This window comes from Passer domesticus, chromosome 15 (assembly GCF_036417665.1).
Source record: "Passer domesticus isolate bPasDom1 chromosome 15, bPasDom1.hap1, whole genome shotgun sequence".
NCBI lineage: Eukaryota > Metazoa > Chordata > Aves > Passeriformes > Passeridae > Passer > Passer domesticus.
Genome location: NC_087488.1, coordinates 793,801 through 1,041,078, shown reverse-complemented (window position 1 = coordinate 1,041,078; position 247,278 = coordinate 793,801). Strand labels below are relative to the sequence as shown.

The 247,278-nt window shown below is 44.6% G+C and overlaps 6 protein-coding genes and 1 pseudogene across 27 annotated transcripts; 4 read left to right on the top strand and 3 right to left on the bottom strand.

Annotated features, from left to right (window-relative positions):
* Positions 1-22,880: 22,880 nt before the first annotated feature.
* Positions 22,881-37,800, bottom strand: LOC135281167 (uncharacterized). 2 transcript variants are annotated; one of them, XM_064389792.1, is made up of 4 exons: positions 37,312-37,800; positions 28,015-29,036; positions 27,713-27,885; positions 22,881-26,989 (listed from the first exon to the last, which is right to left on the bottom strand). In XM_064389792.1, the coding sequence occupies exons 2-4, from the start codon at positions 28,421-28,423 to the stop codon at positions 26,612-26,614; spliced, it is 960 nt and encodes a 319-aa protein (XP_064245862.1). In that variant the 5' UTR covers positions 28,424-29,036; positions 37,312-37,800; the 3' UTR covers positions 22,881-26,611. The 2 variants fall into 2 exon arrangements, with proteins under 2 accessions (XP_064245862.1, XP_064245861.1); XM_064389791.1 differs by having other exon boundaries at positions 37,643-37,800.
* Positions 37,801-40,206: 2,406 nt separating this feature from the next.
* RNPS1 (RNA binding protein with serine rich domain 1) lies at positions 40,207-49,521 on the top strand. 2 transcript variants are annotated; one of them, XM_064389794.1, is made up of 7 exons: positions 40,207-40,262; positions 44,072-44,227; positions 44,500-44,691; positions 45,876-45,978; positions 46,505-46,658; positions 47,112-47,253; positions 48,446-49,521. In XM_064389794.1, exons 1-7 carry the CDS (start codon positions 40,222-40,224, stop codon positions 48,549-48,551), a joined length of 894 nt encoding a protein of 297 aa, XP_064245864.1. In that variant the 5' UTR covers positions 40,207-40,221; the 3' UTR covers positions 48,552-49,521. The 2 variants fall into 2 exon arrangements, with proteins under 2 accessions (XP_064245864.1, XP_064245863.1); XM_064389793.1 differs by lacking the exon at positions 40,207-40,262 and adding an exon at positions 40,898-40,989.
* A 765-nt stretch (positions 49,522-50,286) lies between these two features.
* Positions 50,287-113,936, top strand: LOC135281402 (transmembrane protein 204-like). Of its 9 annotated transcripts, XR_010348062.1 has the most exons (22): positions 50,288-50,666; positions 51,071-51,348; positions 51,840-51,908; positions 52,848-52,995; positions 53,368-53,470; positions 54,218-54,286; positions 55,152-55,293; positions 56,549-56,685; positions 57,402-57,490; positions 58,744-58,854; positions 59,565-59,650; positions 59,898-59,995; positions 60,904-61,020; positions 61,980-62,051; positions 62,584-62,754; positions 63,394-63,485; positions 64,331-64,430; positions 64,917-64,981; positions 65,578-65,693; positions 68,637-68,747; positions 81,011-81,301; positions 86,106-86,844. XR_010348062.1 is itself a non-coding variant. In XM_064390223.1 (21 exons), the coding sequence occupies exons 1-20, from the start codon at positions 50,344-50,346 to the stop codon at positions 68,738-68,740; spliced, it is 2,490 nt and encodes an 829-aa protein (XP_064246293.1). In that variant the 5' UTR covers positions 50,288-50,343; the 3' UTR covers positions 68,741-68,747; positions 81,011-85,846. The 9 variants fall into 9 exon arrangements, 8 of the variants coding, with proteins under 8 accessions (XP_064246297.1, XP_064246298.1, XP_064246293.1 ...); XM_064390223.1 differs by lacking the exon at positions 86,106-86,844 and having other exon boundaries at positions 81,011-85,846; XM_064390224.1 differs by lacking the exons at positions 81,011-81,301; positions 86,106-86,844 and adding an exon at positions 74,444-78,779.
* Positions 70,081-161,659, bottom strand: IFT140 (intraflagellar transport 140). 6 transcript variants are annotated; one of them, XM_064390217.1, is made up of 30 exons: positions 161,516-161,659; positions 153,110-153,285; positions 151,102-151,323; positions 147,589-147,710; positions 146,793-146,935; positions 141,968-142,143; positions 138,353-138,444; positions 137,123-137,229; positions 135,841-135,989; positions 128,470-128,673; positions 128,007-128,079; positions 126,781-126,872; positions 125,856-125,983; positions 124,221-124,338; positions 123,659-123,786; positions 118,372-118,519; positions 116,652-116,783; positions 114,221-114,417; positions 78,867-79,044; positions 76,471-76,661; positions 75,369-75,464; positions 74,888-75,020; positions 74,655-74,798; positions 74,144-74,272; positions 73,755-73,937; positions 72,858-73,064; positions 72,483-72,695; positions 72,237-72,403; positions 71,119-71,260; positions 70,081-70,561 (listed from the first exon to the last, which is right to left on the bottom strand). In XM_064390217.1, exons 2-30 carry the CDS (start codon positions 153,254-153,256, stop codon positions 70,361-70,363), a joined length of 4,362 nt encoding a protein of 1,453 aa, XP_064246287.1. In that variant the 5' UTR covers positions 153,257-153,285; positions 161,516-161,659; the 3' UTR covers positions 70,081-70,360. The 6 variants fall into 6 exon arrangements, with proteins under 6 accessions (XP_064246287.1, XP_064246286.1, XP_064246288.1 ...); XM_064390216.1 differs by lacking the exon at positions 161,516-161,659 and adding an exon at positions 158,215-158,370; XM_064390218.1 differs by lacking the exon at positions 161,516-161,659 and having other exon boundaries at positions 153,142-153,279.
* Positions 161,660-163,017: 1,358 nt separating this feature from the next.
* CRAMP1 (cramped chromatin regulator homolog 1) lies at positions 163,018-211,076 on the top strand. Of its 6 annotated transcripts, none has more exons than XM_064390141.1 (23): positions 163,018-163,371; positions 165,549-165,898; positions 174,939-175,132; positions 176,558-176,711; positions 178,420-178,503; positions 180,960-181,008; positions 187,958-188,043; positions 188,725-188,848; positions 189,898-189,979; positions 191,077-192,336; positions 194,529-194,703; positions 196,860-197,041; positions 197,717-197,791; positions 198,969-199,050; positions 199,733-199,837; positions 200,478-200,656; positions 201,193-201,261; positions 202,578-202,812; positions 203,129-203,293; positions 203,932-204,077; positions 206,397-206,557; positions 206,679-206,809; positions 209,033-211,076. In XM_064390141.1, the coding sequence occupies exons 2-23, from the start codon at positions 165,550-165,552 to the stop codon at positions 209,131-209,133; spliced, it is 4,188 nt and encodes a 1,395-aa protein (XP_064246211.1). In that variant the 5' UTR covers positions 163,018-163,371; position 165,549; the 3' UTR covers positions 209,134-211,076. The 6 variants fall into 6 exon arrangements, 5 of the variants coding, with proteins under 5 accessions (XP_064246211.1, XP_064246210.1, XP_064246209.1 ...); XM_064390140.1 differs by lacking the exon at positions 163,018-163,371 and adding an exon at positions 164,978-165,072 and having other exon boundaries at positions 174,942-175,132; XM_064390139.1 differs by lacking the exon at positions 163,018-163,371 and adding an exon at positions 164,979-165,072.
* Positions 211,077-214,801: 3,725 nt separating this feature from the next.
* On the top strand, positions 214,802-226,928 carry JPT2 (Jupiter microtubule associated homolog 2). 2 transcript variants are annotated; one of them, XM_064390185.1, is made up of 5 exons: positions 214,802-214,960; positions 220,820-220,968; positions 221,416-221,558; positions 223,800-223,845; positions 224,577-226,928. In XM_064390185.1, the coding sequence occupies exons 1-5, from the start codon at positions 214,836-214,838 to the stop codon at positions 224,759-224,761; spliced, it is 648 nt and encodes a 215-aa protein (XP_064246255.1). In that variant the 5' UTR covers positions 214,802-214,835; the 3' UTR covers positions 224,762-226,928. The 2 variants fall into 2 exon arrangements, with proteins under 2 accessions (XP_064246255.1, XP_064246256.1); XM_064390186.1 differs by lacking the exon at positions 214,802-214,960 and adding an exon at positions 215,415-215,659.
* A 3,910-nt stretch (positions 226,929-230,838) lies between these two features.
* LOC135281655 (major facilitator superfamily domain-containing protein 1-like) lies at positions 230,839-244,792 on the bottom strand (annotated as a pseudogene).
* Between the last annotated feature and the right edge of the window lie 2,486 nt (positions 244,793-247,278).

Here is a 247,278-nt window from a genome sequence, read left to right as displayed (position 1 = left end):
CTGCCACTCCATTCTCAGCTGGTGTCCAAGGCCAGGCAGATGCTCACGCACTTTCCTCTCTGCCTTTAGCCCACAGTAGAGTAGGAAGTATATTCAGAGAGTCTTATCTCCTAGGAGCTGCTGAGCAGAGAGGAAGGTATCCTTTTCTGTCAGGCCATGTGCAGCAGAAATCAAGAACTCCTCATGCTTCCTGGTGCCAAGGGTTCTGTGTCAACCCCCTTTGGAGTCTGTTCAAGCACTCACTGGACAGGCTCAGCCTTTCATAGCTGGGATGTCCCTCAGGAGTGGACACGGAGCCCTGCATGCTGGAAAGGCCATTGACAACTGCTCTGCTGTGGCTGCTGCTTGTTCACAGCATGAACACAGCTCACTGCTGCAAGGTTCAGCTTGGGGGACTGAAGGCTTTGGACTTTGCACCAGTGACAAGATGGGAATTTGGGCTGGAGCCGTAAGTGAGCAAAGAACTCTGTGTCTAGTTTGTCCCAAAGTTGTTCTGCATTCCCCAGGCCTGGGGTAGGCTGAACTGCTGCATCCTCAGCCCGTGAGCACCAAGTTGAGACCATGGTAATGCTGTACTTCTCTCCAAGGGTGACACCACTGTATTTTTTCCTTTCTTCAGTTTGCAGCTGTTATCCCCCACTCAATGACTGGTTTGGCTTTGGTTCTTTTCTTGCAGGTCTGAAGCAGCTGTTCAGCCTGAGACTGTGTCACAATCCACCAGTACAAGGGGGGGTCATGATGATTCATTAACTGATCTCAGAGTGCAAAAAAACAAAAGAGGGGTTTTCAGTATTAATCAAAACAAGTGCACCTTTTATTGAGTGCCCACAGCAAATGCAGTAGAGGGATTAGAAAGGAAAGAAAGGATGGAGAGAGAGAGAAAGAGTGGGGAGGAATAGCTACCAATGGAGAGATGAAATCCTCGTGGTCCAGCCAGTAGATCTGTCTTGTCACATCAGGGAGAATCTCAAATTCTTTGGTTAACTCAGGGGGTCTTTTATAGTCTACTGCTGGGAGAGGAGCAGCATGGTATGTGAAGGGAACAGGTACAGGACAGTGGAGAATAAGTTCGTTGAGAACAAGTACAGACAGTCCAGTTCCAACAAGACAAAGCAGTCCCAGCAGTGAGCAGGCCCATTGTTTCAGGACTGGTTCCCATGGGAAACCAGTCTTGGTCCAGTGAACACATCTGCAGGCAACACTTGACAGACATCCCGCTCCATCAGGCCAGCATCCCCATGTTAGAGTTTTAAGGGTCTCAGTCTCAGGCCTTGGCGGGGGCAGGGGGGACAACTTCATGAGGCAGATGAGGGATTTTCTGTGGGGGATCACCAAAGTTACCTCAGAAAGTTAGACTTTCTCTAAAGCGAGTGGCATTTGGCCAAGAGGTTGGGAAATTAATGGGCTATTGTGATGAGTGGGGATCGTGAAGCAGGTGTAAAACTGTGGTGACACAGCAAGCACACCTATAAAACAATCACTTGGTGAGCATCCACCTCAACCAGGCCAGAACTCCAGCCGGGGTCTTCAGGGTCTGAGTCTCTGTCCTTGCAAGGCTTGTGAGGCAAATGAGGGAAAACTTTGGACGGTCTCTTACAGCCTGACACTGCTGAGAGCTGTGGCTGGTAAGTGTCCCCCCAGCACACACTGCCTGTTTTATATCACTGCATTGGCTGAAGGGGTGAAGTGGCCACAGCCTGTGACACCTGTCTGCTGACAGTTCTATCCGTCCTTCATGTCCCATGGATCAAGGAACTGCAGAGCACAAGGGCTGGCCTGATGTCCTGGGGGTACTGGTTGACAGCCAGTTGAACATGAGCCAGCAGTGTGCCCTGGTGGCCAAAAAAGGCCAACAGCATCCTGTATCAGGAGTGTATCGTCCTGTATCAACAGCCTGTGTCAGGACCAGTGTGGCCAGCAGGAGCAGGGAGGTCACTCTTCCCCTGTACTCAGCACTGGTGAGGCCACACCTTGAGTGCTGTGTCCAGTTCTGGCCCCTCAGTTTGGGAAGGACATTGAGGTGCTTGAGCACGTCCAGAGGAGGCAACAAGGCTGGAGAGGGGCTGGGAAGACAAACCCTTTCCCTCAGAGGAACAACTGAGAGAGCTGGGGCTGTCTAGCCTGGAGAAAAGGAGACTCAGAGGTGACCTTATCACTCTCTATAACTTCCTGAAGGGTAGTTGTAGTCAGGTGGGGTTGGTCTCTTTCTCCAGGCAGCAACTCACAGAACCAGAGGACAGAGTCTCAAGCTGCACCAAAGAAAATATACGTTGGATATTAGGAAAAAGTTTTTTACAGAAAAGGTGATAAAGTTCTGGAATGTTCTGCCCGGGGAGGTGGTGGAGTCACCATCCCTTGATGTGTTTAAAACAAAACTGGATGTGGCACTGGGTGCCAGGGTTTAATTGAGGTGTTGGGGTTGGGTTGGACTCGATGATCTTTGAGGTCTCTTCCAACCCAGTCATTCTGTGATTCTGTGAATTCTGTCTTGAACCTCCGGCTGTGTTTTGCCTTGCACCATATCTCCTGATGGGTTGAAGTCACAACATGTGCCTCTTCCTGCCCAGCTTCTTCCTGCCTGGAGCTGCCAGAGGATAGGCTGAACCCACCTGCCTGCATTGCCCACTCCACAGGGTTCCCACCTCAGCCCTAGGTTTGGGTGGTTCCATGGGTATGATCTGTTCACCAGCTTTAGACTCTCATGGTGCTGTCAAGCACAGTCTCTGTGAGAGCTGCAGAGCTGCAGAGGATTTGTTTGGCCCTCTGGAGTCACTCAGAACCAGCATTCCAGAAGTGCTCTGTGTCATCATTGTTGTCCTCTGCCTTTAAGTGACATTGGTTCTGAGTAGATACTTTCCTTCCTACCAGGAAACCCTGTCAGGGCTTGCTCCTGCTCCTCCTCCTCCCAGAGTCACTGCCTACATCCCATTCTTGCAGTCCTCAGACAGGTCTCATTCCTTTCTCCTTTGGTCTTATTCCCTTTTCCTTTCTGTTTCCTGACAGCCCCATCTTCCACAGTGTGTGGCAGCAGCTTGCAGCAGTAGTGCCCTGCATCTCTCCTGGAGGGGGGCCTGGAGTAAACCTAGGAGTTTGGTGGGGTAGAGTGGGAATGGGATTGAGATTTAAAGGTTCCTATCCACGTGAGTGCTGCAACACTTGGTGTTGCAGTTATGTTGCAGACAAGGCAAAATTTTTTCTTGTGCCAATGTCAAGACAGGTACATTTGCAGTTTCTTGGGGATAAATATATCTTTTTTTTTTTTTTAGCACAGCTGCAGTCTCTTTCCAACCAGGCACTCACTGACTGGAGATAGATGGCTCCACAGCAAGCCCTTCCCTGCTCCTCTCAGCAGCCATTGCTTTCCACCCAGCCCATGGTCCTTGCAGCACCCCATGGCACTAAGAGAAGAGGTGATGCCAAAAAAGAGGAGGCAGCATCTCAGGCAACACCAAAGCTCTGGCCTGGCCAGCCTCTTTGGCCCATTTGGTGCAGTGGTTGCCTGTCCCAGGCCACCCAAAGCTATCCCACAGCCTGGGACTGATTTAGCTGGGGCTGCCTGGCATGGCCTTTCTGGCTAAGAAGACACAGGGTTTGTGTGAACACTGGTGGAATCGGGGGTGGGCATTGTTCCCACTTTCAGGGTCCGTCCCAAATCTGTCACCTTTGGCTCCATTCATGTCTGTGAACAGAGAGGAAAGCCAGACTGTGCTGGCACTGAGCAGTGCTGCACAACCCTCATTGGAGCATTTATACCTGTTCAGTAGTTCTGCAAAGACCCCTCCTACACAGCAGCAGTTGGAAGTCACAGTAGCTGGCTGTGTCACTGGGAGGCTGTGGCAGGTGCTGAATGGGGGAGAAGAGCCAGTGCAGTTAGCAGAAGTGTTCTGAGCTGCTGATCCACTCCATTGCCCTGCTGAGCCCCAAGTGCCACATCTGCTTGTTTTTTTAATCTTTCCAGGGATGGGGACTCCACCACTGCCCTGGGCAGCCTATGCCAGTGCTTTACAACCCTTTGTGTGCAGAAGTTTTCCCAATATCCAACCTAAACCTCCCCTGATGCAATTTGAGGCTGTTTCCTCTTGTTGTGTCCCTTGTTCCCTGGGAGCAGAGTCTGACCTCCCTGTGGCTGCCCCCTCCTGTCAGGGAATTCTGGAGCATTCTGAGAGTTGAGAAGGTCCCTGCTGTGCCTCCTTTTCTTCAGGCTGAGCCCACCCCCAGCTCCCTCAACTATTCCTGTATTCCTATTCCTATCAGACTTGTGCTTCCCCTTTCTCTTCTCTCAACACGCTCCAGCTGCTCAAAGTCTTTCACATCATGAGGGATCCATCTATTTGATGTCATTAGCCTTTCTGCCTCTGTGCCATGACCTGGCAGAGGTGGGAGCAAAGCCTTCCTGAAAGCTGCTATAGGGATGCTCCTCCAAGATGAATGTGGAGGCTTTAGTCTCTGCTTTGGTTCCTGAATGTCCTTGGTTTTCTGGGCTGAGGTGTGAGTTCTATGGGAGTCCTACCCTTAGCACAGATGAGTGGGAGGTGAGAACTCCCCACAGTTGGGCTGAGACACTCAGCCAGTTAAAAGTCCCTGCTGCTGGGCTGGCACAAAGGAGCATCCACTGTCCTTTCCATGGTGTAGGTGCCAGGAAGAACCTGTGGGAAGCACAGCACCAATAAGTGTTTTCTGCTGAGAGAAGAAAATAACTCCCAGGAGAGCTCTCAGTTAATGGCTGGGGAAGGAAAAAGGTTGAAGTGGATAAATAATAAGGATTTCCTCATTATTTCATCTAGAATAGATGCAGGTGACCAGCATAAAGATACTGAAAATAGCCTTCAGGCAGACAATAACAGCTCACCCTCAAGAGCTCTTGGAGCAGGAGGGGTGGGTTCAATAGGAAGGAAAGGTATGGGCCACACTTCACCGGAGGCAGCAGATCCTGCTGGAGGGACAGTATTGCCCAGAACCGGTGGCTGATCAGCGTGGGAGCATTACCCGTGTTCTGTGGGACATGATCAGTCCCACATTTTCATTCGTTGCCTTCTCTCATCCCAGTGCCAGCAGCAGTCAGCCCGTGGTGGATGCTGTTGCTCGGGGCAGGATGCTGTGCTGCTCACAGCACCCAGCAGTCCCTCACAGAGGAGGAAAGGAACAAGGGAAGGCTGCAGATCATCCACCTCTGCCCTGCAGGCTCCTCGGGCCCTGACAGCTGATCCCGGGGGTGGGAGCATCTCCTGGCAAGGCTGTAAAACCCCACCTTGGACCTCTCACCTCTGCCCCCTCACTGGTGCATGCCCCCCTGCCCCAGCTGTAAGAGCCCAGGCTTTCCCAGCCTGCAGGGGACAGGTGCCTGCAGCCCCCAAGTGCTTTGCTGTAGGCAGTGAGAGGTCTCTGAGAGTGGGAGGGCAGCACGTGTTGGGCTCGCTTTGTGGAGCAGCCACAGTGGCAGCTCTTGCTGAGAGGTGTGCAAGTGTAGAGTGGCCATAGGATGAAATCATCCCATAACTGCAGGGGGGGAGCTCGGGGGAATGTGTGTCCTCTGCATCTGCAGTGGAGTCGGCTCATTCCTTGTACAAAATGTTTGGCTCAAACCTAATAAACACTGAGCCTGAGCCCCTCACTAAGCTGAGCTCCCCACACCCTGTCCTGTACCATAAGCCACTAGCAGCTCTGCCGTGGCCACCCCACCAGCAGGATGAGGCACCCACGGTCACAGCTGACTGTCCAGATGTGACATGGCCACACGCTCCACACCCCTTGGTGCTGCTGAGCAGTGGGGAGTACTCAGGGCCAAGCAGCCAACCCAGGCAGGCTCATGGTGGTTGCTGTCACAGCAGGCATTGTTGTGCCTTGTGTTAGGTCTGAGCTCATCCCTGCCATCTCCTGAGCCAGTAGTGACACCCCACATGCCCAGTCTGGGCTAGGGTAGGAGTGTGGGGAGGACACAGTGCACCATGCTGGACACAGACTTGGCCAAATAGCCCCAGGGGCTTTGCTGGAGATGCTTCTCCTGTGGCTGATCCTGCACAGGTCCCTCCAGTGTCCCCCAGCCTCAGCAGCACCAACGGGTGCTCCTGCTTCTCCCCTCTGCACTCAGAATCAGCCATCTCTGATCTCTCCACAATAAGACCTTCCACCCCAGCACCAGAACAAAGCAGCTTCCTCTGCTGAGGGGGTATTTCTGTCATGAGAAAAATCTTCCCTTGTACAGTACTTTCCTGGATTTCCTGTTTTTAACAGCCTGACCAGCAGAGCTTGTTCAGAACACTATCTGTGATAGGATACACATTCTAGCAGTGAGACGTGTTGTCCTAGTGAAGAGGTTAAAGGTTTGGCAGGGCTGTACATGCTCAGCTCTCTGAGTCCTGCTTGCCCTGAAGGCTAGGGAGCACAGCATGACTGTGCCCAGCCCACCCAGCAGACACGGACCCCACAAAGCAGTGAGACCTGCAGCTTTCCTCCTGGTGCCTACACGGCCCAGAGCTGCCCTGCACTGCAGATCCACCTCCCAGCCAGACTGGACACGAGGAGTTTTGGCACCAGCCCACGTGCCTGAGCAGAGTGGCCATGGACTGGAGGTGCTGCCCATCACCTCTGCTCTTCTCTCTGGGGGCTCAGCTGTCCCCCACCAGCCCCTGCTCATTGTGTGAGCAGCAGCTCCACTCAGTGGTGGCTTCACAGAGGCTCCCTTCACCTCCTGGCAGGATGTTTGGTCTCTCCCCAAAGCACACCTGACTGTGCCTCTCCACAGGCTGCTGGGACATGGTATGGGTGGAGAAGTCAGAAATTAGAGGAAGCAGCTTTCTGGGGATGCAGAAGCTCCCCACCAGGATGTGGTGCCAGTGTGTGCTCTATTGGCACAGAACAACAGTGGGTGAAGCAAGTGGAGCACACAGGGACTAGAGCAGGTCTGGGACCCACCACAGGCATGACAGAGTCACTGAGTCCTCACTGCACCATTGGGATCCAGCAAGGGATGAGTCAGGACCCTTCTGGGTAAGGGTATTTCCCTTCCTCCACCCTTTGTAATTCCAAAGCCTCACGATTGCATAAGTACAATGGCTCAAAAATGTGATAGTTCAACAAAATAAACTCTCACAGAGGGACTGTTGACTTCACTACCCTGCCATGGAGAAGACCCACAGGGCACTCAGGGCCAGCACTCAGCTGCAACTGCTCAGGGAGTTTGTTTTTCTCAAGCTAGGGGTGGGAACTGCCCCAGCACCACTCAGCAGACTCCAAACTGCCTGAGACTGTACCTGGGTCACTGGGAAAGCTCAGCCTGCCCTCCCTCTCCAGAGACAGACACCAGTTGCAGTGTTTTACACTCAAGGAGCACTGTAGGGGAATAACTGTGGATCCCATGAAAATACTGAGGCTGTAGGGGCAGAGGTCCAACTCAGCCGGCAAGACCAGGGACAAACATGGCCCCTCTGGAACAGTTTATCACTTACTCTGAAGCAAATAGAAGAGGAGGGCATCAGGCTGCTGAGTCACAAGTAGGAGTTGGATCTGGGATAGCAGCAGGACCAGCTGCTGCATCAGATGAGTGTTCAGCACCAAGTCCAGCCCAAGCAGGATCCACGGGATCTCCTTCTCCCTCCAGTCCCTGTATCTGATGTGCAATAGTCACACACATCTCCCATATGGGGATCCAGGGAGGGGGCTGGGCAGCCCCATGAACTCATCCAGGAAAGCAGGACCTGAGAGTTGATGGGGAGAGGAAGACCAGGCCTGCCCTTTCCCCATCTCCCAGGGAGCAGGATCCCAGTGCAACTCCGAGGGGCTTCAAGCTTCCTTTGGCCAGACCTGCTGGGACCTGTGCAATGGTGTTTGCTCTTCCCTCTGCACCCAGACAGGCTGGGCACTGGATCCTGTACGGCAGGAGCAGCATAGTGGCTCCTGGAGGCTGCAGGAACAGTTCCATGGGAAGGCTCTGCCACTGTCACTGGGGCAGGCTGGGCACAGCTGTGCAGCCCTTGAGTTCCTGGCTCAGCCTCTGAGGCTGGTGCAAGGATGGACAAAATGTCTTCTGGGAAGCTGTGCTAGTTCTGACTGGGGAGTCCAGTGGAGCAAGGGAATGGATATGAAACCAATGGACATCCTTTTGTCCATCCATCCATAAAATCATAGAATCACAGACTAGTTTGGATGGGAAGGGAGCTTAAAGACCATCTTGTTCCAAAAGCCTGCCATAGGCAGGGATATCTTCCACTGTCCCAGGTCAGTCCAAATCCTGTCCAGCCTGGTCTTGGACACTTCCAGGGATCCAGGGGCAGCCACAGCTTGTGCCAGGGTCTCCCCACCCTCACAGGGAAGAATTTCTTCTTAATATGCCATCTGGATCTCCCGATTTTCAGTTTAAAGTCCTTCCCTCTTGTCCCATCCCTCCATGCTCTTGTTCACAGTCTCTCTCCAGCTCTCCTGGAGCTCCTTTAGGCACTGCAAGGGGCTCTAAGATCTCCTCAGAGCCTCCTCTCTTCCAGTCTGAGTACACCCAGCTCTCCCAGCCTGCTCCAGAGCAGAGGGGCTCCAGCACTTGGAGCACCTCTGTGACCTCCTCGTGACCCGCTCCAGCAGCTCCACGTCCTTCTGATGTTGGGACTCCAGAGCTAGAAGCAGGTCTGGGGGTGGACACTCACCAGAGAGGAGCAGAGGGTGCTCTTGCCCTGCTGGGGACGCAGCTGGGACGCAGCTGGGATGCACTTGGCTTTCTGGGAGCGCATCCGCTCTTCCGTCCATTCATCCCCACCTCGGGAAAAGAGCTGGGAAAAGCCAGAGCGGGATCTCTTGTGACACGGAGACTAGTGAACTTACTTTGGGAATGGAGCCCGTGAAGGGCTCCCCGTTCACGGCCTCCTCCTCCCCTTCCTCCCCCACACGCCTTCCCCGGAGCGGCCCCATCGGCGGCAGCGGGTGGCGTGGTGAGCGACCCGCGGAGGCTTCTCCCATCCCATCCCATCCCATCCCATCCCATCCCATCCCATCCCATCCCATCCCATCCCATCCCATCCCATCCCATCCCATCCCTGTCCCCATTCTTTCTCATCCCCCTCGGCCACTGCCCCCTCCTCTCGGGAGTCGCGCCCCTGCCCTTCCAGCCTGCCCAGCTGTGGGGGATTTGTGCATTTTTTATCCTGCTGTTTCTCCCATTCCTGGTGGGTTTTCTTCCGTCCCACGCCCGCCCCTGGATAGGAGCACAACCTGTGTGTTCCTCCTGTTTTCTTCCTACTTTTAACTGAAATAGCGAGGGATGGTAGCATCTTGTGGGTGTGGATTTGGGGAGAGAATCTGGTGCAGTTCCTTTTCCTTTGAAGACTGGGCAGGAGCAAGAGCCTGCTGGAGGAGATGTTGATGGTGATTTTGGTCACGAACTGCGCCTGAAAGAGAGAACAGCGCTGGGCTGGGTCCTTAGGGGAGGGAGAAGGTGTGTGGTGGAGGGGCTTCCCCATCCTCTGTGGTCTGAGAGCAGCCACTCGAAGGGCTGTGGGGCAGAGCATTCCAAGGCAAAGTTGCTCAGGGGCACCTCTCCATCAGGGCCTGCTCTTTTGTGGAATTTCTGTCAGCTTCATTCTCTGGAGTTACTGCTGAGTCCTCATGTTGGTGAGGAAACACCAGCCCTGGCACCAGCTCTGCTGGTCATGACAACAGGCCACAAGCTTGCTCACAGCCTGGGCGTTTGCAGCCATAGCTGAAGGATGTGATGCTGTGCCCCTCTGCAGCTGGAACTCTCCTAGAAAAGATCACAGGTGTCCACACCTTGGGACTGCTGTGGTCAGCAGCCCTGATTTTAAGCAGCAGGAGGATTGGGTGCATTCTTGATCTGTCCCACTCACATGGAAGTGGCCCTGCATTGCAGGAAGGCAGCACGTTCTTACTGTGCTGGTACTGTTGCATGGGCTGGAACCCTCCCCAGGTTTGATCTCTACTGGTGAAACGCTGCAGGGAGGTCACCAAAACTCAGCAGGTGATGATACAGAGCTCTGGAAATGGAAAGACAAATCTCACTATTTTCCCAAACAACTTAAATTCCAGGTTCACCCCCACTGCATATTCTGCAGCCTTGGCATCTGCAGGAGCTGCAGCTGGGTTGTTTGGTGAGGGAATCAGTGGACCTGCTCTGCCATGTGTGTCACAGGAATCAACCTTCTATATTCTCCTTCCCACCTTGATGAAGAAGACAGTTACTATCATCTTTGTGCCATTTCATGTTAATTTCCGTGAAATAAATTTGACTCAGGGAAGTAACTATTAACACTAACATCTCAAATTTCCATTATTCACACAAGTCTCAGGGCGTTGAACACTGCAGACTTCTGGGTTTGCCCCATTGCATCTTGATAAACCTCAGAAGAAACATGGAGAGGAAATTATTAACAGTCTTAAAGACTGTTAAATGTCACTGGTGTATTTCTATGTTTCCTAACACAATTCTTCTTTTTTCCCATACCCTCCCGCCAGCATTCAAAGGACCTGAGCTGGGAATTCTCTTGTTTAAGCCATACCCTTCAGGTTTGTGTGGGATTGATGTTTTGTTTGGCAAACCTAAACTCCGTGAAGAAGAGTGTCTGCCTCTGCCAGTGCCTCTGCCAATGAACACCCAGGTCAGAGGCTTCATGTACTTCTCCTGCACAGCCTGTGGTAGCTTCCTGCTGTGCCCTGTTAGTGGCTGTGAGAAGAACAGGCTCCCTCTCCAGACCTGAACTGTAACAAAAATCCCAGCCTTCATCATGGGAGGTACCTGGCACATTGGATTCATGGTACTTCTGTACCTCTGCTTTTCCAAGGGTGCTACTCAAAATCTCATAAAACCCACCAGGGGCCAGGAAAGTGAGCACACCCCCCTGATCAACCAAGTCAATGCTGACAGCCCAGGAGTAGACACTGCTGAATTTGTGGAGCTCCATCACGCCAATGGGCAAGCAGCCCACCTGGATGGCTACTGCTTGGTCCTGTACAATGGCAACAGGAATGAGCATATGAGGTGCTGAACCTCCAGGACAAAGTCACCGACAGCCAAGGGTTCTTTCTCATTGGCTCCTCTTCCCTGAACCCTGCCCTGGTTATCCCTAAGAACACCATCAGAACGGCCTTGATGCCACTGCTCTCTACTGTGGAAGAGGGAACTACAAGGAGGGCATGAGCATCATGGTAGATGACCTAGTCCATAAGACTAAGAAGACAGACAGACAGAGCAGACACTCTTGTCAGGGTGCTGACCCCTGGCAGAGAGGCTTTCCTGGAGGACCCCACCTAGAGGACTGTGGATGAGTCAGTAGAGAGGTGCCATGGGAAAGATTCTCAGTGGATCTTCCAAGTGGCCTTGCCCACACCAGGCAGGGACAGCCACTGTGAGGTCCTTGCTTCCTGAGCCATCAGTGAGGTCCTTCCCTCTGCTTCTTCTGGCAAGTTTGAGTTCATAGGGCTCCAGGGGCCCCACTCCACCGTGCTGAGGGACACTGTCTTGGAGCTGATGGATGGTCGGACCAAAAACATTATTTCACTGTGGATGTCTACGGCCAAACCTCTCTAGGTGGACTCCTCCTTGTCCACAGCACAAAGCAAAGCCCCAGGTAAGGACTGATGTGTGGATGATGACCTCAGGGCTGGAGGAGAGATCAGTCAGGCTTGGGGCTGGGGAATGCTGTTGTGTTTATTGTTGTTTGGCATTCTGAGAGAGCAGTGAAAATGGGACTCAGAACTCAGCGGCAAATAAAAAAGCAAATAAAATGTTAGAAACTATTGAAAAAGTAATTATATAAAGCAAAGTGAATATCAGAAATTATTAGGAGAAGAGGAAAGAATGGAGGACAGCTTTTATGCCTCTGTATAAATTTGTGGTTTGCTTGGATGTTTAACTGTGCCTTGTGCGACTCAATACATCAATGTCAAAAAGGATGTATTAGGATTGGAGGCATTCAGACAGGTCAGTCAGGATGAGTAGTGCTGTGGAAATGCTTCCACAGAAAAAATAACTTAGAACACCTAGAAAAGGAAAAGCTGAGGAGAACCCTGGCAGAGGTTTTAGAAATGTGAGCAGTCCAAAGAAAATGAACAGGGCTTGATTGCTTACTCTTCTGCCTGGTGCAAGTGCTAAGGGGCAGCAAAAAGAGGCAGGAGGCAGTTTCAGGGCAAACAAGAGGAGGTGGTGTGGCAGTGGTAGACCTGCAGAGCCCAGGTTAGGAATGGAGGTCCCCAGCCCAAGTTTACTTTGCCTCTTGGGAAGACACAGTTCTGCTCTCAGCCCTGCAGCCACCCTGCCATTGGCCCTGGTTGTGTCACATCTCCTGGAAGTAACCCCCTTCTCTGTGTGGAACATGGTGGTCACCCACAGCAAATACACACACTCCTAGAAAGGCCACAAGGGCTTTACTTCCATGGCACCAACTGCAAGCACAGGTCACACGTGTGCCAGCTGTGTGTAGCTGCCCTCTTAACTTCCTCCCAATGCTCTCAATTTCTTCCAGGCCACCAGAGAAGGAAGAAATATTTTGTTATTTTGGGAATCTCAAAAGAAGATTCTGGGGATGCTGACTCTGCAAATGTCTTGTATAACTCACTGACTCATGATTTCTGGGAGTACAGTCTTCCTGTACAAATTTGGTTCCCATAAAAGTACTTTGATAACTGAAACTTTTTTTTAAACAGTTGAACTCCTTACAATTCAAACTGCACTGAATAGTCTCACACCACATGTAAAAGATCTGATTGTCCACTTGAACTCTGATTTTTCCCCAGGAAAGGTGCTCTAATTTCCCCTTTGAATGAGTTGGGCTGTGAACAGTAAATGACCAAGAGGGTGGGTCAAGGAAAGCAATGTGAAAACACAACCAGTTTTCAGACTAAGCAGGAAATTTGTAAGGATTATGTTTAACTCTTCCTCAAGATTGGTACCAGTCAAGGAGGTGACTGGAGATAGGTTTTGACATAATTTTCTGAGGAGACTTTGTTAAGATATCTGAAGCAGTTAGGGGAAAGTTTTCCATCATTCCACCCAATGACACTGTATGACTCGATTTTAATCATCTTAAAAGGCATTTTTAAAGTGACTCCATGCTGAGCACCCTCTGAGAAGCTGATTTAATTTGACCACTTCAGATTTGGGACAGAAGCTTATAAAAATGCCCCAGCTTCTAGTCTTGTCTTTGTACAGCTCGCCTGTCTCATACTGAGAGAACTTAAAGCTGTGGGAGCACTGGAGCAAAAGTCCTCCCTTGAGAGATGCCAGTGTGGAAACCTTCCACTGAATCCCTGAATGGTTTGGCTTGGGAAGGACCTTAAAGGTCATCCTGTCCCATCCCTCTGCCCTAGGAACACCTTCCACTGGACCAGATTGCTCCAACCTGGTCTTGGGCACTTCCAGGGATGAATGAGGCAACCACAGCTGCTCTGGGCTACCTGTGCCAGGGCCTCCCCACCTTCATCATAAAACTTTTATTCCTTATTTATGTAATCCAGATCTAGCCTCTAGCACTTTAAAACCAATACCCCTCCTCCTGTCAGTGGGGCTGTCCCCTTTTCAGTACTAGGAGGCCACAGTAAGGTCTCCCTGGAGCTGTCTCTTTTCCATGTGATCACCCCCAGCGCTCCCAGCCTGGCTTCAGAGAGCAGAGGGGCTCCAGCCTCTGGAGCATTTCTGTGGCCTGCTCTGGTGTTGTGGCAAACCACCCATGTGTGAGGACACGAGGCTTGACTCCATTTTTCTCAGAAGGCTGATTTATTATCTTATATATTATATTAAACTACTACATTAAAACTATACTAAAATAACAGAGAGAGAAGATGATCAGAAGGCTACAAAGACCAAGAATAGAATAGAATAGAATGCATAACAAAATCTTGTGACTGCTCGCAGCCTCGGCACGGGTGGCTGTGATTGGTTATCAATTGAAAACAATCCACATGGACCAATGGAAGATGCACCTGTGGCATTCCACAGCAGCAGATAGTTATTGTTTACATTTCCTTCCTGAGGCGCTCAGCTCCTCAGGACGGGAAAAATCCTAGCAAAGGATTTTTCATAAAATATCATGGCTACACTCTGGTCTCACTCCAGCAGCTCCACATCCTTCTGCTGTTGGACCCCAGGGCTAGAGGCAGCTCTGCAGGTGGTGCTCTGGAGCTTTCACCTGAGCAGCAGAGAGGGGCAGAGTTCCCCCTCCCCTGCTGCCCACACGGCAGGATCAGCCCAGCACAGCAGGTTTTGGGGCTGCCAGGGCACCTTGCTGGGTCAGGTATGGTTTTGATTACACCAGTGTCCCGAGTTCCTTCTCCACAGGGCTGCCATCGATCCACTCACCCCCCAGCCTGTACTGGTACTTTTTATTGCCCTGACCCAGGTCTAGAACCTTGTACGTGGCCTTGTTGAACTTCACTAGGTTCCCATAGTCCCACTCCTTCATCCTCCAAAAGCCATCTCTGCCCTCCAGTACTGCTCAGCTTGCTGAGGCTGCTCTCAGTCCCACCACTTGTGTCATTAAATTAAGATACTGAACCACATCAGTCCCAGCACAGACATCTAATGGGCACCACTTGCTGCTGCTCTCCATTTAGGTGTAGACATGTTGACTGGAACACTTCGGATGCAACCATTCAGCCAATTCCTTAGCCATTGAATAGTCCATTCTTCAATCAAGAGACAAGGGTGTTGTGTGGGATGTGTCCAAGGCCTTGCAGAAGTCAAGATAGATTACATCAGTTCCTCTTCCCTTGTTCTCCAGGACAGAAGAAAGCCACCAGATTAGTCAGGTGGGTGAAAAATAGTTGCCAGCATAAGGCTGTCCATTGGTATGCAAGTGTCCTGGAGGCACTTCTCAAGGAGTAACCACATCTCCTTACCCTTCTGCCTTTCATGCGATTCCTTCTTTAATGTTTGTTCCCTGGAGCCATTTACAGAGCCAGAAAGCCTGCTTCTGAAAATATGAAAGCCTTTTTATGAATGGCCTCAGCAATTCCTCCTGGAGAAACAGTCTGTGAAGGAAGCAGTACGTAGAAGGAAAGAAATGAGGAAGCTCATGAAATTGCAAAACTCCACCAAACCTCCACCTTAATTCCCTTACTGGTGTCCCAGGCTTTGACTGTATGTGTGTGTGTAGTTTATGTTTGGAAAAACCACAGATTGTTAAATGCTAAAGTGTAAACTCTTAAATACTGTTGTGTACTAACTGGTACTTGAAAGGTTAGTTGAGTTTGCAGATCTCTTTTAGAATTAAAAGTTAATGTTACTGTACAGGGCCACATCAGTACTGGCTTCCCAGTTCGCCTGCTCACACGTGGATCAGCTCTCTGCTCATAGAACCAGAACAGCAGGATGAACTCTGCTCAGATTTCCCCCTCCAGCTTCCTCCACAGTGTGGATCTGGTCATGAATGGGGAAATTCAGGCTGAACATACATGAGAGGTGTTTGTGAGCAGAAAGATGGGGCAGCAGATCCCACATTTGTACTAACCAGACAATCCCAGCCACCTTCCGAGTCCTTGTGTGCTGCTCTCCAGGACCAAAGAGATGTTGTGAGTATTGCCCAGGTGTTGCTTACATGCCCTCATTTTTCCTTACCTTGGTGTGCAGTTCCCAGAGAGCACCACCCATCCTGTCCTCAGAGGTGGCCCCGCTGCCATTGCCCTGTACAGAGGCCACAGCAGCAGTTTTGTGCCAGGGAAAATGCTGCTGGAGAGCAGCCTGCTGGATGCCTTTGTGTACCCGAGCAGGGAGGAACAGGACCTGGAGCTGCTGCAGACCCTGACCCCTGGCAGGCCTGCCTTCCTGGAAAAGCGGTGAGAGGCCGGGCTGGAAGCACAGCTGGACACTAGAGCTGCTCCCCAAATGGGGTCACCACAGCCTTGTGCCCCAAACCCTGACAGGACCGGGAGACAAGTGCCACCTCCAGACCAGGGTCTCCTCACGGCAATATTGAGTCCCATCGTTGTCTAAGGCCATAGATACTCACCTCTCCACATGGGTCCTGGTGCAGCTTCAGAATGAAGTACTTGAGGAATTTCCTGATCAGTTGATTGCTGATTGTAACATTAATATTTTATTGTTTATGAAAGTGTAATGGTCAGTTTAATAAATTCTTCAGTACTGCTTTCAATTATAAAAGAATTTTCTTAGCTTCAGAATGGAATTTCAGGTCAAAATGAGGGTGAGGAAGGGACCTCAGCATTGTTTGCCTGACTCAGGAGGAAATCCCTGTTTCATCCAGACCAAGGACTGGAAGCAGGATTACTGCTCATTCTGGGTTCAGTTCACTTTTTTATTTTTGGGTTCCTTATTGTCTTTGTGGGTTAAGGGAAATGCTAGAATCCTCAGACTTTTGTGAGATGGGAGAACAGAGAAAGAGGACACAGTGGGTAGAGGGCAGTGGAGCAGTGAAAGAACAGAGGCAGCAAGGGGCCAAGTGCCTGAAGAGGAGTGAGGAGTGTTAGAGACAGGCAATAATCAAGAAACCATCGTGGCACACTCTTGCCTGTTGTCTGCATGGCCAAGCACCAGACCTGAGACCTCTGGGTGTAACTGTCAGTACCAAGGTCATGGCTTAATGGCTGGAAGAGATTCACCCTTTCTGGATGGGCCTGAAACATGATTTGAGACTAGAGTGTAGTCAACCATATCAGGAGAAGGTGTAGCCCACAGCCACGTCAGGGTCACCACTCATTCACAGCACATTCCTATTCCTTCCTTTGCTCCTCTTGCTCCCACATCTGAGACTCAATTGTCCCTGGTCCCACAGGGATAAGCAGGAATGGACCTGCACCCATCCAAGATGAGCTGTATCCCATGACCAAGCTAGCACTGGCCAGGTAACACTGGGCTTTTTGTTTCCTAGATTGCCAGGAGTGCCTTCTGAAGCAGGAGGAGATTCTGCTGACTCTGGTCAAGGCCCTCAATGCATCCAGCAGTATTGGAGTCTCTTCTGCCTACTTCAGAGGTGAGCTGGGCAGGAGCAGAGCAGTCTAGGGACCTCCCATAGATAATGCCCACATGCTCTTGATCTTCAGGCCATGTTTCCTCTCACATTGTGTCCTCCTGGCGTGGATCCATCTGATTTGGTCTTGGTGCTGATGGCAGAGATGTCCAGGGTTGGGCAGAGCATGGTGCTCTTCCTCCACATTCTGCAGAGCATTTCATCCCCAGCTGCCTCAGCACGCAGACCACCAGCTGCTCTGGCCTTGGGCATTGGCAGCCAGAGAGGTGGCAGCAGGACTGACATCTCTGCACGGCATTCGTTGTCTACTTGACCTTCTGATCCATACGATCTATGGGTCCTGCCCATGGAAGGAGGATTGGAACAATATGGTCTTTAAGGTCCTTTCCAACCAAAACCATTCCATTCTAAGTCACAAAGTCATCTTCATGGCCTCTGCTGGACTTGCTCCAGCAGGTCCATGTCCTTCCTGTGCTGGTGCTCCCACAGCTGGACACAGGCTTGCTCCCAGGGTGCCTCTGCCCCAGGCACAGGCAGAACTCCCAGTGCTGTGTTGATGGGATGAGCTGCCCCGAGTCAGTCTGACCATGAGGACAGTTCTGGTAGAGATGAGCTGGTGAGCCCTGGGCCTGTCCCAGGAGGAAGTGGGTCTTTGGTGACTTGGGGAAACCAAGGCAGTTCTCTGCTTGCCTCTGCAGAGCCAAAAGCAGCCTGTCAGGGACCTGGGTCTTGTATTTGCCACTCTGCTGACTGCCAGGTCAGAAGAGCAGCTGAGCAGTGTTCTGCTGGCCTTCCTGGAGACACCCAGATTTATGAACTTTGATGGAAGGAACATCAGAGCAGAAAGGTCTTGCCTCAGGGATATGAATGTGCTGGACTTGCCTCCAGGTACTGATGATCTTCTTTGCAGGATGGGGGATATTGTGTGTTTGAGGGTGGACATGTGGATCTGGCTCTCCTAGAAGAGGGAAATATTCTTCCCTCCCTTTCTGCAACCTGGCAAAAGTCTCATCCAATTCCATTGCATCCTGCTGCTAGAGCCCATATTGCTCATTGTCTGAACTAACAGCAAGCCCTGTTGTTACAGCTGGTATTAACCAGTGTGTTGCCTGTACTCCTCTTCTAAGGACTATAAAGGACATGAATGATAAAAGTGTGAGCCAACATCTTCAGTCCTCTGCTAAATTTTGTCTCATCCCAGCAAAATACTGTGCAACATTGTCTGTTTCCTTGGAGCTGGGTGCTTAGGCCCGTATTTGGGACATTTTTGCTTTCCAGGTGTCCCATCAGAGATACCAGAAGGGACTCCAGGGCCTTCTGTGCAACTTGCCAAGCTACTCAACAATGAGGTGAATGCAGACAACCCTGGGGAAGGAGAGGATGCAGTATACATTGAATTCTTCTATACTGGACAGACATCTTCGACCTCCAGGGATACTGGCTGGTCCTCTACAACAGGAAAAGCAGCCAGGCCTACTGGTGTGAGACAGAATCACCAGTCCTGTACTGCCCCCAACACAAGAGATACATGGAGCTGTTGGAACAAGTCCAGATGAAATCTCCACAGAGATCCTCTGAGGACTGGAGCCCTGCTCCTATGAAGACAAGCTCAGAGAGTTGTTCAGCTTGGAGAAGAGAAGGTTCTGGTGACACCTTAGGGTCCCCTCCAGTGTCTAAAGGGGCTCCAGGAAAGCTGGAGAGGGACTTTGGACAAGGGCTTGGAGGGACAGGACAAGGGGGAATGACTTTAAGATGAAGGAGGGCAGATTTAAGTCAGGTATTAGGAAGAAATTCTTCCTTGTGAGAGTGGTAAGGCCCTGGCATAGGTTGCCCAGAGCAGCTGTGGTTGCCCCATCCCTGGAAGTGTCCAAGGCCAAGTTGGATGGGGCTGGGAGCAGCCTGGGATAGTGGAAGGTGTCCTTGCCCATGTGGGACAGGATGAGCTTTAAGATCCTTTCCAACCCAAACCATTTTGTGATTTTGATTGTATCCTCCTGCCTCACCAGGGAGCCTCAGGAGGTGTTCAGGTGAACAAGAGATAATGCTGTGAGCAGCTGTGACTCCACCTGAAGGAAATTACAGGGTCAATGGTGGCAACAGCTTTTGTGTCTCCCCACAGGTGACCATGGGGACACCACTGTGGGAGAACTTGTGCAGCAGTTTCACAGTGCTGGGCCCTCCTGCCATCCACATCAGTGAGCTGTGCCTGGCCAGTGGCAATGCCCACATCTGCTTCATGGAGCTGGAGGGGAAGCCTGGCACCAGCCCCAGAGGGCTCAGCTTGGTCTTCTTCTCAGGGAAGGCAGGGAAGGCACATGCCAGCATCCCTTTGCAGGGCACTGTTGGAGTCACAGGGCTGTTGTGTTTGTGCTGGATGAAGAACATGGGCATGGTGAGTCCAACAAAATGTGTCTCCTTCTCTCTGGGGGTGCCTCCCAGTGAACCCCAGCCAGCCCCGGGTCAGCAGACAACAGGGGGGCAGCCCCAAAGTGGCCAACAATGGGGGGACACTCTCTGGTGCCCTGACAGTGGGGGGACACTCTCTGGTGCCCCGAGGGTACTGAGGGCAGCTAGGCCAGTCACCTTTGCATCAGAAGAGACACTGGAGACATCGGTAGAGGGTAAAAGGCCGACTCTCAGCAGGGGGCCAGCCCAAGGTTTATTCAGAGCTCCTCAGGAGCCCCACACCTCAGTGGTGCCCCTTGCCCAGAGTAAAACAAAGGAATCTCAAAGTTACATTTAAAGGGGGGGAGGAAACCGAGGGTAGATACATTTGCTGACCAATAAAGGACCCTCCAGGGATGCAACCTTAGGGATGGACATTTGGGATAGTGTACAAAATAATACTTCGGGGGCTGACCCTGGCCTCGGACTAATCACTCGACGACTTTGACCGAAAGTTCTGGATAGAGGGGATGGGATGCTGAGTGACTGACAGAGAGCCAGGGCGGGGATTTGGGGATGATCTCAACACAGGAGAATGATTACACAGGTAGAGAGAGGGGGTACAAAAAGGGGTACATCATTTGGGAAAATAAGGGGATACAAAACCCATACTATTACAAAGTATTACAAAGTATAAAAGCACACTACAACAGAAATGGGCCTGGAGTGGGGTCTGTCTTCATACACATGGGCAGGGGCTTGAGCACTTTAGAGGAAACAGATGGAAGAGGGTGCACAACATGGAGAACAATTCTGCCTTGCCTTTCCTGTCCTTCATTCCTGGTTTTTCCTCTATTTGTTCTGCCTGGGCTGTTCTGTCATACTCCAGTTGAGAAGGTGATAAATCCTCCCCATGTGCCTCTGCTAATGCAGGAGGGTGGGACGACCAAAAATTCCTCCTGCTGGTACCAAGACAAGGGGATTTCAGGAGAAGCAGGGCCCACTAGGCCTATGACTTGCTCCCTCATGTTGTAATGCTCATTGAACCCTGCAGTGGTGCTGCCTCCTCGTGATCCTCAGCTGGTGCTTTGTCAGCATATTCCTTTATCTTGTTCACCTTAACACATTCACATTCTTACTCATGTTCACCTTAATTTCTGTCTGGGCTGCATGAAGACTACTGCATCTCAGACGAACCTTGATCTTTTTGGAAACATGTTCACATCAAGCAGCTTCCTTGCAGCTTTACTTGGTCTCAGTCATGACCATTACTGTGTTTCTCATTTCTTGGAGTCCTCCTTGTTGCCAGCTTGTCCTGTCAGACTCAAAGTTCAGCCTAACATCTTCTAGATATTAATATCATCTATTTCCCTGGCATTTCCAGATGGGACAAACCTGACCTCCAAGAACATCTCTGTTACTAGTGAAGGCTCCAGCACTATAGCTGTGTACAGCACCAATGGGATTCCTGCCGGTGGGAAGGCAATGCCAGAGAACTTGGTGGATGCCTTGGTTTACACAGGTGAGCCTGGCACAGCTGGAGGACACTTGGGCTTCCTTGGGCCATCTTACACTGTGCCCTGCAAGCGTGATAGGTGAGTTTACTTCTCTAGGAAAGTTCCTGGTGAGAAGAGGGAGCAATAGGTTAATGAAATGCAGGGGCAGGTATATATATTTGTAGCTTAGAAAACTATCCTGGAGGACAAACTCTTAGGTGTGGGAGTCTAGCTGTACTGAGGCAGCAATCTTACTCCTGCAGAAGCCAGTCAAACCAAGTACGTTTGCTCTGGCCAAGTTCACATATTCTCCAGCTGGAGGGGTTGGATGGACCCATCTCTACGATGGGTCTGTGAAAGCTGGCCTCAGCTCCTGCTTCAGCTTCAGCTCCCGCCAACCTCCATCATGGAGTACCAGGAACTGGAGCCCAGGGTGGGATTTAGAGGTGGGAAAAAAGATGTGTGACATGTCAGTGAGCTTTGACTCTTCTGGGGATAGGCCTGTGTCCCTGACCGCTGTGGCAGTGCCAGCACAGGGCTGCAGTTTGCCCTCCTGGAGCCCTCTCCCGGACTGCCGAGCAGCTGTCCCCAGCACGGCTTGGCCAGATCCCCACCTCTGCTTCCTCACAGCCAGGGAGGGGAGCAGGGCATCCCACCAGGCTGCTGTGGGCCGGCTGGGACAGGGGCTGCCCTCAGCTTTCCATGGCATGGGAGAGGGGCTGTTGGGCAACCTGCTGCTGTGAAAGGGGACACACTGGGAGAGAAGCGGTTCACGCACCAATGTGTGGGTGTGGGGCTGCCAGCCCAAGAGAATACCTGCACCTAGAGCTCCAGCGTGGGCTTCTCTGGACTTGGAACAGGCTCCCTAGAGAAGCTGTGGCTGCCCCATCCCTGGCAGTGTCCAAGGCCAGGCTGGAGGGGCTTGGAGGAACCTGGGCTAGTGGTAGGTGTCCCTGCCCATGGCAGTGGGTGGGACAAGATGAGCTTTAAAGTCCCTTTCAACCCAACCCATTCTATAAGCCATTCTATATCTACTGTATTATATGAAGGTGGCCACGTATTTAATTTGAGTTGTCTCTGCTCAGGCCAAGCTGAGCCCTGATCAGGATTTCTTTCTGCAGGCTTAGATTTGCAGCAATGGCAGGAACCCCCTGCTCCAGGTCTCTCATGGTGATGGGGGCACAGACAGGGAAACTGCCAGCACACCCCCTAATCTCAGCCCATCTGTGGAAACCAATTCCTGTGCCTCAGTGCTGTCCCAGAGTCAGCAAGGAAATGTACAGGGGGTCTCCAGCCTCTGCAAAGATCACACTTGGATCAGCATGCCAAGATCTGGCAAAATGGAAATTCCTCTTCCGTCTTCATGAGAGGGGCAAGAGTGGGTCTCTCCCTTCTCTCCCAGCATGAGAGACTGCTCTGTACTGGGCTTTGTGATGAGATGTGGGACATGCCTCTTCCCCACTTCCCTGGGAGGCTGCCAAAGGAGCCAAGCTGGTGTACAGTGGTAGAAGACCAGAAGTAAAGACTCACCTGGCAGGAGAGGGCGGAGGAGAGTGGGAGGCAGGAGAGGGTGGGATGAAGCCAAGTCTTTTGGAAGGGACACATAGCTAGGAGCTTACTAGCAGTCCTGAACTGCACCCAGAAAAACCACATATCCTCTTCCCCTAGACTGTTCCATGTGGACTCTGCACCACAGGAGGAGGCTGGATTTTGGACAGAGTGAATTCCTTGGAGGAGGAGTGCTCCTGCAGTGTCTCTGACCTCTACCTGCAAGGCTGGTACCCATCTCCTTGTGCCCAGTTCAAGTGCCCTCTTCCCTTGTAATTGCTCATCCACAGTTGCCTTATCAGGGCAGTCCCTGCTCCAGCCCACCCTGCAGGCTGGCACTGGAATCAGGGGACCTTGAGGAACAGTAGTGGGCACTGGGATTTCAGTGAGGGGAACAGGAGACAATGTGACCTGGGCTGCTCGTGAGGCCAAGCTGGATGGCCCCATGAGGAACGGCAGTCTCTGCTGACCCTTGTGGTGTCTGCCAGACAAACCTAAACCCACAAAGTAAACAGCCCTTTGCAGTCCAGAGAACTCTGGTTCCCAACTCCTCCATTTATTCAAAGTACCCAGACCAAATAGTCACTTCTAGAGGCCTTAGGGACTACAGCTTTTGAGGGACAGGGAAAATGTTTTCTGGGTTTTGGCTGGTTTTGTAAGGAAGACTGCTGCCATGCTCTGTCTCCCTAATCCAAATGCCTTTTTGCCCAGTTGAACAATTTCAGTCAGTCAATTCTGTCCAGTGGGTAGAGGTACAAAGTGTAGTAAAAAGTATTCTGTTGGGTGGGATGACAACCTCAAGTCCCTTTTGTCACCAAAAGAAAGGTTGAGCATGTGCTCAAGTTACCAGTGATGCAGCATGGCAGCATGATTTCAGAGCAGTGGGGGGAGAAAAGTGAAGAGCATGGGACCAGGAGGGCACAAAGTCATGGGAGCAGCGTGATCCCTGACACCAGAGGGTTTCTGACCACCCAAAATGTGCTGTTGTTTCTTGGCAGAGCTTAACATGACATGTGTGGGCTCACTGGTGAAGGTCTGGGGCCAGGTGTAGGCTCAGCATCCAGAGCAGGAGCAGTCCATCAAAATCTGTCTCCAGGGATTCCTGGCCAGCCCCCATCCCTTCTCCATGGATGGGAGAGTTCTGAAAACCCCCCAAAATATGTGTGTCACCCCCAGAAATATGCCATTCATGTCACACAGTGGTGGTAAGTAGGAGGGACTCTGCTTCCAGCACAGTGAGTGGAGCTGGGACCAGGGTCAGGTGACATCTCCACAGGAGAGGGCACATGTGGGCAAGCCACTGGGCTTCAGTGGGGAGGCCCTTGCTTTTGGACCTCTTACTCACACAGCCAGGAAGCCCCGAGACCCAACTGCTGGGAGCAGCTACTGGCACCCAGGCTGGAACTGTCCAGAGGTGGGATGTCACAAAGGCTGTAGCAGGGGAGAAAGAGTGCCTGTTATTGCCCAGAGAAGCTGTGGCTGCCCCACCCCTGAAAGTGTTCCAGGCCAGGCTGGGTGGGGCTTGGAGCAATCTAGAATAGTGGAAGATGTTCCTGTCCATGTCAAGGGATTGGTCTAGATGGCCTTTAAAGGTTCCTTTCAATTCAAGCCAACCCAACCCATTCTGTGATTCGGAATGTGTGACCTCCTAGGCCTCCCCCATGCTGGGAAAGGTCATGGCTGTAATGCCTCTTCTCTGCCTTTGTTCCCCCATCTTCCTTCCAGGGCTGGGAAATTTCCCTGTTTGTTATAGGATCTCTCCTGTTCCTGTTATTGTTTGTTGGCCTGGCTTCTTATTTCATAAAGGTGAGAAACCACTGTTGTATGTGCTGTGCATCCCCCACCCTCTCCTTCCCCAGGGCCTCCTCTCTAACTGCTGCACAGAGACCTGCTCCTTTACTCAGCTAAACACCTACACTGCCTTCAGACCGTTCAACATGCTGCTCCTCATTCTTGCAGAGAAGTCCCTTCCTTTTCACAAAGCCTCTGCTTCTGACAGTGCAGACTGCAGGTTCTGCAGGAGGTTAAGATAACGCCTGTAAATCCTGAATCATGCTGGGAATGTCAGTAGGTGCAGTGTAAGGGCCATCAGTGGTACTGACAACATGCTGTGGTGGGAGAGCAGAAAGCTGAAGGCATGTGGCACACAACAGATGATGCTGTGGCCACAGGGAAGAGCTCTTCCTTGGAGCAGGATGGAAATGACAGACACCTTAGGATTACCTTGGTGGAAAACACCTTCCATGTTATAACATGACACTATATTCAATAATAACTTGGTGTTCCCTAATGTGGTCAGGAGGCAAACAGCAGCTGAACATTCAGGCTGTACGTCTGTCTGAAATAAATGTTACAGTGGATGGGTCATTTAACCAGCCCAGGTGGTTTATTTTTATAAATTTTTGCTGGGTTTTTTTTTAGCACTGGATAAAGGGCTGATGTGCAAGAGTTAGAAATGAGGAAAGTTCTTAGAATGCATTTGGGGAATAGAAAACCCAGTGTGTATATATATATATATATATGTATATACATATATATATATATATATATATATATATTCTTTTTTTATAAATAATTTAAGAAATAGCCCAAGTCAGATTTAGTGAAGCTCTTTCAGAAACCAGCGCAGTTTTAAGTACACATGCCAGGGCACAGCAGTTGTCCTGCTCCTCTTTTTCTCTGAAATGTTAACAGAGACATTGGGAAAATGCCTGCTGAGTGCTGGTCATCCAGCCTCTTCTTTTCAAACCTGAGGTGCAGATTAGCTGCCTTGTGCAAAAGAGCAGAGCAACTGATCACGTGTTTTTCTTCATCTCTTGCTTTTCAGCCATCCCCAAAATCACACCAAGATCGAAATGAATGAGCGCAGGCAGATGGCAGCAGACTTCTAGCTCTCCTGGGCACAGCTGGGCCTGAGAGCCCTGGGGCCAGCCACGTGTCCTGGGGGAGCAGAGCGGGTGAACAGCTCCCCCCAGCACCGGGTTGCTGCTGCACAGACCTGCCACAGGCATCTACATCTGTGCATGTGTACAGCTCCGTGTGTGTGTCTGTGCGCAAACACCTCCACTGGTTTTTACCCTTCTTAATTTTGACCTTGGACTCAAAGAGACCTCAGAAACAGGCTGGGGACTTCTCATAGGCACAGACTGTGCCAAGCAGGGTGCCAGCGCAGACAGAAGCCTGCTTGGCTGATGTGGGGGAAGGACGCATGCTCTGCCTCCCCTTGGGATTCACTACTGGGTGCTGAGCCAAGGCCACCCCATCAGACCTTTCCTGCTGGCAGGCAAGGCCAGTCTCTGGTCCTTCTGGACTCCAATGCTCAGTGAGGGCCCATCAGCCTCCGCCATGCCCTTCTGGGTCAGGCAAGGAAGTTCTCAGCATCATGACCTGCTCTGCTAGAGCAGCTCTGCAACACCAGCAGCCTGCTCTAGGGAGAGCCCTTACAACAGCCAGGAGGGTATCCTGCCCAGGAAAACCGGTTGGAGGAGAGCTGAACACCCAGTTAATCATCTCCTGCCCAGGTGCAACTCTTACTGCTATGGTCCTGCCCGTATCTTGCCAGACAGTGAGCAGCAGCAGTACCAGACTCCAGATCTGCTGGGTTTGTGGGGTGAGGAGGGTGAAATCTGCTCAGTAAAGATTGTTTCCTACAAGTCTGATCTATCCCTAATGGTGCAGCAGCTGATACCAGGCTCCAGAAACATCATGTGTGGAGCGCTGGTCTCACCTCATGGGTTTCTGCACCCTGTGCAGTTCCATGCATGGTGATAGTGAGCCAGACAGATCCAGCCTGCTCACTGGCTGGGGTGAGGGGTAGGGAATAGGCAGATACTGATCCCACACTGGTTCTGAACCGTGGTGTAGACACATTTTTACTGAACAAGCTTTTGTGGAGGGGAGGGCAAGATTGATCACCATGGCATTGACCCTCATGGGAAGGAAGCTTCCTGTATCCTTGGAGTCCCACCTCCCTGCTGTGTCCATGTTAGCTGCATCTTCTCCTTGCAGGCAACTGCCTTCTGCTGAGGTCCATAGGCCCCAGTCACCTCCACGATCAGCAGCACAGGAGGAGCAAGGCCTCAGCCTTCCACTGTCCAGCCTTCTGTGCCAGGCAGCCCCTTCCAGTCAGCAAGGCTGGGAACATGAGGCACCAGGGACCTTATATGCTGGGCGCTGCATGTAATCCTTAGGCAGCCTCTGAGAGATGGTTTTTCCATCTGGCTCCATTAGCACAGTACTGCTGCCGCACACAGGCCTTGTGGGAGCTCAGATCAGCTCCATCTTGAACTGGCTGAAGTTTGGCATGCTGGGTGAGGGCTCAGCCATGCTGCTGAAGGGGCCACAGGACTGGGTGGCTGGCACAGCGCCGTGGCTCACGGTGGAGCTGAGCTGCTGCAGTGTCATCAGCACCTCCTGCTGCAGCCGCTGCTGGTGCTCCTGCTGGCGTTCCAGGCGGCACTGCCGCTCCAGCACCGCATGCAGGGCCTGGCTCAGCTTCTGCACCTCCATCTGTACAGCATCCAGCTTCTCGGCAATGGCAGGGCAGCTGGGAGCAGTTGGGGGCACTGGTCCGCCCCAAGCAAGGCTGTGATTTCCTGGACACACAGAGTTTGGCAAGGCAGTCTGAGTGCTGGCATCTTTGACCTGGAATAGTGGAAGGCAGGAGAGAAGGGAATTTGAAATATTACCAGCTGCATGTTCAATGGCAAATTTAACAAGGGATTTATTCTGCACTTAGCTACAAGGCTCAGAGAAGAGCTCTCAGAGAAAGGCATCACCTCACTGCAGACCTCTAGACCTCACCATGTGCTGCGCTTCAGCCCCACCCAGCCCCTAAGCTCCATTGGAGCCCCTGCTGCACCATGTTGTTGGCACATGCTGATCCATCCTGGGTGAGTGCTGCTGAACAGCAGTGGGGCTGCCCATGCTGATGCCAGGCTTGTGTTTGCTCTCTGCAGGGACAGAAACAACATACCTTGGATTTTGATTTATAGCCTTGGGTGGCTGGAAGAACCTCCTGAGATGGTACTGACACCAAGCCTTAAAAAGAGGTTTGTGAGCTGCCGGTTGGAGGCCAAGCCTGGCGTGACTGGCATCTCCATGGCCAGCTGCAAGTGCTGGCTGGAGGTGGGTGGACGCATGGCCTCATCCCCACCCAGGGGGGCTTCCCAGATATATTTACCAAGTGTCAGGGTTAGCATTGCTGGGGAGTGCAGCTAGCAGAGGCTGGGGGCACTCTGGGAGCCTTTCACCCCCAGAAGCCTGCCCCACCACATGGTGTAGATGCAACAGGGTTCTGTGCAGGGCTGGCCAGATGGCAGCAGCTCCTGGCTGGAGCAGATGGATTCTCCCATCCTGCCATCCTACCTTTTTCTGCAGGAGGATAGCCCTGTCCACTGTCTTCTTTTTCACCACCAGGGCTGAGTTCTGGGTGGGGGGTGTAACCAGCTGCCCTCGGCTGGGCAGTGGCTGGGGCAGGGGGGCAAGGCCCCCCAGAGCAGTTCCTGGTGCCAGGACTGTGCCTGTGGAGCTGTCATCACCTGCAACAACAGAGAGAGAAACACCTAAAAGGAGGCCCTTGGGGGTCTCCAGTGGGGAATGGGGCCCTTTCATGAGCCCATCAGTGCCAGGAAGTGGCCATGGTAAACCCCAGTGGAGCCAGGCCTTACCATTTCCAGGGGCCAGCCCCACAGCCAAAGTGTCCCCAAGCTGCCCACCGTCCTTGCAGAGTGAGGCCACACTGACAATCTGGATGCCTTCCTTGGTGTCCTGGCTGCCAGCCCTGCAGGGTGCCCGGCTGCCCATAGGATCCCCGGAGGGCAGTGCAGGGTGCTGGGTGCCCAGCAGCCTGGGGGGCTCAGCCTCATGCCCCTGCAGCGGGGGCCAGGGCTGGTCCCCATCCCAGCCAGGGGCCACTGACCCCGGCTCCACACTCTTCCTCTTGAGGAAGAGGTACACGGCCTGCGGCGTCACCCGGATGTCATCCAGCTCCAGCACCTTCTTGATCTTGCGGAAGCTCAGCCCAGCCCTGCGCAGCTCCACGATCCTCCTCTTGGCATGGTCGTCCAGCCGGCCCATTGCTGCCGGGACTCCTGCTGCGCCCGGCACCTACATCCCCGCAGTGCATCCGTGGTGGGGATGCTGGCACCCCCCAGCAGCTCTATGCCCCGTGATGGCGCTCAGGCTCAGCTAGTGCCTTGCTGCCAGGCTCCTGGTCCTTGCTCTGAGTCCATGTGTTGCCATCCCCAGCAGTGACACGGTTCCCAGGTGGAAAGGGTGAAGGAGGTGGCTCTTCCCACCAGAGTGAATATGGACAGCTCCAAGCCTGTCCCTTGCTCACGTGGAGCCCCTTTAGAGAGAGGGGTCTAGCTTGGTCCCCCAGTCTGCCAAGGGCAAAGAGGATGGTGATGGGCTGGGCTCTTCCCAGTGTCCTGAACTGGACATCAATCCCACCCTGCCAGCAGCAGTGAGGAATCAGAAGCAGTCAGGATCTCAAGCAGCAACTCAGTGTCTCAGGAAGCCTGGAGAGAGTCCTGGCAAGTGATGGGTCATTGCACAAGGCTGGCAGGACTCCACTGTGGTTCCCTGATGGCCCAGAAGGTCACGGCAAGCAGAACTGTAGAAACTCCATGTGGGAACTGCTGGTGCTGCAGAGCCTGCCCTTGGGTCTGGAGAAGACACCGTCCTGTACCTTTGGGAGAAGCAAATGCAATCACTGATACACTTGTAAAGAAGGCACAACTATAAATATAATGGCTGCACTTCCTGTGCTTCTTCTCTCACACCAGGTACATGCCTGTACCACACAGGGATATACCTTATATATGCCTATGCATGCACATGTATGTGTCTGCACAACTATGGTGGAGAGTATTTTCCACTTTCTACCAATTCCTTAATCTGCAGGCATTTCTTGGACCCTCAGTGCTGCAGCTGCTCCCTAAAGGACATACTTTTAGGTTTCACTTCACTAAAATACATATCTTCCAGGAATTCACAGAAGACAGCAAAATGCTTCCGATTAGAGACTACCTCAAATGGCTGCTGCCAAGCAGATGTGATATAGGAACTTTTTCCAAACCACAATTCCCAAGGTTCATGTGGACCTTAAAAAAGACAATAATGTGTTATGTTGGCCAAGAAGGCACAGAGACTGGTGGGCATCAGCCTCGGGGAGAAATGGAGTCAATTTGATAGAGGAGTTTTGCCCCTCTGCATCTTACTTGTTCCGTGGTAAAAGAAAGACACATTAGCTGCAAAGATGTAGGCTCTACTTTGATCCAGCTCTGTTTATGTCTAGAGGCAACCCCATGCCCTGCTTGTGTGCATTAGGGACCTTGTAGATAAGAGCTGGGGAAGTGGATATTGGAAAACACACATCCTTGGATGTGGACAGTGCTCTTGCAGAGCAAGAGCAAAAGGTCAGAAATTCTTAACCTTCCCCACATCAAAGGAAGATGCTCCAAGGAGACCACCACCTTAAAGCTGCAGGTGTGAGGAGTTTGAGCCCTGGCAATATACTCTGCTCTCCTCCCACAGTGTCTCCAGACACAGCCAGAGGACACTGGAGTACCTGAGCAGCTGGCGACAGAAACATATCATTTACATAAATGCCAGGAAAGCCAACAGCCATGGCTGCAGCCTTCACCCAGCCTCCACAGGGAAGATGAGGAGACCACCTTGGAGGAGAACCAACTCCACACTGCATCTCCTCCAGCTTCTTCTCCACTGAAAGTGTTGCTCTCCGTGTACCAGACCCATGTCCCAAATCCCTCCTTCATAACATGCTCATCCCCTTCAGCCCTTCCCCAGCCCTCGACTGAGATCCCACCACCCTGCCCTGCTTTCCTGGGCTTGGGGAAAGCTCATCGGAGGCACAGACTATCCCTGCTCCACTAACCCCATGTAAATTCAGCATTCCAAATTCACAGTGTACTCTCAGAACCCTCCATTTGTTGGAGGAGCAGCAGGATGAGGAGTTTGGCCAGGATGGCTTCAGGGCATGGATATGGACAGCAGCTCCATGGAGATATGCCATCAATGCAAGGCTTCACCCAAGCTCCTTATCCTTCAAGAACAGCACTTGCCTCTGCAGCAGGGCTCTACAAAAAAATCTATTTACTGATCAGAGGTAGACCATGACTCGAAAAGCCATTTCAGGAAGACGCTGCAAAACAGACTGGGGGTCAGAATCCAGCAGCTGACCAGGAGATGCAAGAGGCAAGTGCAGGCATAAGTGCAGGTCAAAAACCAGTTCCAACCCTGCTCACTTACACCTTGAGGGCAGACAAAGTGCACAACAGCTACTCCACTCCTGTCAGGTATGGGAAAAGGGTTACCAGTGAAAGCAACCTGAGTCTATTCCATAAAATGCAGTATTCCAGCAACTTCCTCCAAGATCACAGAATCACAGAAACGAATTAGATTGGAAAAGACCTCTGAGTGCAACCTTTGACTGATCAACACCTTGTCAATTAGACCATGGCACTAAGTGCCACATCCAGTCTTTTCTTAAACACCTCCAGGGATGGTGACTCCCATCATGTCCCTGGGCAGCCTATTCCAATGCCTGACAACTCTTCCTATGAAGAAATTAGAAATTTTTCCTGATATTCAACCAGACTCCTCCCCTGGCTCAGCCTGAAGCTACGTCCTTGTCCTGTCACTAGTTCACTGGGAGAAAAGCCTTTCAGGTAGTTGTACAGAGTGATAAGGTTACCCCTGAGCCTCCTTTTCTCCAGGCTAAACAACCCCAGCTCCCTCAGGCATTCCTCATAAGATTTACCCTCTAGACCCTTCCCCAGCTTCACTGTCATTCTCTGGACTCACTCCAGCACCTCATTCTCTCTCCTGATTTGAGGAATCCAGAATGCTTTGGATGGAAAGGGACCTTAAAACTCATCTTGTTTCACTCCCTGCCATGGACAGGGACACCCTCCACTTTCCCAGGTTCATACAAGCCCCGTCCAACCTGGCCTTGAACACTTCCAGGGGCAGCCACAGCTGCTCTGGGCAACCTGTGCCAGGGCCTCAGCACCCTCACAGGGAAGACTTTCTTCCTAATATTTCATCTAAACCTACTCTCTGACAGCTTGAAGCCATTCCCCCTTGTCCTATTTCTAGATGCCCTTGTAAAAAATATCTCTTCATGCTCCTTGTAAGCTCCCTTCAACTACTGGAAGGCCAGCTCATAAGATCCCACAGTCAGCCCTTGCAACAGCCTGGCCTAGCTCCATCTCTACATATAACTTTATTTATCAGGTATTGCTGCAAACTCAGTTTTCCTGTACTAATGTGCTCCCCATTTCCACACTGAGTACATCATCTCCTCTTTCTTCCTCTCCAGAGGGTATTTTCCCCAGGGAGCTGCAGCCTGTGCTATGCACACACCTTATCAACTTACACATTCACAACAGAGATGAGATCTTTACACTCACCTGGCCTTTAAGGTGTTTGTTACTCTCCAATAATTTTTGCACAAGGAAAAGCAAAAATCAGTTCAATGAGAGGGAAAGATTCAAGGATTTTCTAGACCTGTGACTAATAAGGTTCCCTTTGCTTTCCAGGGCCAGGCTGGGAGTGACAGGGTTCCTATAATGGTTTCTTTCACCACTTGGGAAAAGTTAATTCCAGTGCTGGTTTTACAGGAGGATAGGAAAAAGGAGCACATTTGTGTAAGAAAAGTCACAGCAATTGTGGGAGCTCACCCTCTGCATCTAACGCTTTCCATTTCTGTGGATATCAGGAACACAGAGGGGGTTCATCTCCTCCAGAAAATCCTGAAACAGTCTCATCTGGACTGACTCAACCATTGCTATTTCTAAAATAGAGCAGCACCACAAAGTTGGCTTGGCTGGCATTTCCATACAAAGACCAGGTGCCATGAGCCGAGTGTGGGCAATAAAAGTCCCTGTTCTGAAATCCTGCTTGCCTCTGCTTCCCTGGCTGTCACACTGTGTTCCAGCCACAGCTGCAAGTCCTTCGGCAAACCCAGATTCAGCAGCCACAGATTATTCCCCTGCAAGCTGCAATGGCTTTTCATGGTATGAAAGTGTCTTCCTGCCACACCCTTTGTGTTTTGCAGTGGGATGAGGATCCCCGGGGAAGATGCAGTGACTGGATCACTCAGTTTACTTAGTTCCAATCAGAGAGGGCTGTCATGCAGCACCACAAGCTACAAGTTTTTCCCTTTAGTGGGTTGGCTTCTGAGACCTTACACAGCCAGCTGGACATACACATTTGCCTTGTTGCACCACCACACCTGCAACAGGAATCTTACTCCAGTCTGCCAATTTAGGTGTCTGTCCAAATTTCAGATTAGCCACCCTTTCTTCAGCTGCTGCTGAATGCTTGCAATGTCTGAGGTCTTTATGTACTTAGTTGTAGCTGAGAAAGGCCCTTTACCCCAGTATTACTGCTGGTAATGCTCTATTCCATAACTCTGCATGCAGCTATATCCACAAAAACACAGCCTAGAGCCTGGAGCAGCCTTCCCATCACCAGGATTGCTTCCTTAGTTCCCATATGCTCTGGCCCAGATAATACTGCATACAAAATTAAACAGCCTCAACAGAGGAGGAGAAAGAAGACAGCATGCTCCAGACTTCCTTTCAGAGCAGAGTGGATTTAAGGTCTAAAAAAGAGGAAGAGCATGAATTCAGTCTTCCTGCAACTCAAGTAATGTAACCACCAGCCTTAAGCCAAGCAGGCTCTTCCTCTGCACAACCTGTTCCTGTGCTTGTGCAAGCCCCCACTCCAGGAGGTGAACCTGAGAGGACCTCCCCAGTGTCCATCCTGCAAGTCCTTGGAGTAGAGCTCCCTCACTGCCTGCACACACATCCACCCCAGCCACTGCCACCTGTCTCTCCCACAGTTTTTCTGAAGCCCTGATTACCTGGCTTTGAATGACAAATTCCCCAAGGACGAAACATTAGCTGTGTGACCGTGGAGCTGGCTCATGTTTGGGAAGATTAACTTCTCCCTTTTGTCTCACAGCTGCTCTTGGACACAGGCAGTTTTTATCCTAGGGAGGTACAAGCAAGCTGCTTCTAGAATTCATGCTGAGGTGAAGCAAGGAAGAGTCAATCCTTCAACAGACATGGCAAAGGTCACTGTGCTACCCCGGGGCTGTGTTTTCTCAATGGCTGTTTCAGCTGCATCAAGCCTGTGGCCAGCCTGGCCCACGAGATGGAACAGCCTCGGAGACATGGAGGCATTTATGTACAGATGGTCCTAATCAGAGCGATAAGCTCCGATCCACTATTTCAGGAGCAGCAAAGTCATGAGGCAGCAGATACAGAGGTGCAGCAACAGGTTTCACCCAAGAGGCAAACTGCTGATACTGAGAACAGATGTGAATGAAGAGGAAGGAGAAAAGCAAAAGCTGTGGCCCACAGGGAGCATGAAGATGCAGAGCAAGAAGATAAAGCTCATTGTCTGGTCTCAGCAATTGAAAACAAACACTTTATGTTGTTAACATCCCAAAGCATGTTGAGCTTAAGGGCTTGCTGTGCTACACAGAGTGCAAAATACTCCTGCCCTAAGAAGGTCCATGTCAGATCACGAAGAACAAAGTTGGATGTGGCTATGTCTCTTTCCTTTCAATGCTCTTTGTACAGTGCAAGGCTGGTTTACCAAGGCATGGGAAACAGTTTACCTCGTTCACAATCAATTTAGTGTTGCCAAAAGGGGACTGATCCTCATGGACCTTGTAAGAAGACACAAGCCAAATCTGTCAGATCTGGGCCTTGTGATTACAAACAGCTTGACAAGGCTCTCTTGCCCACACTTTCCTTTGTGTCTGATTTCCAGACCTCCTTCTCAGATGCCCAGCACAGCCTGGGAAGCTGGAGCAGCTGCAAGCAGCTGAGGAGGGACACTCATTCATCTTGTTTAGTTTTGTTGCTTTCCTGTAGTGTTCTGAATAGCTGCTGCAAAACCTGGCAAGACAAGTCCTTTTTCACTCTGCATCAGCTTGGAAGGGAAAATAATTATTATAAACATCTCCCAGAAGCGCAGGGAAGACAGTGCTGGTTTACATGGGATTCAGATATAGATTCAGACAGCAAGAAATATATCAAGTAGAGCAAAGGAATTGTGGAAGGAGTCTGCTAGGGATGCCCAAATCCTCACCCTGCAGAGAACTGTGCTCTGAACACACTCATGTGTCCATAGGGAGGACAATCCTCCACTGGGCTTCCTGCCCTCTGGGTCCTGGTCCAGAGCCTGCCTGGCACAGCTCGGAAGGGACATGGATAGTTCTTTGCTATTAATGCAGAGAACAGTTTCACTGCAGTAGGGACAGACTGGGAAGTCATAGCTCTGTGGAGACAGGTAATCAGAAAAGGCTCACAGAATCACAGGATACCCCGAGCTGGAAGCGACCCACAAGGATCACTGAGTCCAACTCCTGGCCCTGCACAGGACCCAAGAATGGCAATGAGCTGGCCAAGGTGGTTCAGTGGAACTTAGCCCGGAAAAAGATGAATGGTATTAGGTGTCCAATGCTGAAATGTTGCCAAAGCAGAAAGATCTGCACCAGGGGAAAATGGTCATTTCTCCTAGGCTACAATTTTACTCAGTGCCACTGTTCTGTGGGATTTGCCAAGCCTTATGGAAGCAATAACATTATCTAACAGTACGCAGCATCCCACCTTACCTGTGTACCTGACCCTTTCTTGTAAAATTGGTGATGGAGCAGCTCTGTTATAGGTTTTATCAAAAGGTGATAGGTCAGATGAATTTAGACAGTGCTGCTGTCTGAAGGGATAACCTCAGAAGGGATTTTAATCAAGTTGTACTTGAGACATCAGAATGGCAGAGAGAAAGGGCTGGGTCTGGCCAGGATTTGAAGTGAGCTGTTTAGAGCCCATAGCTCGGTTTGCTCTACCACCTGCTCTAACAACTGCTGTGCTTTCAGAGCAGTTGAGGAGCTACCCCTGCCTGGCCACACTTTAAAAATCAGATCCTAACATGGAAAACATAAAAAATTATGGTTCTACTTTAAGATTTTCAGAATGTGAACACTGAAGAAAGCTGGATCTCCACAAGGTTCTTTTACGTTTTGGGGGTTGCAAAAAAAAAAAAAAATTTAGTACAATGGTATACATAGCTTGCCCTTGCCTCAGACAATGCTTCTACAGCCTGGAGCTCATTGGGGAACAGGGTATAGAGATATGGTGGAAAGATAAAGTGTGTTGGGATGTTTGGGATCACAGGGTAACAACACTGTGTTAGTGTTGTTAGTACTGTTACCTCATCTTTGAGGGGAGAAAGGGAACAGTACCGGGAATACTGGAAAATCCTCCCTTATTGGTGAACAAGTCCTAGGCCATACACCACAGAGCAGAGACACTATAAAATCACACTGACAGCCTTCAACAAAAGGCTTTCCACTGCATCAAGTCTCCCACAGCCCAAAACCCAGAGGTCACCCTCAACATTTTTACCTGGTCTGACAAACTCATCATGGTTGTGATGCTGTGTCTGGTAAAGGTTGGGTATGTATTAAGAAATTATTTGGAGCATCCAAACATGGTATTAAGAACTGTAGAACCACAGCTTGAAGGAACAAGATGCTTTCACAGAGCACCTAGTGGCCTGTGGGAGAGGAGCAGGCTGGATTTCACATTCTGGCTCCAAAATCTATCTTTGCCCTCACACTGAACAAATTCATCAAGTGAACTTTAGTATTCAGACAAGAACAAAAATGCCAAGTATCTCACTGTCCTGCCTTTACCTGTACCTCTCTGTAAAGCATTATGTACTTGGAGTCACTGCTGTCCGCAGACACAGCCCTTCCAGCAGAGAGAGCTGCACTGGCTGCACCACAAGCACACCTTGAATTTCTAGTCTTTCACATGCCTTACGAGCAAACAAATAAATCACTGCAAAGTGTAACACAGTATTTATTCCTTGTGGTGAAACCAGGACGTTTGCCTAAGTTAGCATTGAGCAGGTGTATTCCAACAGCATCAGGACAGAAGAGTGTTGCAGGAAAATGAGCATCAAAGCACGGTTTTTAAGCGAAAAGCCCTGAAATATACAAATGTATGCATTGACACATCCAGAGGCAGACAGTCATGAAGTCCTAAACCTGTTCATGGCCTAGCTACCAGTGTGCACTGCAAGAATAGCCTTAGACCTCAAGAGAGGACCAGTTGTTCAGAAACTACAGCAGATAGCTTAATAGACCTGTAAGTATTTCAACTAAATTTCTAAATTCACACCCTTCTGTAGATTAGAGAGAAATCCCAAAATGTCCTATTTTTGTTGTTCCAAATCTATGTAGCTACTCAACAACTGGAAGCAGCCATTGGAAACTCTCTCAACTCCCTGCAATGACAACTAAAGCCGTTTCTACACATTTGGATGAAAAGTTTCCGAGTCCTTAGAAGACAAATGCCCTACCCTGAAATTCCTCTAAGGAAGCCACACAGACTGTATCCTCTGGAGCCACACGCATCTACTCCTACTCTCATAAACGTGCAGGAGTGACAGACTGAACAGGAGGCAGGCCAAAGATCTCCCAGCACAGGGAAAACACCAGCATCCAGAGGCTGTGGGCTGAGCTAGTGCTGCAGCGCAAACCCCATAAATGCTACGCATTTGTACAGGGTGCTCACACCTCACCATGATACAGGAATGCCAGTGTTGCTGTGGGCATTCGAATGACCCACTGATCACCTGGATGTCCAGGGCCTCAAGGAGAACTCTCTGTAGTTGCCACCACAACCCAAAGCCAATTAATAGGAAGGACAAATGAAGCAAGTTGCAAGTCGGCGCAACACACGGGACAAGCGCCCTCAGCCTCAGGCAGCGTTTAGAGACAATTAGCGCAACCCCACGGGAGCAGAGCAGTTCACCTGCGGAGGTGGCTGTAAATGGCCTGTCCTCAGCAGCAGCCTGGGAGTGCAGGAGGGAAGGGACAGAAAAGCACTGAAGTAAGAGCCAAAAGCAGCACTCACACAGCTCTGTTATTTCATCTGCTGCTCGTCCACCAACACATGGGCAGTATCTAAAGGAATCTGCACTTCGCTGGAAAATTGCTGGGCAGGCTTCTGAGTTTAAGAAGCGGCTGGAGGACAGCACTTCAGATCAGGCATGCCACTCCCAGCTCCGACACCGAACATCAGAACCGCACCAGCCTCCGCACGGCCGCGGGCCCGGAGCCCTGTCCTGCTGCACCTTCCCTGTGCCCGCACCACTGCCGGGGGTTCCTCTCATCCTTCCCCACGCCGCTCCCAGCACCCAAACGAGCTCAATGCACAGAAGCGAATGGGCAGAGGACCCACGTACAGGGACTCCCGACGGCTGCCGGGGTCCTCTCAGGCGACGGCACCAACTCGCTGCCGCGTTCTCCGGCGGCCGGGAGCAGCCAGCGCAGCCCAGCTCTACCGCAGCCAACTTTCAGGGAAGCGGCTGTTTGAAAAGCGCCTGTCGTCTTTGTTCGGTTGGGGCAGAGCCAGCAAGGGCTGCCGGGAAGGTCACCCAAGCGGACACCGATGTACAGGAAGGGCGGAGCCCTCCTCGTAACCCTTTCGGGGCAGCCGCGCTGCAGGGCCGCCCGGAGCGGCTTCGCCTCAGGGCACAGGCCCGTCTGTCCCGTCCCGGAGCATAGCCCTGGCGTGGCTGGTCACACCCGTGCCAGAGGATGGAGGAGAAGCCTCACAGGAGGCAGCGCTGCCGTCCCCACAGGTCCCCTCCAGCCCTGGAAGCACCAGCTCGATCCCTGCGGGGGATGGTGGCTGCGCTGTGCCAGCCGTGCTCTAGCAGCGGGCAGAGGCCTCAGCGGGGCCATTGGCTCTGAAACTGAAGCATACACGTGCTTCGAGCTGCTCTCATCTCTGCTGGTGCCCCCAAATGAGATGTTAAAACGTCTCTCCTCGTTCACGCTTGGCTTAAAGGCTCAGTCCTGCCAGCTGGTGGCAGCCCCTGGAAGCGGATCAGAGCTCCCCCAGGCTGCCACCACCGTCCTGGGGCTGGCCTGCGGCCCACAGCCCGGCGGGAACCTGCTGCAGCTAACAGCTGCCAGCAAGCCTTTTTCACAGTGCTATTGTTTTTCTCCTCGGTCAGTGACCTTACCTGCCCACCCCTGGAGAGATGACAGCTGTTATGAGAATAAGGGTGTGCGGGATTTTGGGGTCAGTTAGCCTTTGTGGCTTTGCCATAACTGAGAGAGAAAAAAGTTAAACACTGCGAGTGCAGACAGGTTAGGCTCTGCTCCCAGCGAACATGGGACAGGATAAGAGGAAGTGGCCTCAAGTTGCACCAGGGGTGGTTTCGTTTGGATATGTTATAAATACATATTATATTGTTGGCTTTTCACAAATATTAATATGAATGCTACGTGTACAATGTTAAAATAACTTTGCTTTTATTTCTGCTATTAACAAAAACTTAGACATGGTAGTAGTGGTAGCTGATATAGTTAAGAGTGAGCTGTCTATTTGGTCGGGATAATATCCAGTGAACATGTCATGAGGATCCTGCTATTGATATGCCAACTATCAGTATCTGCCGTCTGAAGAAAGTATGGATCAAGGCCCAAACTAGAAGTGATAAAGAGAACAGACTAAAACCACGGCCAAGAAACACGTGTGCTCTAAAAAGGCAGACCAAGGCAGGACCATGCAAATAGTTCCTGGAATAGGTAAGCTAGTTTATAGAGAAATATGAATATGCATAAATTCTGTGAAGATGCAACAGGCTGATTTAATGGAAAAGGTATTTGAAAGGTCTCTCCAAAGATAACAGTGTGCTCTTGGCTGAATGCCAAGCATCCGGCCGTTTTGAACCCGTTCCTTTATTTCTGTCTCCTATTGCCTTTTTATTAAACTTTTTAAATTTTACCAGGAAAGTGAACCTCGTTTTTCACAGATGTTAGAGATATACTCCTCGCAGAATGGGTGGTCAGGCACTAGAAGAGGCCGCCCAGGACAGTGGCAGAATCACCTTCTCTGGAAGTGTTCAAAAAATGTAGCTGTGGCATCTGGGGACATGGTTTAGTGGTGGCCTTGGCAGCACTGTGGGAATGGCATTGGAATTAGACTCAGTGATCTTAGAGGGCTTTTCCAACCTAAATGATTCCATGATTCTTAAGCTCATTATGACAGTCTACTAATAGTCCTCATTTGACATAATGCAGTTTCTCATTGAACCCATGTGGACTTTTAGTAGACTACTGTTGTAGGTTAAGAAGGGAGTTTTTTGGGAGGTTGTGGTCAAACCAATCAGTGCTTGGATTTGAATATTGGCACCTGGTTTGGCCACTGAAGGGATGGACCGCCTCTGAGAACACAGGGGGTTAAAAGCAAGGGGGGACTCCTCTCTCCCTGATGGACTTGAGGGTTGATTATTTGAGGGGTGATGATGGACTCAAAAGTTGATTATCTGAGAGATGGCGACGGGGTGGAAACCTACAATGTCATTTCATCCTGTGGAGGAAATGGGGGGGGGGGAGGAGGAGGAATGTTTTTGGAGGGGTTTCATTCTTAATTCTGTGTCTGTTCCTTTTTAGATGGTGTAGTTAATAAAGTTTGTTTCCTCTATTCCTAGGTTGGAGCCTGCTTTGCTCTGTTCCTGACCACATCTCACAGAAGCCACTAGGAAAAGTGTATTTCATGGGAGCGCTGGCACTGTGCCAGCCTCAAACCATGACAACTACAAAATTGCCTGTGAGAGAAATCTGCCCTTTAACAAGATGCTGTGGACAGAACAACTTCCTTTTTGCTTTCTTTATGGTTTTCTTAACCTGTTCCATGCCAGGTTTTATGTAATACCCCTTGGTTTTGCAGCAGAACAGAAAATAAGCCTGTTTTTCTTCTTGCTACACACGAATTTACAGACACCTGCCCTGGTCTTGCTCATGTCCTGTGATGGAGGTAGACACGACATATCCTTCCACTGCATTCAAGAGGTGAAGATTCCGTCATTATGAATTTAACAGACATGTCTGTGGCCATACACATAAGCTGATCGGCACACCTGCTTCTCAGAAAGATCTGTCTCTTTTAAGGCCCTGCATTAGGGATGGGGTCAAAATACACTTCTGGCTTTGTTCCTCTCAAGTCAAAAGCCAGGCAGCCAGTGTGGTGAGAAGGTCAGAGGTTCAGTGTCTGCAGTGGCAAATCTCCTTTTAAGTTCACAGCAAACACATTTGGCAGGGAGAGAGAGAGGCTATCTATCCCACGACATGAAACGCCACTGTATGGTGCTCCATCTGAAGTCTTTCATTCTCCTTTTCCCAATTTTCTTGCATTTAGAGGGCAAATCCCCTCACAGCAGTGCCCTCCCTACACCCGCCACCACCTCAGATCAGAGTCGGTGTGCTGCGAACCTGCACGTGAGACAGGGTGAGCCAGAATTCTCGTGTGGGGGCTGCAGCCTGCTGGATGTCAAGCTCTTAAAGCCCAGAGCTGAAGCCCCGGCCGCTGCTGTCGTTAATACGCAGGACGGGGTTTGCCTTTATTCCCGATGTGGGCAGCAGCACCCTTCCCTTCCGCCCCCCGCTCCTGTTCGCTCTCCGCGCATCCGCCCGTCCCGCCCCCCGCTATGACGCTATCACCGCGCGCCGGCGCTGCCCCTTCCCGCCCGCTCGCGTCAAACTCGCGCGACGGGAGCGGAGCGGCGGCGGTGCCGGAGATGTGAGTGCGGGGTGGGGGCTGCACCATCCGCGTCCATCCGGCCCGGCCGCGGCACGACCGGCCCCTCCGCCGCGCGGGGCGCCGCAGGGAGCGCGCTGGTGCCGCCGAGAGGCGGTGGCGGCGCGAGGGTCAGGGATGGGGCCTTGGAGCCGCAGCCTCCCGCGGCCGGAGGCGGGGAGGGCAGGGAGGGAGGGCCTGGGCGGGGCCGGCCGGGGAACCGGGCCCGGGTGTCGGCGCTGCCGCGGCCGGGCCTGCGGGAGGAGCGTTGTGCGGGCCCGAGGGGCGGGTTGCTGTGCTGGTCTCGCGGCCCCCTGCCCCACGGGCGCTCTACCGGACCCACGGCGTGCGGATCTGGCTGCCCCGCGCTTCGCCGGCCGCAGAGCTGGGCCGAGCGGCCGTAGTGGGCAGAAAAGTGCCGGGCGCCGAACCCTCCACACACCGGGTATTCTGCCGGTTTGCAGCTGAAGACCTGGAATAAACTGTCAGTAAAGGACGCGCTATAGCCTTACGGGAGGCTTGAGGGCGAGCGAATTTGCTTCCTTTGCCACAGAACTGCTGCTCCGAGTGTGCAGATTCTGCCTCTAAAGCCAGAAGCGTGTGTGAGATGGTCATTTGGTTTATGTCGATTGCTCTTTAGACTTTCTGGTTTGGGGTGGATGCCCCTAAACCAGTTATTTTTTAGAGAGTGAGAGGTTTTTGATTGTAAGGAAGAAGCATGTCGCTTCGAAATGCAGTGTTGTTTAGCCTTGTGTGAGGACTGTGATTTGTTCTGTCCACGTGTTCCGGTGAATGCCTGAACTCGTGCAGGTGAAAATGCCCACAAGGTAGGGTGAGGTTTCCAACTAAAGTGAATTTGGCCTGTGGCCTTCCTGAGGAAGGATTAAAACCACTGGTTAGTTTGGAGACTGCTTAAATGTATCATTTGGTGAATGACATTCCAAAGCCATGTGGCTGATCTGCCTGGTAAGTGCCTGTCCCAGGGAGCAGTAAGCAGTGGAACCTGGAAGGAGATTGTAGCCAGGTGGGGCTCAGGCTCTTCTCCCAGGCAGTGGGCAACAGGACAAGAGGACACAGTCTTAAGATGCACTGGGGAGGTTTAAATGAGACATTAGGAAGAATGTCTTCACAGAAAGGGTGATTGGGCCCCTGGAAGAGCAGGGGTTCTGGAGTCACCATCCCTGGAGGTGTCTATAGAAAGACTGAGTGCTCTGGTCTAGTTGACATGGTGATGTTGGGTCAGAGGTTGGACTTGATGGTCTCAGAGATCTGTTCCAGTGTAATTGATTCTGTGATTCTATTTCCTGCCTCAGCAGCAGGCTGGGTAACAGCAAACATGCTGGTCTTTATCTGTTTCCTCTTCCCTTCTCCCAGAAGGGGTAAAACCAGATCTGACTCTTGGGCAGTAACAGATAGTTTTGTATGCTGATAACATTATGACTTTGATAGTCCACAAGTGCAAGAGGAGCTGACATGTAGGCAGAGATAAGCCAAACCTGGCTATGGGATATTTAGAAGAAGAAAAATGGGCTCTGGGGTGGCCTAATTGCAGCCTTCCAGTGACTGAAATGAACCCATAAGAGAGATGGAGAGAGACATTTTAGAAGGACCTGGAGTGCTGGGAGAAGAGGGAATGGCTTCCTACTGACAGAGGGCAGGTTTACATTAGAGATTAGAGAAAAATTCTTCCCTGTGAGGGTGGTGAGGTCCTGGCCCAGGATGCCAGAGAAGCCCCCATCCCTTGAAGTGGTCAAGGCCAGGTTGGAGCAACCTGGTGAAGGCCATAGCTGGGGGTTTGGAAAGCAATGAGTTCTAAGGTTCACACCATCCCAAACCAGTCAGTGATTCTGTGATTTTGTGAAAGGAAAATCTTAGGTTTTCTGGTCTAGTGAAACCAGAACCTGTCTGTTCTGTACCACCCAGCTGGCCTCATGCAGTGGCTTTACGAACTGCATCCCCTCAGACCATGCACTGGAGAGGCACAGGGCTGGATGGAAGTGTCCTACAGCTGACTGACGTACAGGTTTGCTTGTCTTGGCTCCCTTTGCAACGCCCATGGGACAGTCTGCTTTCTTCCTGCCGCTGGTGCTGGAGGAGACCTCTCCTTTCCCAGCAACTTCTGCCAGTGGCACATCTGTGGTGTGGGTTTCCTGTCCTCCGTGCAGGAGGGCCATGGGTGTTTCTTGATTTCTGCAGGGAGCTAGGTTTGTGAATATTCATTTGTGTTATTTCTTGCAGTTGGTGTATTAGGGAAAACTGAAGCTGAAAATCAGGAAAGCAAGTTTGGCTGTTCAGGAGTAATCTCTTCCCAACCATACACTTAATTGCAGTTCAGATAATAAAGTAATTGCTTACCAGAAGCATAGAAGCAAAAGATTGTTGGATGCTGGAGTTTTTTTTGTTCACTGAATTTGCCTGTGATGCACATGGGGATGGAGATGTTTCCAACATCCCACATTAAAGTGCATATTCGGTGCTGCTGCAGATAAGGCTGGCAGCTCCAACACTCTTCTACTCATTCCCTGAATGTTTAATTCTTTGGTAGTTGAGGGTGTCACATTCCTTTAGAGGTTATTAAAATGTTAGAGGCAGGTCTGTAATGCGGGTTTTAAACAATCCCCATGGAATAATCAAAATGCTGCATGTTTATAGATGTTGCAGATTTTGTGATGGATGCAGCCCTCATACAGTAAACATCTAGAAGTCAACTAGTGCCCAGCATTTCAGTGCTAAATAGAAAGGTGTTAAATCTGTCTCCTTTTGGATCTAGAGCAAAGAGAGAACTAGTTCTCTGAATCCAGTAGTTAGAAGTGAGATGTGAGACATGGGGCCCATTCTGCTGCTAGGGATATCTCTGAAGGGGAAAACAAGTTAGCAGGATTGAAAAAGAAGAGTTTGCTAGAACTTTTTCTAAAGTGTTTGTAATTGCCTAATGCTTTAACTCCACAGTTTCAGTGATCCTAAGTTACATTCAAAGTTCAGTGGCTTTTGTTACTGTCCTGTTCTTTATTTGGGTGTGGGGCTTTTGTTGTCTATGTTTGTTTTTTTTTAATTAAGCAATGCTTTCTGTAATTTGTTGTTAAAGGGCTCCCTCACCAACCAAGCGCAAGGACAGGTCAGAAGAGAAATCGAAGGACCGGTCCAAGGATAAAGCAGCTGCTAAGGAATCAAGTGAAAAGGATCGTGGTCGGGACAAAACACGCAAAAGACGCAGTGCCTCCAGTGGGAGCAGCAGTACCAGGTGGGTACTTTTATGGGAGTGTTATAATGACAGCATTTTCAGAAATCAGTAGCTTTATTTGTGGTAGTCCTGGGCCTGTTGAAAGCTTGTGTTGTGTTAGTCACTGTGCGATTTTGTCGAACTTAAGAGGGTTTATATTTTAGGTATGAATTTATTTGGTTCTCTGGTCAGCTGTAGAGTTTCACAGTTAATCTCTGTAATTGTCAGAAGTTTCTCAGCCATTGTCTTTCTGGGTATTCCACTAATTTTTATTCTTCTCCCTCTTGAAACAGATCCCGTTCTAGCTCAACTTCCAGTTCAGGGTCCAGTTCCAGCACTGGTTCTAGCAGTGGCTCAAGCTCTTCTTCTGCCTCTAGCCGCTCTGGGAGCTCCAGCACCTCGCGCAGTTCCAGTTCAAGCAGCTCTTCTGGCTCTCCCAGTCCTTCTCGACGGAGACATGACAACAGGAGACGGTCCCGCTCCAAGTGAGTTTTATTTGTCTTCTAGGAATTGCCAGATGTCACGTTAATTCCTTGGAGCATGCAAGGTTGTGATCAGAACAGATTGTTCTCTGAAGACCATGTGCTTTCTCCATAACTTAGAGATGTGAATTTTGTTAGAATGTGTGTGCTCTGTTTCCTTAGAATCCAACATACGCCCTGTAGGAACGGAGATTAAAAACCTAATTTGTAATAGTTTAAAAATTTTAAATACTACATTTTTTTTAGAGGCGGTTTTAATCAGTGGTTCCTTAGTAGCAGTGGTCTAGATCAGAGTAAAGCTGTTCAATTTCTGTAAACTACAGCCATGACTAACAGAAAAGTTAGGGCTAAAGCCAGCATATATCTGTACATATGCATGTTTATATTCTTATTTATGAAAAATAAAATAGGAAGGAGGGCAGAGGAAGCTCCTGTAAAGGTAACATGGGGAATCAATCTATCTTAATGTCTGTACGGTTTTTCCTTTGCGTAAGGCGATGAGGGCTGATAAAAATCTGCGTAAGGCTGTGTGGGTTTTTTGTATCATTCAATTTATGGACTTTAAGATTAGGAAGAAGCATTAAGATAAATTTCCTACATACTGGTTTTCTTGGATTTTTTTGGTTTTTTTACAGATTGAAGTTTCCTTCCAGGTTTGGGTTTTTTTAACTGTAAAGGCATTGTGATATGCAGCTAATTTTAAAAAGATTTGTTTACATTTTTGGACCTCTGTAGTGAATGGAAGATACAGAAACACAGATTATTGAATCTGTTCATTTGCCTGGTTGTGGTATGTGGTGATCTTTATGGCCTTATTTTGCCTCTTAAGTTGTTGAAGCAAAGAATGTTTTTGTGTTTACAACTGGGAAATGCTTTAGCTATGACCACAACTTCATAGAAGTGCTTGCTAAATATTGTGTTTGTTACCCTAGCTGCAGTGAAGTTGAAAAGTTGCAAAAAAAAAAGTTCTCAAATTTCAAAAGGTTCTAAAGCAAAAGCAGACAGGACAAATGCAAGTCCTGAGGTGTTTCTGAGTGGAACACCCTCACCACCACCCCAAAACTAACTTCTTCAGGAAAGATGCCCTTCCAAAAAAATGGTATTTTTAATCTTGCGATAATGACTGGCTTTGGTTTTGTCCTGAATGTTCCCTGAAAACTGTAAATGTTTTCTGTTGTCCAAATCAGGTCCAAACCACCCAAGAGAGACGAAAAGGAGCGGAAGAGGCGGAGCCCATCACCCAGACCCACAAAAGTGCATGTTGGAAGGCTCACTAGAAATGTGACAAAGGTAATAATGGCATGTACCCTTGCAGTCAAACATTCATGTTCTTCTGTGAGAATGTGTGAGTTGCTCTTTCAAAGCTCTCTGAACCTTGGTTGCTAGCGAGTTACCAAGGTATTGCTATTGGATATTGTTTCTTTATGTCCAAGTTGATCAGTGAGAATTCTCATATGATTTTACTGAGTCAAATACTATGAAGCCTTCTGAGAAACTGTAGTCCCTAAGAAGTCTGCCTGTTTTGTCAGTATTCCAGACCTTATATTCTGCTTTACTAGGAAGAAAACGATAGAATTTGGGACAACAGCTGAAATTACCTTGGAGGCATAAAGGACATTGGGCAGTTCTTGGTAAAGGATCTGCAGAGAGCTGGGCTGGCTTGAGTTGTCTTTGCTAGAATGTAGTTTAAAGGTCTTCAGGGGTAAAAGGTTTAGGCTGCTGAAAAAATGATGTGCTGTGGATTTACTGCTCTGTGCTAGCCAGTCTTGGCTGGTGAGTGTGCTCTGTGTTCATAAGGCTTGGTCTCTCTCTGCAGGATCACATCATGGAAATTTTTTCCACTTACGGAAAGATTAAAATGATTGACATGCCAGTTGACAGGCTAAACCCACACCTCTCCAAAGGTTATGCTTATGTGGAGTTTGAAAACCCAGATGATGCTGAGAAAGCCCTGAAACACATGGATGGAGGTAGGTACTGACCTGCAAGGAGTCTGTGGGCTTTAAAAAAGCTTCAGAGTAGATGGATTTGATCAGAAAATGAGTTAGAGGTGATAGGGATGTCTTTGGTGAACAGATGTAAAGTACTGTCAGTTTTCAGTCCAAATGGCTTTTGTGAGGTTCTGGACAGATCCAAGAAATCACAGAACTATTAAAACTAATCTTGTTTTCCAAAACAGCGGGAAAAAAAAATTAAGCTTATATGAAAACCTTTCCAGGTTTACATCTGAACTGCAGTTTGGTGAGATTAGATAAAGAAGTCTAGTAGGTTTGTCAGAATAGCCCCTGAGCAGGGTGTGGAACTCCGTGGGCTGATCCCACTTCAGTTGCTTGTGACAGAGCAGTGAGTTGCAGTAATATGAAGTGTATATGTTAGTGTTGGAAAATACTTACTTCTCCCTGTTTCTGTGATGCCCTGAAAAGGCCAGATTGACGGTCAGGAGATCACAGCCACAGCTGTGCTGGCACCACGGCCTCGACCACCTCCCAGACGCTTCAGCCCCCCCAGGAGGATGCTGCCACCGCCGCCGATGTGGCGCAGGTCGCCCCCTCGCATGAGGAGGAGGTGAGAGCTGGACAAGGCTTTTCTTTCTCGGTAGCAACTCGTTATTGCTGAAAGACTTGGCATGGGCACAATCCTGTCGGACTTCACTTTCCACTGCCAAGTGACAGTAACACATTTTAGGCATTGGTTGAACCTGGGTTGCAGTTCCCAACTCGTTAGCTCCAGGGTGCCTGCTCTGGTCTGCACCCTGAGTACAGTCTCTGGGAAAGGTGTCACCCTTCCCAGCCTGTTCTGTGGAGTGCCTTCTGCATAAAGGCTTCAAGATGAAGTTGGAACAGACTGGCTGACAGAACACTTGTGGCAGGCTGTGCCAACTTCTTGTATTTTGGAAGCCCTTGTACCTCCTTCCCTTATTTCTGAATGGGCACATGTCCAAAAAGCAGTCCTGTGTCAGGTGAGTGGAGTACACTAGCCTCAAGGTGTGATCTGACAGTTGTGCAACTTGGAGCTGCCTGATTGTGCCCAGGTAAGTTCTGAGTCTTTGGTGTTTATATGTCTTCAAAATATCTTACTTGTCAGTAGTAATTTGATTACTGAACAGCTTTCAGCCACAAGTTTAAAAATGAGCTGTACTTACTGTGGCATAGGATCCAGGAGGCTTCTTGGTGCTCTTTTAAATACACCTTTTGTTGAGATCTTACAGATGCAGGTTTGCCTCCTTTGTTATCTTTCCTACTCTAATTTTTACTGTCCTGTTAGCTCTGTTAGTATTCTGTGCCTGGAACCTCTTTGTCATAGCAGTAGCTATACTGACAGGACTGTTGGTTGTAGTACTCAGAAGCTTGAAGCTATACTACTTCTGGAGTAAGCTTCCTCTAAGAAGCTTCCTTGTAATTTGAAAGGATTTGGATAAATCCTTGCCCTGAATATCACTCTTTCAGGAGTCAAAGATGACTTCAGATGACGAGGATCTGATGTAGTATCTGAGCTCAATTTCCATGAGGAAGAAGATAAGTTTCTTGTCTGTTCAGGTATTAATTGTTTTTTCCAATTCCTTAAGCAGAGGGAGGATAGCCAGAATAGTCCTGCTGTGTCCTCTATGGAGCTGTGTTTTGCTCAACCTCTTTTCCTGTGGTGTGTGAGTGATTTTGGCAGGAAGCAGGGAAGTGTTTTTAAAAGTTGGTAGCTGAGCTGACCAATTACTTGAACCTGTTGCTTGTCTCCTAATGGGAACTTTCTGCTGCCGTGCCAGGTCCCGCTCTCCTCGGCGCAGGTCCCCCGTTCGCCGGCGGTCCCGATCCAGGTCTCCCGGGCGAAGGCGCCATCGCAGCCGCTCCAGCTCCAACTCCTCAAGATAAAGCAGAAGGACTGGACAGCTTTTTACTTTTTAACTTAAATCCCATCAGATGGAATATTGTACCTTTTTTTTATAATGAGTCTGGGTGAGGAGGAATGAGAAATAATCCTGGCAGTGAAGGCAATGTAAGAGGAGAGAACACCAGTTCCTGGCCAGTAACCTTTACTATGAGGCTTCTGGATTCCTGGCATCGAATTGAAATGATTTAAAAATGGCTTTGATTTTAAAGGTTGAAGAAACATCTTTTCCCGATAGAGGGAGGGAAAGATGTTTCAGCCTCTCTTTCTTCAGATAGCAGCTGCTGCTTGGTGATTGTAAACGTTTAGCACGCTGTACAGACCAGCATGTAAATCTTCAGCTAGTTCAGAACCCTAGTAAGACAGTGAGCCACGTATCTTGATCTCCAGGTGCCAGCACAGGATTTCATCAGGGCAACTGGAGCCCAGACCTGCCTGAGACTTAGTTCAATTCAGAATTGTTACTTTATTCCAGTTCCCCCAGATGGTTAGTTTCTACAGAGTAAACTCTTCTGTAATGCTGACACCAGGCAATCACCACAGAAACAATGGTGCAGTCCAGTGAACATGACCCTGTAGAGAAGAAGCTGGAAAGCCTAAGGAATGTTCTGTAGCTGCCCCCTTAAGTGATTTCTTTCACCTTTTTGTTGAGAGTATTGGTAAAAACTTCCTACTCAGCCCACAGTGAAATAGTGTGAGTGCTTTTACAAATCCCAAATGAGCAACTGAGCACCAACCCCTTGGAAACTGCAAAGCAGAGAGGGAGGCTTGAAGCCATTATGCTGGCTGGATTAACTGGGGTTCACCTAGGGAAAGGCAAGGCATTTACCACCTGTTGTACAGTCAGTACTATACAGATTTTTTTTGTTTGTTTGTTTTGTATAACTTTGTATCCTTTTGGGCCACGTTGTGTTTGTACTTGTGTAGGACTGAATAAAGCGGTAGGGTTGAGAAGGGCTGTGCTGCCTCTCGGTGCGCGGGGCGGGGCTGCCCGCGGGGCGGGGCTGCCCGCGGGGCGGGGCTGCCCGCGGGGCGGGGCTGCCCGCGGGGCGGGGCTGCCCGCGGGGCGGGGCTGCCCGCGGGGCGGGGCTGCCCGCGGGGCGGGGCTGCCCGCGGGGCGGGGCTGCCCGCGGGGCGGGGCTGCCCGCGGGGCGGGGCTGCCCGCGGGGCGGGGCTGCCCGCGGGGCGGGGCTGCCCGCGGGGCGGGGCTGCCCGCGGGGCGGGGCTGCCCGCGGGGCGGGGCTGCCCGCGGGGCGGGGCTGCCCGCGGGGCGGGGCTGCCCGCGGGGCGGGGCTGCCCGCGGGGCGGGGCTGCCCGCGGGGCGGGGCTGCCCGCGGGGCGGGGCTGCCCGCGGGGCGGGGCTGCCCGCGGGGCGGGGCTGCCCGCGGGGCGGGGCTGCCCGCGGGGCGGGGCTGCCCGCGGGGCGGGGCTGCCCGCGGGGCGGGGCTGCCCGCGGGGCGGGGCTGCCCGCGGGGCGGGGCTGCCCGCGGGGCGGGGCTGCCCGCGGGGCGGGGCTGCCCGCGGGGCGGGGCTGCCCGCGGGGCGGGGCTGCCCGCGGGGCGGGGCTGCCCGCGGGGCGGGGCTGCCCGCGGGGCGGGGCTGCCCGCGGGGCGGGGCTGCCCGCGGGGCGGGGCTGCCCGCGGGGCGGGGCTGCCCGCGGGGCGGGGCTGCCCGCGGGGCGGGGCTCGTCCCCTTCCCTTCCGTGCGCTCGCGCCGCTCATTGGCTGCCGCGCGGGGCCGGCGGAAGCGGCGCCGCCGCGCGCTCCCTTCAGCGTGATGGCGGCGGCACTGGCGCCGCCGGGGCCGGGATTCGCCCTCGAGCCGGGGCTGGAGTCCGTCTTGCGGGAGGCCGTGGCGGCTCTGGGCCGGGCTGGGGAGGGGATGGTGGCGGCGCTGGGCGCGGTACGCGCCGCTGTGGCGGCAGCGGGCGGCCCAGCCGCCCTCGGGGAGCGGGAGCGGGCGCTGTTCGGTGCCTTCCTGCGCAGACTGGTCCGGGCGCCTGGCGCGGCGCGGCCCGAGGGCCTGTGGCAGCGCTGCTTCCTGGAGGGCCCGCCCGGCCTTGTGTTCTGCGTCTTGCTGGAGGCCCTTGGCTCTGCGGGGTCAGTCCGGCTCCCCGGAGCAGGCGGGCGGGGATCCCCAGGGCTGGTCTCGGCGCGCAGCAGGGATGTCTGGGGGTGCCTTTCAGCGGGGTGCGGAGATGTGTGTGAGCGTGGGCAGCCCTCACCCCACCCTGAGTGCCTTCAGACCCCACACGATCCTGTGCGTCCCGCAGAGACAGAGCTCTATCAGTCCTGCCCGTTGAAGGTCCTGAATGTTCGGAGCCGAGGAAGCTACAGATGAAAAGATATTAAAATGGCTGGGGTTTATTTTTGTTGTTTGTTTTAAATCTAGTGTAGCAGAGCAGAGGCATTTCAGTAGTGATACCACAATAGAAAAGCAGTAGCATGCATATATTATTTTTACCATTTCAAAGAGCCAGGAACTTACAGTTATTTTCTTCCAGCTCTGGCCTTGACCCGAAGGAGGTAGTTGGGGTCCTGGAGCAGTTCCTGCAGCAGGGCCAGGTGTCAGCATTACTGTGGGAGGTCTGTCAGCCGCAGGCACAGGCAGGCTGCCTGGAACTGCAGGGTGCCCTGCTCAACAAGATCGTCTGTTTGCCCGAGCATGTGAGCAATAAACTCCAGGGGAAAAACCCACCAGTGTTCTTCCCACAGAACTACTTCCCTCTCCTGGGTGATGCAGTTCTCCAGGTGCTAGAGAAGATCTCTGACTCTCTGCGGGGTAAGGCTGCAAGGTTGACTGTACTGTAAGGTTGCTTTTTCTGAAGTGTTTTGAGGATGGACCCCGTGGCTGCTGCTTGAAATACAGATGATAACTGAGGCCTTTTGGAATCCACCAAAAGCCTCAATCTTTCAAACAATTAAGTAGTGTCATCTGTTGCTAAAGCTTTGTTGTGGTCACTTGGTGTGTGCTGAAGGAATTGTTTGGGAGATACGAGTGGTACTTAATCAACCAGTGGCATTGCTACTCATGCCATCATATTAAAGTGGGACTGAGTTGCTTTAGCCTTCTGCCTGTCACTGTAACTAATACTGAATGCTAGTTTATGCATGAAGGCAGGTAGTGGAGGGAGGAAGAGATGATGCTTGAAGAGAAAAAGTCAATGTGTTGTCAGAACTCAGCACTTTTAGAAGTCTCTGCACCTCCTGCTGAAGGCTGGTTGGAGGATACTGGTGCCATGCTTACTTAAGCTCATGTCTGTTTTATCCCAGGTGGCTTGGACTGCTCCATCTCTTTTGTTTCTCATGTCCTGGGGAAGGTGTGTGTTCATGGACGGCAAAGTGAGTGTTTTACTATGTTCTTTTGGAGAGGGGGAAAGTGTTTTAGTGTATTAGCATGGGAGGATGACTGTGATGATCAGCGGAAGGAATGGGAGACCAACAATTTGATTTGGAGTTGTTCTGAGCTGAGCAGGTTGCTCTCTCTGGCTGCTCAGCTGTGTTGGTAGATATGTCTTGTGGGAGCACCTGTTGGTCTGGCACTGCTTAGAACTTTGAAGCTACTGAATGCAGTATTTAACAGGGCTGGGGAAGATGAAGGAGGAAGATTTTCTGTCTCTTTACTGTGATGAGGAATTCTGGACACTTCCTTTGGCTGCTTAAAGTGGTTCTTAGCAGTCAGTTCTCCATTTCTGTTTTGAGCATGAACAAAGAGGAGCAACAGAGCTGGGCAAGGATCTGAAGCATAAGTCTGAGGAGGAGCAGTTGGGGGGCTCAGTGTGGAGAAAAGAAGTCTTAGCGGGGACCTTCTCACTCTACAACTCCCTGACAGGAGGGTGCTGCCAGGTGGGGGTCAGCTCTGCTCCTAGGGAACAAGGGACAGGACAAGAAGAAACAGCCTCAGACTGTGTCATGGAGATTAAGATTAGATACTAAGGAAAACTTCTTTGTGGAAAGTGTGGTCAGGCGTTGGAACAGGCTGCCCAATGTAGTGGTGGAGTCGCTAAATCCATGGAGGGATGTGGCATTTGGGGACGTGGTTTAGTGTTGGCCTTGGCAGTGCTGACTTGTAGTTGGACTCAATGGTCGTAGAGAGCTTTTCCAACCTAAATGATTCCATGATTCTAGTCGTATTTCTACTGCAGGAAAAAATTAGAACTTAAAACTGTACATTGTATTTTTTTTATGTCCTGAAGATCTTGAAATTCTCAGGTTAGTCTCAAATGCCATTGTACCAGTCCTGCTCATCTGGGGTATTTACTGATTTCTGTTGTGCTTCAGAGGAAATTCTGGGAGTTTTGGTTCCCCGCCTGACAGACCTCACCAAGTCAGACTGCATTTGGCAGAGGATATGCTGGCAGTTAGTGGAATGTGTGCCGGACCGCTGGATGGAAGCAGTGGTCCTTGGTTTTGTGCAGAGAGCACCTGGGTAAGAACTCTGCTTTCTCCCTGATCCACAGCAAAGGCAGGAATTGTCACAAATACTTGCAGAATTGGTCTCTGAAAGGTGCTGTGTTTGTGTAGGTAGTTTTTTTGCACTGTCATTTCCAAAAAGACTCAAGGGATAAAGTAGTTGATTGTTGTATCTTAGGGAGACCCTACACCATTTCTTAAGTCTCTTCATCATGACATGCAGTGGAAAAACAAGTGAAAGCATTCTTTGCCATTACTGGCTTACTTGCTGAGTTTAGAAGTATTCTACAGACTTAGTTGCAAATAGCTGCTCTCACATTTTCCTATAATTAGGAGAAGCATGACAGCAATAACATGGATTCCTGATGTTTTATTGTTGTCTTGTTAGGGCAGATGTCTTGGCCAGATTGCTGGGTAACCTGGTTGTGAAGAACAAGAAGGCTCAGTTTGTGGTCACACAGAAGATGCTGCTCTTGCAATATGGCCACACGGTGAGGACTCTGTGGGGAATAGTAGTGTAGTAGTGCCAGGTTTTCCCTGGTGCCAATTTGGTTTTTAGCTGAGCTCTTACTCTGCCTGAGTAAGGTTTAACTCTTCATTCCAAAATGAGTCCTCAGTCTCCCCACATTTGTGCAGCTGTAACAAGAGTGGGAGTGGTGAGCAGTAGCTTTGAAATCATGGGATTCATGTGCTCTCTCAGGGTTAATGGTGATTAGTGAAATTACTGTACTCCTCTGGAACCAAGTGATTATTTGCACAAAATTTCAGAATTCTGGGGAGCTGAAGGCATTAAGTTACTTTAGAATCTGGAAGAGGAGATTGAAACAGCCAGAATGAACCCTCAGGAATAAGAATTAGATTAAAGACATGAGACAAGGACCATTGGGTTTTTTCCTGTGCACCTAAGCTTGTTATGGGATGTTAGGGACTGTACTGTGGCTTGTGATGCTGTTGTGAGAGATGTTCTTTAGACTTCATGAGTTCTATGTTTGCCTGGGACTGTGCTGGTTTTGTTGGTAAAACACTGTAGTCTATTTCTGTCATGGCTTTCCATGTATTTCATCAGCAACTGCATATGTGTGCTTGCTTGTTTTTTTAAATTTGTTTACTTTTCTGTCTCTGAATGTTATCAACCAGTCCCTTAGAATGAAGTTTAATGTAGTAAATAAAAACACACACTTGTCATTGCTGGATGACAGCTTTATGACCAGTTGAAGCAGTTGTGGTTTTCCTTGCAGACAGCAGTGCTGCAGAACCTCTTTGGCTACCTGTCCCTGGACAGTGTCCGGCGCACCTTGTTGCTCAGAGTAAGGTTCACTGAGTTGCTGATGAGGTGTCTTATGGGGAACATTCTGCTCTGTGTCTGTCTGGGAGTGCACAATTTTGGTTCTTCTCTCAGACTTTCTGGTTGCTGTTCATGAGAATGAGGGAAGCCCAGCTATATCACAGGGGAGCTGTGATAAATGAACCAAAGCTTTCTGCGCTGCTGGCATTAATTTTTCATATGTAATTGGTAAATTTTCTTCCAAGTAGCAAAAGGGTTGGGTTCTGACATATGTCCCACATCCTCTGTCCTTCTCAGCTTCCTCAGTAACCCTGTTTATGTGGCTGGGCACATGGCAACAGGGGATCAAATTGGTGGACAGTTGTCTGTTTACCAAATGGTTGATTGTTGCAGTGGATGTTTCAGAATCTCTCTCATGCACATTTTCCTCAGTGGGGATGGCAGATATTCTGCCTCTCCAAGTTAGCAGTGTGATGAGACTTTTGTGAAATCTGTATATTTGGGAATCCCTACCATTTTGTCAAATTATTTTTCCCCCCATTGTTTACATGTTCTAAAATTATCTGAAAGGACTGACAGTTATCTAAAATTGGACTAAACTCAGATAAAACCTTATAGTATCATACTTTTTTGATAATGATATTGCTTTGCATATAATATTTATTAAGGAGAAATAAACATCACTTTTAAATTTAAAAACTCATTGTATTTAACAGTATCTTAAATGGAAGTGCAGTTCTTGGGTGGTCAAACACAGTATGTTTTGGGCCCTGAAATTCACAATTTGTATTTTTTTCCCTCTTTGTAGGGAGAGTAAAAATGTGCTTCAGAAATTATCTCTCTATAGAAAAAATCCATTTCAGGCCAACCTGAATTCTCTGGTGTAGGTGCTGCAGGAGCTGTTGGAGACCTGGAGCAGCAGCAGTGCTGTGAAACACTCCCCAGCTGAGCAGCAGCTGTACATTAGCAAGGCCATTCTCATCTGCCTCTCCCACCTGAAGGAGCCTGAAATTGCAAGCTGCAGACAAGGTGAGGCTATGTGAGAAGCGGGGCTTAGATTTGTTTAGCAAAGTGTCTTACTACATGTAGAAAAATATCTTGTTTTGATCTGTGGGTAAGCAGAATTGTCCCATGTTCACCCTGGCAAATGGGGTAACCTGCTGGAGTCCTCTTTAGCATTGACATGATAGAATTCCAAGTGCATAATTTTAGGTTATGGAATTGAAGAAGGTCTGTCTTTGCCTTAAGATTCTTACCTGAGATGTCGTTTGAAAACTCTGAAGTTTTGTCACAGGAAAACAAGGACTGACTCTGGGCTAGTGAGAGGAATGGTGTGATTTGTAATTTATAGGCTTAACCTTGGAATATTGGTGCTGCTCCAGAGAGGCAGGGAAGGTAACTGGGGGTAAAAAGCTGTTAGCTTGGTGTCTGACAGTCCATGGGCATTCCTCAATGTGAAGTGAGCAGGTTAGTTGCTGGCATGGACCTCCAGTAATGTACTCACACAGTGCATAGCACACTGGGGTCCTGGCCTAACATATTTGTTTCTGTTAAAAAAAAAAAAAAAAAATCTGCAAAATGTCTAGAATTACCCGTGTGTGTCTGTGACTTATGGGGAATGTAAAGGTTCACTTCAAGACTTGCCCATCTGTTTCATTCCAGAATTAATTGATCTTTAAGTGAATAAGAGACTTGATATGTATTGCTAGTTCTGTAGTTTTATAGTCAGTTTTTTGTCTGACAGCTGTTGGAAAGATAAGCATTCTGAGATGAAGGAGGTCAGTCAAACAGCAGTAAGCCTGCCTGGTGAAGTTGGCAACGAGTATTCCCTGAGGGCTGGGAAATACTTGTGTTATCTACCTGTTTGAGCTTATCCAGAGTTAGGCAAATATCTGTCTCTATGTGATTGTTGCAGTGGTCAGAACTTGTAATGTCCTTAAAGCAACATTTATTTAAGTGACTCTGAAACACTCTAAAACCAAACTGAAGATTGGCTTGACTTACCATCCTTTTTTGTTTTAGTGAAAACCAAAATATTGCAAATTTAGAAAATAGTGTAATGTTTTGTTGACTTTGTAGCTCCATGGAAGGGTGTGGGTTTGCTGTGCTCGTGCTGAAGGGCACCACTGACACTGCAGGAAGGGAAGCCACAGTTCAGGGACTTTCTATCTATTACTGTGTGGTGGGTGGGTAAAGCTGCCCTCAGGGACGCACATAAAGATAGGTGTTTCTGACACTGTTTCAGAATTTCAAACATGCACTATTTGCTGGTTGTTCGTTTCAGAGCTTCTGGCAAGCATGATGGAGGGTGTGAAATGCCACTTGGAGAGCAGTCTGCCACAACTACGGCGTCTGGGCATGGTGGTGGCAGAGAGCATCAGCTTGAACATAAACACTGAGGGGCCTGTCCTGAAGTTTGAGGTGAAAGTTTCGCTGAAACTTATGACTGGTGTGCTAGGCTTAAAGGAAGTAAAAGCTTTAAACTAGATTATTCCGGGCATTATAGCACTTTTTTATCCGGAAATAAGGAGAGGCAGTCACACCTTCAAAAAGAAAGAAACTGTTTACAAAAAAAACAATTGTATGTAATGGTCAGGTGGCTGAGAGTTACCTCAGGAGTGCAGTCTACTGGCAGAGGTCAGGATAAACTTGGTAATTGAAGTTTATCTTACTGCATGAGGGAATCAGAATCTGATTCATGGGAGCTTCAAACCTAAAGCACTGGTGAGCATTCAGTCCCTAACATGGTGGGAAGACCTGTTCTAAGCTGGGATTTTCAAGACTGACATGGAGATATTTGCTCTGCTCTTTCCAGTAGAATTTGTGTGACTTACCTTAATAAATCACATTAATTCTTTAAAAGCCTGACACATTCCTCCTGTCACATTGCCATTTATTAAATGTTTGAAATATGGAAATAACATTCAGACAAGGTGTCATCAGGTACTACTCTTAAATATAAGGACAAAGATTACAGCTGCCTGCTGCTATCAACACAGGGATTGAAACAGGATTGGTGAGGGTTCATCTGCTCATGATTTAGTCCATGTGCACTACAGTGGTGAATGTTGAATGCTGGGCATATTTGCAGTAAAAGTAAGTAATAGAGTGCAGCAACAGTTATTTTGAATGTCTAGTATGAAGAGGATGATGAAACAAGAGAATTGAAGTCCCTTCTGGTGCAGACTCCATCATTCTGTGCTGTCCCCAGCCTTCCAGATGATGAGTAAGTTGTTGCTACTGTTCATGATGTGTTTTGCCCTTCTTCATGCTTTTTCCCATTACACACAAGAACTATGTATGGTATTCAAGATTTTTTTATGTATTCTTAAGCATCATAATGCACCACCTTCTTACAATGTGATTTAGTTATATTAATAATTCAGTTGCTAGTGTCTATTAAAATTGCCTGTTGATAGCTGCATGTGGTGAAATTGTGGTGTAGCGGTTTTGTGTGCCCTTTGGTACAATCAAATGGACATTTCTGTTTGCTTCTTGGAAATCTGATATTTGTGTTGCATGCCCCCAGCCCATTCACCTGTGACTAAAATCTGCTGTATCTGTCACTCTAAAGACTGGCTCTTCAGTGCTCTTAACTTCCAGAGCATCTGCTGAGGCTCTTTGGAGCACTTTTTGATCAGCAGAGGAGTGAAGCACTTTATGTTATTAGCAGTGAAGCTGTCCAGCACTCCAGGGAAGTGCAAAAGATTAATTGCTCCCATTTTAGGGACATGATCAGCATAGACAGCTGTTAGAGACTGGTTTTGAGAATCAGAGAGATGAAAGGACAATGCCAAAGTCCACAGAAACAGGTTGAGACAGAAAAAATATTCTCAATTAGTGTATTCATCCTATGCAAGACCTAGAAATTGTTAAAAATGGGCTTTTTTCCCCATTTTGAAGAGTCATGGAATGGTTTGGGTTGGAAGAGACCTTAAAGTCCATTCCATTCCACACCCTGCCATGGACAGGGACACCTGTTAAGACCAGATTACTCCCAGCCCTGTCCAACCTGGCCTTGAACACTTCCAGGGATCCAGGGTTAGCCACAGTTTCTCTGGGCACCCTGTGCCAGGGCCTGCCCACCATCGTAGAGAAAAATTTCTTCCTAATATCCAATCTGAACTTACTCTCCATTCAGTTTCATTCACAGTTTCAAATCTGGTGCAATTCAATGTGATCTGGTTGTTGGAGTTTTTCTTTAGCAGTCCCACGTATTGTGCAGGGGAACACAACAAACTAGCCAGTTTAATTTTTTTAATCCATTGCTCTTCTGTTAGAAGATTCCGCTTCTTTTCTCCCCTTACTCCATTCTCCTTTCCAGTACTTTGTTCTTTGTGTCAGCCAAGCTGGGTGTGAAACTGCAGCAGGAATAATTATCTGCTGTTCTGTTTAGGCAGCAAGGGTTGGTAGGGTGGGTAGTTTCTTCCTTGTAAGAACTATTACTGTATCCATTTTAAAATTTCTTGTTCATCGCAGCAGGAGTGAGAAAGCAGGTGCTGCACTGCCACTGGTACCAGAGAGTAATGAGAAATCCTCTACTGCAGCCCCTGGGATGCCAGATGAAGAGTCAGATGCTGAACTTGACAGGTATGGGGCAAGAAACAGGGAGGAAATGGAAATAAATGGCAGATGTGGGGGAAAAGGATCTGTCAGTACCTGCATTTCTTGGCAATTGTTGTGATTTCTTTTTCAGCTGAGCGGTTTGCAGCAGAGCAGGGCTTTGCATAGGAAATTGCATAGTCAATAAATTAGGCAAGGCCTGTGTTGCGGTGTGCAACCACTGTATTTGTTCTGTTTGACTTAGATATATATTTCCTGGAAATTGTGGATGTATTTACCCATTTTAATAGTGGACCTGCTTTATTCTGTCACCATATGAAGAAATCTATCTATCTATCTATCTATCTATCTATCTACCTACCTACCTACCTACCTACCTACCTACCTACCTACCTACCTACCTATCTATGTATGTTGATATGTATGTGTGTGTGTGTGTATATATATATATAAAAAAATCTATAATGAAATCTCAAGAGTCAATTTCTAGTCTCTTCGTCATCTGTATCCTGTACTTGACCAGGATATCCAGTTCGAGTTCTGATCAAAGAACTGCTCTTTCCCTAGAACTCCCAAGGATCCCTCTCAGGCCAGGTTCCAGCAGTGCTGCTGAGTGATAGAGGAGTGATGTGGTTACAACAGTGTATGCACTGGTTCTTTCTCTTCGTGTGGCTATCTGGGTAAAGCAAGAACATCTGCACCCCATAAACTAACCCCTACCTTTAATTGTTTTGCAGTGATGATGACCTCATCCCTTATGACATGTCTGAGGATAAAGAGCTAAAATTTAAGGCTCCTATGTATATCCGAGACTGTATTGAAGGTAGGAGATTTTGGGCTGAGTCTTTATCCATTTCCTGCTGAACTTGGGAGAGTGAACTCTTGCATAGGTACATTTTTTCTGATCTAATTTGAAGAAGCTATAGAATTTTTGAGTAATTTCAGTTGAGTTCCTCATGCTGGTCATGCTGAGTGTCTGTGCCAAGACAAATGATTGGCAGAAGGAAGTTTGAGTATATACCCATATATAGCCATTCTGTTAATAACTTTTGTTTGTCCTTTGATTTTAGTTCTGACTGGATCAAGATCTGAAGATGTGGACAAATGGGAAGCTACAATCAAGGCACTTGAGAGCTTGGTTCGGAGGAATCCAGCAGCAACAAGAGAGGTGAAGTAATATGAACTAGGTTACAAGAAGGCTGTATTGCCAGAAGGCCTATCGTTTTGCTGTCATGAGGAGACTAAACATGCCAGTGGAGCAGAAGGCCTGGCTAATGTGTAACTGGGTTAAAGGTACACATTCACAAGCTTTCAACTTGAAAGCAGAAGGAAATAGTTGCCTTGTAGGTGAGGCAATAGAGCACAGGGGAATAGAGAAGCAGCAAAAGTGCTGGCAGCACTCTGCTGTCTCCAGTGTTCAAAATAAAACATTCTACAAGTAGTGCTTGCTAGTGTGAGGAAGCTCCGTGGTGGGCAGGAAAAACACTAAAAAATAAGATTACAGAGCAGCCATTTTGGATTTTGTATTGAAATTCAGTTTAATTGTTATTCCACAATGAAAACGGAGGCAAAATCAAATGCACTTTCCATATTTGTTTGTACAAGCATAATGTCTTGTGGAGGGAGTAATTGGATTGTACTGGTCAAGATAAAAAGCTCAGGGGAGAGGAACCTGGGGCAAGGTCACTGTGCAAAGAGTGCTTGCCACTACCTGCTAGTGAACGTTTGCAAGTGTCGGAGACACCAGCTGAGAAAGAGAAGGGCTGTGCTGCTGTACCCTTTAACCCATCTGTTACAGTGACTACTCATTCAATGTCATGATGCTACTACTCCAAAACAGTCCCAGTGAAATGTGGACAGAGAATTGGCAGGTGGAGAATCTGTTCAAGGTTTTGGGAAATAAGTCTGATGGCAGTTGGCTTAATGTGTTTTCTCTCCCTCCTAAGGAATGGACATGTTGCCTAAACAAAAGACCTCCTTGTCTTTGTTTGACCATTAGAAGTGGTCCATAATTCCTGTGAGGAAAAAACCCGAACACCATCAGGGTTTTGATTATTTTTTTCATACTTTGAGCAGGTTAGTGTGGAGCTGGCAAAAATATTATTGCATCTGGAGGAGAAGACCTGCATTGAAGGCTTTGAGGCACTCCGTCAAAGAGCTCAAGTAGCTGTTTTAACCACAGATCCAATACCTGTGAGTTCCTCTTACTATTTTTCCTTTTTCCAGTTGAAGCACAGGCAAAAATTGAAGCAGTTGAAGTCTCTTTCTCATTTGATAGAGGGAGCTGTTTGTGTGGTAGAACAGGTAGTTCAGGTCTAACAATTATTTATGCTCCTGAAGAATCTACAAGGAATGTCTGAACCAGGGGGAAAAAGAACACCCTGTCAAACAGAGGAACTGTTTGGAGGCTGTTGGTTCGTGTGAGTGTACCTGACAAGGCAGATCAGATAAGAACTTGTTGTACTGAAGGGTTTCACGTAAAGGGAGGCTGAGGCACAGAGGGCTTCTACAGAGAAAGGCTGACTGGTGACTGTAATGAGGGAATCACAGACTGGTTTGGGTGGGAAAGAATCTTTAAAGCCCATCTCATTCCAACCCCCTGCCATGCCAGGGACAACTTCTACTCTCCCAGGGTGCTCCAAGCCCTGTCCAGTCTGGCCTTGGACACTTCCAGGAATCCAGGGGCAGCCACAGCTTCTCTGGGCACCCTGTGCCAGGGCCTCAGCACCATCACAGGGAAAAATTCCTTCCTAATATCCAATCTAGATCTATTCTCTGCCAGTTTAACATCTTTATCTTTCAGGCTAGCCAGGCCCCAGTAAAAAGCCTCCATCCATCTTTCCTGTGATGTTCTTTAAGTACTGAAAGGCCACAGTGAGGTCTCCTAGCTGCTGTGGTGGTTGTTTGGGTACCTCTGCATAGGAGGGAGAGAAGAATGATGCAGTCTCATCTATCATTTAGATTTTTTGGGAGAATCTAGAAGTGGAAGTGTCTGAATTTCCCATTTACACTGTGTGTTTCTGCTCTTTTCTTGGAGGCTTGCTGTTACTTAACAGGAAGAAGAACCTGTGAAATTAAATGCTTTTAGAGTTAATGGGAAGGTTGTTTCTAGCATGGGTCTGTGTTCATTGTACCCTGATTTTTCTGTACAGGTTGCAGAGTACTTGACCTCTCAGTTCTACTCTCTGAACTACAGTCTCCGTCAGCGCATGGACATCCTTGATGTGAGTGCTCTCACTTCCCACTTTCCTTCTGTCTGCTGTGCCAGTGCTGAGGTGTAATGGATTTACCTTTTATTCCTCATGGGAGGAGGCAGAGGCATGGGAATTTCTTACATTACTATTTGTGTCTGGCATTCCCCTCTTATTTCTAATCCTGCTCCATTCCATCACACAGGGATCCCTCCCCACAGAATGCAGAGCATGTGTTGGGCATTTGCCTGGGAGAAGCCACTGTTTACTTTCACATCATCAGTCTGTTTTATCTTCCCTTTCTGAGGGACAATGATCTGTCTGTGACTCCTCCCACACTTGAGTCTGAAGGGGGAGCCACTACTCTGTTTCAGGGCTAAGTGACCAAGTGCTTGGTCAGTACCTCAGAGCCAGGTGGCTGTTGGAGGTCAATTTCCTGCTGTTCTTCACTCTAACTGTTGTGCCTTTCTGCCTTGTTGCTCCAGTCAGTTTGGATGCAGGTAACGCTTTTGTTGTTCCCTAGGAATTACCCATTTTTAACAGAACCTCTCTCTGTTTTATCTAGGTATTGGTTTTGGCAGCTCAGGAACTGTCCTGTCCCAGGTTCCATGGGAAGACCACACATTCTGATGTCCAAAAACCTTGTATCCAGCTCCTTCCAGGAAGTGACAGCTCTAAGGGCTGGAGAAAAATCGTTGATGAGAGGATCAAAAGCAAGACTCGGAGATTTAATACGGTAAGGCTAGAGGCAAACTAACGTAAAATCCACCAGAAATAGGGACACTTGGAGATACTGTAAGCTCTGTCTGGAAAGAAAAAAATACCTATGAAAGTGGGCCCAATCCAAAGGAAAATTTGTATTTCCCTTCTCCAGCAGGGAGGGGAAGATAAACCTGAAAATCCTTACCTGGCTTTGAGGGATAATTGTTCTGTGCTTGTTCTGAGCTTGTGTGGCCACTGCAGGGAGCTGTGACTTCAACTCACAATCCCAGGGCCTCTGTCAGACTAGCTGCCTACACTGTCTCAACCTTCCTATTTTCCAGAGAGATAAATTGATGCCAGTTTCCTAGTTTCCATAATTCCCCTGTGGTTCAGCCTGGAGAGTTTGCCTTCCAAAACTCCTTTATCCCTTGCATGTTCTTGTTCCTTATATCTAACCAAGCGGTACTGAGGCATATTGTATTGAAATGTTTAGATGTGCTGAAGATCCAACATGGGAAGTGAGCAATCCAGTCAGAAACTGGTAGCCATAGGTATACAAGCAGTAGTTGACAATGGGCTGGCTGCAAGGAATCTGTAGTCTTGACAGTGTCCAGTGAAGTGGAAGAGCTGGATGCTGTATCTTGTGCCTAGACTTCATTTTTCTCTTGGACAGGGTCAGTCTCGTCTGGAACTGACTTCCTGCCCAAATGAGTTCAATTCTGTTGCTGGGTATTTCTTTTTCCCGTTGATTCAGCATTTTGACAGGTGAGTGTGAACACCTTAGGATGTGGGATGTGGACATGGCAACTGCCCGAGTGAAACTTTCTGCTTGCCCTACTTGTCTCAAAGCAGCAGGCTACAGCTGAGAAGCTGTGCAGGAGCCCAGTGACACCACACTGACAGTTGTGTCTTTCACAAAGCTTGGGGAGGGGATGGTTGTGGTCTCTTGGACTTAAGCCTTTGAAGTCTTGTGGGGCAGGAGTATGTAGGACCCTGCAGGAGTGAAGATCCATCTGCAGGTACACAGACAAGTAATTCTGGCAGTACCACACCAGTTGTCTTGGCTGAGCCTCTACTGTGGGAGGTTCACACAAACCACAGAGCTCAGACTGCAATCTTGAACCAAAGTTAGCTCTGTCTCTGCCTTGGCCTGTCACCTGCACTGGTCTTTGAGGCCACAGTATAAGACACAGGACATAGTTTATTGTCAGTCCCTTAAGTCTTTGTGAACCTAAGGAAGGCTGAGTAATCAGTTCCATGATAACCAAGATTATTGTAATACCAGTTGTAATGGTATGGCAGTGGGGGCAGCTTTTGCCTATAGGTCTTTACAGGTAAAGCCAGGTAAAGCCTTTTGGTAGAATGTGTGATACCTGCTGTACGAGTAGAGGATATTGCTCTGCGGGAGCAATATCCTCTACTGGTCTGGGAGAAAAGATGAGAGCAAACAGCTCTGAGTTCTGTTAACCTGGTAGTGCCTGAATAATGACTGTTGTTGTAGGGATTCAGGCTTTTGGGGACAATTTCCCCTGCATAACCCTCCTGACTGTTCCAAAGAGGCACTGATCATCCTTCTCACTGCTACACAACTCTGTGCCTTGTACTTGCAGGCCTTTAACAACATTTGATCTTCTGGGAGAAGATCACTTAGTCCTTGGAAGACTGGTTCACACTTTAGCAGTTCTGATGTACTTGGCTGTCAACACCGTGGTAAGGAAGGGCAGAGGGCAGGGGTGACTTCCAGCCTGGGAACTTGAGGTGTCTTCTGGATTAGCCATGTGCTTCAGGGCTTGCTGCACTGAGACCTGCAGCAAGTTGGAGTTGAGTGGGCTGAGAAGTTGTGAACTGGGCTGGGAAGAAATAGTCGGAAATAGACATGGGATTCAAGCCATCCCTGCACTGTCTTTTGCTTTGTGTCAACTTCTTTGGGGGATTGGGCACATTATTTCACCAAAGTTTCCACTAAATTCAGTTGTATCTGATCTTAACATTTGTTCAAGCATTTGGACAACACTCCCAGGCTCATGATGGGATTGTTGGGGTGTCCTGTGCAGAGCAGGAGCTGGATTCATGACCCTTGTGGGTTCCTTCCGGCTCAGGACATGCTGTGATTCCATGAGCAGTATGTCTTGAGGTGCAGCTCTACAGGGTAGTGTGGATGGTGTTCAGTGCTGCTATCACAATCCTCTTTTGCAGGCAGTGACAGCAATGGGAAAGGCACTGCTGGAATTTGTTTGGGCACTGCGTTTCCACACGGACTCGTGAGTTACTGTAGTTGTATGTTCTCATTTTTAAAGATCAGCTGTGAGCCAGCCTCCAGTCATGGTTTGTCTTTGTCCAAGATGAGCATCTGGCTCAGAGTGTCAGTGACTTAATGCATTTACTTTGTGCTCTCCTCCAGCTATGTGTTCTTATGACTGTGTTTAATGTCAGCCCAATATATGAACTTCGCTGGTGTCTTCTGGTGTGGCAGTACACCCATTACCTATAGAAAGGTTAACAAATTTCCTAACTACCTGTCCATGTGATAGTTTCATCTGTGTTTACCCAGGGAGCTCAGAAAACTTTAGATTCAATTCCAGCATTCAGTCTTCGAAAGGAATTAAAACATGTAGCCAAAAGTCTGTAAACATCCAATTTCTGTTTTGCTCTCAAACGTGTCCAGGACTCTGAATTGTGCTAGGCTCCTGTGCACAGCATGCAGGGACTCTGTATGTGAGACACACTGCAAGATTACACCCCTAAGCAGCAGGAATATGGCAAAAGTTGTCATGCCATTTGAAACTGGAGAGCCCCTGAGGTGAGGAAATCAATGCAGAGCATAAAGTTGCATTACCAGTTCAGTCCTTGTCCACAGGTACGTGCGCCAGGGCCTTTTGTCCTGTATCTCCTCCCTGCTCCTCAGTGTCCCTACAGAACGAATGCTGGCAGACATGACAGAAGAGCTATTGGAGACTCAGTCCTGGCTGGGAGGTAAGACCTGGTGGGGTACAGCAGTACTTTTCTGGTCAGTGATGTGGTCTTTGTGCAGCATCTCTTTAATTGTGATGGCAGCAGTGATGTTCTGGCATTGTACATGAGAAATCTGCATGATCAGCAAGTAGAGCACCATGTGTGCTGTAGGAGTGCAGCACTGGGGTACCTGAGGCATAAGCCAAGAACTGGGTATGGCATTACAAACTGTGACTGTCTTCACAGGCCACCCAGAAAAATCCCCAAAGATAGTCTGTGCCCCCTTTCTCCATCTAAGCAGCCAGCCACCCACCTCATGAAGCTGCCTGAAGTGTTGTCACGTTGCCTGTTACACCCAGGCAGCAACTTTGGCCAGCAGGAACACACAAAGCTTGTACAGCCTGTTTACACCGTGTGCTCACAAGGGGGATGTTGTTAGAGCTGAAAACAGGAGGAAGAGGAGCATGGCCTAGTCTCTAGTTTCCTATTATCGATGCAAAGAAAAAGATACAAAAGACAGCAAATTACTTTAAATGCTGAACCCAGCACATCTTACATCAACACAAACTGTGTCTGGAGTGAAAAGAGCAACTAATGTTGAAGCCTTCACTGTGTTGTGTGTGTGATTCTTGTGACTCCCTGGTCTGGTTTCCTTCACCATTCTCACTTTTGGTGAGTCGCTTCCCACAGGGAGCAAGCAGGAAGCAACACTGACCCAGCTGGCCTCTGATCCTGGCAGGTTGGGGTGCTCTGTGCCCTTTGAACGGAAGAGAGCTGCCATGTGGGGCTGAAGACTTCACTTTTCCCATGACACTGTGTACTCTCAGGAATCTGCTTGTCTCTGCATTTAACACTGCTGTTACCAAGCAAAGCCTTTCAAGAATGTATTTCCAGCATGAGGGTTTGCATAGTCCGTTTTCAGTGAGTTATTTTGGGGAGGAGGAGGATGACCAAGATAGTAGCAATTTGTCATGCTGGTAGGTAGTGTAATAGCCCTGTCTTTTCATCTAGTGCTTTTGCATGAAAGCTGCATGATTATTTCTGGTGGGAATGAGAGCAGGGTAAGATAACTGTTGTGGGTATACCAGAGAAAGGAAAACTGCTGTAGGAGTCGTTCAGAAGCCTTAAAGAATTCAGCTTCACATATGGTCAGGTGCAATTTAAGTGAAATTTAAAGGGCTTCTAGAGCTGCTTCCTGAAACACACCAGCTTCTTGAGCTGTGCCTTTGCTATTTATTGTAAGGCTGTTGGGGAAACAGTTGCACAGGGAGGTATTGGACCCTCCCGGCTGCTCCAGCAGATCAAGTCTGGCACTAGAGACCTGCTTCTGTGACTGAATCACAGGTCTGTGCTCATGGACTTGGCTGTTGCTTCAAGGCTCTTCCAGACAAGATTTGCAAGAGGAGTTGTGTATTAGCTGTGTTGTAGCTGGGAATGGCCAAGTGTCCTGCATGGGAGCCTTGACTACTATGCCTTTTAGCCACTTTGGGTTTTAGCTTAAAGCATCTGTGTTTCTCCTGCCATGGCCAAAGCACAGTGATGAACAGTGGGATAGGAAATGTTATACATGAAGTGCTTAGTAGAAATCCACGGACTTCTTTCAGTTTGTTGTTACATCTGGACCTGTGCAAACTGCTGTAGTCCTATGACTGACTGTTGGCCCTTCGACCTGTTGGCTGCAGCCTGGCACTGTCTGCTTACTGGATGCATTGGGACATACTGGCTACAGAGAGAGACAAGAATCCGCTTTGGACTTGTCCATCATTACCCTTAGTTACCCCGCTGGACTTGCTGCTGAGCAGCCTGATCCTTCCTGGGGGAGGGAGGGAGTATCTAAATGCTTCTAGGAAATGCCCTAGGAAAGAGCATTCCCTGAGGAACCTTTTGATTCCTCAGCAGCTGCCTTTGAGGGAAATCCCCACCCCTTGCAAGTGCTCTGCAGCTATGTCATGGGTAAGTGAGGTTTATGTCAGGACCAACAGGACATTCTGGTGCCTTGTGCCTCCCATGCAGTGCCAGCAGTGCCAGGTCCATGCTCATGGAACAGAAACAGCACCAACAGCACTCAGCTTTTGAGCTTGTTTCACTCTGCCTTGTAACCTTCCTTTTTGTCTTCTGCAGAGGGAGTATGAAAGCACCAGGTTGCAGCTCTCTCTGGATTATAAATAGCTGTGCTCCAGTGACATGAGTCATGTGTTTGGGCTGACAGTACTGGGCTCCCAGCACACTACTTGTGCGTACAGGATATCCTCACACAGGCTCCCTGCTCTTCCAGGCTCCCCTGCTTAGACATCCTGCATGCATCCTGGTTGTTACTTTGCAGGCTCATTAAGGGCCCCTGGAATAACAGCTGCTGGGAACAGCCTCACATTGCCCTTATGTGCTGTGGGAAATGTGGAACCCGTTGATCAGAAGATTGGTTTCTCAGAGTGGAGAATGTGCTGAAGCTTGGGGCCTGTCACTTTCTTTCCCCGTTGGCATCATGACCCCAAATTCAGGAAGGAGCACTGACCATTTTAGATTGCAAGAATGGCAGAGTGGAGACTTTAGACTGTGAAGAAAGTGGATTTCTAGCTACAGACTTCATTCATGCTTGTAGCTCAGCTGTACAAAGCTTTTGTGTAGCTCAGGGTGACAAGTACAAATTCTGGCATGGAGATAATCCCATAGGATCCAAGGTCAGACAGTTTCTACAGTGTTTCAGACCAACTGACTGTTTCTCAAAAAAAACTGGAGCACTACCCCATGTGACAGTCAGGGCTTGGCTGAACTTATGCTGCTTTACATGATCAAGTTTGTGCATCTCTGCCTTCTGGCCTAATGCAGTTCCTGCAAGTCCTGATGTCCAGCCCAGCCGTAGGTGCAAATGCTGTTGTTTAGTTCTGTGATTGTCAGTAAAATAGTGAAAAGTGTTAAGGGCACTTTTTCCCATTCTCCAATTAATAATGGCTGCTTCTTTTACAGTTGTGATGGAGAAAGACCCTGATGAGGACTGCAGAAGGCTGGCCCTGCAAAACTTGCTGCTAATGGAGAACCTGAAAAAGAAACTTGAAGCTGTTCCTTCCTAGCTGAAGGGTAACAGAAATGACCTTTACCTTGTGCTCTTGCCAGCTGGATGTATTTGGGCACTGCTGGGACCTCTTCAGCAGTCACCTGGCTGGAGGAGAGGAAGAAGGGGGAAGGGTGCTGAGCTGTAAGCCAGCGAGCTTGACTTGACATCTGGACTTTGTAGTGGAGGCCAATTGAGTGAGCTCTGGGTATCCGGTACAGCGTGTACAGATGCAGGAAGGTAGGCAAGCACTGCCATCCTCCCGCGCCCCCAGCCCCCACCCCAGCTATTTATAACCTTGGCAAGTCTGAGCACTCAGCTAAAAATACAGGGAAGATCTCTCTTGCCACAAAAACAGGAGGGCTGGGGAGGGCCCCTTGCCACTGACCTGCCCCTTACGAAGGCTCCCACGTCCCTGAGCAGCTGGAGTTCGGGGGATGAGCTGTTGGTCTGCTGCTGGAAGGGGTGGAAGAAATGGCTTTACTGATGGGATGCAAGCACTGGATAACTACACTGAAGTGCTGAAAGTGTGCCAGACTTTAACAGCCTGAGCTAGAACTGGACTGTGGTTAGGAAGGAATAGGACAGGGATTTCTTTTTGCATTATCTTAGTACAGAAGTAAGTTTCTGCTAAAGAATAAATAATGCTCAGATTTTGACCTTAAAATCTCCCCAAACCTTCCCTGAAAGCAATTTAGAAACTTCATGTTCACCCCAAGTTTTGAAGCAAGTCACAAAACATGAAAAAGAAAAATCATTCTAAGTGTAAGAGCTAGTTTGTAAGAAAGGTGAGTATCCTGGTGATTGCTCCTTGGCAGGGCACGGTGACCGGCAGAGAGGTGAGCAGAACCTTGGTTCTTACGTTAAGGTTTACCTCTCTCAGTCATGCTTGGGCCAGGGAAGAAACTGACCTCCAAAAATCTGACTAGTAGAGTGGTTTGATGTAACTGCAAGAGAAGGAGCTTCAAAGTAAGAAAGAAGCTTTACTCACTCAGAATGACCCAGCTTGAGCAGTGATTGGACTAGGGGGCATCCAGGATCCCTTCCAACCCAGGCACTTTGTGACTCTGAGGTTTACCCCAGATGTTTGTAAGGAGTTCTAGCCCACATGACCCTCTGATTTATTTAAACACAGAAGCTTTTGTTGGGGAAACTCTGCCTTCAGCCGGCAGGAGTGGGTAGTTTGACTTTTAACCAAGCTCCTATACAAATGGGATGGGGATTGTTTTCAGAAGGTCTCACTTCTAAGGAATCACAGACCTGCATCTTAGCAGATCACAGTTGTACTTGAAAGGCAACTCACAGTTTCCACCTCAGTTATTCAGCGCTTCTGTACTGAGAAAAAGTGAAGTTAAAATATGCAGTTCTTAATGGGTTTTTCTGCCTCAAATTTATTAAAATACTAAAACCAGCTTTCTAACAGGATGTGAATTCTAACATGTAAATTGCTGTATGCTGTGCTTGAGAGAACATATTAACTCTAATACTGTTGCTTGTACAGTCAAGCAGGAAAAATAAATTTCTTGGTAATAACCAAAAAGCTGTGTGGCAACAGCATGTGACTGATCTGGGCGCCCAGTGAGGATGGAATAAATGAGCTGATAATAAAGTCAGCTTTGCATTTGGTAAATTATCATTGTCAGGGGTCCTCCACTTCATCAGCCACTTCTTCCTCCTCCCTGTTATCCATGCTGCCATGGCCAGAATGTGCTGGGGCCAGGGCTTGGCTCATGGGAACACCAGCTCCTCGGTGCACGGCCTCCATGGTCTGTGGGGACACATAGTAGCTCAGGTTCGAGGCTGGAATTCTTTTCTGCATCTCTTCCAGGTAGTGATAAGCCTAAAGGAATGCAGAGATCACTGTCACAGGGAGCACTGCTACAGGGGCCCCAGTAAACCATTTATTGTACTTTGCACATTAAAAGTGAAGTTCATCAGCACAGCTGGAGGAACTTGCACTTGGCACCCTCATGTTTCATTGGAGCAGCAGGCACTGGACCTGTTCAGGGGGGGTGTGTGTGGCACATCTGCCCTGAAGGAGTGATTCACTGTTTCCTCAAATAACTGCCATTTTACAGTTTTCTTCTCTGGCCAGGTAGCAAACACAGTGTGTGGTGGCATTGCTGAAGCACACCCCCAGACTTACCCTCTACTCTCATTGAATTACTGGGAATGGTTAAGAATCTACCACCATTTACACTCTGTGTCCTGTAAGCTTTCCTTTTCTGTTCTCCCATAGAATGAAAAATAGAGGTAAAGTTCCTGAGCTGTGCCTCACCCTGCTGCACATTTAGGTTCCTACCATGGAACATCTTCCTGTGTGAGAGCCATGCTCCACCAAGCTGCACAGGTGAACAATATGGCTTCTGTAGGTTAGAAGAATTAGACTTTACTTACTGTGTGGAATTCCTCCACTTGTGCATAATGCTGAACCAAAAATCCCAGGACATCACCATGCCGGATGGCATTGTCAAAGTCCTGTTCAGCCAGGAGCAGTTCACACTGCCTGACTGCTTCTTCAGTGTCTTCAGGGTAAACTCTAGGAAAGGGGAAAAGGAAGTGTCACAGCCGAAGGAGAGCATTCAGCTTGTCCAGCTAAAGACAGGGAAGAGTTTTTACTGCATTAGGTTTCATGACAGAAGCCCAAACAAAAGCCAGAAACCTCCCTTGTCCTGGGGCTGATTGGCCAGTGTGGGCAGCAAGGCAGGTGGAGATTCTGCCCCACCCTGCTCAGATGATGCCCCCACCTGCAGAGTTCCTCCCAGCCCTGGGGTCCCAGCACAGGCAGGATATGGAATTGCTGGAGCAAGTTCAGAGGAGGCCATGAAGGAGTTCCAAGGGCTGGAGCCCCTCTGGACCCAAGCTGGGAGAGCTGGGGGTGTTCATCTGGAGAGAAGGCTCCAGCGAGACCTTAGAGCCTCTTCCAGGGTCTAAAGGGGCTCCAGGGGGAGCTGGAGAGGGACTTGGGACAAGGGCCCTGAGGGACAGAACAAGGGGGAATGGCTTCCCACTGCCAGTGGGCAGGGTTAGATGGAATATTGGGAAGAAATTGTTCCCTGGGAGGGGTGGGGAAGCCCTGGCACAGGGTGTCCAGAGAAGCTTTGGCTGCCCCATCCCTGGAAGTGTTCAAGGCCAGGTTGGAGGTGGCTTAGAAGAACATGGGGTAGTGGAAGGTGTTCCAGCCTATGGCAGACTTTTGGAACAAGATGGTCTTTAAAGTCCCTTCCCACCCAAACCAGTCAGTGATTCTGTGATTTTATGATAGTCACCTTTCTGGCTTCACCTCCCTTGGTCTATATTCTTCTCTTTCAGGTTACCTTTCCATCTTTAATGCAACATTTTAAATGCACTTTTAAAAATCACATTATGGTTTCCCTGCTAGAAAAATGTATCAGCAGCTTTATTTTTTGCAGCAAGCTGCAAATTATTTATTAAACTCTAGGTGCTGTTACAACTTCTATCCTGCTATGATATTTCTGTCACTTAGTTTCTGTGCTATCCATGCTGCAGCTCACCTCTGAGCATGGATGAACCGCTTCATCAGACTCATCCTGCTCTGCAGGTGACCAAGTTTGCTTTCCTGTTCCACGGGGCTTCTGGCCTTTGCTTTGGAAAGGCACTTGTATGCTTCTGTCAGTGCTCTGTGGGCTTTTTCATAGTTCTGATACTCATCAATTTCTACCTGCAAGAGGAGGAAGGAGATGGTCTTGCTCCAGAGCCAATAAACCAAACACCTTCACCAGTCACAGAAAGGGCAGTACCTGAGCACATGCATCATAGAAACCTGCCAGGAGGTCAAGGGCCCCTCCTTTGGTGTAGAAGCTGATGATATTTGCAATAATCTTTGCATCCTTACGCCAATCCAGTGACTGCAGGTAGTTGGCTGCCATGATATAAATTTCTCTCTGTCTGGAAACTCCCGCAAAGAAGACAATTTTCTCAGTATCTCCAGATTTCAGCAATGCCCTCATAGCCTGGCAAGGGACAGATTGGCACAGAGGGAGAGATGGAAAATATTGTGAATGCAAAAACACCATCAAGATGGCTCAGAAGTTTCATCTGGGTAGCTACTGTAGGAAGTCTGCTTCAAGGTTTACTTTTCAAAACACCCTTGTTTTGAGGCTATCCAGGCTAACCTTTATCTTGTTTCCTGCCTGTGTGTATTTTTTGGTGGCAATGTGGTAGTTGCCTTGTCTCATGCAGCAGTCGGCAATTTGCTCCAGCAGCTCCCTCCGGGAATCCTCAGAGAGATCCTGGGATTCCTTGGAGACTGTCATCTTCTCGGCCAGCTCCTCTGTGATGGTTAGGTTCTGCTCCAGGCAGAGCTGCAGAGCTTCGTGGTACTGATGGGAGCAAGAGAGCAATTAGATGTTGCAAACACTACCATGATACCTCACGTTTGCTTGTGGTGTACCTACAGAAATCAGCTAGAAACACAAGTAGCTGAGGATGCTCTGTCTGGAACATTGGGCTGCAGTTATGTGACTCAACATAAGCCCCTCTTCAGGCACTGTCCCATTTGCTTCCTAAGAAGAACATGTTTGTTCTTCCATAACAACATTGCTCTCACACAAGTGTGCCACTAAAGATTCAGCCATTTTGACTCTGAACATGACATTGTCAGAGACATACAAGTCAGGTTTGTTAGGCATGATCAACAGTAACATTTTCAGCAAATACAAATACATTGAAAGATTTTGTTGAATGTTTTGGTACTTCTCATATAGGAACAAATTCTGAATAGGCTATACAAAAGCTTGTAGTCCAGAAAAGGGCTATGGTACCCTTTCAAAGTGTAGAAGAAAGCCAGCCATAGGAGCTTGTTGAAAAGGAGTGAGCACAGACTGATCTGGTCTCCAGCATTTTGGCAAGGCTGAGCTGCCAGTGCCTCTGAATCACTGGCTTAGGAGGAATCTTGAAGCTTTACAAGTGTCTCTTGTATCTGTTTATCTGCACAGATGAATGGCTGTGTGCAGGTACACACCTGTTGTGCTCCTCGACCTGTGCAGAGGGGACCAGAGGGCTCAGCTCACCTTCTTGGCTGTGAGCAGCAGCTCCATTGCCTTCTCATACTGAGCATGTTCAATGAAGAACCCGGAGCAGCGGGCGAGCAGGGCTGGGTCGGATTTCTCATCCAGGTCCTCAGCAATGAGCTGTAGGGTCCCAAACTGCTGCGTGGCAAAGGCCAGCTCCAGGGCTTTGGAGAAGTGTCCTGCCTGCAAAATTAGGAATGAGGCTTTAAAGACTAGAATGAGCACTACAGAACCAGTTCACAGGACACTCTGGCTTAATAAAGCATTATTCACCATGAAAAAATTGCTAATAAGCAGGACATAGTAAGCACCGCAGCTGATTTAACATTCCTTTGCTGTAGAAACTGCTTCAGTGTAAAATCTGGGAATTTTTACCAAAAAACATTTACCTTGTGGTATAACATAACAGCTCTGTCCATTTGATCCCCCTTTTCCTCATAATAGCAGGCTGCCTCTATCATGTCTTCTGGTGAGCTCAGGAGAGCCAGGTTCATCAGCTGATCATTTAAATCATTTGCCTATTCAAAAGCAAAGGTTTGAGTCTGGGTGTGCACATAAAAATTTCATAATTCCAACTTCTTACAAGCCTGTGTCTTTATGCTGTCCCATAGTATTAAACTCTCACCCCCTTCTGTAAAACCTCTACAACCCAAGTGATTTTCAGCTTTGATTATGATTATTTCTTCCAGGGTATTTCTGATCTGTTTAAGAAAATACATTTCCAAACCACCAAGGCTTTATTGATCCACCTTTGGTAGATGTCAGCAAAAACCAGGAGTAGCTTCATCATGGACTGTTCAAGAGCAGGCAGTGTCTTATGGGACAGAACAGACAAACACCTTATACTACCAAAGGGCAGAACCCTGTGCTGGTGTGGGCACGCTGCGCCTCTCCATGTACCTTGCACAAGCGGATGGCGTTGTTGAACGCCTGGGCTCGGCTGTAGAAGTGCACGGCCTGCTTGATGTCCTCCTGACTCTCGTACTGGCGTGCCAGGTGATAGGAGGCTGCCCCATTCCCCGTTTCATTTGCTATTTCAGCAGCCTACAGAGGGAATTGTACAGCTTTACTTCATGTCCATGCTCCTCCCAGGAATAAGAACTCTGGAAGCAGGTGGAAGCAGGCTGCCTTACCTTGTCAATGTTGCCTTGAAAACAGTGAACACGGACTAGGGAAAAATAATCCTGAGCCAGTGCATAGTATTTCAATGCAGACTCCATATCTGCTTGGCTCTCCAAGTACTGTGCCCACCACTTCCACAGGCTTCTGGAAAAGCAACAATATTAACTGCAGCAGTGAGAACTGACAGATGCTATTTTTCACTCCTAGAGAGCTTGAACTAAAGACTGAACACACTTCTTAGTGTGTTCATGGTTTACCCCAACCCAAGTGTGACACTGCCAAGATCTGCACTATTCAGATTCAGCCCAGATAACCAATGTGGCAGTTCTTGTGCAAGTGCAGCATAAACCTGAAAAGCTGTTGGAGGGTCATAGTGGATGAGGCAGGGGTTGAATGAGACTGAGAAGATTCACACTCTGTCATCCTTGCACTCATCACAAATTGTATGTCAGACCTGACAGACCCTGTAGAAGGAACAAGAATGGCACTGACTTGTCTTTCATCTTGTTGATGTAGTTCTCCAGGGCTTGTAAGTCTTCAGAGAGCATTCGAGGTACTTCAAACCTGTGTGTGTCTGACTTTTCATAGCTGTAGAGAAGAAGAACATATTAGATGTGAAATGACAGCCTCCTTATTAGCTCTCTCTGTGTAAAACATCTATTTAATCTTGTTTGCCAGCCATCAACAGACAACACTGGCAACAACTGCTTCAGCTGTATAAGTTCACTGTAAGACCAGTTGCAGTCCACCAGCACCATCAAAAATTAAAAATTCAATGGTACTGCCAGGCACTTGGAATAAGGGAGGTGTGGTCTTCACAGCACACAAAATACTTTAAAAGTGCCAATGATGTCCCAAAGAAGTATTCCAGAAAGTTCTCCAAGCATCAAGCACACCTGGCTGGACAGGTCACAAATGGCCCAGGCTCCACATTGTACCACCCACTGCAACATCAGCCTCTGCCACTGCTGAGAGGTCACTGCCCTTCCCCAGCACCCACGTCTCCTAACCCCACTGCCCACCATGGCCATCAGTGGGTCTGCCTGAGCACAGCAGTGTTCTGCTTTGATTCTGAACAGAATTGACCTTATTGGATGATGATGATAATGATGATGGGAACTTTCATATTGGAAAACTCATATAAAAACAAGATCTCAAACAAGAAATACAAGACTAACTTCTCATGGGACTTGGCAGTAACAGGAGAGGATCAGCCACCAGAAGCAACCAAATAAAATTAAATTCTGCAGCAGTCATGTCTGGGACTCTTGGGAAAAGCAAGTAATTTTTTTTTCATAGAAAAGGAAAGAAAAGATCGCAGTGGTCTTCCAGAGACAAACACAGGACTGGATATGAGTGGGTTTTCTCTACTGGCCCAATCAGACTCTTGACTTTTTAAGACACTACACATTATTTGCATGGGAGGGTGCTGGGAGGTTTCACTGGGAATGCTTTCACTCTGTGAGATAGAAGGCACCAGAAACAGGAAAAGACTTTAATTAATTTTTACTGGCCATCTCAAACATCCTCCTTCACCCATCTTCACAGGAGAAAGAGGCTCCCAGTCCCCCAGCTACACCCAGCTGGTGCTTACTGGGTGAGTGCCAGGTTCTGCTGCCCAGTTGCCTCCAGGTGCTTGGCGTAGTTGTAGTGCGTGGTGCGCAGGTGAACCCGGTCGTGAGCCTCGGCCGTTTCAATGGCTTTCTGCCACTGGTTGGAGGCCTGGTAGAATTTGTTCAAGAGGTCATACCGTTTGCAGTCCTTGTACAGCCGCTCTGCGTCCTCCTAGGAGAGGAACACCCAAAATCCCCGTCAGCCCCAGCCATGCTGCCTGTCAGTCACACCAGGCACTCCTTGGAGCAGTTTATTAGTGCAGGGCATTGCAGTGCAATTAAAGCAACAATCATTCAGTCAGAGGGTTTAACCAACTAAATATATGGTTTATATATATAAAGCATATATATAGTTAGTTAAACCGTCTGGCCTGCGATAGCATGTTATTGGGAAACAGGATGGCTACATAAAAATAAGGAAAGCACTCTGATCCTGACATTTATTGTACATGATTGCCTGGGGGGGAGGGAAGTGAAACAAGCAAGGCATCAATGATCAAATGCTGTCATCAGGAGTGTGAATCACCAAAAACGGAGACATGCTTAGGTGGGGGTACAGCTACTGATCATGCTGCCCACTCAGGGGTGAGGCTTAAGGGAAGATCTGGCACTCAGGATTTGAGAACTAAGGTGTTGCAAGCGAGGGAACCCCTGTGGCCTCCCAGCAGATTTCAGAGGTACCAATGCTGTTTCTGGACAACTGAGCTCCATTCCTGGGAATAAATGTTAATTATTTATTGCAGAATTAGAACAGGAGGGTTTTGCCAGTGCTGACGCAAGGGCGAGAAAATTTGGAACTATTATTTTTATTCTCTGAGAGGTTCTAACTCCTGTGGAAGGAGCATTTTCCTGCTCCACCCAACTGCTGTCCAGCTGAACACTATATTTAGTAAATTGAGATTATCTGTCCAAGACAGAAAAATGCTTTCTGTCTCTTATTGTTTCAAATTTTAAAAAGCACAGAAAGTGGAAAAGGAAGATGCCTGCCCTAAGACTCTGTACAAGATGGAAAAAAGCAGTTAAACTGCTTTTTTTGCTGTAGTTCCTTTCTACCTCTCCAAACAGATCTAAATATCCAAGAAAAGAAGCACTGACACTTCTCAGCCTCAGAGTTTTCTCTGCCAGGAAGCCTTTACAAACATTTAGTTTGAATTTTCCTTTTTTCCTTACCTTTAACTCAGAATAGTTACTCTCTGTCTTTTTCTCTCTCTCATACTCATCAAGTAACCACAGATTGCTAAATACCTTTTCAAACCAAATTCCAATGATTTGGCCATTTTCAAGACTTCCTTTTCTGTGAAATCTTTCCAAGAGCTGAGAAATTTGCATTGATTTTGTCTGAACCTTTTCCAGTTCATCAACTATCTTTTCTGTAATGAGATACTTAAAAGCTGGAGGTCATCATTCCAGCTGTAGCTGCCCTGAATACATAGACAGGAGTTACCAAATCCAGGCCCCAGGATTTGGCATCTTCTTCAAACGTGGCCCCAAACTGATTTTTGCTGTCATAGCACCTTGCTATTTTTTTTATCTAGTTCAGTATTTCCTATAGACTGTGGGTTATTTCATAAATTCTTTTCCAGTTTTTCCGTCTGACGGATCACATGCCTGGATCTCTTATGGTTTCCAAACTAAAAATTTCTGGCTTTCTTATGGATCATTGCTGAAGGTATTAAATTAGTGGAATATTAATTCCCTTCTAACTAGCACCAGTCAGTTTTCTATCCATGTGACAATGCTGGTCTCAAACCCAGCTTAGATATCAGTTCTATTGGCAATCAAGGGGAATGAAGGCAGACATGAGACACAAGGTTCACTTCAGGGTGTATTTGCTGCCAAGTTAGGCTCCAGATGGGGGAACAGCCAGATCTTGTCCTCTAGTTGAGCTGGATCCAGCCAAGTTCCTGCTCACACAGTGGGAGAGGTCAGGATAGAAATCTGTGTGACTAGGCATCCCTGGGACAGCACAGGCAATGAATGTGACCGACCAGAGCTCTCTAGCCCCACAGGAAAAGTCTATTTTCCTTAAACTCTTTCAACAGCCTCAGGTCAGCCCTTACTCTGTGACAGCACACAATTCTATCCATTCACTCTAGAAACAAATAATTTAAAAATGGAACTTGTGTTCCATATCAGAGCATAAAACATGTTTGTTGAAACATTTTAACTATAATAAAATACAGCCTTTTTTAAATCTAGTGAGACCTAGAATGACCAAGCTTGGAAGAGGCTTATGCCCCAAGAACGCATATTTTTGTTAAATGTTTCACACATAAAACAATCTTTAAAAGATGTTTCCTTTAGTCAGCAGTTTCTTTCACTGAGTAATTTTTCAGGGTCTGATATAAACCATTCACAGCTTGGCTGTGGGATTTACCAGCATTCCCAGCTGGATGGCCAGCACAGCCACCCTGGCCTTCTGCTCTGGCTCTTGCTCAGCCTCCCGCAGTGCCTTGGCTCCTCTTGCATGACCCATGTGCCCCAGGCAAATTTTGGCAACATCGAGCCTCTGAGTCTTCACACACATGCGAGCCATGTTCTCCCAGACAGCCTCACTGCAGAAAACAGGAAAAAAGAGGAGAGCTGTTATTGTGTCACCTGGAAGTCAAGTGAGGTGTGAGGAGGGAGAGTGTGAAAGGGGAAACCATCATTACATTGGGAATGGGGTGACTGTAACAGAGACTCCAGCAGCTGTGTGAAGACTGAAGAGGAACAGAAGCAGGCTCACACACAAAGGCCAGTTCTTGAGCTAAATGACCCCAACCTGAAAGAAATATTGTGCACTTTGATTTACACCAATGTGTAAACAACAGCAGTTACACGTCTATTCTGGAGACAGGGTAAGAGAGCTGGGGATATTCAGCCTGGAGAAGAGAAGGCTCTGAGGAGAACTTAAGAGCACCTTCCAGTGCCTAAAGGAGCTCCAGGAGAGCTGGTGAGGGAGCTGGGATGAGGGCCTGGAAGGACAGGACAAGGGGGAATGGCTTTAAGTTGCAGAAGGGGAGATTCAGATTGGAAGAAATTCTTCCCATTGAGGGTGGGGAGGCCCTGGCACAGGTTGCCCAGAGCAGCTGTGGCTGCTCCATCTCTGGAAGTGTTCAAGGCCAGGTTGGATGGGGCTTGGAGCAACCTGGGAATAGTGGGCATCCCTGCCCAAAGCAGGGGTGAGTAGAACTAGAGGGTCTTGAAGGTTCCTTCCAACACAAACCAGTCCATGATTCTATGTTTGCATGTATATAAACATTTATCATGTGCCCATCCTGCTGTAGCTGCAACCTATAGATAGTCACAACTCCCACACTGATGTTCAGAAATCAAAATTAAAATTATGAAAAAAGTCTTGACCTCACACTGGAAATCTCCTGTTGCAGTCTGGAGTAGTTTAAATACTGAACAACTATTGGGAGCCCAATTGTGGTACTCAGTAATAGGGAATGATGTGTAGAAAAATTACCAAGCAAGCACATTCTAATTTAAAACTTGCATAAAACAGACAAAAAGAAAAGCTTTGTGATGCTCAGAACAAAACTCAGGGCTATGAGCTTGGAGTTAACACTGCAAAGTCCCCTGCCAAGGCAAGGCAGGATGGGCTGAGGACCATGCTCCCAGCTGCAATGGCTGGCAGAATTGCTCAGCAGAAGGAGCACAACAGAACTGACCATCGCAGAGTGGGACAAGCAAATATTTTCACAGATTCTATCCACTTTTGAGACTCTTCAAAATTTCATGCAGTATGTTTGACTAATAAAAACCATGAGCATTCAAAATAAAGTTTTTTCCAATGTCACCCTCAGCAGAGGTCAGTCTGTGCAGTTCTCAGGTACCAACATAGCACAAAGTAAAGATCTAAATATTTAAAGCAAGGAAAAAGGAAGAAAATTGTAGAATAGAATGACACTTTATGACCTGCCACCAAATTCCCTTCCAGTTTTCCTATGTTTGAAATGTTTTTCTGTTTCCAGTGGTTGTGGGAAAGCCCTGTATATGCAGGAGAAATTGACTAACTGGGAAGCAGCGGAACAGGTGAACCACGACCTGCTCTTCAACAGTACACTAAGAAAGGCACAGGAAAAATTCTTTGTGTAATTTACTCAAGAATTAGAGCATCTTTTACTTGCAGCGCAACTCATATGAAGGTTTCAGATATTAATCAACATAAGTACTACAGACTTCACTGAGACAAACGGCATAGAGAAAATAAAAAAGGAATGGAAGTGATAAATCCAGGACAAATTTTAGAAAGAAGTGTTTCTGGTTTAGAAAAGCAAAAATGCATGTCTGAGTGCCACCTTTCTTACAACTGAGTGGTATTCAAACATAGCCTCCTCATGCTCTTCTCCCTCATGTCGAAGTTCCCCAGCTGAGGAGCCACAAGGAACATTGAAATAAAGCACGGTAATTTCAGACCTGGAAGGGCCTGACAGAAACCATCACCACTCAATACAAAAATGCTACCTTGTGTCAGCAGATGTAACCTTCCTAATTTCTGAAAAGTTGAAACAGTTTTCTCTTTTATTCCAGACACTATCTGTATCCGGAATTGGGAAAAGTGGGAAAAACACCTTTAAACAACATTGACACAATCAACATGATGTTAGTTATGTTCACCTGGCTTTGACCAACACAGCCACCTGAGTTCTGTCCTTAGGAAAAGCTGCTCAAAGCTGCATCTGGGCACAGCTGTGCTTCACAGCATATGAAGAGAAGTACATTTCCCAAGCTCTGCAGTGTGCCAGAAGAAGCTGCCAACAGCCAGCTGGCTTGGAGTGAAGGAACGCACGTCTGTGCTGGCCTTTGTCAAGCTGACTAACAGTGAGTTTCTGAAAGGAAATCAAAGTCTTTCTTTTTTGGAGCTCTGACAGCTCTCAACTCCCCCATGCAGGAAGATGAGAGTTCATGGGCTCAAACAGGCGAGAGTATGAGATTCTTATTTAGACTACAGGGAGTGGAAACTTTTGAGAGAAAACAAAATACACAGTGTATTTTAAAGTAAAAAGTTAAAAGATAACGGTGTGCAGGGAGTCATAACAGGATTTAGGAGATGTTGCTCATTATCTCTCAGCTGTTTTAAGCTTTCCTGGATGGCAACAATTCTTGCCAGTGTCAAAATTCAGCAGGAGCTGCTGCCCCTAGGACTCCTCTTTGGGAGCTCTTCCCCCCCCCCCCCCACCTGCCTTTAGGCCACACAGGCACCCAGGTACCTCTGCCCTAAGGAGCTGGAGTTCTGCCATCCCACCTCTTTCTCCTACACTTCAAACCATTTGCAAAAGGAACCTGAGAGTCTTGAGCCATGGGTATGCTGCTGGCAGCAACAAACAGATGGAGAAACATGTGCAGTCAATGTGCTCTGCACTTGATTTTATTGTGGCAGGCACTGCCTTCTCCCACCCTGGCTGGGCAGGGGGTGAGCCCACGAGGCTCAAACTTTACCAAAGACACTGAATTTGGGAGTGTTCACAGCAAAGCACAGCTTGCATGGACTCACCCAGCACGGAGACCACAGCAAGAGATAAGAAGGACAATAAAGAAAGGTGTCCCTGCCCATGGCAGAGAGTTGGTGCTAGATGGTCCTTAAGGTCCACCTCAAACTGTTCCATGATTCGAAGATCTGAGAGACATGATCAGAGCAGCTCACCAGCACAAGAAGCCGTGGGAGGTGAGACCACTGACTCCTTCTGACCATCCCTTCTCCTGCTTCCACCCTGAAGAAACACCTGAAGGAGTGTTTTACCTAAGGAACCCTTGCTCTGCCCAGAGCAGTTGCCATACCCCACTTGGTTTGGCTAGCAGCTGCACAGGGCAGAGCAACAGCCACATTCCCCATGGAACTGCAGCAGACATTGGATCTTTCCAGTAGACACATCCTTCACAAGAGGGACAGTGCTCTGATAAGGTACATGGAGAGGAAAGGGTAGGGAAGGGCAAGGGATCCTGGCAGCATCCACAATCCACTTCCATTTCTCTCCGTTTCACGAAGACCAACCTCAGCCACAGGCTGCACAACCTCCCTGGCAGCCACACACCTCCAGCACCAGGGCAAGTTTTGCTGCCCTTCAGAAATGTGGGCAGATGGATGTGGGTCTGGTGAAGGAACAAAAAACAGGAGGTGCAGAACAGGTTCACTTAAATCCCAGGGAAAACCACAGTTTATTTCACAACAGCTGCCAGTGTAGTAAGAAAGCTGAATTTCTCCATGCATCCCTAAAAGGCAGCAACTCTACTTTCCACGCCTGGCCCTGCTGTCCATATAAAAATGCCAAGTAATATTTTTCCCTGCCCCCAACTGTGACTCCAGGAAATTCCTGTTCTTCCCCTCCTCCTCCTCCTTTCACCACCCCCCCCCCCCCCAAAGCCTCTCACATCTGTACTTCATCAGCCAAAGCTGGAAATTTAAGGAAGCCTAGGCACAGCAGCAGTGGGAGCAGAGCCATGGAAAGGCATCCCAGGCAGCCTGGGAGCCCCAAGCCCCTTACCAGGCACAGGGATACACTGCTGAATCCTGTGCTCCCAGGCTCCAGGCCACATCCACAGTGCCAGGGATTTGGGAAGCAAATGTTGATGCCTCTTAAGAGTGGACACAAATCTTACCACATATTTGATGAAAGTTTCCTTGCTTTGTGTCTGACCTGTCACATCTGTTTTTCTGTGGAACTGTGTTTACAGCATCCACAGTCCTCACAAACTCTTCTGTTACCATGTATTTTTCATTGCCTAAAGCACTAAAGTTTAAAGGAAAAATGGAATATTATTTAGAAGTGTTGAAAATTTATATGTCTGAAGCATCTCACTGAAAAACCTTTTCTCCCTCTATTTAATGGGCTATATTTGGGAAATGAACATTGATCAGGATAAAAAAAAATCTCTTTTCAATGTGGGCCGCATTTTGTTGAACTGGACCCTATAATATACACATTATATATAACAAATTAATATTGCATTCTATAATGTTATATAATGTGTTAGATAATCACAGAACCACAGAATAGTTTGGGTAGGAAAAGACATTAAAAACCATCTTATTCTAAACCCCTGCCATGGGCAGGGATATCTTCCACTAGACTGGAAAACTCTAAGGACTTATGAGAGAAAATGAGGTTTTAGCTGATGTTGCTAAATTAGGTTTGATGCTTTTAATATAAAATGCATTTATAGGATCCTGGTTATAACTTTTCACGGGGCTAAAAGACAACAAGGAATTAAGTAATAGATGAAAAGTTGTAACGGTTCAATGAGACTCTTTATAGCGTTCATGATATTATATGAGCTACTCTAAGAAAAGTCAGGCATATTTCATGTATGATCCAAACACTGAAAGCTGATGAGGCTACTCCTAAAAACTCTTCCCTGGCAGAAACATACCATTTGATAAAGCAACTTCACAGAATGGATCTATAATATCCCATTGAATACATAGCTTTGTTCCACTTACCCTCATAAAACCAACACCAAGAGATTGCTCTGTGTGGGTTGTATGACACCAACCCCTGTGCCCCACAGAATGCCGTGAGTGCTGCAAAATGCACATCCTGCTGCCTGTTTGTCAGCAAAGAAGCATTCACTAAGGCAGTGTTTTATTAAGGATCAGGATCCCCATACTGTTTAAACTGGATATTAGGGAAAATTTCTTCATGGAAAGAATGGTTGGGCACTGGCACAGCGGCCCGAGGAAGTGGTGGAGTCACCATCCCTGGAAGGATTTAAAAGCTGTGTGGATGTAGCACTTGGGGACATGGCTCCGTGGCTAGGGCAGTGGTCGGACTTGATCTTTTCCAACCCTTATGATTCTATGATTAGACTGATTTGTTCAGCCTTTGTAAAATATAATTGCTATTGTTTTTAATGTTACATGAGAAGGAAGCTTGGACCCTCCTGAAAATACACACTCAAATTTCATCAAATCACAAAAATCAAATGGGGGGAGGCAGAAGCAGGTGTGTGACATTTCCCTAAAGGTAAATCTGTCCTGGCATTATCTGCATGTAAACATCATCTGCCTTGCTGCTGAATGCCTGGCTTATAATAAATAATAACATCATAATAACAAGTAAATCATAAGTAACATAAATCATAATAACAAGTAACCCAAGGGGTTTAAAATATGCAAAGACAGTCATTGCTGATAGGACATTTATTTGAAGAATGGCAGACACTACTGTGCTTATACTGGAAGTTCTAAAACCAGAAATGTACAGAAACATGACCAATCACAGGGAAAAAGAGAAACCAATGATGCTACAGTGCTCTCAAGGGATGAAGATGCTCAAAGTACTTAAAACTTAATTTGTTTAAAAGATTAAAAATTATCAGAGCACATGGAGGAGGGTTGAGTTCATAGCCAGGTTAGTACCTTCAACTTCAGTAGCTGAAAACTAATTATAGGAGCATATCAGCTTTATTGGAATTTTCCCCCCTTCTCTCACCAACAAGTCTCGAAAAGAAAATGTTGTCTTGCAAAAAATTTCAGACCAGTTTCTTTCTGTATATCGGGTCAGGGCAGATTGGTTGGTTAAGGGCAAAGCCTCTTGTCTTGGTAAGATGGAGCCGCTATAAAATGAAATCAGTTTGTAACCTCATGTATTGATTACCAGGATGTGAACTCCCGTGCCAGCCCCCCAGGTGTGGCAGTGCCCGGCGAGGCAGGTCCGTGCCAGGTCTCAGTGCTGACAGGATGTTGTGCCTTCAGTTCAGTGTGTACGAGGCAATGCTACACTCGTGCGCTATTTGTGAAGCCTGAAGAACTGTGCCAGGCTCAGCTCAGCAGGGGTACAACCCCTGGCAGCACCACCCGGCTGCAGGTAGTGCCCACCAGGATCCCTGTTCTCCTCCCGGTGCTGCCGAGGCCGTTTGGAGTGCCAGTCTGGGCAGGACCGCTCTGGAAACATCCAGGTTCAGGGACAGTTTGGAATACCCTCAGCAACTCTCTTTAACGGGTTTATCAGAGAAGCACCTGTCTGTGAAGAGAAGCCCCTTGCCCTGTGGCAGTCTATTCCTGCCGGGCTGTCAGCAGGGACATCCCCCCGAGCTCACGGCAGCAGAGTTTTCACGCCCTGGGCACCGAGCGGGGAGGGCAGCGTCCCTCGAGGCTCTGCGGGGCTCGGGCTCGCCATGGCTCCCAGCCTCGCTCACACCCCAACACTTGCCCCCTGCCTTTGCAGACACCCCCAAACTCGGCTGTTACCGGGTTGAGAATCTCGAGGTTTTATACTTCCTATTTATCTGCCACGGTCCCTCCTGTGGTGCAGAGAGGACGCGGACATCAGGGCACCCCCGCAGCGCTTTCGTCGCGCTGTCCAGCAGCGAACCCCAATATTGTTTTGGTTCTAGTAAAAGGTATTTCAAAATCCCTCTCCTCGATCCGCTTGCACAGAGCTGATACCCCGAGGGCTGACGCTGGGATTTCCTTCTTTCCTTTTCTCGAGGAGCTCTGCTGCGCTCCCCGGGCTCTCCGAGACGCTGCGGGTCCCGGCAGCTCTGGGGAGGAGGCGTGAGGCAGGGAGGGGGCTCTCCGAGGGGAGGAGGGACAACTTTAGAAGTCTCCATAGTCTTTTCCTTTCAGGAAACGCATCCTGTTAATGTTTGACTGCCGTGGCAGTGGCTCTCTTTTTTTTTTTTGCAGTCGACTACGCCCTGAGGCTCACCAAAACGAGCCACAAAAACAGCTATTTCCTCTTGGTGCGGAGGTGGGGGGGCCTTTTCCTCACCGCAGTGGCTGTTCTCGTCCCGGCACTCACAGCTCGGCTCTTCGGAGAGGGACAGGGCAGAGCAACCGGCTCGAGATACTCCAGACTTGCAGATCACCTTTGGGATGACCGCATTCCCCTCTGGCTCGGCTTGACTTTGAGAGGATGATATCTGTCACCGTTTGCAGGATATTCTGAAGTCTGCACGCAAACCTAAGCTTTTGGAGCAGCACTGGTTGGCTTGGAGGACCCGGCGCTCAGCAGGCTACAGGGAACATCCCATCCCACCTCTGATCAGGCTCTCTGGCCCCGAGACTGGATTCTGACTGGATTCACCCTATCCAACACGGAATGGACCTCCCTGTCACCCAGTTCACCACGAGACTGGCATTACTTATCAAAGTGCAAGAAGGCGGATAAGTCAGTGCTGGGAAGGACATAACAAAGTTTCTTTGTGTTCTTATTTTATGGAATTCTCCTATCTACCTCACAAAATTCTTATTTCCTTGGTGAGAAATCCCTCAGGAATTGACTTCAAGAATGAACGGTGATGTCCTCTAGCGCCCTGTAACACCTAGCGCAGCCGCCTGTTCCCAGCCCAATTTCAATGTGCTGCAGCTGACTGGGACCTCGTGTTGTCTGCAATTAGAGTCTGGCAGTAAGCTGACAGTCAGATATGACTGTCCAGAAACTGGTAGCCACAGCTGTGTTGGTAGCTCTGGTCTCACTCATCCTTAACAACGCGGCTGCCTTTACCCCCAACTGGGTGTACCAAACGCTGGAGGACGGGCGCAAGCGCAGTGTGGGGCTCTGGAGGATGTGCTGGCTGGCAGAGCGGAGCAGAGCGGGTGCAAGCACCAGTGCCAGGCATGGGCAAGGGGACGAGCAGGAGTGTGAAGCCCTGGGCTGGGGTTCAGAGTCAGCTGGGTTCCAGGAGTCACGCAGCACTGTCAAACGTAAGTGCAGCCTCTTGTCTTCTCTGCAGACACAATTGATAGGATGCATCTGGGTTCTCAGGAGTTCAATGGCCTAACCCTGAAATCATATCTGTCTTAGTCGAACCATCTTTTCACATTCATTCCCAAATAAATTGATTTCAGAAAATAAGAAGTATGATGTCTACCAGTGAGCTAAACGCCTTGTCCCCCCTCAAAACCAGTGATCTGCATGATGCTGCCTGGTTTATATAGCTCAGGAATTAATCTGATTTGAAAAAATTATCCAAGAAGTGTAAGCCCAGAGACATCTTGGGCTCACTTCTCCCTCCTGGACTCCTGTCATAAGATATCCCTTCCTCCTCAATACAACAGCAACCACAGTTACTCTGCATACCCTAACACTGAAAAAAAACCTACAAACCCAAACCCAAAAAGATAGTTCAATGAACTACATGTTGAGTTCTTTCTCCCTTCTGTTTGCTTTTGTTGGAAATGTCAGGCATAGAAATGTCAGAAATAGTTGTGGTAAAAACATGTAAAATTGAGGAAGGTCTTAAAATGTGTAACTATTCTTCTTGGTGAAAAAATACAATTAATATACAACTTGGTGACTACAAAAATCATTACCCATGGTGTATTTTTCATTTTGCACTTTCACAGATTGTAGGATCTGAAGAATGCAAACAGCTTACACTGAGCTAGGGAAAATTACTGGATGACATGAGAATTACAGAACTGATTAATAAACTTTATGTATCACATTCATAGCATTCATTGTGCAACCCTTCTCCCAGAACAGAACTGTGCTGGAACAGGATCATAGAAAGGCTTGGGTAGGAAGGGACCTTAAAGATTGTCCAAAATACCTGCAGACACCATGGCTGGGACCACAGCTAACCTGGTGCCAAGAGGTTTCTCCCCTAAAGCCCCTCCACTCCCAGCAGCTGGGCTGTGAGCAACCATTCAAAGGGGAATCGGTGCTTCCGCTGCACCCTTCAAGGCATGGAATTTGTCAGAACAAATGGCTGTAAAGTCCATGCCTCAACAGACTACAGGATTCTCCCAAGATTTCAAGGATACACAAAACAGCTCTGGCACCTCTGAGGGATGGTATGTTAGAGCACTTGTAACATACATTATTTCAAACCAGATTTTTTCATGGTTTGAAATGTGGAGAAAAGAGAAATTGGTCCTTGGATTTTCTTAGATCCCTCTGGAGAGAAACCAAAGAAATACTTGAGGAATTTCTTTTAGAAATGCTTTAATGTGGACCCATTACAGATTATATTTTCCAATAAAATTATACAGAAACATTTTTTTTAACATTTGCTAATATTGAGCCTGCATAAATCAAACCCAGAAAATTTCTTAAATGTTTTAAAGTCCCTACCGTTTCAATACTTCTAACTGAAAGAACTTTTTATAACAATAAGTAGCTATAAAAAGAATTAGACTGTGGGAGAAGTTCATTGATGTGTTTTTGCAGCTTCATCTCTAGAATCACTTCCCCAATTAACACTGATAAGCCATATTCTAACCTGAAGAACCTGTGTACCATTCACAAATAGTAAAAGTACATGTTATGTACTCAGCACTGGAATGAGCTCCTACACAGTGAATTTGGCTCCTGCAGCATTTTTAACACACAAGCTTGTATTTCTTGCTGTGTGCAGGCTAGGCAGTGTGTGGTACCTAACAATGAGAGGTATTAGTTTCATGGTAGAACTGTCTGGGCAGCAGTTTCTGATGTCAAATAGCAGGATAATATGACAGAAAATTTGAAAATATCCGAGTAACAATTATAGCATGGTCAAGTGCTCAGAAGAATTATCTGACAACCACTGTTAAAATTCTACGTTAAAGGAGGCTTTTCAAGCCCAGGGACTTGATCTGTATTGGAGTAAAGCATCCATTCCTATTTAATCTGGAAGCAAAGAGTAAGCAAAGGCCAATTCTGAATCTTGATAAAGCATTTAAAGCAAAATCCCTCTTCTGACAAACTCAGTAGGAAACAGGACTGTGGCATTTATGTTTAATACAATTTTGTTTCCATGGACGCACACATGGTTAGTATGAACCTGATCTTGCATCCATGGATTTGTCATTCTAAATAATTTCTCTAATAAGAAATCATAGATTATTTTAGTAATACCTATGGCAATCCTCATCATGCAGGGGTGTGTGTGCATGCATATACATACATACATATAAAAATAACTATATGAAGAAAGAAAATATCTTCCTCAATACTGAGTTACCACAAAGTATTTTGGATGCCATTTGTAGAACAATACAAAAAAGCTGTTCTGGTAATAGCAATGCAAAAGAGGCCACAATCCGGCTCATGTAAAACAATGTATTTATATACTCACACAGACATACATATTTGAGAAGTAAGCTATTTATGTCACAGTTCAACATAAAAACTGTAAACGCTTTGGGAATTTGCTTGTCCATATACTAAAGATACCTGTGCATGCAGTGTCTATCTAACAGCCAACTACAGGCACTACTACAAGCTGGCTTCTTCCCTGGCAGAGAGAAGTATATTCTTCTTAGAGAAGTTCTTCTTAGAACCTGCTTTTCATTGACTTTCTCTGCCTGCTCTTTTCTCCCACTGAAATCACAGAATCTTGGAATGGTTTGGGTTGGAAAGAACCTTCAAGCCCATTGCATACCAACACCTGCCATGGGCAAGGACACCTTCCACTGTCCCAGGTTGCTCCAAGCTCCATCCAACCTGGCCTTGGACACTTCCAGGGATGGTCTAGCCACAGCTTCTCTGGGTAACCTGTGCTAAGACTTCACCAACCTCACAGATTAGGATTTCTTCCTAGAAATGTCAAAAAAAAAAATCAAAAAGAAAGCCAGGGGCAGGTGTAAATTATATTAAAAATACAGGGAAATGCAGTGTTGCAATGTGAACTACTTCTGCAAGGCACAGCATCAGAAGCACGGGCAACTGATTCCATGGGAAAGCACTTCAAGTCTATCCTTCAAACCTCACTGGTCCTGGAAGAGGAGAGCCCAGCCCCTTTCACTTGTCTTTATCTACCTTTCTCTTTCTCCCTCTTGCTGTGCAGCCCTGCACCTCTCTTTCAACTCCATGTGATGCTGAAAAGCTTCTGTGATGGTTCTTATGACTAACAGCAAAAGAATCCCCAGGTTAGGGGATTCTTTTGGACATGGGGTGGGATAGGGTTTTTGCTGGATATTTTTCCGTTGGATTAAGCAGTGGTATCAGAGTCCAACAAGCGTTGCTGCTAACACTAAGTGAGAAAAGTGTAAGGAGGGGTGAGATTGCTCCTTTTTTAGTGGTAATAAACTCTCAGATCTGAAACCTTCACCAACGCTGAGAATCAGCCCAGCTGTGAGGACATACATACAAGCTTTTATAGCTTGGACAAGCCACTGAATGATACAAACTTGAACGCTTCACTGGGAATTCAGGTTGTATAGCTCCTCTTCAAACACTTTGAGGAAACCTGGCCAGGTAGCCTGACTCTCCTGTCACCTGAGTGTAGGCAAAGATATTTGACAAAGATTATGGAGCTGCAGTTTCAGAGTTGTTGAAAAATTCTGGGAGATTATACTCTTGCCTGCATCTCTTTATGCTTCAAAAAAGCCCACAGTTAGTAGCCTCACAGCCTCAGTAAGAGCTGGGGTAAGACAGCATGTAGTCAACACTGAGCTTTGTGCCCATGTCACATGTGAGCAAGGGCAGCACACCCAGCGATGTGGCCCTACAGAGGTACACGTGAGCTACCCTGAGTGGCAAGAACACGCAGCTACACGACCAGTGATGCCTCTCAGAGCCAGCTCTTCTCAAAGCCACCTAGGTCCTGAACAAGTACCATGCCAGGAATACTGCATGAACACACTAGATTATTTGAAATCAACTTAGATATTTCTAACCACACTGTAAGGTACAAATATAACCTTAGGTTCTGCTGTGCTCTGATGCTATCTCTGGATGGGCATAGGGAGATGACTTATTCATCAGCTGAGGTCCCAGTTTGTCCCTCTTTGTCTAAAGAACATTAGGAACAATGTGGAAATTCAGGAATAGAGAGAGGTTTAAAAGATACAAATCCTCACTGGGTTCTTCAGGGCTGCAGGAGACATAAAGAAAATTGCAACAGCAGGATGCGTGTTTCAACTTCTGATGCTCAGAGCTGGACTGCTTGTGGGTATTGCAGTTCTACCAAGAAGTATAATTCATGCCAGGGAGAGGCACAGCATCAGGAGTGGCTACATGACTGCCACAGTGACATCAGGCACCTGTCCAGCCTGGATGGATGATTATTGCAGACATGGACACAGGGACATTTGCTGGCTGAGGCAGGGTGCTGCTCAGGGTGGGAATGAGGAGCTGAGGTTTGATAGAGGCGGCCATTCACCCTAATGTCCATGTCCACTGCATTTACACGAAGTTCCAATGTCTCCAAAATGTTCAATTTCTCTGAAATATGGCTGGCTGGAAGCCAGGCTGAGTGTGGCTCAAGCAGTGGAGTGTGCTGTAAACGTGTTACTTGTCTACATATACATATTTCCATACATAGAAACCCAGAAAGGAGGCCAAGCACATCTAGAGAACACAGGAACTACCATTAGATTAAAAAAAGCCTAAACCTAATTATACACATTATATACATAGCATGATAGCATGATGACTGCTCCAGCTGTTCCACAGAGATGAGGCAGTAGGGGCAGCTGGCAGCACAGGGTTTGTGATTTCCCATCCTAATATCTGAAATATGAACAACATTTAAATAAGGGACACTACTAATTTAATGATGGAGGCCAGTGGAGATGAATTCTGAGAGACACGGCTTTTCAATTTAGAGTGAATGCTCATTTTAATTTCAGGGTGCAATTTTGTGTACTCATTTTGGAAAAGTGCAAAACTCCTTGGGATTTGGGAGAGGAAAATTAACCTAATATATGTTTCAATGCAGTATATCCACAAGTGTTGCACAGAAATATTGTCAGAGCAATTGGAGTTTGGTTACTCTTGCCATCAAGACTTTGAAATCAATTAAAGCATTATGAGTGAAAATGGCTCTGGAGCTTTTGAAAATTTCAGATTTAATGCATTTATCAGAATACCCTCGTTTATAAAGATGCAAATTATGATATCTAGACAACTCATATCTTATCAGAAATAGCTGTGCCTATTAAAACAAATCACTGTATTGAAGGCTCTCAATGTTGGGCTTGCAAGGGCCTATCATTTAACCATAAGCACTTGCTTATGTTGAAAATAGTTAATGGACCCATGCCTTCACTCCAAAAGTAAGAAGTGAAGCTGTTATAAAAAACACCCACCAACCACACTCTCCCCAACAAGATCTGTCTGCCTTTCAAAATAAATATTCAAATCTGAAGTTTCACACTTAGATGAGCTGAATGGTTAAGTTTCAAAATACCTAAAGGGTTGGAAGATTCCACCAGTTTGTCACATCAGAACATTATTGTAATTGTGCAAAACCATAGTGGGATTTCCTTCCTCCCTTCCTCTTCCTTAAATTACTATTTTTTTAAGAAAAAAAAGCAGAAATTGCATGCTTCAGAAAGCCTCTCAGAAGGTGAAAAAAGCAAAATAATTTTTAAGATATCCATGCATTCATAATTTTTAAGATATTCATCTAGCAACAGAATGTACTAAGGACTCTTGCTGCTGAAAGATCTATGGCTATTTGCAAAGATTTTTTAAGAAGAGCAGGTGAGACTCCCTTTTTCAGGACAAAGTCAGCAAGACCTGCAAACAACATAATCATGTGGAATGGGTACGAGGCAAAAACAAAATTCAGATTTGTTTCACTTTAAAAAAATTAGTGACTATTCAGACCATTAAAATACATTTGCATGACATAAGCATCTCTTTAAACCTTCCCATGGTCTCAGTGACACAGTCATGCAAAGATGCACTGAGATACCGCCAACATTTGCCTTAGTTTGTTTCACAAGTACTTTCTAAGTTTTTCCATATATTTCCTCAGTCATATTCGAAGAGGTTAGCAATATAAATACCACATGTTTAAACTGACAGAAGAAATTAAATGTCGAACACTTTGTAAATATAGCACAGGTTTGGGAGGCACAGCGTGATGCTGATAATTACAGTGGTTCTATTTATTGCCCCTATTATCTCAGAATTGTTTTAGCAGTAAGTGCTGACCTCCTATGCCTATGTTGTAAGATGAAGCACAGTTGTACTTTGCACTGTCCTAGTGCTCTTAGTATCCAAGGCACAGCTTCAGCTGATTTCCATGGCAGCTGCAGAGACTGCTCAGCACATCTCACCTTTGCTGACATCCAAAACAAAAGAAACACGATTCATTGCCAAAAGTTTGGTGGGGTTTTTTGTGTGGGTTTTTTTTAAGGGTTTCTTCTAAAATTTTTTATTAATACTGAATCCAGCTCTCCAGGTTGGAACCCAGGTTTATGAACAGCAAGACCATAACTAAGAGTCAGCTATACAGAAGGCTTGCTCTTTCTGACTCTTGCCTTTCATTCATTTAGGTTCAAATATACAATTCTGGCTTTTCCTAATCATGGTACTTGGTTTGCATTTCTGAAGTCCCTATAATGTGGATTTTAAAAATTACTCCAAAATGCTGAAAAATATGATGCATTCTTTATCTCAGGATAACAGCTCAGCAAAACATCAAGTTCTAAGAGGAAAATGGCATGCTCAGTTAAAATCTCTGATTATATTAGAGAAAACCTAATTACTTATCTAGTTAGATATTTATCAGAAGATTATGATCTCAGCCTGTAGACATTCAGCCCAAGAAGATGAAGTCTAGCACAGTTACAAGAAAGTGAAAATAGGTTCTAACAAAAGTAAGTGAAGCAACCTAAGTGTAAGGAGCATTACCAGTTTCATCTATAATCAATTAGAAACCTCTTTTCAGAAAGACAGCCATTTATTCTCCTTTCCAGAATAAAGTAATGTATGAACATGAAGCACTTAAAAGGACAAACAGGTACCTGCCAGAATGCATCCTCAATAACTCACCAAGTGATTAATAAATAAATCCAAGAACCATAGGAAACAGCATCAACAGAATATTTTTTTTTAATTCCTTTCATTACAAAACCAAGAAGCAGTATTCCTCAGGAGATTTAAAGAATGGATGCAATCATAGATTCAATCAGCTTCACAGCAAGCTAAGGTTGCACCATCCTTCAGCTGAACATAACCCATCTTGCATTATTAAGAGTTTAAGAGCAATTTAAGAATTTAAGTACCATTTTTGAGATGCAAGAGATTTAGTGTCCCACAGTGGACAGGGATAACAGCACACTCCCAGTCAGCTCCTACAGCTCAGAGGCCATCAGGAGATTGTGAAGCCATACATGGGAATCAGCACTGTCCCCATGCACTGAATAAATGTGTGGTCATTAGATTCTTCCCAGGGCTGGATACTTAATATCTTCCTCACAGTGGCTCGATTAAAGTTTGCACTGTTTTGTTGTTTTTTTTGTTTTTTTTTTAAATCAAGAGGTCTTTCCCTCTTGATAAAAAGGGAAAGTTTTAATAAGTAATAAGGGGGAAATTTAGATTACTATGAAGATACCTTGAGCCATTTTGCTTAACCATTTAAATACTTGAATTCCCACTTAACTGTTTTTTTTTCCCTCTATGCAGATAGAAAGGGAAAGAAACGCTTGCATTTTAAGCAATTAACATAATGTGATCTTCCAGTGAGATTGCCCTTCCTCATCAACCCAAAACACTGCAAATTACTCTCCACTATGACTAACCTACTTCTGCAAACAGTCCTGAGTCTGTCCTGGAACATAACACCAACAGTTCTGGTGCTATCATGGATCAAAACAACAAAATTGCTGCTTGTAAATAAGAAAATCAAGTTAACATCTCTAATCCAGATGGATAGAGATGGTTTAGGAAGTGAGCAAAATAACAAGGAATCTGACTTGGTCTCATCCTTAGAGTTTGGGGTTTGACTCTTGATTGATCCCTCTTTTAAACGAGGCAGAATTCATTAAGCCAGCACCTCAGGCTGTACAAGAGTCCCAGCTGTTTGCCCCGTCCAGGAATTAACTGCTTCTCTGAGAAAATGGGGCCCACAGTGGGCTTCCACAAGGAAAAAGGCAGAGACTAGCACTGTATGCTGATGAACAACAGACACTTAGAGCAGAGTTTTTGGAGCCATTCAGCTCCAACCCTTTCCAGCTCTCAACAGCCAAGCTGCATCTTAAGGGAGGTGAAAAGGTACGGATGGAGGGATTGTCCTCCCTGTTTCACCTGTCAGATGCACACAAAGGAATTAACACCTTCTGCAGTGTCTAGGTCTATTCTGCTGGAATTATTGACCTCTAGCTACAGGGAACTCCATCACAGTTAAATTTCAAGAGATGAGTGACATTAACAATAACGAGTTTGACAAAACAAAAAAAGTAGAATATCCAAAATAACTATGTCATGACAGTCTCAGGCAACAGAATTCAGTAGTGAGGGGTTAACACAAATGCCACCAGTAACTGTGCAGACACTAAACCTACTATGACCATCTGGTTTTACTAACTGCCATTAACAAACAAAATGCAAAAGTTGATGAAGTCTGCTGTGGCCACAAAAAGTGACACTGCAATCATGGCTACTAAAAATGAAGCTGAAATAGTTGAACAGCTGATCCTAAATTTATACTAATTATTAAATCTATAGAAAACTCATCAAAATAGACTAAATCTGGCTATTGAGGCATTTTTGCTGTACATATAATTTAAAATAGAGTAAAAGAGCACAAAGGTAGATACTAAATTTCGCAGCTTTTACAAAAACTATATTGCAGCCAGTTTTATAGGATATTAGAAATATTTATTCCTGGATTGAGCAAGCAGGAAAGCAGCTTTGTGGCCTGGCCTTCCTCAACAAGATTTTCCTCTTCAATGGTGTTAGGCTGAGCTCTGAAGAAATACTTTAACATGGCATGCTCAATTCCCTTTCTTGATCTACACTGGCTGTCATCACTAAAAGGAAGCCAGAGATACTGGTGCAGAGGCTCAGCTTAGGGTTGTGTACATAAAAAATAAAATTACAATGTGCTGAGCTGACAGTATGCAAAGTCACAATGGTGAGTAAGGAAGCACAGTCACTTCACAATTTCAGGCTAAATACAATTAACAAGCTCCACTGCAAGAAGAATGGACTTTATGCATTATTATAAGAGTTATACATCATTGACAGTCTGCCCAAGCTAGGGGTGGAGTCCCCATCCTTGGAGGGATTTAACAAATGTATGGATATGGCACCTGGGGATAAGGTTAGTGGGGGCCTTGGCAGTGCTGAGGGAACAGCTTGACTTGATGATCTCAGAATCATAGAATTGTTTAGCCTGAAAATGAGCCCTAAGTTTGCGTTTTTGCCCAAGAGGAATCATTGCAGTTCTAGAACAAAACCAAAAGATGACAGATCTTACATTAAACCTGTTAGAATAAACCAACATCTCTCATATGAGAGACGGGAAGGTACTCAGGTTGTAATACTTTATTCTATAAAAATAATTGTCTTCACATTTTATGAAATCATAGCAGCAACATCCTTCTTATTCTACAAATCATCAGCCTGCTGCAGTTCCATGGACCATGTGCAACCTTCTTTCTGGTTAACAGGAGCAGCTATGCAAAATACCTATTGCATTTCCACATCTCTCTGAATAGTGAGAGTGTATTAGGCCAATAAACATCCCTAAGTGTGGAGTTCTCACAAATAGCAGCAAAGATCATGTTACCCATTCAATGTACTTCCAGCTGCAGGAGAGGACAATGATCAAAGAACTATTTTGTAAAGATTAAGTTGTTACAAATTTGCTTGAAGTTCAACTGAGTCACAGTCAGAAACTTACTATTTTTAGTATGCATGATATAACATCACCTGTGGCAAAGCTTTAAGTCTCTAATACAGTTAAGTATTTAAAAAGTCACAAATAGCAGCAAAAGCAAAAATTTGGTGTTAATTTCTGTGTCAGGGGCCAGTATGTATTTCTGACATAAACTTCAGACCTTTAAAGGTTATTTATATACAATGGCTTTTCTTTTTTTTTTTTTTTTTTTTTTTGAGCTCATGCATACTATATCCAGACAAGGCAATATAATCCATTATGGCAACAATTTTTTAATTTGACACTATAGATAATTCTGTCACCAAATGAAAGTACTAATAATGGCTGCAAGCCTGCTCTTATTTCAGGCACTTCTCCTTTGAAAGTCATTACTATCTCTTCAGCAAGCACTGGTGCTCAAAGCATTACAGAAGTCCAACTGAATGGAAAAACAGAACACTCTGAATGTTCAAAGTTTATGGTGTTTTCAAAGCTCATCCGACTGTGATTCTATTATCCATCCAATGTGCTTCATGATCTGTGAGCATTCTAAATGGCAATAGATGGAAAGGCTGCCAATGCTAAAAGGGCAGCTTTAGAAGTTAAACACAAATTCTTTGAACAAATTTTCTGAATAACTGATCAGAAATTAACTCACTAGGAGAAGCCACAAAGACTTAGTATGTTACCATCTTAACATTTTATTCAATGGAAAAAGTTTAATGGACTATGGTTCTTAACTAACTCCTCTATACTATATTTTATTAAATTTTAATTAAATCATGAGTTGCTACTTAGAACAAGTGAAGCTGAAGACAGCTTATGAGGGGAAAATAAAGAGTAAACACAAAAGTAGGTCAGACTTCATGATTAACACAATTAAATTTACTTTTGTTTATATCAAGTTTTGTTTTCTGCATTTCCTAGCAGTCTCCCTGGAAGATCAGGAACCAATTTCTGCTGGTCAGTGCATCCACCAAACTTAAAGCCAGTTAAAACACTCCTAAAAAATCTGCTCCAGAGTCTTTCTCTAGTATATGCCAATTTACACATGGTGCTACCTCTATTTCACAATAGCAATGACACATTAGCAAGCGATGTGGAACAATGATATTTGTAACTCCCACCTTTTGCTAGAGAAGAAGGAAAAGGGATAAAAACAGGACATCCATCAGGTTAACAGGAAAAGCAGGAAAAAAGTCTGACTAAAAGTACCCAACTTTGCAGTTGATATAAGCTATTCAGTAGCCAGCTGGGAGACACTTTTTAATCAGGTTTCTAGTCAAGACTGCAGATGTCCATGTCTGTAATCATTGCTGCATTTGTTCTTTAATAGAGAGTCATAGATTATCTCAGGTTGAAAGGGACCTACAAGTACCATTGTGTTCAGCTCCCTGTTGCTTGCAGGACTACCTTAAACTAAAACAGATCACTAAGAGCGTCCTACACAAACCACAACTTTGGCAGCCTTGGGGCTATGACCACTGCCCCAAGGAGCTTATTCCAGTGCCCAACCACCCTCTGGGGGAAGAACCTTTTCCTAATAATCAACATAATCCTTCCCTGACATAGCTCCAGCCATTCCCTCAGGTCCTGACACCAGACAACAGAGATCAGCACCTCCCACTGAGAAATGTGTGAGGAAGGTGCCAAATACAACGGGGTCACCCTTCAGCCTTCTCTTCTCCTGGCTGAACTGGCCAAATGATCTCAGCCACTCTTTGCATGTCTTACCCTCGAGGCCTTTCATCATCCTGGGCATACTGCCATCATTCAACGTCTTTTTATTTTGAGTTTGTCATCCTCCCTGTCATGGTGTTCAGTACAGACTCTAGCCTGTACACTTTCATTTTCAGCTCAAGAAGATCCCTGCTCAGCCAGACTCTCCTTCTTTCTTGCTTGCATGATTCCCTGCGCTTCAGAAGTACTGGTTCCTGCACTATTAAGAGGTCACCACTTTGCCCACAAGTCTCTCTTTACAAATTGCACATCTTAGAGGGCACCTTTTTGAGTTGGCCCTTCAGTCCCTGCACCCGAGGTTACTTTCAACATGCTTCAGAAATTTCCTGAATCTGTTTGTGTCTGTTGTATGATATTCCCAGTTGATGTCTGGAAACTTAAAAATCACCCTTAAGACCCAGGGGAGCTGATCTAGAGATATCCCTCAATTCCTTGTATTATAATTCATCAGTATCATTGTCCTGGTCAGGTGGTCAATAGTAGACCTCCACAACATACTCCCACAAATGCACTGTTAGTTATATATGAAATTTTATGTATATATATTTTTTTTTAAACACACGCTCACACACCCTAAAAAGCTACCTTTTTACCTGTACATGCAGATTATGCCCTAACACTTCATTCAGAACTGCCAAGCCTTGATATCTTCATTTCAACCATCTCCCTCATTATACAGATGGAAATATAAGGATTTTTGCAGTGTATTCCAAGGACTAATAAATTATTAAAAAAGCAAAAATTAAGAATCCTATATACAATGCTTCTGTAAACCAATAAGACCCAAGCATTAAAATCCACAGGACATTTTTTAGGACAATACAGAGGGACTCGGGGGCAAAGAATTTCAGGGTGTTATTGGTTTGTCTTAGCAATGATATTATTGACTATAATATGACTATTATTTTAGGGCCTTGAAAAACTATTTATCGTTCCATTTCACTCTGTATCACACAAAAAACAAACATCAATCCTGCCCCAAACAATTCTGGTTATGGATTAGGTAAAGTCTTCAGTGAAGAGAATTCCAGCACCACCAGTGGGCCATTCTGGGAAATTAGCTGCTTGTTCCATGCACTGAAGCAATACTTCTGGGATGCTGTGCAACTGAAGGAAAGAATCAATACACATCCTGAAAAAAATCCTTTCTCAATCAGACTGCAAGGAAGGCAGTTACAATAAGGGACCGCTATCTAAGAATTGTTTTCTGTGGACTGACAAACTTTATACTCCTGCTAAATCAGGATTTTCTTTTTCATGGTTTTATATTATTGTAACTTTTTGCTGCTTCTGTTTTCCTAGTGCAGTTCGACATGATGCGTGCCTGCAACCTCATTGCCACAGTGGCTCTGACTGCCGGCCAGCTCCTCTTCGTCCTGGGGCTGATGGAGCTCCCCATCATCTCCCAGGATACCCAGTGGTGGGAGGAGGCCATAGCTGCTGTGTTCCAACTTGCCAGTAAGTCCACTTCTTTTTACGGTGCTCAGTCTGTATTAAACCCAGGTGGAAAAGTGTTTCTTACTTTGTAAATCTTTCAAGGGACAAAGAATAGTAAAAATATGTTCATTGCCTCCAACAAGCTCTTCCCATGAGATTCTGCAGTACATGAATAGAAGCATTTATCTGGAATATGTCATAATGAGGCTTCTGCCAACCAAAAAAACCCCAAGACTTTATATTTCCTATGAAAACAGGAAGGCAAACATAAGAGAAACAAACTGGATACATAGTAATCCCACTATTTAGCAGGGCAAAATATACTCAAGGAACTCGAGAAAGCAGAGTGGAAGGGCTGAGCAAATTTTTGAAGCCTTGTTGAAACATGATTATTTTATTTTAGCTAACTGAATTTTACTTAATGACCACCAGCTGGATTTTGACAAACATACATCTGCAATCCAGCAAAGAAAGCCTAAGTCAATTCATACCACTGACTGTTATAAATAAAATTCCCACAGCAATTCTCATGGACTGTATACAGAACTGCATGAGAAAAAGAGGAAATGGGTTTATCATAATTCCATTTTGACAGCAGTGGCAACAAAGTGTAAACATTCTGCAATAATACCTTTCATTATTACATAAAGTAAGTAACTTCAGCATTCATTACAATAAGAATCCAATCCTATACGATATCCATGCAGGAAACTGTCATTAAAGGAGTAACAATCAAGCTGATTACAAAGATCAGATTAAAAATACAACATTTATACATATATACATACACACACATATGTTATTAATATAAAAATAGGTTATAATAAAGCAACATCATTTCAATTAAAGTTTTAATTTTGACTTTAACAACTCAGAATATTAAGAATGGCATAAAACTACTGAGACCTCAGGTTTTCAAAAACACAAGATTAGAATCTGGCCTAGGTGATTTAAGTACAGTCTCACAGCAATAAAATCGTTAGGTTTTTTTTAGGTCTACTAAGGATGAGGAACCTGAAATCCAGATGAGAGGAGGAGACTGCAGAGGTTCTGTAACCCTCAAAGCACCTGATCCATCTTCCAGGTGCAACAAGTGCCTCAAGCACCAGACAGTGCTTCCAAAAGACAGATATACAACCTTGCCATAAAAGCCCTCCCTACAGCCCCTTTGTGTCTGTGTAACTGTGGATACCTTCTGGATAGTTCTCCCTGACTATCAGCGTGTTGTCTGCTGTACTCTCCCATCCTCTCCAAACTTGACCTGTTTTTCTAGAGTGGAAATGCATTCTGGCCCTGTTTGGATGTGTTGTTTCATTGACAAACAGCACAGGGGACAGCCCTTTCTTCTACCATAGCTGCTAATTTTAGACCGGACTCTTTTTTTTTGCCTTTTTTTTTTTTTCCTGTGCTGGAGTCTGTTTTAAACACAGTCAGAGAGAGACTGAAGGGCGCCAGGATATCCCGACACAGGAGGAGGAAATGCCTGCTATTACCTGTTATGCAAGCTGAACCTTGAAATCCCCAGTGCTGGGAGGGGACATGGGAGAAAAGGCACAGTCCGAATGATTAACAAAACACTAATGAGAATGGCTGAAGAAAGTTTTGAATCAAGGAACGTATGTCAATCTGCCTGCCTATATTCAAAAGACGTGAAGGGATGGAGCTGGCAGCCTGTGATGATACGAGGACAGACATTGTGCTGTGTGAATCTGCAGAAATAACAGTGATTATCCCTGCCCCATTCCCCAGCCCCCTTTGCAGTTATGCCACACTCTCCTTTACCATCATCAGATGGTTTTCTGCCTTGAAGTCATGATATTCATTTTACATCTCATTATCTTATTGTAACTTTATGTTTAAACAAGTTCCTTCCTGATATTCAGAACAATCACCTGAAGTCTTCTAGAATGCATACTTTTGAAAAAAGTGGGAAGAAGTCATTATATCTGCATTAACCCAATATAAAATTATATTTCTTGGAGACATCCTTAGTTTTCCAGAAAAGTGTTACATCAAGTGCTGATTTCTTGGGAATTTGCACTCACTAAACCCCCTAGACTGGGCTCAGGCAATAGCATTTTAGACATTATAGATTATGTGTCTTTGAAATTAGACAAAACCAATGTGCAGTGAGAAAGCCCAGTAAATGCACTGCACTGATGAAGGGCTGCTGCTGCATCTGGAGACTGAGAGTTACATATTGAAGGGGAAGACAGTGACCACCACATGTCATATGAGCCACAGGTGATTTTCAAGCTCTGAGTCTCCACTCTGAGACAGTAACCTCTCAGTCATTCTCAAAGAAAAGGAGCAATACGGAGCAAAAACCTCAGAACAGTAAATATGACACCTGTATTTAAAAGCATTTGTCCCATGCAAACAATCCAAGAGAAACCCCTGCAAGGCTCTCTCCTCCTTCATATGAAGAGTTAAAGCCAAGGTACTTTAGGTCAGACAGATCTTTTGTGTGAGAAGGGCAGGTAATGTTTAAGAGTGAACAAACTTAGATCTTATCAAACATTTCTGAAGCACTGGCTGTGAAATTTCTGTTTATTACACTTTCAAATGAAATAACACTAGCACCAACCTTCTGGTTTTTCCTTTTCAAAACCCAAATAATCTGAAGAATTGTTCTGCAGTTCCTCATCCTTTCAGTAATTTCAGAAATTATCTTGAATCATATTCCCTCTAATTCCAACTTCTTGATCTCTACCTTTCATCCTGGAATATGGCAACAAGTGCTGAAAAGAACCACAGTGGTCACTGGTAGACTGAAATCTTGTGTTATGGGGAAAGGTTCAACCCACAATTTTCTTGTTTTTACTCACCTGAAACTGTGGATTTCATTACAGTTTCCCATGACCTGAAAAAAAGTCCTTGTTGGCTTAGAAAACTAAGAGGGATAGGTATTATCTCCAAAGTCTATGACAAGCTCAAATCAATGATCTTGGATCCCCTGGAGCTTGCAGTGGCTCCAGGCTCCACCACTTCCTCACTTCTGCCACCTGCACAAGCATTTGAAAGCCATTCAAAAAGGATGGACCTCTGACACAAAATTAAGCTCCAGGAAGCAAAGAAGAGAGGAAACAGCAATGCTGTTTGGGACAGCAATGGGATTCACACAGCTCCAAAGCTCCACAGCCTCACACCTCCCCATTAACAGGAAAGCAATCTGTTTGCTTTGGAAAAGGCTCCTTAGCGAAAATGGAACCAGCGTTGTACGTGGAATTTTGTGTCAACGCTCAGAAATTTTCCTCTGCAGGATTTTGGGGTTTCTGGTTTTTTCCAAGGACCTGTTACAAACTCCATGTGCTGAATATAGGATGGATAACAGCCAACAGAAGAGCTGTTGGAAAGGGAAATCCATACTAACAGCACAGGGAAGAAAGAGCACTTCAGAGGATATTGAACTACTGCAAACATTAACCTCCCAAACAGGATCAGGCCTTAAGGGGCTCCAGACAAGTCTTGATCTTGTCCAGTGATGATTATCACAGACTTTAGAGAGAAATATTAGAAACTTAATAGGAAAAATCTGGGATAGAATATCCTTTACATTAGATCTCATCCTGGTTTCTGAATGTCCAAGACTGAAATAAACCTGAATCATTACTAATATTTTGCCAGTCTGCTTTCAGCATTAAATAACTTTAAAATTTAAAAGTTTCATGTTCCCTCTGAGCCTGTAATTTACAGCCAAATAAATTAGTTTCATCTTTCCTAAATTTCAAGCATTGCATTCCAGCTTTGCTCAACATGTTTTTCTGACGGAAGTGTTTCACTCCAGACCCCTAATGCATCACAGAAAAGCTGAGCTCAGGCATACTCTAATTTCTGTGCTTTTAAAATTAAATCAGACAATTTTTGAATCATCTTCTCCAACCACTTTAGATCAGTTGATATCCAGAAAATCTCTGTAGAAAAGAACAGCACAGCAGCCAATGAAAAACATGGCTGAAGATATTCCTGACAGCAGTGTGATCCTGAGTTCTGTATTACTTCCTTCCACCTTTTTGCTTCATAATACCCTCAAGCCAGATCTGTTCTAAGATGAAGTCTACTGTAAACCTAAAACTTCCTGAAAAGGAAGCAAGTAAATGAGATGCTGTAAGTAACCTAAAAATCACAGCAAAAATAGAGAATCTGACTGCTTGATTTGTGCTAAATGTTTTCATTATTTGTCAATTTTATTTCACCCCCAGTGACAAACTTCCCCATTCTTTATGCAGACCACAAATGTTACAATAAAGTGATTTTGTTTTCACATATTTGCAAAAGGAAGCACATTTGCAAAGATCCTAAAATCTGGATGTCTATATGATTTATTTTGTCGGAAATGGTTCCCGGGAGCAGCTGAACCAGCAAACTGGGAAGGATGGTAGCTCACAAGAAGCATAGTGAACTCCTCATCTGGTATAGCTGCAGCAGGAAGAAGACCTGCCTGTATTCTTTAAGGCTAAACTCTGATAAGAGCAGCTGGCAGGTTCTTGTAGCATCTCAATGTCAAGGGCATGTATTCTGATCAGAAATACAATAAGAAATCCATTAACAGATAAATTTAATTTGGATATGCAAGCATAAAGAACATGCAATGCAGAAAAAAGTGTGTGAGATGGAAAGTATCTCAACACAAATACTCACTTTATTGCTTATGAACATGCACATTATAGATACATGGAGGTGTCTCCTAAAACTGTTTCAAACCCAGTTGCCTTGCTGGATCAAATTACGCAGCTCTTACCCTCTGATATACCCAAAGAAGAACAGAGCACTTGAACAATAAAAGCAGAAGATGACACTGAAACATCCAAAAAGATCACCTGTCAATGACTGCTTCTGTCTGCACAGGGTATTTTTGCTCAGGCTGACCCCACCTGCAGCACTGCAGCCAGGTCTGGGATCCTCAGCATGAGACAGACAAGGACCTGTTAGAGTGGGCCCAGAGGAGGCGATACGGATGCTCCAAGAGTTGGAGCACCTTTGCTACAGAGACATGCTGGGAGAGCTGGGTGTGTTCAGCCTGGAGAAGAGAAGGTTTTGGGGAAAACTTATTATGGCTTTTCAGTATATAAAGGGTCCTTAACAAAAGACAGAGTGACTTTTTATATGGACAGACAGCAATGACAAGGGGAATGCATTTTAAGCTGGAAAGATTTAGATTAAATGCTAGGAAGAAAGTCTTCCCTGTGCGGGTGGGAAGGCCCTGGCACAGGTTGCCCAGAGAAGCTGTGGCTGCCCCTGGATCCCTGGAAGTGTCCACGGCCAGACTGAGTGAGGCTTGGAGCTACTTGGGATATTATAAGGTGTTCCTTCCTTCTGGCAAGAGGGTTGGAAAGAGATAGATTTATAAGATTCCTTTCAACCCAAAACATTCCATGGTTCTGATTCCAGAGAGGAGCCCATAGCTGTGGCTGATATAAGATCTACTATGTTAAAGCAGAGCTTTAACTGGCTCCAGCTGACTCAGAATCCAAGAGGCCAAGCTAACAGTCAACATCAAGTGTGAGAGTCTGCACATTCCTCCTTATTTAAACAGCTGCCCAAGAGGAATTCTGCCTAGTTCACTGGGAATACTTTTCACCATTCCATTCAAAGACTGGCATAATTTCTAAGGAAACCTCCAAAAGGTAACAAACAAAAGCAATTTACTGTCAATAGACCTAAACTTGTTGAAGATTTCCAACATAAGGTAGGATTCACTGCCTTACACTAACTACATCTCCCATCAGGTTAAAGACAAGGACTGACAAACTCAAAGAACACAAGTGGAAAGCCCTTGTAATTCAGAAAAGTGAGCAAGAAAAGGGTCTTATTGCTCCTGAAAAGCTGTGCTAGTCACATGTTTAATTCTAAGATATTAGATGCTACCAAAATCCTTGGGAGGAAATTTTAAATTAGAACTAAACAAAACAAAACAAAAAAAAAAAACCAAACAAACAAAAACCAAACAAAAAAACCCCACCCAACCTCAAACAAATTATTGTACTTAACATACAACCGAAACCTCAAAGGTCACGACTCTAATGGTCACACTCTAATTCCATGTGGCATTAGAAACCAAAGCATCATCCAGCCTGGTGCTACAATGAAGAGTACGAGACTATTCTAGAGGCCCCATATTTGCCTTCAACTATAACAATTTCTTTTGTGCCAAGCTGATACAAGAAAAGGTATTTATAAATAAGTAATTTGTGTAAGTCCTATAGGAATCAGTTTGTAAATCTATCTCATACTGATAAATACAGCTGAGTTCCTACAAATAGCCCATTCAGGCATGTGACTCATCACAGCTGAATGAGTCCCTGTGATATTTGGTGGGGTACACAGAAAAGGAGTGAAATATTTCCCTTCTCTGTTTGCAGTTCTGCACAACCGTGGGTAGTGTATTCTGAACACTCTGGCTGCTCTATTTTCCTCCTTCCCCCTTTTCTTGACAGCAAAAGTCATCCTCCAGGACAAGCTGTAAAGAGAAGGATTATAAGTCCCAACGCAGACTTTCTGGTAAACTAGAAAAAACAATATGTATTTCTTCAAATGCACTACAAGTACACTAATAAAAAGGAAGAGCAAGAATCCAGGGGTGTCTGAAAAAAAAACCCCAACAAATTATCACAGAAATAAAAAAGTGACTATTAGAGTTCTTTTAAAATGCTAGAATTCTGTAGCTGGCCTGCAGCCAGCCTCAGTCAAACAGGAAATCCAGCATGCAGATCTGAAATGTAAGTTCAAAAAGTCCTCCCAACCCACCCCCACTACCACAGTCAATACTGTTCTAACCAGAAGTCTTCTGAGTGACTTCGTTATCTATTTCCTTCCCCAGCGGAAAAGCCACCCCCCTCCCAGCTTGTTTGGCTGCAGATGGGAAACAACTAGAGATAAACAGCAGTTCTATGGGAAAAAAAAAGCACTTCAAGTAATCTCATCAGGATTTTTAGTGAAGTTGTGGCCTCTGTGCAGTCTTAAGACAATATACAATAAAATTATCTGAAATTGATTGATGTACTTAAATTAATTCAGGGAAATTGAGCCATGCATCTCAAAGTCCTGTCATCACTACAAAATAGAAAAGAAACAAAATAAGGATTAAAATGTTCAATATTTTAATAAATAAATTTAAAGAAACATGTCCCTTCTGCAGTCCTTGTCAATCTGTATTGCAGACTGTGAGCCCAGGAATACTGATGGTAAAGAGAGCAATTTTCTGGTAATTTTTAGTAGAGCTGTTTATGAGAAATAGTCTGAGAAGCCAACTGTTTTCCTCTAGGAGTTTTATTAGAATACTGAAACTGAATTCAGACATTGTTAAAAATATCTGTCTAAAAACGTAAAAGTCACCACAGTCAGCTCTGGAGACTATTCTTACAACAAGGTTAATTTTTATAGGGATACTTCTAACTATTATATGGCACAAATACGTGAACTGTGTGGTTTTGCCCAGTCATTTAGAGAACAGATTAAATGTTCCACCCCAGTTCTTGGCCAGTGTACAGCAAGACTCTTCTAAAGGCAAGGAAAACATATGTAGCACATTGGAACACTTTGCTTCAAGAAGCTGAAGTTTGGTTAAGCTGTTACAGACAAAATCCATCCAAGCAAACTTTGGGGTTTTCACATATCATCACCTTCACAAAAGCAGCATTCATCAAAATTTGAAATGCACCATCCTATGCAAACTCAGGTTTTTTGTATTATTAAGATTTCTTCAGCCTTTGCTCTGGAGTTCCTACATTTATAATTCCCATATCAAGCCATGTTAATATGAAATAAGAATGCTGGGAAATAACTTTCTCAGTTACATTTCTATTCTGGAGTTCTGTGACTCTTGCAGAACTGTAAAACTAATTGTATAAACTCTACAGTAATGTGCTTCCACCTCTGTTGCCTCTGTCATGTGTTTGTCTGTTCTTGATGTTTGTTCCTGTCTAAACTACAGCAAAGGATCTGAAACAGAATACACATTTTCACTCAAGAGCTCTGGAAACTGGATCCTGCAATCTGTCAGTTTGAGGAGTTCTCAAATCCAGTCCCTCTGCCCCACTCAGCCATTGGCACAGAACTGGGAAAGGAGATAAAGCCTCTTGCATGACTGGCTGCTCATCTGAGCAGGGTTCAGGCAAAGGGGTTGTGAAGGAAAATAGTCCTTCTAGCAAAAATAGCTTTATTTGGGGACCTGGAAGGAAGCCTTAGTGCTTTTCCCTGGTGGATAATTGCTCCATCAGATAGAACACGGAAATATTAAGCTATTTAGGACAGTAATTTGCCTGTCAAATTCAAAAGCAAGAAAGACAAAGTGAAATAATTTCATTAAAAGCTGGGTATTTGGAAAAACTTTTAAATATTGAAAATATTCCTACAGTGAGAATTAAGCTGCAAGACACAACATAGCATCAGTGTTACTCTGTGTAACTGGTATTCCTAAACCTATGTCCATCTGCTAAGAGAGCCTCAAAAAAATACTGCAAGATAGTGGGAAGTAGACACTTGTTAATATTTATAACTGTCCCTCAGAGGCACCTGTGAGTGGTCACTGGTCCAAACAGCTCCTGTTCAAAATTCCACCTGCTTAAGGTTTTATGACTTTCTTCACAGTTAAGAAAAAAATTAACACTTTATGGATTCCCTGTGAAAGTGTGTATGAATTTAAAATGAGTTCTGAAAGGAAAACTGAAAAGGAAAACTGATTACACAAAGCCTTCTCATGTGCCAGACTAAGTAAGATGGGTTTCTTGATTTATATCAATACTCCCCTTCCTGCCAATTTTAAATCACAAGGAGATGAAGCTGGTCAACTCAACTGCAGGAGGTGCAAGCATTTCCTTTCTTCTTGATTTCCCACCTTCATAAGAAAATGGCTATCTATCATCCATTGGACAGTGGATTGCAAAGCAGTATCATCATGTATCATCCTTATAAGACCTAAATTAAGATGTAAACATCCAAATTCTTTATAAGCATATCACAACTAGCATGCTCTTCTCCCAGTACTCTGAAATACAAAATAAACACAGGAAGTTGTATCATCCTGGTTCTACAGATGGGGAACAGAGCCATCTCAGAGGAAAGTTTAAAAAACCTGATGTCACTCACGAAACAGAACCTAATCTCCCACTCTTCTTCTCTACCATGTGCCTCAGGACAAACTGAACTTGGAGACTGACATTGGAAATGAAGGGAAAATATTTTATTTGCAATGGCAAACCATTATTGTATGGATCAGTGATTTCTGTAACTCAATGTGCTCCACATGGCCACGTTCTCTCCAAATAAAACTTGTTTATTTATAATTAAGCTGAACCATAAAATAACTACCAGATTTACTGACAAAACCAAGGACTTACTGTGTCCACAACCTAAAACCCATCCAGGGTACATTAGGCTTTTCTAACATGAGAGTGGGGAAAGAGCAGTAAAGAGCTTCTCCTCCCACAAGAACCTGTTTCTCCTTATTTGTCCTCAGAGAAGTGCCTCACTCCAAACCCTCTGTGGACATGCCAGCTGTGGGACAGTGCCACCTCAGGAGGAGAAGGTGCAGCAAGCAACTGTTACAAAGCACCTTCTAGGTAGACACAAGAAAGACAAGGATGCCAGACAGCTCCTGAAGGAATATTCATTCAGTGTTTATATTAGGAGGAGGCGCATTCAGCCTTCACTTTACTGACTCTCAGAATAGTACAAGTGTCACACCTCTAAGTGATGATTGATTTTTTTTCTCCTACTTGTATGTAATTTCCCTCCTCTGTGTTTTTTATCTGTATGCAACTTGTGTCTTTTCCACCTTCACTGCATTACAGTACTCTTTGAAGAAAAAAACTTGATACAATGCACACTCAGGATGTGCTCTTTCATGGAAAACCAAGGACCAGAGCCAGGGGTCACACCATTGCCATGTATCCACGGGGACAGTGTTTCTAGGCACAGGCACTGTGGCTAACTGAGAAAAAAGCATGCAGCAGCTGGGACTTGCTCCTTGCCCATGAACTTAGGAAGATGGTGTCCAGATACGTTCTGGCAGTTCATGGATATTTATTTATTCTAGTCTTCCTTCATGAAGGGGTTATTTTGGCAATGATATTCCTTTGTTATGGTGGCAGTTAAGGAAGTGTGTAGGATAACAAAGAGGTTGGGTTTTTTTGTTAGTGAAGCATGTTTGTCTCTTTTTGTTTGTTTCAATCTAATTACATCCATTAATTTCTTTTAAAAAGGTGAAAAGTAGTTTTGTTTGACAACAGGTATAAGAAGAGAGACTAGGCTGGAGTCCCTCTGCTCCAAAGTCAGGCTGGGAGAGCTGGGAATGTTCAGCCTTGAGAAGAGGATAAGGCTCCAGGAAGACCTCAGAGCCTCTTCCAGTGACTAAAGGGGCCCCAGGAGACCTGGAGAGGGACTGGGGACAAGGGATGGAGGAGACGACACAGGGAATGGCTTCCCACTGCCAAAGGACAGGGTTAGATGGGATATTGGGAAGGAATTGTTCCCTGTGAGGTTGGGCAGGCCCTGGAACAGGGTGCCCAGAGAAGCTGTGGCTGCCCCATCCCTGGCAGTGCCCAAGGACAGGTTGGACAGGCCTTAGGGAAACTTGGGATAGTGGGAGGTGTCCCTGCCCACAGCAGGGAGTGGAATGCAATGAGCTTTAAGGTTCTTTCCAATTCAAGCCATCTTGGGATTGTATGGTTCTTTGATAACACAATAAACAGAGGGCAGAAAACTAATAATGTGGTTATCAATGCATTCTTCAAGAAATGGGCATATGTAACATAAAAAGGTGTAAAGGGATGCAGACTGCCCCTTGATCTAACATGGGTCTCCTGCACGTCTAGAACAGTTACCCAACCTCACTTCTGAAACAACATTACTATTATTCATCAGCAAGGTAACCACCAAAGAGATTGAGAATTTTTTCCTTTTTTTAGTTTTGTTTTTGCGTATCACTTTGTGAGATCTAAATGGAAATGCTAGACAAGTGCACTGATATTACTCTAATATTATCTACCTTTTAGGGAACTTAGTACTGTGCTAAAAGTTAAGAGGACAACAGAAACTTTGCCTTCAGTAGCTTCTGGAGGCATGACATTACTTCTGCCTCATAACACCCTTTTCCAGCAGGAAAAAGTAGGACCACAAAGTTCCATTTATTTCACCTTCCCTTTTTAAAAGTTCCTGTACATTGCTTTTTATTATTTCTGTAAGATATTTAGCTGTTCATCATTTTTGCAGTTTACATAGTTGCCTGCCTAAATAAACATTCTAAAATTTCAGAACAAGAGTATATACTATGAAAAAAAATTGAAATTATTATTATTATTTTTATTATTATCATCATCATCATCAATAGGAGTAAGAAAAAGGACATCTGTGTAAGTGATTCAAATGCATGGGAGAAAAAACCCAAAGTGAAATACAGGTCAGTGGGTGTAAAAAATTTAAATTAGAGTGAACAGATTAAAACTTAATATTGAGCCTCTGTTTAAGGCACTCTCTCTTCATGTATCATAAGGCCCAAATATGCCTTCAAAAACACACCCAGCACATCATAATAGGGATGGAAAGGCTCTAAAGACTTATGAGTGAGTCTGTAAATGTTGAGATTCTATGGCATTTTGCCACTACAGAAATTCAAGAGATTAACTCATTAAAATAACTCTGCCATTCTGTTTGCAGGTTTTGTTCTGGTTATCGGACTGGTGACATTCTACCGTATCGGACCATACACCAACCTCTCGTGGTCCTGCTACCTGAACATCGGAGCCTGCCTGTTGGCCACCCTGGCAGCTGCCATTCTAATCTGGAACATCCTGCACAGGCGTGAGGACTGCATGGCGCCCCGCGTCATCGTCATCAGCCGCACTCTGACCGCTCGCTTTCGCCAGGGCTTGGAAAATGACTATGTTGAGTCACCATGCTGAAAGAGCACACTTGAAAGGCAGAAGATATCCAAGGAGATCTGCATTGGAGTTATTTTCTATAAATATATGCTATAATTTAAGGGTTGAAAGACATTACAATGTTCACTTGTGTGGGCAGAGGCCCTCAATCATTATTCAGATGGGCTCCATCTATATACATATGTATAAAACATATAATTATATATATATATATAAATATATAAAATATTATATTGCACTCTCCTTCTGCTGTACAGCTCAGAATTGTTGGGCTGGCTGCATAGCAGCAGGGTCAGCTGGAGAAGATACCAAGTGTGTGCAATGAGAATACAGTAAAGAGGGAACCAAACACATTTTCTCTGTCTGCATCAAGTTCTTCTGGTCCTCAAAAATAAAAGAAAAAGCTATAGGAGACCAATGACAATAGCTTGGGAGTTAACAGGCAATCTGCAAAAACAGAAAACTCACTATAGATTAAGTGATGGGTTTAAAAGCTGTCTAAATTTCATGACTTTTAGTCCTTCTCTTCACCTCTCTACAAGAAACGGATTCTCATTAGCTGCAACACCTGCTCCCAGTCCCAGACCAAACCAGAAAGTAAAAAGCAAAAGCAACTCTAACTATTCTTATGTAAAGAAAGGGTTTGCAGAAGAATTAAATTGCATCTTTTTCAGATATTTCTTTTGTATCCTGAGACACAGGTTTGCAAGCGTCCTATGCATAAACAGACATTAAAAATGAGAAGGGTTTGCAACTAGAACATGCTGCTGAAAAAAATGTTTCAATATTACATTGAGGGAAAATGTCCACAGGAGACTACCAGAACTCCCCAATAATCAGATATATGATTAAAATACATTGTTGGGAATTATAAGAAAGAAATATTCCAGCCCAAATTGGTTTATTTTCTCTTCAGCTAGTTATAACATTTGCTGTGGCATTAGAATGCAATGACAGGACACCAGCTCTGCCCAGCAATGTTCAGAGCCACATAACACAGGGAATATTGGAGAATAGAGCTGCCACTCAAGCACCCAGACTGGAGAATAAGACAAAGATACAGGACTTCAGGACTCTGAGATTTAAAAACAACCTCCCTGATAATACGATAATGAAGTGAAAAATTAATGCCTTTAGAATTAGGTATAATGTTTCTAAGCCTTACCCTGAGAAACACATGGCCTCACAAAAGTCATATCCATATAATTTTCAGAAAGAAAAACAACATGTCAAAAACTATCATAAAGGAATATGTGGAATACAGGAACCTGAGGCAATGACAGGTGTGTAAGTGCTCTCAGAATGCTGCTCTGAGCACAATTAGTGATAGGTTTCAGGGACCATGAGCTGTGAATGTTACAAATTCCTTGGGACTGTTGTGTTGCTCTCAGCTGAGTAGACTGCTTTGCTTCTTTATCACTATTTCCACACTTTGTTAAAATGTGATCATCAAGCTGGCTCTTGAGTTCTGTTCTGCACTCAGTTTGGATGTGATAAGAAACTCAACCCCGACTGCTGCTTTGCACCACGTTCCAAATGAGCAACACTCCACGGAGACGGATGCTCTAGAACAACTGCACTGCTCTAGACTGCCAGGGGAAATACCATAAAGCTGACAGAGCTTCTTCTAGCAGTAGGTTTGTAAAAACCAACTAAGATTAGTGTTCATCTGCCTGCATTAATTTTCTGGGGAAAAAAAAAAGAATTCCAGAAATAATATGTTATGATTAAATGCAGCGGTTTTTAAAATAAAATACTGGAGTACTTTAGAGATATTATATTATTTCCTCTAATATTGCAATATCCATATTATAATAACATACATGTGAATTTAAAAATCAGCTATGTGGTTGGTAAATCTGTAGCACTCAGTATTGATGTGATTATTTTAGATGTATAAATAAAATGGTGAATGTTCATTTTCTTCTAGTGACGACATTTTTGCCATTCAGACACAGCATAAAGTTGCATGTTATCAGTAATTCTTTCTCTTTTAGCAAAAAAGAATCCACAATATATTACAGACAAAGAATGAGCAGAGAATGCATTAAAATATATGTGAGATAAAGATGTTTCATCTGGTTAAAAATGAAAGGGAGAAAGAAATCAGAGAGGGAAAAACTAGGAAGATTTACCCTTCATACAAACTTTTAACAAAAATAAATTGCACCAATGAAGAAATAGATGCAAATAGTTCTGATACCTTTTTATCAGCTTGATGGATTTGAAGGCCTCATCCATGTCTCCAGCAGTGAGATAGTAGCTGAAGTTCAGCATGGCATCCTGGGTGGTCTTATCACAGTCTCCCAATCCAATGAAATCTCTCATGGGTCTTCTTGCAGCCATCTGAGAGACTGTTCCTGAGCCAGACTCTGATGCTCCCTTCTCAGCTTCTCCCAGCTAAAAGGAGAAGGTTGTCATATAGGTATCAAGCAGGTTGAAACCTACTCCTTTGTACGTGGAATTAATTGCATTATTCCCGCCACAGTCCAAGTTTTTTATATCTGCAGGACCATAATCAATAGCGTCAATAGTTGCGAATTTTCAGTTCTAGAAAATGCCACAAAATATGGAATATCATAGAAAAGATTAGCATATTGCAGTGAACAATCACAGCTTGTTAGTGATCACGGGAGATTGGTAATATACCACAGAAAAGTAACCTCCTTTTATTACAGTCATTATTATTTTAATATATATAAATATGTGTATTAATAGTACTACTATTATAATAGCACCTGTTAAGTTCCCAGATTTCTGAAGATTTCAGATAAGCATCTCTCCAAGTCTCTTCTCAAATATTAGTCTGCTGTTCTGAAAGTTAACTATACAGACCAAATTCTTTTACCCTTCCCTTCACATAAATCTTATGAATACAGAAGCTCAGGTTCAAACCCTTCCCCTTACAACTGGCAGTTCTAAAGCTTCAGGGGTACTTTCACCACCCACTGAAAGGCAACTCAAAGCAGTTCAATAATTATGCAGAAAACCAATAAAGTCTCAATCCTCAGTGTCAAATGGTATGTCTGGAGCGTAACAAGGAAACTTTCCCAAGCCAGGCACAGAGGAAGATATCTGAGTCATGAAGGATGCCAAAGTCCACGTACACTCTACCCTAATCGTATAGTTACATAAGATAACTAAATGTTAAGGTAACAGAAGCTAATATTATAATACAATGGGAGTCCTGGGTAAAGTAAAATACAGAAATCAGAAGTGCAAATCTGTTTGACTAGAACTTGAGGAATTTCTGGAACCAGGACAGTAAAGACATTACAGTGAATAAAGACAAACCCTGGAATGAAACTTGGTCAAAAAGGATTGTTGCATCAACTTGATTTACTGTATTTAAAGCAGACTATGCTCTTTTACTAAATTAGGTTTCCCAAATGAATACAATCCATGTAATGAGTGACTTCATTATAAAGAGACAACCACCTACAAAGGAAATGGAAATGAGAGAGGAGCAGAGAATGAAGGAAGAGCACCAAAGCAATGGAGATACTTACAGGTTTATAGATATATCCCCTCCGAAAACACAACTAATGCAGCAACAATCCATAAAGTAAAAAAAAAAAAAAAAGAAGAAGAAGAAACATAATATCAAAGTAAAAATAACATGAGGCATGATGGAGAAATGTTAAAAAGAAAGATTGGAAAATGCAGCATATCACATTTGACCTTTCAATTTAAAAGAAAAAGTAAAGTAAAACACAGTACAACACTAAAAGCTCAGTCTGCACAGGAAGACTGACAACAGACAGTGCTTTGAAGAAAAAAGAAGCAAAGTGCTGCTCTGAATCTGAACATAAGTAGATATGTTCTCCCTGTCTAACAGCGCTCCCAAACTAGGGATTAGAGGATCCAAATGAGGATTAGAAGTCTTCTTAATATTAATTTCCTGTCAATTTTACAAAACTAAATACATTAGTATAGTAAATGGGCTCTGTTACACTCCCCCTACAAGACAGGAACAGAGCAAATCATCATCCTAAGAAGCACCAGAAAACTCAGGTCAGAACTTCACCAGAAACCAATTTGTAGGTGAAAGGCTGCAGCTCAGCCAGTATGCATGGAATTATGTAGGGTATTATTTACCTGAGATGCAAACAATTTTGGATTGAAATCAAGTTTTAGAAGTTAGAGCCTGCATTCTTGGCATTTGCAGCACACAAGCACTTGTTGATGGTGCAAGATGACTATTCTTGCTCTCTTAGGTATTCCTGCAAGGAAGTGGGATGATTCTGCCAAAGTCAGTATGAAATGTCCTATCTTATGGCCCACATAAATCTCACACACACACACCCCTCTTGTACTTGAAATAGGCAGAGTGACTACATAAAGCAGCATTTTTTCCACATCCCCTTTTCAATTGCATTACCTGGTAATTCCTGTTTCTCCTACACTTGTACATCACATTCAGTTTACAATACCCATAAAAAGCCATGTCGCCACAAATTCCACAATTCTGTCAAGTTCATCTGCATCAGAATTATCTTTATGCCATTTCTACGTGTGATGCATCCTCTGATATTGCTCTACATACCCCAGACTCAATTTAGTTAAATTTGTTCCCTGTACAGTGGAAAGTCTGAATTTCTGCAAAGGGAAAGAATTCTTAGAGATTACGTCACCTTTTTTGCAAAGTAATAATGTGGCACCTCTACACCAAGAAGAACCTGGTAGGATGAAGGCAATGGAAAGCTGTCCTGCAGCAAAAGGCCATGCTCTTCAGTGCTGAAGAATGATATAATCCAAACATCCATCTGGAAAAGGAAGCGAAACACTGTTTTATTTTTATGCTGCAATATCCGTCTTTTTGTTTTTATTTTCCATATTCACTTGGCAGAAGCTTCTCTTGACAATAGTATGACCTATACATTCAGACACACAGCTGCTGGGAGGGCAGAGCCACACGTTTCCTCCCTGCAGCCAGCGCCTCGCTCGCATTCCGGACTGGTCCTGCTGCACAGGGACCTCCACCTCTGCCTCTGCAACCAGCCTCACCCACCATAAACAGAGAAGCCCCTGGCACAGATGGCTGCTTCAAGCATCTCTCTGAGAGATTTGGCTCAGGGCAAAGAAACAATCACAGAATAAGAGAATCACTGAATAGTTTGGGTTGGAAGGGGCCTTAAAAACTAAGTTTTTTTAAAAAAACATTATATTATTCCCATTGTAAGTTCATCAGCTCACTGACTGCCTTGAGTTCCCAGGAAATATATCATCCACGCAAAAATAGTTCCTCTAACAGTTTAAGTATTGACCTGACTCAAGTTAAAATAATATTTATTTGCAGCAGAAGTTAATCAGACTTCTCATTTACTAAGGCATAAGCAGATAGTAAAATGTTCTGTTGAATAAGGGGCAAGAAGTTGCATTCCTTTTATATCTTTTTTTTTTTCAACTTAGAAGCCAAGCATTTTAAAGTTTTTTACTTGAGTAATATTTGGTTCAGTTGTTCTTATCTTTGCTAGAAGATCCTAGCCAGGCCTTTTGAGACATCCTATCCCTATCCCATTTCTCCTTTTTACTTTGATCTTTTCATGATTCTTCTAAAGTCATTTTAACCAACAAAAGCCACAAAGAGCTTTCTATATCTAATTTTATGAGATTAGTTAAAATAAGACACAAATCAAAAAACTTGAGTTTAAAATGGATGTTTCAAATCAATGCAATGTTTATGCAGGATAGGCAGTTCTGTATAAACAAAGTGGTAAGGAGCACTACAAGCACAATAGTGGGGAAGAAGGGAAGAACTGTTTGTATGATGAAAGAAATCTTTGATTAGATCATTTCTGATCAATAAAAATGTTGGGTTTTTTTTCCAATGTAAAAAATACCATAACAGATAATTTGGAAAATCCCATAAAAATGCACAGTATCTCTCCAGAAAAGTAGAAGATAGGAGGGACTGGGTAGAAGAGCATATTTCTCTGTTCACCTTAACAGTAGTGTCCCTGTTATTCTATCAAGTTAATTCTTGCTGCTAAAAGTGGACTGAAGATAAAAAATTAGCAATTTTTTAAGTACAAACTTCTAGATTATCCATCCACCCAATAATGTCACCTGAAAAACTGTAGTCCAGATAGAAGCTTGCATTATGGTCATTCCCAAAATTCTATCACAGCTAAAGAAATCCCCTTTTTTTCTTCTTCACTGTATGCAAGCTTGGCCCAAGCCAGAGAGCTGTCATAGAGGGACTGCCTGAAGAACAGACAGCAAACACAGGGTTCATGACTTATTTTTGCATGTAGTCATGTGTACTACCTACATCCTTAATGAAGCACAAAGGATTTACTACTTGGACAGGGAAAACTCCATGTAAAACAAGATAAATAAAAAACATCATACTGTGCCCTTTGTCTCGATTTTCTTTTGGTCTGGAGGTTGGAAGCCTGTTTCAGGAATTACTTCACATACAAAAAGTCTTGGTTCACTCTGGTCCCAGAAATGGCAAGCAGGGATGTGACTGTGCAACTCTGGATACTCCACTACAAACCTACAAAGAGACGAGAAAAAAAATGTAGAAAGTGAGACAAAGTAATTCCAGCCCATTCAGTGCATGAGTGTAAATAAAGCTCTAGCCCACGGATCATTCTCAGTTATTTATACTCTGTACCAGAACATTAACCAGATACATTTTCCTGACTCCTAACATTTTACACATGGCAATGACACTTCTAGTTTGGTCTGTTACATTCACAGTGGTGACAGGACATAAAGCATTTTGGTAGAAATAAAAAGTTGGTACCACATATAAAAATAGGTACTCAAAATCTGCCTGCCCTGAGATTGTAGGTCCTACAGAAACCCTTGAATATCCTTCGAACTATCTACCTCAGTGCCTGCTGCTGCAACACAGGGGCTACCTCAGCTCTGTCTTCAAACCATGTGTTGTGGCTTGGCCTGGACGTGTGTTTCTGGAAAAGTTTAAGTCAGACTAATCAGCACATAGATTTGAAACTGGCACCTGGTGTGGCCACTGAGGATCTGGATACGCTTCTGAGAACACACAGCGGTTAAAAGCAGGAGATTCCCAAAGAACTTCTTCTTTGGGAATCGGGCATTGGTGAGTGGAGTTTGGATTTTTCTTCTGCCCAGCTGCGTCTGGGTGGGGCAGGGGGAGGCCATGCGGCCTGTGGGGAGGAGGCCGGGAGCCCCAAAGGTGCAGGGGTGGAGGAGACTGTGCAGGGGTAGAAGAGACTTGAGATGTCTGGGCAGCCCCTTCCAGAGAGAGAGACAGAGACTGTGCTGGCAGCACGGCCGGCCAGAAGCGGGGGATGCAGCGAGAGAAGGTGCCCAGCAGCTGTGGGAGTCCTGGGCAGATAGAAGGGAAGATTTTAACCCCTTGGTAGAATAATGGAAACCTTACAAATACTGAATCCTCCTGAATCAGAATGAGGAGAGATGAGAGATGAAATAGGCAAGCATGAGGAAAGCTAGACGAGGAGAGAAGAATCTTAAATGGGAAGAGATGATGGAGTGGCTTTGGTCTGGACTCTTTCTTGTACAGCTATGGACAGACCTGTGTTTTTTCCCTGTGACTTAGAAACTGTATTTAGGGGGAGGCAACACCTGGAAGTCAAGAGTGAAGCAGCGGCGTGGACAGAGACGGCTGAAGAGGGTGTGAGATGCCCTCTGTCTCCACAGAGAGGAAGATCTCTGTTCATGAAGCCCCTGGGCCCCAGGAAATGAAATTTGAAGAAGACTGGTGTCCCAAAGTTGAAAGGTGAAACAGTGGTGAGAACAGAAATAGGTGAGAAGAGTGTGAGATGCCCTCTGTCTTCAGAGAGAATTTAAGATCTCTGTTCACGAAGCCCCTCGGCCCCAGGGGGTGAAATTTGGGGGGGACTGGTGTCCCGAAGTTGAGAGACTGCTGCTTCTGGAACTGGGTGGGGCATCTTTAAACAGAGAACCCTAAAAGCAGTCCTGGCCCGTGTCCAGTGGTGAGAGCACTGGACATGGGGGGGGAGAAGTCGCGAGGGCCGATGTTCTCTGGGTGGGGCCATGGATGACATGGAAGCACAGGAGGTTTTAATTGTGCTTCCGGGGGAGGCCTATGAGGCAAGGGGGGACTCCTCTCTCCCTGATGGATTTGAGGGTTGATTATTTGAGGGGTGGTGAATCTGTGGAGAAAATGGAAGGGGGAGGAGGAATGTATTTAGAAAGTTTTCATTCTTAGCTTTGTATGTGTTCCTTTTTAGATATTGTAATGAATAAAGTGTTGTGTTATTCCCTCCATCCCCGCATAAAAGCCTGCTTTGTTCTGTTCCTGGGTCACATCTCACAGCAACCATTTTAGAAATATACCCTTCATGAAGGCCCTGGCATTGTGCCAGGGTCAAACCATGACACCATGGAATCATTAAGATTGGAAGAGCCCTCTAAAATCACCAAGTCCAACCGTGCACCCAGCAACACCATCACGTTCACCACTAAACCATATCCCAGAGTGCCACATTCACACATTTTTTGAACACTTCCCAGGAGGGAAGTGTTCCCACCATTGCTGTGGCCAGCCTGTTCCAATGCCTGACAATTCTACCTGAAGAGATTTTCCATAATACCCAATCTAAACCTTTATTGGCACAACTTAAAGCCATTTCCTCTCATCCTATTGATTGCTACCTGGGAGAAGAGATCAACCACCACCTGGTTACTGCACGTCAAGAATTCTGAGGCACTGTGGAACAGCACAAGGACCTCCCCTGCAGCTTTGGGAAAGCCAAAGCAGTTTAAATAACAACATCTTACTGCCTCCTTTGGTCATTTCAATACTACTTAAATGCCAAACATACAGAATCACACTATTTTAGCAATGGCTTAGTATTCATTCTTCTGAAAAAATGTCAAATTATTTAAAAGAGAAACCAAAGACATAATTAAAGTATTTTCTCACTTGCTGTCACCACTGAAGGGTGGAAGTTGTGGGGAGGATTGGAGTAGGGCTAGAGGGCAAATTGAAAGAGACATTCAAAGAGGTGCAGAAATGCTCTAAGTCCTCTCCGTGCCATGGAATTCAAAATCAGTAAATTGCAAATCTAAAAAAAAAATCTGTGTAAAAAAAAAACCTGGGAGTGTTTAGATTTTGCCTCAGGAGGTGGAAAGAGAAGCAGAAGAGGTGTGGATTATTATCACTTTCTGCTGAGCTGACTCACTTTAATTTGAAGATCCTTCAAAAGAATGCACAGATAAATGGATTATTAACACAGATACTATCTAACACTCAAACAGTGAAACAGCATTCCTGGCTTGGGTTGGCTTCTGTTGGACTACACAAGATACTGCACTTGGAAACAACTTCCTCACTTACTCTTGACAACACTACTCCGTAACTAACCAGGATGTAAGACCCCAGATTTGCATTGGCCTTAGTTTTTGATGAGCTGGATAGTTTCTTCTGACTTTCAGTGGTGAGGAGAGTAATTCCTTTTCTTTGCTTGTAATACCCACAGCAGATGGTAGATAGCAGATGAGCAATCCAGCTGTTCCAATGCTGGTTTTTCTTAAGAAAAATACAGTCAGAGAAATTATTGTAAAATCAAATGGGAATTTGTACTCTAATATTTCACCATACTTTCATAAGCATTCCCACTTCACTGCATTGTGCTGCTAGGATTTCTAATGCACTTCCTACAGCACAGTTTGCATGAACACAAAGGCGTCAGCTCTAAATAGACATGAGTTTTTACCCACACAAACTCAATTTTTATTATACTTTTTAAATACCTTTATTCCTACAAGGACCTTCAGAATGTCCTCTTCTCAGTTCCCTATTATGTAAACTCTTCAAGGAAGGGTAGCTTTCCAAGATTTTTTTTTAATTTAAAGATCTGGATCCTGATTCCAGTCATGGAATACCTCTGTATAAAACCCCCAACACCAAGCCATCCTCTACTCAGAGATCTACAGTTTGATATGGCTTCCAAAGTGCTAGTGGCTCTCCCTGAATTTCCCTTCTATGAATTTGTCCAGTATCTCCATAAGCACTTCATTCATCTTCTCTATTGCCTTTGCAAGGAGTTCCTTGACTCAGCTGCACGCTGACTGAAGAACTACCTCCTGCTTATTTTGAGCTTGGTTTTGGGGTGTGTTGATTTGGCATAGCCTGGTGATTGGCTGTGGGGGGGCCATGCACCTCAGGGGTAGCTTCTGTGAGAAGCTGCTAGAAGCTTCCAGCATGTCTGACAGAGCCAATCTCTGATGGCTCTGAAGATGGACATGCTGCTGGCCCAATTAGCTGGTAATGCCTCTGTGACAACGTATTTAAGAATAAAATCAGAACAGCGCACACACAGTTTTCCCCCAGGAGCAGGAAGGCGCCAGGGCCACCACCATTCCGGCACAGCCCACGGCGAGCCTTGCCTGCCTGGCCACTCCTAGCCAGCCACACTGCAGGCAGAAAGGCAGGGCCAGCGGCAGCTTCCCCCTGCCGGTGCCCCACATGAAGAGAGGTGTTCAACAGCACCAGCACCACAGCGGCCACCCCTGCCCCTGCAAGGGAGGCAGGGCTGCCTGGCCGGCAGTGGAAGCACGGTGAGTAATTCCCTGACACACAACCTAGACAGAATCAACTTCTCAGCACTGTGGGATCCTGCAAGGATCTTTGAATGAGTGGAACTTGTTGACAATATCTACAAGCAGCAGTTTCCTTCTAGTCAAAGAAGAGGAGGAAGTGAGGATACATGAGGGAGATCAACATGGTGACAGCAAGATCAGTGGAAAAGAAAGACAGGGAGGAGGTGCTCCAAGCGTTGGAGATCAGATTCCTTTGCAAGCCATGGTGAGGACCATGCCGATACAAACTGTCACCTGGTAATGCTTGAAGTCCACAGGGATGCAGAAATCTACTCACAGCCCATGAGAAAAGCACTCCTGCTAGAGCAGGTGGATACTAGAGAAAGCTGTGGTTTAGTAGGAGACCTGAACAGAGAGAGAGCGCCCTTGCTTTCAAACTAGAGCAGCCTATCCTTCAAGGACTGCACCCCATGGACGAGTGACCCATGCCACAACAGTTTTGGGAAGACTGTTTGCCTGTGGGAGAGACGCCATGGCATAGCAGAGGAATGACTCCACTCCCTGAGTGAACAAAAGAAGATCATTAATGACAAATTGACCAAAACTTCCATGCCCTCTCTCCCTGCATGGCGGGAAGGAGGGAAGGGCTAGCAGGAAAAGAGCTGGTTTAAGGGCTTATTTTACTTCTCATGATCCTCTCTGACTCTGTTAATAATAAATACACTTTATACCTTTAAATTTAAACCCATTTTGCCCTTAGAGTGTTTTTCTCCCAGTCCTCATCTCAACGCATGAACTCTTTGTTAATTCCCTTTTTCTTTTCTTCCCTCCTCTCTGCTCAACTTTAAAGATGAGGGTAAGCAAATTACTCTTGTGGGTGCCTAGAGTTTGGCCAATGTCAAACCACAACACTCCCTAGCTTGCATTATTGGAATAGATAGGAATGCAGCTTGATGGACATACAATTCGGTGTTAATTAGTTCTTTAGAAATAAATAGTTAAACTCATACAAGCTCCTTCCCAAGACGAGGAATGTCAGAATCAAGATGTGCTTGTCTCCACAGGGCAGATTTCCATCTTAAATCCACCATTAATGCTTCTTGAAGCAAAAGCTCCTTACTTGCCAATGCCTTGTCCAGCAGAAAGGCTCTCTCTACCATCTCCCTGTTCAGCCTTGAAATCAAAGAACATAACTTGGTCCATTTCAACATCATAGAAACAGATCTTGGAATCAATGTTCCCATCCGCCTAAAAGAAAGGGAAAAAAAGGGTGCTAGGAGCATGCAGTCAAAAAGAAGAATAGCTAAGTTTATCCCATATGCTTCATGCCCTCAGCTTTCTTTGCTGGTAATCACATGAGGTCATTCTTACTAAGAAATACTAGAAAATTCCTAGTTCTTTTTGTATTCCAACAAGCCAGCCTTGGATTTCTTTGAAATGCTACAAAGCAGCTTTTGTAACTAAAATATTCCTTTTCTGAATTGTTCCCAACACAGAATAAAGCCTTAAGAGACCTTAATTAATGCTGGGACATGGCATTTCATTATATGACTCAATACACTGCCTGGACCAGGTAGGTTTATTTCTGAGAAGTGATTCTTGCATCCTCAGTAATCTTGACCCACACTAGCCTATGAACCAATGGACAAGTCCCAGATGGTGACTGAAGAGCTGTGCCTCACCCTGCTGACAAGGATGCTGACTTTGCTGCCATTAGCATTGCACTTCACAGACAAAATGTCTCCATGGCCAGGGAGCAGCTTGGATAAACTCTTGCTGTTGCAGTGCACTTTTGCCTGTCTGTGGGAAGGAATAGACTTATGGTTATTATATGGTGGCAAGCAACTGGCAATTTAGCAAATTATGGGTAAGACTTTTAAAAGCAAACTATTTTGACTATATGACACAACTGCCCAAGACTCCCACTTCCTCTCCAGAGGATTGCTGCCACTGCCTTTCTTTCAGGACTAAGTTAACAGACACTTTTTCCTCAATGAATCAGCAAGAATAAATGCCAATGCTTCTACAGGATTCTCAAAACATGGCTATACAGAAAGAACATCTGAACAGAATTCTCAATTCAGAGGCCTGCTCTTCCTACAGAAATACATTGAACAGTACCATGAATGTTGAACAGAGCCCCTCACATAAAAGTTCTGTGTATGGAAATCACACATTGCAGAAGAAGTAAAGAAATGTCATTAGTGGGGCATATTTACATACATATTATTATTATCTCAAAAGCATTTTATTGCTGGTACAGATACAAACCCAGAAATCAGTCAGCAACAAAGAGGACAAATCTCATGAAACGAAAGAATGCAGCAAAAAGTGACAGTAATTTGAAGTGACAGCAATTTAGAGCTATAATACAATCTCATGAAAAAACCATGTTTGATTCTATAAAAATAACATTTGTTCTCAGCCAATGTTCTCTCAGGTGCCCTGAAATTAAAGGGTCATCATTTGAGAAAGGATATTTTCAGTACCAAATGCAAAAATTTATCACAGCATGCATAAGTGGATCTATTTTTTCTCACTATCAAACATCATAATCCAATATTTATGCTAGTTACAACCTGCTTGAATGTAATAACCTTCAAACTGTCCCAGGTGGAATGTGTGTGATCTCAACCCAAGTAGTTTCTAGATGGCAACTAACTAGCCTTTAGCATTCCTCTGGTGACAGCATGCAAAGAAGAACAGAAGCTGTTTCACTCTTCAGGTTTTTCAGCTTTTCAAAATTACATTTATCAGCAGCAGCTACATTTTCAAAATGAATGCCATGTCAGTATCTTTTTCATATTCATCAGTATGAGAGTACAGCAACCTTCGAAGAAAGTCAGGTAAACTCTTTAACCCAAACAGGAGAAAGAAGTCTCCACAGTTCTAGGTTCACTTTCTCCATAGATTCATTGAAACAAGTTTGTTGATTTATGAGGAGATACAAGACCTGGCTTTATTTCAGCTCTTTTGAGATTCAAGTATTGCTCAAGATACCAAAAGAAATGGGACACCCTTAGCTTGATCTTCCATAAATTCTCCACACACTTTTAAATGCACTCAAATATCCCTCATGGTATCCTCTTTTTAAAATAATCATCATAATCACCATCATCATTATCAATCCATTATAATCCTAATAATTCCATGGTTCCTCCCTCGCTTTGGAAATATGCCATCAATTCACATAGCTGCATGTATTGTCTCAAGATTCAAAGGGACTGTTGCTTTTCATCAAATCAAAAACAGCTAAAGATTCTCCACAAAATACACACTTAACTATAAACAGATTATTTTAAAAGCCTTATTAATACCTGCGTGAGAGATCAAAGATTTTCAAGTGAGCCAGATCAGTTCCCACAGCCAGGAAATTCCCACAGACATCCAGGAGGCACGGATTCCCCTCTGCTTCAGAGAACACGAGCAGCTGTTTAACTGTGCCCTAGTAAAAAACGTGTAACACCAGGTTTGTGTGGCCACAGTCTCACCAGAAGGGACTTATTTTGTCACCAAGTTGAGTCACAAATTGCTGAACTTCTGTGTTAGATGAATCACTCCAAGCAAATTGAAGAAACATACACATACAAATGCCGTCTGGGTTTCAGGCAGGTACGCAACCTCAAAAAAAGTCTGAATTTAAAGGCATCCTTCTGCAATAATTTCCTCTTTAATAACACAACTTCTACCAAGTGAAAAGCATACAGAAATATCAAGTCCCTGAAGGTCCTTAAATATATAGCTGTAAAAACAAATACATTATATTTATGTGATAAATCACACCCATTCTAAAATATAATACTTGCTTCCTAAATAAAATTATGTATCACAGAACTCTGATAATTAGATTTGTCTTTGTGGTTCTCACAGAGTAGCAGAGGTTGCAAAGGTTCACACAAAATGTGCAAGTGATATTTTTCATTATCTTGTAAAAATATTCAGTACGATCATCTTCCTGAAAGTAGTATATGTATTTCAACCTGCATGCAATTTAGATCATCTTAAACTCTATAAATACTTATTAGTTACACTGCAGTAGTGTTCAGAGTGACAGACTTTTTAAAGAACACAAAATGTCAAAGATCTTTCTGCTGAAATACTCAAAATATATTTTGAGTATTGTATTACGACAAGGAAGAGTTAATAGATTTAAGAAGATCATGCACATTACTTTTAAGCTCTAACACCAATCTTTGAAAACAACAAGGCCTTTTTATACCTTCAAGTTTTCTCACTCCTTACCTGCCAGGTGCGGACCTGGATCCGATACGGCTCCACTGTGTACAGATTTTCTCCATGCACAGACAGAACTGGAGAGTCACAAAGGAAAGAGCCTGGAACAATCACAACAAAGCCATCATTACAATAAATCTGTTCTATAAAAAGAAAAAAAAAAAAAATTATAGCACACAATTTCCCCTATCTTGCACCAAATCTCTTTTTCCATCTGTCAATCACTATTTAATCCCAACTCCCTAGTGTTTTAGCCTTCTTCCATATTGCTACATTTAAAAGCTGGGGCTCCTATTATAAACAGGTGTTGTTACACTCTGTCCATGGAAACAAGTGAGAAAGGAAGGGCAAAGAGTTGATACGGAGAGTGAAAGAAAGAAAAAATAAGTGCAGTGTGAGGTTCTGGTAAGAGAATTCACTTTTCCCTTCAGTGAACTGCAACTGAAGAGGGATAAGAGAATCTCTGTCAGAACAGTGGCTCTGCAATAACTTCAGAAGTGGTGTAGACTGTTAGGAGCTTGGTGGTAATAAAGTTCAAATAAATGATTCAGCATGGAAAAGTTATAAAATATATCAGTAAATATAGACAAGCAGAAAACATTTAATGATTTTTAAAAGACAAATGCCAAGATTTAGGATGGAACTGATGGAATTCTATATCATTTATTTTGCAAGGCAGAAATATTTAGGGAGAATTAATAATTTTAAAAGCTAATTTACTTGGCACTGTACAGAGCAATTTATGGGACAACTTCTCTTGAGAGCTGGGACAAACAGCCTCCTTCCCAGTTCCTATATGAGTGCTATGTAACCTTGATGACACTTGCTCTCAAGCAAAGTGTAAAAGCGTTCAACAGTCATTGCCAAGTCTTGTCTGAAAAGGTAACAGCTACAAAAGTAGGAAAAAATTGCTCTTCTTCATCAAATCAATGGTGTACTTAAAAAAAATATAAAAATAAGTAGTTCTAGCCTCACACAATGTTTTGTGCAAAGCCCTCTATAATGTAATTTAGCTACATCATATAGAAGCTTTCTCTAGCCCTGAGAGTTTTTCCAGTCTAGAAGAAGGTGTTCCTGCCCATGACAGAGGGGTTGGAACAAGATGTGCTTTAAAGTCCCTTCTAACCCAAACCATTCTTTGATTCTATGCTTACAGTGCAACAGCTACCATGAATGAACACATAACTGCGGAAGAAAACAAGCATTCAGATTCTGACCAATGTTTTAAGTCCTACCTGCACTTCTGAAGGCATCTCCTGAGAACTCAAAGACAGCCACTTGCTTCCCATTCCAGAATACTACAGCATCCTAAAACAAACAAACAAAACACCAAATAAACATATACTTTTAGTTCCTTTTGGAAGCATGCAGGAATTGATGAAGTAACATGGCAAAACTCCCCTACAATAGCCACTAGTTACTAGTTCCTGTGGACATTGGGTTTGAAGGCCTTTAGCAGCCTAGAGGTTCTCTGGGTTCTGGTGAGCACCCTAGAGCATTTCTGAGTCCCCGTTCTATCTTGGAAAAATCAACTCTACCACAGCAGCATTGCTACTGTTATAACAATACCTTCATAACACACTATGTTGAATATTAAAAAAAAGACTTATCTTATAAAGACTTAGGAAGTTTGGCCTCGATAAACCAGGCAACTGATTAGGCAAATAAACAACAACACATAAAACCAAACTGATTAACCTGAGTTGCAAAGAGTCCACTAGCATTCATATCAACACGAAGGCTGTGAGTGGTTCCTGTGCTGAAGATCGTCACATTGAAGAGGTTGGGAGACACCTGTACCACGGCCACCTGCTGATGAAAATGTGCCAACGTGGCCTGCTCACTGAGGATCACCACAGAGCTGATGTTGTTCACTGCCAGCAGGTTTTTTCGGGACCCCCACTGCACATAAGGGAAAAAGAAAAACCTCACAATTTCATCTCTAGTCTTGAATTGTCACAGCAGTGTCCCAACAGAAGTAACATGGGAAAAGACAGAATACATATTTTTATACATACACAAAGTCCTACTATCTAAATGCAAACTATAGGGAATGGCTAGGAAATATGACAGATTCAAACTATTATGCTTGTTACTCAGTGTACTGGTTTAAAAGACATGTGTCTGCCAAGGAAGGCAGGAACCTTCCTGGAATGGAAAGATGGCCACCTCCCTCCAAATTATTATAACTCAAAAATACAGGGCTTCCAGGAAAAAAAATATGGGAAAAGGAGTAACAGTTCTTTACTAGAAAATATATATCTATAAAACAGAACAAAGAAAAAACAACAAAGAAAAAACCCACAAATTTTCCCATCAGCCAAGCAATTTTCCCTTGGTTGTAGTTATGACCACAACCAGCAGAGAACGCCATTGGGAGAGGCAGAGGGTCTGCAGTGGGTCCCCCATGGCCCCAGGGGATGCTCCGATGTGAGCCCTGAGCCTCCCTGGGGTTAATGGTGGCCTCAGAAAGATAACAAATGGGAAGCAATTCCTTTGAGAAAACCTAACCCCCAACATTATCCACCCCAAATTTTTTTCCCATACCAACATGTTACATTGAACTTCCACTTTTTAACTATAGACATACATGCATCACCCTAATTATATACATATATACATGCAGATATGGATACATGTGGTAATCGGCGGAAGAAATGCGGCACTCAATATGAGTGATCAGCAAATCTCAGAACCTTTTTGATAGGCACATACATTTATATTGGTGTTAATGAGGCTAATACATATTGCAAAAGGCGAACGCATTATTGGTTAGTTACTTATCAGCTAACTACACCTACCTTAGCATTCTTGTGACTACTATGTTGCAGCTGTTATCATCTTTTCTTCATATTTTTAACTAACAATCCTCTCCCCCACCCTGATGTTGCACCAAGGGCACAGTGCCCTTGCCTGATTTAGACACTGACTGCTGGCTCTTATACCTATCTCCTTCTTCCTTAACTAACGGTATTGTATCAGTATGACTTTTGTCAACTAGCCAGCTGTTCACAGATACAGGCACAACATCATAGACAGTTCACCCCAAACGTTGAGGTATATGTTATGTTTCTCCATCTTTTTGCACCACCTACTAAGTGCAACCATGTCCCTGTTCAAAGACAACCTGACAAAGGGTTTTGTCTTTGCTCAAGTCAGAATTCATCGAAATAGTCTTTCCTAACATACTTCTCATATGTACCACTGGAATCTTATTGCCCTCTGCGGCACACAGGGGTTCAGACTGGGCAGGGCCAGCTCGCTTAGTGGAACCTCTGTGTTAACCAATCCCGTAGCCTTTGCTCAGTGCAGATCCCACTGCTTGAAGGTCCTGTTGTCTTCAATGTTGTTTTCAGTAGTCCATTTCACTGCTCAACTTCCCCAGCAGCTGGTGCATGGTAAGGAATGTGGTATGCCTACTAAATACCATGTTCTCTAACACAGGTGTTTAATAAAGTTATTCTTGAAATGAGTCCCGATGTCTGACTCAATCCTCTCAGGGCTACCATACGTCCAAAGAACCTGTTTCTCAAGGCCCATGGTGTTCCAGACAATAGTTGCGAGTCCAAATCTATCTGTGACACCTCAATTTTTGCAGCCTGATTCACCTGTTCATTTTCAGTTCTCCTCATTAGCCCAACACTTGGGGACATGGGCATCCACATGACAGACTTTCACAGGTAGCTTCTCCATTGAAATGGCAATGTCTTGCCATTCTTCACCAGTCCAGACTGGTTTTCCTCTAGACTGTCAGTCGGCCTTTTTGCACCTGTCCACCCACCCCATGGAGCATATGCCAACCCCCAAAAGTCAGTGTAAATCTTTGGCCACTTCTCTCTTTCAGCAATGTCCAGGGCCAACTGGATGCCTTTGAGTTGCACAAACTGGCTTGACCTACCTTCTACTTTGGTACCTTCTTTAACTTGTCACATGGGGCTCCATTTGGCTGCTTTCCATTTTCAGGTTGTTCCCACAATGTGACAGGAATCATTAGTGAAAAGAGCATAGCATGTTTCTTAGTTGGCAGTTGATTGTATGGTGGAGTTTCCTCGGCTTACATCACCTGTTTCTGTTCTTCATCTGTCAGAACAAAGTCCTCGCCTTCAGGCCAATTCATAATTATTTCCAAGATCCCAGGGTGATCAGGGTATCCAATACAGGCGCGCTGTGTAATCAAGGCAATCCACTTACTCCATGTAGCATCAGTGGTGTGATGGGTAAAGGGAACCTTTCCTTTTGACATCCATCTCTGCACTGGCAGTCAGGGTACCAGGAGAAGTTGTGCATCTGTGCCAGTCACCTCTAAGGCAGCCTGAACTCCTTCACAGGCTAACAGGATCTCCTCTCTTGGGGTGTAATTGGCTTTGGACCCTCTGTAACTTCAGTGTCAAAATCCCAGGGGCTGGCACAGAGTCTGACCAGGCACCTTCTGCCAAAGGATCCAGGACAAGCCATGGCTCCCAGCTGCAGAGCAGACCACGTTCTTCACCTCTGGTCCTGTCCTGACTGGGCCAAGGGCTACTGCATGAGCAATCTCCTGCTTAATCTGGGCAAAGGCTTGTTGCTGCTCAGGGCCCCAGTGGAAATTGTTCTTCTTGCAGGTGACCAGGTAAACAGGGCTCACCAACTGACTGTATCCCAGGATGTGAATTTAGCAGAAACCAATGCCACCTAGGAAAGCTTGTGTTCCTTTCTTGCTGGTCAGCAGAGACATTGCTAATTGCTACGACCTTGTTGATGACCTTGGTGGGTATCTGGTGCCATCCATCTTGCCACTTCACTCCTAGTGATGGATCTCTTGAGCAGGTCCCATGATCTTAGTCTTTTGGATGACAAAACCAGCTTTCAGGAGAATCTGGATGATCTTTTCTCCTTTCTCAAAGAATTCTGCTGCCTTGTTCCTCCACATGATGATGTTACCAATGTATTGCAGATGTTCAGCAGTCTCATCCTTCTCCACTGCAGCCTGGATCAGTCCATGGCAGATGGTGGGGCTGTGTTTCCATCCCTGGGACAGTCGGCTCCAGGTATACTGCACACCCCTCCAGGTGAAAACAAACTGAGGCCTGCCCTCTGCTGCCAGAGGAATGAAGAAAAACACATTAGCAATGTCAATAGTGGCATACCACCTTGCTGCCTTGGACTTCAGCTCATACTGGAGCTCCAGCATGTCCAGCACAGCAACACTCAGTGATGGTGTAACTTCATTCAAGCCACGATAGTCCACTGTCAATCTCCATTCCCCATCAGACTTCCACGCAGGCCAAATGGAGCCAAAGGGCAAGTGAGCCTTGCTGAACACTCCTTGGCTCTCCAGCTCATGGATCATCTTATGAATGGGGATCATGGCATGTTGATTTTTTTGGTATTGTTGGTGATACACTGTTGAGGTGGCAATTGGTACTTGCAGTTCTTCTACCTTCAAAAGTCCTAACCACAGAAGGATTTTCTGAGTCCAGGCAAGGTGTTTAGCTGCTTAGTTCTTTCTGTCTCCACAGCAGCAATTCCAAAAGTCCATCAATGTCCTCTTGGGTCTTTGAAGTATCCATTCTTAATGTAGTCAATGCCCAGAATAGATGGGGCATCTGCATCAGTTACAAAGGGGTGCTTCTGACAGTCCTTCCCAGTCAAGCTCACTTCAGCTTCCAACAACCTCAGCTCTTCAAAACCCTCTGCAATCCCAGAAATGGAGATTGTTTCTGACCCCACACATCGTAGTGGCATTAACATACATTAAGCACCAGTGTCAACTAAAGCCTTGTACTCTTGTGGGTTTGATGTGCCAGGCCATCAAATCCACACAGTCCAGTAGACATGGTTGTCCCCTGGTGCCCCTACCTGGCTACAGGCAGGACCCCTCTAATACTAGCTCTTGTGAATACATACGGGAGGTACCTTCCAGTGGGTCAGATACTTGCCCATGGGAAACTGGCACTGCAGTTAGTCTCACTGACTTCCCTTTTCCTTTCTCCTTCAGTTCTTATATTCAGGGTGCCAGGACACAGGTAGGTTTCCTGTCCCACCATTTTATGTCTTCTCCACGGTAGAGTAGGAAATATCATAAGTCAGTTTGTGGGGCATACCCACTCTCTCTGTCTGGAGGGCATCTGGCTCTGACTTCAAGAGCTCTGGTTTGCACTGGTGCCACAAGTAAACATCTCTCCTTGAGTTTTTTATTATCATCCTTGAGACTCTCTACCAATGTCTCTACAGCAGAGATGTGGGTCTGCATGAGGCCTCGGACCCTACTCTCATAATTCCTAAGTTTGCTTGCTACAGAGCCCATTGTCTCCTGGTTGCGCCTGAGATGCATGTTTGCCATTAAACTGGAATATTCAAATGGCCCCTGATGTGCCAGATTCCACTACATTTGCACTGTGCACCTGACCTCGTTAGGGTCATTATCGTGTTGTCCACTCCTTCCAAAAAGTATCTCCAACACTGCCATTTCCCTCAGGCATTGGATCCTTCCTCCATGGTCTTACATGGCTTTTTATGATGGCGGTCCTGCAGTCTGTCCCTGTAAACAAACCTCTCTTACATTTGCTAGAAGCCACTTCTGGAAAGAAAGGGGTCCTGACTCCCTCACGAATGCCTGCTCAATGGCCACACCCTGGGCCACGGATCCCAAAAGCCTTGCTTTGGTACCATCAAGTTGTATGCCTGTATGCATAAGGTCCCAAACTTGAATCAACCAAGCCAAAAAGGTCTTGCCCCCCCCCCATCATGTAATGCCTTTTCACAGACTGCAGAGACTATCAAGCAACAGGGACTCAATGATGATCTCAGGTTCTGGCTCCTCTGTTGGCTTTGAGGGTCCTGGCTCTGCATCATCATTAGCTGGGCACACCGAATTGGTTTTATCCTTCCTCATTGCAAAGGGCCAACTGCTGCTGCTGGCTGCCCCTGTGGTTTAGCTGGAGGCTGGACATTTGTAATGTCTGTTTGTTCCACTAGTGCGCTATCCCCCTTTCCCTCTGACTGCAGTGGTTCTGCTAGGCAGTATCCCCGAACTCTAGGGCAGGTTTTGGGGCAGCTACACAAGGTAGCCTCACCCTGTCTCTGAATGGTGAATGGACCTCACTGAATAAAAACATCAAAAAGAATATGGTATCTTTAACTTCTAAGGGAAATTTTAACTCTTCAGAAGCTGTTGTTGTAGGCCCAAAGAAGTGGGTGAAGGGTTGGGAGAAAACTCCCCCTTGTGTTGCTTTGTCTCAATAGGTAGCATTATTAAGGAAACCCCAAAGATACAGACTTCATCTGTGATAGTTATATAGCCTTGTGCCCACATTTCAGAAGAAGTTTACAAGCACTGAATTCCCCACCTTATTGACCCATTCTACAAACAGGGTAACAGTCACAAGGGCCTTCATTATAGGACCCATGTTTGAATAATGACCTGCAAACAGGCAAAACATAGCCATGATCATATGTCAACCAAACCAGGGTAGGCTAGACGACATGGTGCTGCCCAACAAAGTTTCTGCATCCAGTACACAAATGGGTTACTCAAGAATTAGTATTCTCTTTTCACCCTTTCCTCTCAATGCCCTTGAGCTGCACACTGGTCATCAGTTAACGTCCTGGTTTAAAAGACATGTGTCTGCCAAGGAAGGTGGGAACCTTCCTGGAATGGAAAGCTGGCCCCCTCCCTCCAAATTATTATAACTTCAAAAATACAGAGCTTACAAGAAAAAAATATGGGAAAAGGAATAACACTTCTTTACTAAAAAAAAAAATAAAAATATATATATATATAAATATATATATATATATATATATATAAAAACATAAAAAAGCCCAATGACCAATTTCCCCTTCAGTGCAGTTACGGGGGCTGCAGGGGATGCGCTTTGTTTCTGGACAGTGCTCCATATCCTGTTACCTGGAAAAGGCTTGAGTGGGAAAGCTGACACAATCACCTGTATCTATCAGGAGATGTATGAGAAACTTACAGCACACTTTATTTTCTATATCCCGGATCTTTTGTTACTGAAGCTTGTTAATAAAACACTTGGATTCTCCATTTTCACAGCACTTCTGTTTTAACTTTGAAAGTAGGACGGTGTTACAGACCCTCACTCTATACCAACACAGAGCAAGCAAATACCACTGCTTTTAAAATACTTTCCACGCTTATGAGAAAACAGAATAATAGCAAATATAAAATTACTTTCCCTTGAAAGTCACCAGATAGATTTGATTTTCTTTCCTTTAGAAAATAATAGGGATTGTTCGCACATATGAATCACAGCAACAGAATGATGTAAAGTATAACAGAAACACTTAAAAATTGAAAAAAACTAATAATATGGTATAAATCCAACAACCAAAGATGCTGGAGCATCAAAAGCACAAGCTTTGTCTTTTAGCAGAATGTGGGTGGCAAAAAAAGCTGTTCATTAATATAAAACTTCTAAAATTTAAATGCATGATTGTTACACTCAGTACTTCTCTTCTGTGCATATCAAAATGCTATTAGGCATAGAATGATAGTGTTTAACCTCACTGTGACAAATTAAAAAATTCAAAATAAATAAAAATCCTGCATCCCAATGTTTAACAGACAATATGTTAAAATATATAGCATTCCTTTCCAGATGGCACATCTCACCAAAGAATATTTGGTTGTAAATATATATTTTTATTTTTATAACTACCAGTGAGATGAAATTTTACATTGAGAAAGTGACAAATAGAAAAAATTAATAAAATTACTCAGTCAGATTTTCTTGCTTTTTTAATAAATTTAAGTAAAATTGACATTCCTGATAATCCTTTTTTTTTCAGAAAATAATTTCAGGGAGCTGAATCCAAAGGTTTTGCCAGTGAGCCATATGATGGAGAGACTAGCTACAAACAGGGAGTATTTCTGCCCATTTCAATTTTAAAAGTCACTTGATTCTCAGGGGTTTTCCTCCTACTTCTGAAGAAGGACTAGCCTCTGCTGGAACACATACTCAGAGATCATGACAGAGATCATGTTCATTGGTTTCACAAAGATGGTCTATTCATCCAAGGTTTGTGAAGTCCACTAGCATTCAAGGAGGCTCTTTCCTTTCTTACCTTTATCTGAGTGACATTTCCTTCAAGTTCTGTAGATGCCTGGAACTTCCACTTCTCCTTGCCCTCCAAAGCCCATGTGCTCTGATGAGATCCTGCTGCTTTCTTCCACATTGCTACTCTCCCCTTGCTAGTTCCAGCTGCCAGGATACCTGCCATTCACAAACATCTCAGGCATTTCATCTTGGACTTCAGAAAAACAAATTCACATTACATAATGTAACAGGCAGCAATCTCTGGTTCTTGGGTAGTGAGAAGCCACTTTCTAGCAGCAGCATTTCTCTCCTCATTGCAAACCAACATCCTAGTCCTATACTGGTGAACTTTTCTGGGAGAAGTTCCATATGATAAGGGGCATCTTCTAAGCTACTAGATGAAGTGATTTTTTAAATGCATCAGACAATTACTTCATTTTAACCTTTTCTTAGAATATAGAACTACTGAATATCCTGAGCTGGAAGAGTCCCCAAGGGTCATCCAATCCAGCTCCTGGCCCTGCACAGGACAGTCCCAGCAATCCCAACATGTGCCTGAGAGTGTTGTCCAAACACTTCTTTACTTCTGACAGCCTTGGGGTCAACCCCACTTCCTGTTCAGTGCCTGACCACCTTCTGGGGGGAAAAACTTTTGATATGTAGTCCACCCTTCCCATGGCTGGACACACCTATAGCTGTTCCCTTGGGTCCTGTCACTGCTCACAAAAACCAGAGGTCATCCATGCACCCCACAGTCTCCTCTAGGACGAACAAACCGAGTGACCTCAGCCGTTCTTCCAATGGTTGTGTTTGTTTTTAAATAGTTAGTTTTGCAGTCACTTTGGGCAAGCAACCACTGAAAACCATTGCAGCAGTTATCAGCTGTGCCTACAGTAGCCAACAAGGCGGTGCCCAGGAGCAGGTCTGTAGAAAGGATCTGTTGTAAGGACCTGGCATATACACAATACATATCACTAAGCTCTATTTTGCACTAGCTGTAGTGCAGGCTTGTAGGTTGAATGCCCAAAACATGTTTATTAGGTGTACTCCAGGGGTACTTGTGTCAAAGGGAATCCAGCCCATGTGTCACAAGACAGCTCCACAGTGAGTCCAAGTGTAGTAGAGCAGCGAATGATTTCCCTGCACCTTTCAAGGCATATTTCCGATCCAAACTAAAATCTTCAACATCACATACTACCATTGAGATCCTCAGTCACAAGACAAACATATTGAAATTATTACAGGGCATGGAAGGCTGAGGTTTGACAAGGTTTAGGACCAGAGATCACAGCTGCTACGTTATTTCTCACCTTTAGCACTGCAGTAAGATACACAGTTAATACATTCTCCACCCTCAAAGCCAAACTGCATATCTAGGGAGAGCACATAGTTCTCATCTTGATCCAAATCCCAGAACCTAAGGCACACAAAACAAGGGTGTTAACAATGCTTTTCTTTCCAGGTATCTTGCCAAACACAGTCAATACGATGCTGTACACGGCATTAATTTACTGTTTCCACAACACCCAGAAAATTTAATTTTTAAAATTAAATGGTCAGAAGCTTCCTGGGGAGTGTGAATTTCTTAACAATCTCCTTCCTTTTCCTTTGAGTTTTTAATCTGAAGCATGTTTAGGGATATTCTCCTAGGAAGAAAGAAGTCAGAAGCAAGTGTAGCTTTAAAAAAAATGGAAGAAGTGAGTGTCAGTTGCAATTTTCTTCCTCCCTAATTATGCTTCCTCCTCTATTTTAAGAATATTCCTGGGTTAATCAGTAGTCCTTTGGATTCCAGATTTATTTTCTAGAACTAAATAATGCCACGAAGCTATTCCTTCTTGATACTTGGTCTTTACTGCATTCTCACAAAATGAACAAAAGATTCTGATAGTAGCAGACAGAGGCTCAATAAAGGGAAATACTGATATTAATGGAACCCTCCCACAAGGTTAGAGGAACAGACAGAGCAGGTCAAAATAAACACATGAAAGAAAAGATTGCAAAAAAGGTAAAGCTACAAAACACAGTAACATAACAGCATGGCAAAGCAACATACTTTGAAGGATTAGGGAGAGAAGTAATTGAAATACTTGTCTTATATTACAGTAAAATAAACATCCTGAAAAGTAAGCACTTTTTTTTTTCTGGTTGCTGATGCCATGAGTATCCTAAGGATCAGAAAGTAACATTGACAAGAATGGCAAAGGAGATGTATTTTCATGCAAAGCCCCCAACTGGATTTATTTTCAGAATAAACCAATAACAGCACTCAAGGAAGGAACAGAGTAGGTAGCACTGCCTGACAAAATAAAATACCTAGAGAGGAAGCAAGCCATACCAAATTAGTTTCTGTCCTTGAGAAAAAAAAAAAAATCATTTCATTTCTCTACTTATTTTTACAAACAAAATTAGGAAATGTTGGGAGTTTTTCATTATTGGTAAAAAAACCCCAACCAACATTTCAGTAAAATACTCAGTTCATTGCAGACTGTACCTTTTAGCTGGCCCTTCTCAGGGGCAGCCAGAACAACTTTTATTCTTACCTGATGACTGTCTCACCTAGTGCTGTAACAACCAGGCTATGGTCTACTAGAATCATGTCTGCAGAATGACCAGTCTTCCCACTCAACTTCACCTGTTAACCATAAGCAAATAAATACATTTACAGAAGGTAGGAGGAGCACGCTGAAGGACACTAAGCATCTGAACTGCACAGTTTGGCTAAAAAGTAAAAATATGAAAATAACTAGACTTATCTGTAAATTCAGACAGACACATTCAGACTGTGAATTCATATGATTCTGACAATGATCACCATAAAATGCATCAAGACTGCAATGTATGTATTTAATAAAAGAAAACTTGTAATGGGCTAATTAAGTAGATAAGGAACAGTATTTTACTCTTGCACTAGAACTTCTCTTAGAATTTAATAAAGATTCCTTTAAAATGTGAAATTCCAGATCTTACTTCTAGTCAAACGTAAGTAAGGAAAGAAGTGGACAGACACTCCTGTAATACACAAGCAACCAGTGTTTTTTCTGCCTTGGACAATGCAGTGCAGAGGATCAGGAATGGGACATCACACCAAGATCAATGTGATCAAGTGAAGCCAAATTTATTACCCCAAAAAAGCTATATTTATAATAAGCTTCTACTGTTCACGTGTCTCTAGCTAATACATGATTGGTTAATCCTAGGTGTTCACACGTCTCAAATAGAATGCTGATTGGATCATCTGATTTTTCACGCGTTTTACTGTGGTAGTCTGGCCCACCCTTTGCTTCTTTTTTCTCACTTTGTCACACTTGCTGAGTCTTGATGGCTCTTCTTCCTGTATCTTTCTCAAGGATATACCAACCCTGTTTCTGATTATGTCCATTATTCATTGTCCATTATCCATTGTTACCAGCAAGCTGGATTGTGCATCAGCTGAATATGGCCATTGTTTTGCAGAAAACTCCTCAGCCTGCAAAAAATCCTCAACAGTATAAAAAGAAAAAAAAAAAATCTTAGAAAAGTGAAGGTTTGGGGTCTACCCACAAGCAGCATTTTGTAATAGCACAAGGCATGGTGTGAGATATTTTCTCTTTAATTTCCACTTTTAATTTCTGGAGATCCTCTGTCAGTCTTTCCACTGAGGAGGCACAGGCCCATAATGGGGTGGAGATAGTTTCTTCATATATCTGGGGTTTGGTCACCAAATAGTCCACATTTTATTCTCCTTCTTTCCATGACATCACTCCCAATGAGTTGGTATGTGACATCAGCATGCTCTGTAGGAACTTCTGCTGTATGTTTTGCGAACACTGGATGTTGTCTGGATTAGTAAGGAATTGCTTGTTATTTGAAAATATCATCTCTAGTACAGCTAATTTTCTCAGGTACCAGATACCTTGCTCCATAGTGTTCCACATGTCTCAGTGCACTAAAAGGTCATCTTTCCAAGGAAACCTTTCCCTCACATTTGACAGGAGTTGCATCCAGAGGCTGAGAGTTTCTGGTCCTTTCCCAATCCTGTGGTCAATACTTGCATCCCAGGATGTGGATCCCAGTTGCAAAGTGTCACTACCATCTAATTTCATCTCATGGGCCTTGATAGCCCAGCATCAGAGCACCCAGATCATCAGGGGCTCACCTGACTGGAGGCTGAAATCTTTCTGCATGTCTCGCAGCTCACTCAGGGATAGGATTTGGGTGATTATTCTCTGGTCCTGCCTCTTCCTCCTGTTGTGAGGGCCCTGCTTCCTTTTCATCGCACTACATGAACTGATTTAGTCTTGGATTTCTTCTTCTGAATACAGGCAGCTGCTCTTAGCACAGGCTGTTCTTGTGGGTAAGCTGCAGTTTGAATGGCCATAGTGCCTGCTGCTTTGCTTTCCTCCTCCTTCCTCTGAGGGTGCTGTATAAAAACAAGCAGTGTCCAATAAATAGTAGCCAGGGTCCAGCACGTTCCATAACTTTGCACCTCTCTGGAACTGCCACAGCAATTCTCTTTCAAACACTTTATCAGGGCCCTATAGTTGTTCAGGGGTGAACTTCTGAACCAGGAGTATTCTTTCAAGAGCTGGTCCATTTTCTCCCACATGCCACACCACTAAGGACTATCCATCCCAGGACATGTTGCCGGACAACTTCCCTAGAAATCTCTGTCCTAAATCTTAACATGGTGTACACTGGACAGAGAAAACCTAGTAGACATATCAATGAGAGCATGCTTCCCAGATCACTGTGAAACAGATCACTGTGGTGGATACACAGCGCATACACAGGAGTATATGCAGGGTTAGTTATCACACCCACATGAACAGACCAAGCAACACCATGGAACCAGGGAGCTCTCTACCTAAACCAAAAATGCTTAGATCAAAGTTATCACAATCCTCTTGAGCCTTACCTTGGGCACCAATTAAATGTGGTGGCTTAACATCAGCAAAAACTTAAATGCCAAATAAGCCATGGCCCTTCTCCTGCCCCTTCTGGTAAGGGAGGGAGACGTGCAGGGACCATGGATTGAGACAATTTACTGACAGCAAGAAATAATGGAATAACAAACATAAACAACAGCAACATGAATTTTTAAAAAATATCCAAAACCAGAAGGTGTTTTAGCCACAAAAAATTAGTTTTATGTGGCTGCTGAGACCAAAACCAAAATGGTGGATGCTCCCCATATATTGCGTCCATGTGACTCCCCCAGGCTCCTGCATGCTGTCGCAAAAAAAAGGCAGTATGGCAAGAAGCTTCCTGCCCCTCCCAGGCCAAGACAATGAAAAACAATGGAAACAGACCCTCCTGAAAGCTGGGTCATCCAAGATGGGTTGCACTGCAGCCCTGCTGGGCTCAGTTCCACACAAGCGCCTGCACCATTGCTTCTACCACTCCACCACACTGGGGGTTGATCTTACAGGTTGCCGCCACTTCCATGAAATTCTGCTGCACTCCTTTTGGCCTGGCTTAGCTGGAATGGGCTTGGCTGGGCTCCCTTTGGCTGGACTGGAGGCCTTCCCTGTCCCCTGCCCAGAGTCTCCCCATTGGTGCTGCCATTCAGCATGCATCAGTTCTGTGTTCTGCTGCTTTCTTATCAGCACCATATCCCATAGCTGCGCCTCAGAGAAAACGGAAGAGGGTGGATGGCAGGGGCAGAAGACAAGAGTCTGCAGGGCTGATGCTGACAACCTTCCCATGAGAGTGTGCAAGGCAGAATGGTCCCCCCTTAATGGGGTGTGTGTGTTTTCTCCCTGAAAACAGTGATGATATAGGTGGTATAGAATGACTTAGCTGCATCTACATGGTGCTAAGTACCACCCACCTCTGCAACCAGGACTACTGGAATTTCCAATTTTTTCTCTAATTCACTAACAAACAGAAAGTAAGTGTAAAAGAATTAAGATAGGGTCAAAATGAAAAGAACTATGAAAAAAAAAACAAGATGAAGGATGAAGAAGACAAGATGAAAACCATCTTTCCAAGTTCAGTAACACATCATTCTATTCCACTTTTGGATAAGCTATTTTTGCTTCCTTATCAACATACTATATGAGAAACAAATACGACTGTTGAATCATTTGAAAACAAAATAGTGATAATCAAAAAACAAAACAAAAGAACTTACAAAGAATAAATATTGCAACTTTATCCTGCAGTATGACTCTTACCTTCATGAGCTCTTCTGCCTCTCCCTCAGGAGAAACTGCATGTAAGGACAACTGCAGAGTCTCTGTTATTACAAGTAAAACATCTCTTTCCTCTAGCAACAGGAGCTTTCGGACCAGACTGTCTGTAGACAATACCTGCCTTGTCTTCCCTTGCTCATTCACATAGTGCACAGAACCTGTAGCACAAATAAACAAGGTACAGATTTTATTTTATATCTTTTAGCTACAAAAGCCAAAGTTGATGCTTTCTACCTTAACAAAACATCCCTCAAATGCTGAAAATGTAAAAATAACAAAAATTCTTTCACTTTCTAGTTTGTCTCAGGATAGACAGTATGATAGCTGACCAAACCAATAAACCAAAGCACAGTTTTCCCTATTTAGAAAATCCAAAGGGGAATACTTTAAATAATTTTAAACTGCAAGTAAACTTTCTGTATGAATGATAGCTTCTGAAATCTTCAGTCTTAGAAAAAAAAAATCTGTGAAAGAAGAATGGCAGCTAAGAATTGGTTAAATTCACAGCAGAGTTGAGATGACAGAAAACTGTGGACCTGAGGTTCTTCATCGTTTAGGAAATACTGCACCACACACCAAATTCAGCTTTAATCCATAATTTGACTGGCAAATGGGACAGTGCTTTTCTAAAAACACTGACATGCATAACTAATACACCTATCAACATTTTAAAAGCCATTATAATGTCATTAAGTTGAACTATATAATCATAGACTCACAGAATCATTAAGGTTGGAAAAGACCTCCAAAATCATCGAGTCCAACCTTTGATCAAGTAGCAACACACCCAATAACCATACAATGAAGTGCCACATCTAGTCATTTTTGAAGACTTCCTGGGATGATCACTCCACCACTGCCCAGGGCAGCCCATTCCAATGCTTAACAACCCTTCTGTGAAGAAATTCCTTCCACCAGTCTGCCCTTCCCTGGCACAACTTGAGGCTGTTTCCCCTTGTCCTGTTCCTCGCTCCCTAGGAGCAGAGCCCAAACCCCCACCTACCTGAAGCCTCCTGTCAGGGAGTTGTGCAGAGGCAGAAGGTCCACCCAGAGCCTCCTTTTCTCCAGGCTGAGCTCCCTCAGCTGCTCCTCATCAGACTTGTGCTCCAGACCCTATCCCACCTCTGTTCCCTTCTCTGGACACACTCTAGCCCCTTAAGGTCTTTCTTGTCATGAGGGGCCCAGAATCGAGGTGCCTCAGCAGCATCCAGCACAGGGGATGATCTCTGTGCTGGGCCTGTGGCCACACTATGGCTGATCCAAGCCAGGTGCCACTGATCTTCTTGCACATCTGGACTCACATTCAGCTGCTGTCACCAGTACCCCCAGGGCCTTTCCTGCTGGGCACTTTCCAGCCACTCTCCCTCAGGCATGGAACACTCTGTGGGGTTGTTGTCACACAAGTGCAGCACATGGCATTTTGCTTTATTGAATCTCATACAGTTGGCCTTGGCCCATTGCATGCACGGATTTAGGCAGCAAAACCCCCAGCAAGCAGTACAGTTGTTTGAAAGTGGTACTACAAAAATCATCCAAACCAATGTAAGCAAAATCTGACAGATCGCAAGCCACATTCACATAATTTCTTAGCAAATCACAGTATTATATAAGGGCAACATTTTACATCACTGCAAATCAAAAAGCCTATTAAATAGCATCTTCCCCCAAAAGCTTAAGCAGAAAACACAAGTGTATAAGAACGAACATTAAGAATCTGCACCAAAATGTATGTGATGTGATCTGAGTAAAAATAATGTTTAAATTTCCAAAACTCTTGCAAATATATTACCATTCCCTACATTTCAGCTATATAAAAAAAAATTCCAAGTCCTGCCCACTACTTTATTTTCTCCCCGCAATAAACCCCTGCATAGATATCCTCAGCTTCTTAAATCACGGGACATTTTGGTTTTGAAGGGACTTTTAAAACTAATCTCTTTTTAACCCTCTTGCCATGGCAGGGACACCTCGCACTGTCCCAGGTTGCTCCAAGCCCCATCCAGCCTGGCCCTGGACACTTCCAGGGATCCAGAGGCAGCCACAGCTTCTCTGGGCACCCTGTGCCAGGGCCTCACCACCCTCACAGGGAACAATTCCTTCCAACATTCCATCTAACCATGTCCTCTGGCAGTGGGAAGCCATTCCCTTGTCCTGTCCCTCCAGGCCCTCCAAAGTGCCTCTCCAGCTCTCCCGGAGTCCCCTTAGGCACTGGAAAGGGCTCTGAGGTCTCCCTGGAGCCTTCTCTTCTCCAGGTGAGCACCCCCAGCCTTCCCAGCCCGGCTCCAGAGCAGAGGGGCTCCAGTCCATGAAGCATCTCCATGGCCTCCTCTGGACTCATTCCAACAGCTCCATGTAATTCCTGTGCTGAGAACCCAGGAGCTGGAGGCAACTCTGCAGGTGGGGTCTCACCTAAGTGAGGCTGAGGTGCAAAATCACCCCCTCCCCTGCTGCCCATACTGTGGGATCAGCCCAGCACACAGGGTATTTCTGGGTGCCAGCGCACGCAGCTGGGGCATGTCCAGCTCTCACCAGCACCCACGAGTCCTTCTCAGGACATTTGGGCCTTATGGCAGATCACTACTAGATTAAGAACTGAGTCCAAAATACATATGCTCAAATAAACTCAAGCAATGAGGCTGGTCACAAAGAACAGTCAGACAGTATCATTTGATTGAAATTTGGGAAGTATGACAAGGAGGCTGTCTTGGGGTGACTTTATAATACTGTATCTCCTATCATCTGCTTTATGCCCAGATACAGGTTCTGTAACTTTAAACTAGGTCTGAGAGAGGGGGGAGAAGCCGGGGGAATTCTTTCAGCAGTTTGTGTTCAAACACAGATTCTCCTAGGATTTTTCTCAGGAGAGAAGAGTTAAATTCTTTTGCTTGTAGCTAGCCTCTTTTTGTGAGCTGAGTCAAGTTTTTCCCAGGACTGTGGCTTCTTCTTCTGGAACTTTTCAGCTTTGCTTTAGTCCAAAAAACCAGGCCATAACCGGGAGCCCCTCGCCACAGCCCAGTGGGGGAGGCTGCAGGGACACCCGGCTCCAGACCTCGGGAGAAGCCAAGCAGGACTCTAAAACCCACCAGCTTTCTCCGCAGCGAGAAGGTTTTAGTATCTAACATTACTCATTCTTGTTCCCGTGCCTGCGTGCTCTCTGTGTGTTAAATAAACAGGTTTTTTCCCTTTTCTCCAAGAAATTCCTTTCGTGCGGTGGGAAGAGGGTGTGCCGCAAACCTGCCTTTTTTTCAGAGACTTCCCTTTCAGGACGTTTCCTCCTAACTTGTCTCAAACCGAGACAGAAGCCCAAGCCAAGGACAGCACCTGCAGGACACACAGCCTGTCCCTAGATGGGGCTCTGCACCATGTTGAGACGAGCACCTTATGTGTGGAGACACGAGGCTTGATTCTATTTTTAGAAGGCTGATTTATTATCTTATATTATACTAAAATACTACATAAAAACTATACTGAAAGAACTGAGAGAAAAGAATGATCAGAAGGCTACAGGGATCAAGAATAGAATAGAATGCATAACAAATTTTGTGACTGCTCGCAGCCTCGGCACAGGTGGCTGTGATTGGTTATCAATTGAAAACAATCCACATGGACCAATGGAAGATGCACCTGTTGCATTCCACAGCAGCAGACAGTTATTGTTTACATTTCTTTCCTGAGGCTCTCAGCTCCTCACGAGGGGAAAAATCCTAGCAAAGGATTTTTCATAAAATATCATAGCTACAGCACCATCACAACAGTGGCTTTGAAGGCGAGAACGGAATGGGCACAGCTTCTCTAAGTTTCTCTCCTTGTATCTTTATGAAGTACCCTGTGTCCATTTTCCATTGAAATGGTACCTTTCTAGCAAAGAGGTTTGTATTCACACATTGAAAGAAGGTACACTGCAAACCAACCACGCAGCTGGTCCATGCCTCTCCTGTAAGCTGTACTGGTGCTGTACTGGTGCAAAAAAGGGGTGTCAATTTTGGTACAACACTGAATCAAATTGTAATGGAGCTGCAAAACCAGCATAACTGAAATGTTTTCAGAACAATTAACACTTGAAACAACAGGATGACTCGAATCACCTATCAGAAACACCCATTATACAACTTCTCACACACATTCTGGCTCCAGTTCAGAGAGAGCAAATTACAGAGAGATGGCATCACAAAAAAAACTGGGGTGGGAAGAAAGTTAGGTTAGCTCAAACTAGTACCCCGAAGACTAAAAAGGACAGAAAAAGACAGAGAAGAGTAAAAGGCAAGGAAGAGGAAAATGCAGAGAAGAAACTGTATTAGGCAGCAAAATAACAAAATAGATTCTCAGACTTTTTTTGTTCTGTAAGACTGAAGCATGATTTCAAAGCATGAGGAAAAAAAATGAAAAGAAAATTGAGAATTTAAGATGTATGTTTTAGTAGAATTCACCTATTTATAGAAAAAATAACCCACAGCACATGCATTCTTTTGAAGCTTTGAACAAAAGCTAATTTTATATACACTTGTGTGTTAGAGATTGTTTTCCTCATACTCACTTCTTCAGGAACCTGACTAACCCAGTACCTCTGGTGACCTTGTGAAAAAGACCACCCTGAAGATTATAAGATATCAGTAATTTTATTAATTTCTTACCAAACATTCTATAACTCCTATAGAATACTCTACGCTATTGAATATATTAATATGAGGGATATATGAATATACCACAGGTGTCAGATATATGAAAACAAGACTATCATGCACTGAGCTATTTTGAAGCTCTAAGGAAACAACTTCCCAGCCAAATGGAAAAGTGGTTTTGCTCTTACCATCTGTCAAAGTGATAAAGAAGGAGAGTTCTTCCTGGACTGCCATTTTCAGAGGTGGTCCTATTCCAGCTTTCTTCCAGTTAAACATATCCAAGGCTTTCTCATCACCACTCACAGCTGCTTTTGCCAGCTGTACAAAGTCACTGCAAAGAGAGATACTTCATTCCCAATTCTTTTTATAACTGTAGTTTCAGTCTCAAAGAATGGATGAGCAGTTAATAAAACATATTGTATAAAGAGAACAAAGATGTTTCATACACTGATTGAAAAAAGGGCAAATAAAAAAAGATGCAAAACAAAATTTCAGTATTAGTTTTCATTTGCATTGTTTCACTTTTCAAAACACATCACTATTTTTTCAGAGATGTGAAACAGAAAAGCCCAGACAAGGAAAACTCTGCTTTTGCACTACAGCTGCTTCTTATTTCTTGCCTGGACAGGAAAGAAATAATAATGTTTAAGAACTGACTTTTAATTTAATTATTTTTTACAATAATATGATAATTGTGTTTCCAGTGTGTTTATGGCTTCCCACAATCAGCAATATTGCTAATTAGAAGAACTAAGACAGACGAGCCAACAGCAATGGATAGAAGATGTGGAGAAGAGAAAGAAGACCAGTTACTGCACACAGGACACAACTACCAGAGTGGGAGAAGAGCTTGAAATATAGGGCAGTTAGGAAAATAACATTTTTAAATATATTTTAAAATAGTTCATTTGTGGGTAGGACTTTCTTTCTGTGGAAGAAGACAAAGACTTGGACTAGCAGAGCTGTGATGGGGCCAATACTCACTCTGTAGGAGGGGGTGGCCGAAAAACACAGTGCCACAAGCATTTCCCATACTCCTGCTTAACCAGGGCAGGACTCTGGACTCTGCCCTGATGGTCCATTTTCCACAGATACAAGACACCGTGCTAGAAAAAGACAAGTTAATTCATTACCCTTTGCACACAGATGAGAATTGAGACTCTAGCTAAGAACTGCACATAAAAATAAATGTTTTATTGACAGAGCAACACCCTTCCTTTTGTTTAGTTGACACGCACAATTACGTCCACTGTAAAATAAGCCACAGGGAATCAAAGCTATCTTTAACATTATATTATTTTCTCCCTTAAAATCAAATTGTCTAAAAAAAGCCTGTTGCTCCTATTCTTTTTTAGTTAAATCACACTGCCAGAGCAATTACATGGAACAGTCTTGGTTTTCTTCTGCAAGTAGCAGATGTAAATATTTGTCTCGATAACGCCCTTTCTACATTTTTTCTTGCAAGTAGTCTGATAGCTTAATTTTTAGCAATTGAAATAAAGGATAGCAGAGTATATGCATCCCTCAGTAAGTGCGTACAAAACTAATGTAGATGAGCATGGGTATATGAATAGACATGTAAAGTCACAGGATGCAGAAAGACTAAGGGCAGAATTTTTTAATTTCTGGAGCTTTCCTCCTCTTTCAGAGCAGACATTCAAGAGCTTACTTTTAGAAAAATCAAGATCTTACTTTTAGAAAAATAATCTAGTAACTAGAAAAATCATAGATGCTGAAGAAAGGAAGACTGGTTAACTAATGAACTCAACAGTGGTCAACACAGGCCAGCCCTCAAGCCTGGCACAGGTGCTGACATAACTCATACCCTGCAGTGGCAGCTCAGGAGCAACAAACCCCTGGTGACTGGAAAGAATGGAGACAAATTCCAACAAACTGACTTACAGTATATCCGCACAGTTGGAATGCTAAGATGATTATTTATTGTTGTTGTTATGCTAGTGTTAATGAAACCAAATTGCATTTAGGAACCTTCCATGTAAGCACTACATTAAAAAACTCAGTAACAATTTTCAATATCAAGTTCAATCTCATTTTATTTCATTAAGATAGACAACAATAAAGTGGTATTAGAATTTGCTCTATTTTTATTTATTGTTTTCAATGAAGTATCATCCTTTTCCTGGAAGTGAAAGACTGGTAGCAGTGGTCATTTATTCTTCACAATTCTAGCTAGAAGCCACACAAGATGCAGCCGAGGCCTTCCAAGATAACAATTCCTTCTTTTTTTCCTAAGATTCAAAGTTCTGACTTCTTTTCAACAGTAAGATGACAATAGTTATACTATCCAAAACTGTTATTAAGTGCTATGTGTCTTGCAGCTTAAAGAATGCCACTCAGCTGTGCAACTGCGACCCTGCTGTACTCCTGTCCCAAGAGGACATTTGCAGTTCATAAAACGTTTGCTAGTTATCTCTGAAAATCACAGGACCCTATGAACCAACCTTGTTGGTTCCTCCTCTCACTTTTCCATCGGCTTTACACGCCACCAATTTCCAAGGATCCCAACTAATACCACCTGCACCATTTATAAGCTGGAGGAAAAGCATGCAGCTTTCTAAAGCTGCTGACCTTTGTTCCACCTCCTTCTAGATATTCCAGCCTGTATCCAGATAAACTACTTGCAATCACAATTCTTAGTTTGGGGCACACGAGATTGGAAACAAAAAAGCCTCACAATCTCTCCTAAGTCACACTGGAAAGGATGCAGAACTCATCTGGTTTCAAATCATATTTTTTAAAGGACAGAGGACATTGACCTTATCATCTATCTAAATGTCCTTTCCAAATGGAGATATTCTCTGATTCTATCTTGTAACTTCCCAATAATTTTTAAAAACCCAAAGCTTTAGTTACTTGGTATGAAATTTGCCTTACAAATAGGCTTTCATTATAGAAAGCACCTAGATCCTCTCTGTGATCAAAACATGGAAATCATCCATGTTATTTTTACTTAAAATAAATTAAAAGCTTCTGATTTTCACAGTATCCTATTCCAACTTAATGAAGTTATTTTCAAATAATTTTCTTGCTTTCAGGATGTATGATCACAGAAATCCTAGTGAAGATAAAATCATAGAAGATGCTCAGTTGGAAGTGACTCACACAGATCATCAAGCTCAACTCCTGGCCCACACAGACAACCCAACAATCCCACCCTGTGCCCGAGCACTTGTCCAAAGCCTCCTGGAGCTCTGGAAGCATTGCAGTTCTGAGCATTCCCTAGGGAGCCTTTCCAGTGTCCATCCACCCTCTGGGTGAAACAGAAACCAAATCAGGATCCAAATATTTATCTTCTTTCTAAAGAATTTCCTCTAATATGAGCAGAACATGATCCTGGCAGCACTCATCTAATGGAAGTTTCCTAAAAATAAACCCTCAGGGGAAAAATATTAAAAATAAACTTATAAGCTATTGGATAATATATAGGAAATGAAGTATATCTGTGCTGCACCTCAGACCATAGCATAGTGACACTGCTTTGAAATAAATTTGAAAAGTATTTTCTTCATAAATGTAAGCTCTGTCTACATCAATGTATTGTCTCATTATGATTAAGGCCTCAGCTACACTGAGATGTATCCATCTTTTGCCTGGGCAGAACTTTCTCGTTTCTAATAAAGAAGATGATAAATTCTCTTCTTACTCAATTTTGAATTTCTGCATTTCTGTCAAATGTAGCAGCAGAACTTTACAAAAAATGAATGAAAATAATTTTTTTTCCTCCCAATAAGAATATTGGGAATTCTGACATATAGGTAAGAGCAGAACTGAAATTCTTGGGCAAGCTCAAGTTTGAATCAGGGAAAATACAGGGAAAAAAACCCTTTTTTTCTTCATTGGCTGACTCAGGCACTGGCAAAATCAGAATCTTCTATGAATATTAAATCCTGAATATCCAATAGCTACTTTCTCATTTCACTATGTAAAAGGGCAACCAGCTTATCAAGAAATAGAGCATCACATTTCCCAATATAATCAATTTGACACAATTTTAAGGCATTAATAAAACCAGAAAAAGAGAGATTAGCATGGGTTTCCTGTGAGCACTGCTCTGCACTCAGTATGAATGAATATGTTGTAGCTGGAATTTGTTTCTCAACAGCTAGGCTTTATTCTTGAGTCTGCCCTAAAACTTGACAAAAAACAGGAGCAAAATAATTCAAATTGTCTATACCTCAATTACTCCATCCATGAAATAGCCTTAAACTTTCATCAATGCTAAGCACTCACTGAGATCCAACACACTTTTATTTAAAAAAAAAAATATAGAACAGCAATTCTTTAATTGTAGAAAAAATTAAAACACTAAGATTTGATTTTATTTCCTAACATTTTTAATTTGTACCTAAGGGAAGGAAATTTCTCTTCCACTCAACTCTCCCCTCCCCATGGATCTCCATTCCATGATCCTTTCCTATTACAGAGCTTCCAAGACTCTGTTCCACATCAAACCCACATGGCATTTCAGGTACTCACCCCATCCCCAGACACAAGGCAGGTACCACTTGTACTCCAGCTCAGGACTGTGATTTTGGCGTTGTGATTTGGGGGTAGAGTATGCTGCTCCTTGTCTTGTTTGTTCAGTATCAGAACTCCTCCTGTCTCCCATCCTGATGCCAGAACGGGTCTGGAAGGGTGCCAGGCAAGTAATGTGACCTGAGAGCTTCTCTCCACATGGGAATCAGGCACATGTTCTCCCTGCAAACAGAAATCAGTGTCAGCTCAGTCCAGTGGAAACTCAGCAACCAAACCTTCCAATTCACAGCCCAGTCAATATCAAGCTTTCTCTCCCATATAAAGGATACAAGAAGGCTTCAAACACATTTCAAAGCAAAAAGAAATTCCAGCTATTGAAAAAGAACAAAGCACATCACTAAGGAAATAGAATAATCTAATGCTTCAACAGCTCCTAAAGGCAGAACCTCCTTTAGGCATGGTTCACAAGTACTAGAATTTACCAATATCACTGAACGGGACTGCCTTGTCTGTCTGGCCCCAGCTGCTAAGGCAATCACGGCACCTGTGGTGTTTTCTCCCCAGAGAGGCTCTGGCTAGCTATGAGCACATGGGGACAAGTCCAGATATGTCCCGAGCTCCAGTGCTTGTGGCTGGAGCTTGCTATTGAAGAGGGGCACTCCTCAGGCTTTCCTGAGCTGGAAAAACCTTTAAGGCGATGGTGAAGGAAGGAGTGGGTCCTGATGGAGAGTTTTTAATCCAGAGATTTTACTTCGGGATGCGTAACCTCTGAATCCTGCAACAACTCCAAGAGAACTCCCCCCTGCATGGTGTGCTTGTCCTTTTACCTGGGGAGAGGGGCAGGGGAGGGAACACAGGGAGCACCAACCAGGTATGAGGGGAGGGGGTCTCAGGTGAGAGGGACACCTGGGTGGGCCAATGGCCCCCCAGGGGGTGGAGAGCATCCTTTGAACCTGCCAATCACTCGATGCTCCCCTTGGAATCTCTGGGTTGATAAAGACAGTGCCCAGCATGGGTCAAGGGTGGGGAAAGGAGAGGTGATTGACACCCCACCTGGGAAAGGGAATTTCAGGGGAAAAACTGGGGAAACTGAGGCACACCATGACAACACACCGCAACACACAAGAATAGTTCATGTGAATAATTTAACCTCTCTACGTATTTATTTTTTCCATTTGTTAAACTGGGATAACAACTTTTCAGAATACACTTTGAAAAGTACATATTTCATAGGCTATCATATTAAGAGACTTACATGTTTCAGTAAGTCTGCTGCAGACTGAAACACCTTTTAGTGCTACTTCCCTAAAATTTATGCAAACCAAAGTCTTACACAAGGCTGTCATGTAAAAGTTAGAGTATGCAAAAGAAATATCTGTCTACAGGCAGAAAATCAGCTCAGTCTTGAGGTGGTGGAGTGATTTGTTCAATTTCCATTTCTTAGGATGTTCTATTCACTTAAGAGTTAAAAAGCAGCAGCAGCAGCATGTGTTCATTTACATACAAGCCTGAAATTCTCACACTATAAGAAGCAAAAAGCAAATCAGTAACCATCACAAAACAAGACTTACAGACTGTAAACATCAAATTTCAAAGGGAAGATCAATTTAACTGATGAAGATGAAGATTTTTTAAAAAATACATATAATGAGTGGCTGATGAATCTGTCATGTTCTATATAGCATAGGACACAGACTAATTAAAACCCAGAGAGATTTCAGGAGGATAAGTAAGCCTGCAAAAATAGAGATTAAAAACGTGAAGTTTTAAATTAGAACAATGATAAAGGTTGCTGAGAGAAGCTGTGTGACTTCTTACACATCTCATATCTCTGGAAGTGCTCAAGACCAGGCTGGATGGGGCTTGGAGCAACCTGGTCTATGGAAGGTGTCCCTGTGCACAGCAAGTGGTTGGGACAAGATGATCCTAAAGGTCCCTTCCAATCCAAACCATCCTGCAATTCTGCGACTCTATATCGAGAGCAAAAGCAAAGTTGCTGACTTTTCACCTGTTCCAGGTAGATATCCACACAGCCCCCACCTGCTGTGCTGACGGAAGCAACTGCCAGGAGTGGATGAAGTGGGTGCCATGCTATATGGGAAGGGGAGGCAACAGAATCAGGAGCATCTGTTCGATGATCCACGTACACAGCCATAAAAACGGGAGCTGTCTCAGACTGCACACCTGTACAAGGAATAAAAACATCTCTATCAGGTTTGCTTATGCAGATAATACATATACAGTACACATATGCTATATTATATTGAATTTATGTACTATGTATAACAACATATATACGGGTTAAAACAAAACTACAGCATCATCTTGTTGCACATACTACACAGACATGAGAATGTCAGAGTGGCATTCAAAAAAAATGGAGAAACACTGAGCCTCACACTCTGTAGATTCACAGTGTACTTAGGCCAGTACCAAGTCTTTCACCAGTGGCTTGTGCTGGCCTACTTCAAAGGACCCTGAAATAACTCAGTATTTACCAGAAAGATACTTCCAGTACTTCATATCCAAAGATGTTAATTAATGTACAGATTGAACTCTTTTAGGTTGTTAAGTCTCATGTCTGGGCTTTCAAAGTAAGTTTCAACAGTTGTCACCACTTTGGAGCTCGTACTATTGAAATCACACTATCTGCTATTTACATCGGAACTGTTACCAACATTTGAATGAAAAAAATAAGTGGTGATGTTGCACAGAAAAGAACATAAGAACAAAACCCTTTTCAGTGTTGTGGGTCAGAAATGGAGAGCGTCACTAATAATCTGTAATAATTTATACACAGAAATGGTCTTTGGATTTGTGTCATGGGATCCAGTCAGCTCAGTTTCAAAACAAAAACAGCTGGAGCAAAACACCTCAAATTCCTAGCAATAATCACAGAGTCATAGAGTTCAGTGGGTCAACTGGTCCAACCGCCCGGCTCACAAAGTCTTCCCAGAGCACCTGGCATAGGATTGTGTCCAGACAATTCTGGATATCCCCAATGAGGGAGACTTCACATCCTCTCTGGGGCAGCCTATTCAGTGCTTACTCATTCACACAGTAAAGAAGTTCTTCCTCATATGTAGATGAAACTTCCCATGTTCCATTTTCTGCCCATTGCCTCTAGTGCCATTGCTGAGCCCTGTGGAGCACAGCCTGGTCCATTCTCCTGAGCTTTCCCTGCAGATACTGACAGGGATGAGGTCCCCTCTCTTCTCAAAGCTCAACAGGTCCAGCTCCCAGAACTGGACACAGTGCTCCAGATGTGCCTCACCAGGGCTGAAGAGAGGGGCAGGATCCCCTCCCCAACCCAGTGACAATGCCTTTCCTCATACCCCTCAGCACCCACCATCTTGGCCCCAGGGCACACAGCTGGTCAAGGACAGCTGGTGACCCCCAGGTCCTTCTCCACAGGGATGCCATCTAGCAGGGCAGTCCCCACCTGGACTGGTGCATGGGATTACTCCTCCCCAGGTACAGAACACTGCCAAGACCCGGTAAAAAACAAAACAAGACCTCCAAGAAAACAACACAAACAAACATACACACCAAAAAAGCCCCCAAGCATGAAACATTTAGAAGACTTCTGTGACATTTAAGGGGAAGAGATGTTTTCTTCTGCACAGGTAAACTACGAGTTCAGAACCCATAGGCACACACATGCGCAGCAGTGAGACTTGCCTAAGCCACCAGCATGTAAGACAGGCATCAACAGACTCTTAAGGACTCTTTCCTTTAAATCTTCTGTCCGCACCTCAAATAACTAATTTGCCGGGCACTTAATTTAGAAAGGTGGGCAACTCTGTTCAGTAAATTGGGAGCTCTGTATTTTGCCTCTGACACATACAAGGAACAACATCAACTACTGGATATGACAGCAGCCAAGAGCAGTCACCCTAAGGACAAACCATTTCATCTTCCAACAAGATCCACTCACTTTTAGCCGTACAATCCTTCAAAATAGTCAGCATTCCCAAAGTGGCACTGCATGGGTCCAGTTTTATCAAAAAAACCCACTCAAAAAAACCCCCAACAAACCATTCAAATAAAATCTGGAGTATTTTTCATCTTGACTTCATGTATTTTAAAAGTTTTCTTACATCTCCAGTACTGTTCCAGAATTCTTTGCCCCTACTACTCCTTGACTCCTTATTTTATCTGTTTCATTTTCCTCTAAGAGAGGAAGGATTTAGTCCATATTTGACTAAAATCTTTAGATAGGCTCAAAATTTGAAATAATAAAGAATTTCACTTCAGATTAAAATAAAAATGTAAGAAGCCTAAATGAAAACAAAGCCGCATTTCATATGAAATAAGTTTTATCACACAAGCCATGCACCTGTAATGTCTTCTCTATAGCCACCATTTTCTACTTTTAGTTGTTCCTTGCATCTGTAGTCATCAATATTACTTATTATTATTCAGATATTTTAGTCCCCTTCAATGACTGAAATAAGTTTATCAAGCTTCCAAATTGCATGTCTTGTTCAACTTACTAATTTAACTTTTGGAATTAATAGACAGCAAGAAAAAATTTTCAACCAAAACTGTGTATATTTAAAATGGCACTTACTAAAATAAGGTTCAGTGATACTGCAGTGTAAATTATGGACAATCCCAAATATAAAATACTCTTCACCATCACAGTAACTACACAAAATTAGGAAGCAGACTGCTACACACAAATAAATAAATGGCTTACATAAGTGGATTGCTCAGTGGTGTAAAAATAACTAAACCAATATTAATTTTCTTGGGAATTCATTACTCACATGATTACTGCTAGCTCATGTATTTACACTGTAGCTTTGACAGCTGACTCTTCAAAAAAGTCTTCAAAGAAAGAAAAAGAAAACCAAGTAATACTGCCTCTACAAACTACTCTGGCGTGTGCTATTTTTCCAAGGTTTCAAAAAAAAATTTTCTGAAAATGTTAACCATTTTGTATTTTGGAATAGAACATGACCAAGCCCCCATACCTGATCTCAAAGATCAAATTAGATACATCAGACAGACACTTTTGAAACAGTCCACAGGCAATTCTTAGAAATGGTTAGACTTTATGGAATCACAGCATGGTTTGGGTCGGAAGGGACCTTAAGCTCATACAGCTCCACCCTATGCCATGGGCAGAGACTCCTCCCACTGTTCCCAGGTTGCTCCAAACCCTGTCCAACCTGGCCTTAGACACTTCCAGGGATCCAGGGGCAGCCACAGCTTCTCTGGGCAACCTGTGCCAGGGCCTCAGCACCCTCACAATAAAACTTTCTTTATTATGCCTAAAATAAAGCTAACATGTGCCAGTTTAAACCATTAGCCCCTCATCCTGTCAGTACAGGCTCCGGTAAGAAGTCTATATCCATCTTTCTTACAAGATCCCATAAAGTTCTTTTCAAGACAACTTCCCTCTCCAACCATCCAGAAGCCACCCTGACAATCACTCTTGAACTGAGACCAAGGCCCCTGCACAGCTACACCTCCACACCCACACAGTCAGACCAGCTTTCCTTACCAGCTCAAATATAGGTTTCCCATAGCAGTCTCAGATGTCTGGATCATTAAAATAATTTCATTTTGGTGCAATAAAATTACAGCTTGAGCTGGTATCTCCAAGGAGCCATGTCAAACAAAGGAACCCCATGGCTTTTACACCTTTTCAGTCTAAGGGCAGGGAAAGTCTGGGGGTTGTCAGCTGCTGCTGAGTGCCTCTGAGTGTCCCTCACCTGGCTGGGCCACAGGTGCCCATGCCCTGTGTTATGCAGAGAGTCAGCAGTTCACAGCCTCTGGCTCTGGCCACCCAAAGCTCAACCTACAGCTTGCACTGCAACTGCACCCTGAGCTACTGGCACTGGCACTGAATGAATTCCTAAAATACTTGAAGGCCACAATGAGGTGTTCACAGAGCCATCTCTTCTCCAGGCTAGATACCCACAGCTCTCCAGCCTGTCTCCAGATCAGAGGGGCTGCAGACTCTGGAGCACCTCCATGGCCTCCTCTGGACTCTGTCCACCAGTTCCATGTCCTTCCTACGCTGGAGCTCCAGAGCTGGAGGTACACCTGAAGGTCTCACCTGAGCAGGGCAGAGGAGCAGAACACCCTCTGCCCTGCTGTCCACGCTGTGGCAATGAGCCCAGGACATGGGGGCATCTGGGCTGCCAGTGTGCATTGCCAGATCATTTCCAGTCTTTTACCCACCAGTACCCCAAATCCTTCTCTTCGGGACTGCTTTCAATCTGTTCATCCTGCAGACTATACTGGTAATGGAGATTGCCTCAACCTAGTGCAGAACTTTGCACATGGCCTTGTTGAACTTCATGAGGTTCACAGAGATAAACACTACAGACAACATTAACGACTGCAAATGACAGCAGCGAGCCAGAACACGTGCACATATTTCAAAAAATAATCATCAACTATCAGAAAAAAAATATATGCTATTCTGTCTTTGGGGACAATATGTAACAAGCTGATTTTATGTTCTGTCACAGTGTTATCATCACATTTAATCGAGGTTGATAGCAACTTGGTTTGCAGTACCTGTGGAGCTGCAGACTCATCACCCCCAGTCACCATACACATGGTGAAAGGGGTCTCTGTCCGAGTTGCCTGAACAAGACTCTCCAGCGAGGCTCAAGTTACCAAAGCAAAGACAAAGGTCTTTCCTTTAATCTCTACCTACGAGAATTGCTGGTTTTTAAATTTGAAATTGTTTAAAAGAGCCAGCCCCAGGAAAAAAAAAAAAAAAACAAAAAAACAAAACAAAACAAAAACACTACAAAATTGCTCTGTGCTACAAAAAGGTGGTAAATGACTATGTACAATCTTCTCTAGCTAGTAAGACAAATGAAGCAAAAACCCGGCTGAACCCTGCACCCACACAGAGAGAGAAGGGGCGGGGAGCCGGTGCCAGGCGAAGCCCAGGCTGCTGCCGCCGTGGCCAGCCCCCGGAGCGCACCGAACCCTGCGCGCGTCCCCCGACCGGGCCGTGATCGCCACTCGCCGGCACAGAACAAGGGGCTCCACGAACTTCACGGCTCCGAGAAGACAAACACGTGGGCCACACCACCACGTTCTCGCCCCGACCCCGCCACCAGCAGCTCAAGCGCCCCTTACCTCCGGCCGATCGCGATCAACCCCGCTGTCGCAGGCCGGGCCCAGATACAAGCACGGAGAGCCGGCCGACAGCCGCGGGCTGCTGCTGCGGGTAGAGCCGCCGCCTGCTCTCCCCGCCCCCGCTCCCCCGCCCGCAGGCAGCGCCCGCCGCCCTCTGTGCCGCCCCCGCGCCGCAGGCCGCACTCGGCCCGCGATGCTTTGCGTTACCCCGACAACGGGGCGAGCCGCAAGCGGAAGCAGCCGAGCGGAGCCGAGGAGTGGCGGGAAAGGCCGAAATCGCCCGCGGCACACGAAGAGTGGCGGAAAGTGACGAGCGCAGCGGGTCCGGCGGCCGTCCCGCTGGGCTGTCCCCGACGGTGTCAGAGCCGTCTGCAGGGTTTGGTGGCTTGACCTGTGAGGAACTTTTTCTACCGCAGGTGATGCACTGTGCCGCCGTCCCGAGAATCGAGATCATTCCCCAAACCCTCCTGGTCCCCAACGCTGTCAAGCACCTGTTGTGAGGGAGTGTGACCCAGCAACGTATATCGTAACCATATTTAATTGTATCGCTCGGAGCTCAGCGGCTCTTTCAGAGTTTTGGGGTGAAAAGTTTTTAACTTAACAACTAAGTCTTTCTAATAACATCTAAAAGCACGACCCGTAAAGCCCTTCTACCCCCCTGCACCTCCTCAGCACGCCAGCCACAAGCCATGCCAGGTACAGCCCAGCTCCATTCCCGCTCTCGCCCCCACTGGGCCCGCAGCCAGCCCCAAGAGCCAGGTTTGCCCAACACCTTCAAAAGGGATGGAAAAATTCAAGACCAAATCCCCACAGCACTGTCCTACCCATAGTTATTTGTAATTCCTCTGAAGTCACAACATTTCTGTGCAAGCTGATGAAAAGCAGCCACATCTGGTACAGCTATGACAAGCAGCTCCTGCATATTTTGAGGTTGACTGGCCATGTGTAACATGTCATTTATGTGGTGCTTATCAGTTTCCTTTCCCAAATATGCAGGGACTCTTTAAAAAAAACCCAAAAAACAAAAAACCAAACCAAACCAAAACAAAAAAAAACCAACAAAACAAAACACAAAACAAACAAACAAACAAAAAACAACAAAACCCAACCATAAAATCAAACCAAAACCAACAACAGTGAAACAACAACAACAAAAAAAACAAAACAAAAACCAAAGATAAGAAAAACCACCAAAACAAACAAACAAAAAAAAGCTCCATTTTGGTAGCAAGTAGGAAAAAGCACCCAGTGAGAGGCACACAGTACATTGAAACACACTGTATATCTGCTAGAATGATGGGCAGCGTTCAGGTAGAGAGGTAAACAGTGGCTTTAGACCTTCTTGTTACAAGTCAGCAACTCACATAGACCAGAGCTACAGAACTCACAAAGTCCTGTTTCCTGGAGCTTTTTATCTTCTCCCTCTACAAGGCATCAGCTCTAACAGCCATTTATGGCATCTCTTTGTGGTGGATTCCTTGAACATGCCCAGTTAGCTCACTCAGGTGCCACTCCCAGAGTCAGAAATTAATTTCTTGCCTCTGCCAAGCCAATTGTTCTCACTGGAGCCTTGAGTTCATCAGACTAGAAGTTGAGGAGTTGAGCAGACCATGTGCAGATGCCTTGTTTTCTCAGACAACCAGGCTGTCGTGGAAACTACTGCAACTACATGATACACTCAAGTCAAACATACAGCCAGCTGGAGCCTCAAAAAAACATCAAGTACATCATCCCTTTCTGGGTTGGAATAAAAAGAGTCTAAACAACCCGCCGACTGTCTCTGCTCAAGTGACCACTTTACAGCTCTCAGAATTGGCTGGTTCAATGTTACATACTATTTTTTCCAATAACTATACTACATATTCCTACTTGTGCAGGCTTAGCTGGAAATGAAGTTTTCCTGCCCTTCAATATTTGACAGAGAAGCCCTGCTTCTATGATAAATAAAAAAATGAATGTGGACTCCTAGGATCTTAACATCTTCCATTCTACTAATAAAATCACATAACCACAGAAAGGGATTTTAAAAAACATCTAGTTCTAAGTCCCTGGTATCATAAAAGATGCCTAACAGCTCCAAATCCCTTAAGTCCCAGGACTGGCTGGAGTTGCCCATAGCCCATTTCCCCCTTCCTTTAAGGGCTTGACCTCACACACCAAGAAGAAAACAAAGTTGCATGACTAGGTGCTTCCTTATGTAAGCAATAAAGGATTAACAATAGCAGTCTTTTCTTCCATTTAAATCCTTTTACATGCATGGGAAAGAACACAAAGATCATCCATTATTGTCTGCCAGAATAAACAATTTCAGAGCCTTTTAAGAAGAAATAAATTATTAATGAAATCTGCTAGCTTCTAAATAATCTAAAAGGAAAATACAGAACATTCACTATATTGGTGACTTTTACACCTAGGATCTTTGAAAAAGTATTTCCATGTTATAATTTGCAATGATTGTGCATATTAGATTCAAAATTAAAAAAAAAAATCTAAAGTATTAACTTTGTCCTTCTGCTGAACAGTTCTGCATTGTTTGCTCTATTTTCTAGTAAAAATGCAATTTGTTATTCATACCTTAAAATACACAGGATGTGGGACAAATCCAAGTTAATGTTCTTGCCTGACCTAGAAAACCATGACAACAAACATGGGAAGATTATTTGCATTTTGTGGCTGTGCAGGTCTGTAAAAACAGACTAGCGAGGAAGGGCCAGTGATAAAAACAGAACTAATGGAAGCTCATGTGTCTTTTGGCGTCTCACCCTACCCCCTGCCTCTCATCTCTTGTGCAACTCCTTTTCAGTCAGCTTTTCTCTCACAAACATTTAGACACACGAGCAATTTCACACCTTAACAGTCCACTGGAGGCAATGAGGCTGTTCAAGCAGGGAGTTATTTACATACAGAGAATGGAAACCTTCAGTTGGAGAGCTGAACATAACTGCACATCTCTTGGCAAAGCACTATGGAAATACATGATAGTGGAGATGCACAATCCATTTCCTAACAGTATTGCTGAGTTTGGTTGAAGCCAAGGAGGAAAAATATGCCACATGATCTCGTGTGAGATTACAAAAAAAAATTGGAAAATATTTTCTTAAAAAAAACCCAAACAATGAAGATGCAGATTTAAATGCAAGTATTCGTGTAAGAAATGAAACACCCGAGATGGGAGCTCTGCTAGTTAATGTAAATGAAGTTAAAAGGATCTTAATTGAAAGTGTTAGTCTGTTGTTGAATGTAGAATGTTAGAGTTCTGAGATTTGCCTTCGTTTGCCATGATTAAGTGTTACTATCTTACCCTGTGCTTGTATCCCTTTCCGTCGGGAATCACTTCTGCTCCCAGAAGGACTTGCACCCCTGTACTCGTATCCCTTTCCGTTGGGTCAGGGACCACTTCCCCCGCTCCCAGAGGGACTTGCACCCGGACTGAATTTAATGAGGAGCTGTGGGTATGGTATGGACTCTCTCAAAAAGAACAAACCAGCACATGAACTATGGTTCTAAACTGGCTGCACCACCGGGAATCACCCACCCTCTACCAGAGCCGGATTCCGGCCTGTCACCATGGCTACAGGAGTACTCGGTCGGGATGACACCCCGGACTACAAGCCAACACTGTCCTCCTGAGGACTCTGGTGAGGACGGAAGCCCCAGCTCTGCCGAGACACAAAGCTGCACTCCTCCTCCTCGGCGTCGTCCTGCGGGAGCGGCGGCGGTGTGCGCGACCCCTCGGGTTCCCCACACGAGGGCTGTTCTTAATAAAGGCCTTTTAAAAGCAGCAGGTCTCCTGGCCCTGTTTCTCATATCGGCACTAGAGACAAACCTTTTTTAACAAATTCCATTTAGAGCAGTCCACTTGGTTACTCACAAATACACTTTACAGCATATTTACAGGTGATAACACAGCACTCAAGACATGTTACATTTCTACCATCATAGACAATCACTTGCAACATACTCCACGGGAGGCCAATTTTCCAGAATTTTGACACAATCATGAGATTTAACTACTTATGACTTTATTTTTAAGCTTACAAATATTTTCCTTGGAAGAGAACTAAGGCACCCTTTTATCTATGAAAATCATAAAGATTAAAAAAAGAGGAAGATCAAATGCTCTTTTGACAAACACGTTATTAAGGAAGAAGTATCTCATGCAGTATCAGTTATAAGATTTTAAAAAATTATCCTGCTTAGCACTTAACGTGAAGTCACCACATAAAAGTATCAGTCCACATCGAGGAGCCCCCACTGCAAGAAGAATGCCCAGCAAACTCAGACCCAGCGAAGGGCCTGTTCTCAAATGCAGCCCACGAACGTCCCAGGTGCCCCAGGGAGAGCAGCCCCAAAGCCTTCCCAGGGGTCCCGGCGAAGGAAGCGAGAGCCAGCGGGACCGTCGGCCCGAGACACGAGCAGCGAGCCCAGCACCGCCAGCCAGCCCAACGCGCCGGGGCCGCGCAAGAGAGCGGCGCTGCCGCCCGGCAGCCGGAAATACCGCGCCGCATGCAAATCACCCGCTCCCTGACCAATGGAATCCTGGACCCCATCCAAAGGCCTTAGCCAGATGGCTCTCCATTGGCTTTTCTTTCAGCCAATCGGCAGCCAGATCTCGGGGCTCACCCCGCCCCTAGCAGACACGCACTGCCGCCTCTTCCTTCGCGCAGAGGCTTTCGTCACGCGCCCCGCTTTGTTTGGCTCGCGCTGGAGCTGTGGCCCCGCCCCCGCCTCGCTCCCGCTCGCCGCCGGCCAATGGGACGCGTTGCTTGGGGGGCGGGGAGCGCCGGCGCTCTCAGCTGGGCCCGCGCGCCGCGGCCCCGCCCCCGGCCCGGACAGGGCGAGGAGGAAGCGGAACCCCCACGGCCCCAGCCCGGCCTTATCCCAGCGCGGTCCCGAGCCTGGCCGAGCCCGGCGGCGCTGGGGCCGCGGCTGGGTTTCGGAGCAGCCCGGGGAAGAGGTCGGCCCCACAGCCGCGAGCGGCTCTGCCGCCGCCAGCAAAACTGGGAGGGCCGCTGGGCTCCGCGCCGGCCGCCTCCGGAGCTGGCGGGTGTGGGCGCAGCCCGGAGGTGCCTGGAGCTGCGGGTGCCGGAGCAGCCGAGGCAGCCGCCGGCGGAGCAGCCGGAGCGCGGAGGCTGCGTGACGGCATTGATGCGGCAGGTGAGGAAGGGGCGGGGGATGGAGCCTGCGGGGCGGGACGCACCTGGCCCCGGGGAGACCGGCCCGGCCCTGCTTGCCCGTCCGGGCCGGCCGCGCTTGGGGAACGCGTCCCTGCGGCTTTTACGGGAAGCAGCGGAGGGACGGCCACAAGGGTGTAGACGACTAAAGCAGCTAGGCTGAAGGAATTTTCAGTTTAGGAGAAAAAGGGAAAGGAGGAACAAGGTGAAAACGAAAGGAGAAAGCAGCTATAACGGGAAACTGCACGGCTTAGGCAGAATGCTGGAAGGAGCCAGCAGCTGAGAAGCGGGGCAGATCCTGGGGTGTGCTACTCGGGTCCTGTAAGGAGCTGTCCCCAAGGAGTTTGTTTCTCCCCCGCTAATTGTTGGGGGAGGCCAGTGGGTGGGTGCATCGTTTCATTTACAGTAATAAAACCAAACTTGAAATTATTTAAGCTTTGCTTATGCAAAGTTTTTGAGCACACACTGTAAGAATAGGAATGTTTCTGTCCTCAAAATAACTAGAAACTGTAGGGTTTGGTGAGTGAAGAACCAGTCTTTAACTAGGGACCTGTCAGGTAAATAAATAACCAAATTTTAGTGTGAGTTCAGATCAGTTTATTGAGCATTTTCAAGGAGTGAAACGTTGCCCAACACAATTCTGGATGGGTTCAGTGTTTTAGCTGAAAATTAGAGGGAAAAATATAATTTTAATAGTAGGAGTACAACTCATAAGCAGTAACTTGATGAATTTGTATGCCATATCATGTTGATGCATCTTTGTTAATTTGAACCTCTTTATCCTGATGTCAGCCTGATCTGTAGTGATTCCAGTGTTTGTGATATTCAGAATTTCCTCCTCTTGTTGGTTATCTTTTCCCTAGAGGGAAGTTGGATGGTGGCTCCTGCCATGGTGTCAAGGCAGCTGCATCCCAAGTGCTGCTCCTTGCTGGGTGCTGTAACTGGTTCTTTGCTGGAAGTTGACTTCTTTTAGATATGCTGTCAGTAATGTTTTTACACTCTTTAGGAAAAACTAAAGCAGTTGTTGGGTTTTAACAGATAATGTGATTAATGCCTTAAGCTTGTGTCCATATCTGACGTTTTGTTCCAAGTATTTGAAAAAAGCCTTCAGAATTGAGAGGATTTGTGAAGTCAGCACAGGAAGTGGTCATCCAGCAGCTGGTCCCAATGTCAGGTCCGAAAGTTGATAGATGCCTTTGAAAGCCCAGAGATGCTCCCTTGGCACAAGGGTTCAGGGCTGCTCTGCTTGGCCGGGGTCTCTGCAGGGTCAGGAGTAACGAGGCAATGGTGCACAACCGCTGTAGGTGCATCTGAAGTTTATTGCCCTCCAAACTGGAAAAAAAAGAAAAAAAGAAAGAAGAAGAAAAAAGGGGGAAAAGTGGGGTGGCATTAATTCTGTCCCAGCAGAGGCGGCGGGCAGGGGTGCTGGCCCGGGGAGCCGGTCCCTGCCCGTTCCCGGTGACAGAACAGACCCGGCCCTCGGTGCTGCCATCGGCGGGGGCGGCGGGGTCGGGGCTGCCCGGCGGAAAGGAGCGCGGGGAGGTGCGGGGTGGGGGCGGAGGGGAGCGGGAACCTCGGGAGCCTCGGCCAGTCCCAGCCCCAGACAAACACACAGAGGAGAAGCCACCGCCGCATCCAGGATCATGGATCCCCCCCCCGCGGCGGGCCGGGCTGCGGCTCCGCGGTGAGGAGAGAGGAGAGCCCCGGGCCCGGGAGCCGCGGAGGGGTGGGTGGGATGGGATGGGATGGGATGGGGGAGCAGCACTTCCCCGCTCCGTTCTGCTCCGCCGGCCCAGCGGCTGCCGCTCCTCCGGCGCTGGCGAGCGCTGCCACACGCCGAGTTTGGCCGGGCGATTTCCCGGCCAAAGGCGGCCCGGAGCTCTTCGGGACGGAGACGGGGGGCTACCGGGGGCCCCTGGCTACCGTTTGGGCCGGTTTGGGAGGGGTTGTGGTGAAGCTTTCCCCCTCCCACCCTCGGCACAGGTTGTTGGGTCGGGACAGCAAACGAAAGGGGATTTAGTAACAAACAACGGCGGCCATGTTGAGAGGAATTTCTGCAGCTAAACTTCTCCCCTCTCAGCCCAGGGGTTTCTCTGCCTCCCCGGGGGCTCCCTGGCCTGACTGTGTTGCCCCCTCTTTGCTCCCTCTCCTCCCTTGCAGGATGACAGTGAAACTGGGAGAGAGCAGCGGGGAGGAAGGGGTGAAAAAGCTGGGCAAGAGAGCAGGAGGAGATGAGGAGTCCCTGGAAGAAGAAGGGGCAGGAGGAGGAGGAGAGGCAGCTCCAGGCAGCAGCAACACAAAGAAAGAAGAGAAGATCATTAACAGCAACACTACCAGCAGCCCCCCACCGAACCCCAGCTTGTCACCGGCCCCTGCCTCTCTCCAGCCCTCCCAGAGCCAAGACCAGCATCATTTTCTCAGGTCCAGTGTCAGACCTCAGAGCAAGAGACTGAAGAAGGATTCCCAGGCATCCTCCTCGGTTGGCAGCAGCACTGCCGGGAAAGGCAAAGGTACCGTGTTTTGACATCCTAAAAACATGCAGGGAAGGGGGATGGCAAAGAGAGGAGGCACCTGTGGGGCTCTGGGTTGTCATTCTCTTTCTGTTGATGCTATCTTTTGTTGGGTTTTGGGGCTTGTTTCTCATGGCTGGAATCTTCTTTGTGTCCCAAGGCTTCAGCTTCTCTGCTGCCCACTGTCCTCTCTGCACTTCCAGAAATGGGGGGTCTGGATATTTATGTGGAGGAGGGAAAATTCTACATTATTGAAGCAAATCTTTAATGTCTTTATTTAATCTCTCTTGAGTTTTGGGAAATTCGTCTATTTTGATTAGAAAATCAGACTCTAGCTAATTGTGTAATCAAGTGGCTGCACTCTGAATTCTGTTCTTGGATAGTAACAAAATATTCACTGGGTGCTAGTTAGCATAGGAAAAATCCCACCCACAAGACATTGGTGATTTCCCCCAGTTATTTCTATTATCCAAATAATTATTTTGGAAACAGCAATTAAATACACATGTTGACGTATTTTTCCCTAAGGTGTTGGGAGTCCTGTTTCACAACAGTTTGAGCATCTATGTGATTTGAGTTTTTATAAAGATTGGTTTGTATACAGCTGAAGGTCTGTAGGTACAGATGTACATACACCTGCTTTTCTGCTTAGCACAGGGGTCAAGAATTTGATTTTTTTTTTGGCACTGTTTCTAACTTGAATAACTGGAAGGCAGCAGGGATATTTAAATATTTTGGTGCTATTGGGTATGCTCAGCAGTGACTGATGACATCTCAGCACTGCAGTTGAGCTGTACTTGAGCCTAATTTTGAATATTGTGTGCTAAAGTACTCAAGTGTTATTTTCTGTTAATTTTTGAGAAAAACAGCACTCAAAGATTGCATCAACATTTAAAATAATGAAATTTACTCTTGTTTGCTAAATTGGAGTATAATTCCATGTAGCATAAATGTGTTTTGGAGGTTACCTCACTGTTGTCCATCTCAGGGGTGTGCACATGCTGGGCGTTAAGTAAGCATTACAGTTACAATAGTTTTGTGTTGCAGTAATAAAGCAGTGCAAATTGGGATATTTTAGTTATTGTTATATCAGAAAAATGTTCTTGAACTCAGTTGCTTGACGGTTGGTATAATTGACTAAAATATTTCTAAATACCTTAGCAAGTCCTCTTTAATCTCTTGAATGTTAAATGAAGGCTCTGTGTGGTGGTAGAGGACAGAACAGAAAGGCCTACATAATTTTTTTTCCAGTTGCATGAAACCAAATAAACAAACAAATGGAATACCCAGGAGTGTTTAGCTATGTATAATTAATTCCAGGATTGTAAATAGTATTAGATGTGAGAAGGTTTCTTTGAAATACATCTTGTCTGTGATTCACAAGTTGAATATGTCCATTTGAAATTATTCCATTGATTTGAAAGTCCACGCATGTGTGAACAAATACATGTATTTGTATAAGTGTATATTCATGTTTGTAGATTAACATTTATTTCCAATTCTAGAGCAGCAAAATTATTTTTAACTAAGAATATCCACACAATAGGAAAAGAAATTTCATTGACTTTCGCAATTCAAATTCCCAAACAAACATAAGAAAATTACATACAGAACAGAAAATATTAACTCAGTAAGCAGTCATGGATAGTGCTTGCAATCACTGTACCATGTTGTCAGGTTTGGGAGAACTTCTTACATTCATGAGGAGTGACAGTGGTGGAATTATGACTGTGCTTTCACTTTTTCAATTTTAAGACCAACCACAGCTCTGCCTGACCAGATTTGGTATGAATATGTCCTATTGATTGAATTGTCTGATATGGTTGAGATTATAATTGTTAGAATTTGGACAACAGAGCCATGGAGCGGGATCCTTTCTAATTTGAGCTCCTTATGTTCAGAGAAGCCTAATGAGAGGTTTTCCAGGCTTGTCTAAATTCTCCCTAGTGGAATGCCTTGTGATCAGAATTCATAGTGCTCTGTGTTCCAAGTGAAGTGTCTCACAGAGCCAGCTTCGGGTAGGGAATGAATGGAAAGGTGGAGATGACTACTAGGTTGGACTTAAATTCTTTCATTAGCTCTCCCACTAACTTTCTCCTCCCTCTGTAAGTATAAAAATGACGAAAAGCTGGAGTGCATCAGCTCTGAACCTGGAAGCTTTTGCATTGTTTATGTCAAAGTCAAGGTGATGGCTGCGCAAGTAACTCTGACAGTGGCCAGCTGGAGTGACCAGACCGTGCCTATGCTTGGTCCAGTGAAACCAGAAACTTGTTTTTGTCATAGTCATTCAATAATGCTATGTAACCCTTAACATTTTATTGAAGTGATTCTATTTCTAGAACCTCTGTGTTCTGAAAGGAAGATTCACTTGCAATTTTTAAGGAGTGTGATCAATGCACTTACTTTCTTTCAAATTGTAGTTGCTCAGCAGGCATTGGTTTGTCTTCAGAAAAGTTCTGAAAATAGTAATATTTTTGTGTGTTGCAGATTCCTTTTTATTTTTGGCATTCATGCTTTTAGGGTCCTTAATTGTAGCAGACAAATTATTGATAAACTTGGCTGTAAACTGTAAAGAGTGTGCTCACTCAGCAGCTGCTGACTTTTCAACTTTATCTTACTGTGGTTCTGGGAAGCTTGCTCGTAATAATTCCCAAGTTCTGCCTCGTGGAGTGTGTAAACATGCTGCTAATAGTCAGATTGCCCTGATGTACTCTTTAATTGCACCTTTGAATCCTTCCTCTTGCCTTTTGTGTACTGAGGTGCACTTTTGAGTTTAGGGCAAAAATTACATAGGAAGTAGTACAGTAAAATACAGTTTGGAAACTGTTTCACTTCACTTCAGAAGCCAATCCATTTGGAATTGTGGGAAGGTTTATCAATTTTCCTGCACAAATATCTAAATATCTACATTTTTTTTAGAATTATTGTTGTACTCTGTTAGTCACCTTTTAATTCTATTTTCAAGGTTGTAGTCTACACCTCAACTGATGGATGACTTTTGAAGCATGAAAGCTTGAAAGGAAGTCTTCAAGTAACTCGCATGAAACCATACAGAAACTAGAAGGACTAGTGGTGTCGAGACAATTTATTGGGGGAGTTCCAGTGCAGGGAGGTCTGTTGAGGAAGGAGATGCAGCTCAAGTTAAGGTTGCTGAAAAAGGGGGATTTCTGAGAGTTTGCTTCTCAAATACCAGTATGCCACATGGCTGCTGAGCACAGGTGTTAAAGTGTGTTTTGAGGCTCTGGTTCATGAAGCCAGAGTGGATGGAATATGTATGTGTGTGTATGTTGTGACCACGTTGGTGAAAGGCGTATCGGAATACATGGCCACAATGTGCTGTAGATGTAGCTTGAACTAGAGTAGAGTATTGCCATTTTTGTGTTTTTATCCATCTTCTGAATGTAGAATGAAGTCAGGAGGACTAGCCTAATGGTGATGAGCTGAAGCTTGAAGATGTCTTTCATGCTGTTCTGGATTTATTCCTAAAATGTGTAGAATGTCTCAAACAAGTATTTGTGTTTGTTTTGAGGTAACAATCAGTTCTTTTTTGACAAAGAACTTATTCAGCTGAAAGCTTAATTGAATTAAAAGTGTTCTATCTTTTGGCATGGTATAGAACTTGCTAAAAAGTAGTTTGGTTTGTTTCAGCATGCCAAAGTTTCATGTTCGGTAGCATGCGGGTTAAATTAACTATTGTCTTCTGTAGAGAGGATATAGATACCAAAAAACCTGATGTATGTACTTACAATTCGTTCTATTGTAACTTCCTGAGTTCATGTGTTGCAGAATATATTGTAACCATCATTTGAGATGTTACTGCTCCAGCATTATTTCTCTGAGACACAAACCACTGTTTAAAAACTACTAAGTCCATTGTTCTGACATTCTCCTTAATTCTGTCCATCTCACTTGCACTTAGTACCTCTCCTTCCATCTTACCCTGACATGATTCATTCTTTGCTGTCCCATTTACTCCCTCCCTCCCTCCCTCCCTCCCTCCCTCCCTCCCTCCCTCCCTCCCTCCCTCCCTCCCTCCCTCCCTCCCTCCCTCCCTCCCTCCCTCCCTCCCTCCCTCCCTCCCTCCCTCCCTCCCTCCCTCCCTCCCTCCCTCCCTCCCTTCCTTTCCAAGTGGCTCAGGACCGGGACTCCACAATATCTCATCCATACAGCAACAGGAGGATTTTCTCCTTCAGTTCATTGGGTACTGAGCTATGACAGGTGCCTGCCTGCAAGGCTGCATGGCCGCGGGGTTACGTGGAGCTTTATACTGGGCTTTATGGGTGCTCTCTTTGGGAAGAGCAAGAGAATAGTGATTTACAGGAGATGTGGGAGTGACCAAATGTATAATAAACCGTGGGAGTTTTTTTATGCCTCTTCTGGGTTAGCTCAGATAGTGCTGCCTTTGATACATTGTATACTAAACCGATCATCCTGTCCATAGAGAGAAGCAAGCCTTCCCTGTAGGTTTGTTAGAAGGCTCAGGTTGACAATTGACGCTCTGGTGCTTTTAACGCATTCAGCTATCTCCAATTTTCTAACTAGTAGAAGATAGGAGAAGATTGTCTCTGTAGGACAGTTACCAGTTGAGCCTGAGATTACCTGAGTTGGTTAGAGCATGGTACTAAGAACGTCATGGTCACAGGTTCCGTTCCTATATGGGCCGTTCAGGTAAGAGTTGGACTCCATAATCCTTGTGGGTCCCTTCCAACTCAAAATATTCTGTGAGTCTGTGGTTCAAACTTTGGATGTTAATTTACAAGAATACTATATGGCATAACCCTGCTGTAAGACATCAGCTGTTCCAGACTCACCCTTCTCAAGTGTCCATGCTGTGTTCTGTGGAGGCAGGGTAGAAACTTCCTTTCCAGTTACAAAGTTAGCAAAATGAAGCATTGACTTGTGGGGAACTTTGTCTGTTACAAGTTGACATTTGCATCCCAGGCTTTGTGGAAAGAGTTAGTCCTTGCACTTGGTATTTGAACTGCAGCAGGCAAGACTGTGAATGCCCTATCTTGTTTATAAAGGTATTCCCAAATGAATGCTCCACCTACAGTGACTGGTGACTCCTGAAGAAGTTAAGGTGTTATGAGCTAAGCCTGTAACCCAGCCTGCATGTTAGGATAAAAGGGTGTAGTTAGAATTTACTCTGGAGATTCCAGCTTCTCTGTGTGTAATCTGTCACAGAAGATGTAAATCAGCTGGCCTGTAAGAGCTGTCAATGGAAGAATGAATGGCACATTCTGAGATGCTACCTAGAAGGAAGAAGTTGTGGCAGTAGTCACTATGAGATCCTGATACTATCCGTGTCTGTTATTTTAAACATGTGTATTCCATTGTTTGTCATTTTCATATCAGATTCTGAAACTGCAGTTTTTAAATGTCTTTATAGAAATTTTTGCAAGTGTTTGTTTTGCTTTGAACTGCAGAGACAGCTTTTTCCATGGGAATGTAGTTTGATATGATGACATTTTAATAATGGGACATATAGATGGGTAGATAACACTGGACAAAAGGAATGAATAAGTTTCTCTGGAACACTGGTGTTCTGACCCGTGATTTTGTTGGGTGTTGCAGTTCAAATACTGAGTACAAAAACCTGAAGTCTTTGCAAACTGTGTTGAAGGCTGAGAGAAGATGCTGGGAATTTACATTTCCAATTGAACTGCCTTGTACACAGGTGCTGGTGCTCTGGCACACCTGGAGCAAAGGGAAGGAGTTGTTGTAGCTGTAATGGTGTGGATGTCTACGTCACTGGCTGGGAGATGCAAGATGAGAAGACAGAGGGAGAACGTCCAGTTTGTCTTTTCTATAAATTATTTTACATTGAACGAACACCCCAGCAGGTTGTTAGAGTGAGCTCCCTCCTTCTCCAAAGCATTCTGCAGCAGTAATGGTATAGTTGGCCTCAGGGGAGCCTCTTGTTTTAAGGCATTGATGAAGTTTTAAATCATCCATTACTGGGAATTAATTACAGAATCATCAATCATTAGTGAGGGGATGAAAGCTCATGAGCTGTTCTGTATGTAACAAGAATTGCATACAGTAAGACTGAAGTAATGAATTTATGGGGAGTAATTTATTGATGTATGACTGGTCTTGTTTTTGCCTTTTATCCTGAACTGATCTATAGTTCTTTGTTTTAGAATATAGTGCATTCCATTGCCTACCAAGGTTCAGTATACTCTAAGTTGTATTGGGATAACATAACAATAAATATTACCATGCACAGTAGTAAGAAAGTTAATGCAAAGAGAAATGATAGAGCAAATGCCTTTGTTCCTGAAAAAAATGAATGGCATGTAAGAGCTCTGTAGAGGTAACAGGATACTCAAATTTTTAGATCTTTGTATACAATACTCTGAACAGTTGTCTGGATGGTAGTTTATAAAAGAGTTTAAAACAAAAAAATATTCTGATAAAATTCCCAGGACTACAGTATGTCTTGTGGAATAGTAAGTGTGCATAAAGGAACAAAAGATCAATTATGAGCTACGTGTCCTTTGTAGAAGTTGAATTCATGGAGTCCTCAGCTTGTCCAATAGAACTCTTCAGTCCATCTTTTACCTACAACTAAAATGTAAATGAAAATTAACTGAACTTTAAATTCTAATAAGACCATAAAATCTTCACTGACACTTTAGCTTCTTATGCTTTTTAGTAAGAAAAACTTTGTTCAGTACACTTGGTGCACATAATCTTTAGAAAATCCTTGATAAGATCTGTTCTTCAAGCAACTTACTTAGGATTTTATTTATATTTGAGTAAGTAATAAAAAAAAAACAGCCCCCCCCCCCCCCAAAACCCCAAACAAAAACCAACTACCCAGCACACAAATGAAACCCCCAAATCCTGCATTCATTGTTCCTCTGAAGGATTTCTCAGTAGTTAGGGATCTGTGATCAGAATAGTGACTCTGAACTGAAATCCTATACCTGTCTTCTGATAAAGGACATCTTCTGTGTTGGGAGCTGCTAGCAACAGGAGAGTGGAGACTGAGTTTGGGGACTGACATGTTTGACCTTCCCCTTCTTGACCAAAGATCTGTATTTCATTACAGTGCATATTGTGGTATTACAATCTCACATTTGCAGAATGAGGAAGTGTCAGTTCTGTGTCTGTGTTGGGTTTCTTCTCAGCCATCTGTTAAAGTGCTCTGTTTTTTTCTTGTGGTTTCCTTTTTTTAAAGGATTTACCTCCACAGTGCCAGAATTAAATGGCTTAAGTTTCAATTATTTTATCAGTGGCTGAAGACTTTAGGAAGTAAAGAAGATGTTTATTTGAGTAGTTGTTTATAAGTGTATTTTATTCAAGATTTGTAATGGTTTTTCATGTCTTGCCTTGCATGCTTCCCTGTGGTAGACAGTAATTTTTTTCAAAAGAGTCAAATAGTCATCCCTAGAAATAAAAGAAACATTAACTTCAAAATAGTCACAATATCATATTTTATATCAAGTAAATATTTATTGTATGCATGAAAAAAAGTACTTTCACACATCTTGTTCTCTTCCAGGTTTGATTTCAAATATTCTCCATCACTTGTGCAAACCACCTTCTGTAGAATTTGGAGAAATATTATTTTGTTGCCCAAAGGAATTACTTTCAAATTGCAACTGACTTGTTAAGATTTATATACAAGTCTTTAAACCTCTAAAGCATGGTGGGCCTGTAACAGCTGATTCTACTGATACTTTAAAAAAATACTGTTAGAATTGTCAAAGTGGGATGTCTGGGTTCTTGAATGGGATATATATATATATAAAGCACTGGCTTTGTCAGGTAAAAAAACCTGCTTCATGAAGTTGAGTTTGAAAAGGTAACTGAACTTTTTAAGCCTAAATATGAAAGAGAGAATTATGTTGATATATATAAAAGTTAGGGAAACCGGTTGGGACTGCTGTACTATACAAGCTGGGTGTATAAGCAAATAAACTAAGGCAAGCAAATGAATATATAATGAGGTGAAACACAAAATGTAAAGTCCAGTAACTGGAGAAAAGGAAAGTGTAATGAGCATTCTTTGTAATGAGCAATGAATGTTTGGTGTTAAAAGACTTCTGTTTTATTAAGTACATGTTAGCATTGATAAGGACAGTCAAATCCTAAATAATTTTTTTAAATAAAACTGAAGATAATTTATTTTGGAAATATAAGTTACTGAGAATGTTTATATTTTTACTGAAAAAAATGAATGCATTCTGGGAAGTTTACCTTAATTTCTGGATTAGCTCTCTGATAAACAGTGTCAAACCAGGTATAATGTTTTGTTTATAGATTTTCCATCCCGTTTTCTTTCCAGGTCCCTATTTGAGTAAACAGCAAATTCTCTCAGTTTTATCCAGCATTATTCTCATTTCTTTATACCTCTTTTTCCGTGTTCTTTGGATGCTGATAACTGACAAAGGGACAAGCAAGATTACACCTCTGTGCCTTTTTCTGAAAGCCACAGCAGGATTTGGGAAAGGAGAATGGGTTGAGACTTCCCATCCTTTGGATAGCTGGAGTTTTACTAGATGGGCCATGTCAGAGGTGGTGCTCTGAGGATCATACACTGTTGTTCAGATAGTGGAAATGCTGATCTATCATTGTGTGATGAACTAAAGTCGACGTCTCTCAATCCTTGCCTTTCCACAGTCATTCTGGAGGCAGCAGGATCAAACCAAAGACAGGGATGTCACCGTTCTGCCTGTTTTCCTCATGGACATCACTTTGCTCCATTGGTCAGCTCCCTGCTCAGGAGTTCCCCCTGGCTGCAGAGCTTACCAGCATATAAGCATCAGCAAGGGTTATCTGGTAGAGGATGCTGTGGTACATTCCTGCTTATCTGTGTTACTTCTGGAAATAAAAAATTAAGCCATTGAAATCTTCCCCTTTTTGTGCTTTAAGATTTTGGTGCTTTGAGATTTTATTCCTATAAAATGAACCTCATTATTTGCCCATTGTATTTCAAGTGAAAAGGGAGAAAATTCTGAGTTACTCCCTTACCTCTATCCATGAGTCCTCCTGTTGGTTTGATGTTTACTCTGGTCATGGTTTTTTACAGCAGCAGATAATGGAGGAACTGCACCTGGTGGCACATCAGGAATTCCTCCCAGCAATCCTGCTGGGAATTCAAAATCAGCAGCAAGGAACCTGGGTTCCTCGGCAGGAGAGAAGGAAGAAGGGAAGAAAGTCCGACGGCAGTGGGAGTCATGGAGCACAGAGGACAAGAATACTTTCTTTGAGGGACTGTATGAGGTACATGTAGAAGAAAATAAGACATAGATGGCTTGGGTTAGAGTCTGGATATTCCTAAAGAAAGTTGATTAGGGTGAGATTGGCAGGAGCAGAAGGCCACTTACGGATGAGCATTTGTAGGGTCATACATGGGGCTGTAAAACAGCTGTCAGTCAAAGCCATGTGTCAAAAGTGTCAAGTTTCTTGGGTTTTTTCTTTAAATACACAGGAAAGATTTCTGAGTTTTATTAATAAATGTTTATAGCAAGTTCAGTTCTTACTTAATTATGGTTCTACATCAAATGAGAAATAATTACATAATGTCCCCCTCTGAACTTTCAAAAGCAACACACTTGCTCTGTAATAATACCAAACAAGAAAAGTTGCTCTGTTCTAAAGAGAATTATGTTTAATCTTTGGCCCTGATGAGGCTAGACCCAGTTCAGTCCTTGGGCTGAGAGACAACAAAAAGTTACATCATCTTATCTTCTGTCCCTTATGATGTATATGATGGATTCCTGCTTGTCCTGTTCCTGTGATTATTTCAACACGTCTGTTTTGAAACTATGTGCCAAATGTAAAAACAAAAGCAGTGATAAGGAGTTTTCTTTGTACATGTGCATCTTTTTGAATTATTTTTTGTTACCATAGGTATGGTATCACATACATATGTTTCGTGGACAAAAGGAACACATAAACAGTGTTTTCTTTTTTTTAACTCCTCTGAATTGAGTAATATTCCTGAGAAGCAAGTAGTTTTTAAGCCATTTCACTGACTTTTTTTTTAATAGTAAGAAAAAAATTTTTAAATTTCTTTTAAGGTGGATCTGAGATTCAGTTTGTTCAATCCCGTCTACCATTCATTTTGTGGCACTGCCTTTCAGAAGGGGTTTTCATACTTTGTATTGAAATCAGTTCCAGCCTTTTCTGAATACAAAAATTTTGTCATAGCAGCAGTTAATGTGTATAAAATCAAATCTTTTGAAACTCAAATTTTTTACTCCTAGTAACAGTAATATGAAATGTACTGTAAATAAAACTGCAGGTGGTAAATATAGTATGTTTTTCATTTACTCTAGTCAGAAATGGTGGGGGGAATGCAGAGGAAAGTAAAGAATGCTCATGGGGGAAAATCAGTGTTTTCAATCCTGCTACTTAACACATTTGTAAGTAAAGTTGGATGATTTTTAAAATTTGCTAGCAAGTTACTGTTTTTATTTTGAAACAGTTAAAGAAATTGGAAAGTAATTAATTTGGTATCCATATTACATTTTATATAAAACAAAGGAAGCCAATGTTATTCTTTCACAGTCGAGTTCTTGTTTATGACCACTGAAGTTCAGTTTCCCCCTAAGAATCCCAAAGCCCCTCACATTGTTTGACTTGACTTACAACAAGATCCAAGTTTGGATTTGAGTATTTCTATTTGACTTATTCTTTTTTCAGCATGGGAAAGATTTTGAAGCTATCCAGAACAACATTGCCCTGAAATACAAGAAGAAAGGCAAACCAGCAAGCATGGTGAAGAACAAGGAGCAGGTCCGGCACTTCTACTACCGCACCTGGCACAAGATCTCCAAGTACATTGACTTTGACAATGGTTAGTATGCACCAAAATGGGCTTGGTGTAAGGGTTGGAGTCCTGCCTTTTAGAAGTGAGGAAATAAATTCTGAGGAGGAATGGGGAGTTCACAGTGTCTCACTTCTTATTTTCGTTAGCATGGCCCTATCAAGGTTCGTGTTTTGTGAAAAATGCTTTTCAAAACCTGCTGTTTATATCACTACTATTCTGTGAATTCACCACACCATAGTAAATGCAGATCCTGCTGTTAATACTGGGGGGAAAACCAGGTTCAAGAAAATGTTTTTGTATTCTCAGGAACACACCTTCAAGAACTGCCTTAACATTAATCAGGCATGGCTCCCATCAAGCACACTGACCCAGTGCCACTTTGCAATTCTTGAGGGAAGGTAGAAACAGATAAGAGTCTGATGCAAGTGTAAATGGTGACATCTTTGCTCCCACTTTAAAGAAGTTTGAAATGGGTTTAATAATACTGCCGGCTCATGTTCAGTCAGCTGTCAGTCAGCACCCTCAGGTCCCTTTCTGCTTGGCTGTTACCCAGCCACTCTGTCCCCAGGCCATAGTGCTGCAGGGAGTTTTGACCAAAGTGCAGGACCCAGCATTTGGTCTTGCTAAACCTCACTTACTTTTAATAACTCATTATTTTTAATTTTAAGTCATTAAGGAGAAATGGATATGGCAAGAAAAAAGCTGAAGGAACGCAAAGCTAGCGTACGATACGCTTAGTATCATACTATGTGCGATAGTACATACTATACTACGAATATGTAGTTCTTTATGAACTTTTGTTTTCCTGAGCTTAGGTTACCTAAAGGAGGACTTGAGTATCTAAACAACCTGGCACAGGGTGTATTTGGGAGTTCCTTTTTTCAAAACAAGGTAGCAGTTTAAGATGAAGCCATTAGTATTTTATTTAAAAGCCAGTGTTGCAGTGAACACAGTATGGAAGAATTTTTAAAATAAAAATCAGTTATGTATCTGTATCTTTGAAGTCTCATTGTCTGAAGGAATTTTAACAATCAGTGCAGTAGTTTGATTAGGTTTAGTATTAGTAGAAATATGTGTGCTTGGATTTTGAGATCTAAGAGACCTAAAGTTTTGATGAATAGACAAAAATAAATATTTTTACTTGGTTTGTAAATCACAAGACTGTCCTTGCTATCATTGATCTTTAGATCTATTAGCAGTAATGTCCGCATCTTGTGTGTTGAAAAGAAAGGATAAAAAAAAGCCCTCACAAAGTTGAATAAAATGCCAGCAATTTTTGTTGTAAAAATTTAGAATATAGAATTTGTCAAATCTCTTATGGTGTGTTTGTGCGCACAAAAAATCTGTCATCTAGAAATCTGAATTTTCATGTAAAAGTGTTCTGTATGCATTTGCTTGGGGGCATCTGGACACTTCCTTTAGAATTCTTAAACAGTTGATACTAGACCTAGCTTTATTATGAATTAGCTTTATTTTGCATATTGAGCAGTTGTGTATTTGTTTAAATTCCATGGAGATTGCTTTGTTTTCCTGTAATCTAAAAAGTGCCATAAAAAGGAAGTTGGTGAACCAATCCCATTATAGTGTTTCTTGAGCCAGAATGAATTTTGCCTTTGTGATTTGTCTCCTCATTGAAAATACAAATCCTCTCCTTTTTAGTGTTGAAATGAGCATCTGCAATATAGCTGTGTGTATCTGCAACCTGCATCTCACTGACAACTTTTCTGCTTTCTAGTGTTTTCTCAAGGACTGAAAAAATCTTCCCTGGAGCTGTATGGCTTAATCTGCTATGGAGAACTAAGGAAAAAGATCGGGGGATGTGAGTATGAATGACTTCAGGTTATTTTTACATTACAGAATCAGAAGTTACTACCCTTGAGGTTGGCAGTGTCTAGTTCAGTTCCACTTCTAAGTTCTTGACTCTTGCTGTAGTCTGTGGTGTTATTTCTATATTAAATGCATTTTAATTTTAACAGACCTTCTTAGTCTGTTGCATTAGTCCACTTTGATAGATTTCTTTAGTTTTATCTGGCTGCAAAATGCTGTGCATGTGTTGCCCACAGGTGACAGGAAAACGTATACAAAGCTTAAATGATCTATTCTGTTATTATTGAAACCTAAGCAATTAAGGGTGTAAATGATACTACTTATACCCACAATTATTTATGCCCATGCAGTCAAAATCTGGGATGTTTGCTCACTGTACCCTGAAGATGAAAAGGCACAAACCAGAATTGGAAATAACTTCACTGGCTAAGCAAGATGGGTTCTCACCTTGTCAGTCCCAGAGTCCAGTTTTGTCCATATTGATGAGTGGAGATGGAGGAGTATGTGCCATAACAATGCTCCGCTGTTTGCTGGCAGTTGATTAATTGCATTAGCAACATACCTGAGCTTATGCTCACAGAGCTACAGAGTGGTTTGAATTGGAAGGGACCTTAAAGACCATTGTATCCCCACCCCCTGCCATGGGCAGGGGTACTTTCCACTAGACCAAGTTGCTCCAACCCCTATCCAACCTGGCCTTGAACATTTCCAGGGATGGGCCACCCTCAGCTTCTTTGGGCACCCTGTGCCAGAGTCTCCCCACACTCATAATAAAAAATGTTTTCATTATATGTGGTTTACATCTCCCCTCCTGTGGTTTAAAACCATCAACCTTTGTCCTGTCCCTCCAGGCCCTGCTGAAAAGTCTTTCCTTGGTTGTTTTTTTTTTAAGCCTTCTTTAAGTATTTCATATGCTGGGACTCCCAGAGCTGCAAGTGGAAACTTACCTGAGTAGAATAGAGGATCCCTACCTTACCCTACTGTCCACACTGGGGGGATGAGCCCCCAGGACATGGTTCCTGTGGTTTTCATGGCTTCCAGACCAGAGAGAGTTGTGACATGACTGCCTTGAAGAATGGGCAGAAAAACATGTGCCAGTTCATGTGCATACACTTTTTTATCCATGTGTTTTTTCATTTGTCCCCAGACTTTTTGCACAGTCAGTGTTACATCATAGTGCACCTTCTACCTGCTTTGTTTAATTCGTGAGACGTGGAAAACCATCAAAATACCTTCACTTCTTTGTGAAGTCATACTAGTTGTAAGGTGAAATGGACATGAAAGTGTTCACGAGTGAACATGTACAATTCCTAAAAGGATTGTGGGATTTTGGGAAAGGTTTTTTGCTATGTTATTCCCTTACCTGCAATTGCTGTCATAACAGGTAATGAATGAGACTGTTTTGAATGTTCATACTGACTTTATTCTGTTTGTTTAAAGATCTCCAGTGTGTTAATTGGAGAAGCAGTGCTCAACTTGGAAGAGCAATTTTGAGCTGTTTGATGACAAAGCAGATGCAGAAGCAAGGCACACTGCACTGTCAGGAGGGATCAGTGTTGGTGTTTCTTTCCTATACCCACACCTCTTTTACAAGCAGACCCTTCTTGCTATGACTGGGAGTAAGATTTCACACAGTCACCATAACAACACCTGCAACCTCTGTGCTTCTGTCTTTTTAGACTTTGGGACTTGGCTACATACTTTACTCACTGTTACTTAGAAAATTTTTGTCTCCAAGACCAAACGTACTCAAGATGCAAGACTGTACAACCATTTATGACAGGTCTGCTCTGTAGCCATGGAAAGCAGTTTCTTCCTCCCCCCCCCGCCTATTTTTTTTTCCTCTTGTGGTATTCACAGTCACAGAAATAGAGAAGACTTACCGAGAGCTATTGAGACATGAAAGCCCTCCAGAAATACTTTTAGCATTGCCAGAGGGAGGTTGATTATTCAGTGAATAGATCTGAGCCTAACTGTCATATAAATCAAGTTACCAAAATGTCTGTTTAAAAACATCCTCTGTAATACATACGAAAAAGTGAGGGTTGCATATGCATTTTATAATTTTTATTTACTCTTTAAGCACTAGGGTGCTGTTTCATTCTGCCTTGCTGCGTTAGTAACAGAGATTGAGCAGAAAGAAGCTTTACTTTTTTTTTTGTCAGATGAAAGCCCAATGTTCAAAGATGGCTGTAGTACCTAAAGGCTGTAGTACCTAGGGTTATTTAATCCATGTGTAAAAAGTAATTTTTGTGGAAAGGATCATGTAAAGCTTGCATGTTGTGAAAACACAAACTTTATAGAAGAGCTATGTTACAGCACGTTTATGCGTGTTAATCCTATGTGAGAATAAAATGTAATAGCTTTGAAAACCCAACAGGACACAGAGAGGCCATGGGTTTAACAGTGTAAATCCTAATTCACTGTGTTATCTCATTTACTGGAAAGGTATGGATGACAAGAACGCAGCTAAACTCAATGAGCTCATTCAAGCTGGGTAAGTAAGAACTTATTCTTAAAACTCATTAAACTGTTGTTCAATTGGATGTTGTATTGGTCATCCAAAGTTTGGGGCATTTTTTAATTTTCAAGAGCTGAAGTTTGATGTTTTCCATTCTTAGTTTGTTTTGTATTAGGATATTTCTCCCCTTTTCCATGAAGCCATTAATTGATAATAAGAAGAAATTATGGGTTAAGTTTAATAAAATAATTAAATGAGAATTCTTTACAGAAGCAACAGCACTTAACCATGTAGATTCACTCAGGGAATTCATAGAGTTATTTAGGTTGGAATCCAAGATCATCAAGTCCAACCATTACCTCAGCCCTGCCACCACTAACTCCTGTCCCCAAGTGCCACATACATAGGTCTTTTAAATCTCTTCAGGGATGGTCACTCCACCACTGCCCTGGGCAGCCTGTTCCACTGCCTGGCCACACTTTCAGTGCAGAAATTTTCCCAGAATCCCATCTAAACCTCCCCTGGCACAACCTGAGGCTGTTTCCTCTTGTTCTGTCCCTTGTTCCGGGGAGCCGAGCCGGACCCCCACTTGGCTGCACCCTCCTGTCAGGGAGTTGTGGAGATCCAGAGGGTTCCACCTGAGCCTTGTTTTCTCCAGGCTGAGCCCCCGCCCCCAGCTCCTTCAGCTGCTCCTCATCAGACTTGTGCTCCAGACCTTTCCCTATCTCCAGTCCCATCTCTGCACACATTCCAGCCCCTTAATGTCCTTCTTGCAGTGAGGGTTCATATCTAAACCATTCTACCATCAGCAGGGCTCACAAGTCCTGACTTTCAGACCAGAAATGACCCTTCAGCACATTGGAGACCTTAGCCCTCCAGCGACTTTTGCATCTCCTTGACGTTAAGAACGAACATTCTCTTTCACTTCTAAAGAGTATTGTGGGATTTGGGGGTGCAGTCTGTGATTCGAATGCAGAAGGGGTTAGAAGTTGTGTATTATTATAAATGAGGGCATGCCTGATTTGTGTGTAAATTTTTCCAAAGTAGTTCCGCTTTTAGAATTTATGTGTTTTAAAGTGAAATCTCTTTCAAAGAGCAAGGCATGTGATTACTTAGGAGGCATTGATGTGTCCTTAACCCCATCTTTAATAGTGATTTGAAAAATCATTCTTTTCTGTCTGTTACAGGTCTGCTTTTACCTTTTACTTTCTTGCTTTTAGGGTGTTCACTGTAGTAGACAGGTAATTGATGAAGTAAACTTGACTGTAGACAGGAGCAGGAGTTTGCCCCCTCAGCAGCTGTAGTCTTTTGAGTTTACCTTGCAAAATATGGATACTTGGTGTTTGTACCTTTCTCGTGTTCTCAAATGGAGTTTCCAAATCAGTTTCTTAGGAGTTGAACAATCTTTCCTCTCCTGGGAGATGCTGTTTGTACAGTGTGCTTGTGTTGATGGTCTTCATTGTGATGCTTGAATCACTTGTTTATTCTTCTGTTAACTGCAAGGTTTTAAATTAGAAGAGAAATTCTCATGTGGTTTGGGTTTTGTACAATTGGGAAAATGTTTAACGGCATTATTCTTAAAGCAAATTACTTCTTTAAATTGGAGTTACCAGTAAAAGTGGAACTGGGATGAGCCTTCATGTGTAGTTTCCTGAATATCTCTATGGTTCAGAGTATCAGCAGTGTGTTTAGTCACTCTGTGCTATACTAGAGCGCTTTTCTTGTACTGGGTTATCCAAAGAGGCTAAAGCATAACAAATGAGCCTGATGATGTTTAGTGAGCTGTAGTATCAGTCTATCACTTTGCATGATTCAGGCTTTAGTTCTTCTAATTAATTGTTAATGAGGGCTAGTGATTTCTGTGAAGTCCAGGTGTTTACTTCATGAAAGCCAGTCTTGTAACAAGCAAGCCATTTTGAGAAGAGTAGTCTTTGCATTTGAAAGTATTAATGCTAGTCTTCTATGCCAAAATTAGGGTGTACATAACATTAACCAGTTCAGAATTAGTTGCTTTTGCATAGGCAGCCTCATAGCTCCCAGAAGCAAACATGTTTACGTGTACCTTAGTTGGTTCAACTTCTCATCTTCCTCGGTGATGGTACAATTCTATGAGCCTCATCCCTGTTTGTAATCAGTTCTTTCTCCAGTTCCTAACATGTTTCTTTCAAGTGTGACACTCCTGAATACAATGCACTTTGTAAAGCTTGTCACTGAGGTAAGCTGTGAAAGAAAGTGAAACCAAAATGATTAAAAATGGGGAATGAGAGCATGCATTATTCTGATGATCTGCTCCTTAAGTAGGTAAACATTCTCTTTATTTAATTGGTAAGAAGAGTCAAGGAAGGTTGTGAGGAGCTACCTGGCAATTTATTTGCAGCACGATCCTGACCCTGGAGTTATGTGCCCTAATGCAGTGCTTGTTTTGCATCTCTGGTTTCTGTACTAATCTCATGGAGTGTGGAAAAACAAATGACCCTGTCAGCGACTCATAAGAAAACCATACTTAAAAACTTTGTAGTTGAGCTTATAACCCAGGTCATGGATACTAAGGAGTGCCTGACAACTCCAGTCGGCCGACCCTGCTAAGTACTGGCAAAGTCTCTGTGTGACACATCCCTGTTTGGCTGTTGTACATCTCTCTACTTGTCTTCAGAATGTCAGAAACAGGCAAATGAGGCTAGTCAACAGCCACTGGTACAGGAGTTGTTGAATAAATGGGGAATCTTGCAGAAAATAGATCACAGTTTACATCTTTATGAATGCAAGGGGGAGCTAAAAATTATTCTGTCAGCTTCTGTAACTGTTCTGAGAAGTTCAGTATAGTCAGAACAACACTGGCCTGTTCCAGCTGCTGAAAGACAGGACCACTCTCTGTCCAGTCCTTTGTGCTAAGATTTTTATTACAGCATTTTAATTTTACTACAGATTTATTATGTCATTGCTTAGGATGTATAACAGAAAAAAAGGTTTATAATGATATAGCAGAACTGCTCAGTAACTAATTTAAATAAACTTAAACTGAAGGTTTATTATTTTGTTTCATTTTTAGGAGGGAAGCATTTTTATTTAACTTAGGTTTTGCAACACTCTTTACATTTAATAAAAAACTACATATGAACAAATACAAATATTTTCTCCATGTCTTTGTAAATATGTAGGAATTTTGGGTAAGTTTAAAAAAAAAAAAAATCCAAACCACAAGAAACACCTAATTGAAGAAGTATTGTAATGGTGCACCAGTTAAGCAGAGCACTCTTCAATGTCTTGTAGCATATGTTGTTTTACCCCCCAGCCTGAGAGGCTCTTTATAACACAAGGTAAGAAAAACAGAAACCATTAACAGGCATTAGTTGTTCTGTCTGGTTCAGATTCTGAATGTACTTTATGTGGGATAGGAGTGATTCTTCACTGTCCTCCAGTTCCTTGGGAAAGCTCTTTGGCATGCTGAGGGGAAATCTGTAACTCTCTAAAAATCTTGATCATAAAATAACAGTTCATACTGAAAAAAATAATATATAAACCAAACCATTTTAGTATACTGAAAAAAGCAGTATATAAACCAAACCATTTTAAGTAGGCAGGTTATGCTCTTGGTGTCAAGTCAGACTGGTAATTCTGAATGCATAGTCAGTGAGTGACTTTTTCTAAGACTTACCCTTTTCTGCATTTGGAGATATCCAGAATCTAGGTAACAGAAGAAAATAGGGATTTTGAAGCTAAAAGTAGTTTTCTTGCAGACTGACTGTTCTACTGTGCTCTCCCCTAAATTTGTAGAAATAGTCTTCTTCCAGCCTCCCAGCTACAGATTTCAATTAGAAAATCATGGTGTCTAAATATATCTGCTTTTATATTAGTTTGATAGCAAGGCATTTTTTAGACTCTGTCCTAGATTGCTTGAAGCTAAGTGTACTTAGTGGAAAAGGAATTAGGGGAAGCAGAACACCTGAATGTGGGGAGCTGGGATATTCTAAAGCATGTGTGATGGAACCATGAAAATAACATTGATCATTGTTGTTGTGGAAAAGTGCTGTGTAGTGGCAGGGTGAAGACTTGCATGGGAAGTCTTTAATGTTTTGTCACATTTATGACAAAATGTTAAAGTAAATGTTTCTTCGTTTACTGAATTGTGTACTTTGCTTGCTGACTTCTGAATTGTGCCATTTCCCCTTATACTCGGGGAAGGCAGTAGTTCCTGCTTCCCCATATAGGTATCAATAGGTTTGCAGTTGTTTGGTTTCCTCCAATGTGGTTTTCCTCCTAGTGTTTTGTTGTTTTGTTTGGTTTTTGGGTTTTGTTTTCTTTTTCAAATAATATCTTTTCCATAATATACTTACATTTTTCACGCTTCTTTTCTGGCTTTTATCTTAGGTTTTGGTGGGTAGGTTGTTTTTTTCTTATCTCTCTGCCCTTTGAAGCACAGATAGAGATGCAGTCAGGAGTTTGTGATGCTGATCCATGTTCATTTATAAGCTACTCCATGGTAACAGATGGTGGATACCTACAGCCCAAGGTCCACTTGCGCAGGTGGCTGTCAAATGGAGCACGAACAACTACCAGGAAGCCTGACTCAACAATAAATGCTTTATGACCAGCTGGCTGGGCTCTTGAACAGAAATAGGAAATATGAAAAATGAACTTTCTTCTTAGATCAATTAGCTCAGCTGTTTTAGGCAGATCAAACCTTCTGGGCCTTCTGAGCAGCAGGCCCTTTTTTCAATAACTTTCCACTCATGTGGTGAAATAAGTTCTACAAAACTCTATTGGTTTATGTAGTAATATCAGTTAATATAAAAAATGTTTCTCTCCCCAAACCCTTTCTTACTTGTACTATTATAACTGTCAAGATAATAATGATGATGATGATAATAATAATAATGCTATTTCTGACTCTTCACTCACATACTTCAAGGGCATTTGAATTTGATAAGAATTGCATTAGCTAAAATCAAGGGGGAGAGACTCACCTTGCACAAGTAGTGAAAAGAATTGGCTGTGTTAAAACAGATTGCAAATAGGGAAGAGGATCATTGTACAAAATGCTGATTTTCTGATAAAATCATATCTACACTTTAATATAAGGATAAATACAAGAGCATGTGGAGTCTCATGCTGAGGCTGAGGTGCCCAGGAGGAGGTTTTAACTTTTGTCCTTACCTTCACTTATTGATTAGATATCTGCAAGGGTTTCTGTGTCCTTCTCTAAGAGTCTTTACACTGGAAGACTCCGACAGAGACTTTACACTGTTAGACTTGGTGGGACCAACTGTCTTCAAACAATTCTTGTTTCCAAGAATTAAGTCAAAAAGAAATCTGCCCTTCCAGCCCAGCAATATTCCAAATCTATAGAAATTCACAGTTCAGTAACTGAAACTTTTGAGTTGCTCACCCCATTAGCTCCATCTTCTCAGGTCTGCCTGCACTTCTGCTGCCCTTTTGCAAATTTTCCTGTGAAAACAAAAATTACCTCTGACTTTTAAGGATCTTTGAAAATGCTAAAGTGATATCGAAACTAAACCAGTGAAACCATACTGTAAAAAGTTACTTTGTTTAGGTTTTTGCACAAGCTCTTAGACCTCATGCCTGCACTAGATATGGTGATCATATTTCCAAATGAACGACTGCAAAGACTTCAGACTCTTTCTTCCTATAATTAAGAGTCATAAATATAAAGGGAAGACAAGAAACCACTTGTCTTTTATGAAGCAGCTGTCTTGTGAGGGTACTCTTGAACCAAAATAATATGATTCTGGTCCACTCATAAAACAGAAGTCCCTCCTTGGGTGGACAACCAAGTGTTTAATGAAAGTCTGGAAGAGGAGAGTCACAAGAGTAGTGCTTCCACAATGAAAAATAAGGTGATAAGAAAGACTGAATGCTCCATGAACTTGCACAGACCCTTACATTTCTGTATTCATTCCTGTAGTCATGATGGTGTTTTGCTCTCTGTCCCTGATCACAGAATCACAGAATAAGCTGAGTTGGAAGGGACAGGGATCATCAAGGTCAACTTCCAGCCCTGCACAGCACCATCCCCAAGAGTCAGTCACACTGTGCCTGAGAGCATTGTCCTCTTGATCTCTGTCAGGGTTGGTGCTATGACCACTGCCCTGGGGAGCCTGTTCAGTGCCCAAGCACTCTGAGGGAAGAAGCTTTTTCTTATATCTAACCTACACCTGCTCTGACACAACTTCAGGCCATTTTCTTGAGTCCTGTCACTGGTAACCAGCAGAGAAAAAATTGGTGTCTGCCCCTTCTCTCTCCCTCATGAGGAAGTTGCAACTGCAGGGAGGTCTTCCCTCAGTCTCCTTTTCTCCAGGCTGAACAGACCCAGTGCCCTCAGCCAGGCCTCATATAGCTTTCCCCTTCACCATTTTCATTGCCCTCCTTTGGACATTCTCTAATAGTTTAATATCTTTATTATATGGTAGTCACCAAAACTGCACACAGCACTCAAGGTGAGGCCACTCCAGTGCAAAGGAGAGCAGGACAATCCCCTCCCTGGCCCGGCTGGCAATGCTGGACCTGGTGCCCCCAGAACAAGGATTTCCTTCTTGGCTCTAAGGCACTGGTGACTCACTGGGGCTCTGAGGACTTGCAGGGGCCTAGTTTTCCAACTGGCCCTCGACCAGGACCCCCAGGTCCTTTCTGCAGCACTGCTCTCCAGCATCTCATTCCCCAGTCTGTCCATACATCCAAGGTTGTCCCATCCCAGGTGCACAATCCAGTACTTTCTCTTGTTGAACTTCACGTGGTTGGTGATTGCCCAGTCCTCTAATTTGTTGAGCTCTCTCTGCAGGGCCTCCCTGCCTTCAGGGGAGTCCACAGCTTCTCCCAATTTTGTATCGTCTGCAGACTTGCTTAGTATCTCTTCCAGTCCTGTGTCCAAGTGAAGATGGTGAAGAGGACAGGGCCCAAGATGGATAGGTGTGTATTCACATACTGTTATTACTGGTTCCTCTAAGTACTTCTCTTTCCATATATCCAGGGCTACAACTGTTCGTTACAAAGGCAGAAACCTGCGTATCAAAGCTCCCATGTGCAGGGCTTTGAAGAAACTCTGTGATCCAGATGGTGAGTAAAAGATGCTGGAACATGAGGGTGTTATAGAAGATGGCTGGAAGTGTCGAAAGTGAGCAGGCTTGTTCTGGTGTGTCCATCACTGGCAGGGAAATTTGAGCTGTTGCATGTTTGTCGTGGGCATAGTATTCTGTCTTGGCCTGTTTGCTCATGTAACTCCAGTAACTTCAGGACTCACACAGTTACGTTAGCAGCTAACTTGGAAAGGAAATACCCACACCAGACCAGTTTACTGCTGCTTTCACTGTATGTGAAGGTACTAGTGAATCAGTAGTAGTATAGTGTTTAGCATTGAACATTTTCAAATTTTTTACTTTCTCCTATTCAGCTGTGTATGATTTCATTTTGGGTTTTTTGTTTACTTCCTTGTTCCCAAGTAAGTAGAATCAGGCTGTTCAAAGGTCTGAAATACTGTACTTGCTCAAAAGTTTCCAGACATCTGATTTTTGACACTGCTTGCTCAACTGGAATCCCCAGTACCTCTATAGTGTCCAAGGATAAGAACACACTGAAACAAAAGGTAATTAAGGAAGCTGGCTCCATTGGTGAAGCTGAGCTGCCTGAGTTGTCTGTAGGTGGTTGGTGGTGCCTGATTTTTTGTATTGTGTAACTGAACATACAGTGTTGTGACTGAGTTGTCCTTGCTTTGACCCTTTGTGCTTCATCTCCATTCAGGTGTGAGTGATGAAGAGGACCAAAAGCCAGTACGACTTCCCCTCAAGGTCCCTGTGGAGTTGCAGCCACGGAATAACCATGCATGGGCTCGAGTACAGAGTCTTGCCCAGAACCCACGGCTTAGGTAATGGAGAACTGGTTGTGGTGCTCAGAATAGGGAAATAGATGAGCAGCATCCTAGCCCCTTCGTCTTTCTTCAGGGTTCTCTTTGCCAGTTGGGCAGTTCATCTGTGATGATGCAGGTGTCCTAAGTGTACTTAGTCTGAGAGTTATCATGTGGGAAAATTAGATTGCCATTGCTCTTTATATCTTTTGAGTAATAAAGGAGCTACTAGCTTTGGAGATGAGTATAGTGTGTGCCACTTAATGTCAGAGCAGAGGGCAAGTAAAATGGAAATAGTAGCCTTGGTTCTACTAAAATTTGTATTCATGTACCACAGAGAGAAGGGAATATACATAGTGGTCAGAGGTGCCTGCACCAAGTCTCTGAATGTTTCACCTGTACCCAATGATTAAAATAGCATGGAAAGTGTTTGTAGTTTTTCCCTTGCAAATCACTGTTGGTGCAGCTGTGCAGTGTCATCAATGGCTGTTCATCCTGGTACTTACATCTGATCCAGAACTTAGGACAGCAAACATGAGGCCTCTGTGATGTTGAGTGTTGTTTCAAATGCAGCACTTCAGTGTAGTGACCAAAGATCATTATAAAAATATCCATTCTCTTCTCTGCATTAGGTTTATTTGGAAAATGCTTTCAAAAAGTAAATGTTTGTCTTTTTGTGCCCTTTTTTCTCTTTCTTTTTATACTTTATGTAGTAGCTTCATGCCTTGCCTGCACTTTTGCAGTTCACCTAAGTCTTGCCATCTTTTCCTATCTTCTTCCGTCTGGAAAAAAATAGTTTCTTGAATCATGGCAGTCAGGTTTATCTGGCAGGCTTTTAGAATGTGTGAGTTGTCACAGTTGTAAGTTAACCTAAATTTTAAAGTTGTGGGATAACATATGTTTTTTGTTTTGTTGTGGCTTTTTTTTCTTAGTGCTTGGGAGTGTTCTTTGTGCTGGTATTATAGAATGCCAGTTTATTCCTTAATTCCCCTTCTAGCATCAAGGCTAGGACTTGGAGCTCCTGCTGACAATTGTTCTCTGTTCCCTTGCTTTGCTTCTCTTGCGTACAGGATGATTGTGGAGTTACATCGGAAGGTCTCCAGCCTCCTTGAATTCCTGAAGCAGAAGTGGGCTCTACATGAAGTGAGGGTTGTATCCTTTTCCTTCTCAGTCTGTTCCATGTGCTGTGTCCTGGGAGAAATTCGCTTCCTATACCAAGTTCAGTTTTGCATTGGAAAAGTGAATCTACTTCATAAATGCACCAGTCCTGATTAGTAAAGATACAGATAAAGTCTCAGCATCACTAATGGGAGCTTTTGTGGAAGATCTCATAGTGTTCTGCTTTTACCTCAACTCTTCTGGTTGATAATATAAATTATTATATTTATATAATATAATATCCCATAAAAGCTAGTTAAGAAAAAATTATGTTCCTGCCTTTATGTAATTTCCTCAAACAGTGGTCGTAGTCTGGTTCATTATCAGTGGGTGACCCCAATACTGCCTGGCTAATAAGTGACAATTCTGTTTCCGGTTTCAGCCAAGAGATTAAGGACAGATCTTTGCACTTTGCGCAGTTTCACCAATGTAGGCTTAAGCTTCTTGTCAAGGTAGCTGCTGCTACCTGCAATGTATCTCTGCACTGTCTGAGCCATACAGCATTCAGGGTGTCCCTGCCTCTGAACTTTGATCCATGCAATAGAAAGATTTGTGAGTTAGCAGCTGTTCTGTTCTGAACCTAGTCCTTCTGACTTGTAGGTTTTATCCTCTTCTTTGGCCTTTTATTCAGGCTTTTCTGTTTAATTTGTGAGCCTGGAAGAAGCTGTGGCATAGCACTTGAAACTCTGAAAGATGTCAGAGTGTGTAAGGTGGGGCTTGCTGCACCTATGAGAGGCTGCTTTGCTTGCAGTGTTAGAGGTTTTGCTTGGTTTTGTTGGGGTTTGTTGATTGGGATTTTTTTATTATTTTTTTACAATTACAGTAGTGTGTGAAACAGAGAAGTTAATTTTGTTTGAAATGGATATTTGGGCTTGTAGCAGGTCTTCACTGCAGTCTTTATCACCACAAAGGACCTAATTTCTGATTATAGTTGTCTTCACTATAACCTGTGCAAATAGAGAAGATATCCTCAATCAGCTAGGTTTTCTTTTATTTTCTTTTCTTTTTTTTTAAACTTGCAAAATAGACTTCCAGGTGTTTTTTTGGAAGGGGCAGATGACTGTTGCATTCTTTGACACAACTTTTTTTAGCGTAAAACACTTGAAGAACAGCAACTTCGAGACTCCAGAGACTCCGAAACAAGAGGCAGCTTCTCAGAGGAGAAAGTGATGCTCCATCTCTTTCCAGGAGAGAACTGTACCATCACTCCACTGCCTGGGGTAGCCAGAGTGGTCCATTCCAAGGCCTTCTGTACTGTGCATTGGCAGGAAACGGGCAAATGCAAACAGAACACAAAAGACTCTCACTTACTCCCCCCTGCCCAAATCCTTGGCATACAGAGTGGTCAGGGGACAGCAAGGGGACAGCTGAAATACATGCGGGGGATGGAAGGTAAGGGTGTGGGAAGGGGAGAGAGCACTACAGAGCCCAGCAGAACCTTGCAGCCTACAGCTGAAGTTTCTGCAAGCACTGAAGATGGTGCCCCAGAGCCTGTCCTGGTGGAAGGAGCAGCCTCAAATCTTGGCATCACTAATTCCCTCCAGAAACCACCTTCTGTACTTCAGGATCCAGAAGGGCACCAGGAAAAGCTGAGTTCAGTGGCCCCCTGCATGGAAGGCAGGGAGACCCTGGCTAGTGACCAGGCAGGTGTGCTACCCTCATGCAGCACAGAGTGTGCTTGCAGCAAGATCCCTGATGTGGAGGAGCTCTCTCTGCTCGATCCATTCCCACGGTACATGAAGTCCTGCCAGGACTTAATTGTCCCAGAGAAATGTTCTTGCACAGACAAACTGCATGGGAAGGACTCTGATTCAGCAGCTCATAATGCTTCTCCAGTGACTTTTCCAAGCAGGAGGAGTGCAGAGACCTCTGACTCTTGTTCCCAGCTACTGAGAGGTAGTGTAGCTTCCCCTGGCAGCAGCAGATGTGAAACTCAGGCCAGCCACAGCCAGGGCCAACAGCTTGATGCTTGTACCAAGGATATCACGGATGCAGTAATGGAGGATTCTCAAGAGAAGCTGGGCTCCTCGTTTCCACCTCCACCTCAGGGACAATCCAGTACAAAGTCTCTCAAGGATGACCCAAGTCGGCTCTCCCAACAAGTTAGAGAGGAAGGATGGAGTCTGCGAACCTCTGAGAGCCTTACACTGGCTGAAGTCTACCTCATGATGGGCAAACCGAACAAGCTGCAGCTGGAGTATGACTGGTTGGCTGTCTTGGAGCCAGAACCCCAGCATGCTAGAAAGCAGACATCTGAGTCAAGTGCTGTCCCTGCATGTCCTACCTTTCACAAGCAGAGACTCTTAAATTGCCTTCTGAGACTCATCTCTACTGAGGTCAATCCCAAACCAGTAAGTAGCTCTTGTTCATGCTCCAGATACTAAACTCTAGTTTCATTTGAGGAATAATTGCCCAGTTGTGCATTCACAATAAATGGGTAACTAGCCATGTCAAGAGCTTTGGAGATTCCTGCATTTAAATTATACAAAAAACACAACACAAGACAGCTGGCTACAGAGTGGACTTCTCTTCAATATGCTTTTTACACTGCCTTTTAGCTTCTGGTTTGCTGTGAGTCTCATTGGTGTTCCAGTGAACATTTAACGTGATTACTCAAAAGATCAGTTGTGAGGTGAGGTGCCTTCTGTTCTCTCTCAGATTCACAGAATATTAGAACAGCCCAGGTGGGAAGGGGCCTTGGACGATCATCTAATCCAAACTTTTGTGGGAAATGGAGCCTGGATGATATTATTACTGCACATGAAAACTGCATTGATTTTCAGTGTTTATGTAGTTCACATTCCACAGTGTGAGAGCGAAAATAATGTATTTCTTCAGAATAGCAGAGTCAATAGAACTGCACCTGCCTCAGCTGATTTGTGTAAAAGCTCCCAGACTCCAGGATAGCTGTTCAACAGTCCCAGACCTTAGGGAATGAACTTGCTTTCCTTCTTGTCCTTTGTAAATCTGTATTTAAGATTTGCCCCAGTGATACCTGGGCAGTGAATTCCACCTAGTGCAGCCAATTGAAACTTAGTAAAACATCTTTTAAAAAGACACAGAGTTCAGCAGATCTGCTCAAAGGCCTGTGGTAGATACAATGAGCTAATGATTCTGTTCCACCCAGGATGCAAATGTATCAGTGATCCCAAACACAGAGTTTTTTAATCCTTGTTGGCTGGTGATTTAATGCCCCTCAAAGTTCCTTTTGATTCTGAATCTGCAGACATGAAATGAAGGACTTTATAAATTTAAACCCATCTTTGTTCAGATGCAGCTTTGTTTGAATTGCAAAGGCCTTTGGTCTGACATCCCACAGATCTGGGATACTGTCTCCTCTTTGGCATCAACTTTTACTTCTGGTGACACAGGTGACAGCTAGCTAGGCATGACATGATGAAACAATCACAAACTATAAAGAAGGACATCCCTGAGACTTGGGGGGAGAGGAATTGAAGAGGGGTGAGGAACCAGCACTTAGGATTTGCATGTGTTTTTCTGTCACTTTCACACTCTTGGTTGTCTTATAGTAGCATAGTACTACTGAACAATAAAGGAGCTCTTGAAGGATATGGAGCATATTGTACATTCCAGAAAAAAAAAAAAAAAGGAGCACAACCTTTCATTTGTCAAATACCACTTTATTCTGACTGTTTTTCAGAAAAACATACTCTCCTTGAAGCATGAACATTGTGGCACTGATATTGCAAAGGCCAGGAAGATATTTACAGCCTCACTGAAAAGCACTGTAGATGTCTTGAAAGTTGCATTTCATCAAATAATGACGAGAACTATGGTATTTTTGCCACAGGATATTTTAAGAGGAAGGATTGATTGTGTGCATGCCTGCTGTTTTCTCCAGATAATCTGTAACAGCCAAAGCAGCCAGCTGTGCTGTGGTTTATTCTTTAAATTAAAATCATCAGCATAAAATAAACTGTAAAGTAGCATTTCAGTTGAGCAATGGGTGCAATTTTAAGCCTGTAATTACACATAGATTCCTTAAAAAGGGAGAGTTTTCTAGAAAACAGTTTAAACAACTTAATGAAACAACTGGATAGGCCTGTAAAATTATTGAAGCATATATGTCTCTTGTTAGTGCTGTGTTACAGTGTGAAAGAAAAGGGAAGGGAAAAAATTCAAAACTCTGCTTGATTAAGAGAATTAAAGTGTTTTTGTCCGGATGTATTTCTCACCAGAGCAGCCCTCTATATGAAGTTTATGAAAAATAGCTTTGCTGAATTAAAACCAACACCTTTTTTTTTCTTTCTTTCTATCCCACGGTGAATCCAGCATGTTGCGTGAAGCTTGTTGAGTGTTAACCCGATTGTAACATAAATTAATGTATTGAATTGGTGAAATCCAGCAATGCTAAATGGGCAGGAAGGTAATTTCAGCTGCCCCCTCACAGCCACTAGGAGGTTTTGCTTACAGTACATTAAGGTATTGTAGTATGTCAGATTTTAAGTCTTCCTAAGTACAGTGAGTTTGACAATACATTTGTTGTACCAGCACAAAATGTTAATTTAATGTGCATTTTCAGACGCCCGAGATGAGCTCCATTGCCACATCACCTATAAAGCCTGCTCAGGAGGAGCAGGCCCTGACTCCCCCGGGAAAGGTAATTGCCATCAACAGCAGGAGTCCCGGCTGCGCACGGAGCCAGTCCGCCCTTCGCAACAAGACTTTTTCTCCTGGTGCTGCTTCCAGCTCCTCAGGTGAGTATTCCTAAAAATCCGCTTGATGAAATCGACTTGGTAATACCTCACACCATAATGAGAACTTCCCAGAGATGGAATACTGGAAGGAAAAGTGCTCTTACTCTTACAAACTTCACTGTCTGAGAACATTGATGTGTGCTAATTTGCTTTAGAATTGTCCTAAGTCCAGTGCTGCTTTGAATCTTGAATAACAATGCACATAAGTAATGCAGTTCACAATCCAAAGAATTCTCCTTAGTCACTCTTAGAGAAGATGCTTGGGTTTTTTTGGGAGCTGTGTCATGGTTTAATCCCAGCTAGCAACTCAGCCCCATGCAGCTGCTCAGTTACTCCCCTCTGGTGGAATGGGGGAGAACTGAAAGAGTAAAACTGAGAGAACTCATGGTTTGAAATAAAAGCAGTTTATTAGGGAAAGCAAAGCAGAGCAAGGAATTTGTTCCCTGCTTCCACTGGGCAGGCAGGTGTTCAACCCTCCCCGAGACAGTAACTTGGGAAGGCAAACACACTCACTCTGAATGTCCACCCCCTTCCTCCTTCTTCCCCCAGCTCCTTATGCTAAGCCTGACCCCCTCCATGGTGTGGGATATCACTGTGGTCAGCAGGGATCAGCTGTCCTGGCTGTGTCCCCTCCCAGTTCCTCATGCATCCCCAGCCCCCTCACTGGCAGTGTGGGGTGAGGAGCAGCAAAGGCCTTGACCAGTGTAAGTCCTGCTCAGGAGTAACTAAAGCATCCCTGAGTTAGGAGCACTGTTTGCAACACAAATCCAAAACTACCACTGAAGAAAATTAACTCCTTCCCAGCCTGAACCAGTACATGCTGACTGGCACAGGGTGTGAGGTCTCAAGAGAATATCAGCTTACAAAACCCACAAGTAAATGCCCAGTGTAAAATCTGTTGATAAATATTTACTGAAAATTTTCTGTGCTACCTTGCCACTATAGGTTTAAATTAAATATTAGGAAGAAATTTGTCCCTGTGAGGGTGGTGAGGCCCTGCCACAGGGTGCCCAGAGAAGTTGTGTCTGCCCCTGGATGCTTGGCAGTGTTCAAGGTCAGGTTGGATGGAGCTTGGAGCAATCTGAGATAGTGAAGGTGTCCCTGCCTTTGGTAGGGGGTGGAATGAGATGAGCTTCAAGGTCCCTTCCAACCCAAACCAGTTGTGTGATTCTATGATTATAAGATAGAGAATGAATGTGAATTGCCTTTAATAGGAGATATGGCTGCTGTAACCTGTGAGCCTCAGCCATGCAGGCCTAGACTTCTGGTTCTGTGCATCAGCCCAATTGCATTTACTGCCACATGTTTATGACTTCAGGAAAGTTTGTGATGGTGTTGGGCTTACTGGGACCAGTTGTGATTCTTAGGCAGTCCTTTTCACACCCCTGCTCTGAGAAGTAGTGAACGCAGGAGCAGGTTAACTGGTGCTGCGGTGTGTGTGGATCTTGGCTACCTCACAGTGACAGGCTAACAATGCTGGCTTTCATCCAAGCTGGCTGTGTGCAGAGGGAAATCCTACCACATTTTTTTGAAAACTTAAACATAAATGGGGAAGTTTTACAAGAGACAAGTTACCATTATTTCACTGTGCCAAATGTATTTTGAAAACAGTCCATCTTTGGGAAGGTCTTTGGTAAATTGATCCCCGCTCTGTCACCAGATTGATTTTATTGGGGTTGTACTTAAAATTACTATAGGGAAAGAAGTGGTGGGGAGTGTAAATAAATCATAAACACTGTAAAATGGCTCTGTGTTTGTATTATCTTCCCTCCATAAGAAATGGTAGATATGGTTTGTTTACTGGGATAGGCCCTCAGGTATGCCTACAAGCCAAACAGATAAACTGATTATCACAGTCTATGCAGGGCTGAAAACAAGGCTTCGATTCTAGTTTCTTAAGTAGTGTAAAATTTCATTTAATCCCATACATCCAAGAATTTCAAAGCAAGTGAATACTAGTGGTATTCATTGCAGGTAAATACTGTCAGTTTGCAGGTGGGATAATTGAAATATGGAGGGATTCCTGATTTTGGAAACAGCTGGTGACAAAGCCTGAATCCTTAAGTCCCAGCTCTCTACGATCTTTCAGCTACTGAAGAGTTATTTCCTTTTTGTTTTCACTTAATTTCATTTAATTTGCTGTTAAAATCTTCTAGGTTTGAGAAACCTCCCTAGACCTCTCTTGGTGGCTAGTCCTTCAAGTTCTGGGAGCACTGAGGCTGACAGTGGGCTGTTTGCAGTCCCCACAACCCTGCCCCCCAACAGCCGCCATGGGAAGCTGTTCCTACCCAGCAAGGAAGAAGAGCTGACCTTCCGGCAGCACCTGGACACCATCAGTGTAAGTGAGATGACTGAACAGAAAATGCAGCATGGTGTGCATGAGCCAGCTTCCAGGAGGTATCACAAGGATTCTGAATTCCTCAGAAAGTATGGGCTGCCTTGAGAAGCAATGCTGCTTATCATGCTTTAAGTTTAACATTGTATTAAATGAGATGAGTGAGATTTTGACTATGTGACTGTGCTTCGAACTGACATTACCTATTCAGGTAATTCAGGTAATTCAAATCTGAATACCATCACACAGCCTGATGACACTTATTTGCTGTCCAATTGAGCTGCTCCAGCAAATATATACACTAGATTTAGCAAAAACTTATCCCCTTCTGATGTGTAGCTAATTTTAACACAGCCTCATTGCTGTATATAAGTCAAATTCTAATTTTTATGTACACAATCTCAGTAAGAATTCCCTAGGAAGCTGAAGTAGTTTGTAATGAAATGGCTTTTTTTTGGGACAAAGCTTTATCTCCATAAAAAAAAAAGAAGAAAAAATACTTTCTTGGTGGAAAATATTCTGACTCTAGCAGGAAGGATATTGCGCTATCTGAAACAAAACATAGTATTTTGGTTAATTCTTAATTTATCTCTATTGAAAATAAGAATTTGGGGGATATAATTTATTCTGTGTCTGGATGCTTAAAATACTTGTAATGTATTTTCTGTTGTTGTCCAGATGCAGTCGGACTTCTTCCTTCCGAAGCCCAGGAAGTTACGGAACAGGCACTTGCGGAAGCCGCTGGTAGTACAGGTCAGAGCAAAGTGTAAATGCCTGTTTTGCTCCCCAAGTATCAGTAAAGCTGTAGTAATCTGCACATGACAAAAAAACCCCTGAATTTCCCTCATGCATTCACTGGAAATATAAAGCTGAAATTATGAAGGAACAAACACTTGCAGTCTCTAGTGTAACTAGCCATGTTACATTCCCTGTATGAAGAATATCAACAACAGCGGAAGTCCAATGCCTAAGGTAGTTTGGAGAAATAAAAAAGCCTCTGGAAGAAGCTTCTGAAACCCAGAAGCAGGTTCTGCTACCTGGGCCTTCTGGCACTGAGGCATAGGCAGTGTTGTCCCTGTGCTGTCCTGTGCTGGCAGCCCTCTTAACTACAAAATTTTCCTTTATATCCTTTTCCTGCTTCCTGCTCAGTAGTGGATGTTAAACTGTGGTGGATATAAGCCTCTGTAGTGAAATAAGCCATAACAAACTTTGAAAGAACAGTGATTCTTGAGGAAAAAATGGGGGGACTTGGAAAAAGATGTATGGAAGGAATGGCTGGTTGTTGTGGTGCTTTGGTGACAGTCAGGTATTACCCTCCTTCAGACTGCTCTGATAACCCTGGGAAAAGGCACATGTGACTGGGACTCCAGAGGCAGGTGAGAAAAAAAGAAATCTGAAACCTAAATAATAGTAACCTACTGGGGACAACAAAGTTCACAGGTGTCACCATTTTTTTTCTCTTCTGTTTTGTATAAGAGTAGGGGATGCAGAAATTACTCTTGGACTATTTTTGATCCTGAGATCTTCAGATCTGGGCAATTCCATGTGTTTTAAGAGTTCCCAAGTACACACATACGTCTCTCTCATCTATATTTGCTGAATTTTAAAGGCAGATCAGTTTGTACACAGACTAGGTACCAGATCACTGCTGTAATTCTGTGAGAGATTTGTAAATCATGGCAAGTATAATCAGAGACGATTATAGTTCTAATCAGCATTTCTCTGAGAATTTTCCATGTGGAAATATTTTAGTAATTCACAGAGAAAACACATCATTCCTTTCTGTAGGTTTTTTCTCAAGAGCACATTGATCACATTGCTGTGTCTGGTGCATGATAGTAATGCTATGGAAATACTCTGCTATTCTGGAAGGTCTCATGAACTCCTGCAATTTATACAATGTTTATTGTTTATTGTTTCTCTCACATAGAGAACACTGCTCCCCAGACCATCTGGAAATCCGTCCCAGCATGTCTGTTCCTTTTCTATCTTATCCAACTCATCCATTACAGGTGAGTCTGGCACTTCTACAAACTGAAAAGTGTCCCTTAAAACTGCATAAAAAAGTAATTTCTGAAAAGAAGAAAATACTCTTTCAAAATGACAGTGTCACTAGCCTTCGGGAATTGCTCTCCTGGATCATTGTGAAGCAAGTTGTGCTTTTGATAAAATTTTTTTCTTCCATTTCCCAAGATTGAAATTATAGAAGAGCAAGGAGTTCTCAACAGGGAGATGAAATTTGGAATAAAATACTTGGGTAGGAATTTTTGTTCTGTAGGGTGTAATAATTTATCTAGATTTTGTGCTGCCCTTTGCCTAGTATCTGGGATACTGTCTAAATTTTATACAGCATAAGCAATCCACTGCCCATATGTCCTTTTCCGCTGGTTTACTCTTGAGTACAGTGGTAGTACAGGTGATTCCCCATGAAAACCAGCATGAGACCTGAAGGGTTGTCTTCACCGACAGTATGAGAGCAGCTCCAATAGCACAGCAGCACTTGCTGTTGCGTGTCCGTGGCAAGACACTGCTTAGCTCACGTCACTATTTTAGCTCTATTCCATCATCTCCACTACTTGCATTCCTGCAGCTTGCTGCTGTTTGGAATTTATTTGCTTCCATTGAATTGTGTTGTGTTCTGCTTTAAAGGTGTTAGATTTCATTTACCTGAAAGGTATTGATGCTTCCCCCCAGGGAGAGGTTCATTTCGGCCAATCCAGTCCTCACTGACTAAAGCTGCTGTTTCTCGTCCAATTGTGCCCAAAGTTCTTCCAACACAGGCCACCAACCATCTGTCTAGTAAGTTATTCTGAATTCTGCTACAAAACCCATGCTGGTGTCCTCCAGGCAGGTACTGTCTCACAGTAGAGAGTGGGTTCCATAATTAGAACAATTAATGAGGAGAAAACAGTGACTGCGTCTATGTTTTACTTAGGGGATTCTTTTGAGATGAGAAGACATTCAGATGTTTGAAGTGGATTTTAAAAGGTCTGGGTGAGACCTTTTAAACCTACAATTTTTACACAGAGTCTACATGGCTGTCAGAGGCAAGATAACAAAATAAGGCTCTATTGTTTCTAGACCTCCTCTAGTAACCCACAGGAAATTTCTGGAAATTGCATAAATACTTACCAATTTGGAGGACAAAAAAGAACAGATAAAAGAATGGGAGGGGAACTGAGATGTTTCTCAGCTATTTTCATATACCTAGTAAGAGGTTGGAACAGGGCAGAAAAGTTAAACATTTTATCTAAATGCAGTGTTACACTTGGTGCAGAGAAGCAGCTGACCCAGATGATCAGATTGTTACCATTGCTGCTTTTTTACATAGGCTGAGTTTTGACTCTGGATAAGTTAAAAAAAAATCATATTTTAGAGAATCATAACAAAGTGAAGAAGAAGCTTGTAATATGTTTTTTGGTGTTTTGTCTCACTCAAGGTGCTATTGACTTGGCTGCTAAAAGTGCTGGCATTATCCCTGGTAGTCCCATGCCTGTCCTGGATGCAGATGGTTTGCCAGATGTGTCTCCATTGTCACCGGATGCAGTGCCCACGGTAGTGACAGGGCAGGAGCCAGCAGTAGCACATCAGAATGGAGGCTCCATCACCACTGTGGAGGTCAGAGGCTGTTAAACAAGCTTTTTTCAAATGCTTAACTGTCTTGTTCTTTCATTGCATAAAAAAGCTGTATTATTATGACTCCTCTGTGAGCTTTCTCCTGGGGCTTGCTGTTAGACACTGCTGTCGTGGCAGACTCAGTTTGTGTTGGGTACTCTGTATTTGGGTTTGAGGGATCAAAGCATCATCTCATTGAATGCATTTCCATCCTGTAAAATGGTTTGCAGCTGGTCACATTCCAGAGCATTGAACTTGGCCATCCAGAAACCTGGCTTGAAAAGAAATTATGGCATTTCAGAAATTCAGGAGGGAATCTGGCGCAAAACGTGGACTTTTTGTCATTGTATTTGGAATGGAAATTGTAATTTCTCCTTGCTGTTTCTTTTATTGAGACCCAGACACATGTTAGTCCATGTCATGTTCTCAGGAAGTTGATGGACAATTTTGAAAGCATGAAGAGCACAGATAAATGGTGATAGGCCTTTATCCCTTCCCTCTCCAGCTGGTCACTGACGTGATTTCTGTTGTGCTTGCAGGGCTCAGGCGCAGGGTGCCGGGTGCCATACATCAGCCTGCCGACCCGGCCCGAGCAGGATGGCTTCCAGGTACAGTGTGCGCTGAAGTGCTCTGGAATGGGCAACATTCTGTGAAAATACCACTGGTATTGCTAGTTAAAACTCCATACTCCTAGGTAATTGTGCACCACTGGTACTGTCTGGTGGAAATGAAATCCCTAGCATCTGAAGAAGTTTAAAGAAATTTAGGAAAGCTGCTTAAATATATGTGTGTGCCATTCCCTAAAATCAAAGTGAAGCTGACAGTCCCTGACCTGTGCGGGACAAACAAGCTTTACATATCTCTTAATAGAGTGGAGCAGTTTATAATTGCTCTGCAATATCTATGTGTGTATTTTAGACATCACAATAGGACATTTCAGCAGTTTGCAATCCTGCTGCCTCCATGTAGCTAAAGGAGGATTATTATGACTAAAAGTGTGATTGTAATGTCAGCATCCTTTCCAGAGATTCACTGTTCATTGTACAGGATCCAGTAGGAGATAGACAGATCCTTAAAGAGTAACTGTGATGTCACTGTTTTAGGAGTGTTGTCATCCTGTCCCCAGACTCTTTCTCCGGTGGGATCAAGGACCTGGTGCTGGATTTTTAGGCCCCAGCATACAGGCACTTCTTTTCTTCAGTAGAAGCGCTTTCCATGCTCCCTGTGATGCCTGCATTTGAAAAAAATAGTTTGGTTGGAAAGCATATAGGAGATTAAGATTTTTTTATGGGGCAGGTGTTAGGACATGAGCCTATGAGGCATTTATTGTGGCAGTGGGGCCTTGGGTTCTGGTTCTGGTTCTTGCTCTTAGGACAGCTGTGTATACACTACATCAAAAAAATGTTACAGTTCTACGATGAGGTACTGGTAATGAGACTCCTTAAAGATCAGTTGAATTTTGAGAAGTCTGACTGCAAAAAGTGAATAAATCTGAGTTACCAGTTTAAAATATGTGTATTCTCTTCCAGAAGTTAAAAGGGGTTTTGCCTACACAAAGGCAAGTTAATACATATTGGGAACTATCTTGTAGATATATCAAAATTATGCTAATTTTAAGATTATGCTTGTTCTGTTATGTAGGCTGTTTTGAATATTCTTTGGAATGTTACAGACTCATATTTTTTCAGATTATTTGGCAGGATATGGGCTGAAGCATATTTGTTTATGCTTACAGGTACTTTCCATTAAAATAATACAGATTTATTATATAAATAGTATATTCCTCTAATTTAGGCATAGTGTCTACTGGATTTTTTCCCTTAGAAGTCTGGTTTTAATCTGACACTCAAGAGCCAAAATGTTGCTTTTTAGTTTTCTGAGTTCTTAAGAAATTTATGAACATTTAATTCCATTTTTTTAACAGGGTACATCAGTTCTTTCTCTGCCAGAACTGGCCAAGACTTCTGTCCAGAATGGTCTGTCCACCCCTCCACTTCCCTCATCAGAAGCTTCCAGTACTCGGCTCTCTCCTCCCAATGTTTCTGCTCTCCTGGATATTTCCCTGCCTGGACCACCTGAAGATGTGCTTTCCCAAGGCGAACCTGCCACTCAGATCAGTGATTCTATCATTGAAATAGCCATTAGCTCTGGCCAATACAGTAAGTCTAAGACTAGCTAAGGTTTGCCTATCAACTTTAAAAAAATCTGTGACATCTTACATAGCAGCAGAAACTTATCCAGGAAGCAGTTCTTGGGTTATGAGGTTTTTATGGGTTTGTTTTTCATTTGTTTGTTTGTTTCCAAGCATCTGTTGGAAATAAAATTCTGTGCCTGTCCTTTATTTTCTAGCAAATATGGGGCGGGGGGGTTATTGTCGTTGTTTTGGGGTTTTTTCCTTTCTAAACAAAAATTGTTGCAGTGTCCTGTAACTTTACCATATTGACTGAATTCGTGATCCCCGACATCGGCCTACAGGTGAAGGTGTTTCTCTCTCTCCTGCAAAGCTGAATGGCAGTGACAGCTCCAAAAGTCTTCCATCCCCATCCAGTAGTCCTCAGCAGAACTGGATTGCATCTCCCACCCATGATCCCCAGTGGTACCCCAATGACTCCACAGACTCCTCCCTCAGCAGCTTGTTCTGTAAGTGTCCAGATGCAGAAAAGTGCAACCAAAAAGTGTTTTCCTGTTAACAAAACCCCCAACATTGTTTATCAGAAGCGAATCCTTTGAAAAATTGTAAACCCAGTAGGACATTTGTAGAATTGTTGCTTTCATTTCCACAGTGTTGCCAGTGTTGCCTACATTTTCTCTCTCTTTACAAGTCTGTTCCTGAAAAGATCCTGTTGCTAGACTAGCTTGGGACAAGTAATTCCTTGGCAGTTCCTTGTAGTCTGTTTGGAGCCTGACTCATCAGTTAGGGTGAGACATTTTGACTGTTGTGCCAAAATGAACAGATGTCTTTGGCTCTGCTGGGGAAAAAACGGACTTTGTTGTGTGCTTGATAAGTACTATCTCAAAGACATGAGGTCACTCACTGGGTTTGGTTGAGGTTTAGTTGTTGAGAGGTTTTTTTTTAATCAATAATTTGTGGGGCCAGTGTAAGAAGTCTCCTTACTCTTAGCAGTGTGGTGATGTTATCGATGCTGGCAACACAAATTTTTAAAATATGGAAGAAATTTATATGTGTCCTCCATTTTGAATTTCCTTGCCCTTCTTTTTTATGTTCCCAGTTAAGAAAACTGAGTGCAATGATTTAGCCATATGCCTTTTCGTTGTAGCAAGTTTCATCTCCCCTGAGAAAGGACGAAAAATGTTACCAACTCCAGCTGGGAACACCAGTGGCACCTCCTTACTGGGACCCAGCCTGCTGGATGGAAACTCACGGGACTCCTTTGTGTCACGGTCCCTGGCAGATGTGGCAGAGGTATGTCAGCAAATTACACTCAGCGTCTGCTTCCTCTTGCAGTGCTGGAAGTTACAGTTACTGGGTACCATCCCTCAGACCTTGAGATACTTCAAATGTAAAGGTGCTTTGACATCTGCACTTTAACTCAGTAGAGAAGAATTACAGTCATAACAGAAAGATGTAAAATTATGTGAGGATAATTACCCAACACCAGAGCTGGCGTGAGAAGCTGCTGTGAGTGCCTTCATCTCAGGTTCTTTTTGCTGAGGGAGGTCATATTCACCTGTTGGATATACCTTTGTTCTGCCAGAGCAGGATTCAATCATTCTGTTTTGTGTGTCCTCCTTTGTAGAGCAAGAACTGAAAGTGCTAAAGATAAGAACAAGATTAATAGTGATGCAGCTACAATACAGTTGGAAGCCTGGTAGGAAACAACAAATAGGTCCAGAAGGAAGAAGTAGGACGTGGCTAATAGCAAATCATCTGAGAGGATGGCAGAAGGTTCTGTGGTGCTGAATTACTTGTCTCTGTTGGCAGAGGTATCCCTTTGTTTTGAACTCTTCTGAAGGGGTAGAATGGGGCCCAGCAGTTTTTAAGGCTGTGGCACACACCCTTTCAGAGGGACAGATGGGAAGAATGAGCTGCAGGAACATGATGCAGCTTAGCAAGGAAAATGCAAAGTCCGCCCTAGGAAGGGACTGAGGAATAACCCCACAGCAGTATCAGCTGGGGACTGGCTGTCTGGGAAGCAGCTCTGCTGTACCTGGATATGGCGATGGACACAAGCTGAGCATGATCCAGGGTGGATCCAAAGGTGTGAAACCAAAGGTGACCAGTGATACCACGAGCTGTTTTTAACAGGAGCATGGCCAGGATATTGAACAAAATTATTATTAATGTGCTCTACTCTGTAGAGTAGTAGTGTCTACCGGCTGTGAGACCATGCCTAGAATATTGTCACCAGTTGAATACCCAATATATAGGAGAGAGAGATTAACCAGAGCAAGTTCAGCTGAGGTTTACCAGGAGAATCAGGCAGTGAAGAAGGGGTGATGTATGGGCTTGTTCGGCCTAGAAAAGGTTTCAGGGTGGTAAGGATCCTGCTGGCTGCCAATGCCTGCAGTGGGGTCATTGGGAAGATGTAGCAAGCCCTTTGCAGAATGGTGATGGGAGGTGGGAGAAACAAGCAAAAGCTGAACTGAGAAAGGTTCTGTTTTATCTATACAAAAACTTCACTTTGTAGAGCAAGAACTGAAACTGATAGGCAGGCAGGGAAACAAGTTGCCCAGAGATGTTATGCAGTGACTGTCTTCAGAGTTTTCCAGGGCTCACATCAATAAAGCTCCAAGTGAGCTGGTCTGTCCTTATAGGTGAATCTGATTTGAGCAGGTGGTTGAATTAGAGATCTGTTCAGATCCCTTCCATTCTCAGTTATCCCACAGTGTAGTTATTAAATTCAGTACAACATCACATAACTTGTAATTTCTTGGGGACTTTCCCTTATGGGAGGAATATGTCATTTCTCTATTGCCTTTTGGATTTGGATGAGATGGTTCTGTACAGACCATGTAACTGGGAGCTGCAGCAAGCTCATGTTGATTTAGTGTGACGTTGGCAGCTTCAGACCTGAAATACAGATCCACTTCTGGCATAAATATGAAGATTCTGTTTGCTTGGTGGTAAGAAGTTGCCAAGGTGTGTTCTAATTAAAGAAATGTATGAGAATGTATTTGCATTGTTTTGAAGTGACATTGCAGCCCTCAGTATTACCAACTCCCTTCAGAAGAAAATGGGGTAAGCCTCCATGTTATGCACAGGAGAGCAGCTCTTGTGGTAGAGGTAATATTTTTAGATCATCTACCTGTGCATCTTAATGCTAAATTGCAGCAGGTAAGATGCATTGAGACTATAGATGGTTAGGTTTTTTAGAAGCTTCCATTTAGTTGTGGATGAGAAGAGCTGTTCTCTAACTCAGGTCAAGTGAGATAAAGTGTCTCTTTCATATGAGGAGAGGCTGGGAAGGAAGTCGAGTGACCCAGACTCTTCTCAGGATGAGAGGCTGCAAGCAAAATTTGAAACACAATAAATTCCACCTGAAGACAAGAGATCTATTTTGAGGTAATCAGGCATGGAAACAGGGTACCCAGAGAGTTTTGGAATGTCTGTGCATGGGGATGATTCAACAGCTGCCAAGGTCCAGGGCAGCCTGTTCTAAGCTGACCCTACTCAAGTGAGAAGGCTGGATAAAATGCTCTCAAGATGTCCCTTCCAACCTCAGTTATTCCATGAAATTGCCACTGACATGTAGCTGATCTCTTCTCTCGTTGTCTCTTCCAGGTGGTGGATTCCCAGCTGGCTTGCATGATGAATGAGAACAGCATAGATTACATATCTCGGTTTAATGACCTTGCCCAGGAGCTGTCAATACCTGAGCCGACTCGAAGGGAGATCCTGTTTGATGGAGGAGGTGGTGGTCCCCCGACTGGGGATCTGTCACAGTAAGGGAATGACCAGCAGGCTGGTGCAGACTGTTCAGCTAAGTTGGAGCTTGCAAAGCTGGAACTTGAGGGCAACAGCTGAGTCTGAGTTATCCCTGTCCTGTGTGCTTCTTTCTAACAGAGAAGCATTGGTTTCAAAGGTCTCAAGAAATACTTGCAAGTCCTGGAATGTGCAATATGCTGGCAACAACAGAACATGGAATAACATTACAGAAGATAGTGCGTCCCTGCATCAGCAATGTAAGATTGCAGGTTTGTGGGACAGTCCTGGACTTGTACTTTGGAATAGCCTAAGCAAGCAGTTCAAGTAGGGATGGGATTGCCACAAGCTCCTGTTTATTAATTATTGTTTGCGTAGTGATCAAGATACCATACTTTCTGATCCCCGTGAAAGTTGTGGAGGATGAAGGGTAGGTGTGGGTAGGGGAACCATTGTGTATCTTGACACGTCCTAGTTGGCAGTCTTCTTACCGTTCAGTCAAACTGAAGTTCTTGCACTCTGTCCAGGGCACAGCCACTCCTTGATGCTGTGTTCTTACAGACCACTCTGTTCCTTTGGCTCTTTGACCATTCCAGCAGGGCTCACACCTGCTTGCTTGTTTGGTAGGGGAGCTCTGATCTGACCTCCTCCCATGCTGCTTGGATCCCCTACTTTTAAACCCCATCACATCACAATTGTCATCATCATTACCCTGACTGCACTCATATTCTTAACCTTTGAGATTCTTCAGCACATTGCACAGTTCACCCTGTGAGTGGGAGAGTGCTTTATTGCTCTCCCTGAAGAACACGTGCTTGTTAGGTCTGGAAACATGGCAAAAGAGCTTACACTAGGAAAACTGTGTCATAATTAGTCTTGGCTTTGCTGGAAACATGTAAATATTGTCATCTTCATGAAAACTGAGGATTTATCTGGGAGAGGAAATAGGAAAGAATATTGTAATGTGTAGGAACAAATACTAGGTTAACGCTAAAGGAGTTGAGATTGGTTTTGTGTTATGAAGAGAAGTGTCAAGTCCTAGCTTAATCCCTTAGTTCTTCCCTACTTCCTCTTTTTCCTGTGAACTCTGGGTCCTCTGTAGTACCTCACCATTATTCTTCATGACAGTCACTCCCAGGCATTAGTGGGTCTGGCATTCCCTCTCTGAAATCTCTGTGCATTTAATGTTGCATTTTACTGAAAGAAAAACACAGATACTGATTCCAGTGGGTTCAACAGGATAGCAAGTTAATAGTTAATCCATAGGTAATTTCTGGGGAGCTAGTTCTGTCAATTCTAGCTTTATAACTAAGGAGACTCCTCTCCTCTCCTCTCCTCTCCTCTCCTCTCCTCTCCTCTCCTCTCCTCTCCTCTCCTCTCCTCTCCTCTCCTCTCCTCTCCTCTCCTCTCCTCTCCTCTCCTCTCCTCTCCTCTCCTCTCCTCTCCTCTCCTCTCCTCTCCTCTCCTCTCCTCTCCTCTCCTCTCCTCTCCTCTCCTCTCCTCTCCTCTCCTCTCCTCTCCTCTCCTCTCCTCTCCTCTCCTCTCCTCTCCTCTCCTCTCCTCTCCTCTCCTCTCCTCTCCTCTCCTCTCCTCTCCTCTCCTCTCCTCTCCTCTCCTCTCCTCTCCTCTCCTCTCCTCTCCTCTCCTCTCCTCTCCTCTCCTCTCCTCTCCTCTCCTCTCCTCTCCTCTCCTCTCCTCTCCTCTCCTCTCCTCTCCTCCCCTCCCCTCCCCTCCCCTCCCCTCCCCTCCCCTCCCCTCCCCTCCCCTCCCCTCCCCTCCCCTCCCCTCTGTCCTGAGCAAGAATACCCATGTTGTGCCCCTTTTGTAAGCACTCATCTGTTTCTCCAGTTAGAGGATGTTCCTTGGCTGGTGTGAGTAGCTCTGAACTTTTCCAAGGGGCTGCTCCCATATGCACCTCAACTTTGTATTAATAATGAATAAACAAATCTTCTCCATCCTGTAGGCCATTATCATGGATTCATTTCCCAACTTGTACCATACTTGGTGGATGTAGTTTGGCCTGCCTTTAGCTACTCATAGGAGGCATTTCTTTGACTGGGAGTTTATTGTAACTTGCTCACAATGCACTGACTCTGTTTGCTGTTCACCCAGTCCCTTCACTCTGCTTTAGGCAGATGATTTTTAGCTTCTATGGAGTTGGCCTTGTGTTTTCTGTCATTAAGAGAAAATTGAACAAGTTTTCTGATGCACACAGAGCCTAGTTTGAGAATTGTGACAAATTGTCAGGAAATCACATAAACCTGGAATAGAAGTTGAAGGCTGTCACAGAAATGAATGCTGGGGCCTGTTTTGTTCTGAGCATTCCCCTTGGTATGGAGAAGACACCTATTAATCTCAAGAGTCATGCCCACTAGAACTTTTCAGTTTTACTTATAATTTAGCTGTGTTTTGGTTTGGACTTTCCCAGATTGTTCCTTCTTGGTTTTGGATTCCTCCATTACTAATGTTGACTATTCTATATGCTGTGTCTCCAGAAATCCTTCAGATTTTCAGGACAAAAGTAGAAGGCACCTACTATGGCTGTGGATTACAGAACATGCAGGAGGAAATGTGTTACATTCTAATCAAGTACTGACTAAAAAGAAATCTGAACTCTCACTCTTAAATTTCTAAATATTGCAAGAGTAATGTGAGGGTCTCCAGTGTATTTGTAATTTGACAAACTTTTCATCTTCCCTACTGATGCTGGTAACACAGTGGATATGACACTGGGTTTGGCTTTGAAGTTGCCTAGATTAAAGACCAGTGGTGCTGTACATGCTGCAGGAGTGGAGAGCAGAGCACTTCATCCTGATCCATGAAGGCTTTTTGCCTGTGATACAAGGAGCTGTCAGCTGCCTTGCCTCAGCCTACCCAGGGAGAAGGACCCAAGTGCAGAATGAAGGCAGCACAAGTGGCTATTTTTGATGATGCCATGACATCAGAAAACTTCTCATACCCTGAACCTTTGCAAGTGGGCTTGAACCATCCAGTAATAACAGAGTATAAATTACAGAAATCAGTTCCGCACTCAGAATGCTGGGTTAGAAATGTGTTTGGTGTCAGACCCTTAAAAGTTGGCATTATGAAGCAGAATTCAATTTCAGAAATGTAATGTATTGCAAATTGCTTTTTAAGAATAAAGCCCTTTGAGGAAAAGGGAAGAACTTAAGAAGAATTAAGATCATTGTGGTAATTCTGAACTGATGCAGTATTTGTTACCCTTACTATGTGAAAGGCCATTTAAACACATCTCTGATCAGACCAGCTCTAGATTTTAGTTGAATGTACTTTACAGTAGTAGTCATCATCAGTTTGTGCCTGAGACTGCTAAGGAGGTGCTGTATACACACACACACACACCAAGTGCATGTGCACGTGCAGATGATGGGGAGGGTGGTAATACTCAAAACTTCTTCAATTTTAATTATTTCAGCTTCCCCAACAATAGTAATGAAATCTATATGAGGGACAATGTCAGGCTAAGCAGACATCCAAGCAAGTGACACTGAAGTGCACACAGTATCATTTCTGAGGTAGAAGTGATTTCATGAGGTTAGTACCTTCCTGGAGCACTACGACTTGTTGGAGAGGACTAAGGGACACTAACAGTCTCCAGGTCTAGGATTAACTGCTCTAGGCTTTTGCCTCTCAGTGACCATAAGGCAGTTCTGAGTAGCTGACAAGATGAATGGTAGAAGATTGGGTGTCTCATCACCATGGGCTGGGTGCAGAGCACTACCGTGGCCCAAGGTTGGATCCACCCAGGTGTGTGTGCACATACTGACAGAGATCTGTACAGGGTGTTGCATTCTGATCACTCACACAATCCATTTTATACTGCATCCCTAAATCTACTAAGCATAGGAATAGTAATTGTTTTTATATAGCATTGTTAAGCCTTTTTTTGACACCCTCTATATTTTTAAATTGAATTAAATGGCTTGATTCAAATCTAATCTATAAAGACATCTCATTTATTGACAGCAGATCCCAGAGTGGAAACTCAGTTGCATTTTGTTTTCTATACTCAGACTTCAGATGCATTTGTACGGCAAGTTCTGCACTTTTTTTTAACCTTTTCAAACCTTTCAATCTGTTAATTTCACAGCAAGTTGTAAATGTTACCTAAGTGAAACCTTGGCAAGCACTACGGCAATAAGTTATCATTAATTATTGAAACATGATAACTGCTTTAGAGCTTATGGTTCTGGCAGCAAAATATAATGCTGTTTCTTTTAATAATAGTTAAGCCATATCATCTAAGGTTTCTGGCTTGTTTGAGATGTGAATTTGTTTTATAGATTATAAATATACCTATATAGTGTATGTATAAAGCAAAATGCCTGTCCTTACTGATTATTTTTTGTACCATACTGTAAATTATATTATTTATTCTTTATCAATTTTGGAAAAAGGTGTTTTGGTTATTTAATATAATATACAAAAGCTGTTAAACTTCTTCTGTTTAAATTTCCAATTCAACTTGTAAAGCTGTTTTTATTCTTGTGCATAAATACGTACTAATACTTGGTCTAACTTGTGTCCAGTGTGTTCCTTGCTTTTCATGTCCTCTCATATTTTTTTCATTTAAGTTTTATTTACACGATCATGGCCTTGTGGGCGTGGGAGTTAAGATTCATCCATAAGGCCAAGCTTTTCAGGGTGATTTGATTGCAGTGAAATCAGTTGCCTAACTTCCATTGGCATCTCCCATCCCAGAATTCTGATGATTCTCACCATGATCAGAGAAAATTTCGGTGGGGTTGTTTTTGCTTTATCGCTTCCATTCTCAGTAGTGTCTGCTCATGGTGAGATTCAGAAATGTAGCAAACCAGAGGGCTGGTTATCATGAATGGCCTGTCTTGGGCCGTGGGCATCAGAAACAAGGTGGAGAAAGAGAGAATAACAAACAAGAAAACCACCAAAAAAATCCCAACCACCACCACCAAGAAGGTACAATAAAAATAGTAGTGTATATCTTGGAGGTTTGAGGGTTTTTTTTCTATTCGCAGTTTCAGATAGGCAGAAACTCAGCTGTGGAGGTTGTATTCAGGCCATCATGTTTTATACAGCCACTATCAGAAACACCTTTTCACCCCAGGACGCTCAAGAACAGGGAGCCCTGATAGGGTTGCATAGTCTATCTTCAGAGCTTTCCAAGATAAAACTAACTAAAGCCCATAGAAAGGTGGGCTGACCCAGCACACCCTGCTTGGGTCAAGTTGGACTCAAGGCCTGAAGTTCCTGTGATCTAGATCAGTAACTAACTCATTTTTGTACATTTTTAGGATTTTGATCTCTATGACATACAAAAAGGCAGCTTAAATGTTGCACTGAGAAAGTGCAAGTGTATAATCAATCACAAATTAAGAGTGTTCTAAAAAGCTCAACATAAGTTTTATTAGTATTATTTTGATACTTCCTTCCCATCTAAAAAGTGCATAGTTATCTCTCCCACCTGTTTACTGAGAAAATTGGGCTGTGACCAAATTTGAGCTCTCTCTGTGCAGCTTCTCCCCTCCACTGGCTGTGAGCCTTTGTCAGCATAAAAGCCCTTTAAATCTTTTCCACCTTCTGTCAAAGCTGCTGCTGAATCTTCTCTCACAATTTAGCTAATTTTGCCCTTAATGACCAAAATTTAAGACTGTAAAAACAAAAGGAATGAGTCTGAAAAATGATTAGCAAAACAAGAGATTGTAATGATAGTACATATTTTTCATGCTTTTTTGTTAGCTTTATTTTATTTGGATTTTCAGTCCTTCAAAACAAAAGCAGCAGTATGCTGCTAAATTTATGCCTCTAAGTTGAATTCTTGACATATCACAGCTGTAGAGCTGTGAAATAAAACCTTCAGCTGAAAATGTTAGCTTGTAATGTTATAGTCAATGAAAAATGGTTAGAAAGGCCATGCAAATGCTGGCTCTGCAGGTGCAGCTATTCCATCTCCTCCCAGTGCAGGTTGTCCAGACAGCTGGTGGCTTTCATATGGCAGTCATCCCATGCTTCAGCTGTAGAGCTGTGAGCAAACCGTGGACATGGACATCCCTGCCAGGGAGCAGCACGGATCACAGCAGCCAGACTCTACTCAACACTGCTGGCAAACCCCTGTCCACACTGACAAGACCAGATGAGGTGTAGGGACCTGACACACAACAATCACAGAACTGATGACCTTGGAAGGGCCCGTAGTAGCTCATCTAGGAGATCCCATTTCCCTGCTCAAGCAGGGTCATCCCAGAACACATGGCATAGGGCTGTGTCCAAATGGTTTTGGAATATCTCCAATGAGGGAGACTCCACACCCTCTCTGGGCACCCTGTTCAGTACTCAGTCACTGCACAGTGAAGAAGTTCTTCCTCATGTTTGCATGGAACTTCCTGGGCAACAATTGCTGCCTTTGCCTCTAGTTTTACTAGCTGACACCAGAGAGAAGAGCCTGGTCCATCCTCTCAATATCCACATTTTAGATATTCATATACATTAATGAGGTCCCGTCTCGGCCATCTCTTCTCAAGGTTCAACAGGTCCAGCTCCCTTTCCTCAAAAGAGAGATTCTCTAGACCCTTGACCAGCTCAGTAGCACTCTGGTAGAACTGCTCCAGGCACTCCATGTCTCTCTTGTACTGTGGGGCCCAGGTGTGTACACAATGCTCCAAATATGGTTTTACCAGGGCTGAGGAGCAGGATCATCTCCCTTGACCTGGCAATACTCTTTCTAAGGCCTGGACAATATTACCCTTCTTGGCCCCAAGGCACAGAGCTGGTCAGGGACAGATAGCTGTACACCAGGACACCCAGGTCCTACTCTGCACCACTGCTGTCCAGTGGGTCGGCTCCCAGCCTGTACTGGTGACCAGGGCTGTTCCTCCACAGGTGCAGGACCTGCATTTCCCCTTGTTGAATTTCAGAAGGTTCTTCTCTACCTACCTCCCCAAGCTGTTGAGGTCCCTCTGAAGGGCTGCACAACCCTCTGAAGTATCAGCCACTTCTTTGTATCAGCAGTGAACTTGCTGAGGACACATCTGCTCTTTTATCCAATCGTTGATGAACGAGATATACAACACTGAGCCCAACAGGGAACCCTGGGCGACACCACTAGTGACAGGTCTCCAACATTACTCTGTACTACTGATCACGAGCCTCTGGGATCTGCCACTCAGGCAGTTCTCAATCCATCCCACTGTCCACTCATCCAAGCCAATTTTCTTGAGTTTGCCTATGAGGGTATTGTGAGGGAAAAGTGAGGTGGACAAAGAAGAACTTTGCTTGCTTCCCGGAGTATGGATTGCCCTCCACTTGCTTCTCACTTCACAACTAGTACCTGCTCTTTGGTGGAGGATTGATAGAGGATCTCCTTTCTGTTGGATGCTCCTGTCTTAGGGAGGCCAGAGCGTGGTCCCACTAGGCTATGTCCCTCTCTGATTTTCTAATACTTCTCAGCCTTTCTAGATTGTCTTGTAGCTCTGCTACCAGGCTGGACAGGTCATCTACCTGGTCTTATCTGATGCATCTGCCCATCACTGATACAATCCACTGACAGGCTCAGGCATGTTAGCTGTAGCCTGCGTGGTTACATGGGAATTTTGCATGGTTTTTTTGGGACTTCAGTCTGAGACACCGCATCTTTCTTGGTGAATTTAAGGGACTCAGTTCTCCTCTGAGTGGGCACCATGTATTTGAGTTCTCTCAGCAACTGTAATGACCAGAAAACTGAGCAAACTGCCTGCGCTGCATCGCCCTTCCTGCTCCATATCCTATTCGGCTGCTCGGGTCGCCCGCACTCCCTGGAGCCGCTGAAATCTCCCGCGCTGCACGCTCCCGCCGCGCCTGAGGGGCTGCCGAGGGCTGCCGGGGCTCGGTTATCCCCGGACTCGGAAACGCTGCGTAGGGCAGTAGGTTACGAAGTCCTCCCTGAGGTTATTCCATACGATGATCTTCCTTCTGTTTTCTTGCGCTGCATCGCCATGTCGAGGTGAAAGCCCCACATAAGGCCTTGACTGTAAGACCAAGACTCGAGCCGGACCCACCCCCTCTGCTACCACAGCCCATACACCCACCCACCCCCGTCGCTTTAAATGCCCTCCTGCTGTTCGCCCCGCCCTTCCGCCAGCCAATAGCTGTTCAGTTTCCTCTGACGGACGCGTAGAACAACCAATGGAAGGCATGCAGGATGAGCGCCGACGCGAGTCGTTTTAAGCTTCCCTCCCTCTGCGAGCCTGGCCGAACAGGCAGGATCTCGAGCGAGTGAGCTGTGTTCGATAGGCTGCTCGTCATGATGGGCAGCTAAGTCGGCCAATGGCCGGGCAAGGCGGGGCAGCCGGACTCCCCGCGGCGCGGTTGGAGCGGGGCTGCGGAGCGGAGGTGCTGAGTGCCACCATGTTCCAGGGCGGTGAGGTTGAGCCGGCCAAGCCTAGCTCCAGGTGGGACGATGGGGGACGCTCGGCGGAAGAGTCGTACGGCGACGCGGAGGCCTTCGCGGGGCTTTGTTCGGGCGCGGGAGGTGCGGGCTCCAGCTGAGGGCCGTGAGGGAGAGAGGGGGCGTGGGTCGCGGATGTAGTGTTCTGGCTGAGGAGATCGGGTCCTTCGAGGGGCCTCTTCGCCGCGGCGGGCGGAAGCGGAGCCCCATACCTCCCGTACCGCCGCGTAGAAGCCAGCGCGCGGCTGTTGCCTTCGCCGTCCCTCGGTTTACTTGTCCTGCGGCCCGGGGGCTGGCCGGGGAGTGGCCGCACTGCGCTCCCGTCGGTGCTGCCTCGGGCTGACGCCACGCTTGGGGCGCACGAGGAGAGCACCTGGGCTGGGCGGGGCACCCACGCTTGACGCGCCCGGCCCGACTGCAGAGCTCCTGCGGGGACTCCGGCGCGGGGAGAAGGGCACAGCGCTGGGGAGCACCTTCTCCCGCCGTGTTTCTGCTCACGGGGAGCTAGGGGCCTCAGCTACTCTCTGTGCACAAACGCCTACAGATGTCGGCGTGTTTCCGCCCTACGAAGTTGAAGTATATTGCTTTGTTTGGAGGAGGGCAGTTGCCTTGAATACTGCAGGGCGTGAGTGCAGTGAATAATCCGTCTGCGAGGCTGTCGCGTGGGGAAGGAGGAAGGGTTTCGAAATTGTCTAAGAATGCTGTAAGTTTTCCCGTATTCCAGTCGCTCCAAGCTGTAACATGGTTTTAGAATACTTTTGAGGATGCCCTGTCCTTGTTATAGTCTCTGGGAAGTGTCTGTTTTCATAGTAATTTTGAAACTACTTTTAACGCATAGATTGGGTTTCCGGGCAGACCATTGCAACGTGTTAGTTAACAGCGAGCAGAGGCGGCCTTGCAGCTTCCTCCCTGTTGCCGTGGAGGGGGGTGGTTGTGGTGCCTGAGAGCAGGCTGGAGCCGCTCACGGCTCTGTACCAGCGGCTGTGGAAGCACCGCAGGAACTGCCTTTAGCGGGTTGGCAGTGTGGTCTCTTGAGGCATTTACTGTATCGACTCATGGCCTGTGCCTGCCATCAAGGGCAAAAGTACCTGGTTTAAAGACGCAGCTTATTCTGCTCATTCCCTGAACAAAACTTTGTTTAGCGAGAATGCAAATCCTTTTGTAGTTCTTCTTGGTACGGAGAAGTTGCTCTAATTAAATCTGAGCCTAATTCCAAATCACTGCAGCAACCACCACCAGCTGTGGAAGCAGGGAAAAGAAGTCTTCCTAGTGTGGAAATCTTGCCTAGAAAATTATAAACAAGTGTTTGCATTTTCAGAACTTCATAGTACAGGGGTATTACTGTTAGAAATAAATTATGCTAAGAAGATATTAAGTGAAAGCTTTCACTTAATTGTCCAGTGAAATGCGTTTCTAGTGATCCTGGAAATGTTTACAATGATAGAGCCAGCAACTAGTTTGCTGAATTGAATTAACTGCCTAGTTTTATTTTATTAAACTTTAACAATGACATTTTGTATTTTTAAGCAAGTTTTGATTTTTCAAAATAAAACATGGTACTACTTGTCTAAGAGCTTCTGAAAGCAAAACAGAACAGAGCTGTATCATTCAGCTGTTGTGCACTATAAAGACGCACTGTATTAAAATACACTCGATTTGTCCTGTGTATAAGCAGTTTCACAACTACTGCAAAGAGCTGACAATGGTAAATTCAGCTATCTTGGAAATGTAATACTCATGTTCCATCGGGGCCACTGCAGAGTATCTTGGGGCTTTCAGATCAAGAGCATGGTTGCATAACACAGCTTCTTTTTCTATGTGGGTGAGCTGTTTAATGAGCCGTGAGTCTCTATTGATCCCACAGCAGGAGTGCCCCAGGACCTCTGGTCTTGTTTTAGAGCCTGCAGTTCCAAACCTCAGCACCTGCTTTCTGCTAGTCTCTTATGTATACTGCAGCACTTATCTCCTGTATTAGAACAGTCTGAAAACTGGTAAAACTTTAGTTAGTTTAACTTTCAGGCAGGATTAAAAAAAATTATGTAGAGAGTGTCTTGAAGTAATGAATAAGCCTTCCATAGGTTGGGTGAAAGGCTTAATGAGGAAAGGGCATTCAAATTCGAGTTTTAGAATGTAGGGGATAAAAAAAAGGACCAGAAAAACTAACTAAAATTCTTCAAATCTGCCAGAAGAGAACAAAGCAATTAGTGGGGGCTTTTAAACTTGCAGAATAGGACTCTTGATTTAGCTATTTTAGAGGAGTTCACAAACTTCTGGTCTGCTGGAGGGGAGGGACAGAAAGGCAGGTTTAGATTTTGTCGAAGACAAAGGATTGTTTTTTCATGGTTTGAAATAATAAAGCAACACCTTCCCAAAGGAATAAAGACCCAACATACCTGGCTACAAGAAACAAAAATGTCTCTGTATAAACTGGCATAATACTGATGTAAACTAACATTACTATAAAGTATAAACTAAAGTTACTGTACATATGTTAAATTTCTGTGTACTCTGTTGGAGTAGCTCATCTTGGCTAGCTGAGTTTAGTGTGCTGTTTTCCTTTGGTAGGAATTTACAGGTGAAATTGGTGTGGCACCTGCATGTCTCACTGCTCTGGAACCAAGTACGTGGTAGTACAGGCTGGCCAGTAGTGATCTAGAGGCTACACAGAAATAAAATAGCTTTGTAGTCTCCCACATATTTGGTTGGAGGGAGCAAGTGCAAAGCCCGGTCCTCTTGTTGGCGTTGGCTGACAGACTTTGTTGCTGTACTTCAAGGTTATTTTTGGTAATTCCTGTCAATGACTTAGTTACATGACTTTGTACTAGTTCAAATTTTATTAACCTGGTGTCACTGCCATTTGAAAGTTTATGTAATGCTTGGAAGGTTCCCAGTATTTTGAAGTTCTTCAAATTGAGATGGTAAGTCCACTTTGTGTATGTAAGAGTCAAGACATTATTTTGCGTGATGCTGGCAGAAAAGGTACTTGTGTTGATTTCTACCTTGTAAGTACCATCAGTGATGCCTCTGGTTAACTGTTCAACAGCAGGGTTTTCATAGTGTGGCTACTAATGTGAAAATAAAGAGGACAGTATAAGATTAATCAGTGTTGGATTTCTTTTGATAAAGTTTCTTTACTGAATTCTCAAGATTTTAAATCTTATGATGGGTTTTCTCTAGAATTTCTTTCTGCAATAGCTATTAAAACCCATTGCAGGAATGAGAAGTAATTTGATTCTTACAACTGGCTATTTTTCTTAAATAAAAAAAAATAAAAATTGGAATGTAGTTATTTTATTATTCCCTCCTATGCTTGTAGGCATGTGTTAAGCAAACAGTGTGGTAAATTAAATGAATCTGTCCTGTAAGAGACTCTAGCTTTATAAACAGCTTTTTACTTCCTTTCAGTCTCTTTGCTGGTATATATACTTAGTGTAGTTGGAATGCAAGAAAGACTAAATGCAGTTTAAAAATAGCTGAAAAGAATAGGTAAAGTAAAAAATAATTTAAATTATGTGAGAAAAGTTCACTTTAACAGAGACCCCTTCCCAAACTACTTTTTTGTAGAGTTCTCTTTTCTTTGTCTCCCCACTTTATGTACTTAAACTGCCTCATGGTTTCTGGACCATCGTGAATGTTTGAAATACATAATTTACCTATACAATATCTGCTTTAATTGTGGGTTTAAGTCTTCTAAAATATGTGAAGAGCACAGAGGCTAGTTGGATCTGTAGTCTGTTGGACACTAAACTGTAAATAAATAAGCTTTGTATGATCTAACCTGTGCTTTGGACAAGGAGTTGTCCTGTCTTCTGAAATTCTAGTTACTCCTTAAGCTGAAGGTGTTTATTACATCCACAATCATAATAAGAATTAAAATATTGAAATTGGCCAGCACAGACAGTCCCTCTGAGCCTAGTACTGTGTATATAAACTGTTTCCAGACTATAAGAGAAACTTTTTCTCCTTCCCAAAAGGCCTAACACTGCCTTCTGCATGTTGAGATCTGAAATGCACACAAAGCTCATTTTCTGACAGAGCAGCCAAATATCTCTACTTTTGTGAAATTAAATTTTAAACTGGAGTAGATCTTGGCACCAAGAGGTACCTCATTTTATACTCGGTGTAGCTCACCTGTGATGACCATGCTGCTGTCACATGGCTAGGGAGAGGAGGGGTTGTAATAATTCACTGACATTTGAATTGTGTTCAGGTAGGGTGGGATCAAGATCTTGCAATTTATAACTGGTCTCTTGGTTTAAAAGCAAAGGTTACTTTAGGTTCCAGATCAAGGGTTAAGATTAGAAGTAGCTGCTTAATTGAGCTGCTACCTTTGTTCAGCTGCGAAGACTGTGGGTAATTGGTAGATGTAACTGTAAAAATTATTTTTGATACAGAATCCCAGAATTGGAAGAAGGTTGGAAAAGCCCTCTAAGATCACGGAGTTGGACCTTTGATTGCTTGTCAACTAGACCAGAGCATTAAGTGCCACATTCAGTCATTTTGTGAACACCTCCAGGGATGGTGACTCTACCACTGCTCAGGGCAGCCCATTCCAATGTTTAACATCCCTTCCTGTGAAGAAATTCCTCCTGATGTCCAGTATGCCCTCTCCAGGCACAACTTCAGGCTGCTTCCTCTTGTCCAGTTCCTTACTCTGTGGTAGCAGAGCCCAAACCCCACCCCGGCTGCAGCCTCTCATCAGGGAGTTGTGCAGAGCCAGAAGGTCCCCCCTGAGCCTCCTTTTCTACAGGCTGAGCCCCCTCAGGTGCTCCTCATCAGAGTTGTGCTCCAGACCTGTCCCCAGCTCCGTTCTCTTTTATGGATATGCTCCAGCCACTTAAGGTCTTTATTGTCATGAGGGGCCCAAAACTGCCCCTACGATTTGAGGTGCCTCACCAGTGCCCAGCAGAGGTTACTGTCCTGGTTCTGGTGCAGGCCAGGATGTCACTGACCTTGTGCACCTGGGCACACCCGGCTTATGTTCACTCACTGTCAACCAGCACTCACAGGACCTTTTTTTTGCTGAACTTCTTTCAGCCATATTTAGGTATTAATATCTTTCCTGTGCTTTTTCTGTTAATTTTCCAACTAATTTCCACTGATTCTACTCCCAAATAGTAGTTTGGTTCCTTTTTGGGGTGGGACCTGTAGTCTGTTGAATGAGACCTAAGCATTAACTGGAATTACTACTGAAGGACAAGCATGACTTTTGTTAAGTTTTCAAAAAGTCAGATAATTTCTGCTGTAAGCTCCAATTTTTCTGCAGATCCATTCGATATCCTCTGGTGCAAAGCTTTAGTTTTAATGGATTTGCAGCTTGACTGCTAAAGAATTGACTTTTTGGTGTTCTGTCTCTCCATTCTAAACTACAGCGGCTATTATGATAATTGATAGTTGGGACTAGCAAATTTTTAGTAGTTATGAAATGTCTGCCTTTATTTAAAAGCCAGGGGCTATGAATTGTATCACAGATTCAAAGTTGGTATGCGCAGTTTAGCAAGAAGTATGATTCTGTAATAGTTATTTTTAAAATCCTAACCATCATAATCTCAGTTGTTTCTGGAACACCGCAGATAGCATAGCCATTTGTGTAGGTGGCAGTGTTAGGATCATTCCATGTAATCATAGATACCTTAATGATCAAGTTGACTGACCAGGAGGTTGGAAATATTTGTGCTGAACTTAAGAATATTAAAACAGCTCTTGAAAAGTAGATACTTCATGGATATAGTAGAATTACCTAAAATAAATTAAAATCAGGATAGTTGCATACAAGGAGAGAATGGAAAGGGGACATCAAATATATTGAATGCAATAAATTTTAAGTTAACTTTCGTATCTTGTTTCTTATTCTGTGATACAGGGTATTGAAGCCCCCCGGGGGAGATTCTAGTAATCTCTTTGGGAGTACAGAAGAAGTGTCTTCTTCAAGCAGGCCACACCGGATGGCATCCAATATCTTTGGAGCATCAGAAAAACCTCAGAGCATTCCAAAAAGAACAAACCCTCCAGGTAAAAGCTGCCCCCTCTTTCTGTATGACTGGCCTCTGAATTACAGCTTTTTTGTGCTCCTAAACTGGAACACTGGGATCTGTCTTTTTATGTTGCATTCTTATATACTGAGTAGGTTTGAACAACAAATGTCTTCAAACTTCTGAATATATGAATACTTCAGTGATTTGCATGTTCACAGACTTTTAAGCACATTATTCAAGACTTAATTCTTTCCAAATTGAGGTTCTGAGAAATGATGAAAGGAAACCATTCTATTGTACAGTTGTCAACAGTTAGCTCAATTTGAGACTTGCAGGTGAATTGTAACAAAGGATTTCAACTAGGCAAATACGACTAAGTCCCTACGCAGCAGGGTTGTAGAAGTCCTTGAATTATATGTATATATATATTTTTTTAATATAGTGTGATTAATCTAGAAAAAAAGTCTTAACAACTGCCTTGCAGGAGGAAAAGAAAGTGGCATTTTTGAGGACTCTAGTTCTGCTCAGCCTCGTCCACGCTTGAATCCACCTGGTGGGAAGACAAGCGATATCTTTGGATCTCCTGTCTCTCCTAGCATTGTGCGAGCACACCCGAACAAACCCAAGGTATTTGTACTTCTGTTGCTGTCGGAAGCCAGCAGCTGCAGGGTCCTGTTGTGCTCTGTCATGTGCCTGTGCTCTCCCTAAGAACAAAACTGAATGTGCAGGGAGTGACTTTGAGTTAGACATTCCCAAAGTCTCTTTGATAGCTTGTTATTTTGGGTGTATCAGATCTCTGCAGTTTGTTGTAAAAGTATTAATTAGACTGTGGATGTGCATTAAAAAAAAAAGAAAATAAAAAAGCCTTTGATCTTTCTTATACGTGAGGTACAGCTGGAGCTCTTGACAGAGCCAAGAGACATTTAAACTGGATAGGGAGGAGATATTTCTCCTTATTCTGCAGTTTGGCAGATGTGATCTTGATGTAGACTCGGGAAATTGGTGAGCTACAGTCATAAACCTTTGTGAGGCCTGGCTGTGTCCTTCAGCTCTCTTAAATACATGTATCTACAGTCACCTTGAAAGCACTTTAGCAGATTAGGCGTACAGTGATGAATAGTGAAAAATTGAACTTTAGATTAGTGGCGTCAGGCCCAGCAGGTACTTGATTTGTACAAGATAGACAAAAGTGTCTCTTAGTATAGTATTACAGTTGTTACATATAGGTTATACAGTTGAGTTTTGATCTTAAAGCTGGGATGTGTAATAGTTGCTTGTAGTTATGACCACCTCTGTGTTTGGAAAAAGCAGGATACATTACCAGTTACTGTATTTTAAAGTGCCCTATATGCAGATTTACAACGTGCTGCCCTACTCTGAGTAACTACTAAGTAGTGAGTAGCTATTATGGTGATGTTTCTGGCATGTCAAATAGCGTGGAAATTTAACATTCTATGAAACTGCAGTGGTTTAGGAATGGTATTCCCCAGTTCAGTGTTCCCACTGAAAACACTGCAAAACATGCACCACACATGCTCCTCTCCCCCTTTCCCCTGTGGCTGGGGAGAAATTGGAGGTAAAAGGTAAAATCATGGGTTGAGGTATGAACAATTTACTGGAAATAGCAATGAGATAAGAAAAGAACAGTAACAGCCACAAAATTAATAACGGAGTATACAAGAAGGATGAACAGTTCACACATGAGGGCTCACCACATGGAACACAGCACTATCCCAACTGCTCAGCCACCACTGGCCACCCCACACTCTGCACACGATGTGGTATAGAATAAGCTTCAGGTCCCTGCCATGCCCTCCCTGGCTACTGCAAAAATTAACCCTGTACTGGCTGGAACCAGGACAGAAATTGTCATTCTGCTGAAAACAGTCTAGATTTTCCTGGAAGCTTAAGAAGAAAGGATCAGTCCAATTTAACTTTCTTGCCTTTGTTTTTATCCCCTTAAATTTAAGGTGTTGATAGAGTGCTTTTTTTATGCATGTTCTGAATAGTATCTGGGGCCATATGAAAAGATGGGGAGGAAAAATAAGATTGGGAGCTAGGTTTTGACAGGAGTAGTGCTCTTGGTGTAGGAGAGGGCTTTGCTTCTCTGTACCCCTTTATTGGGTTGTTTGCTCTTTCTTTTTAGTTACTTTTTCAGAAATGTAACTTTAATTCTTGTGGAATACTGACTAAATGGAGGACACCATTGTGGAAATTCTTATGTCATTAATTAGAGCATTGGAATTGTGGGACATACGGAGCTGGAAAGAAGACACGCAAATTGAGTTTCATGGGTGGGAAAACACACTTCTCTGAAGTGTAGCTGTGTATTTCCAACAGTCAGTTCAGATTGTTGGCGAAATGGTCTTAAAATGTTTTGATTATTACCTGACTGTTGGGATACTTGGTGAAGACAAGAATTGCTGCATACAAATAGGGTCTTCAAGGGCTGCTGGTATTACAGTTGTGTGTACCAATCACTCCTGCGTGATAGCAGGTACTTGACAGGAGTGGTAATTCCTGATCTTAAAATCAATGAATCCTTAAGGTTGGAGAAGGCCTCTAAAATTGAGTCTGGCAGTTAACCCAGCACTGCTGTGCTTACCATTTTGATGATCTAATGTTGCCTCTTCATCCATGTTTCAATGAGTTGTCCAAGATGTGCACCTTGCCATAACATAGAAGATTTGTGCCCCTGCTTTTGGGGTTCTGTAGAAGTGGAGGGAATGAAGGACTGCACACAGCTTGCTTTTATTTGATCAGTGATCTGTAAACTTAGAAATGAAGCAAAATTTCCAGAAAGATTTTTTGACAGACTTGCTGTTTGAGAACAATAATACACTAAGATAGTTTTTTATTTCTTTGCAGGATCACATTGTCTTAAAAGAAGAGGAAATACCAAAGAAGCTAGAAGGTCAGCAATAGAAATTATTTTCTTTGTTCTCTTTGAGAAGATAAGCTATGAGGAAGTTTCTTGTGCTTCTGCTTAAACATTAGCCTAGTCTAATGTTTTTAGGATAATATGACTAAAAAGTTTAGTCAGAAATCTAAGTGCTTGTCTCAAGGAAATGGTTCTCTTCCTCTTATTGAGGAGAACACAGGCATGAATTGTGATACTCTGTGTCTGTGTGTTTAGACTTTGCTTGATACTCTGTGTGTGTGTATATAAATATGTATGGAGTCTGTATATGGCAAAACCACTTCCTCTCTTGCCATCTCCTTCAAATGGCTAATTTTGGCCTTCTATAGTTATGAATAATTAATGGTTGACAAAATTTATTATTGCTCAGCTGTTAAAGAATGATGGGATCCCTGCTTTAAAGCTCAGTATGAAAAGATTGGTACATTGTATCTCTTAATTGCCTGCAACTGCCAAAATAATTCTGAAAGTGTATTGCTCAGTCTTTATATCCTTAGAAAGGATATGAAAGATTAGAAAAATTGCTGAAGGAAGAGAGGAATTGTTGTGAAATTCTTTTCTTACTACGTGTTTCCTTCAGAAAAAAAATGAACAGGTAATAAGAAACCTTAGTGTGCTAGGAATGGGAGATGTGGGGAAAAAATGCAGCTGACAGAAGATGAGGCACTTTGTGCACTACAGAGTAGTGAGTGATCTGATGATCTAATATGTTTTCTTTAATGTAGCTGCAGAAAATATCAAACAACACCTGGAAGATGGAGGTGAGAAAAAAGCTCTGGGCAAAGAGGAGCAATGCAAGGAGCCAGAACCCAAGATGGACAATCACGAACCCCGACTAGGGCCAAGGCCACGCTCGCACAACAAAGTCCTCAATCCGCCAGGGGGGAAATCCAGCATTGCGTTCTATTAGGGTCATCATGTCACTGTCACTAATGGAGAAACTCTTGTCTGTGGCGGTGAGGTCAGTTTATACACTATTGCTTGTGAATAGATTCTTAGGCAGATGGATGAGGGTTATGTCAGAGTACGTAGGAAGGATTATCTGGTGATTTGGGGAGGAAGGGCTGGGGAGGGAATGGGTGCCTTGTGGAAGATGTGAGTACTGGCCTGCCTGGGTGGACAGCAGAGCCAGACATTAGTATATAACTTTATGAAAAATTAGTGCTGCTTATTGGTGAGTTCTTCAGACTGTTAGGTAAGAACCTAACAGTCTAGCTTGTGGCTCAGGATGCTCTTGTGGAATACAGTCAACATGTCAAACATGGTGCATGGGAAGGGGCCTGAAGGTCACGCTTGAAGATTCTGGAGTACAGCAGGTACTTTCCCCTAGGCAATGGGATGCAGCTTCCAGCATGAGCTGATTTGCGGTCATGTGAATATAACTCTGTTCTGTTGGAACAAATAGTGCTGCCATGGTTAAGAGTGTCTTCAGTCATTGCTTCTTTTCTCCTTTCTTGCTTGCAGCACATGATTGCTGATACAAGGACAAAATATGTTGGAAGTTTCTTTTATAGTCATACACAATGAGATGTTTGTAAAGATTGTGGTCTTCCCCTGCCTAGGTATTCAGGTCTTTTGGATGCCTTTAGTAATTTGCTGATTACGGTGACTAGCTCTTCACATGTGGCAGTCCAACTTGCTGTTTCATGTAGGTGCTTCTAGTTGAGTGCTTGTATATTTTCTGGTAAAAATGTGGATGCAGACAATAGCTTTATGGTACTCTTTGAACAGAGGCAACGTGGAAGTTTACAGTGGACAGTACACTGAGATATCAGCCAGGTCGCTCTGACCCAGCCTTTGTAGAAAGGGCTTAGCTTCAGCACAGGTTTTCACTTGGCTCCCTGTGGAAACCAGGACAGTTCTCCTGTCCCCACCACAGTAAGTTTCCTGTTGGTTTTGCCTGTGCTGAGTCTGTTAGTGGATTCTTCCGTCTTTCATCAGCCTTACCTCTGCATTTCACTGTCTCGGATTTTTATTTTGAAAACTGTGTGAGCTCTCCCCAGCCTAGAGTTGTAGTTGATTTTGCTGTAGATTACCTTAGTTGGAAAACAAAAGCCAGCACAAACAGAAGGTTTGTATTCCTAAAATCTATCATAAATCAAGTTTGGAAGATGTGCATGTTTTGCACAGTTATTTTTGGAGGAGGGTTTGTTCTCTGAATGGATTTTATGATCATATCCAGAGCTTTGATACATGAATGTTAGCTCTAGGTGCTTACTGTTAAATATATGGAATACTGACCTTTTAAATCTGACATATCAAAACAGGCGTTGTTCAGGTACACCAAAGAACAAGTGGCCTTATTGTGTATAACCACTGCTGTTCTAGCCCACGTTCCCTGGGAACTGCTGCCATTGAGACAGGATGCTGGACCAGGTGCTAACCTTTCTGTGATTGTAATGCTTCCTAGGCCGCAGAGTTCCCTTGTGTCAGCAGCAGTGGGTGACTACTTTAAAACTTAGTTGCCTTTTCAAATGGTGAAACACATGGGGCAGTGCTAGGATAGAAACAGCCATGTAAAGTAGGGATTGAAATGCCTTTGTACCTTTCATATTGGTTTGGAGCTGCCATTTAATTTTCCCCCAGGAAAACAAGGCAGTAGTTCAAACTGCAACCCTGGAATGAATATATGTTAGTTCTAAATAGGTATTTCTTAGCACTTCTTCCTGAGTCTGTGCTCTCCAGCCTCTGGCTGAGTCTCAGACTCATTAGCCATTTCATTTTCTTGTTCCAGTACTTGACAGGAAGCTGTCATATAGAAAAATCAACCGGAGGCTACTTCCTACATTGCAGGCTCTGGTGTAGCTCATGCTATCTGCAATACCAAGCATTTGTCATATTTTATTTAGTACCCAATGTGCGTTGGCTTCAGTGTCTGTCCTTTAAAGAACAACTTGTAACTAGGCCTTAAATTAGTTAAACTATGTTAAATTTCTTGCATTTCTTTCTTTGAAATTAAAACAATGTTTTCAGCTCTTCAAGTAAGATTGATCTGAACATTTCTCGGGGACAGAGGGGGATTGGAAATCAAATGACAGAAGATGCAGTTAACAATAAACAAGTATTTTGTTACTTCATTGTGTGCTATAGATGGCTACTTTTATAAATTGGTCACTACTCTATTTCACCATAGATGCACTGGTGAATTTTATGGTCTGAAATGGGAAAAACAGCACATATATTTTCAGGCCTTCTGTACATGGGACTGTGCTCAGGAGCTGTGACATCCTGCCCAAGGCTGCCCATGGTACAGACACCTCTTATCCCTGGGAGGGGTAGTACAGTAGCAAGAGCTCAGTTTAATGCCTTTTGTGGGCAACATTCCGGAATGTTCTGTACCACACTGGTATTCTGTTATGTTCTTCACAATATTGTAAATAGAATTAAATATTCAAATATCTTAAATAGTTAAAGCTATTTGTAGAAAAAGATAGTAATTCCCCTTGAGTGAGGGATATTCTTTATGTGGAGAAGTCATACGCTCACTTGTGTGTTTCTAGTGAGTGCATAAAACACCTTTCATGTGCCAGACTGCCTTGGCTGACAGAGGAGGGAGCTCCAGCTACTGACATTGCAAATCTGGGTGAGCTGGACACAGTGACCTCTCAGCCAGGATGTTGTGTGTGTGGCATTCATCCCTGAACTTCCAGGCTGTGAAGCTCTCAGAGCCTCTTGGCCAGCTCTCACTCCTACAGTAACTTCTGTGTTTGGCCATTTACAGTTCAGAACTCTCCTCTGAAGTATGTACAATTTGGGTGGGATCTGCACAGTGTGGGAATGTGGCAATGTCCTTGATAGCACATTGGCAATGAAGTACTGTTTTTCCTTTGAGCTGCAGCCAACAGTAGACTGCAGTACAACTCCACTTTCCAACTGTGTGTGTTACCTCATGGCTTTCCCCAAAACTGCTGGTTTGTAGCTAAACACTTGGTATAGAATGTTATCAGAGTTGCTGCTTCAGTTTGGGAAGGAAAATTATGGTGTCCATAGCGAGCTTAGCTTAGGAAGTGGTTAAAGGAGAACTTGCATGCTTTCATGACTCATGTGTGGTTCTAGGCATAGGTATTGCTTAGTTCCTAAATAGGTCACCATGTCTGTCCTGTACAAGGCCTCACGGCTCTAGTGAACTGCCCAGCTGCAGTGTGTCATCACTCCTGATCCCCATGTGTGCCAATTAACCCAGATCATGCATGGGTTACCCTGTGAAGACTGCTGGCTACTGTGCAAAACCTTTTAAGCAAGCACGGTCTGATACTGTCCCTCTGCTGCATCACTGCATCGCATCCTACATTGCACTCTCAATGAGGAAGAAAATGTCCTCTCTGTTGGTGTTTTAAGGAGCATTACTGTGAGTTTTTTTAATTATTTATACAGGCTAATCAGACTTGGAATATCCAAAGTACATTCCTAGGGCTTGTCTAGTGAGAGAAGATACATAAAGTAGTGATGTGTGGAGACAATTATTTAAGCACTAAATGAGTAGCTGCTGCAGTATGTTCCCTGGAAGGCTGTCAGAGTTGCTTATGTACAATATGGTCACACTGGTGTATGGATGCCCAAGTGTCTTGGCTGTCTGGGTGATTGTGTGGTGGAGTTGGCCACCCAGCGATTTGTCCAAGGCCCTGATGTGTCTCCTGTTGAATTTCAGCTTGAAGCTCTGCTGATACCATGTATCACTTCACTTTGAAAAAGGTGATGGATTAAATGTCATCGAGGCTGGAATTTTCCATTGTTTCTTAAGGAGCAAAGACAGATCACAACATCCTGACATGGGGAGATTTGGTCACATGTAAGCTGTTTCTGTCATTACTGGTTATCAGCTGTGCAAGGAGTGGACTGAGTAACAATTCATTGCTGACCAAAAACTGATGCCTAGAAGCCTCCCAGCAGGCTAAGCTGGCTGCCTAGGCTATGCCCAGTCACCACTCCTCCCTGCGAACGTAGTTGGTGAGCAGGAATAGGCTACTCACCAATTTAAATTAAAGAGATTTAAATTATTGGGCTAAATTAGTAGCCCTGATTATTTTTGTAGTTTTACCTTGCTTCTGGGAATTAAGACACTCTCATCTTGAATTGGCTTTCCCTTTTTTTCAAGTTCCTTATATTGCTAGCAGGACAACCTCTTCCTCAAGCAGATCAAAATACTCTCCATAGCCAAGCGAGAATGCAGGAATTTGCTTTACTTATCAGCCTCTCTAGGTCCAGCTGCCTTCTAATTCTTACCCACTGCTTTCCTCCTCCCTCCTACATATACAAATATTTGAAATAGTAGCTGTGCTGCCTTTGGCTTCTCCGTGACCACTCCTCTGCTGCTGCTTGGGTGTGTGCTATGTGCCACTTAAGACAAAACCACAGATTGCTCTGTGTCCAGGTGTATCAAGCACAGGGGCCTGTTGAAGTAATGGGAACTTATCATTATGCCAGGTTCTTCATGAAGATCATAAAGATAATGGCTTTTTCTGCACTGTCTTGTCCCATAGACTTGCATAAATGTGTGCTCTACTGTGTCAATGTTTAATGTCCTGGCTGCTGGGAGCATGCACTTGGGCATGAAGGGCAACACAAGTCCAAGTGTGAGCTGCCTGAACTAATGTCCACTTTCAGGCTTCAGTCTGTATTTTATGAGTATCAATCCACTGTGTCTTTGGCAAGAACAATGTTCTGCCAGAGAATATGTGCCGCTTAAATGTTAAGGCCCAGATTGTCTAAGGCTGGGGACAGTGTAAGGGGTGGGGGTTTCAGTTACCCAAAATCATGATCAGTGCAACTGTACAAAAGTTAAAAAAAAACCCACCTGATTGTTTCCTTCCATTTCTTGCAGCATGTTGACCTCTGTGAATGCCACCCTTTCATTTCCATGACAAACTCAATCAAAGTATGAGAGCCATGTAATTTCCCTTCTAAAAGCTCAGAGCTGAGCTCTGGTATCCCAGCTGCAGGTGTCCAGCAAAAATGGGGAAGACAGGCAAAGTGAAGGTGGCTTCCTGGTCATCAGGGGACCATTACTGAAAAAAGCTGAGTAAGAGTAAGCTATGATGTACCCAGAAGAGGTGAGCAGGTACTGTTCAAGGAAGGGTCATCATCTCCCTCCCTACTCTTACATCAACTTTGAGCTTTATCCATCTGAGCTGAAAGATAGGAGCAGCCTGTCCAGAAGAACTCTGCCTGTGAGAGGCTGCAGAAGAGTCCTCCCACTTTGAAGATGGTCTTTGTGCAAGAGAGCCAAAGGTCACCAGGATGTCCCCACATCTTCAGATTCTGTGAGAGGGCTTTTGTAAGCAAGTGCAAGGATCTTTGCTACATGGTTTCTATAAAACCCTCTCTAGCCAACAGAAGTTCTCCATAGAGGCAGTGAACACAAGAGAGGGAGAGGAATGCTTCCCAGTGACACCCAGCAGAACAGGCAGTGAAGCTTTGGTGCTACACCAGTGAGAATCTTGTTAACCATTGGCAGACTTTAAGGAAAGTATGTCACAACTCTTCTTCAAAACAGAAGAGTGATGTTTCTTTTCTAGTAATTTGGAGGTAGATTGTGGGATGTCAAAGAGGAGTGTCTGGCTTTTGAGCGAGCTTCTCCCATGAAGGACTAAGTACAGGACTTTGAGTGGTTATCCCAGCACTTGTTACAGCACCAACCCCCTTTGCGTTTAGCTGCTGCATCACATGGCATAAACTAAGAAATGTGATGGCTTCAGCAGGCCAGGCTGAAGTCACTGCTTTTAAGCCAGGGTATTAACACACAAATCGGTTCTGAACACATATTTTTTCTTCTGTTTGCAAGGCTTCAACATTAGTTTACAGCCCTGCTGCATGTGGTTTTTCATAATTACAACTGGAAATTCATCAGGGGATTTTTCCTCTGAAAAAATGCAAGTGCAGGATTTCAGCACTGAAGAGTAGTGCAGCAAGTGGAGGCCTAAGGGTATTTTGAAGCCACAGTCTAACAGGAGCCTGATTTGTCAGGTGTGTTAAAATACTGATGAGGCCTTACATGGAGTACTGTGTGCAGTTGTGGCCTCCCTAGTACAAGACAGATGTGATTTAGAGAATGCAGTGATGGGCCACAAAAGTGATAAAGGGACTAGAGCATCTGTCACAGGAGATGGGGCTGAGAGAGCTGGGGTGCTCAAGAAGGTTCTGGGAGTACCTGCTGGGAGGAAGCAAGGATGAGGGGGCCAGACTCTATTTTGGACAGGAGGGAATTAGCACAAGGGAAACCACACAGAATTCCATCTGAACCAAGGATGTACATTTTTCCTGTGACAGGTCAGACACTGGGACAGGTGGCCCAGAGACGCTGCAGAGTCTCCATCCATGGAGATGTTCAAACCCTGTTTGCTCTGTGCTCTGCCTTCTGCTCCATGTTGATTCTTTAGGGTTATTTGTTTACTAAGCAAACATGTCAGGCTTGCAGAGCCAGTGACTTCAAACTGTGGCTGTGAAACCTGCTCATCAGGAAACCAGGGCAGCAGTAATATGTCATCCAGATGTAGGAGTGTAGCCACAATACACCCAGCTACAGTTGAGAACTCACAGTAGCAAAGGAGTAAGTGATGCCCAGCCAGATGGTAGAGACCAGCAGGGGCACAGATGTGAATGCCAGGAGAGTGAAGACTGGCAGAGTCAGCATGCCACAGACAACAGGAAGGACACCTCTCAGTCCAGCATAGTCGTGGTGAAGGGAATGAATGCAAAGCCTCTTCCAGGGGCCCCTGCTTCCCATGGGTCCTAGTGGCACACGGGGCTATGCAAAGTGGGCTGGCGGGAGTGGCAGTGACACGGCATTTCCTGGCTGTTGGCAGTGTAGCAGACCAACTGTTCTACGTCTTGCATACCTCTGAACTGAGACTGAAGTGTTACTAGGTGTCCGGTACTCAAGTGAAACCCCAGGTTTTAATAAAGGGGAAGGGAAAACATCATTATACCATCATAATTATGGAAATAAGGAACGGAAGCTATTTGACAAAACAGGGCCTGATTGCATGCAGATTGTCTTTTCCCATCTACTTGCAAAGCTTATCCCAGTCCTTTCTGTTTCTGTCTCAGACTTCCCAAAATACACAGCCATATACCATGGGTTGATGCTACTGTAGTACAATTACAGGACAGAGGTAAAAACCAGTGAATGTAACTTGTAATTTAAGTCAGGTTAAGGTTCATCTTGCAGTTTGCAAGGATATAAAGGACTCCTTGTTCAGCGACAACAGGTGAAATTCTGTTTGAGGGGGCTGTAGCAGACATTTAAAAAAATCAGGAATCAGTTATCAGCGAGTGCTTCATGTTTTGAGTACTCACAATTAATATGCCAACTGCTGCAGAGAGAATGAGGGAGCTTTCATATACTTCCCCAGAAATGTAAGTGGCTGCCTGCTGATTTTAACCAGAGTATTTATCCTGGATAAACTTGCTAAAAATAAAATGAAGCCAAGAAAATAAAATAATTAGTATTCTTGATCTGGTTATTTTGATAGAAAGTAAGTTTGAGCACAAGCATATGGGCAGGAAGGGTTTGAATGAGAGGACTTGTAAACAAGCTTGATTCTGTCTGGTTTGTAGTGCCAAGCCTTTGATGGTTTACTTTCTTTTTAATCAATGCCCACCACAGAGCAGCTGGTATTTTCAGACATTTTCAAGACACTTCTGCAAGTGCAGAGTGAAACTGCAGGTTAAAGTGGAGCATGTGTTTCCTATATCAGCACAGCTCACAGCAGCAGTGTGCCGTTGCATGTCCATACTACATGGGTGAAGTTTTGACATCCTTTTTTAAGAGGCTAAAAGCCTTATCAGTTCAAGGGGATGAATGCTGAGGGGCGGGACCATGGTTTAAAAATAATCTAGCAGCAAGAAAAATTTATATTGAACATCTGCATTTAAGAAATACTAGGAAGTGTACAGGAAATTCCTTTTAGAAGATCTGGTTACAGAAAAAAGTAAAATAAAACAAAAAAAAAAAAAAAAAACAACACCAAAAAAACCAGCAACACCAAAAAAACCTTCTCAAAACCAGCCTTTCGGTTTTATTAGGGACATGCAGAAATTTCATTAAACTTCCTCAAATTCTTTATCGACTTCACAGTCATTCAGTAACCAGCTTTCACAGAGGTTTATTTAAAGAACTTGTATCTACTTAAATTTGATTTGGCTATCTATATGGCTGCTTCCCATCAGTTGTCATGTTGATGACATTTCTTCCCTCCTGATTTCACAGTGGCCTTTTTCAAATCACTAATGAAATACTACCAAAATAATGTTATTTATTTTTATTTATTTTACTGCAGGCCTTACCTAATACAAAAGTTCATTCTCATAATGTGACCGAAGCTGCTACATCATCCACAAAGGGCAACAAAGCAGCAAAAGAAGTCTGTGGCAGAGCCCCAGAACAGAAGCAGGAGTCTCAATTTAGATAGTCAGGTTGCTTCTTTCTTTTAAGCAAAAGCAGGAATTAAAAAGGAAGTCTGAAGCTTTCACTAGATTCAAAGGCTTCCTCTTCTACAAAACCAGGCTGGGCAAGCCCAGTTATATTCCAGACACAGCAGAATGCACCCGCTGCAGGGCAGAGTTGCCCCAAGGCTGTGATGTTGGCACCCCACCCAACTCAGGAGACACCCACTTTACTGGTCTATCACAAAGGTGAAAAGTCTATGGGCTGTTTTTTAAATGGAGTATTTCTTCCCCTTCTCCCAAATCCTTCTGATCCTCCTTTGGCAGTGCTTGAAGCTTTAAATAATGAATGAATCATTTTCCTTCAAGATATTTTTGCAGTCTTCCAGAAGCTTCTCTCATCTATGAAGGGAAAGAAAGGTCTAAGAACTCTCAAACCTTTAGGTGTCAAAGGCATGTTTCTTCACATTTCACAAGTGGAAGGAAGAAGCCTATTACCCCTGTATTTCCTAGTCACTCCAAAACAGAGGCCTGCAAGGCGCTGTCGACTCATGTCAGTCAGTGGGCCGCAGCCATAGAACAGTACCTGGTGTCTGCCACGAAGGGGAAGATGCAGTTTTAGGAGAACGTGATGGTGAGGACCAGGAGCCAGTAGGGAAGGGGAAGGTCCTGAATCTGCTGCAAAGACAAGATGCACCCTCACTCCCCAAGAAAATAGCCCAGCTTGACACCAGTGTCACTTTCTCCAAGCCACTGAAGGGCACAAGAGATTTAAGAAGTAATGGCAGGTTAAAGGGAAATAAAAGGCAGTTCATATACCTCTAAGTCAAATTTGAGATGTACTCTAAAACATTCCTTCTGTAGCACTATCCAGTAAAGAAAACAAAAAAAGCTTTCTTATTTTCATAAAGGTTCTGGCTGCAAGAGACTATTTTGAGCAGGCTCTGTTAAGAATCCACTGCACATCCTTAAGTGAAACACAGCAGAAAGGTGCAGTATAAACAGGAGTCACAACACAACTACAGAAACCATTTGAGAGTACTGTCATGAGAAAGAAGCCATCTAATAGATTAAGGTGCATAAAAATTGCAGACCAAAGTTGCTCGTAATGCTTGTTCCTAGATACAATGCAAGGAGTCATTGAAGATAAGGGCTGGCAAGAGACTGCCCAGATTAGCTATTTCCTATCCTAGATCCTGTGAACCAGAAAGCAATTCAGAGGGAGGCTACCAGCTAGCACAGAATGCTCCTCTGAGCCACCTACCGTGAGAAAGTAACTGGCTCAGAAAGCTACTGCCATTCTGAGTACTACCTGAGCTCTCTGGAAGGCTCTAGGCAGGGAACTCTCCGCTGCTGGCTCAGAGATGCGATCTCGTCAGCACTGCTCTGCAGGGTTGAACCAAGGGGTGCAAATGCCCTCTTCTGGCCAGGACTGGCTCCTGTTGCTGAGCCTTCCCTACAGTCTGGTGGCAGTGCTCCTCCATCTGGGATTTCCAGGACAGACATGGGAAAAAAACCATGTATCACTTTTTTGGTTTCTTGCTGGGTAACACCAACCAAGCCCAGCTACCCACTTTATCAAATACACTGACTGTGAGGGCAGAAACAAACCCCAGCACACAGAGCAAGCTCCCTGGGAAAAACAAGAGGTGTTGGAAATTCCTGGGAGTGGGACACACTGAATGACAAAACCCACTGCATGTAAAATGCTGAATTCTCCATGACTCCTAAGGCTGGATTCTCTTAAAACAGAGTAGGACCCTTCACATTGCACCACCCTGTCACAATCCCTGAGCTCTGCCCACTGAGCTTCCATGGCTGCAGGACTGCCTGGGGCCAGTAAGGCTAAAGCCACCAGAGTCTCAGGCAGAGCTCAGCTGGCCTGTGGCTAGAATGCTCCTGACCTGCAGTAGAACTGTGCAATAAAACCAAGATAAAAGCAAAGGGAATCCCAAGATAAAAGCATTGGGAAACTTCCCTGGTCCCCAGAACAGGGGAGGCATATCACAGCTGTAAAGTGAACCAGGCTGTGCCTCTTCATTGGTGTGACCTGCTGCAGTTACCCCAGCATCTGGTCTGTGAGCACAAGCAGCTCCAGAGTAGTGAGTCTGGTTATGCTGCCTACGCCAAAATAAGTTTTACAGTGGTCATCTGCTGCAGATATCCTTCTCAGAAGGAGTTCTGTACACTTTTTTTTTTCCAAAGAGCCAAAACAGCTTCTGAGATGAATGCTCACTTTGTCTCATGTATTGACCCCTTCATTGACAGGAGTATTAACACAGAAGTATTGACAGAAGTCACTGTGCTGTACTTGCAAATGCTGCCTGAGCACAAAACTAAATGTCAGACAGGATGTGACACCCCATGCCCACCACAACTTTCTCTCAGAGACCTGGAATCAGAGGACACTAATCAGTTTCAACTTCTGCAAGAGATTAATCTCTTTTCTGTGGATGATGGCTTATCCTGCCTTGTTTTGTAAACAACACTTTTCTATAATCACTGAAGCAAGTTTCCCTAACATCACCATTCCAGTAGACTACTCATGTGCTGTTTAACCCTTTCCTTCCACTTGAGACAGATCTTGTCTCACTGCACCACATAGAGGAGAGAAGCTCAAATCTTCTAAAGATACAAGCCCTAGAACAGATTTACACTAAGAAATGTGCAATTCAGGTTCTTCTCACAGTAATATAAACATGTGATTTCAGTCAGCCATGTGCAAGACATCTTCTGCTGGGACAAGTACAGACACTTCTGCAGAATCAGCAGGTTCTGTTGGCCACAGTACAGAGTAACAAACACATTTCATTCCTGTCTCTTTCACTCTAAAGTTTATTCCATGGGAGTACTCCTATATTAAGAACTGACTATCTGTGACTGCAGATGTTAAAATATGTCAAGAAAACAAAACTGTCAGGCTGACACTAGACAGAGCAGGTTTTCTGGCATCAGTGCAGAAAACAACACTCATTGCACACAGAAAGCAACAGTAAAAACTAGAAAATATGTGCCACTTCCTGCTTACCTCACTACCTCTTTCAGGTTCTTTTAATCATTGGACAAAACAAACTGGCCTGGGTCTAGAAAACACCAAAAGAATTCACCTCCCCAGAGTGACCACTGCATTCCAAACTTTGTCTCAAACTGCTGGGTGAAGAAGAAATTCAGGACATTCCCAAGACGGGAGAAAGACAGAGTCAATCCAAATGTCAGTGCCAGCTCCTTCCCCTTGAACCAGAAAGTTGTGATAACGATTTTGCACAACCTACACAAGAGAAAAATCCTCTCTTGAACAGACAAGCTTGACCAACAGCATGGTGCAGAAGCAACATCTCTGTCAAGCTGGAGAGCTCAGACTGGAAGTTATTCTATGCATACCAAGAGGAGGCATGTTGCCAGAGAAGGTATGTGCTAGCCTCACAGTCCATTAAAAAATGTACTAAATCATGCAGGGGCATGGGAGGTGAACTCATCTGTCCTATAAGACAAGCAAAAATAATTTCAAAGGCAGAGAAATCACGTCAGTGCCCACCCTTTTGAGAGAAAGAGTGTCCTTTGAGAGATGGACAAACTTGTTAGAGGGGAAGACTTAAACATTTCAGCGTGCATTAAGTCAAGGAGCAGTAATCTGCCAACAACACAAGTCACTGGGGAAGAGCAGGTGAAACCAACTGGTAAGACAAGGTTCTAGAAGGCAAAAATATATCATGACCCTTTTGTGAGATGTAAATATGAAAATATATGAATGTGAATTCGTTACTACTAAGTGACCCATTCCCAGAACCAAAGAGCCATTAACATCATTGGGAGGAGGTATGGCAAGCCCTTGAAGTGTAAGCCTAAAGCAAAGATGGGGGATCCCAGCACAGTGAGAAAAGAGAAAGCAAAAACACCAGCTAGGAAGAAACAGAAAAAATGCACAAACCTCAACAGACATGCTTAACTCAGGACAAAGGCATTCTGTGTTAAAAAGCTAAACAACCTCAAAACACACCAATAAACCTCATCAGTTTACTCTCCACTTTCAATTTTGTAAAGACTGGTCTCTTTATAAAATGACTTGGCAATCATCAAAATAATGATACTATCAATGGTGGGAGGTTAGAGGGGCAGGTAAGTGGCAGGGGACTCACAAGAGAACTCTGAACTCTGTAGTCTCTGACTGCGTCCTGAGCTCCATTCCAGGCTATGACCTAGAAAACATGATCGCTGTGCCTCTCTTTCCTAAGACATTTACCTCTGTGATACCGAGTGAGAGGGACTAATCTGATTTTTATTTATGGCTCAACATATGTTACACATTATATGAAAGATTCCTCTAAGGGCTGTACATGTGGTGGCAGCCCTGTCCCCGGAAAGGCTTTGCCCGGCAGCCAGTCTGGGCAGGGGAAGCTTCCACGATCGGGCTGTGAGCCACATCCCCCTCCCCCACACTTGCCGGTGGGACAAATGCCCGGGTGCCTGGGAAGAATGCTCAGGAAATCGGGCTATGGGAGGAGCTTTAGCAGATAAAAGCAGTTGACTGCGACACAACGAGTTCCATTATTCTTTGGGTTTCTTGGAGGAAGCGGGAGCTCATCTGTAGGTTCGGTTTGGCTCCCTCCCCCGCTCGGTTTTTCATCCTGGTGGTCCTGCTTCCCTGTCCACACCTGCTTTTGCCCTGCTTCACCATTTCCATGAACCAGATCATCGCCACGACGACCTCGTGCTCCGCTGCCTCCCCAGTGGAGCAGGAGCCGCCGCAGCCAGCCGCCCCCGCCGTGTTTCCTGGGCGCAGCAGCGGCTGCCGCCGCTTGCACCCGGCTGCGAGCACACCCGCCGCAGTGCCAAGCCGTGGCGACCAGCCCGTAGCCAGCTTGCACCCAGCCATTCACAAGAGCTGCGCAAGCCTCGCTGCGGCTTGCAGCCGACACCGGAGGCACGCTGCCGCTTTGAAAGCCGCGCCGAGCCTCCACTAGAGCCACGCAACTCGCCGTGCCTTGCAACACGCAACACCAATTGCCATGCTGCTGCTGACAGAGCGCTGGGGTTCTTACGGTAACACTGTCCCTGTCTTCTGTTTCTTTCTCTGTCTCTCTTTTTCCCTCTCTGCTCGCATTTCCATCCCCTTCGGTAGGAACTCTCCTTTACCAACAAACGGTTCTCAGATATAATATTGTCCCATTTGCGCTTTCTTTAAGTCTGAGAAATCTATGAAAAAGAATCACCCCCGACTCCCTCTTTAACAGCGTGTCTTGGTTTGAAAAGACAGGTGTCTGCTAAGGAAGGCAGGAGCCTCTCTTGAAATGGAAAATGTCAACCCCCTCCCTCCGAATAATTTTAAAGTTAAGGGCTTTCAGACAAAGATATGGGAGTAGGAATAACAGGTCTGTATTAGGAAAAATAAAAATGCAGTAATACAAAAATACACTGACAGAGTCAGAACAGGACCTGACACCCCTGTGGGTCAGGGTGGTGGCAGCAGTCCCATTCCACGGTGGCTCAGCCCTCCTGCAGTGCCAGCGGTGGTTCTGTTGAAGCAGTGATCCTGGAGAAGGGTGGAGTTTTCCTCTGAAGGTCCAGGGGTGGTGTAGATGGGCCTGGTCTTCTTCTGGGGATGGCTGTGGTGTTCCAAATCTCAGAGTATATCCAGGTAGGAATGCTTGGCTCCTCCCCTGGGCGGAGCATCTCCCAATAGGATGATGGACTTTTATCAGCCACGCATTGACACTCAGTGGCCCCATTAACAGAAGAGATCTCTTGGAGGGAGGGTGGGTCTGGAAGAGATAAAGAAAACTGCCCCCCCCCCCCCCCCCCGGTTTTAACAGGTGGCCCAATTAACAGAAGATAACTGCCCCACCTCTGACAGATGGCAATAGAATACACACCCCCAGCCACATCTTGCATTTGAAACCTAAGACACAGCAGAAAGAGACACACAAAGTTTGCATTTGCTGGGACTGCTGGGTTTTAGCTTTTAGCAAACACCAGAGCAAATGCCAGAGCTGGGAGCAGAATCCTGCTTTATCAGTTTGTCCCATCAAAAACATGTAATAGTAGTCTCTGTCACGTCTGTGGCAGCAAAAAGTGTGATTACTGCCGTGCTGTGTCAATTCAGGGTAAGTCAGTGGTCAAAGGGTGAATGTCTCAGTTGCTCAGCTGACCATCACACCCACACACAAAATTATCCTTATCCTTCACACCTCTGTGGTGTTACTACAGTGGAACCTTTACTCATCCCTTTGAATTATTTGAACGCGTTGAAAGGGCAGCCTAACATTCCACTTCAACACAAGAATTGATTGAATTGAATCCCAGAACTGACAGCAATTTCCCAGTGTATCAATCAGGAATCCAGCCAGAATAACCACTACTGCATTTCTGGAGAAAACCAGAACAGAAATGTGCATCTCACTGCCTGGAAGCAACTACCAAAACACCCACTCCTAAAGCTAGAGCAAAGTGACTCACGTTCAAGCATAGATTGCATACAGCAGGTTTTACTGAGCTGGGGTCATTCACAATCCTTCCACACAGTCCACTGTGCCATTACACCTGATGCTGTTATGGTGAGTTCCATCGAGGTTAAGTTCTGTACAAGTCACAAAGCATTTGTGAGGTGTAGATACAGACAAAAACTCATGTATGCCTTTAAACATGAAGTTCTTCCCTGCTAGATTTCTATTTCTTCTGCTCAGTTCCCACTTCCATGACCAGTCAGCCATTAGGGGGCTTGTGTCTTCTCCCCGAAAGCCAGCCCTTGTCAAATGGGAAATGACTGGCCACTGGCACAGCATAGCTTCCCTTTCCCTTCTTGTGGCAGTGGCAGCAGGAGCTCAGCACTTCTATACACATTTCAGTCCAGAAGCAAAGCCAGGAGGCTGCACCATCAGCTTTATCTGATCCCTTAGTTTCTTGGCTATAGTTCATCTTGATCTGACTCCTCATTCCATAGTATAAAGTCTTAAGCAACATGTGCATATGAAACTTAGCATTAGTCTGCATTAATTCATAGTTCTAAAGCATTTGCTGAAGAATAGGAAACTGATAGACCTGGCATGATTTAACAACATTAACTGCTGTTGTGGTTTGACACTGGCCAAATGCCAGGCACCCATGAAAGTCGCTCACTCACCCTCCCCTGCCCCAGCTGGGCAGAGGAGAGAAAAATGTAATGGAGTCTTCATGAGTTGAGATAAGGACCGGGGAAAAAAACACTCCAAAGGCAAAACAGGCTCAACTTAGAAGTACAAATTTAATTTATTACTTACAAAATCAGATGAGGAGAATGAGAAGTAAATTAAGTCCTTAAAAACACCTTTTCCCCCCAACCCCTCCCTCCTTCCCACCGACAGTGCAGGGAAACAGGGCTGGGAGGTTTGGTCAGTTCATCACCCGAGGTTTTCTTCCCCTGCAATGCCATGGGGTCCCTCCCACAGGAGACAGTTCTCCGTGAACTTTCCAGTGTGGTTCCAATCTCACAAGCAGCAGCTCCCTGAGACCTGCTGCAACATGAGCCCCTCCCACAGGCAAGCAGTGCTCCCCAAACTGCTGCAGCATGGGTCACTCTTCCAGGGGGTGCAGTCCTCCAGGGACAGGCTGCTCACAGCCTCCTCCAGTACCCACCTGCTCTGGCCTGGGCACCTCCTGCACAGGCTGCGGGTGGATCTCTGCATCCCCATGGACCCCCACAGGCTGTGGGTGGTTCTCTGCATCCCCCTGGATCCCCACAGGCTGTGGGTGGATCTCTGCATCCCCCTGGATCCCCACAGGCTGTGGGTGGATCTCTGCATCCCCATGGACCCCCATGGGCTGTGGGTAGATCTCTGCATCCCCATGGACCCCCACAGGCTGTGGGTGGTTCTCTGCATCCCCCTGGATCCCCACAGGCTGTGGGTGGATCTCTGCATCCCCCTGGATCCCCACAGGCTGTGGGTGGATCTCTGCATCCCCATGGACCCCCATGGGCTGTGGGTGGATCTCTGCATCCCCCTGGATCCCCACAGGCTGTGGGTGGATCTCTGCATCCCCATGGACCCCCACAGGCTGTGGGTGGATCTCTGCATCCCCCTGCATCCCCACAGGCTGTGGGTGGATCTCTGCATCCCCCTGGATCCCCACAGGCTGCAGGTGGATCTCTGCATCCCCATGGACCCCCATGGGCTGTGGGTAGATCTCTGCATCCCCATGGACCCCCACAGGCTGCGGGTGGATCTCTGCATCCCCATGGACCCCCACAGGCTGCAGGTGGATCTCTGCATCCCCATGGACCCCCATGGCCTGCGGGTGGATCTCTGCATCCCCCTGGATCCCCATGGGCTGTGGGTGGATCTCTGCATCCCCATGGACCCCCACAGGCTGCAGGTGGATCTCTGCATCCCCCTGGATCCCCACGGGCTGTGGGTGGATCTCTGCATCCCCCCTGGATTCCCACGGGCTGCAGGAGGACAGCCTGCTTCACCACGGTCATCACCATGGCCTGCAGAAGAATCTCAGCTCCAGCACCTGAAGCACCTCCTCCCCCCTCCTTCTTCACTGACCTTGGTGTTCCCCTCACATGTTCTCACCTCCTCCTCTTTGGCTAGAAAAAACCATGCCCCACATTGTTTTGATTTTTTCTTAAATTATCACAGTTTCTTAAGTTATCACAGAGGCATTACCATCATCTCACATGGCCCAGCCTTGGCATGTCCATCTTCAGAGTCATCAGGGATTGGCTCTGCTGGGCATGGTGGAAGCTTCCAGCAGAAGCCATCTCTGTGGCTCCCCCACTACCAAAAAAATATGCCATGCAAAACCAACACAGCTACTGAAAAGCAAGATCTCCTCAATACCACATGATCAGGAAACCCCCCCCAAAGAATCTTCCAGCTACTGAAAATCCATCTGCATTAAAAGATGAGTTCTAGGTCTTCACACCAGCAGGCACAAGCTAAACATCTCAAATAAGCACAAGAGAAATATGATATTAATTAGGTGGGTTTTTTTATATGGTCCTTGTACTCACAACACTGCAGATCTGCTGCAGCAGAAATATCTGAGGATGCGGGGAAGCAGCTCTCTATAATGAAGTGTTTCAGTGCAAGTCTTCATCTCATCTGCTCCAACTACTGTGGTACCATTGGTGTGAGACAGGGAGAGGCTAAATTCACGAGAGTAAAAATATGTCAAAAGTGTCATCAGATAAAAACTCTGTTTGCACAGTACAAGTAACAGAAAAATATGGCTTTGTTTTGCTACCCTACAAACTTACCTTGGTTACAAAACATGACATAATACTGACCTATTTTTTGGGGGGCAAGCTCATGTTTACAATAACAAATGGCACCTAATTTAGCCTGGAATTCACTGTCTGAATATTAAGGATTGACTGTATTCAAATTAAAAAACAAAACAAAACAACCAACTCGCAAGATCTAGTTATTCTGCCCTGGCTACTGAGACACACAGGGAACAGGATGGTGGCTCTCCACCTACTGACACTGACCTGCCAGAAGACGGCACATGTGAGGCAAATCGTCTCAGGAGACATGGAACTAAATGCAGACATTAAAGGAAAATGAGTCAAGGAAGAATTTGTCAGGTGTTCAGAAATTAAGCTGTGACACTCTGGCATCTCTGCAGAATTCCCAGCAATCTGCTGGGAAGTGGGTTTGAACCTTGAACAATAACATTTTCCATCATCTGAGGCTGTAACTAGTTTTTACAAGACAGTCATCCTCCAATCACCCTGCACATCTCTGTCTCTGGGTCAGCAAACATGTGAAGTGATGCCTGCAGTGTCAGGAGGTTTGGATCTGGAGACTGAGAAGAACTTTCCTCACGCCTACCTCCAGTGCCTCTTCTTGACCACTGTCGCCCAGGGCAGGTACTGATGGTCAATGCTATGGGTCTCCTATGTGCAGTGGTGCAAAGTCCTGACTGGCCTTTTTTAGTGTGGAGACGGCGAGCTGACAGCCATTGAGCAAGGGCAGGTGTTACATTCCCAATTATCTTGGCAGCAGAGAAAGCCCAAACCCCTCACGGCTTGCCCTGGCTCATACATCTCCACAGTGGATATGCCTGTAACAACCCCTCACCCCCAGCATCTGGGAGGTAAGACCCTGGAATATGACTCCAGTAGCGACACCACAGGAAAAGGTTTGGAAACTCCACTGCCAATGCCTCTGTTTTGCTGGTTCAGCCCCTTTTCACATGGCCTGGACAGAGGCCCAGCATGTACCCCCAAAACCAACCCCTGGCACTCACGCCCTGCAGGACATTGGGGATGTCAAAGCAGGGGCCGAAGGTGAAAAGTTAGTTAAAGAGCAGTATGGCAAACCTGTAAGAGGTGGAGATAGAGTGAACCTTCCTCACCCTCCCATCACGTCCCTCCTGTGGGTCCCACCAAGCCCCAGCCAGGCCCTGGGTGCAGGGGGCCCAGCTCAACCTGCAGCCTCCCCCCGCCCTCTATGTTCACTTGCTCCACTGCTGCCACCATGGCTGAGCTGCAGCCCACAGCAGAGCCCCACAGACAGCCTGGGGCCAGGCCTCCCCCAAGCTTTAGCCACAACAGGAAGAGGCTGGGGGATGCTGAGGTGAAAGGAGTTGAAATGGTGAGATAAATTAGAGGAACAGACCTCAGTCAGAGAATTTCATAAGAGAAATAAGACCACCCACATGAAAGGAAGGAATCGGGTGGTAAATACAGAGTGGAAACAGCAGTACAGAAGAAACTGGTTTTAATACATTGTAAAGTGGTCAGGTATCACGGCCGCTCCCTACCGGGATGTGCCCAGTGGGTTGCCAGAGCCAGGATAGCTCAGCGGGAGCTCAGGCCACCTAAGCAAGCTATAGTGATTTTCAGCTCTTAGTGATTATCAGCTCAGTGATTTCAGCTCGTAGCTTGCTAGGTGCCGCAGCAGCAGACGCAGGGAGAGAGAGGAGAAGGCCGTGTGAGGTTCCGCAGGATTCTTTATTCGGGTGTTCCGCGAAGGTTCCCAGTGACAGCTCTTCTGCCGAACCAGGCAGAATCAGGGGTTTTTATACCCTACAGGGGTTTTGAAAACTGTCCAATAGTAAGGGTCAGGGGAAAGTGACCTATGGGCTTACAGGGAGATAAGCAGGGTCCGAAGGAGGAAGAGAGAGGCTGCTAGGGTCCAGTCATGCTGACTTGGCATTTCCTAGCTCAGGCCTCCTGACCGCCAAGGCCTCACAGGCCCTAGGCCTGCTACAGTCAGGAGTCCAAAATACAATGTTCTGGGGGAAAAGGCATCTCTAGAGGTGTGTTCTGGGAACTGTCTTATATAAGACATGGAGAAGAGCTCTCTGAAGGGAGAAGGGAGCACTGCACAAATGAATCAACAGAAACCAGCTAAGTGTTAATTACACGTTCTTCATTATCACAGGAGCAAACCAATGACAAGGGAAAACAATGCATCCCACACTCCAAGCCCATGTATTATTGAAAGGGCAAGAATATTTCTCTTTCCATTTGAAGAGGATTTCCTAGCCAAATAAGGCATGAAGAGTCATCAATAAGGCAAACCCCTTAATGGCATCTTTGCAGGCCAGTGCACTACCTGGTCTTAATCATGACGGGAAATACATGAGCAAGATTATGACGTGGAAGTCTGTCCCTCACGACCGGCAGCAGGATTTGCAAACTCAGGAGTTTTTTCCCACTCACTTGTGTCAGTGGATCAAAGATTCACACACAGAAAGAAATATGATGTTAAACAAAAGTTTTTCAACATCTACTGAAAATAGTTCAAGAATAATTTTAGGAGTAACTGACTTGTGAAAAGTCTATTTTTATAAATGCTGTTGCTTTTGACATCACTTCTGCTACCATGTAGTTTTTATTTTGCCCTACCCTATAATTTCCCCTTTCCTTGATCTGCAGGTGTGGAGGATGCTAAAATAGCATTATTGTCTTATGTGAGGAGGATGCTTCATGCTGCCAACCCATGTCCTTACCTGGCTGTGCTAGGCAGACAGAGCCCCCACTCACCTGCTCATGCATCCCAGTGGGATGGAGAAGATAACTGGAAGGGTGTCTTAGGTTGCAAATGCAAATTGTGGCTGGGGGATGTGTATTCTATTGCCATCTGTCAGAGGTGGGGCAGTTATCTTCTGTTAATTGGGCCACCTGTTAAAACCGGGGGGGGGGGGGGGGGCAGTTTTCTTTATCTCTTCCAGACCCACCCTCCCTCCAAGAGATCTCTTCTGTTAATGGGGCCACTGAGTGTCAATGCGTGGCTGATAAAAGTCCATCATCCTATTGGGAGATGCTCCGCCCAGGGGAGGAGCCAAGCATTCCTACCTGGATATACTCTGAGATTTGGAACACCACAGCCATCCCCAGAAGAAGACCAGGCCCATCTACACCACCCCTGGACCTTCAGAGGAAAACTCCACCCTTCTCCAGGATCACTGCTTCAACAGAACCACCGCTGGCACTGCAGGAGGGCTGAGCCACTGTGGAATGGGACTGCTGCCACCACCCTGACCCACAGGGGTGTCAGGTCCTGTTCTGACTCTGTCAGTGTATTTTTGTATTACTGCATTTTTATTTTTCCTAATACAGACCTGTTATTCCTACTCCCATATCTTTGTCTGAAAGCCCTTAACTTTAAAATTATTCGGAGGGAGGGGGTTGACATTTTCCATTTCAAGAGAGGCTCCTGCCTTCCTTAGCAGACACCTGTCTTTTCAAACCAAGACAAAGCGCAACAGGGCAAAAGTCAAGAAAAAATCCACAAAGCTTCGTAAGTTGAGATACAGAATATAAATAAGTTGCGGAAACCCGAGTAGGTGCTGTCGGGGTGACTGCCTTCCCGAGAGTGATCCCCTCCTGGTCCAGACAACCAGCTCCCCCAGCCCACCTTACACTCAGGCCCAGATGGAGTAAATGCACACTCGACCAGAGAATGAAGGAGGGCTCTTGACTCCAGGAATTAAACTGGGTTTTATTGCAGGAATAGTAGAAGGTCCAGGGAAGGTAGGGTCCAGGTGAGGTGGAGGGTAGGACAGGCTAGAAGATCCACAACCACAGTTGAAGGGTCTCAGGATGAAGGAGCTGGGGAGAGAGGGTACAGATCTCTCCCAGAGAGCCACCGCACACTCAGGCACAAGGCACTGAGAGCCTCAAGCAGGGAGGGGACGAGGTATATAACCGGGGGAGAGTGGGAGGGGTTGGGGTACAAACAAACCAATAGGGTTAGGGGAGAAGGGGAGAGCTGGGAAGGAGTGACACCACCACAGCCAATGGGGAACAGAGAAGGGAGTGGTTTTGAACAGAGGCCAATGGATGAACAGGGACTACAGAGATTTCTAGAATAGGGGAGTGAGTACCATTTGAATGACAAGGCTAGATTTACATAGAACAGTGGAGAACTTTGGGAAAATGTTTCAGTTTCTCACCCTGAACTCACAGGAACTTCTTCCCAGGGCAATGCCCAAGCTGTGGTCTCCTATATATGTTAAAGGGAACAAAAATCAAGGGAAAACACACAGCAAGTGATGCACAAGCAATCACTGACCATTAACGGACTAATGTCCACCTGCTCCCAAGCAATGATCACCATGGTTACCTTGGAAAAACCTCCCACCATCTTAATTGGATATAATGCGAGATGGCAAGGGACGTCTCTGGTCAGCTAAAGAATATGTGGCTGTGTGACCAATCCTGTTCTCCTCACCAGCCTGAACATAGCACTGCATCAGTTGCTGTGAACAAAACAAACACTTTCCCAGCTAGACCCAGTTACACTCTGAACCAGACCCTGAAAGGAATTCTTTTGGCCAAACAAGACGGTTTTATAATAGCAATTAGGAAAAATAAAAGTGTCTGGATAACAATAACATTTATATAGATGTATATGCTTTTATACATGTACAAATTTTGGAAATTTTGTATCTATACAAAATATATTTCAATAAACTATACAAGATAAATTTGTATAGTTTATATATATTTATATAAAACAATGTATGTCCTGTGTGTGATTGATTTGAAAACTAGTGTTAGAGCTTTAGAGCTTTTGCAGTGATCTGCATGTCTCAAGTGGGGGGGGTGTT

Coding starts and splice junctions, on each gene's coding strand:
- LOC135281167 (XM_064389792.1), bottom strand. CDS start 28,423: ATGGGCCGGCTGGACGACCATGCCAAGAGGAGGATCGTGGAGCTGCGC. Junction 27,886..28,014: donor GGGGCTGGCCCCTGGAAATG/GTAAGGCCTGGC, acceptor CTGTTGTTGCAG/GTGATGACAGCTCCACAGGC. Junction 26,990..27,712: donor CTATCCTCCTGCAGAAAAAG/GTAGGATGGCAG, acceptor CCACTATTCCAG/GTCAAAGATGCCAGCACTCA.
- RNPS1 (XM_064389793.1), top strand. CDS start 40,898: ATGACGCTATCACCGCGCGCCGGCGCTGCCCCTTCCCGCCCGCTCGCG. Junction 44,692..45,875: donor AGGAGACGGTCCCGCTCCAA/GTGAGTTTTATT, acceptor TGTCCAAATCAG/GTCCAAACCACCCAAGAGAG. Junction 46,659..47,111: donor CCTGAAACACATGGATGGAG/GTAGGTACTGAC, acceptor TGCCCTGAAAAG/GCCAGATTGACGGTCAGGAG.
- LOC135281402 (XM_064390223.1), top strand. CDS start 50,344: ATGGCGGCGGCACTGGCGCCGCCGGGGCCGGGATTCGCCCTCGAGCCG. Junction 51,349..51,839: donor GATCTCTGACTCTCTGCGGG/GTAAGGCTGCAA, acceptor GTTTTATCCCAG/GTGGCTTGGACTGCTCCATC. Junction 63,486..64,330: donor TTGATTCAGCATTTTGACAG/GTGAGTGTGAAC, acceptor TTGTACTTGCAG/GCCTTTAACAACATTTGATC.
- IFT140 (XM_064390217.1), bottom strand. CDS start 153,256: ATGGCTGTGTACGTGGATCATCGAACAGATGCTCCTGATTCTGTTGCC. Junction 125,984..126,780: donor TCCAGGTCCGCACCTGGCAG/GTAAGGAGTGAG, acceptor GTTTTTTACTAG/GGCACAGTTAAACAGCTGCT. Junction 116,784..118,371: donor AAATCGAGACAAAGGGCACA/GTATGATGTTTT, acceptor TTCCTTTTCCAG/ATGGATGTTTGGATTATATC.
- CRAMP1 (XM_064390139.1), top strand. CDS start 165,032: ATGGATCCCCCCCCCGCGGCGGGCCGGGCTGCGGCTCCGCG. Junction 178,504..180,959: donor AAGGAAAAAGATCGGGGGAT/GTGAGTATGAAT, acceptor TTTACTGGAAAG/GTATGGATGACAAGAACGCA. Junction 197,042..197,716: donor AGCACCTGGACACCATCAGT/GTAAGTGAGATG, acceptor GTTGTTGTCCAG/ATGCAGTCGGACTTCTTCCT.
- JPT2 (XM_064390185.1), top strand. CDS start 214,836: ATGGCCGGGCAAGGCGGGGCAGCCGGACTCCCCGCGGCGCGGTTGGAG. Junction 214,961..220,819: donor CCGGCCAAGCCTAGCTCCAG/GTGGGACGATGG, acceptor TCTGTGATACAG/GGTATTGAAGCCCCCCGGGG. Junction 220,969..221,415: donor AAAAAGAACAAACCCTCCAG/GTAAAAGCTGCC, acceptor ACTGCCTTGCAG/GAGGAAAAGAAAGTGGCATT.